Genomic DNA, 288,358 nt, shown 5'->3' with positions numbered 1-288,358 from the left:
GTTCAAAGTTCACAGCAATTCCGTGAGGTGTTCCGAGTATTCCACAGATGAAGAAACTGATGCCTGAGGCCCCACAACTGCAGGAAAGGTCCATGGCTGCCCCACTCACCCACCCCCTTAACCTTAAACCTGCAGACCAGCTTCCTAATAGGGCACTTTTTTTTTGGGGGGGGGGGAATCTGGGGGGGAGTTTATCAGGGCTTATTCCTGGCTCAGCATTCAGGGATCACTCCTTGGTGACACTTGAGGGAACATACACGATGCCAGGCACTGAACCCAGGTCAGCTGCATTGAGGTAATTTTCTAACCAAGCCCTGCACCACCGCTCCTGCTCCATGCTGGTAGCATTGTAGCACTGTTCTGTCGTTCATCAATTTGCTTGAGTGGGCACCAGTAACGTCTCCATTGTGAGACTTGTTGTTACTGTTTTTTGGCATATTGAATGCGCCACAGGGAGCTTGCCAGGCTCTGCCATGCGGGCAGGATACTCTCGGTAGCTTGCCGGGCTCTCCGAGAGGGGTGGAGGAATCGATATCCGGTCAGCCTCGTGCAAGGCAAATGCCCTATCCACTGTGCTATCACTCCAGCCCCCATACTGGTAATGACCTAGAAATGTTCACTTTCTATGCTGATGAGGATACAGGGAAATAAGCACTTTGGGTCGATGTTGGCGTGTTATGCAGTTGGTCGTTCTATGCCTATCCCCTTGGAACCAGGATTTCTGCTTAGAGTAACCCATGGGAGTTAGTGCCAGATAAAGTCAGAGCACAATCCGGGCCTAGCAGAAACCCCTCCCCATCACATGCTGAAACCCCCAGGGTTTGGGGATGGCCGTGATTTGCCAGTGTTCCAGGCCCCCCAGACAGAGTCTCATTCTTGAGTCCTGCGGGTGCCGACACCAGCAGCTTCGCGTCCCTGTGACTGACAGGAGCCCGTGTTCCAGGATTCAGAGCCCGTGTTTGCTCCTCTCTTCACCCTCTGCTCTGCGCTCGACTTTCAGCTTGCATCATGGGACGATTTCCATATTTAACTGTTACCACTTGTCGTTCTTCAGTGACACTTGCACTTTGGACCTGGATCTGGTGTAGGTAAATAGTGTTGGGCTTGGAGTATAAGGACCAAATTCTCATGGGGGGCTGGGGGGAGGGTGGACAAAAACAGGCCTGGACTTCGAGGCTGCCACCTGGGAACCTTTGCAGGGAGTCACAAAGTAGATTCAGCATCTATTAAATGGCTACAAAATCTAGATTGGGTCCCCAAGGTGCTATCCTGCCCTTCCCCCCACACACACACACTCCCTTTAGCCTAATTCTGACTTTTTAGGACCTATGATGCATCAGGAATCAGAGGGGAAGAGCACAGAGGCCCCTGCACTCCCGACTGCTCCCTCTTGCACTGTGTCTGCTCACTGAGCATACAGACCCAACCTCGACGTCACAGAGAGCAGGGACACTGAGAGGTCAGCCTCGGGCTGCTGGGTCTGTGATCACAACTGGCAGCATGTCCCAAGGATTGCTGCAGGGCCGGTCTTTATGCTCCATACCACAGTGGCCTCTGTGGACTAACCACTCCCCCTGTGAAGTGCTGCCACCCAGGTCACGCATAGCTAGGGCAGAGCTCGAGCACCTGCATGGCTCCATCTGGTAGCTGCTACGCTGGAACTGTGCTGGAAATGGGAGCCGCAGGTTCGGGGGAGCTCCGGGAACTGACACGGTCTTGGAACCCGTAAAATCGACTGACTTGTCCTGATTCCCTAGAGGCCAGGATCAGTCTTTCCTAAGAAGGCCCCACCACTCATTCTCCAAACACCACCCCTATTTGCTGTCCCACAGGGCCAAGACTCTCATTTTGTGAATATCTGTGATGTCAAGGCATAGGCCTAGCTCAGGGAGAGAGGGAGCTCCATTTCTGCTTCAGGGGGTCCTACGCCTCACTGGGATGCTGATGGGGATCGCAATCTGGTGTTACTAAGGCAAGGAGAGGGGCCAGGGAGAGCACTTTGGGGAGAGAACATCCTAGCACTGTATGGCCCCTAAGCACCAGCACTGGAGCCCCGATGACCTGAACCCAATTAACCCCACATTTCGCACTGGACCATGACTCACCATGAATGCCACCCACTCCCAGGGACCACTCTTTAGAGAAAAAAAAACGGCATGACGGGCATGTGTGAGTTGCTTTGGGATCGTGGCAGGGCTTGAACCAGGGAGGCTTTCTAGAGGAGGTTGCTCTCCTGGGAATATATCCCAGAGAGGCAAAAATGTATAGTCGAAGTGACATCTCCACTTGTTTGTTCATTGCAGCACTCTTTACAATAGCCAGAATCTGGAAAAAACCTGAGTGCCCGAGAACAGATGACTGGTTAAAGAAACTTTGGTACATCTACACAATGGAGTACTATGTAGCTGTTAGAAAAGATGAAGTCATGAAATTTACATGCAAGTGGTACTACATGGAAAATATCATGCTAAGTGAAATGAGCCAGAAAGAGAGGGATAGACATAGAAAGATTGCATTCATCTGGGGGATATAAAGTAACAAAATAGGAGATTAATACCCAAGAATAGCCGAGATCAGTACCAGGAGGATTACTCCATAGCTTAGAGGCCAGCGGGCATTCTAGGGGAAAGGGCAGCTCAGATAGAGAAGGGAGCACCAAATAAAGGGTGTCTGGAGGATCCTCTCAGGAGGGGAGATGCATGTTGAAAGTAGACTATGGACCGAACATGATTGCCACTCAATGCATCTTTTGCAGACCACAACACCCAAAAGGAGAGAGAGAACAAAAGGGAATGCCCTGCCACAGAGGCAGGGTGGGAAGAGGGGATGGGTGTGGGAGGGATACTGGGATCCATGGTGGTGGAAAATGGGCACTGGTGGAGGAATGGGTGTTTGATCATTGTATAATCGAAACCCAAGCACAAAAATTTGTAAATCTACAACTGTACCTTATGGTGTTTTACTAATAAAAAAAAGGGGGGGTGGGGAAAAAGGAGGTTGCTTGTGGGGCTGCATCTGCCTCGCGTGCAGAAGGTCTTGATGGATCAGTCACATTCGTAGGGGATCGTGACAGCACATGAGCCAGGTCAGACGCCGCAGAGGCCGTGAGTTTATCAGATTCTTCCTAACGAGCAAAGCACTGAAGCTGGACCCTCTGATGATAGCAAACTCCGACGATCTCTTGCATGTCAGGGACCCTTCGGGCCGATTTCAGAACCGTTCTCTGAGGGCAGAGCTCCATTTGAGAAGCATCACTTCTATTTCTCTCTTTGGAATGAGGAAATGGAGAGTCAAGAGGTGGAGTGATTTGCTGAGTGTCGGAGCCATCAGATGCTCTGGAAAGAACGTTCGGCTGTGCTGGACTGCAGCCCTTGGTTCCAAGAAGGAGGCGGCCTGGAAAGAGGTGGGGGTTCGTCCTGGAAGCAGGTGCTGGGGCTGAGGAAATATCCCCTGAGGCTGGCTTGGGGCACTGTGTGAGCAACGTGTGTGTGTGTGTGTGTGTGTGTGTGTGTGTGTGTGTGTGTGTGTGTATGTGGTGGGGACACTCACTGGATTCATTTCTTTCCCCTCCCTTCCCCTTACTGTTGCTGTGACAGGCAGAGGTGCTGGGGACCCCCTCAGCACTGTAGCAGGGATCATGCACTTGTGGGGTAGCTGGTGCTGGGAACTCGGTACCTCAGGCAGGTGCTTTACTGCTGAGCCACATCCCCAGGATTCTAAGCATGCAGGGTGGGACAGTAGATCACAGACCTCTAATGTGTCCATTCTCCCTCTTTCTTTTGATCCATGCATCTTTCTAGACACGCCATTTCCCATGTGAGGACCTCAAAGACCACCCAGCAAAGGTCAGGCTGATGGAGATAGACACCCCACCCCCACCCCATAGTTCTCTTCCTAAAGATTCACGACTGGCCACCTTTCCTGCTGCCTGAGACTTGGGCATGAGTAGACAGATGCAGGCGTGTAGCTGGGCACGCAGGCCTTGAGTGGGAAGGTGGGAGGATGGCCCCTGAGCTGGCCCCCTGAGCCCACCCATCATCGTCTGAGGTGCAGAACTGCCCTGGAGGGACGAGACAGCATCCCGAGGGCCTTGCACAGGTGATCCTGGGGATGTACTCCTCTCAGCAGGCATCACGCGTCTCTGCCCGGAGCTCACTGCACCACACCACAGCATGCAGGGCTGCGTGGTCCCAGGCTTGGCTTTCCTGCTTTCCTGGCACCCTTCTCCCCCCGCAGGGCCGCCCCCCAGCAGAGTAAACTTCAGGGGGAGGGATACACACATATAGAGAGCAACTGAGCTGGCCGTGGAGGGGTCGGCACCATCAGCCTCACTCCCACCAGGGGTCTGAGTGCTGCTTTCATCCCTGGTCCAGAGGCAGCTAAATTCGCTCCTGGAGTCCTCACAGCACAGCGAGGGGGGGCGCCCTCCAATCCCAGGAGAGCTGAGTGAGGATCTGCCAAGACCTGAAGATAAGCACCCAAAGAGTAATCCTGCCCCTGCTCCTGATCCTGATTGATAGCCAATGTGCTGTGCCCACTGGCAAAGAAGGAGCCCAGCTGTCAGCTGCCCCGGGGGAGGGACTCGGAGACTTTTCCTGTAGAGGTGGCAGGTAAGCTCAGTGGTGAGTGACAGGTGACGCTCCCTTAAGGGCGAGGACGAGAGTATTCCATGCTGAGGAACTCGGGCTGTACAGGGCAGTCCTGACGTAAGCACTCACTCTGCAGCCAGCCTGTACCCTCACCTTGCACCAGAAGATCCGGGCCAAGGCTGTTCCCTGTTCTCCTCTCACTTATCTCGAAGGCTCCAGTCCTCCTCCTGTGGGCCCAGGCTGCAGGAAGCGGGGAGCACTCTGTGCTGGGCACTGAGCTGGAAGCATATCTGTTGTTTTTCAGGGCTCAGGTTCCAGGTTCTGCTCTGCCCCAGGGACTCTGGCAGGCTTGAGGTCCCACCCCTGGACCTGGGGCTCTCTGTCCTCGCTAAAGGTGAAGTGATGACGTCAGGCTGGCTCCTGGAGACATTTCCCACCAGTTCTTCCTTCTCTTCTAGACGCAAAGGACAGCAAGGAGGCCTGGCAGCTGTGGAGAGAAAAGGACCTTTGATGCAGGGCGGGGTGGGGGTGGGAAGGGCCTGGCTTTATTTGTCGACCATAAAAATGTCAGCTCCTTTGGGCACCTTCTTGAATCAATATTTGCTGTTCTGAAGCTGGGTTCAAATGCTCAGTAAGCCACTCAGCCTGGCTTCTGCCTCTCTTACCTGAGTGAGGACTCAGACTCACAAATATTTGACAGGGAAGAGGAGAAGCCCCCACCCCCTCACTCGCCCCCAACTCCACCTCTGTGGTCCAAAGAGAACTTGCCAGTAAAACTCCAGGAGCCAGGATCATCCTGGGATTCTGAGCGTCACTTTGTCCATCTGAAAAATGGGCAGAATAATAGTACCTCCTTACGAGGTAGGGCAAGTTCAAATAAAAGAGGGTGTGCCCCAGTTTCATCAGAGCAAGCCATAACGCTTGACGATGATGACGATGATGATGACGATGAGGACAGTGATGCTGAAAGCCAACGGCCGGAGCTTTCCAGGCGTTTCTGTGGAGGGGAGATAATGCCCTAACCCAGGCCTGTGGCTGGGACGTTTCCTTGGAACTCTCTGCAACTGCGGCTGTTCCTCAGAGTCTCGCAGCCACCCACATGAGCCGCGCTCACTGAGATAAGGAGCCACGGGAACACTGGTGGAGAAACACAACTCTGAAAGCAGATGTACCCCGATCCATTCTGCTGAGTGCCGTGTCCTGCAGCTACCGAACCTCTGAATCTCAGATGCTCAGCTGCGAGATGCAAAGGAGATTCCTCTGCAGAGCTGCGAGGTGGAGGCACCGAGCCCAGGAGCACCCAGAAGGGCTTTGGACAGTGAGTTTCCTCTCGCAGGGCAGAGCCAGTACTGGCAGCCTGAGCGCAGCTTCTCCCTCACACACTGGTCTCCGCTCTGGAAGCATCCAACCTGCCAACAGAGCCTTGGAGAACCGGGAGGCCACCTCTGGGCACCCGAGATGCTCCCACTGCACAGAGCACTTTGAAATGACTTTGCCCCCTGGTTTGGTTTGACTGCTGGTGTGGCTTGGAGGTAGAGCTGGCAGACAGCCTGACAGCTGGGGGTGCGGGGCAGGAACTCCTGCGGGGGCGGGTGAAAGCCTAGTGTCTTCATGCCAAGGTGTGTCCAGTCAAGGGCAACCCTGGAGGATGGGGGCGGAATGCGTCTGAGCCACACGGTGCTGGCCCAGGGTTCAGAGCATCACCACGAATGAAACAGGATCACAGTCCCTGCCACGCTTGCTGCTCATCGTGAAGCAGACATGGTCGTAACTTCGGAGGCGGTGCAGTGGATGAGGACTCTGTGTGTTTGAGGGTAAAAGCTGATTTTATGTCAAGTGCATGATCCACAGGGTTCTGGCTGACACACCCACAGTGTCCCTTCCTGAGATCTATGGGACCCCCAGAGTCGGTGCCAAGAGGAGTTGAGCTCAGTGTAGGGCTAGAATGTGGCCTGCCTGGAGGAGGAGGCAGTGTCTTCTCTCCATACCCTGCTTATTCACACACCCCAGGCACTCAGTCTGTACTTTCCTCACTGGCACCTCGAAAGGCTCCCCGGGAGAGAATATCCCCATATAATAAAGTGGGTCTGGGTGGAGGATGCCCGGCCCCCATCCGAGTATTCCAGTAGGCGGGGTCACACCCACCAACTGGCCCCCTGGCGCCGTGTAGTCCCATCAATGGCCAAGACCCAGAGACTATAAAAACCAGCTACCGGAACTGCGTAGCCGCGCGACATCTTATTATGACATCTTATTATCTCATTCCTACTTTGGACAAACTGGCAGGCTACCAAATGTAGTCTGCCCACACGGCAGAGTCTGGCAAACTCCCCGTGGCGTACCCAATATGCCAAATACCAGTAACAATGATGGGTCTCATTCTCCTAAAGAGCCTTGAATATAATCTCAGGGCTAGGATGAAGGAGACGTTACTGGGGCCTGCTCGAGGCAATCGACGAATAACAGGATGGTCGTGATTCGTGATTCGTGAATAAAGTGGGTGACATGATGAGCTGTCCCTCTTCTCTCTCGGTTGGAGGTGAGAGCACTGTGTTCTGAGTCCCCCTGCCTGCCACGGTGGCATGATTGCCAGGAGAAGTCTATGCTAGAGGCAAGAAGGGAGAAAGGAGATGCAACAAGTCATTTTAAGCAACATTTCCCCAAATCAGGCTCGGGTTTTCCCAGCCTGGGAACAGCCTGAGCGCTTAGCTAAACCTGCAGCCCCCTGGCACCACTGCAAACCAAATGCATTTTAGGGTTGTTCATCTGAGGGGCTGAGTGGGAAAGGCCCCCTAGCTGGTGCTCAGGATTCTTAGGGGTCACTTTCTTAGGGGTACTTGCCTGGAAGCGCTCAGCGTCATACTTACGCTCTTAAAGGCCCCCAGGGCTGTACTGGGGTCTAGGGACAGGGTCATGTGGAGCTCGGAAGTTAGCCCGAGTAAGGCCACACCCTGGCCTGTTTAGCTATCTCCGTGACCCCAGGATCTGAGTTTTCATTTCTTATTTGTGGCAAGAGTTGGGCCACACCCAGGGGTTCTTGGAATGCTGTCTCCAGGTCTGCTCAAAGGTTACCACCGGTGGTGTGTAGGGAACATTGTGGTGCCAGGAATCAAAACTGGAGTCCGCCATGTGCGAGGCAAGTACTTTATTTTTCTTTTTTTTTTTTATTAGTGAAACACCATGAGGTACAGTTGTAGATTTACAATTTTTTGTGCTTGGGTTTTGATTATACAATGATCAGATACCCATCCCTCCACCAGTGCCCATTTTCCACCACCATGGATAATATCCCCCCCACCCCCATCCCCCCGTCCCCCCCTGCCTCTGTGGCAGGGCAATCCCCTGTGTTCTCTCTCTCCTTTTGGGTGTTGTGGTCTGCAAAAGAGGCATTGAGTGGCAAACATGTTCAGTCCATAGTCTACTTTCGACATGCATCTCCCCTCCTGGGAGGATCCTCCAAACACCCTTTATTTGGTGCTCCCTTCTCTGTCTGAGCTGCCCTTTCCTCTAGAATGCCCGGCTGGCCACTAAGCTATGGAGTAATCCTCCTGGTGCTGATCTCAGCTATTCTTGGGTATTAATCTCATATTTTGTTACTTTATATCCCCCAGATGAATGCAATCTTTCTATGTGTATCCCTCTCTTTCTGACTCATTTCGCTTAGCATGATACTTTCCATGTTGTACCACTTGTATGTAAATTTCATGACTTCATCTTTTCTAACAGCTACATAGTACTCCATTGTGTAGATGTACCAAAGTTTCTTTAACCAGTCATCTGTTCTTGAGCACTCAGGTTTCTTCCAGTTTCTGGCTATTGTAAAGAGGAGGCAAGTACTTTATACCTCCAGAAATGTCTCTCCAGATCTGAGTTTTCAAACAAGTGTCCAGGTGGTTCTTATATACGTTGATGTTTAAAGGGTCCACTGCCAAACCCCACACTTTTTTCAAGTCATTTGAGCTTGTTTTAATTGAGATACGATCTTTATGCATTTCACTTCATGCAGCGAAATGTTCAAACTTAATGACTTTCAGGACATGCACATTAAGGTATGGAACATCTGGGAATCAGAGCAATAGTACAGTAGGGTGCTGTCTTGCAAGTGGATAAGCCAGGTACAACACCCAGCACCCTATAAGATCCCCTGAGCCCACCAGGGGTAGGCCCTGAGCACCACTGGGTATGGTCCACCCTCTCTCCAAAAGAAAATTAACAAACAAACAAAAAGGACATAGGACATTTCTATCACTCCAGAAAGTTACCTTTGGCTCCTTTTAAGTTAATTTCATATCCTGGGCAACTAAAACTATTGACCTGGGGCTGGAGCGATAGCACAGCGGGTAGGGCGTTTGCCTTGCATGCAGCCAACATGGCTGACACAGGTTCAATTCCCAGCACCCCATATGGTCCCCTGAGCACCGCCAGGAGCGATTCCTGAGTGCATGAGCCAGGAGTAACCCCTGAGCATCGCCGGGTGTGACCCAAAAAGCAAAAAAAAACTATTGACCTGATTTCTATTAGCCTCATTAGTTTCACCTCTTTTCAAACTGTATCTAATTGAATTCCTATAACATGTCCTTTTTTTGTGCGTGTCCAGTTACTTTCCTTGGCATATTTTTATAATTTTTGTTAAGGCAACAGTTTATTATAGCATTATAAAGGTTCAGGTTTGCTATCCTTTTATGGGGAGGGGCTGAAAAACACCTTATAAATACTTTAGTTTGGGGAGATCCGGTGAAAGAGTTCAGGTGTGCACAATAGTTTTTTGTTTGTTTGGGGACCATCCCTAGGGATGCTCAGGGTTTACTCCTGGCTCTGCATTAAGGAATTACTGCTGGTGGTGCTCAGGGGACCAAAAGAGATGCTGGGAATTTAACGGGTGGGCTGCATGGGAGACAAGCACCCTACAAGCTGTACCATCACCTCAGCTCCATGTGCGCATAAATAAAACAGCATTTCTCAACATTATACTATGTTTCACGTCCCTTCGGAACGGCGCTCATCTTATTATCTTTCCTTTGGAGAACCTGGCAGGCTACAAAAAGTATCCTGCCCGCATGGCAGAGTCTGGCAAACTTCCCGTGTCGTAGTCAACATGCCAAATACCAGTAACAGTGATGGGTCTCATCCTCCTAATCCTGAAAGAGCATTGAAATGGCTCCTTTAAAATCTCAGGGCTACGTAGAAGGAGACGTTACTGGTGTCTGCTCGAGACAATCGACGAACAACAAGATGATCGTGATCGTGATACTATGTTCATCCCTTAGAGTCAATATTAAATATTATACTTACTCATCATCCCTTTGCCATGCAGTGAACCCCCTCTGCCCCTCTCTTTCCATACCCTCTGTTCCCTTCTTTTCTGGTAATCATTACATCAGTCTTATAGCCTAAACATTTGGATTTGATTTATTTAGTTCATTTGTTTTGTTTTGCTATGTACCACATCTGAGTGAAATCACAGTGTTCGTCTTTCTTTGGTTCCAGGAATAGCTAGAAAAACTTCATACCGTTTATATTTACAACAGTTTTCTAGATGCTTAAAACGAATGCACCTGAAACTCCCTTCAGTGTTCCAGATATATCATGTGTTGTCTCGGCTCTCCAGAGCCCTGTCTCTCGTTTAGCAAGTGCTCCATGCATGCTGCTCCCTGTATCTGTTGCACAGGGGCCATTCTGAAATCTTGTGACATCATCATTTGGATATTGTCTTCCTCCTTCTCATAAGTTAGAACTCGTGTTTCTTATTCTTTCTTGTTTTGGAAGGGGGCAGTGTAGGGCCACACGTGGTGCTCCAAGGCTACTTCCAAAATATGATATAATACTGTGATATAGGATACTGTGATGAGTAAGTATAATACTATTCTAAGTATAATATTTAATAAGTATATGAGCGGGTTGAGCTTTCCTCCCCGCCCCGACCAGGGCTCCGGCAGCCAAAGACCTCCAGGACCAGCCACCACCATGCTGAGACCACTCTCTGCACACATGAAGGTACTGGCAGAGGGACAAAGTCACGCGGGTGCCAGGGCTGAGATCTCCAAGCCTACTCGGATTTGGGCCAAGCATCCTCCACCCAGATCCTCCAAATTCCAGTAGGCGGGGGTCACACCCACCAACTGGCCCCCTGGCACCGTGTAATCCCATCAATGGCCAAGACTCAGAGACTTTAAAAACCAGCTCCCAGAACTGCGTGGCCGCATTCGTGGCCGCACAACAACTTATTATAACATCTTATTATCTCATTCCTACTTCGGACAAACTGGCAGGTTACCGAATGTAGCCTGCCCACACGGCAGAGTCTGGCAAACTCCCCGTGGCGTACCCAATATGCCAAATACCAGTAACAATGATGGGTCTCATTCTCCTAAAGAGCCTTGAATATAATCTCAGGGCTAGGATGAAGGAGACGTTACTGGGGCCTGCTCGAGGCAATCGACGAATAATAGGATGATTTGTGATTTGTAAAGTATATAATAAGTGACATAGTTATCATTGCAATATAATAAGTATATCACAATATTATATCTGTATGTATTTGAACCTTCATCCCTGGCTTCTGGCTAGTGCTCCGAAAATCTTTTCAAACTCCTCTGCAATAGAGGTATGAGCAGAATCTCTTGTCCTAATATTTGCTCATTGATTCCAGCTCCTGCCATAGACCCTAAAACCCTTAGAATTTTTGGGGTCGGAGAAATAGTACAACAGGTTAGGCCATTTGCCTTGCACACAGCCAACTTGGGTTTGATTCCCAGCATCCCATATGGTCCCCTGAGCCCTACCAGGAGTAATTCCTGAACTCAGAGCCAGGAGTAAGCCCTGAACATCACCAGGCTTGGCCCCCAAATAAACAAACAAATGAAACCCCTGATAATTTCATAAGTGGACAGAAATGTGTTTTTCTCTAATGAGATGAACCTCGGCTGTCAGATAGCTTCAAGATGGTGGCTGGTCATCAGAAAGACTGGAAATTAGAACTTGTGCAAAGTCCCATTTCCACAAGGGGAGAAGGGAGAGGGGAGGAGCTACAGATTTGAGTTTATAATCCATCATTCTGATTGGATGAAGCCTCTGTAAAGGTCTTTTAGCTATGATGTTTAGAGAGCTTCCAGGTTGTTGAGTACATCCATGAATGGGAGAATGGTACAACTCACGGGGACAGAGTTTATGTGCCAATCTCCCTCCCAGACCACTTCATGAATTCCTTTGCACAGCCATTCACCTGTATCCTTTGTCTATCACATCCTTCAGTGTCTAACAGACTGGATTACATTTCCCTGAGTCATATGTGCCAGTAGAGCAGATTATCAAACCTAAGGTGGGGTGGTGGGGACTTGGATTTGAGGCCAAATCAGACTGATCTGTGGGGGAATCTGTGTATGGAGCGGGGACAGTCTTGTGTGACTGAGCCTCTGGTGTCTGATGAGAACTCCAGGTAGACAGTGTCAGAACTTAAAAAATTGTAGGTGACCCTCTGGCATTGGAAAATTTATCTGTGGGAGGAAAACTCCACACCGTTGGGGACCAGAACTGTCGGTGTGAGGAGGAGTCATGATGAGTTTTCTTTGTAGAAGGTAAGGAACTTAATTTTCCATTTTTTTGGCCACCTCCTGCTTTGTGTGTGATTTCATTTTACCAATTGAGGTAATTTTAGTTTACAATTGGTGTGAGTGGTTTTCTATTCCCTTGTTTGGCTCTGTATAGACTAAATGTGAGTGACATCATCATCTAGGCTACTCCAGGCTTTGAGTGCAGGGATCACTCCTGGCAGGGCTCAGTGGCTACATTGTGATGCCATGGATCGAACCCGATTTGACTGCATGCAAGACAAGCACCTTGACCTCTGTACATCTCTCTGGTCTCATGACTTGACTTTTAAGAATGACATAATATTGTCACAATAACACTAAGCTGACGTCAGCACCATCAATTTACTATTATTTACAGGAATATACAATATTAAGTCATTATTTGACCAATACCCAGGAGCTGATCACAGAGAAATGAATTTATCTGCTGGAATCTGCTAAAGAAGAAATCTAATCAGAGGGTTTTGCAAGAACCACTGCTTCTTCAATGAAGCTCTTTGAAAATCTCTTCCTCTCATTCTTCTCAGGCATGATCTGAAACGGATATGAATGCAAATCATCTTAGCTATAGATGAACATTTCCACATATTTTGTTATTCTGAGTCCAGACTAGCTTATGTGAGATTAAAAAAACAGACGAACAAACATTTATCTGGCAACAAAGTCCTGAAGCTTCATTGCGAAAATATCCCATCAATGCATTAATTCAACGTGTGGGACATCTTCAGCTGGATATGGTCTTCATAAGCACCCATATCTTAAGGTAGGAATTTAAAACTCAATAAGCAATGCCTCAGATATTATTGAGGAAGAGAAAAGTAACAGCAAGGGAGAACTATTACAATATTTTGCACTGAAAAGAAGACTGAAAAACCATCTTGTTTTTGCAGCAAACCTCTGTTGAGAGTGAGCGTCTGTTTGAGGATAAACAATGAACACAGGCATAATCCAGCAGCCTGAAGCACTGACAAATGACTATTCCTGCGTGGCTTTAAAAATCAACCTCCAGGGGCTGGAGTGATAGCACAGCGGGTAGGGCATTTGCCTTGCACGCAGCCAACATGGCCGACCCAGGTTCAATTCCCAGCATCCCATATGGTCCCCCGAGCACCGCCAGGAGTAATTCCTGAGTGCATAAGCCAGGAGTAACCCCTGAGCATCGCCGGGTGTGACCCAAAAAACCAAAAAAAAAAAAAAATCAACCTCCAGGGGCTGGAGCAATAGTACAGCCGGTAGGGCATTTGCCTTGCCTGCAGCCGACCTGGGTTCGATTCCCAGCATCCCACATGGTCCTCTGAGCACTGCCAGTGGTAATTCCTGAGAGCAGAGACAGGAGTAACCCCTGTGCATCGCCGGGTATGACCCAAAAAGCAAAAAATAAAAATAAAAATCGACCTCTAAAACTTCACATTAAAGTTATGGTAATAAGAAAACTTTTAAAAATGTAGTTTCTGGGGCCAGGAGATAGTGTTATTGTTAGAGTGCATGGCTAGTATGAGGTCAACCCAGATTTGATCCCTGGTACAACATGGTTCACCAGCATAACTCCACATGGTCCTGGAGAGTCCAAAGTCCTTTAACCATGGATCTGATTGACCGAGACTTGCTGTTGGGGTTCCCAGACTTCCTCAATGCTGCTTGGAGTCCCCCAATGCCTCCAAAAGTAAATTTATGATGAACTCATATATTCAAGAAGTACATTGCATGGTGCAATTTTCTGTTTCAGCCAAATGCTGATTTTAGTTTGGTCATTTGGCAGCATTGTACACGTGGTGGTAAATGTTTAGGACCTCGCCTAGCTGAATTTAAAAAAAAATGAAACTGGCATCATGTTTGGCAGTTTGGCCAAATGAGAAACTGTGGGTTGGAACATCCCCCAGCTGACTACTGAAAGTAATGGTCCATATGTTCTCCCTGACGGATTACCAACAAAAAATCTAAATTCACTCAAACTCCTGCTCCCTTTCAGATGATCATTGCTCTCCTGACACACTTTGAAAATTTTTTGAATATTTTTTCTTTTTCCATTGTTCAGAGATGTCTGTTTTAGCTCTAGTTTATTTCTGTCTTTTGTGATGGGCCATTCTTTCCATGCATCCATTCATCATTCTTAGCTCTGGAACATTCTCTTTTTTTTTGTAATTTCTACCTTTATATTCTCTTTCAGAACCAGTATTATTTGAATGTTGGATTTTTACCCCCTATAAACTACTTTCTGCTGCCTGAATTGACAATCCGTTAAAATCTAAAAGCAAGTTCTTTTAATGATCTTCAAAACGTCCTTTTTTATTGGAAAAGAAAAACCTCAAAAATGTCTACATAATGAAGGAAGACTAGGGGCCAGAGAGATAGCACAGTGGGTAGGGCTCTTGTCTTGCACACAGCTGACCTGGGTTCAATCCCAGCATCCCATTTAGTTCCCTGAGAACCACCAGAAGTTACTTCTGAGTACAGAGACAGTAGTTACACCTGAGCATTGCCAGGTGTGATCCCCCAGTAGCCCCCTGAAAAGAAGGAATACTAGAGGGTGGATGACAATATTGGCTGAACTTGGCCAGTTTCCCTTCCTCTGACTCCATCTTGTTAGCAAACACAGCACAGAGTACCCCCTCCACCTCCCCACAACTTGCTTTCAGTTCTTTCATCCATGCTACATCAACCCTCTGGGTGGTGCTCTCCTCATCATTGAAGAGAAAGGTGATCAAGAACCCCTGATCAGCCCCATGAGATCATTTTAGTGGAGGATACCCCATGGTGAGTTATGAAGAAGTGGGGCTGGGGTCTGACATCAGTACAAGAGAAATTTGTGTCACCAGTCATTCTGAGAAGTTGTGTGTGTTTCTCTCTGCCTCAGTTTTATTCTAATTTCTAGGGAGCAGAGTACCCACTGGCAATTCCAGAGACAGCTTCCCGTTGTGAGGATGTGACAGGATCAGATATCCAGGGGGCCTCGAGCTCCAATGGAGACGTTACTGGGCCCGCTGGAGCAAATCGAGGTCACAGTGAGTAAAATATGGCTCGCCTTTGTTGGGGAGACTTCTGTGTGGAGCTTCTGACTCAGCTTATTTGAGTACAAGTGTTCTTGTTTCCTTTTGAGGTCAGAGACCTGTGTTGTTGTTTGGAGTTGGAAAGCACAGGCCTCTTGGGTCTGAGCTGTTGGCAAATTGAGCTGTCTCTGTCTCTTCCCCAGTCCACTCAGCCTGTCCTTCCTCCTGTTTGACATGACCTCAGCACAAAGCCCCTTTCGCTGCAAGTCTAGACTATGGAGTCGTAGACTGATGCCGCACCCTGCCTCCCATGTAGTGCCTCTGACATTCACACTTCTTGTGACCAGCAGTCTCATCTTTCTGAAGTCTCCTTCACTCCTTGCATTCATCCTCAAGGTGGGCACAGAACTTCCCGTGACCTCATGATGTACCCGTGCCTTGCATAAATAGCCTTTCACCGTTTTAGTTGAATTTTGTTATTGCAGTAGTTGAGTGCCAAGATTGGATTTGCATTACATTGCTATGCCACTTCAATTATATCTTTCCACCAAGGTACCCATGTCCCTCCACCAAAGTCTATGGGTCTCCTCTTCCCTATTCTGCGATCAAATACAGGAGTTGGTTTTTGTGCCATTTTGTCTGTTTTTTTAATGGCTTGTATATGAGCTCAAACCCTAAGGTTTTCCCTCCTTCCAACATCTCACTAGCTTGACACCTTCCAGTTCCATCCATGTTATAGAAAAGAACAAGGTTTCATTGTTTCACATAGCTGCGTAGTCTTATTGTATACATATGCCACAGTTGATTTACCCACTCATGTCATTGGGTCTAGATCAAGTCAATTGCAAACAGAACTGCAATGGTCACAGGTATGCATATACCTTTTCAGATTAGTACTTTTCTGTTCCTTACATAGAGATCTATTGATGGGTCTCATTCTCCTAAAGAGCCTTGAATATAATCTCAGGGCTAGGATGAAGGAGACGTTACTGGGGCCTGCTCGAGGCGATCGACGATTAACAGGATGATTTGTGATTTTGTGATTTGTGAGATAGAGATCTAGGATTAGAATTGCTGATCATATGGAAGATTTACTTTTAAGGTTTTGAGAAACCTTCATACTCTAGTTCATAGAGGCTTATCCAGTTTATATTCACATCATTAGTGAATGAAGCTGTCTTCTTCTCCACACCCCTGCTAGCACTTGTTCTTGGACTTCTGGGTGTAGCATGGGTAATTGAGGTAATTTGTCATTGTAGTTTTCTGCCTCTGTGCTCACAAGTCACCCCAGTGGTAATCAGGAGATCATATGTGGTACTGGGGATTTAAACCAGGGTCGGAGGATGAAAGACAAGACCTGTGCTACGCGTTGGAGTTTTGACTTGTGTTTTGCTGAGAATAAATGATGATGAGCATTTTTTCCCTTGTGGGTCCGTTGTAATTACTGGTTTTGGCATATCGAATACACAACGGATAGCTTGCAAGGCTCTGCCGTGCGGGCGGAATACTCTCGGTAGCTTGCCAGGCTTCAAGATCATGAACGATCGGTTTGAGGCTCTTTGTGTTCCTAGAGCGAACAGATGCCACTGGGCTACACTAGCATGCAACAGGGACAAATGGAGACGTTACTGGCGCCCGCTCGAGCAAATCGCCGATTAACGGGAAGTCAAGTGATCAAGTGATCAAGTGGGTCAGTTGTATGTCTTCTTTGGTAAAACATCTATTCCACTATTCTGTTCTTCATTTTTAACAGGGTGTTTTCTTATTATTACGTTTTGTGAATTCTCTATACATCTTGGATATTAGTTCTTTGTTAGATATATGGTATGTGAATATTTTCTTCCAACCAGTAGAACGTCTTTTTATTTTAGTGGTACATTTTTTTTGCCATTGAAAGGTTTTATTTTTGAGGATTTTTAAAAATTTAGTCACAGTGAAATTACAAAGTTATTCACAATTTAGTTTCAGATATACAATGTTTCAGCATCTAGCCCTTCACCAGTGTCCACTTATATATATAACAGTATATATATATATGTAAGTAAGTAAAGGCCCTCCCGTTGATCATCGATTTGCTCTAGCGGGCCCAGTAATGTTTCCATTGGAGGCTTTGTTGTTACTGTGTTTGGCATATCGAATACATCACGGGGAGCTAGCCAGACCCTGCCGCGCGGGCGAGATACTCTCGGTAGCTTGCCGGGCTCTCCGAGAGGGGCGGAGGAATCGAACTTGGGTTGGCCATGTTGGCTGCGTGCAAGGCAAACGCCCTACCGCTGTGCTATCGCTCGGAGAGCCCGGCAAGCTACCGAGAGTATTCGATATGCCAAACACAGTAACAACAAAGTCTCCAATGGAGACGTTACTGGGCCCGCTCGAGCAAATACATGTATATATATATATATATATATATATATATATGTATATATATATATATATATATATATATACTGTTCTGTTGCTAACAGGGTCCTATACACAACACTTTATCCTCCTCCTGGTTGAACTCTTCTGTCTACCATAGATGTTGCCCCTTTATGTACTATCCCACAGTCCTATCGAGTGGCATGTTTCCTACTGAATACCAGTTCTCATCTTCCTTCCTCTGTCTTTGAGCATTTGTTAATCCACCATTATGTTTATTATTTTTATATTTATTATTTTTGTTTGATATAACCTCATTTATATCCCCTTTTCTTCTCTTCCCACCTGAGTCAAATCCCTGAAGACATCACTGAGAATATTGTATCACCTATAGTTTAGTGTATGGGCTGGAGCGATAGCACAGCGGTAGGTCATTTGCCTTGCACCCAGCCAATGTGACTGACCCGAGTTCGATTCCTCCGCCCCTCTCGGCGAGCCCGGCAAGCTACCGAGAGTGTCTCGCCCACACGGCAGAGCCTGGCAAGCCACCCATGATGTATTCTATATGCCAAACACAGTAACAACAAAAGTCTCCAATGGAGACGTTACTGGGCCCGCTCGAGCAAATCGATAAACAACGGGAGGACAGTAACAGTAACAGATAGTTTAGTGTGCATGAATGTGTGTGTGTGTGTGTGTGTGTGTGTGTGTATTTAGGGATAACATTCAAGTATTTAAACCTTTTTGAGTTAGCTTTTATGCCTGGTATAAGACAATGATCTAGTTATATTCTCTTGTACGTGGCTGTCCAGCTTTATCAACAATATTTAACAAAGAGATATTCCTATTTTTCTTTTATGCTCTTAGCAACTTTGTGGCAAATTAGCTGTCCAACTATGTGATATTTTTCCCTGGGCTCTCAGTTCTATCCCATTGATTCGTTATCTATTTCTAATCTAGTATCACACTGTTTGGATTAGTATCACTGTGACTGTCACTGTCCTCCCATTGTTCATCGATTTGCTCGAGTGAGCCCAGTAACGTCTCCATTGTGACACTTGTTACTGTGTTTTGGCATATCGAATACGTCATTGGTAGCTTGCCAGGCTTTGCCGTGTGGGCGAAATGCTCTCGGTAGATTTCCGGGCTCTTGGAGAGGGGTGGAGGAATCAAACCTGGGTTGGCCGGGTCGGCTGCATGCAAGGCAAATGCCCTGCCTGCTGTGCTATTGCTCCAGCCCTGGATTAATATGGCTTTGTAATATAAGTTTGAAATTGGGAAATGTGGTACCTCCAGTAATTCTTTTTTTCTCAGGATTACTTTGGCTATTCGGGGAATTTTGTAAATCCATACACATTTTGTTAACATGTATTCTATTTTCTTGTAGAATATTGGAATTTTGATTGGAATTGCGTTGAATTGCCATGCTCTTGGAAGGACAGTCAATTTAACAATCTCAATTCTTCTAATTAATGAATTCTTTCAATTTCTTTGTGTCTTCTACTTATTATAACAGTATATTATCATTTTTAACATGCAAGTCTTTTACCTCCTTTTGTTAAGTTTATTTCTAGGTACTTTATTGTGATGTGATTGATTCTGGGATTGATATCACTACCACATTATTCTCTACTTCATTGTTTGCATATAGAAAAGAACTTTTTATATTATAATTCAGTAGCCAGAGTGAAATTACAAAGTTATTCACAATTTAGTTTCAGATATACAATGAAACTATACTCTATACTCGTGACAAAATATTCAACTCTGGTCCATTGGTCTGCAGGTCTGTTTCTAGCCCAATACCATGCTGTTTTAATTACTACTGCTTTGTAGTACAGTTTGAAGTTGGGGAGGGTGATGCCACCCATCATTTTCTCTCCTATGTATTGCTCTAATAACTTTCTAAGATAATCTTCAGAGTTTTCCATGTATAGTATAGCACAGTGGTAGGGCATTTGCCTTGCACACAGCCAACATGGCCGACCCGAGTTCGATTCCTCCGCCCCTCTCGGAGAGCCCGGCAAGCTACCGAGAGTATCTCGCCCGCACGGCAGAGCCTGGCAAGCCACCCGTGATGTATTCGATATGCCAAACACAGTAACAACAAAGTCTCCAATGGAGATGTTACTGGGCCCGCTCGAGCAAATCGATGAACAACAGGAGGACAGTGACAGTGACAGTGACAGTGACAGTATCATGTCATCTGCAAACAGTGACAGTCTTACTTCTTTTTCCACTTGGGTACCACTTATTTATTTTTCAAGACTAAAAGGTAAAGGTAAAGGCCCTCCCGTTGATCGTCGATTTGCTCGAGCGGGCCCAGTAACGTCTCCATTGGAGACTTTGTTGTTACTGTGTCTGGCATATCGAATACTCTCGGTAGCTTGCCGGGCTCTCCGAGAGGGGCGGAGGAATCGAACTCGGGTCGGCCATGTTGGCCGCTTGTAAGGCGAACGCCCTACCCGCTGTGCTATCGCTCCAAGACTAATTACTCTAATAACTTTCTAAGATAATCTTCAGATTTTTCTATGTATAGTATAGCACAGCGGTAGGGCGTTTGCCTTGCACGCAGCCAACATGGCCAACCCGAGTTCGATTCCTCCGCCTCTCTCGGAGAGCCTGGCAAGCTACCGAGAGTATCTCGCCCGCATGTGACGTATTCGATATGCCAGACACAGTAACAACAAAGTCTCCAATGGAGACGTTACTGGGCCCGCTCGAGCAAATCGATGATCAACGGGAGGGCCTTTACCTTTACCTAATTACTCTGATTAATACTTTTAATATCATATTTAATAATAGTAAGTTTAATAATAGTAACGGAATTAGATGTCCTTGTCTGTTTCTGATGGTAGAGAAAAATGTTTACTATTTGTGGGGGCTTGTATTTTGCATTAAATTTAATAGGAGATGAGTATTCCACTTGACACCAGAATATAGAGGCGATTAAAACAGATGCTTCTCTTTACAATAGTCAGAATCTGGAAAAAACCTGAGTGCCCGAGAACAGATGACTGGTTAAAGAAACTTTGGTACATCTATACAATGGAGTACTATGTAACTGTTAAAAAAAAACGAAGTCATGAAATTTACTTACAAGTGGTTCTACATGGAAAGTATCATGTTAAGCGAAATGAGTCAGAAAGAGCGGGATAGACACAGAAAGATTGCATTCATCTGGGGAACATAAAGTAACAAAATGGGAGACTAACACCCAAGTGTGGCCGAGATTAGTACCGGGAATTTTGCTCCATAACTTGGAGGCCAGCCACACATGCTAGGGGAAAAGAGAGCTCAGATAGAGAAGGGAACACCAAATAAAGGGTGTTGGGAGGATCCTCCCAGGATGGGAGAAGCATGCTGAAAGTAGACTATAGGCCAAACATGATTGCCACTCAATGCCTCTCTTGCAAACCACAGCACCCAAAAGGAGAGAGAGAACAAAAGGGAATGCCCTACCACAGAGGCAGGGTGGGAGGGGAATTGGGGGTGGGAGGGATACTGGGACCTGTGGTGGGGGAAAATGGGCACTGGTGGAGGGATGGGTACTTGACCATTGTATAACTGAAACCCAAGCACTAAAGTTTGTAAGTCTGTAACTGTACCTCATGGTGTTTCACTAACAAAAAAAATAAAATAAAATAAAAAATAAAACAGAGATGCTTCTCTACCACAAGCCCACGGCAAGTATTATTCTCAATGGGGAAAAACTAAAAGGCTTCCCGCTAAGATTGGGCACAAGACAAGGTTTCGCCTCCTATTCAATATAGTACTGGAAGTCCTGGCCATTGCAGTTAGGCAAGAGATAGGTATCAAGGCAATACAGATAGAAAAGTGAAAAGGAAGAGGTCAAACTATCACTATTTGCAGACGACATGATACTATACTTAGAAAACCCTAAGGATTCTACAGAAAAGCTCCTAGAAACAATAGGTCAGTTTAGTAAAGTGGCAGGCTACAAAATCAACACCCAAAAGTCCTTGGCTTTTTTATATACAAATAACAAAAGAGAAGAAATAGACATCAAAAATCAGTCCCATTCACAATAGTACCTCAGAAAATCAAGTACCTTGGAATCATCTTAACCAAAAAGGTGAAGGACCTATACAAGGAAAATTATAAAACACTACTTCAAGAAATAAGAGAGGACACTAGGAAATGGAGACACATCTTCTGCTCATGGATAGGGAGGATTAACATTATCAAAATGGCAATACTGCCCAAAGCACTATACAAATTTAATGCAGTCCCTATCAGGATATCCATGATATTTTTCACAGAAATAGACAAAACACTCCTGAAATTCATATGGACCAAGAACCACCCCCCCACGAATAGCTAAAACAATCCTTTGGAAAAAGAAGATGGGTGGCATCACCCTCCCCAACTTCAAACTGTACTACAAAGCAGTAGTAATTAAAACAGCATGGTATTGGGCTAGAAACAGACCTGCAGACCAATGGAACAGAGTTGAATATTCTGTCACAGACTCCCAAATATATGATCACTTAATCTTTGACAAAGGAGCAAGAAATGTGAAGTGGAATGAGGAAAGCCACTTCAACAAATGGTGCTAGGAAAACTGGATAGCTACCTGCAAAAAAATGAACTCTGACCTCTGTCAAATGCCAGGCACAAAAGCCAGATCAAAGTGGATTAAAGACCTGAATATCAGACATGAATCCATAAGGTACATAGAGGAAAATGTAGGGAGAACTCTCCACGACATTGAAGCTAAAACATCTTTAAGGATGAAACAGCACTGACCATGCAAGTGGAAGCAAACATAAACAAATGGGACTACATCAAACTAAGAAGCTTCTGCACTTCAAAAGAAACAGTGACCAAAATACAGAACGAGCCTACAGAATGGGAAAGAATATTGACCCAATACCCATCTGTTAAGGGATTAATATCCAGGATATACAAGACACTAGTAGAATTGTACAAGAAAAAAAACTCCAACCCCATCAAAAAATGGGGAGAAGAAATGAACAGAAGTTTCCTCAAAAAATAAATACAAATGGCCAAAAGGCACATGAAAAAATGGTCCACATCCCTAGCCATCAGGGAGATGCAAATCAAAACAACAATGAGATATGTCACACCACAGAGACTGGCACACATTCTAAAGAACAAAAGCAACCAGTGCTGGTGTGGATGTGGGGAAAAAGGGACACTCTTTCACTGTTGGTGGGAATGCCCACTAGTCCCGCCTTTCTGGAAAACAATATGGACAGTCCTTCAGAAACTAGAAATTGAGTTTTCATATGACCCCGCAATATCACTTCTGGGAATATATCCCGAGGATGCAAAAAAAAAAAAGCACAGTAGAAATGACATCTGTACCTATACGCTCATTGTAGCACTGTTCACAATAGCCAAAATCTGGAAACAAACTGAATGCCCGAGAACAGATGACTGGTTAAAGAAACTTCAGTACATCTACACAATGGAATACTATACAGCTGTCAGGAGAGATGAAGTCATGAACTTTGCTTATAAGTGGACAGAAGTGAAGAGTATCATGCTAAGTGAAATGAGTCAGAAAGAGAGGGACAGACATAGAAGGACTGCACTCATTTGTGGAGTATAAAACAACTTAACATGAGGCTGGCACCTAAGGACAGTAGATATATGGGACAGATAGATTGCTCCCTAGCTGGAAGCCTGCCTCATGAGCAAAGGGGAGAAGGTAGTTGGAATAGAGAAGGGAATCACTAAGAAAAAGAGGGCTGGAGGAACCAGTCGGGATGGGAGTTGTGTGCAGAAAGTAGATAAAGTACCAAGCATGATAACCTCTCAGGGTCTGTATTGCAAACCAAAAACCAGAGAGAGATTATGAGGAATCATGTCTGCCATGGAGGCAGAGGGAGGGTGGGAAAGGAGGGGTATACCGGGGATATTAGTGGTGGGGAATGTGCACTGGTGTAGGGATGGGTGTTTGATAATTGTGTGATTGTAACTCAAACATGAAAGCTTATAACTATCTCACGGTGATTCAATAAAATTTTTAAAAAAATAACAGAGGTGCTTCCAGAGTGTAAATGTGGTCTGATTTGTGGCATGTCCCCCAAATGACATCAATTTCTGTCCAAAAATGTTTAGGGATCTTTGCGTTTATGTTCATCTGGGATTTGTGTGTGTGTGTGTGTGTGTGTGTGTGTGTGTGTGTGTGTGTGTAATGTCATTGTCTTGCTTTGCTGTCAGAATAATGTAGGTCTCCTAAAATGTGTATGAAAGAATTAATTCCTCTCAGTTTTTTGAAGAGCTTAAGGAAAATGGTGATAATTTATCTTTACAGGTTTGGTATGACTTATTGTTAATGAAAACATCTGATCCTAGGTTTTGGTTTGGGTGTCGTTTTTTATTTTTTCTCCTACACCTGGCAATGTTCAGGAGTTACTCCTGGCTCTGCATGAGGCATTACTCCTGGAGGTGCTTGGGGGACCATAGGGATGCTGGGAATTGAACCAACGTCTCTTATGCAAGGCAACCATCTTTCCTGCAATGCTAGCTCTCCAGTCTCTGGGTGTAGCTTTTTTATTCTACTTGCTTGTAGTTGGCCCATTTAACTTTTTTTTCCTTCTGATTTATAACTTGGCATGTTATAAGATTGCAGATTTTTTCCAGGTCTCCTAGATTGTCCAATTTGTTGTCAAAAAGTTGTTCCTAGTAGTCTTTTATGACCCTGCAATATGTCTGTATGACCTATTATAACCTCTCCCCTTTCATTTCTGACATATTTTTAGAGTTTTCTTTTTTTTCCTTCATGAGTCTAAAGAAGGGCTTATTAATTCTGTTTATCTTTTGAAAAGCCAGTTCTTGCTTTTGTTGATTTTTTGTATTGTCTTTTAAATTTTCATTATGTTTATTTTTTTCCTCTAATTTTATTTCCTTCCTTCTACAGGCTTTGAGTCTCATTTGTTCTTTTTCTGGTTCCTATAGGTAGCACTGTAGCACTGTCCTCCTGTTGTTCATCGATTTGCTTGAGCGGGCCCTGTAACGTCTCCATTGTGAGACTTGTTGTTACTGTGTTTGACATATTGAATACGTCACGGATAGCTTGCCAGGCTTTGCCATGCGGATGAGACACTCTCGGTAGTTTGCCGGGCTCTCTGAGAGGGCAGAGGAATCAAACTCGAGTCGGCCTGGTCGGCCCCATGCAAGGCAAACACCCTACCCCCGTGCTATCGCTCCAGCCCTATAGGTATGATGTTAGAATTTTTGTTTTGATTTGTTTATTTATTTTTAAATTTTGGAGTCTTCAAGTTTCCTAATCTAAGCCTATATTGCTATGCGTTTCCTCTTAGTAATGTTTTTGTGGTATTCCATACATCTTGGTAGTTGATGCCTTCTCATTTGTTTCTAGGAATTTATCCTTCTCTTTTCTCATTGAATCGTTTTAAGTAACATTTTATTAGTCTTTCTATATCTACAGAGCTACTTGATATGATTTTAATCTGCATGAATTTGTTGATACTTGTTTTGTGCCCAGACATGTCATCTACCCTTAAGTACATTCATTAAAGAGTGCACTTAAGAAGACAGTGTAGGGGCTGGAGCAATAGCACAGCGGGTAGGGCATTTGCCTTGCACGCGGCCGACCCGAGTTCGATTCCCAGCATCCCATATGGTCCCCTGAGCACCGCCAGGAGTGATTCCTCAGTGCAAAGCCAGGAGTAACCCCTGAGCAATGCTGGGTGTGACCCAAAAAGCAAAAAAAAAAAAAAAAAAAAAGAAGACAGTGTATTCTGTGGGACCAAAGAAGGTAGAGCTGTACAACCAACCAAACACACACACACACACACACACACACACGCGCGCGCGCGCGCGCGCACAACAATATATTTTACTTCTTAGGAATAAAGAGCCTTATGATTACCTATCAAACCCTACAGTCTAATTCCTCAATTAGCATTTAGCATTTTTATTCTCTTGTTGATCTTTTATCTGTTCCTAATTATCTGTTCTGTTTTGGTTTGTTTTTTGTTAGTTTGTTGGAGCCATAGTGGTGGTGTTTCAGCCTTACTACTGGTTCTGTGCCCAGGGTTTAGTTCTGGCTGTGCTTGGGGGACCTTGAGGAGTGCTAAGAATCAAACCAGGGTCAGCCATGTACAAGGCAAGCCATGTACAAGCCATGTACCCACTACACTATTTCTTAGGCCCTCATTATCATATTTAGTGTGAAGTTGTCCCCGCCTTTTCCAGATTATCATTCTCTTGTAGAATTGTTTTCCAACCTTTTACTCTGAGCCTATATTTACCTTTGGAATGCAAATGGATCTCCTGGAAACAGAAGAAAGTTGGATTTAACTTTCTAATCCATTTTGGCTCTCTGTACCTTTGGTTGGTGAGTTCAAAGTGTTGACATTTAGGGATATTATTGATATGAAAGTATTTATTGACATTTTGCTATGCGGGTTCTGGGTGTTACTGCAGTTGGTCTTTGTTCTTTGGCTCTTGTCTTTTTTTCCCCTTCCCTCATTCTTTAATATGTGCATTTTGCGTTACGTTTGAGTTTCATTATTCTATTACTTGTTTCTCCCAAGAACCATTGTTTTGAGGTTGCTGTGAGACTTAATATAGGGTTCTTAGCTTCCTGCCTATTTGAAAAATAGTAAGTAAATTTTGATTTTGTTATTGCTCCTCTATTTCACACTCTGGTTTTTTAGTTATCTTGCTGTTTCCAAGTGGTGTATCTTTCTCTTTTATAGAAGTCCCTTTAGTAGTACTTGCAGAACAAGTTTAGCAGGGATTAGTTCCTTGAATTGCTGTCTGTTTGAAAAAGACTTTATTATTTCTTCAAATCTGAGTGATAATCTAATTGGGTAGAGTATTCTTGGAGGTCTTTTCCATTTAGTATTTTGAATATATTATTCAACTCCCATCTTGCCTGTGGAGAAATCTTCTCATAGTATTGTGAAAATTCCCCGATACTAAATTCTTTGTTTTTAACCTAATCCTTCTGGCATTCTCTCCTATATTTGATTTTTTTCCATGTTATTTATAACATATAAAATGCCTTGCTGTGCATCTGTTTTGATTTTGTTCAGACCCTTGGCTTTCTTGATCTGGATCTCCATTTCTTTTCTAGTTTTGGAAGCTGTTGGCTTTTCTTTCCTCTAACATGATTTCTACTTCCTTCTCTCTTTTCCTTCTTGGACCCTCTATGATGCAAATGTTCCTTTGATGTGACATAAATTTCTTGTGGTGTATTCATTTTTAAAAAATTGTGTTTGATGGTCCAAGCCTACAGCAAGCATCATCCTCAATGGGGAAAAACTGAGAGCCTTCCCTCTAAGATCAGGGACGAGACAGGGATGCCCACTCTCTCCACTGCTGTTCAATATAGTACTGGAAGTACTTGCAATAGTGATCAGGCAGGAAAAAGATATTAAGGGCATTCAGGTAGGAAAGGAAGAAATCAAGCTCTCACTATTCGCAGATGATATGATACTCTACTTAGAGAACCCAATAACTTCCACCAAAAAACTCCTAGAAACAATAGACTCGTATAGTAAAGTTGCAGGTTATAAAATCAATACCCAAAAGTCCATGGCTTTCCTATACGCAAACAGTGAGAGAGAAGAAAGCAACATGAAAAAAACAATCCCATTCACAATTGTGCCCCAGAAAATCAAGTACCTAGGAATCAGCTTAACTAAGGAAGTAAAGGACCTGTACAAAGAAAACTACAAAACGCTACTTCAGGAAATAAAAGAGGACATGAGGAAATGGAAAGATATCCCCTGCTCATGGGTCGGGAGACTTAACATTGTCAAAATGGCAATACTACCGAAAGCATTGTATAAATTCAATGCAATCCCTATAAGGATACCCATGACATTCTTCAAAGAAATGGAGCAAACACTCTTGAAATTTATATGGAACAATAAGCCCCCACGAATAGCTAAAGCAATTCTTGAGAAAAAAAAAATGGGAGGAATCAACCTCCCGAACTTCAAACTGTACTACAAAGCAGTAATAATTAAAACAGCATGGTACTGGAACAAAGGCAGAACTGCAGACCAATGGAACAGGGTTGAATACACTGACATCTCCCCTCAATCATATGCTCATCTAATCTTTGATAAAGGTGCAAGTAATGTGAAGTGGAGTAAGGAAAGCCTCTTTAATAAATTGTGTTGGCATCACTGGACGGCTACATGCAAAAAAATAGGCTCAGAACTCTGCCTAACACCATGTACAAAAGTAAGATCAAAATGGATTAAAGACCTCAACATCAGACCAGAAACCATAAGGTACATTGAAGATAAAGTTGGCAAAACCCTCCATAACATTGAAGCTAATGGTATCTTCAAAGATGCCACGCCACTGGCCGAGCAAGTGAAAACAGAGATAGATAAATGGGACTATCTTAAACTAAGAAGCTTCTGCACCTCCAAAGAAACAGTGACCAAAATACAAAGACAGTCTACAGAATGGGAAAGGATATTCACCGAATACACATCTGACAAGGGGTTGGTATCCAGGATATACAGAATACTGGTTAAACTCCAGAAGAAGAAAACATCCAACCCCATCCAAAAATGGGGCAATGAAATGAACAGAAACTTTCTCAAAGAAGAAATCCAAATGGCAAAAAAGCACATGAGAAAATGCTCTACATCATTAATCATCAGGGAGATGCAGATCAAAACCACAATGAGATACCATCTTACACCTCAGAGACTGGCCCACATCCAAAAGAACAAAAGCAACCGATGCTGGCGTGGATGTGGTGAGAAAGGGACACTCCTTCACTGTTGGTGGGAATGTCCACTGGTTCAGCCCTTCTGGAAAACAGTATGGACGATTCTTAAAAAATTAGAAATTGAGCTCCCATTTGACCCAGCAATACCACTCCTGGGAATATATCCCAGAGAGGCAAAAATGTATAGTCGAAGTGACATCTGCACTTGTTTGTTCATTGCAGCACTCTTTACAATAGCCAGAAACTGGAAGAAACCTGAATGCCCAAGAACAGATGACTGGTTAAAGAAACTTTGGTACATCTACACAATGGAGTACTATGTAGCTCTTAGAAAAGATGAAGTCATGAAATTTACATACAAGTGGTACAATATGGAAAGTATCATGCTAAGCGAAATGAGTCAGAAAGAGAGGGATAGACATAGAAAGATTGCATTCATCTGGGGGATATAAAGTAACAAAGTATGAGATTAATACCCAAGAATAGCTGAGATCAGCACCAGGAGGATTACTCCATAACTTAGAGGCCAGCCAGGTATCCTAGAGGAAAGGGCAGTTCAGATAGAAAACGGAGCACCAAATAAAGTATGTTTGGAGGATCCTCCCAGGAGGGGAGATGCATGTCGAAAGTAGACTATGGACTGAACATGTTTGCCACTCAATGCCTCTTTTGCAGACCACAACACCCAAAAGGAGAGAGAGAACACAGGGGATTGCCCTGCCACAGAGACAGGGGGGATGGGGGGATGGGGGTGGGAGGGATATTATCCATGGTGGTGGAAAATGGGCACTGGTGGAGGGTATCTGATCATTGTATAATTGAAACCAAAGCACAAAAAATTGTAAATCTACAACTTTAAAAAAAAATAAAATAAAATAAAGGGAAAAAAAATAAAACACTGTAAAAAAAATTGTGTTTGATGGTCTTTTGCACAATTTTCACAATCTTACCTTGTAGCCAATACTAATCTAATCCTTTTTCCATTTACTAGTGAGTTCATCTATTGTGTTTTTTAACTACTCTACCCATTAACTCTATGATTTATGTTCAGATTTTTCTCATATTTTCTCTGTCCTTATTCGAATTGTATTCTGCTCATTTCATTTCAGAGCCATGAGAGATCATACAGGGCTAAGGTGCTCGCCTTGCATGCAGTCAACCCTGGTCTAATCTTGGGCACTGCAGGTGGTCCCTGGAGAAGCATCAGGGGTGATTCCTGAGCACAGAGCCAAGAATAAGATCTGAGCACAGCCAGCATAGCCCAACCCCCCATCCCACCAAAACACACAAGCCAAAACTTATTTCAGTGAGCATTATATGACTGTTTCTTTGAAATCTTCTTCAGGAAGTATACACAATCTTGTTTTATTAGGAATTGTTCCCAGGATTTTGTCTTGATCCATTGTTGGTAACATTCCCTTGCTTTTCCATTATGTTTTGTATTCTGCTTTTATTTCCCTGGAATAAGAAAACATAGCAGGCAAGGCGTTTGTCTTGCACACAGTCATACTGGGTTCGATTCCTCCACCCCACCTCTCTCGGAGAGCCCGGCAAGCTACCAAGAGTATTCCACCTGCATGGCAAAGCCTGGAGAGCTATCCAAGACGTATTCGATATGCTAACAACAGTAACAACAAGTCTCACAATGGAGACATTACTGGTACCCGCTCGAGCAAGTCGATGAACAACGGGAGTTCAGTGCTACAGTGCAGACTAAATAATTTTTTCTTCCTAGTCCTGATATAATAGTCTTGCGTTAAAACTGAAGGTCACAGGGCATTTGATCTAGTATTGGACTTTCTCTTATTGGATGGGACAAAACTTTGTCACCAAACAAGATGTCTGGAACTCCAGAAGCAGTAAGGAATAGCCCAAGAAGCCCACCCAGGTTGTGGGGTTGCAGAGATGAAAAGTGATCACTTAAGTGCTGGGGATACAGGCCTCTCTGTGTAATGTTGTTGCTTGAGCTCAGAACGGAGGAAATATATATATGTGTGTGTATATATATATGTGTGTATATATATATCACTTATCACTTAATCACTTAACTTCCCGTTAGTCGTCGATTTGCTCGAGCGGGCGCCAGTAACGTCTCCATTTGTCCCTGTCGCGTGCTAGTGTAGCCCAATGGCATCTCTTCGCTCCGGGAACATGGAGGGCCTCAAACCGATCGTTCATGACCTTGACAAAGAAGTCTGACCATCTGGTAGGTGGGCGGCCACGCGGTCTCTTGACATCCCGTGGAATCCAATCAGTAACAGCTCTAGTCCAACGGTCGTCTTTAAATCTCATTACGTGACCAGCCCATCTGATTTTCGACAACTTGGCAAATGAGACAGCGTCCCTGATTCTTGATCGTCGACGGATGTCAGAACTCCGGATTCGTTCTCTCATTTGAGTGAAACGTGATATTCCAAGCATAGCTCTTTCTATTCTTCTTTGGGAGACCTGAATGGCGTTCTCATCTTGTTTGCGTAGGGCCCAGGTCTCTGAGGCATATGTTAATGCAGGAAGAACAGTGGAATCAAAGAGATGTGCCCGGAGCCAGAGGTTCTTCGTCCTCTTAGCTATTTCTTCGACGTTCTTGAAGGCGTTCCAAGCCGCTCTCTTCCTCCTGCGCAGCTCGGGTGCCAGGTCATTTGTCATGTTGACCTCTCGACCTAGGTACACATAGCTGTTGCATTCGGAGAAAGGGCTGCAAAGTTCAAAAAGAGAACTCCCAGAACGACCACCAACTGGGAACTCTTTGGTACTATTGCGGCAACATGGGAAGATGCCATTGTTGACAACATTGACGAGGAATACGATCGACTGGTTCAGCACCTCCATGAATGTGCGAGGAACGCCAAGAGAGAGATAGCCACAAAAAGTCGCCTATCTTCGAAAACTCTTGAGCTAATTCGCCAGCGAGGTTTGGCGCATGCCTCAGGCAACCGGAAGCTAACGTCCGAGCTTGCAAAGCAGTGCAGAGATGCGATCAAGGAAGACCTCAAAGAGAGAAGAGCAGAAGTACTGGTAGATGCGGCAGAAGCCGGGAAAAGTATTCGTAACGCCCGCCTGTCCTTCGCCAACTATAAGACCAAGATGACTGCCCTCCGACGTCCTGATGGATCCATCACATCCTCCAGAACGGCAATGGAGAAGATTATCCATGACTTCTACTCAAATCTCTTCGATAGCCATGTCCACTTGCCGACATACCAAATTCCACAGGATGGGTATGTCGTTCCCAACGTTCTCCCTTCCGAAATCCGACACGCCATTTCGTCAGTAAAGAAACAAACAGCACCCGGCCCAGACCAGGTCAGACCTGAACACCTGAAGAACCTGCCGTCAGTACTCATCAATACATTGGCTCGGCTCTTCACTCGCTACCTGTCTGAATGCAAGGTTCCATCTCAATGGAAAACCAGCAGGACCGTACTACTGTTCAAGAAGGGAGACATCCATGACATTGGCAACTATCGCCCGATCTGCCTATTGTCTGTCATCTACAAGTTGTTCACTCGAGTCATCCTGAATAGGATTGGCAGAACACTAGATGAAGGACAACCATGTGAGCAAGCAGGGTTCCGCAAAGGATTCAGCACCATCGACCATATCCACACGATAACCAAACTCATTGAGGTTTCTCGGGAGTTCAAGATGCCGCTCTGCTTAACGTTCATTGATTTAAAGAAGGCCTTTGATTCTGTTGAGACGGAAGCGGTCATTGAAGCCCTAGCCAATCAGGGCATTCAAGCCCAATACATCAGGATCCTCCGTGAGCTGTATTGCGGATTCACTACCAGGATCTCACCATTCTACAAAGAAGTGATCGTTGATGTCAAGAGAGGGGTGCGGCAGGGTGATACCATTTCACCAAAACTCTTCAGTGCCACCCTCGAGAACATCATGCGACGACTGGAATGGGAAGGAATGGGAGTGAAGATAGATGGTCGGCAACTACACCACCTCCGCTTTGCTGATGACATTGTTTTAATAACACCAAACATCAGCCAAGCGGCACAAATGCTGGCCGACTTTGACCGCGAGTGTGGAAAGGTAGGACTACAGCTGAATCTTACGAAGACAATGTTTATGAGAAACAGCCTTGTTCCTGACGCCCCATTCGCTCTCAATGGAACGACCATCTCCGAATGCAACAGCTATGTGTATATATATATATATATATATATATATATATATATATATATATATGTCGATTGCCTCGAGCAGGCCCCAGTAACGTCTCTTTCATCCTAGCCCTGAGATTATATTCAAGGCTCTTTAGGAGAATGAGACCCTTCATTGTTACTGGTATTTGGCATATTGGGTACGCCACGGGGAGTTTGCCAGACTCTGCCGTGTGGGTAGGCTACATTCTATAGCCTGCAAGTTTGTCCAAAGTAGGAATGAGATAATAAGATGTCATAAAAAGATGTCCTGATAAGATGCTGCGAATGCGGCCGCGCGGTTCCGGGAGCTGGATTTTATAGTCTCTGAGTCTTGGCCGTTGATGGGATTACACGACGCCAGGGGGCCAGGTGGTGGGTGTGATGCAGCTCTCCCTGGAGGCTTCTTCCACTATGCTCTAGGGGAGTTGGCAGAGACCACTTAGAGGGTAGGAGTCAGCACTATAAATAGCACTATGACCTACACATCTTCATGACTATAATATCAAGGTTTCTTGTGGGAATGGTGAATAGCCCAGGTGAAGTCGTCAGATTAGGAAAATCCTCCATGAATTCTAAAGTACATGGGAAGAACATGGGTGCTTGCCTTAGGAACCCACCTAATCGATCAGGGATCACTGTGTGTTCCCAGAACGCCATCTTCTGCTGGGAAGCCCAGACACCAGCAACTTTTATGCACTGACTAGGCCCAGGAAGCTATTGACTGCCTCAAGAGAAATCCATTGATGGAGGGCAAGGTGGTTTCCTTAGAGCAAAACTGGATTTATTCCTGAGCACATAGTTCTTGAGTATTGCATAAAAGATTTGTATGCGAAACTTTGATTCTTAAGAAGTTAGAGGGTGGGGTAAGGTGTCGCCAGCAGGTCAGTCTGTACCTGTGAGGCGAGTGCATCAGCAGCCTGATGGTGCTTTCAGACTTCTAGATACTCTCAAATTTCTGCTGAGTCTTTGGCCAGACCCCAACAACTTGGGGTCAAGTTTACTAAGAAAGTAAAGGGCCAAATGTTAGGTATGTGGGAGACACACCCACAAACCACCTCCGGCTCAGCTATATAATTGGAGGCATGGCCTCTCTGGTTCCTGATCAAACTGCTTAATGGCCATAATCCCAGAGACTCAGAAAAAAATCTAGGAACCCATCGGCTTTTGGCAGAAATGTGTTTGGTCCCCACAGTAGGTTACTGGTGCTGGGCCACCCCAGAGGGGAAGGGGTGCTGTCCCTCCATCTGCTACCCTTGGCGACTTGGTGGCTGCCATCCTCCAAAGACTACTGGACAATCAGGTTAGGTCCCGCGGTGACAAGATACACGGGGCTTCCTGGGATGGGGGTGGAGCCGGCTCTTTCCTCCCCGCCCCAACAAGACCTCAGGTTGCCGCCCACGAACTGCCTCTCTGGCTCCTGATCAAGCTGCTTAATGGCCATGATCCCAGAGACTCAGAAACAAATCTCGGAACCCAGCAGGTTTTGGCAGAAATCCCTCCAGATTTAATTGTTAAAATTTCGGAATTCCAAAGTTGTGCAGCCACTATCATGGCCGCACGACATCATATGTTATTCATAACCAGCAATAGAAAACAAATTGTCTACTGTTGCCTTTTCAGCAGATCTGAGTGTTGGGGTATAATCCCAAATAATAACAGTGAGTCTGGTGTCGAAATATTGAATGTCATCAAAGTAGACAGAGAGAGAGTAATGTGGAAATCATCTGCCCCAAAGGTAGGGGGAGGATGTAGGATGGGGGATATACTGGGATTTTTGGTGGTGGAAAATGGGCAGTAGTGAAGGGACGGGTCTTTCATCATAGCATGACCGAGGCTTAAAGCTGAAAGCTTTGTAACTACTCTCATGGTGATTCAATAAATAACAAACAAACAAACACTATCCTCCTGTTGTTCATCGATTTTGCTCGAGCGGGCCCAGTAATGTCTCCATTTTTTTGAGACTTGTTGTTACTGTGTTTGGCATATTGAATACGTCATGGGTAGCTTGCCAGGCTCTGCCGTGCGGGCGAGATACTCTCGGTAGCTTGCTGGGCTCTCTGAGAGGGGCAGAGGAATCGAACCTGGCTTGGCCAGGCTGGCTGTGTGCAAGGCAAATGCCCTACCACTGTGCTATTGCTCCAGCCATTCAATAATTTTTTTTCCTTTTTTATAAATTTATTCAATAAATAAATAAATTTATTCAATAAATTTATTCAATAAACTCTAGGGCTGGACCCAGCAGCTCCCTCCTGCCTGCTCTCCTCGGTCTGACCACAGCCATGGGCATGCAGCTGAGAGCTTCTTCTGCCCTGCCAACTGCCTCACCGGTGACTTCCTTTTATCTTCTACTGTCTTCCACACCTGGAGCCAACCCATTACCTATTTTGACCAGACACCTAGGCTTTAAAGATTTTTATTTTTTTAAATTTTTTTTTATTTTTTTAATTTTTATTAGTGAGACATCCTGAGGTACAGTTGTAGACTTACAAATTTTTGTGCTTGGGTTTCAATTATGCAATGCAAAGATTTTTAAATGACCAATTAAAGAACTAGATTACCCCTTCCTTCTCTCCCACCAGCACACTGACCTCCAACTTTAGCTTTGCAACTAATTGCCATGGGCATAGTTTCTGTCCATGCCATCACCATGCCACAAAAGAGAATTTAGAAAAGCCATTTGTGCCTGGAAGGGTGCAGACCTCCTTGATGCTGGGGCACACAGCCCAGGGGTAGGTGCTAGTGTGGGGGAGGGGTGTGTACCTTGAACTTCCTTTTGATCTGCCTCAAGGCTCCAACTCTATCCCCTGTTCTGTGTCAAGGGCTTCTCAACTTCTTTTGAAGGCTTTGGTGGCTTTTCCTCATGAGATCCTGTTCCTCTTTATTTTGGTACTTTTTTTGTTTTGGTTTTGGGACCACACCTGGCAGTGCTCAGGAGTTACTCCTGGCAGACTTGGGGAACATATGTAGTGCTGAAAGTCACTTGTAAAAGAGAGCACCCTACCCATTGCACTCCTGCTCTTGCCTAGTCTTCTCAGGGCAGTAGCTCCAATGCAGATGCAGCCCCGCTGCACTTGTGGGGACAGAACAACTTCAGTCTCATGCTGATTTTCTTTTCTTTTCTTTTTTTTAATGTAGGAGTAATGTTACTTATTCAGCTACTTATTAAGCTGAACTCCACCCGTGCCAGGCTGTTTCCATTCGGGGAGCCCCAGGGGGGGGAGGAGAGAAACCTCCCCGCCCCCAAAGGACCTAGACCCAGCAGCCAACCTCCACTACCCAACTGCCACCACGCTCTAGGCCACTTTCCAGACACATCATGGGACACTTCCAACCCATTGTCCATAATTACCACACCATGTTTGATGGAGTTCAGATAGTAGGCAACAGATCAGAGTGACCGGCAAGCTACCAAGAGTATACTGCCCACACGGGCAGAGCCTGGCAAGCTACCCGTGTCGTATTCAATATGCCAAAACCAGTAACTATAACGGGTCTCATTACCCTGACCGTGAAAGAGTCTTCAATCGCTGGGAAAGACAAGTAAGGAGAGGCTGCTAACATCTCAAGGCTGGGATGAATAGAGACATTACTGGCGCCCACTCAAGTAAATTGATGAACAATGGGATGACAGTTATACAGTGATTATGAAGCTGATTGAAGTAGGTATGACCTCTGCATTACTTTTTTAAATTAGATAGCACAGCGGTAGGGCATTCGCCTTACAAGTGGCCAACATGGCCGACCCGAGTTCGATTCCTCCGCCCCTCTCGGAGAGCCCGGCAAGCTACCGAGAGTATTCGATATGCCAGACACAGTAACAACAAAGTCTCCAATGGAGATGTTACTGGGCCCGCTCGAGCAAATCGACGATCAACGGGAGGGCCTTTACCTTTACCTTTACCTTTAATTTTTTATAAAGTTGTTCACAATTGTTTACATTCAATATTTCAATACCAATCCCACCACCATTGCACCTACCCTTCACCATTACTTTGAATCTTCCCACCACCACCCCAGTCTGCCTCTTAGGCAGATGCTAAGTAATCTATATTGTATTGCTTGCCATGAATAGTATGAGGTATCACACGGCTGCAAAAGTGGCTGTGCACTCCTGGAATTCTACTGTCACTATCACTGTCCTCCCATTGTTCATCGATTTGCTCGAGCGGGCCCAGTAACGTCTCCATTGGAGACTTTGTTGTTACTGTGTCTGGCATATCGAATACATCACGGGGAGCTTGCCAGGCTCTGCCGTGAGGGCGAGATACTCTCAGTAGCTTGCTGGGCTCTCCGAGAGGGGCAGAGGACTCGAACTCGGGTTGGCCATGTTGCCTGCGTGCAAGGCAAACGCCCTACCGCTGTGCTATCGCTCCAGCCCCTTTCTCCCCTCAATGCTTTATTTTAACCTGACAACTTCCATTTTTCTTCTTGACCAACTTTCATAAAAATTGATCAAGTCACTTCACTTATAATTATTGCATTTTTTCCCAATGTACATTTAGGATGTTGACATGTCATTTCTAATCTATCAATGGTTATGTTTAATGTTAAATACAAAACCTTAATTGTTGAACTGCATCTTATTTCCCTTCCTAGTGTTTAGCTAGGTCACACAGTGTTATCTAGAATAAGTTTTAGGAAGCTGGATGATAGTTCAGTATCTAAAGTGCTTGCTTTAAGAGGTAGTCCAGGATGGGTTAGGCACTTGTCCTTCATGCAGCCAACAGCCAACGCCAATTCCATCTAGGTTGCCACATATGGTCTCATGAGTCCCTCAAGGAGTGGTCTCTGACCACAGAGCCAGGAGTAAGTCCTGAGCATCACTAGGTCACCTGTAAGGCAAACAAGTACTATTGCTCTAACCCCATCTCCCTGGTCATCTTAACAACATCAACAGGAAGGAAAGAATAGAAACAGGGAAGAGAATAGGTTTTAACCTAGCAAAAGTAAATTTGAGATTCTTGAAATAGCGTATCGTTTATTTGCTCACCATTTTTTCTTGTCTATCATTCCATCCTGTTGGCATCATTTTTTTTCTTGAAGTTTATTTCTTTAGAATAGGTTCTCTTAGTGGCAAAGGCTCTCAGTTCTCCTTGTAAATGCTTTGTCTTTATTTTTGAAGCGTACTTCTGATGACCACACAAATCTAGGTTGACAGCTATTTCCACTTAGTCCTCTATGGCCTATCTTGTCTTCTTGCTCCTTTGAGAAGCTAGTTGTCATTCTAGTCATCCTTTTTAACTGATTGTCTTTTTATTTCCTGTTTGAAACTTAATTTAAACACTGTGGTTTACAAAGCTAGTTGTCATTCTAGTCATCCTTTTTTACTGATTGTCTTTTTATTTCCTGTTTGAAACTTAATTTAAACACTGTGGTTTACAAAGTTGTTCATAATACAATCTTTTCAGGTTTTCAATATTACAGCACTAATCCTATCACCAGTGTGACCATCCCTTAATCAAGGTTCCAACTTATCAACCCACCCTGCTGGGTTGCTCCCCTAGCAGCCACAAAATAATTGAGTTTATATTGCTTGTTACAACATGCATCTTGTAATGGTGTTACTAAAGTCACTTTCTGAGAATTTGTTGAGCTCTTAGGTGCTAGCTGCACTTTCTATATTATTGTTTTTGCTAGTTGAGTTTTAGTGGGTTTCTACACAACCATCCCATTTAATTTTCTGAGTTCTTATTGGGCCACCAGTACTGTGAACTGTGGTCATGTTCAGGATCTTTGTCACTCGTATGGTTCAACACCATGGCATCTCTGCTCAGGTAAGTGCAGCTGTGGCTTCTCTGTGAGTCAGGCTCTCTGTGTGGGCCCAGTCATTTCACTGGAAGCAGAAGCAGGTGTGGAGGTGTGTGAGCTGGACCCTCTCACAGGGCCAGGGATCAGCCGGCACCATCCTGGAAGGATGCAGTAACAGGCCTGGAGGGTCAGCACGCAGTGGGGCTGCTCTTCAAACTGGCTGTCTTTTTTTTTTCTGGCTTCTAAGGTTTCCCCAACCCCCACCCTACTTTCAATGTTTTGCCATCTTCACTATAATCAAAGTGTCTCACGACCATGACCATCCTGTTATTCGTCGATTGCCTCAAGCAGGCCCCAGTAACGTCTCCTTCGTCCTAGCCCTGAGATTTTTAAAATGTCTAAGCATGAATATAAGTTACATTTTTCAAAGTGTCTAAGCATGAGGATATTCCTACTGGTCCTGCATAGGACAAACTATGCTTGCTAGTTCTGTAAGATCATCTCTGTGGGGGTTTTTTTTTTTCACCTTTTCTGGAACAGCATTAATATAAATACAGAGAGAATTCTACATTCTCTCTGTATTCATTTCAGAACTCCAATCAGAAATATTAGGCCCTTCCATTCTAGCTTAAAAATAATAATACTCACCCAGTCAAATAAACTAAACTTCTCTTTGTCTTTTCATATTTTATATTTCTTTGTTGCATTCTGAATGGCTCTCTTTCAATATATCTAATCTGTGTTTCAATGTGATTTTTATTTTAGGAGTTACATTTTTCATTCCTAGAATTTCCATTTGTTTGTAATTCAAATTCATCTATCATTTTTGTTGGCTTCCTACAGCAAACTTATCATTGTAATTGCACCTTTGTTTGAAATGAGACAGGAGGCAGCAAGGTCAAAGAAGAAGTTACAATGAAAATTTTAAAATACTCAGAGCTAAATTATATCCACCATATAGCAAACCTTGTGGAATGTGTGATATTTGGAATTTTTTTTTGTATCCTTGAATACTTGCATAGAACAGAATGAAAGTTAGAAATTGATTAGGCAAATCTCTAAGCAGCTAGAAATAGAACCGAAAAGTAGAAGGAACTAAATAATGTGGAAAGTAATTTTAAAAAATAAAGCTAAAGAATCAACAAAGCCAAAAATTGATTGTTTGAAAAAATACTCATGTGCTCTCTCTTCATACTTACAAAACCTTTACCAGATCCTTGTTAGTGAACTGTAGGTACTCTGCCAAAGGAAATTCTAACAAGTCTCTGCATACCAAATCTCCAAGAATTTTTGTTAGTCCTCCTCTGATTTGCCTTCGGGGTGGCAGTGAGTATTTTCAACAACATCCTGAAGTTCACGTCCAAATATCCCAAAAACATACTCCACGTCTCCACTCAATAAGCTGAGGAGTATTTCTAACTTAGCGTAGACCTAAGCCAGACCTGAGCCCACAGTCCCATCCCTAACCTTGTCCTCTTGCCAAATGTTCACTCTATTTTTTGTTTCTCAAATGGAATGTATTCTACAAGTCACCCTTGCTTCTCTCATGGACTTTTCCATTTATGCTCAATGTCATGGCTACCATAGTTTCTTTTTTTAAAAGCCAGATCTGAAAGCCTCTTCAGTTCCACCTGTGACTTCTTTCCGTCACCCCAAGAAGACTTGCAAACGCCTTGGTCTGCCTTCCAAGATGACCTCCTTGACTCTCCTCTCCGCCCTATTCTCTCTCCACCTTCTGCTCATTCCTCCTGTGCTCCTGCTCTCCTGAGCACTAGGCACATTTCTAACTCAAGGTTTTTATGGTTGCTATTCCTATCCCCTCTGCCTGAACAATCTTCCAAGACTCAGTCTCCCATGACTTTATTCAGATCCTTACTCCAAAGTCTTCACCTGAGGGACAAAGTCTTCTGAAATGGAACACACTTCCAATCCACTTCCAATCCACTCTCACAACGGAGTTCCTTTGCCCTAGAATAGTTTACAACACTCATCAACACAGTCATTATCATGCTTCCATTCATTTGGGTGGTATTTGTCAGCCTTATCTACCTCCTGGAGTGATGCACAATGTTGGGACTGTGCCTCACCACTGTATCCCCAAGTCTAGAAACCCTGCCTTGGAGATGCACAAACCCAGCATCTATTGGATGACTATAGAGTAAGAGCATACATGGACGGTTCATGAGCCTGGTTGGAAAGAGCGAGAGTAATGACAACTAGTCATCGGGGAATAAGAGAAAAGAGCGTTCCTTTAACTCTACTTCCACACATATTATTTCTAGTTTCAAGCCTGTGAATTTAGCCTTTCTGTCCACAATGTGTCATGCTTGTTGGTGGCATTTGTCCCGCCTGGCTGATTGAGTTTACATAGACTCTGACCTTCTTTATTTATATGTTTTCTTTCATGTTTTAAGGCCACACTCAGCGTGTTCAGGGCTTATTTCTGGCTCAATGTTCAGGGATCGCTCCTGGCTGGACCGAATGTTGTGCCAAGCATCAGCACCGTATCTGCTGTACTATTGCTCTGGACCAAGACCGTGACCCTCTTGGGCACACCATCTCAATCATATCTGCACCCTGACCCTGTGTGCCCACCATGAGCAGATGCTCATCCATTTTTTTTTTCAGGTCAGTCCATATCATCTACATTTGGTTTCACCAAAGAAAGGTATTTAGCCTAATTCTTGCCTGAGTCACCATCTCCAAAACAAAGCAGTTATTGTTGTTGCTGTTGTGTTTGGGCCATATAAGTACCGCGCGCTAACCGATTGTGCCACTGGAGCTCCGCTGGAGTGATAGCACAGCGGTAGGGCGTTTGCCTTGCACTAAGCCAACATGGCCGACCCGAGTTCGATTCCTCCGCCCCTCTCGGAGAGCCCGGCAAGCTACCGAGAGTATCTCGCCCGCACGGCAGAGCCTGGCAAGCTCCCCGTGACGTATTCGATATGCCAAACACAGTAACAATAAGTCTCACGATGGAGACGTTACTGGGCCCGCTCGAGCAAATCGATGATCAACGGGAGGACAGTGACAGTGACAGTGAGTGACAATTGTGTTTGGGCCACACTCAGCTGTGCCCAGGAGTTACTCTTGGCTCTGTACACAGGAATTACTCCTGGTAGTGCTTGGGGGACCATATGGGATGCTGAGGATTGAATCCAGATTTGTGTCATGCACAGCGAGTGCCCTACCCATTGTACTATCTCTCCAGCCTCCAGAATTTTTAATTATTGATAGACACTATCAATGAAATGAGTTTTTCTAATTAGAAGTATCTTGGGAGCAAAGTATTAATGACAATTTCTTGGTCAATTTAAGAGGTCTTTGAGGGAAGAGGATATTTAACTAATCTTGTGAGCCTTTCAATAACTCAGCACTAATGACCACAGAATCACTGTCCCTGTCCTCCAGTTGTTCATCGATCTTGCTCGAGTGGGCCCAGTAACATTGTGAGACTTGTTACTGTGTTTGGCATATCGAATATGTCATGGGTAGCTTGCTGGGCTCTCCAAGAGGGGCGGAGGAATCGAATTCCCTTTGCATTCCATGTTCTATGAATTTATTTTAAAAAAGAAAAGAAAAGAAAAGAACATCCAAGCCTCATTCCCATCCCTATTTTCAGGAGTTTTCTAATTCATACATTTTCTGTAAGGATTGTCTCTAGGGTCTTTTTCAAATTAGAGTATTGGGTTTGTTTGAATTCGAGCTCTTTATTTGGGGTGGGGGATACACCTGGCTATGCTTAGGACTTACTCTTGGCTCTGTACTCAAGGACCACCCCTGGCAGTACTCAGGGGGGCACCATGTGATGTTGGGAACTGAACCAGGGTTGGCCACATGCAAGGCGAGCGCTGTGACCCCTGTTCTATCCGTAGCCCTGAATTCCTCCTCTTTTAATAGGAAGGTGAGTGTCACTCCGGATGCAGTTGCTGGCCGACGCTGCTTTTTGCAGTGTGTGCTTGTCTGCTCTGATGGAGAAACAAGCAATCATGTCATTGGCCACCCCTGCTGGGACCTGCTGACTCCTGGCAGTACTCAGGGGGGGCACCATGTGATATTGGGAACTGAACCAGGGTTGGCCACATGCAAGGCGAGCGCTGTGACCCCTGTTCTATCCGTAGCCCTGAATTCCTCCTCTTTTAATAGGAAGGTGACTGGAGCAGCTAAGAAGGACCCCAATTCCCTGCCGTTAGAGAGCATAAGACTCAGGCTCCAGAGGAGGGTCAGGCTGTGCCTCCCAGCGTGGAGCAAGGCCCCGAGAGCAGAGGGCACTGCAACCTCTGCTGTGCTGACAGGGGGTGTGTAGGATGAGGAAGAAGGAAAAGGCAGGAGTGCGCCAGGAGTACTCCATGCCCTTTAAGTCAGCACTGTTAGCAAGTGGAAAATACCCAGCCCTTAGAAAGTCTCGTTGGATGCTTCCGGCCACCAGAGGGGTCAAACGCAGTGACCTTCACTAGGCGGAAGGGGTGGGCCTTTTTCCACTGACCTCCTCAGGCCAGCCCCCGTTTCACCGGTGAAGGGTCTGAAGAGGCCACAGAGCTTGGATGCCCAGAGGGGAAGGCACACAGTGCGTCACAGAGCTGCCCTTTTCAAGACAATACCGTGACAGGTGCCTGGGAAGCTTCCAGAAACCTCTAGTCTTCTCTTATCTCATTCCGGGGTCTGCTCCGGAGGACAAGAATTCTACAGGCTGTGGAAGCTGAGTGTCCCAGGGGCCGTGGGCACCCTGGGCGACTTTGGTCGCTGCTTTAGCCTGGGGCTGCTTCCTGAGGTCTCCGCTGGGTGCAGGTGCCTGGGGCAGCCAGAGCCCAGCTCGGAGGCAACGTGCCAGGGCCTAGATGTGGCAACAGCCCGGCGGGGAGGGACCCAAAAGGTCCCTGTGGCTCTTCAGTGGACTTGGGTCCCCCGGGGAAGGCTGGACCGGTGACACAGGCAGGGCCACCCCTGCAGGCCCAGAGGCTCGTCCACACTGACAGCAGCCCTGCCGGGCCCTCCCCAGGTTTTGTCGTGGGGATTACAGAGATGACGTCTATGCTGTGATCAGCCCCCGGAGCCTGGCATTTCAGAAGGGCTAGGAAGACAAGGGTGGCATTGTTGAGCTGAGTGACAAGCGCCAACAGTGGAGGGATTTACGGTCTTCACAGGATGTGTGACAACCCAGCTCCATCTGTCGGGGCCTGGGCGGTCCGGCAGGTACTAGCCAGGTAGGAGCCCCACGGTGGGGGCGGGGCAGCCGGCCCTGGGCCCTTGGCCTGCACTGCCCCACAGCTGCGCAGGAAACGGAGCGGTTCCGAGGCTCTGCGGGTCTGGCCCAGCGGCACCACATGGAACAAGGGATTATTTCATCTTCCCAAGCACCCTGCAGGAAGAGCCGGTCCCGTTTTCACAAGAACACACTGGGGCCCAGAGGCTGTTGGATCACAGCTCCTGGCTGTGGAGTGATAAGACCAAGTGCCTGATCTGATAGACACATCTGTCCTGTTGCAGCTGCTCCCCAGCTCCCAGACGGCCTCAGGCTGTGAGGACACCCTCAGAGGCTCAGGGCCAGGAAGTGTCTTCTTCCTGCTCCCCAGAGTGAGCCACTGGCCCCTTTCCATGGATCCTCACGAGCACAACCTTCACACTTTACACGTGGCTGTAAGCCAGGTCTCTGAGGGTCCCCCAAAGAGGGTGTGTGTAGGGTGCCCTGGCTCCATGCTTGGCTCCCACTCACTGCTGCGGGTTAGAACCCCACGCTGTCTCTTCCTGTACCCCTTTTTGCTTAGGTATCAAGAACGGGCGCCACTCAAGCCCGAGCTGCATCATCCCCGCCGCAGGCAGCATCCCTGGTAGCAGGACCAGGAGTCAGAGCTGCTGTGGCTTTTCCCCAGTGCAAGGGACTGGCGAGCCTCAACCTCCTCCTTCATGGCTTGAATGCTTTAAAAAGCACAGGCAAATCAAGGGGTGCCTGTTGGCCCCTCCTAGTGTGAAGGTGGATTCCAGTGAGGAGGGCAGGGCACAGACATTAACCCCCACACCTACCACTGCTCAGGACCCCAGCACACACTTGCACCCACAGGCCGCTTCTCAGCACCCTCTCCACTGTACGGACAAACTCTGACCCTCAGCAATGCATGGTGGACTCCTGAAACCTATGGCCTGGCCCCACTCTGTGCCCCGCAGAGTGAGACACTGTGAGTAGCAGGCAGGAGGATTCTGTGGGATGCCTGGATGTCTTGTTGGGCCAAACTATATCAGGGGAGAGGCCAGGGTGTAGGGGTCTGCGGCCCCTCATCGCGTACCACCTCCTGCACCAAACGTAAGTGGGAGCCCTGGGTCCTGTCTTCCTACTTTCTTCTTGGACCTTTAGGAGTGGCCGCCGGCAGCTAACACCAAGGCCTGTGAGTCTCCTTTTCTTGCTGTGCTGGAGGAGTTCAAGCAAGAAAACTGAGGGGGAGCCCAAGAGACTTGAACCCAGGGGCTCTAGCTATCCCCTCCTCATGACCAATGCCCTGAGCCAAGGTTGGCTTAGAGTATTGGCCGACTTCTTTGGGGTCACCCATCTGTTTTAGCATTATGACAATCCCTTTGTTGTTTTTTTTTTTGGTTTTTTAAAAAAATCCCATGTGACTTTATTTTGTTTGTTGTAAATAGGGTCAAAGCAAGTTGGACTTAAGCTGTCGTCCCTGGGAGAGCTGGTCAAAAGCCCACGAGGAACAGTGTTAAGTCTCGTCTGACAGCTGCCAAAGGTGGGATTTCCCTAGCCCCTCAGATTCCCGCTTTCTTGGGAAATGATTTTCTCTCCCTTTTTTCTCCTCTTCTTTTTCCTTAAAGCTCAGCGTCTCCTGGATCCTCCCCACTATTCTTTCTTTCAAGTTGGCTGCGGGGTCCAAGTATCAGAGAATTCCTCCAGGCTCCTCCCTCTGTCCTTTGACCCCAGATCGTGGCATCTCTTCCCCTGCTCTGCTTTCCTGCTGCCATAAGGAACTCCTCAGTCCCTGAGGTTCTGCCCCCTCCTGTGAGCTGTCCCCCATCCTGGACCAGTGAGGGATAAGCTCCTGATGTCGTTTCTCCTCTGGCAGCATCCCAGGGCCCCTGTCTACCTGGTTACTCGCCCCCCTCCCAGAACAGATCATATGATAACAGCTCCCTCCTGCTTATAAGCATATTAGAAGACTCATTTATTTGTTAATGTCACACAAGATTTCTTTTTCATTTCTTGTGTTTGGGGGCCACACCTCAGATGCTCAGGGGTTATCCCTGGCTCTATACTCAGGAATTATTCCTGGTGGTCCTCAGTGGCCCATCTGGGATGCTGAGTTTAAGCTCAGATTGACTTCATGAAAGGCAGGCACCCTACCCACTATACTATCTCTGAAACCACCACATATGGAGAGCCCGGCAAGCTACCGAGAGTATTCGATATGCCAGACACAGTAACAACAAAGTCTCCAATGGAGATGTTACTGGGCCCGCTCGAGCAAATGAAATTTAAGCAGGAGAGTTATAGAGTTAGAACTGGAAGTAAGGCACTGGTTTTGCGTGTGGCTGATCCTCGCTCAAATCTTGCCAGGGGTCACTCCTAAACTGAGCAAGGAGTAAGTGCTGAGTACCACTGGGTATGGCGTCAATATTGTTGCCACTATAAATGTTACATATATAAAAATATATAAATATTATATAATATATATCTTTGTATGTATATATATATATATACATACAAGTGAAACTCATAAAAAACACAGTGAATACGCTTTAAGAGAACTCTTCGTCTTCCTCTTCCCCCCATCCCCTCATGAATTTAGGATCTATCGGAGGTAGCCCTAAAACAAAATTTTGCAGAAGCCTTCATCTCGAGTGCTTACATGATGATTAGCTTAATATTGTCTTCTAAAAGAAATTCTCTTTTCTATTAAAGTTATTTGTATTAAAGTTATTTGCATTGTTAGGTTGATTATTCCCCCAGTGTTTCAGTGCAAAAGCTTAGTCTGTTGGGCACTGGTGGTCCCCGCCCACCCTACACAGCCAAACAGAGCAGAGCAAAGTCTGGAGGAATAGGATCCCAGATGGAGCGATTTTCAAGCTCTGCCCAGACACATTGCTTCAATCTCCCTCCCCTCTTCTTGCAAGAACTTAACACACACACGCACGTGCGTGCGTGCACACACACACACACAAATACACAATACACACACATATACATGTATATATGGTTATATATATAAAGTTTGAGTAGTCTTCTTAATCACTTAATCACTTAATCCCCGTTATTCATCGATTTATTCGAGCGGGTGCCAGTAACGTCTCCATTCATCCCGGTTGCGTGCTAGCGTAGCCCAGTGGTATCTGTTCGTTTTAGGAACATGTAGAGCCTCAAACCGATCATTTAGGGTCTTGACGAAGAAGTCTGACCATCTTATAGGTGGGCGTCCACGTGATCTTTTGATGTCTCGTGGAATCCAATCAGTAATGGCTCTAGTCCAGCGGTTGTCTGTAAACCTCATTACGTGTCCAGCCCATCTGATTTTTGATGTCTTGGCAAATGAGACAGTGTCCCTGATTCTTGAGCGTTGACGAAGATCAGAACTCCGGATTCTATCTCTCATTTGAGTGAATCGTGATATTCCAAGCATAGTTCTTTCGATTCCTCTTTGAGAGACCCGAATAGTGTTCTCATCCTGTTTTCGTAGGGTCCAGGTCTCTGAGGCATATGTTAATGCAGGAAGAACAGTGGAATCAAAGAGATGTGCTCATAGCTGGAGGTTCTTTGTCCTTTTAGTTATTTCTTCAACGCTCTTGAAGGCATTCCAAGCCGCTCTCTTCCTTCTGCGCAACTCAGGTGCCAGGTCATTCATCATGTTGATGTCTCGACCTAGGTATATATAACTGTTGCATTCGGAGATGGTGGTTCCATTGAGAGTGAATGGAGCGTCAGGAACAAGGCTGTTTCTCATAAACATTGTCTTCGTAAGATTCAGCTGTAGTCCGACCTTTCCACATTCACGGTCAATTTGAGTAGTCTAGTGTCCATAATTCTTTTACACCATGCATCAAAAACTGAGTGGATATGATGTTCTTTTACAAATGTGTCAGGGGCAGAGATGTAGGACAACAAGGATGGTGCTGACCTTCTATGTAGCCTATCCAGGTTGGATACTCAGCACCACATATGGTCCACCACCACATATGGGCTACCACCAGGAGTGAGCCTTGCACACAGAGCCAGGAATAAGGCCTGAGCGCAGCTGGGTATGTGGAGGTAGGGGTGACCATACTTCTTTTAGTTTGTCAGAGATAGGTAATTTGAGACGTTTACATCATTGCAGAGCTTTTTCTTTATTGACCCCTTTTCTTTTTTATCTTTTATTTATTATTTATTATTATTTTTTCAAAGAAATGTTAAATCGAATCACTGTGAGATACACAGTTACAAAATTGTTCATGGTTGGGTTTTAGTTATACAATGTGCCAACACCCATCCCTTCACCAGTGTCCCCAGGCTCCCTCCTGCCACCCTCCCCACCTGACTCGCCCCTGCCTCATCCCCCCTTTCATTTTTCTTATATGTCAGGTACCATAGATGCAGTGTGTTAACATTTATGGGTCTGGAGTCCAGAATCATGCCACCTCCTTTCTCCAGCACCAAAGAATTACACAGCTTTCATGGGCTGTTCTAGGAACTCCCCACTGGTGATTAAGTCTCACCTCAACCGCTTTTCCTCCTTCTCTTCCTCTTCAGGTTTTGTTGTTCTAAGAGTAGAGTTTTCTGCGCAACCACCTCACCCTGAGAATTTCTCAGTATAACCTTTCATCATCATCAGCGCTAAAAGCTCTGGTTCTTTCAGAGAGCTCCCTTTAAAAAAAAAAAAAACTTTTGTCCACCCCATAGCTCTTCTGTCTAGTTCCCATCTGTTTTTTTGTTGTTCTTCTTCTTTATGGCAGCAAAAGTCCTTTAAAGAGTTGGCCCCTCTGCTCCATTTCTTCCTGAACCTTCTCTGAGCTGACTTTCATCCATGCTTAGCACTGCTGCCACAGAGCAGGTTTTGTTGAGGCCATCCACACGCTCCAGGTGCTCAGGTCCATTTTCCATCCTGGCACCACCCACATGCCCTTCCTTTTCCTACAGTGCCTGGCCCCTGCTTGTTGTACCTACATGTCTGCCACATCCAACTCCTTCTCCTTCTTCATGCGCCAGTCAAGTGCCTCTTCTCCGAGAGCCAGAGCTAGACCCTTCCCTCTCCGTTGTGTCACCAGGAGCTAAAAGGTCCAGCACCCGCCCTACCCCCAGTCCCCTGCCCCAATATTGCTTTGGTAAACTCATTTTCCTTCATTTATGCAGGGGAAGATTCATGGCCAGGCTTTTTGTCCAGCTACCATCCTGCCCTCCTACCTTTCCCCCAGCCCCCCACAGCCATTCATCTCTCCAGAGCTCCATAGCATTTGAAACACACAACCTTCACCAGGAAACATAGTTTGCCAATCTAGATCTTCCAACCCAGATGGTTTCTGAGTTACATGTCGGAATTGGTGCCATGTCACCAGTGCCTTGAACAGTTCTTGATATCTTGATGCCCAATAAATAAAGCAAAAATAATACCAATCCACCCCCGCAAGAAAGATCCTCCCAAAGGCATTCTGGAAAGACATTGGTTCTCTCCATTCATTGCAACACTATTTGCAACAGCCAAGATCTGGAAACCACCTAAGGCTAAGAACAGGCAAGTAGACGAAGAAAGTGCCATCTATATGAGCAGTGGAATACCACTCAGTTATAAGGAAAAATGAAATCCTACAATTCGCTGCTTTGTGGATGGAATGAAGCAATATCATGTTGAGTAAAGTCAGACTGAGGGAGAGGAGCGAAATAGAATGATCTCTCTCGGATGTGGAATGTAAAGAAATGGAAGAAGGGTTTAGCAAAACTTGAGAGTTGGTCTACAGAACTGAATTTGTCCCGAGGGTGGGGTGGAGGGAATGGAACAGTTCTTATAACACCGTGGAGGGTGGCTGGTGGGGGTGCTGATGCCGGACTATCATATATCTGAAACACTACAATAGCAGTGTAGTAAATCATAGTAACCAAATAAAAATTGGTAGAAAAATAAATAAAAGCTCTGGAAAGAAAGATGGCGGCTGCATGGGAGCCTTGTGGAGAGCAGGTCTGAGCCGGGGGTGTGGGGGCGACTAAAACCTCATGGGAAGGGGGGCGTTCCGGCCCATCCTTCACACCCTACCAAGGTCACCAGTTGCCCCCCACGAGCGGCTCTCCGCACGCCCATGACTCCAGAGCACAGAAACCAATCTCATAATTATCTGACTCTCAGCAGAAATACTTCCAGGGTTAATAAGTAAAATAGTGGAAATCCAAAACCACGTGGCCGCAATAGGGCCACATGACAACATTTAATTCTTGAATCCAGCTGTAGAAAGCTAATCATTTCACAATGCTTTTTCAGCATGTCTGATTTGGGGGGGGGGGGGGGTAAACTCTAAATAACAATGGTGCATCTTTTATCGAAACGATGAATCTAGTCAAAGTAGATAGAGTGTTAACTAGAATTCATCTGCCTCACAGGCATTTGGAGGGGTGGGAGGTGGGGTTTTATTGGGGTTCGTGGTAAAAAATAAGTATTGGTAAAGGGAAATGTGTTTGATATTTGCATGACTAAGACCTAAACCTGAAAGCTTTGTAACTTTTCCCACAGTGATTCAATAAATAAATAAATTATAATAAATAAATAAATAAAAAAGAAACGATGATGAAGTACCTAGAAGAATTGTATAAATGGCTGCAAGTAATTGCAATTTGACTTAAAAAAAATGTCATTAGACATGCTTTCATGGCGTGAATGACAATTGTAGCGTGAGCTATGATCATCTGTAGCATTCCCACTAGAATCAGTTCAAGTCTGTCTTCTGAGGAATCTATCACCTTCTAAGAACACTTATCTATTAATTCAAAGTTGTTGGTTTTCTGGGGCCACACCCAGCAGTGGTCAGTGTTTACTCCTGGCTCTGCACTCAGGGATCACTGCATGGTAGGGTTCAAGGGACCGTATGTGGTGCCAGGCAGGGATCAAACCCAGATCAGCTGCATGAAAGTCAAGTGCCCTGCCTGCTGTACTATCACTCCAGCCCTTAGTTCAGAGATTTTTAAAGAAAGAGGGGTGAGTTGGGAAGAAATGGAAAAGTATTCCTAGGTGTTAGTTTTATTTAGTTTGGCACATAGTTCCTCCTTGGCTTGGTTCTGGGGGGAATGAGCCCAGGCAGGTGGGATCCAGGGTGGGTAGTGGGGAGGAGGTTGTGTAGGCGTCAGCAAGTCTTTGGTCACAAGTTGTGCACAGCAGCAATATCCTTCCACTTCAGAGATTGTTGAGAAGTTCTCTAGTCGCTAAACACCCAGGCAACTGGAGATGAAAAAATAAACAAGCAAACAAATAAATAAAAATGTGAGGTGATTGCCCTCTGGTGGCAGACATTTCTAGCTTCTTCTGACTAAACTGAAAATAGTCATTTGAAAAGTCCAAGGCTTTTGACAACTGAAAGCTACGTTTGAAAAAGTTTTCCCTCTGGGAAATATCATACTTTTCTTGTCTCTTGGGGCTCTATCTATGGTACTGGTGGACTTCCAGGCTGTCACAAAGGAGAGCCACTCCCGGGGCATCTGACTGACCTTCTCCCTCCGCCCACTAAGGGTTAAGGGCAGAGGTAAGGGGGGAGGTGACCAGAGGAAAACTGGGGACATTGGTGGTGAGAAATGTACACTGGTGAAGGTATAGGTGTTGAAACATTGTATGACTGAAACCCAATATCTCATGAATGATTTGATTTTAAAAAGGGTGGGGAGTTGGAATTAATAGCTAAAGCAATCCTTGGGAGGAAAAAAGATTGGTGGCATCACCTTCCCTGATTCAAACTGACTACAAAGTGGCAGTAAATAAAACAGTACGGTATTGGAATAAAGAGAGACCGGCAGACCAATGAAATGGAGTTGAATATCCTGACTCAGACCCTCAAATATACCACTGTAGCACTGTCCTCCCATTGTTCATCGATTTGCTCGAGCGGGCACCAGTAATGTCTCCATTGTGAGACTTATTGTTACTGTTTTTGGCACATCGAATACGCCAGGCTCTGCCGTGCAGGCAGGATACTCTCGGTAGCTTGCCAGACTCTCTGAGAGGGATGGAGGAATCAAACCCGGGTCGGCCATGTGCAAGGCAAACGCCCTACCCATTGTGCTATCACTCCAGCTCCACATATTGTGTATAAATATATACAAAAGATGCATATGTGTAACATGCATCTATAAGAGGATTTGGTAAAATAAAGGCCCTCCCATTGATCATCGATTTGCTCGAGCGGGCCCAGTAACGTCTCCATTGGAGACTTTGTTGTTACTGTGTTTGGCATATCGAATACGTCACGGGGAGCTTGCCAGGCTCTGCTGTGCGGGCGAGATACTCTCGGTAGCTTGCCAGGCTCTCTGAGAGGGGCGGAGGAATTGAACTCGGGTTGGCCATGCTGGCTGCGTGCAAGGCAAACACCCTACCGCTGTGCTATCGCTCCAGCCCAACCAAGAGGATTTGGTAGTCAGGCTAAAATGTGGGTAGTTCTGTGAAACAGGAGTTTGTCATAGAAATGTCTGCCGCTGACAGGACAGATGAAGCATGCCACACTCAGCATTCCAGCTTTACCGACAGAAAACCCCAATCCTCTGTGTGTGTCAGATCAGCTCGTGAAGACATCATCCCCACCTTACTCTGCCATTTCTTCCTCTGCCTGTTTTATAAACATAGCGATTCTTCTGAGACAGTATCACTGCCCCCCCATCCCCTTTCCATTTTGCTAGAATTTCAGCAATGCCTATGATTTCAACGCTCTTATTGTCACTCCTCTCAACATACACCTCCTTCAGCCTTAATTCCTTTTACCATCTGCAGGAGAAGTTTTCAACAACCCTAGAATTGAGACCGACCCTCTGTCTCCATAGAATAAGCAGCTGGCACCTTGAGCAAAATTAATTTCATTTTTGTCACTTCAGATCTGTTCCTTTCACATGCATTAAATGAAACAATCTTTAAGTCAATCCAGTGACGTCACTCTCGTGGTGGGGTTGTTGTTGGATCCTCAAAGACCCATCACAGTTGTATTATAAACAACTTTGTATACTATGGTATTTAAATGGAAAAAAAATATTTTTAAAAGAAATCTATCAAACTTGGGGCTGGAGCGATAATACAGCGGTAGGGTGTTTGCCTTGCATGCAGTTGACCTGGGTTTGATCCCCGGTGTCTCATATGGTCCCCCGTGTATCGCCAGGAGTGATTCCTGAGTGCAGAGTAACCCCTGAGCATCGTCGGGTAAGACCCAAACTATCCAGAAAAAAAAGAAAGAAATCAAACTTGAAGTTTATATCTAGGAAAGGACTTTGGGTATGATTATTAACACATGGCAGATAAATCAGGAATCTCTTTAAGAAAGTCAACCCAGTCAACTCATCACCTTCATCTCTGAAGGGTCCCTCTCAAATATATGATCATTTGATCTTTGATAAGGGAGCAAGAAATATGAAGTGGAGCAAGGAAAGTCTCTTTAACAACTGGTGCTGGGAAAATTGGGAAGTTCCATGTAAAAGCATGAACTCAGACCTCTATCTAATGCCATGCACAAAAGTCAGATCAAAATGGATTAAAATTCTCAACATCAGACCTGAATCCATAAGTACATGGAAGAAAAGATTGGCAAAACTCTCCATGATATTGAAGCCGAAGGTATCTTCAAAGTTAAAGGTAGGTTCCACTGACCAAACAAGTGAAAGCAAAGATAAACACATGGGGTTGCATTAAACTAAGAAGCTTCTGCACCTCAAAAGAAAGCAACCAAGATACAAAGTACATGGAATGGAAAAAATTGTTTACTCAATACCCATCGATAAGGGGCTAATATCAAAGATATACAAGGCACTGGTAGAACCTTACAAGAAAAATAAATCCAACCCCATTAAAAAATGGGGAGAAGAAATGAACGGACGTCCTTAAAGAAGAAATTCCAATAGCCAAAAAGCACATGAAAAAATGCTCTCCATCACTAATTAAGAACCAGAACAACAACCAGTGCTGGCATGGATGCATGGAGAATGGGACTCTTTCATTGTTGATGGGAACGGCTACTAGTCCAGCCTTTCTGGAAAACAATATGGACATTCCTCAAAAAAGTAGAAATTGAGCTCCCATTTGACCCAGCAATAACACTTCTGGGTGTACACCCTGGGGCCCAAAAGCACACACCATCTACATTTCTATGTCCATTGCAGAACTATTCACCATATCCAGAATCTGGAAACAACCTGAATGCCCAAGGATGAACAACTGGTTAAAGAAACTATGGTACATCTACACAGCAGTTAGGAAAACTGAAGTAATGAAATTTGCTTATAAATGGATGGTCGTGGAGAATATCATGCTGAGTGAAATGAGCCAGAAGGAAGAGGATAGATACAGAACGACTGCATTCGCTTGTGGGAGATTAAAAAAAAATAATATGAGACTAATATCCAAGGCCAGGAAAAACAGGGGTCATGTGGATTGGTCCTTGCCACCAGTGTGTCGGGAGTGGAGAGCAGCAGGGATATATATGAAAACCTTCAGTATCTGTGCTGTAAACCATAATGCCCAAAAGGGGAGGGAGAGAGAGAGAAACAGAGACAGAGACAGAGAGACAGAGAGAGTCAGAGAGACAGAGAGACAAAGAGAAGTGCCTGCTATTGAACCATAGAGGTGGGGGGGGGGCGTGGTGGGTGGGAGACTGGGGACATTGGTGGTGGGAGATGAACATTGGTGAGGGGATGGGTGCTGGAACATGAAAATGAAAACAGTCGAAATCCAATCATAAAAAACTCTGTAACCATGTATTTCACTATAATTCAATAAGTGAAAGTAAAGTAAAGGCCCTCCCGTTGATCATCGATTTGCTCAAGCGGGCCCAGTAACGTCTCCATTGGAGACTTTTGTTGTTACTGTGTCTGGCATATCGAATACGTCACGGGGAGCTTGCCAGGCTCTGCCGTGCGGGCGAGATACTCTCGGTAGTTTGCCGGGCTCTCCGAGAGGGGCGGAGGAATCGAACTCGGGTCGGCCGTGTTGGCTGCGTGCAAGGCAAACGCCCTACCACTGCGCTATCGCTCCAGCCGGGGGTGCAGATAAAGTGCTAGAGGCACTGAGCAAGAAAAAAACAAAAGCAAAGATAATGACCCAATCCATGAATAGTTGTGGTGCAGGAACCCGTTTCCTGACCTCCCCCACACCATCCTTCAGGGCGATCCAATGAAAGTGCAAATGGACATTGGGGCTGGGAGTTGCTTTGACTCTACCTTGAATTTGCCTTTCCCTTCACATCCCTTCTCTGAGAAATAAAGAAATTGAACTGGAAAAAAAAAAAACCAAGAGTAATGAATTTCAGGACTGTTGAACGCGTCTCCAGCACCAAACTGGATGCTCCTTTCCAGGTTTAAGGACAGTCTTCCTGCTGGTGGCCTGGATCTCATATTTCCCAATTCCTCAGTTGCATTGGCCTTATCCAATGCTCTTCCCCTCCCCCCATCCCCAAACTCTTTTTTCTCTTAAAATTCAGTTCCGACGCCAGTTGCCTGCAGAATGATTCTGAATACCCCTTCCTACCCCAAGCCTATCTCAAGACTGAGATGTTCCGCCTGGATCCTTGATATTAATGCATACCTCTGTGTCTCTCACATCAAGCTGGTCCAGTAGGCAGAGATTTTATTTTGATCTCTCAATCCTTGAAGCTTATTAGCACTTCGGGCAAACTCTTGGTGAAAGCTCATTACGTATGTGAGAAACATCATAACCTTATTAATCATTTCATAAGTCACATTCAAATTTTCAAGGTCTCTTAACTTATAGAACTTAAACTGGGGACCAGAGATGTTGAGTAACTTGCTTAGAGCTTAGCAATCAGACATAGGCAAGACAATTTGAAATCCTGAGTAGAGGGAGGTCCCTGTTCCTCCTCCAAACCCTGCTGACAATTGGTGGCATTCTGCACATTTGCATAGGGAGAACACGGTAACTCTCCATCTCTTTCTTTTTCTTTTTTTTTTTTTTTTTTTTAGTTTTTTGTTTAGTTTTGTTTAGTTTTTTAGTTTTGGGCTGGAGCGATAGCACAGCGGGTAGGGCGTTCGCCTTACAAGCGGCCAACGTGGCCGACCCGAGTTCGATTCCTCCGCCCCTCTCGGAGAGCCCGGTAAGCTACCGAGAGTATTGGATATGCCAGACACAGTAACAACAAAGTCTCCAATGGAGACGTTACTGGGCCCGCTCGAGTTTTTTGTGGGGAGGTCACACCTGGAAATGCTCAGGGGTTACTCCTAGAAGTGCATTCAGGAAGCTCTCCTGGCAGTTCTCAGGGAATAGGATGCTGGTGACTGAACCCGGGTCAACTGTGTGCAAACAAGCACCTCACCCACTGGTAAGCACCTTATCTCTCTGGCCCCCCCAAAACAAGAAATTTTAAGTGTTTTCATTTAACTAATCATCTAATTTTTTTAATTGGCATTCATTTAGGTGCTGTAAATTATATTAATTTTTGCCATTCAGATGTGGGAGAAAAAGTTTTTTTCATTTTTCATTAAAATTCCAGACATGTGCTAGTTTTAAAGAAAACCTGAACTGTCAATATTTGTAAGCTTCAAGAATTTTCATTGATTTAATTTCAAAATTTTCCTCGCTACATTCTATTGTTGATAGATCCTTATCAGTCATCCTATTTTTTTCTTTAAACCTGCAGTGTTTTGTTTGTTTGTTTGTTTGTTTTTGTTTGTTTGTTTGTTTTGTCTTTTTGGGTCACACCCGGTGATGCACAGGGGTTACTCCTAGCTCTGCACTCAGGAATTACTCCTGGCAGTGCTCAGGGGACCATATGGGATGCTGGGAATTGAACACTCTACTTGCTGAGCTATTGCTCCAGCCCCTAAACCTGCCGTTTTGAACTTAGTACACAAACACTTTGGAAATTCAGAGGAGTTCTTAATGGTTACTAAAACCTCAGAGACATTTTTTATATTAGCACTAAGATATGATGTGAGGTCTTTAAAAATTCACTTTGACTGGCCATGATTTTCTTACGTTATTTGTCTTTTTGTCTAATTTCTTGCCCTTTAAGAAATTTAAATCGAGAGTGCTCTGTAAGCACAATAACCAATTAAGAAACCTTACAATTTAATTGTGATTCAACAAGGCAATGTGTATTTCTTTGTCGGGGGTTGATTGCCTCGAGCAGGCCCCAGTAATGTCCTAGCCCTGAGATTTTTTTTTTAAAGTGCCATATTCAAGGCTCTTTCAGAGTTAAGAGAATGAGACCCTTCATTGTTACTGGTATTTGGCATATTGGGTACGCCACAGGGAGTTTGCCAGACTCTGCCATGTGGGCAGGTTACATTCGGTAGCCTGCCAGGTTGTCCAAAGTAAGAATGAGTTAATAAGGTGTCTTTTGGGAGCTGGTTTTTATAGTCTCTGAGTCTTGGCCATTGATGGGATTACACAGCACCAGGGGGCCAGTTGGTGGGTGTGACCCCCATCTACTGGAATTTGGAGAATCTGGGTGGAGGATGCTCAGCCCCAATCCGAGTAGGCTTGGAGATCTCAGTCCCGGGACCCGCATGCCTCTGTTCCTCTGCCAGTACCTTTATGTGTGTGGAGAGTGGTCTCAGCATGGTGGTGGCTGGTTCTGGAGGTCTTCGGCTGCCAGAGCCCTGGTCAGGGCGGGGAGGGAAACTCAACCCGCTCCCCCTCCAAGGGGCCCCAGCGAGGACAGCCAGGCGCGGGTGCAGGAGACTCTGCATTGTTCTCTTCCGGGAGCTGGGTTTTATAGTCAGGGGTACTTATCCAAAATTCACTCACCTTATATGACAGGGGAAAAGGGAAAGTATCAGCACTTCTAGCTGCTTTGGCTCTCTTGGAGCCCAGAATCACACCCACTGATACTGCCCCTGTTGGGTTCTCTTCCTATGAAGGGCAGAAAAGACAGAGCATAATGGAGGAAGCTAAGAAACAAACACAAAGAGATACGCTCTGCAAGCCCTGGGATTCACATTCCATACTCTCAGCATGCTAGATATGCCATGAACAAAACATATCACACAAGACCACAAACGAAAGATACTGAACTATGAGAGATACTAGGAAGAGGAAGCCTGAAGTCAGATGCCTTCAGGTGGGTCCTATTTGTTTTGGTTTTGATCACTTGATCACTTGACTTCCCGTTAATCATTGATTTGCTTGAGCGGGCGCCAGTAACGTCTCCATTTGTCCCTGTCGCGAGCTAGTGTAGCTAGTGTATGGCATCTCTTCGCTCCAGGAACATGAAGGGCCTCAAACTGATCGTTCATGATCTTGACGAAGAAGTCTGACCATCTGGTAGGTGGGCGGCCACGCGGTCTTTTGACATCCCGTGGAATCCAGTCGGTAACAGCTCTAGTCCAGCGGTCGTCTTTAAATCTCATTATGTGACCAGCCCATCTGATTTTCGACACCTTGGCAAACGAGACAGCGTCCCTGATTCTTGATCGTCGACGGATGTCAGAACTCCGGATTCTTTCTCTCATTTGAGTGAAACGTGATATTCCAAGCATAGCTCTTTCTATTCTTCTTTGGGAGACCTGAATAGCTTTCTCATCTTGTTTGCATAGGGCCCAGGTCTCTGAGGCATATGTTAATGCAGGAAGAACAGTGGAATCAAAGAGATGTGCCCGGAGCCGGAGGTTCTTCATCCTCTTAGCTATTTCTTCGATGCTCTTGAAGTAATCACAGTTTTGGTTTTGAAGCAAGATAATTTTTATTGAATGAAACTTACTTAGAAAGATGTAAAGGAGGAGTAGAAAAGAAAGAACATGTTCACTAGAGAATCAGGACTTCTCCAGAGTGGAAAGAGAAGAGCCATAGAGACAAGCAAGTGCGAGACACGTTCAAGGGAGAACGGGCTTAAAGAGTGAGTCTGGTGTACTGTGTTCATCTACTGGAGGCATCCCTTCAGCTGTGACCTCCATCAAACACCTGATGGAGAAGTCCTGCCCTTCTGAAAGCTTCACCTTCTAGATGGATTCCTTTAGCTGTGATCTCTCCTAGAAATGGGTTGAGCAGGAATTTGCTTCTGACAGTCTTGTAATTCCTGACCACTACCCAGTGTGTGGGGGTTTGTGGCAGGAAGATTCCCCAGAGTTCAAGTGCCAGCAGGAGGACAGCTGGAGACAGGGCTCTGTGAGTGCCTGTGCTCCGGCCTCCAGGCACTGCAAGTACTGCACCAGGCGTAGCTGCCTGTTCCTCTGCTTCCATCTAAACATCATCTGCAAAAGCACAAGAACAACTGAATAGAAAAGAGGGGGAGTGGTGCTAGACTCTAGTTTTATGCCCAGTGGACCGAGGTTAGTGACTGAGTATAACTCACGACAATAACTGAAGTTTAAAAGGATGTCCACCCGTAGAGGCTGGAAAACAAGCCCCCTGGAGGGGAGGTGGTGGGGTCTGGTTTTATGCCCCGCTGACTGAGGTGGAAGAATCAGTTAATGCATGTTCTAGTAGTTTTTCAGGAAATTCATGTGTACTCATGAGGGAGAACCGTGAGCGTGAACAATTGGAGCACATACAATAAACTGCTCAGCCAATCCGGGTTTGATCCCCCATCCCATACTTTCCCCCAACCCTGCCAGGAGTGATCCCTGAGCACAGAGCCAGAAGGAAGCCCTGAGCACAGCTAGGAGTATCCCCCACACAAACAAAAAAATTAAACATACATTTACCAATATGACCTAGAAATTCTATTTTTAAGTATACACCTGCGATATATGAAAGACTTCTCTGTGTTCCAACAGTATTATCCATAATGACCCAAAGAAAAAAGCAACCCAAATACCTGTCAAAGTTTGGTACATGCATATTTCTATCAATAAAAAGGGAATAAATGGTTTTCTGTACTTGTTGCAGTGTAAAACATGAAAACGCTTTTTAGGATAAACATGCCAGATGTAAAAGACCACTCTTGTAAGATGCCATTATGTGAAATGTCTGGAAAAGAGAAAAATCTCTAAAAATAAAAAGCATATGCAATAAGGAATGAAAAATAGGGGGAGAAGAAAGAAAAGGAAGGAAGGAAGGAAGGAAGGAAGGAAGGAAGGAAGGAAGGAAGGAAGGAAAAGAGAGAAAGAAAGAAGAAAGAGACAAAGAGAGAAAGAAAGAGGATGCGGGGAGGGATGAAGGGGCGGGGGGGAGAGAGTAGATTCATGGTTGCCAAGGTCCGTTTTAGAATAGTGATTGAGTCTAAGAGACAAGTCAGGTCTTCGTGGATTCTGGGAGGCTAGATCGATTTACCGAACCTCACTGAAATTCCTCTTTATTGGGGACGTTATAAGCTAATCATGCTTCAACAAGAATGTTAATAATTATTACTTTTTTGCTTTTATAGAGGTCACACCATATGGAGACCATAAGTACCAAACATGCTAGACTTGTGTTCTACCATTGAGCTATCTTCTTGGTCAAGGCTGTTAATTTTTTATAGGCGTAATGATTTACCTTATCATTAGTCTGCATGCTTTAAGCATACAAAATTGCTGCCTCACAACCGCCAGCAGAATCTTACTATCCCTCCACCAGTCTCTAGGTAATTTATTTTCGACCACAGCTCTACCCACCACTTGGCTTTCAGTTCTAGCGACAGAACCTCAGGGTTTGTTTCTATTGGCCAAAGTCTCTTTCCTTATTCTCCCCCCCCCCCACCTCCTCTCCTTCCCTCCTTCCCTTCCTCCCTCCCTTTTGTAGTTTTGTATTTTTGTTCTGGGACACCAGGTGGTGCTCAGGACCAACAGCTGACTCTGTGCACAAGCATGAAGGTGAGCTCCTTCTGTGTCCATTTTGTTCAGTTTATCAAACGAGAGTTGGATGTTAAATGTTTTCTCTGCCTTAATGTAATGATTTCTTCATTCTCGTTTTATTGATGTAGTTTATCACGTTTAGTGACTTATATGCTGAACCATCTTTCCTGAATTTCTAGGATAAACCATACCTGATCATAGTGTATGGTTCTTTAAATTATTGCTGAATTTAGTTCACTAAGACATTTTTGAAGATCTTTGCATATATGTTCACCAGGAATATTGGTCTTTAATTTTAAGTGATGTTGTTATGATGGAAATTTATTATATGTATCTTTTTTATAAAAAATGCCGGAGGGCTCCAGCAGCTGAAGACCTCCAGAACCAGACACCACCATGCTGAGACCACTCTCCACATGCATGAAGGTACCGGCAGAGGAACAAAGGCATGCGGGTCCCGGGGCTGAGATCTCCAAGCCTGCTCGGATCAGGGCTGAACATCCTCATCTTGTTATCTCATTCCTACTTTGTACAAACTGGCAGGCTACCGAATGTAACCTGCCCACACGGCAGAGTCTGGCAAACTCCCCGTGGCGTACCCAATATGCCAAATACCAGTAACTATGATGGGTCTCATTCTCCTAACCCTGAAAGAGCCTTGAATATGGCACTTTTTTAAAAAAAAATCTCAGGGCTAGGATGAAGGAGACGTTACTGGGGCCTGCTCGAGGCAATCGACGAACAACAGGATGGTCGTGATTGTGATCGTGATCTTTTTTATAATTGATTTATAGAATGTCAGGCAGAGCGATAGCACAATGGGGAGTGCATTTGCTTTGTAACTGGCTAACTGGGGTTCAATCCCCAGCATCCCATATGCCTCCTGAGCACTACCAGGAATAATTCCTGAGTGCAGAGCCAGGAGGTAACCCCTGAGCATTGCCGGGTGTGACCCAAAAAGAAAAAAAAAGGAAAAAAAGAAAAGAAAATAATGTGTTTTAGAGGGTTGATTTTAATTTGTGGGTGGAAAGTTTTAGAAAGCTGCCCACCTTATCTGCACTTGGGATGAACTTCACTGTTCCAAGCTAAGAAAATACTGATTTTAGGAAACTCCCTGTAGCCATGCTAATTAGATGCCATCATGTGTGTGGATGCCCCCACGTTGCTTAGGTATGAAGCAAAGTACATTGTCCTCCTGTTGTTCATCGATTTGCTTGAGCGGGCCCAGTAACGTCTCCATTTTGAGACTTGCTATTACTGTGTTTGGCATATTGAATACGTCATGGGGAGCTTGCCAGGCTTTGTTGTGCGGGCGAGATACTCTCAGTAGCTTGTCGGGCTCTCCGAGAGGGGTGGAGGAATCGAACCTGGATCTGCTGGGCTGGCTGCAAGCAAGGCAAATGCCCTACGGCTGTTGCTATCGCTCCAGCAAAGTAATGAGTTGCAATAAAGCCCTATAAAGACAGGCTCCTGGACCCCTGAGCCTAGTGTAAGGCTTCCAAAACTTGCCTACATTGGACCCACTGGTCTGATCAGCCCACATAATAAAGACGTGCTTCCCCCATTTCCCTCCACACCCCACCCCTACCCTCCACCCTGGCATGGATTGTCTTGGTGTGCATGATTAATCGAACACCTGTTTCAACCTCAGTCTGCTTTGGAATTATGATAATGTAATAAAAATTGTTCAGAATTTTGCTGTTTTTTCCCAACTTTTGTGACTATCTTAAGGATAGATAGAGGATCTCTTTAAAGGTCTGGAAAAAAGTGTTGGGGCAGATGTGGGGAGAAAGGGACTCTCATTCATTGTTGGCAGGAATGCCGACTGGTCCAGCCTTTTTGGAAAACAATATGGCCATTCCTCAAAAACACTAGAAATTGAGCTTCCATATAACCCAGAGCGGGCCCAGTAACGTCTCCATTGGAGACTTTGTTGTTACTGTGTTTGGCATATCGAATACCTCACGGGGAGCTTGCCAGGCTCTGCCGTGCGGGCGAGATACTCTCGGTAGCTTGCCGGGCTCTCTGAGAGGGGCGGAGGAATCGAACTCGGGTTGGCCATGTTGGCCGCGTGCAAGGCAAACGCCCTACCGCTGTGCTATCGCTCCAGCCCAATACCACTTCTGGGAATATGCTCCAGGAACCCAAAAACACACAGCAGAAATGCCATCTGCCCTTCTACGTTCACTGCAGCACTGTTCACAATAGCCATAATCTGGAAACAACCCGAGTGACCAAGAATAGATGACTGGATAAAGAAACTATGGAACATCTACACAGTGGAATACTATGCAGCTACCAGAAAAATGAAGTAATGACATTTGCTTATAAATGGATGAACAGAAAGAGTATCATGCTGAGCGAAATGAGTTACAATTGCTTTCACTTGCGGGAAATGAAAAACATAGTGTAAGACAATTCCCCAAGGACAGTAGAAATGAGGGCCAGGAGGACTGGCACACGGTTGTAAGCTTACCACCAGTGGGGCCCAAGGGCAGTTAGGATAGACAAGTGACCACTATGATAATGATAATTGGAGAGGATAACTCTGGACAAAAATTGAGTACTGAAAGTAGGTGGAGATGTACGTGATAACCTTTCAGTAGTTGTATTGCAAACCATGATACCCAAAAGGAAAAAGAGAGAGAGAAAGAGACAGAGAGAGAGAGAGAGAGAGAGACAGAGACAGAGACAGAGAGACAGAGAAAGAGACAGAGACAGATATACAGAGAGAGACGAAGAAGGGAGAGAGAGAGGTAGAGAGAGAGAGGGAGAGAGAGAGAGAGGGAGAGAGAGAGAGGGAGAGAGAGAGAGAGAGAAGTGCCCGCCGTAGTGGGAGGAGGTAAATGGGACACTGGTGATGGGGAATTACAACAGGTGTTGCAACCCTGTATTACCAAAACCCAATCATGAACAACTTTGAAATTATACCTTTGAATTGTATCATTGTATTAATTTTAATTGTAATTAATTTAAAAATCAAATTAGAAATTAATGTCCGGAAAAACTCACTTTAAAGTTCTAGAAGAGTTAAGACAATGAATCTGTCTGAACCTGGACTTTTGTTATTAGAATTAAAAAAAAAATACTTCCAAGTAATTGGTCTGCTCAGGTTTTCTATTACTTCCTTATTCAGTTGTAGGATGTTAAAGGATTCTAAAAATGTATCCATTTATAGATTGTCCATTTATTATTCCCGAATTTATAGGAATATATATGCTTGTTTAACCTCTTCCTCATTTATGATCTGATATCAAGCTTTTATTTTCTTAAGTCTGAGCGTTTGTCTCTCCTGTTTATTCCTTTGAAAACCTAACTCTTAGTTTCAAGAGTATTTTGCAATTTTTTTTCCTCTCTCCATTAGATTTCCTCCCCAATTTCTATTATTTCCTTCCAAAATTACTTGGGTTTCCTATGTTGTTATTATTCTAGTTTAAGATGTAAATTAGATTTTTTAACTTGAACTTTTTCTTGATGCTAAGAAATACTTTGAATTTCTCTGAGTCGCTTTTGCTTTGTCTCATATGTTCTGTAGCTTGTGTCATTTTCACTTTATTTTAGCAATCTTTTTACTTCTTCCATAATTTTTTTGCCTTTGGCCTACTGGTTGTTCAGTAGAATGCTGTTCGATTTCCAAGTATTTGTTTTTTACCCTGGCTGACTGTGGTTTATTTCACCTTCACAGTATATCGCATCTGAAAACATGCTTGATATTGTTTGATTTTGTCTTCTTAATTTTACAAACACTTGTTTCTCTCGCAAGATGAGGTCCAGGCTGAAGTCTGTACCATGTACTCACAGAAAAGCTTACTTTGTGGCCTGCACTTCTTTTTTTTTTTTTTTAATTTTATTAGTGAAACACCATGAGGTACAGTTGTAGACTTACAAATTTTTGTGCTTGAGTTTCAGTTATACAATGATCAAGTGCCCATCCCTCCACCGGTGCCCGTTCTCTACCACCCTATACTTCTTTTAAGTTTGCTCTTCACATAGCTTTGCAACAGCTATGTGTACCTAGGTCGAGAAGTCAACATGGCAAATGACCTGGCACCCGAGCTGCGCAGGAGGAAAAGAGCAGCTTGGAACGCCTTCAAGAACGTTGAAGAAATAGCTAAGAGGACGAAGAACCTCCGGCTCCGGGCACATCTCTTCGATTCCACTGTTCTTCCTGCATTAACATATGCCTCAGAGACCTGGGCCCTACGCAAACAAGATGAGAACGCTATTCAGGTCTCCCAAAGAAGAATAGAAAGAGCTATGCTTGGAATATCACGTTTCACTCAAATGAGAGAGAGAATCCGGAGTTCCGACATCCGTCGACGATCAAGGATCAGGGACGCTGTCTCATTTGCCAAGGTGTCGAAAATCAGATGGGCTGGTCACGTAATGAGATTTAAAGAAGACCGCTGGACTAGAGCTGTTACCGACTGGATTCCACGGGATGTCAAAAGACCACATGGCCGCCCACCTTCCAGATGGTCAGACTTCTTCACTTCTTCGTCAAGATCATGAACGATCGGTTTGAGGCCCTCCATGTTCCCGGAGCGAAGAGATGCCATTGGGCTACACTAGCACGCGACAGGGACAAATGGAGACGTTACTGGTGCCCACTCGAGCAAATCGACGACTAACGGAAAGTTAAGTGATTAAGTGATTGCTCTTCCACTTTTTTGTCTGCTTACTCAACAGTGTGAAGTTTTAAATCTCTTATTACTGGTGTAGTTAGTAATATCTTTCTTTTTTCTCTTTTTGGGGCCACATCCAGTGGTGCTCAGGGGTTACTCCTGGCTCTGTGCTCAAAGATCACTTCTGGTGGTGCTTAGGAAACGTATGTGGTGGCAGGGATCAAACCAGCACCACATAAGGTTTGTAAAGCTTTGTGAAGTGTTATATCACTCGTTTTAATTTGAATGATAACCGAGATGGACAGAGTATTCCTGTTTCTTTCATTTAACATGTGGGCTATGTCATATCAGTCTCTTCTGGCATCTGTGATTTGACAGATATGTTTGTTTAGTCTTGTAAGGGTGTTTTTGCTTTGATCATGCTGCTCTCAAGATTCTAGCTACCTCTTCTGCCATTTTAAAATTACAGTGTGCTTTTATATTCTCCTATGGGCTTAGTTAACTTGGGACTTAGTTTACTTAAATTTGGGCATATGACCCAATTCTCAGATTGGAAAGGTGTTAGCTACCATTTTACAAAAAACCCTTCCCCATTTTCTCTTTCCTCTCCTTCAAGAACTATAATGTGAATGTTTATTTCTCCTGAATCTATCTCAGCTACCCTGTCTTTTCTCTTTCCTTCTTGTTTTTCCCCATTCTTCTGTACAGATGTGTTTTTTAATTTTTAATTTTATTTTTATAAAGTTGTTCACAATATTTGATTACATTTAATATTCGAACACCAATCCCTCCACCATTACACCTTCCCAACACCTCATTTCAGATGTTTCCATCCCAAACCCCAAACCCTGCCCCTAAAGCATATCCAAAATAATTTATTTTGTATTGCTTTTTATGAAGAATCCACTAAAAATGATCCAAAAAACGTTTCTTAGAGGAAAGTGTGTGAAGATAGTTGTATTTCACCCATAGTCATTAAGTCCTTCTATGAGTAACATGTTAAAGGTTGAGCCTTGTGTGCTTATATATATATGTAAATATATATTATATGCACATATATGTATGTATATATTTGTATAAATATATTTCTCCTTAAGATTGGTCACCCTCTACTTTAAACCCCATCAAATGTGGTGTGATGCTCTTGGTATATTAGTGGAATGAACTATGAGATGTTGTGTGGCCATTAATGCTGCAGCAAGTTCCAGGAATAGGTTCACTCGTGGATGAGTGTAGCAGCGGTTGAGTTCTGGAGGTTTTCCACTGCCAGGGCTGGGTCCATTGGGGAGGGGAGGAGAGGGGAGGGGAGGAGAGGGGAGGGGAACTCACTTGCCTCCCTCCAAGTTGCCCCGAATGAAACAGCCTGGCTGTACAGATGGTTTTTTGTGTCTTGTCTTAAGGCACTCTGATTAGTATCCTGTGTTCTGCTACTCTGCTGCTGAATTCAATTATTGGGTTTATTATTCACCTATGTTCTTCAGTCCAGTGAAAACTGACTGAAGTTTTCTCATGCTTTCTCTCACCTCGTTGGAGCTCTCTATTGCCTTAAATTCAGTCAACATCCTTAGAGGTAAAACCCAGCTCCCGGAATAGGACAGCACGGAGTCTCCTGCCCCCGCGCCTGGCTGTCCTCGCCGGGGCCCCTTGGAGGGGAGCGGGTTGAGTTTCCCTCCCCGCCCTGACCAGGGCTCCGGCAGCCGAAGACCTCCAGGACCAGCCACCACCATGCTGAGACCACTCTCCGCACGCATGAAGGTACTGGCAGAGGAACAAAGGCATGCGGGTACCGGGGCTGAGATCTCCAAGCCTGCTCGGATCGGGGCTGAGCATCCTCCACCCAGATCCTACATCTTCCAGTAGGCAGGGGTCACACCCACCAACTGGCCCCCTGGTGCTGTGTAATCCCATCAACGGCCATGACCCAGAGACTATAAAACCCAGCTCCTGGAAGCGACATCTTATTATCTCATTCCTACTTTGGACAAACTGGCAGGCTACCGAATGTAACCTGCCCACACGGCAGAGTCTGGCAAACTCCGCGTGGCGTACCCAATATGCCAAATACCAGTAACAACGATGGGTCTCATTCTCCTAACCCTGAAAGAGCCTTTAATATGGCACTTTTTAAAAAATCTCAGGACTAGGACTAAGGAGATGTTACTGGGGCCTGCTCGAGGCAATCGACGAACAACAGGATGGTCGTGATCATGATCCTTAGCAGTCATTTCAAAGTCTATCAGGGAATTCGGAGGCCTCTTGTGCCCTTGGGGACCTCCCGGACTTTCGTCTTCACCATTATCACAGGTTTCTCTGTTGCTTCGCGGTCCGGTGTACTGTGGGGATACAGGGTGGGGGACTGGCTCAGTGCGGCCCTGTCTGACAGTCTAGGATTCTCATCAGTTCCACACCATGACTATGGCGAGGACTTTGTGTTGGTCTGAACTGCTGCCGGAGGTTTGTAGCCACAAGCTTCTTGTGTTTACTGTATTCCTAAGAGACCGGTGCTGTCTTCTTTTAGCGTTTGCAGTTGTGGGCGCCTCATCGTGGCTCTCTAAATCTCTTCTAGGTCAGAGGTGCAGGACAATGAATCTTCATCTTTGGAGAAAATCTGATTCTGAGCAAATGTTCACATCCAGATGCAAAGTGTGGAGTCAGGTGGGAGGGCTGGTTTTCCCTGGAGGGCACTGTGGTCTGCTTGCCACATTTTGCCCGTTTAGGATGGTGTAGACTGCCTCCCGGACTCATGTGCAGGGACCCTGCCCGGGTGCCTGCTACGACTTCTCTGACCCTGGCCCCTGCCTTGCCTCCAGGGCTGCTTCCTTTCTTTGGGCTTCTGCGTTGTCCCTCCCCTTGCCGGGGGCATACCCTGACCTGCACTAGGGGTCCTGGTTCCGGGAAGAATTCGGGGAAAATAATCGCACAACCGTCCCTGAGTACTTGAGTTCTTTTCCTCTTGAGAATCCACAAGTAAGATCGTCATGAATTACGCTCTCTGGTGCGGGCTGTGTTGGGGGGATCCGTGTGAAGACTCCCTTCTTGGCCATTTTGGCTCTCTCTGCCTCCTCAAGGCTATTAGTTCATTTAGCAAGTGGTACATGGTCGGACTTCTTCGTCAAGACCCTGAACAAACAGTTTGATGGTCTTTGTGTTCCGGGAGCGAGCAGACGCCATTGGGCTACACTAGCACAGGACAGGGACAAATGGAGATGTTACTGGCCCTCGCTCGAGCAAATCGATAAGCAACAGTATGACAAGTGATACAGTGAAGTGACACATATATATATAATGTGTGTTATATATACACACACACATATATATAATATATATACATATATATACATACATACATACATACATACATACATGTTTAATTTCCTGGAGGGGGGGGCCTGGTGACTATCCCCCTGACCGTTAGTCCAGCCAGGATGGCCTGTGCCATGGGGTAGACGGAGGAACGAGGGCCAACCCAGTTGATCAGTTGTCGTTTATTCCATTCTCCCCACGTGCCTGTTCCAGCCTCTCTGAGCCCCCATTCTAGTCTCACTCTGCCCCTCATTCCCATCTCGTCCTGTCTCTCTCGCTCATCTTTTCACCCTCCAGCTGGCAGCCCTGCTCTCTCCTCCCCTCCAACTCTCTCTTCTCTCCTGAGCAGGTAGCAAAATCAACATAAGAAAGCCCTTCCTGGGGACCGAGTGATAGCACAGCGGGTTGGGCGTTTGGGCGTTTGCCTTGCATGCGGCCGACCTGGGTTCGATCCCGGCATCCCATATGGTCCCCCAAGCACCGCCAGGAGAAATTTCTGAGTGCAAAGCCAGGAGTAACCCCTGAGCATTGCTGGGTGTGACCCAAAAAGCAAAAAAAAAAAAAGAAAGCCCTTACTGACTGCCCATCAGCCTCATGGGGAAACACCACCTAGGGGTGTTCCGTGTTCCTCTTCTCCTTAGTCCAATAACTTAATTAACGTCTTAATTCTACTTCTTAATATTATTTATTTTTGTATGAACACAGTAAGAGATACATTGAGGCTTGTAGGGTGGCTCTCCTGGGAACATCTTGCCACAGACTCAGACTACGGTGCTCAGGCCAGATTAATATTTCCTAACCCTAGCAGGGTTCGAATCTAGTTATTACTTTTTGGATCCTGACAGTATTTGTCCATGACCAAGCTCTTGACTTATAGCTAAGCATTATGGCACTTTCACCAGGCCCATTTCAGTGCCAGGGTAGCACACAGCTCACAGCTTGCCCTGGGTCCTTCCAGTGCCTCGTTGGGACCCTGCTTTTGGGATGCTAGGTGTAGGATAACATTGATTTGTCCTTTCTCCCTTGCCACAAGGAACTTAGGTCACACCCACCACAGTACCTCCGAGTCACTCCCATTCCTCTGTGCTTCTGTAACTTCTCTCTGCGCTCTTCCCCAACCAGTTAATCAGCTTTCCCCCATAATCAGACTCTGTTCATTTGTAAGGTCAGATCGTTCGAGGGCACTGAGTAGGTTAATATTGCTTTTCTCCTCTCCTTATGTCTTTTGAATAGTTTACTTTAAGGCAATGTCCTTTTGTATAGACACAGGAAGATAGTTAATATGCTTTTGAAACTTGGGATTTAATTGGCTTCGAGTATTATTCACTCCCGGGGATCTGCTTTCTTGACTTAAGCCTCAGTTACTCTTAGTTCCTAGCACCCCAAAAGCAGGGTCCTTGATGATGGACTGAATGGACCCAGGGCAAGCGGCGAGCTACCCTGGCATCAAAATGGGCCAGGCCAAAGTGCACTATACTCAACTATAAGAGCTTGGTCATGGACAAATGCTGTCATGATCCAAAAGTAACGATGAGATCAGGACCCTGCTAGGGACAGGAAAGACTAATCTGCCCTGAGCACTGTAGTCTGAGATTGAGATGGCCCCAGGAGAGCAATTCTATGGCCGACCCGAGTTCGATTCCTCCGCCCCTCTCGGAGAGCCCGGCAAGCTACCGAGAGTATTCGATATGCCAGACACAGCGACAACAAAGTCTCCAATGGAGACGTTACTGGGCCCGCTCGAGCAAATCGACGATCAACGGGAGGGCCTTTACCTTTTACCTTTAATGTATCTCTTACTGTGTCCATACAAAATGATTAATATTATGAATGTTTATATGTTTGTTGGACTAAGGAGAGGAGAAACACACCCATAGTTGAAATTTCAGTCTTGGGAGAGCCATCTTGCTGGATGAGAATCTGTTCTAGAAGAATCTTCCCCTGAGGAAAGGATTTTATGTCCGTTGGTTGTGACCACACCTATGTGTAAGCCCCAAGCCCTCATGCTTTGGGATTTAACTAGGCTGTACGAGGGCGCTGGGGGATCCAGAGCAAGAAGGAGACTGAAGTGGGATCGAGAAGGAGAATGAAGTAGCCTGGGGGAGGAAGAAGCAGGAGGAGAATCAGAGGAGAATGGAGATGGGAATGGAATAAACTACAACTGACACCAACCAGCCTGGCCCTCGTTTCCTTCCTTCGCCTCCCTATCGCCATCAACCTCCTCAGGGTGGGGGAAGCGGCCTGAGAGTACCAAACGCAGGCCAGGTGCAGGCAGAGGGAGAGATAGAGCGTTGCTGTTCTTGTGTTTATGCGGCTAGGAATAAGGGCAACTGAGGCTTAGGTTGAGAGAAGAGATGCCCAGAAGGTAACTATCATTGAAAGTCAATTAACTCCTGGGTTACAAAAGCATAGCATTAAACTGTCTTCTTGAGCCCATAAGAAAAGGACATTGTTCTGAATTAACAATGCAAAGAACTTAAGGAGAAGAGAAAAACAATATTTGCAAGTCAACAGAGCACAAAGAAAGAAGTTACAAATAAACAGAGGCATGGGAGCACTGTGATGGGAGCAACCCAATAAGACTAAGCTCCCTGCAGCAAGGCAGAAAGGACAAACTAATGTTATCCTACACATATATATCTTATACCTCACAAATAATACATATTTTAAAATCCTCAGGACAAAATAATAGGTATTTAAAAATCCTCACGACAAACGTAGACTTTTAGCACTTTTAAACTGCTTGGCTCATACATATTATGTAAACACTTGTATACCTTAAAAGGTAACAAAAATGGTTTCATTAATAAAAATTAAAAAAATAAAAAAGCAAAAAATGACATATTATCTCTAATTCATGAATGGTAAAACAGAGACCAACACCATATTAGATGAAGAACATCATCTAATGCTTTCATTTTACCCCCTTCCGGTTTCGATTTAGGTATAAAACAAGGAAGAACTAGACAGTTTGCTTGGGTATTTATTGGCCTAATTTCCCTTTACCTCTTTCATTTGATACCTTGAATCAGATGCTGATGAAAATAGCTGAAAACAACTGAAGCCAGCTTATTTCTGGTCAAGTACATGAATTCTCCTCATTTGATTCTCTTACAAATAAACCTAGTATTATTTCCACGATACACAAAAAAATTGAGATTCAGTGGAGTTAAGAAACTTGTCTCAAAGTAAATTAGAAGTTAACAACCGCTGGGGGTAAAGGGAGACCAGGGGATTATTGCGCATGAAATCATGTTTATAGAAAGTACAAAGCTAAAATGGCAAGGGAAGATTATTTTTATTTTATATAATTTATATTATTATAATTTATTGTTAAATTTACTATTAAATTTCTGGTTTCTCACCACATGAACCTCCCCTTCCTTCCCCACTTGAAGTAGCTGGTAGTGGACCAGATAATATCAAGTGAGGGTCAAGCAGAAATCCTTATTCTTTCCATTGATTATGTTCTGATTCTGAAAAGGCAAATTCACAGCTATTTTGGATTCACACACAACGCAATTTCCTGGTTTAAAATCCGGAGCAAGTTGAAATCCACTGTGCCTGGAAGAATGAGATCATAAAGATGACAAAATGACAAAATCTCAGGTTCTGCTGTTACTTCGAGGGTGCATGACTACAGAGTTTTAAGTACTTTCTAGGCTTCCGACAGCATCATTAAACCGCTCCCTTTCATCTGATCATATTCCTCAACTTCCCAAGGCCAATTTTCCCCCCAAGAATCACTTCAGCAGGTTAGGAACGTTTTTGACAGAACAAAGTCCAGTGATCAATTCCATGACCTCGGAGGCTGGATTAGACTAGATCTTACAGACTGAAACGCAGTAAGATTGTCACATAGCTCTGTAGTTTTTCTTAAGATCAGATGGAAGAAAAACAATTCTTCAAGCGAGTTCTTTATCTTTCTGGAACACCAAGGAATACGAAGATTAGCTGAACAGAGAGAAAAGTCTGAGCAGGTTTTGTATAGCTGATGCTGTTTGATGATGACTCACTGAGGACAAATGAAGGACAGGCACTCTTCACTTACAGAGCATCTTTATTTGATCTTTAATACACAATATCACCTTTTATCTGTAAAAATTACATATTGAGAACATGATGGGAAGTCCATTCAGGAGTGGATACCCCCACTAAGCAGGTTATACTTACCCCACTTGTTAGCTAACAACTGGATTTGAGACCAGTGAAACCGAAGAATGGCAATTCAACTTTCAAATCCAGAAATTAAAATCTTGGGATACTTCATTAATTAAAATAATCATCCTATTTCTAAACATTCCTTAAAAGGATAATTTCAAAGAGCTAGACTTTTTGTTCTTCATAGACTTTCCCAAGAGACAATTTGGAGGAGAATTTTGTAGCATTCAAATAGCAACAAGGCTTTTACAACTAAAGCCCTCTGCATATTCACCTGTTTGTGGGTAGGTTCAGATGTGTGTTCGCTCTATTCACGATGAGCTACACAATCTGTACAGTACGTCAGACCTAGAATGACAACTCAGGTATGTGCTTCCTTGATCACTCTTGATACAGGCTCTCCCTCCTTTAGCATTTCTCAAAAATAGTATAATGCTTTGATAAAAATTCTTAGTAAAAAAAAAAAGGTCTGTTCTCTCATGATTGATGCAATTGCACCAACAGGTGTTGTGTTCTTTTGTGAGTGATTTCATGCATTCTACATCGCAAACCTGGTTTGATATGTGTTAGCCGTTAAACCGTGGAAAACCAAGACTCGAGATTGAGGAATGCTTCCATTTAAGTATCAATGTCAAATCAACTCGAAATAACGCAACTGACTTATATAGGAGCTGAGGCGAATTACGAGGGAGATACAGCTTTCCTCTGTACTCCTTGAATTTGGGCTGTTACAAAGGTGAGATCTCGGACAGGTGTTCTGCAATCCGAAAAGGGAAAAATGACTGTCCAGAAGAAGTGAGGTACACAACACATTTTGGGTTGTTTAGCTTTTTGCAAAAGACTAGTTTCCACAGTACAAAGATCAGAAATTCCATCATATTCTTGTCTTAGGGCTCTAAGAGTACTTGAGTGGAGAAATTCATGTAGATCAAGCAACCCAGAGGCATGATCTAATGACCAACAAGCAGGCAGAACTGGGAGAGAATATAATTGGACACCACAAAGACAATCCCCGCTGGGACTCCAAATGACTCTGAACAATGTCCCTGAACAACAAATCAAGGATACTGGCTAACAGCACATCCCGAGAACAAACATTTGCCTCTTTTGTGATAATCTTATCATCTTGAAACATTAACAAACCCAGAAGAGAGTATCTATTTTCAAGACAACAGAGTATATAGCTTTAGGTTACACAAATACATACAATTGTACATATACATATATCCTTTTGCTTGAAAAACGAATTACATAACTAAACAGAAGATGCAGCTCAAAGAATACAGGGTCTCACACAAATTCAACTTGGCATCAAGAGTTTACAGCTATGACCCATGAGCCAAATCCAGTACTCCATGGTTTTGTAAATGAAGTTTTATTGGAATTCAGCTACCTATCTCCCTTCCTTTACATACTGTCCACTGCTTTTTAAATTTTTCAATGGCAGAACTGAGTTGTGGATATACTCTGACTCAGCCTAAAATAGAGATGGTGTATGCAAAAAGTATAAGTATTTTTCACCAAAGTTCCTGAACCAGTGTCATTGCATTAATACCTCCAGATCCAAGAGTTATCTTGCCCGCACGGCAAAGCCTGGCAAGCTATCTGTGATATATTTGATATGCCAAACACAGTAAGTCTCATAATGGTGACATTACTGGGTCCGCTCGAGCAAATCTATGAACAACGGGAGAACAGTGACAGTGACAGTGACCTCCAAATCACATTTGGAAACTCAGATAGTCTGCTTCAAATTTGTGCAGCCAAATCTAGGTAATTGTGGTATGATTAGAAAAGAACAGTAATCAAACTTTCTCCATGAAGAACAATATTTATATATCCATGTACAGGTAGATTAGATATAAGCTAACCAATTTGAAAGCAAGAAAACCTAAAGGAAAAAAAAACCCTCAAAATAATAATGCGAGGGAGTGTTATTTAGCACTTAGAAATAACTTAGTACATTTTTCTTTATATTTAAAGCATTAGTAGGATCCACAGCAGAGCAAAAACAATTTACAACTCACCACATTTTCCCCGTGAATTCTGTGACATTTTTGAATGCAAAATAACCAGCACTTCCAGAAAAATCAAGTTCTAATTAGTAATTAGGTAAGGTGGTAAATTAATGTTTTATTTCTAAAGTAAATATTTTAGTCACAGTTGCCATCAGAAATTGGGTATTCTTAAACTTTATGTATTAACTCGATTATAGTTACTGTACTGAAACACTGTTTAAAATATATTATAAAGCATTTTCCTCTTTAACTTAAATGAAATATAAAATTAAGAATTTTATCACATGGCTCAAACTGGAAAACATTTAAAATGGTATGCAATACTCTTACACAGAAAATGCCCCTCAAATACAAAAATGTCCTAAGGTATGAAAGTACCCAGTATTAGGTCCTTCATGTCTGCATACTTGCTGTCTCATTCCCTCCTACAGTCACAAAAATCCAGGTTTAAGGAGAAATTACATAAAGAGAATGTCAAGTGCAATCTTTCATCAACAGATCTGTAGCTCGGACACAGACTTTGGCAATGGAGAAAGAAATGATGATCAAAATTTCAAGCAACTTTTCAGTTTCACTGAAATCTAGCAAGCACAACCCTTGACTGCTCTTGATCTGTCACAGAGATCAGGACCAATAACACAGACAAGGAATATGTTTGCTTGACAGACCCAGTTTCCACTTTATCAAGAGCCATTTGCTCAAAGATGGACACAGGCTAGTGTTGGAGGCACACAGCAGCAGGCATGTGTGACCCACTACGAAGGAAGAATCCTTTGGGAACTTATTTTTCTGCACCGGGACTTCTTTAGTGCTAGGGTCATATCTCCTTGGCTTAATGACTTCCAAAAAGTCTTAAAAAAAAGAAACTGGAAACCGGTTTGAACCACAAAGAGTGATTCTGGGGCTGGAGAGATAGCACAGCGGGTAGGGCGTTTGCCTTGCACGCGGCCGACCCGGGTTCGATTCCCAGCATCCTATCGGGTTCTCTGAGCACCGCCAGGAGTAATTCCTGAGTGCAGCACCAGGAGTAACCCTTGTGCATTGCTGGGTGTGATCCAAAAAACAAAACCAAAAAGAGTGATTCTAAACTAATGAGAAATAAAAGTAGAACACAAAGGTATGTACAACATTTCTGGATTTTTTTCTTTTAAAGGTACAAAATGATAGATCAAATCTGTGCCTCTGTGCCCACCAGGCTGGGGTGTCAGTGTCTCGTGGAGGCATCTGGAAAGGAGCACTTTCAGGAGCTGAGTGAAAGGTCTTATCAATGTCATGAATTTTCAACCTGAGTAATGAGGTTTATAAAATACAAAGGCGATGAAGAAGAAGGAAAGCCTTCTCAGAAATTAAGTGGAACCAGAGTGAAAGACTGATCCTGGAGGACAGTATAAAAAAAAATTGTAACAAAAAGAAAACACAACACTGGCAAGTCATTTGTGGTGAATTTTAATTGCGTTTGGTCTTCAAAAAGGAAAGCAAACGGAAGCAGTGTTAGAAGTCGAATCTCATCATCACGAAACAGGTAAGGGGCGACGAAGACTCGCGGTTCCTTTTCAGTCTTTCCCTGCAGGTGCCTTGGCTCACCCCACTTCCTCGCTGGCGCTCCAGTCACTGGAGACACAAAGACCACTCGGGGTGAGGCTGTGTCTTCTTGTCTTGAGAAGTCCCGAAAACCCAGGAGGCTCCATTTACTCTGCACTTAACTCATCATGTCTAGCAGAGTTGCTCTAGGTCAACTCAGATCTTCCACTTTTTTTTTCTAACAGTGACTCATAAGTGGGCTTGTGCTATTTTTAGAAAAAACTTTTATTTTTTTTGGGGGGGGGGGGGAGAAATGGGACCAAAGACTTTCCCTTTGTCTTCCAAAATTACCATCATCTACCCATCACATTTAAAATTTTGAAATTGTTCAAGTAGTAAAAGATATTACAAGTTTTAAATATGTGCTAAAACTTAAGTTTCTTAAAGACTTAATGTAACAGACTCAACATACTTATTTTCTATGTATACTGAAACATCCTGGGGTGGCTATCATTTATGGATCATTCGCTAAACTGTGAGCATGATTGTGGTAGAAAATCATCGCCCTTAAAATATTTAATTTCATTTATTAAATCTTTTCCCAATTTAGATGATATATGCTAATAGGAGATTAAAAGAAAAACTATCCAAATGAGGAAATAAGCCTGCAGAATTCCAAGACAGACTTCCCGCACAAACATTATTTCATGAAATACTTAAATTCAGAGTAAATATTAGATAAGCTGTACTTCATCCAACTTTTACTGCTAGTGGAAGCTGTTCCTATTACATGTAAAGAAGAATCAAGTGTCCACACTCTGACAAAAATTCAAGGGAGAGAAAATGTATAAGCATTAGATATTTAGCTTACAATAGAGTTCTGGATAAAATTTAATTTCTTTCCACCAAAATATAAAGAAATAGCAATTTATTTAAAAGAAATACAACTGTAAAATCTACTGATGATAAGAGAAAGCCCAAATTTAGTGTAACGAATTACACCACACTTCTACCTCTAAAAACTAATTTGAAGCCATTCTGACTGTTTGTATTTCTATAAATAAATATCCTTGGAAAAAATAATAGTGGAATTTTTTTTTACATAAAATATTTGTGAAAAGTTTATTCATCTGATGATAATAAAGGACCCCCTGTTTCTTTTCCAGGGAGAATATTCATAAATTTCACTGTAATTTGTTTTTAATTTAATAAGTTATAAAAATAGTTTAGCTCATAAATTCAGAGCTGTATAATAGTAGAGTAAATTTTGCCAAGCCACTGAAATAAAGTTGTTACAACGAAGGATTCTATTAGATTTATGAGGTTAAAGTGGATAAAATTAACCCGGTTGATTTGCTGGTTTGAAAAAATAACCTCCTACCAGCAACACCAAGCTTTTCTCTTTGATAGGTTTCAAGGCAACAAACTGTGGCATTTTCCCCACTTTTTGTCATGCTACCAATACTAGACTGGACTGAACAACATGCAAAGTTCCAAACCCAGGCTCCTAGGCAGGGGTTATAGTAACAGCAGTTTAAACAATCCAATATGCACACAAGGGCTGCAAGAGGACTTCTATCAGATCATGCCCCCAGAAAAAAAATTAATTTAACCAAGAATTTCAATGACACAGAGTAGGATCTGAAATGGTTGCCAGTCTGGTCATCCAACGGGGAATTTGAAAATTCGAACAGGGATAGGTACATCCATCTCTGTTTTGTTGTGTTGTTGTTGTTTGCTTGTTATTTTGAATCTTCTTGCTGATGATGCAGTTATGCTGTTCCTGTATTTTAGTTCTGTTCACTCTGTTATTAAAAATGGAGAAAAAGGGATAAAAAATATGTAAATTTTTGCTTTGGGGCCACCCCTGGCAGTGCTGAGGGCTTACACCTGGTGCTATGCTCAGGGGTCACTCAGAGCAGTGCTTGGGGACCCTGTGTACTGCCAGGGATCAAACAGGGGCCAGCTGCGTGCAAGAAAAATACCGTAACTCGTGTACAATCTCTTTGACCCACAAGGTGTAAGTATTTAATCTGAAGGCGTCTCCACTTTGGAAGGAAAGCCCTCTCCTGCAAGATGCTCCATCTTGGTTTACTCTTCAGAAGTCTACTCACCAGACCTCTAAAAACAATGTGGTAACAGGCATAATTTTTCATGTGACCATTTACTAAGAATCAAAGCAAATCAGGTCTCTCTTACACATACCGTAATATGTTTTGGTCAGATAGAAAATGGAATCATTTCAAAGTTGAGACATCTACAAGTTGAAAAGTTCTGCAGGGAACAGTCATGTTTCACCTGCCATGTTAACTTAGGAGGTCCACTTTTTCCAAAGGTCCTTCTCCAGACTGAGTTCTTCAGGAGTCCATGTAAACAAAACACAGGTGAGAATGGTCTTTCTGGAGCTGCTTTCATCGAACAGCAGGGTTTCCTGAAAGTGTGGCATTGGCTAAATGTAACACAGGCAGAGGATGGGCCTCTGTGTTGAACACCCAGTGGTCTAAAGGTAAAAGGTCATCACCGGAGAAGAGCAGGTATAAATATCTGAAAAGCAAAGGAGAAAAACGAGCTGAATTAGTATTCAACAGGAACCATCAGAATGATCAGCAACGCACTTTGAGCGGCTCAGACAATGTACCCGGTCACCAAAATAATCTAAAACACAAAGACAAATGGATATAAACTCGCATGCAAGAGAATCCAGTACTGAGAACAAGAACGATGAAATAAGACTTTTTAAAATTCTGCGCGCCTGTCTGAAGCACACGAAGGAATGTATTCAGCGGCAAAAACACAGCACTTCGTCTTTTTCTTTTTGTAGTTCTTGGAGTGTGTACTGAAAACGATTAAATAACAATTCCAGAAACGTGAATTTACAGTAAATTTAATAATCTATTAGTCACCTAATGGGTACTAATTTTGTTTAGGATTCTTCTCTCTCCTCGAACACTGCCAGTAATAAGCGGTCACTTAAAAAACAAAATGAGAGAATGAAAACACACCACAATTCTTACCTACAATGGCTGGGAAAATTCCATTCTTAATTCTAATAAGTGATCATGAAAGTGAGCATAGAAAACACAGCTATGGAAAGCCAGGAAGTCTATGGTCTAATTCTTAATCTCAGCTCTAACTAGCTGGGTCATAGAAGGTCTTGGCGAAGAATTCCTTTATCGTATTTAGCACAAGCTGCTCTGATCCATGTGCAAATACTTCCATTCACAAACATTGTGACTGTGCAATTCCATGTCTTGGGTGAAGTATGGGCTAATGGCTCAGCCGCCTTCTAATCTCATTCCTCGAGGGAGTGGTGAGTAAAAGAGAAGAAAGAAAAAATGCTGAGCTGCCTGCAGAATAACTCATTTACAAGAATATGCTCTGAATATATTATATGAACAAAATGTTATGAATATCAGTAAAATAATAACAACAGAAAGTAGTTTCAAACCACCATTCTGTCTGTACTAAATCCTGCCGGGATGAATGGTTGGTCGCTCCCCTGTGCTGCTCACTCATATTCACTTGAAAACTCAGCACGTGACCTTCTAATGCAAACAGGATTTTTGCAGATGTAACTTGTCAAAGATCTCAAGATGAAATTATGAGTTTGGAATGTCCCCTAAATCGAACTGGAAAGTTGGACCCAGAGACAGAGAAGGTCATATGAAGTTGGAGATAAAAGCTGAAGTTACGCGGACAGCCACGCAACGCCTTTCGAAGGGTCTGAGTTTTGAATTCCAGAAGGGAGGAAGTAAACTCTGTTAAACAAGAGTCTGTCATAATTTGCTACAGTAGCTCCAGAAAATTACCTAGTTCAGCTTCTACTCCTACTTTCTAGAATACTTCTAAACTCCCCGCTAATGGTAATGATATTAAACGAGAGTGGGGCTGGCACTAGCAAACCCCAAAATTATGAGAACAAACTTCTGGCTGCCAAAAGGGAAACAGGAATGGGTTGGCAAACTGGGTCAAAGGGCTTAAATGTATGGGGGGGGGGGGGGGGAGTGGGGAGGGACTAGATTTTTGGTGGGGCTCAGAGTGCAGCATAAACAGATGGACAACGGTGATGATGTAACCCTGGGACCTATGTAATGGTAAAAGCCAATGTCACTTCAATAAAAATAAATAGAATTTTATTTCCTTTTAGATTACAGTGAGAGAAGTCATCTCTAAGGACTGAGAAATTTTGTAGATGAAAAGTCAACTAAATGTCAGGCAAAAATTTAAGCGTCTTTAGAAAAGCAAACACACTGTCCAAACACTGTCCTCCCGTTTTTCATCGATTTGCTCGAGCGGGTCCAGTAACGTCTCCATTGTGAGACTTCTTACTACTGTGTTTGGCATATTGAATACTCTCGGTAGCTTGCCAGGCTCTCTGAGAGGGGTGGAGGAATCGAACCCAGCTCGGCCGGGCTGGCTGCGCGCAAGGCAAACACCCTACCGCTGTGCTAACAAGTGAGGCTATAAAAAAAAAAACAAAACAATAAGTTGTTTATGTTTACTTATCAAATGAACCTTGATCAATCTTTTTATAACCACAATTAGCCATGTCCAGTGTATTATGGATGTTACAATTCTAAAGAGACTTACTTGAAGGAGATAAACTAAAAACAAAGCAAAATAAAACCCTTTAATTTTTCTGAGGAACTTTTATTTCATTTATACTTCTTTTTTTTTTTATAATTTATTTATTTATTGAATCACTGTGGGAAAAGTTACAGAGCTTTCGGGTTTAGGTCTCAGTCATGTAGATACCGAACACATTTCCCTTTACCAATACTCATTTTTAACCCCGAACCCCAATAGACCCCCACCTCCCACCCCTCCCAATTCTTGTGAGGCAGATGAGTTCTAGTTAATACTCTATCTACTTTGACTAGATAGATTATTTCGATAGAAGATGCACAATTATTGTTTAGAGTTTACGACCCACCCCCCACAATCAGACATGCTGAAACAGCGTTGTGAAATGATTTGCTTTCTACAACTTGGTTTAAGAATAAAATGAGGCCGCGCGGTTTTGAATTTCTGCTATTTTACTTATTGACCCTGGAAGAATTTCTATTAAAAGTTAGCTAGTTAAGAGATTGGTTTCTGTGCCCTGGAGTCGTGGCCGTGCCGGAGAGCCACTCGTGGGGGGCAGCTGGCGACCTCGGTGGGGCGTGGGGGACGGCCCACAAAGCCCCCCTTCCCATGAGGTCCCCGCTGCTCCCCCGAGCCCGGCTCAAACCTGCTTTCCACAAGGCTCCCATGCGGCCGCCATCTTTCTTTCCAGAGAGGAGCCTCATTTATACTTCTAACACTTAAGTTTCTAGAAATAAAATTTCAATGACATATTCATTGGGCCAGAGAAATAACATAGGTGTAGGGTGCTTGCCTTGCATGCAGCTGAAGCCAGTTTGATCCCAGCACCTGATATGGCCCCAGGAGCACCGTCAGGAGCATGTCCTGGGCATTACCAGATATGCCCCCTCTCCACCAAAAATAAAATCAAACCAAAACCATGATTTTTCAGCAGAAATTATAAAGAATGATATATTAAAATATGGAGTCGTGCTTTCCCCACTTTTTTAAATCTTAAAAGTGTTTTCTTTTGGGGGGGGCGGGGTATAGGGGAGAAAAATGAGAACATACTGAAATATATGCTAGTATATTATGAATCTGAATGTTAAAAATACATGCAATTTAAGTTTCTTTTCTTTTTTTTTGCTTGCTTCAGAGGCATTTAAGGCTACACTGGACAGTGCTATATAATGCCAGGGAACCGGCTCAGGGCCTGTGCACACCAGGCGTCTACTCCAGCCCTCAGATCCATCTCCCAGATCTTTACACATAGAATCATTTCTGACACACTGCAACGGTTTACGCCTTATCCTGATACTGAGATGTTTTCTGATTTGTATGTATATCTATTAAAAAACTAATTAAAATCACAGCCAGTGTTATCAATATAAATCTGATCCTGAAATTAAGTGTTGAAATGTAAATATCAAGGAAGACAGCGCTCCAATTTACCTGCCACTGTGGAGAGTTAGCTTAGGTGCTTTTCTCTAATCTGTAATTACCCCTTTGTCAAAAGATTGGACTTTAATTTTTCCTTTGTATTAAAGCAATTAACTAACACTGATGGCCACTATAATCAGCATGTGAATTTAAAATGAATGTATAGTAAAATGGTGTTGCCTGATCAGCACACTGACATTAGGCAAGTTATCACTACTTCCCAGAACTAGCATGTAGCGGATCATATCACCTGGCTATGTAGAAAGGAGAGGGAGCTTCTTATCTTTGCAGCTGCCCGTGATTCAACTTGTACTCTGGTTTAACATACACTCAAGGATAAAAAAAAGCTTACTTTCTCTGTTACATTTCTGAAGGGATTTTCTGGGCTGGCAGGACATTTTAAAAAACTTCCCCAATGTAGTGTTAAAAATGGAGTTGCATGGCCGACCCAGGTTCAATTCCCAGCATCCCATATGGTCCCCCCAGCGCCGCCAGGAGTAATTCCTGAGTGCATGAGCCAGGAGTAACCCCTGAGCATCGCCGGGTGTGACCCAAAAAATGGAGTTGTTTATGGTAAGTCTCACAATATCAAACTGAGACTTCAACAGTTTCGGCTCGGGCTGGAGCACAGCGGGTACGGTGTTTGCCTTGCACGCAGCCGACCCCGGTTTGATTCCCAGCATCTCATATGGTCCCCCGAGTATCGCCAGAGTAATTTCTGAGTGCATGAACCAGGAGTAAGCTCTGTGCAACACCATGTGTAACCCAAAAAGCCAAAAAAAAAAAAAAAGTAGTTGTAGCTGTACCAGAAATGGGACTGAAACCATTTAATAGGAAACTGCTGATATTCCCTAGTCAAGTAATCTACCTGACAGGCCCCTCGATCCCCTAGACAAAAAATAACCTTGCAATCACCAACTGCCTTTTCTGTCTACTATCACTTCTTTCTTCTATTCCCTTAGGCCCATCAAAGCCTTTTATTTCATTTCATTAACCTCAACTTTATTAAATTTATCTTTATTGAAAAATTTAATATTAAATTTAAAAAATTGAGATTCTATGATTTCCAATACTGTTAATGATGGTTTCTCCTGCACATAATCCCCCATCATCAGTGCACTTACCTCCCTCCCCCGAGAAGCCCAATCCCTCTCCTTTACATCCGGCCCCACAACGACTCAATTCTGTGGCTCAATTCTCCTTTCGTTTCTTTTCAGTTCCCGAGAGCTCTGTTTCTATGAGATTAGATGTTGACCAATTCACGAGTTACTGAATGAAATCAATAAAATACTCAGCTCAATTCTGTCTTTGAAACAGCAGCGTCAGAATTTTCAAGAGTTTCTTGGCTTTTGATTTTTCACATCTACACACACACAGACACACACACACACACACACACAGACACACAAAATTTAAAGTCATAAACTTAAGGTAGACATTGTATAGAGGTATGGGTTTATTTTTATAGTCTAAGGAGTTTATAGTAGCATTTCATGATGCTCATGATTTGTTAAGCATCTTTTTTGCTAGATAACCACTCGCCAAAAACAATCCTCGCATTAGTGATGCTGGAATAGCAATAAGCAAAAGCCAGTGGCCACCAGTGGCCACCAGAACTGCCCAACACAGCCACTGGGAAGCACCCGGCAGGAGCTCCAGCAGGGTGTGACAACACTCCATCGTAAGTCACATCCAGTACATTCTCCGAGAAAACATTTGCTGAATTCCACTGCCACAGAGAGAAGCACAGTACAAGGAAAAAGAGCAAATGTCACGTAACTGGATCTGTGTCAATGCACGAGGTGAACCCCTTTCTCCCTCTGTCCCTATAGGGTAACAATTGTTTTGTCCTTTCTCCCTTGCCACAAGGAGCTTAGGTTTATCAGGTTACACCCATCACAGTGCTCCCCAGTCACTCCCATTCCTTTGTTTATCTGTAACCACTTCTCTATGCTCTCTTCCCCAACCAGTTAATCAGCTTTTCCCCCTAATCAGACTCTGTTAATTTGTAAGACCAGATCCTTCTAGGACATTGAACTTGTATTGTAAGTTATACATCGGCTTCCCCCTCTCCTTATGTCTTTTGAATAGTTTACTTTAAAGCAAAGTCCTTTTTGTATAGACACAGGAAGACAGTTAACATTATGCTTTTGTAACTTAGGATTTAATTTGCTTTGAATATTATTCACTCCCGGGCATCTGCTTTCTCGACTTAAGCCTCAGTTGCCCTTAGTTCCTAGCACCCCAAAAGCAGGGTCCCAATGAGGCACTGAATGGACCCAGGGCAAGTGGTGGCTACCGTGGCATCGAAATGGGCCAGGCCAAAGTGCCATGATTCTTAACTGTAAGTTAAGAGCTTGGTCATGGGCAAAAGTAATGATCATGATCCAAAAGTAATGATGAGACTAGGACCCTGCTAGGGATAGGAAAGACTCTCTGGCCTGAGCACTGTAGTCTGAGATAGAGATGGTCCTAGGAGAGCAATTCTATAAGCTTAACATATTTCTTACTGTGTCCATACAAAATGATTATTATGAATGCTTATATGTTTGTTGGACAAGGAGAGGAGAAACACACCCATGGGGTCCTGCTGAAAGAGAATCTGTCCTAGAAGCAGCATCCCCTGAAGGGAAGAACTTCACCCCTAGTGATTGTGACCACACCTATGTGTAATTGTTACCCCAACCCCTCATGCTGGGGGATATAACTAGACTGTAAGAGTGGGCTGGGGGAAGCAAAGGAGAGAGACAGGAGTGAATGGAGAGAGGACTGGAATAAACTGCAACTAAGACCAATCAGCCTGGCCCTCGTTTCCTTCCTTCGCCTGGCCCATGACCATCAACCTCCTCAGGGTGGGGGAAAAGGCGTGAGACTACCGAAGAACGCAGGCGGTGGGAGAGATAGACTGCTGCTGTCTTTTTGTGTTTACACAGCCCCCACACTAAAATTCCCAGCTTGAGAGACTTGCCCCCAGGGGTGCTGGTCTTTGCTTGTGCTACCTGTCACTCTGCTGGTCTTTGCTTGTGCTACCTGTCACCTCCTGACAGACACCAACTAAAGTCACTTTTCTTCCTTTTCTCAGAATCCACGTCTCCTCAAAAAGTCTTTTACGAAGGTCAGACAGTGCTGGCTCGGGGTCTTGGAAAGGGTCCCAATATAACACTCAGCATGTTTGTCACTCTAGAATCTTCACTGATGAAATGTCACTAGCTCTTCTGTCCAGCTTTTATTTTTTAACTAAATTATGTTATCTTGCTGTGGAGTTCTGAAAGGTCAATATATATTCTAGGTACAAAGCATATTTTATAAAACACAGAGAGATTACGCAAAGAATTGTCTAATTTCCTTTCAAATTTATTTTCTCTTTTTTTGGTTGGGGGAGGGACATCTGGTGATGCTCGGGGGGTTGTTCCTAGCTCTGTCTGTGCTCAGGGATCACTCCTGGCAGGAGTTTGGAGATCACAAGGGGAGCTGGGGACCAAATTCAGGTAGGCCACAAGCAAGGCAAGTCCCTTCACTGCTATCCTTTCCTCTAGCTCCCGAAATGTCTTTTAAGGAGCAGATGATGAATTGTTTTAGGCTAACACTTCAATTTGTTCTGTTAAAGATTATGCTGTTGGTGTCATGGCTAAGAAATTTTTGTCTAATCCAGGGCCACCACGATTGCTGTTTTCTATTAAAAGCTATGTATTTTTAGAATATTTATATGATCCATTTTGATTTGACTTTTATATACGCAGACAAAATGAAATTATTTCAGTACCCTTTGTGGAAGCACCTTTGTCAGCATCATTTCTCACTGCTTTCTGCCTCTGCCGACCTCAGGTGGCATTTATTCGTTCCTTGTCCCCATCCACCTCCAGATTCTTTTTGTTTCACTGATTACACGTATCACTCAGGTCAATACCATAACAGCTTTATGATAAGCTAGTTTTATAGCCATATTGTAAAATATTATCAGATTTTTTTTATAAAGCTACGTATCTTCATAATATTCAAAATCAGGCATCTAGAATTTGAAATCAGGTAGTGGTAAGTTTTTAACTTTAGAGTTTATAAAATGTGTCCGGATTATTCCAGTTGCTTTGCATGTCTATGTGAAATTTAAAAAGTTAAGTTTTTATAAAACACTTCTTAAAATTTTGTTTGGAATTGCATTGAGTCTATAGATCAATTTGGGTAGAAGTAATAATATCAAGTCCTGAGAATCATAAAAAAAAAAAAGTGAATCTATAGTTACTTATGTCTTTGATTTCTCTCAGCAAAGATTTTCAGTTTTCAGGGTAATATAGCGCTCCCATGTGTTTTGTCAAGGCTTATCCCTAAAAGTTTCCTATGTTTATACTACTTTAAACGATACTCTTTTAGTTTCAATTTGTGATTGTTAATTGCTAGCATGTACAGCTGATACATTATTGGGTGTCAACAACTTTGTTAAAATTCACTTAGCAGTTCTAGTAACTTGATACAATCCATTGTATTTCCTACCTTGATGATCCTTCTAGGATATAAGCAGTTTTACTTATCCTTTCTAATCTTAAGGTTTTTGTCTTACTGCACTGGCTAGAAACTCGACTACTATGTAAAACATAAAAATAAAAGGGAAAAAACAAACAAAAACCCAGGCAACCTTGTCTTATTCTTGATCTTAGGAGGAATGTGTTCAATGTTTTAATTTTTCAGTACAAATATATAGCTATATATTTTTAATCTATGGCATTCATTAGGCTGAAAAGTTTCCTTCTGTTCCTATATTGCTAAGGTGTTATAATAATAATGATAGTTATGATCATAATAATCACTGTGTCACTGTCACTGTCATACCGTGGTTCATCAATTTACTCGAGCGGGTGCCAGTAACGTCTCCATTTGTCCCAGCCCTGAGATTTCAGCAGCCTCTCCTTACTGATCTTTCCCAACGCTGCCGCATTGGAGGCTCTTTCAGGGTCAGGGGAATGAGGCTCGTTATTGTTACTGTTTTTGGCATATCGAATATGCCACGGTAGCTTGCCAGGCTCTGTTGTAAGATTATAATAAAGTAAAGTAAAAAGTAAAGGCCCTCCCGTTGATCATCGATTTGCTCGAGCGGGCCCAGTAACGTCTCCATTGGAGACTTTGTTGTTACTGTGTCTGGCATATCCAATACTCTCGGTAGCTTGCCGGGCTCTCCGAGAGGGGCGGAGGAATTGAACTCGGGTCGGCCATGTTGGCCGCTTGTAAGGCGAATGCCCTACCGCTGTGCTATCGCTCCAGCCCATATGCGATTATAATAATAATTATTATTTTTGCCAAATAACATTTTCTTTTGGGTCATGCTCAGTGGTTACTGGCGGCTCTGAACTCAGGGATCATTCCTAGCTGTGCTGGGGGACCATGTGGGATGTCGGGGATTGAACCCAGGTCCACCAAGTGCAGCCAAATAACTTTATTTTATGTCTCTACTGAAGTGATGATGTGATCTCCTTCTCTGGTTTCATGAAATGACTTTCAAATATTAAATCAAACATTTGTACTGGAATAAATCCATTTGGCCATGACGCATTACTTATTACACAAGCTAAGGTTTCATATGTTTAAGATCTTATTTAGATATTTTATCTCTGTGTTCATGAGGGACATCATCAGTCTTACTTCCAATGAGAATTCTACTTTCATTATTTTAATATTCTTTAACAACCACTGGCTTTAGAAACGTAATTTTAAAATACGAGGGTAAGTCTTGCCCTTATACTCTACCTTCAAGGAAGTCTTACATTCTTATTTTGATATTCGTTGCCAAGTGATATAACGAATGTCATTTAACCATGAGCATGGCGTCCTTTACCTTATGTCTATTATGACATAATTTTAAAAAGGAAGCTGGAGGAGTGACTTGTTTTAGGAACCCACTGCAGCTCTTTAATATCATTCTTTCCTGAAATCCTCTTAACATGATTTTATAAAATTCTATAGAAAGTTATTAAATCACCCATCTTTACCTTCCCCACTCTATCCTTTCTTTGAAACAGTTCTCCTTTTTGATAATTTCTTTTATTTCGGAAAGAATATTTAATATTAATGTTGATTGTAAAAAAAAATCACATCTATAATAGCACCCTGGTACGCAATTTTTCTGGATCCTTGCAAAAGTTGGAAGTTTAAGAAGTCTCTTTTTGCACTTTGGATTCTAATTTCTTTTCAGTGCTATTTGTTTTCCTTTAATTGTATCTCAGTTGTAAGTGAAAGGCTTGGGAAAGGAATCTGGGGTGAAAGTGTAGATGCTTTACATTTGCAACATGATTCTCTTTTTGAGCACGCACTGTTTCCTTGGTAACTTTTAAACAACATATAACAGTGTCAGAAGGGAAATTCTACAATATACCATGTGTCTTGCAAGGCTCTGGATTTGATCCCTGGCACCCCACACAACTTGACATTACTGTAAAAACATTCCACTCCACTTTAGGCTCCAGTTAGAGAGACAGTGGCCTTGTTTTTCCATCTTCCCTCTTGAACTTGTCTAAAAATTTTCAGCCCCAATAAACTCACTGACTGCCCTCCTCCTAAATATATTAAGAGTTTTACTTACACGCTCAAAAGACATACCATTCATCATGCTTTACGGAAAAACTATCATCAGAATTATCTTTGAATCGACTTCAAATTCTTATTGACTAGGCAATTAGTTTTAAAAGCCTGGAATGTTTGCTGTATATTCAGTTGCGTACATTGTGAACACTTTTATAGACAAATAAGGATAACAATACTTATAAAAAGGAGAATTAGAACTATTAGGAGATACGATAACATCAATAAATTTGTCCAAAATAAAATGCACGAGCTTTCCCTAGTCCCACTGCCCAAATATTTCAAAACTTTCAAACTCGCAGAAACTTTGAAAGAGTTCTACACCACATAAATAGCCAAGATGCTACAATGAACGTCTTTATATATTTGCTTTATCACAATTCTTTTATTCTATTCATGTCATAATCATATAAAGCAAGCGATTAGCAACCAGTGCTAAGGATCGAAGAAAACTTGCTTAGTGCAACTGTTTACAAAGGAAGATCTAGAAAACTCACAAAACTTGTTTAAAAAGCAGGATAACGAGAAGGGAATGAAAGAAACTGAGGAAGGTAGCGGCAAGAAGCAGCAGACCAAAGTTCACTGGGGCATGGACTCAGACACGTCAGCGGTGTAGAGTGGGGTCGATGTCTATTTCTAGACCACAGCACAAACAACACTGCATGAGACACAAACTACAATACCCACATTTAACAATGAGCCTGCTAGCAGTCAGGCCGAGGGGTGCAGGGAACCTGGGGGCATTGGCGGTGTGACTGGTGGTGAGCATCGTATGCCTGGAACTCAACTATAATTAACACTGTAAATCACAGTGTTTGACTAGAAAAATAAATTATTAAATCAGGACAAACTTGGGACTTTGAGTAAGCTTTAGGTAATATTTTGAGTACTGAGAATTTTTTTCACATAAATTATAGCTTCTACAATCTTTCTGCTTTTTTTTTTTTAAATAAGCACTGGAGGGGCAGGAGTCCAGCAGATAATGTGCTTGACTTGCATGAGGCTAAACTGAATTTGACCCTCAGCACTGCATATTGTCATCAGGGCCCGCCCGCATCCCACCCCCAGGAGTGATCTCTGAGTTTGGGATAAGACAAGTATGGCCCAAGAAGCACCAGGATTAAAAATATTTAAAACTTAATGAGAGTGGAGTTCGTGCCCAATTCAATCAGCTTAAACAACGGCTGAATAAATAGCAGTGCTCCTACATTATAAAAAAAACTTATTAAGCCGAGCCCAGCAGCCTGTGGCAGAAAAGTGAATGGGCTATGCGTTAACCCACGGCTCCATGCCTGCCCGGGAGGAAAAGGGTGTTGCTCCCTTCCACCCTTTTCCCTCTGGACTGCAAGATGGCGGCCACCTTGGAGCTTTTTGGAAAGCCAGGTATGAGCCGGTCGTGACCTCATGGAAAGGGGGGTATTCCCAGCTCACCCTTCACGCCCTACTGAGGTCACGAGTTGCCCCCCACGAGTGGCTCTCCAGCACGGCCATGGCTCCAGAGCCACAGAAACCAATCTTATAATTATCTGACTCTTGGCAGAAATACTTCCAGGCTTAATAAGTAAAATACTGGAAATTCAAAATCGCATCATTTGGTTCTTGTAACCAGCTGTAGAAAACAAATTATTTCACAATGTCTTTTCAGCAGGTCTGATTTTGGGGTGTAAACTCTAAATAATAATGGTGCATCTTTTGTCGAAACAATGAATCTAATCAAAGTAGATAGAGTGTTAACTAGAATTCATCTGCCTCGCAGGCATTGGAAGGGTTGGGAGGGGGGTATATTGGGGTTCTTGGTGGTGAAGGGTAAGTACTGGTGAAGGGAAATGTGTTTGATGATTGCATGACCGAGACTTAAACCTGAACGCTTTGTAACTTTTCCCACAGTGATTCAATAAATTAAAAAAAAAACTTATTAGGACATCAAATATGCCACAGGGAGCTTGCCAGGCTCTGCCATGTGGGCAGGATACTCTCGCTAGCTTGCTGGGCTCTCCGAGGGGGATGAAGGAATCGAACCCGGGTCGGCTGCGTGCCAGGCAACACACTGGCTTGACATAAGTTACTTTTGGGGAGGTGAGTCACACCCAGTGGTGCTGATGGCTCATTCCTGGCTCTGTGCTCAAGGTTCACTCCTAGTAGTGCTTGGGGACTTTGTGCGGTGTTGGGTACTGGGACGAGGTTGGTTGCTTATTCTCTGTATTATATCTCTGGCCTGGTATTAATGACTTTTAAGAGACAAAAGAATTCTAAAAAGGGATTACTATTGGGATACTTAAGTTTTATCAAATAGAAAACAAAATTTGTTCTTTTCCCCCTGACGGGGCCTCTGGAGATGGATTACAGGGCTGGAGTCCCACACTTTGCATGCTGGAGCCCCGAGTTCAATCTCCAGCATAGCTTGGTTCTCGGAGCACTTCTGAGAGACTCTCGAGAACCCTTGGGTATGATCCCAAGGCCAAAAGTCTCCTCCCCAAAACCAAAGGCATATGACTAACAGACCACCATGAAGTGAATGCAAATAAAATTGGTGTGGCCAGTGAATACAATATTACTTGTATTACTTGAAAGGATAAATTACTAATACCTGCAACAGAGATTACCCAAAAACTGTAACACTGAATTTCAGGAGTGTCACAGAATCTAGCAGGATGTTCTATCTATCTACAGAACATTTAAAAACTCATATTTCTACCAAAGCTTGCTGTCTTTAGCCTAGTAAATACAGTTAAGGTCAAGGCACTTATTGTATGCGGCAGATTGGAGTTCTATACCTAATATCCCAAATGGTCCCCGGAGTCCCACCAGGAGTGATTCCTGACAAAAAGTCAGAACCCTGAGTGCAGAAACAAAAGACTTTCTGAAAAATACTTATTGTAAAGAGACTTCAGTACTGGGAATGTCTATGTGTAGGATAGATGAAGGGATCATGGCAGTGTTTATTGAACTGAATTACTTCTAAACTTTTTTGTTTCTCTTGATTTCCAAAACAAAGGCACTGAATTTGAGACTGGAAAACACTATAGGTTTAATTCACTCATTCTCCCCCACCCCCATTACAAAAGAGTGGTGCGGAATGCCTTCAAGAGCGGTGAAGAAGTTGTTAAGAGGACAAATAACCTCTGGCTCTTGGCACATCTTTTTGATTCCACTGTTCTTCCTGCATTAACATACGCTTCAGAGACCTGAGAATGCTATTCGGGTATCCCAAAGAGGAATCAAAAGAGCTATGCTTGGAGTATCACGTTTCACTCAATTGAAAGAAGGAATCTGGAGTTCTGACCTCTGTCAACAATCAAGAATCAGGGACGCTGTCTCATTTGTCAAGGCGTCAAAAATCAGATGGGCCGGACACTAATGCGATTTAGAGATGACCGCTGGACTAGAGCTGTTGCTGACTGGAATCCACGGACGTCAAAAGGATATATGGCCACCCACCTACAAGAGGTCAGACTTCTTCGTCAAAACCCTGAACGGACAGCTTGAGGCTCTTCGTGTTCCTGGAGTGAGAAGATGCCATTGGGCTACACTAGCACGCAGCAGGGATGAATGGAGACGTTATTGGCACCCGCTCGAGAAAATCAAAGATCAACAAGATGACAAGTGATACAAGTGTTTAGAATAAAAGGTACCCTAATTTTCAGTCCTACCCTGTACATCACTTAATCACTTAACTTCCCATTAGTCGTCGATTTGCTCGAGCGGGCGCCAGTAACGTCTCCATTTGTCCCTGTCGCGTGCTAGTGTAGCCCAATGGCATCTCTTCGCTCCGGGAACATGGAGGGCCTCAAACCGATCGTTCATGACCTTGACAAAGAAGTCTGACCATCTGGTAGGTGGGCGGCCACGTGGTCTCTTGACATCCCGTGGAATCCAATCAGTAACAGCTCTAGTCCAACGGTCGTCTTTGAATCTCATTACGTGACCAGCCCAGCTGATTTTCGACACCTTGGCAAATGAGACAGCGTCCCTGATCCTTGATCGTCGACGGATGTCAGAACTCCGGATTCGTTCTCTCATTTGAGTGAAACGTGATATTCCAAGCATAGCTCTTTCTATTCTTCTTTGGGAGACCTGAATAGCGTTCTCATCTTGTTTGCGTAGGGCCCAGGTCTCTGAGGCATATGTTAATGCAGGAAGAACAGTGGAATCAAAGAGATGTGCCCGGAGCCGGAGGTTCTTCGTCCTCTTAGCTATTTCTTCGACGTTCTTGAAGGCGTTCCAAGCCGCTCTCTTCCTCCTGCGCAGCTCGGGTGCCAGGTCATTTGTCATGTTGACCTCTCGACCTAGGTACACATAGCTGTTGCATTCGGAGATGGTCGTTCCATTGAGAGCGAATGGGGCGTCAGGAACAAGGCTGTTTCTCATAAACATTGTCTTCGTAAGATTCAGCTGTAGTCCTACCTTTCCACACTCACGGTCAAAGTCGGCCAGCATTTGTGCCGCTTGGCTGATGTTTGGTGTTATTAAAACAATGTCATCAGCAAAGCGAAGGTGGTGTAGTTGCCGACCATCTATCTTCACTCCCATTCCTTCCCATTCCAGTCGTCGCATGATGTTCTCGAGGGTGGCACTGAAGAGTTTTGGTGAAATGGTATCACCCTGCCGCACCCCTCTCTTGACATCAACGATCACTTCTTTGTAGAATGGTGAGATCCTGGTAGTGAATCCGCAATACAGCTCACGGAGGATCCTGATGTATTGGGCTTGAATGCCCTGATTGGCTAGGGCTTCAATGACCGCTTCCGTCTCAACAGAATCAAAGGCCTTCTTTAAATCAATGAACGTTAAGCAGAGCGGCATCTTGAACTCCCGAGAAACCTCAATGAGTTTGGTTATCGTGTGGATATGGTCGATGGTGCTGAATCCTTTGCGGAACCCTGCTTGCTCACATGGTTGTCCTTCATCTAGTGTTCTGCCAATCCTATTCAGGATGACTCGAGTGAACAACTTGTAGATGACAGACAATAGGCAGATCGGGCGATAGTTGCCAATGTCATGGATGTCTCCCTTCTTGAACAGTAGTACGGTCCTGCTGGTTTTCCATTGAGATGGAACCTTGCATTCAGACAGGTAGCGAGTGAAGAGCCGAGCCAGTGTATTGATGAGTACTGACGGCAGGTTCTTCAGGTGTTCAGGTCTGACCTTGTCTGGGCCGGGTGCTGTTTGCTTCTTTACTGACGAAATGGCGTGTCGGATTTCGGAAGGGAGAACGTTGGGAACGACATACCCATCCTGTGGAATTTGGTATGTCGGCAAGTGGACATGGCTATCGAAGAGATTTGAGTAGAAGTCATGGATAATCTTCTCCATTGCCGTTCTGGAGGATGTGATGGATCCATCAGGACGTCGGAGGGCAGTCATCTTGGTCTTATAGTTGGCGAAGGACAGGCGGGCGTTACGAATACTCTTCCCGGCTTCTGCCGCATCTACCAGTACTTCTGCTCTTCTCTCTTTGAGGTCCTCCCTGATCGCATCTCTGCACTGCTTTGCAAGCTCGGACGTTAGCTTGCGGTTGCCTGAGGCATGCGCCAAACCACGCTGGTGAATTAGCTCAAGAGTTTTCGAAGATAGGCGACTTTTTGTGGCTATCTCTCTCTTGGCGTTCCTCGCACATTCATGGAGGTGCTGAACCAGTCGATCGTATTCCTCGTCAATGTTGTCAACAATGGCATCTTCCCATGTTGCCGCAATAGTACCAAAGAGTTCCCAGTTGGTGGTCGTTCTGGGAGTTCTCTTTTTGAACTTTGCAGCCCTTTCTCCCCGCTCTGTGAAGTAGAATTTTGCACGAAGGAGACGGTGGTCCGATCCCGTTCGAAATTTTGGGACAACAGCGACATCAGTCAGGCAAAACCGTCGATTGAATATGATGTGGTCTATTTCGTTGTGGAATCGTCCACCGGGAGACTCCCATGTCCATCGTTTAGATTCTGCCTTCTGGAACTGTGAGTTACCATGAATGGTCTTGGTCGACATGATGAACTCAGACAGTCTCTCACCCTGTTCGTTCCATTCTAGGCCATGGGTTCCGATGTGAAGTTCTTCAGCTGATCTTCTCGGTCCTATCTTGGCATTAAAATCACCCACAATGATCTTGTAGAAGGTGTGGTCTTCTTTATAGAACTTCTCTAGCTCCATGTAGAACTTCTCGATTTCTCTTTCATCATAATAAGATGTTGGTGCGTAGACAACGAAGATAGAAACTGCAGGCAGTGAGCCACATCTATTCACTACTTCCACTACCCAGCCGTCGCCACACTCCAGGACGCTTTCCGGACCCGCGCGGCCGCTTCATAAGACACTAAATACCCGTCTTCTGGAATTGTCGTACCATATTTGATAGGGTTCAAATATGGTAACACCTACAAGGGTGATTAGAGGTCACCCCAAAAGCCTCTATACCTCTCGGAAAGACTGGCAAGCTACCGAGAGTATTCCGCCCGCACGGAAGAGCCTGGCAAGCTATCCGCTGTGTATTCGATATGCCAAAACCAGTAACTACAACTGGTCTCATTCACCTGACCCTGAAGGCTTCACCGACATGGCAGCACTGAGAAGGATGAGAAAGGAGAGGCCGACAAAATCTCAAGGCCGACCTAGGCTGCCACAACGAAGGAAGACAAAAATGATCGTCTGTACTTTCAATGCACGTACGCTAGCATCAGATGCATCCATCGAGGACCTGATGGTACAAGCGCGAATGATCAAGTACAACATCATTGGTCTGACCGAGACAAGAAGACACGAATCTCACCATGCCGTTTTCGACACTGGAGAAGAATTGTTCCTCGGAACATGCGATAAAAGAGGTGTTGGAGGCGTCGGTGTCCTTGTCAACACAAACTTGGCCAAGAGCATTGATTCATTTGAATGCCTAACAACCCGAATCGGACGTTTACCCTGTACATATCTGGTCTTAAGTCTTTCCTAAGTAGTCATCATTTTCCCTTTAAATTATTTCTTTGATTTGCATAAACTACTCTGTATTTTATGTTCTAAAATACTGGCGGCAATCTCTTGTCTATTAATTTTGTTCTCACACATTCTATGTCCTTCATACCTTCTTAGCCCTTTGCACATTTTAATTTCTTTCAAGAGTTGGGGAATCAAGGCATGTGTTGACTCTGTCATGCTAAACTGGAAGTTCTTCTCACTTGTCAGGTAGGGAATTTCAAAGAACCAGATTTATATCCTTCCCCTCACCCCCCACTTTGTCGTCATAAAATATTTCTGGCTTCTGACTTCACCATTCAAGTTCTAGATCTGTGTTTGCATCTGCCTCTTTGAGCACCTATACAAAAACTAACTCATTACCTTTTGTAAATCAGTCTTCTTTTGTACTTACAGCTACCTGCAGTGGAAACTGGAATATTATCTGTGGTTTCTCCTTCTTATCAAGTCTCCCTCCGCATAATCATAGAGCAAGGCTCCTTAATTCCACCTGCAAAGTTCTCCTACTCCGTTCTTAACAACCCACTCTCTGCCTGGTAAGTCGTACTCCCTTGGATACTGCCCATTCTCTTATTCCCATTGTGCCTTCACATTTAGTTTAAATACCATCACTTCCATTAAGTCTTTCTTTTTGCTTTCTATGCTCAGTAAATTATTTCTTCTATGAAAGACTCCTGCTCTTATTAACATTTCTCTTATTCACTTAACACATAAGACATTTCTTGGAAGTTTATATGTGCTTTACTTCCTCTATTAGTTTATGAGTTTAAGAGTCTTTGAAGAAATCTATCTTTGATCTTCCACATAACAGTGGAATTCTCAGTGGAATTCAGTATTTTCATTAAAACTTCAGCATTTTTACTGAAATTATGACCAACGAAGAGAAAAAGAGAAGACACAGCCAGCCCCTTACTTCTTCCAGAAAAAACTGTGTATCTACAACTGCTACTGCATCCACAGCATGTCGAAAGAAAATGAGCTGCAATTAAGATAGAGAAGAAAGGCTTTTATATTGAATTTTGTCACTGTCAATTTATTCTCAATTATATAGCATTAAATAGCTGTATGTAACAGTATGGCTATACAAAAGGAAGCTGGCAAAAATTAATAGGTAAATCTAGAAAAAAAATATACTAAATGCTAATTGTATTCTGAAATTGTCTTCAAATTAGAAAAATTTTTTGATATAAGTTCTTTCAAATTTTACTAATTACTGACACAAAACCTGAAAGCTAAGAAATTTCATTTTGACCAATTTCTTCAACTACAAGAAGTGTGCAACGAAAGCGCCTATGTTTTGTATTTCGGACTCCGGCTTGTTAAAAGATCTCATGCTGCTTCCAGTATAGGCACACGGGATTAACCAAAACAAAGATGACTAAAGGCAGTGAAATGACAACCATGCAGATACTCTGCACCGTCTCAGCAGGAATAAGGGTCAGCTGAAGACACAGAAAGAAAGGGGCAAAATAAAGAGATGACATAACAAGAAATATGTGTGATATTCTAGGAAGAGAGGAAGAAATAATATAATGAAAAAGCTAATAAAATGGACAAATAAGAGTTCTAGGGTAATAAAAAAAAAAACTTGGAATATGATGACCATTTCGGATAAAAGCTTGCTAAAGGGTATATTAGCTCAGTGGTAGGTACATGCCTTGAGTGTGTGAGGCCCTGAGTATGACTGCTGGCACCACACACATACACAAACACACATAAAGTAAGTCTGAGATAAGCACATTCACTTAAACTACAGTGTAAACTAGAAATATTCATTTAGGCAGACACTCCAGGAGAACAGGAATTTTGGTGCTTTCTGGTACTTTTTTTTTTTTTAAATCTACTAATATATCTCCATGTGAACAAAAGAATGCCAGGGAAAAAATGCCATTACTACGAACAAACTCTCTATAAAGCATTTAGGTACAGATACAAAGAAAGTATAAATAGAAAATTTAAGAGAAGCAGTCTGATTTGCTTCTCATCATTCCCTTTATGCATGTTTTAGCTTTTATCATATGTCTTCTACTATCATTAAAAGATCACAATTATCTGCAATAGATTACCACAGAGCAGGTTCTTCAGATGTGTTCATAGAATCGCTGTCAAAGGCATCACCAGTTTCTCAGAAATGCACACTTTAGGTTCTATTCAAGACACAGTGAACTGAAGCTTTGTAGACATGGCACAGTTATCTGGAGTTTTTGTTCAGACAGGCAACAGCAGGTGTGGCACCCACTCCCAACCAGTACTTTTTTGAAAAAGATACTCCACTCATACTGGATAAAATGACAAACTCTCAGTTTGTCATTAATCCTGAGAAGGAGCAAAAACTTTAAAAACCGTAAGCGTTATGGTTTATTTATAAAAGTATGATTTTTTGTAATTTTATTAAGAATTTATGATAAAATTTAATAACATCAAACAACCACTAATTCATCAGGCAAAAATCACACAGAAACATCAACTTACAATGAAAATATATTTTTTTTAAAATGTACTTACTTTAATGTTTCAGCAAGAAAGAAGCTTTGCTGAACATCATCATGTGTTGGAGTGGAGGAATACACATCCTTCACCCCCGAAAATCCACTACTGACACGACAATACTTTTCAATAGCCTGTGGAAGTAACCAGACAAAAGATCAATTTCATAGAATTTCACATTTAAGGAATAAGGAATCACAATAAACAATTCACAGATCTCCATGAGAATGTGACAGAATTCAAGTACTGAATGAAAACATTCGCATACTGGAAAGTTAATTGAGATGTTCTATTTCCTGCTGAATTTCTCTACCTCTGGACATTTTAAATGTTTGTATGATAGCTTATATTTCCCTAATTTTGTAGTCAAATTTAGGTTATTGAAACTGAATAATAAGTAAGCCACAGTAAGTGCCATTCATTCTGATAATTCAAATAGAAGGTCAAATGAATTTAAATCGTTTAAAGCAATTTTGTTATTTCCAAGATAAACAACAGGTCAGAACATTCTTTTAAAAAATAATACTTAGGAACCATAGAAATAGTACAGTAGGCAAGGCAAGTCTTGCCTTTTCAGATGGGAAAACAATAATCTGACACATTATTAATATTGTGTTCTACCACAAATGACTGAAAGCTATAATTATTCATTTATATCTCTTTGTACATCCTGAATATGTCTAAATAAAACGAAACTCCAAATCCACTAATAACTTTGTTTTTAATACAAAGCAAACATCTTCTTATAAAGGTATAGTATACTCCTGAATTAGGCTATTTATGCAAAACTGAGAGTGTATGTGATCTCTTCCTGATTGAAGCTACTATGAGATGTTGTTGAATTAAACTTTAGAATTTATTATATATGGTTCTTATATTTGCTCGAGCAGGCCCAGTAACGTCTCCATTGGAGACTTCGTTGTTACTGTGTCTGGCATATCGAATACGTCACGGGGAGCTTGCCAGGCTCTGACGTGCGGGCGAGATACTCTCGGTAGCTTGCCGGGCTCTCCGAGAGGGGCGGAGGAATCGAACTCGGGTTGGCCATGTTGGCTGCGTGCAAGGCAAACGCCCTACCGCTGTGCTATCACTCCAGCCCATATATATAAGAGCCCCAGCAGCTGAAGACCTCCGGGACTCAGCCATAGCCATGTTGAGACCACTCTCCACACGCTCAGATGAACCTCACACATGAAGGAAGCAGTAGAGGAACCCAGGTGTGCAGGACCCGGGGCTGAGATCTCCAAGTCTGCTCGGTTTGGGACTGGGCTCCCCTACCCAGATCCCCCATCTTCCAGTAGCTAGACAGTTACACCCACCAACTGCGGTGTAACCCCATCAATGGCCCAAGATCCAGAGACTATAAAACCAAGCTCCCAGAAGCGCACAGCCACATTCGAGGCCGCGCTACCTCTTATTCTCTAGTTCTCACTCTCAGAGAACCCGGCAGGCTACTGAGAGTATCCTGCCTGCACATGTGCCGGACTGGGAACACCTTTAAAGGTGATTAGAGGCTGCCCCAAACACCTCCATCCCTCTTGGAGAGCTGGGCAAGCTACTGAGAGTATTCTGCCCGCATGGCGGAGACTGGCAAGCTACCCATGGCATACTCGATATGCCAAAAACAGTAACAATGATGGCCCTCATTCCCCTGACCCCAAACGAGCCCCCAATATGCCACTGGGCTACACTAGCACATGACGGACAAATGGTGACATTACTGGTGCCCGCTCGAGTGGGTCAATGAAAAACGAGGTGATAGTGATACGGTTCTTAATTATCATTTTGCGACTTTTTTGTCCCTAGCCTGATGACTTTTCTGGTCTTTTGCCTTGCTCAGGAAAAGTTAATTAACACTAAAAGTGTTTATTTAATGAAACTTGATTTTCATACCGTTTCAATTTTACTGCAAGTGGATTTTAAATCATACCAAAGGCTAGTATCCTTTAAATACTTTAGGCATATTTTGAATATAAGTATTCAAAACCACCATTTGTTACAAACGGGCTTTCTTTCCAACTTAACTGGCAGAGAAATATAAGGATATTGAAAAACAACATGAAGGCATGATAGGCCTTCGGATCATGTAGAGTTCTCTCTCCTGCTCTCTCTTTTTAAAAATTTAGTCACTGTGAAATTACAAAGTCATTCGTGGCGGGGTTTCAGGCACACAGCGTTTCAACACTGACCCCTTCAACAGAGTCCATTTCCCTCCACTCCTGAAGGCAACTTTTCATGCACAGTATACTTGTTCAAAAATTTTAAGATACAAATGAACTACATAAATAAAGCTATAGAAGACACAAACTACCATTATTCTGTCTGTCTCAGCCTGTCTCTACTTTCTTCACACTCCAGAGAGGATCCAGTTTGGGACTCTGGGGGAATGAGACAAGCAAAGGGTTTGAAGATGTGATTTCTCTTTGGGCCGCCAATACAGAATAGCAGGGGAGCGAGCTTGCCTTGCACATGGTCAACCTGGTTCAATCCCCAGTACCACACGTGGTCCCTTGAACCTGCCAGGAGTGAGTGATCGATCCCTGAGCACAGTCGGGAGTAAGCATTGAGCACAGCTAGGTGTGGCCCCAACCACCCTCCCTCAAATGCATCCTCTTCTCTTATTCCATCCTCCTTTCTTTATCATGGTATACCTTTGAAATTTAGATCAAGAACATAATTATTTGATTTATTGTTCATGACAGATTTTACCTTGCATGGTTTCATACAGACTACAGAAGGAAAATCTCAACTCCTTCAAATTTGGAGTCAAATTGAGACAAATGCAGGTTACATAAAGTTCGACCTTGTCAAAACTCTTCTTAATAATTTAAGAGCAGGGTCATACTTTCAGAAGGCACTAAGTGGGGAGCGGAACCTTCACAACAACAAAGATAAATTATTCGATAGCTTCTTTTCTTACCTTTTTAAATTTTTTTTGTTTTGGACCACACTTAGTGGTGCTCGGGGCTTATTTCTGGCTCTGTGCTCAGGGATCACTCCTAGCAGATTCGGAGTACCATATGTGTTGCCAGGAACTAAACCCTGGTCAGCCACATGCAAGGCAAGTGCCCTACCCACTGTACTATTGCTCCAGCCCAGTATTCTACAGAGGATGTTTTCTCTTTGCAAATTTTGTCATAGTTCCTCTGAATTCTTTAGGGAGCTCTGAAGTGTAGGAAACAAAGGAAAGGAAATCTGCAGAAAGCTCTTTAGAGAGGTAAAGGATTTTCTAGCACCACCTTCCATGAGTAACTGAAAGGAGTGTGTGAGTGTGTGTGTGTGTGTGTGTGTGAGTGTGTGAGTGTGTGTGTGTGTATGTATGTATGTATGTTATTCTAAGCTATTGAGAAATCTTTGATCTGGCATAGAGAACCATCTATATGATGACTCTAACTTTTTTCCCTCTGGTTGTCTTTGTGAAGCTTTTTATATAAATTTGGGAACATTAAAGAAAACACATCTTGGATATTCCTGGGTGGGAGCACATCTGGTGGTGCTCAGGGCTTACTTCTGGAACTGTGCTCAGAGATCAAAGCTGGTGCAAATGGAGGTAAAAATGGATTTGCGCTCAGGAGTTATCCCTCACTGTAAAGGTTGCAGGGGCCACATATGGTGCTGGGACTTCAAACCGAGTTGACGTATGCATGGCCTTACTACCATACTGTCCCTCTGGCCTGAAATTATGAATTCCTTTTAAAAAAATCTAAAATTTGTATAATTTATTTTTCATCTACGCGGGAGCGATAGCACAGTGGGTAGGGCGTTTGCCTTGCACGCAGGCAACATGGCTGACCTGAGTTCGATTCCTCCGCCCCTCTCGGAGAGCCCGGCAAGCTACCGAGAGGATCTCGCCTGCACGGCAGAGCCTGGCAAGCTACCCGTGATGTATTCGATATGCCAAACACAATAACAAGTCTCAATGTTACTGGGCCCGCTCAAGCAAATTGATGAATGGGAAGATAGTGATAGTGAAAGTGGTAGTGGTTTTTTTATCTAGAGAAATTTAATTGCATTTAATTTTGCCAATAGTTTATTTTATTAAGGTGCTCTGATTTACAATATTGTTAAGAGTTTCATGCATCCATTCTCCAAACACTTCACCTAGCACCAGAGTGCCTGCTTCCCTCCACTAACTCAAAGATCCTTCCTATGATAATTTTTTAAAATTTACTCAGAACACATGCTGGAGTGAATCTGGGCAGTTTTACAATGATTTCTATCCCCTTCCCTCCCAATGGGGCATATAGAGAAACTAGGTTAATGATGAAAAAAAAAATACCTCTAAAATGACTGTTTATTAATTCAATAAAAATAATGAACAAATGTTAGCAAAAAAAATTATCGTAACCAGAAATAAATCCTAAGACTTCCACTGCTTACGAAACTTAAACTGACTCACATTTTTCATTACATAAATCCAAGAAAGCCTAGACTCAATAGACATGAGCTAACAATGTTGAGGACACAAGACACTCTGAGAGGGTCTGATATCAGCAATAAAGCAATGTATGTAGCCATAGAAGTCATGTATGTGCAGAAGCACGGAGAGTAACGCTGGCGTATTTACCAGAGCCGCTTCCCAGCCCCACTGCCTGTATCGTGGATCGTGAGTGAAGCGCCACAGGTACCAATAGGTTTCAATGACTTCCGGACGGAGGATGTAATACTTCTCATTCTGCCGAACGGCCACGGCCTCCACCGCACCATCAAACTTGAATGATTCAGGACCCAATTTCAATGCTGCAACATGTCGGGATAAATACATGAGCACAATGGAACATTTGTGTCTGTGTTTTTTTCTCCCCTGAAAGAATGGGATATACACTAGAAACCAGCAAAAAATTAAGAATTTTTTTCTGATTTCTCACATTATCTCTCTTGGTCTTTCTTTCTTCCTTTCTGCTTCTTTTTTATTTATTTAAAAATTTATTTTATTTTTATAAAGTTCAAAATTATATTAATATTTTATTATTAAATTTCAGTATTTCATATTTAATATCCCAACACCAATCCCAAGAGCATCACACCTACCCACTACCATATTTTGAATGCTTTCACCCTAATGATCCAAAAAAATTTCCTTAGAGGAAGGTGTGTGAAGATTACTGTATTTCACCCTGAAGCCATTAATCTCTCTCTCTCTCTCTCTCTCTCTGAAGCTTTTCCCTTTTTTGTTTTATGGCTTTTTGGGTCACGCCTGGCGATGCTCAGGGGTTACTTCTAGGTCTGCACTCAGGAATTACTCCTGGCAGAACTCGGGGACCATATGGGATACCGGGGGTTGAACTATTGAACCTGGGTCAGGTGCATGCCAGGCAAATGCCCAACCCACTATACTGTCGCTCCAGCCCCTACATTTTCTTTCTTAATGAGGAGGGGGAAAGAACTGATGAGATGCTGGGTGTGATTCACAGCTGGGTGTGACCCAAAACCAATTAAAAAATAATTTTATAAACACTCTACCTCACACTTAGCTACAAGAATTTCTCTTAAATTTCCCTTTTATGCTATTTCATCTAAAAGCAACCCAATATTTAAAAAACTGAGCCACCCCCCGCCCCGAGACACACACACACACACACACACACACACACACACACACACACACACAATGGTGGCTGAGTAAAAGAACTCTAGAACGTGCAAAAGCCGTATCTCAAACCCTGATCTCAAGGATGTGTGCAAGGCACCCTCAGGTTTGTTCTGTTTTGCTTCGTTTTTTGTGTTTTGAGGTGCTGTTGTCCTTTAATGCTTTGCCAAACCCTAAAATCAGCGTTCTTTTAGCCCAAGTAGAGTTACTAGTGTTCTCACCAGTTCTGTCATAGGACTCATGGCATGTGTGGGCGATCTCTGCCCCTAGCTCTAGGTAATGACCGGCTTTATCCATCTGGGAGCCGTCCGCTCCCAGTGCAAACATTCCCCCGGCAAAGCAGGCCAAATGCCCCATCTTTTTTTCCAAGTGTCCGTTCTTCCATTCGCCAATAAAGGTAAGACCTCCACGGGACTTCTTAATAAGATGTTTCTCTATGGCCTGCAAAAAATATTCAAAAAATTTAGAAGACATTGTTAGCATTCAATTCGCCACACCCTTTTAGTTGGTGTCAAAATGTTGTCAGAGAATCTATTCTAGAATGTAGTTCCTTTCCCAAATGGAGAGGCGTAATTGTTGATGTTCTGGGTTGAGTAAGCAAGTTGCACGTAACTTGAGCAAATGTCCCCACCTCTCCCCAATTCGAGGTGAGAAAGGGGAGATCTGGCTTAAAAATCACTGTTTAAGATGCTACTACTGATTTAAAAAACTTTATTCTTGAGCCAAATAAAATTCGTATGATTATTCGGTGAAGAATAACCTACAAGAAGCCACAAAAGGCTCTGTCACGTTTATTTCCTTTTTCATCCAAGGAAAGATAAAACTACCAAAAATAAATAAATAAATAAATAAAATAAAAAACCTACATGATTTTGATTTTTCCATGCCACTACACCTCTTGTCATACTTTACAGGATGCTATGCCTGTGGTTCAAAGAGAATTCATGATAAACACATGGGCTGGAGCGATAGCACAGTGGTAGGGCGTTTGCCTCGCACGCAGCCAACATGGCCGACCCGAGTTCGATTCCTCCGCCCCTCTCGGAGAGCCTGGCAAGCTACTGAGAGTATTTCGCCCGCACGGCAGAGCCTGGCAAGCTACCCGGGACGTATTCGATATGCCAGACACAGTAACAACAAAGTATCCGATGGAGACGTTACTGGGCCCGCTCAAGCAAATGATAAACACAGTTCATCCATTTTTGTCAGATTTACTCAAGTTTTGAAGATGGCAATAGAAATATTTACACTGAACTTCAAATTGCATTTCACGATCACGATCATCATGTTGTTCTTCGATTGCCTCGAGCAGGCACCAGTAATGTCTCCTTCGTCCTAGCCCTGAGATTTTTTTTTAAAAGTGCCACATTCAAGGCTCTTTCAGGATTAGGAGAATGAGACCCATCATTGTTACTGGTATTTGGCATATTGGGGACGCCACGGGGAGTTTGCCAGACTCTGCCGTGTGGGCAGGTTACATTCGGTAGCCTAAATTGCATTTGGTCACCAGAAATGCCGAGGGCCTGGAGCGTCCCTCCCAGAGACGCCTGGGCCCAATTCTGGAGACTGATTGTTGGTTCTTGGGCCTGGGACTGCAGCACTGCCCAGGCTCAGCAGTGCTGGGCATCAGAGTCATTCCTGCGGGTGCTCGGGAGCCAGGGGGTGCTGAGAAATCAAACCTGAGCTTTTGTACAGGCACTTCGCAATTTTGAGCTATCTCCCCAGGCCTAAAAAAAATTTCAGCGCTTTGTTCCTCTATTCTATGATCAACCTTTGCTAAGAAAGGAAATGAAGTTAATCCTCTCCCTTTAGAAGTACTTTAATGGAATCAGAAATTGCACCAATTAAATTCCCTTTGTTAGAAATTATTACATAGCAGACATTATAGTTTCGAACAATAAAAACATTATCTCATGTTTTCCATGCTGTTCATTTTCTGATGAGTTTAACAATGATCAAGTTCAGAAAACTTATTCCGTGTGCTTCATAATAATAATGTAGGTTTTACAAAACTACAAAAATAAAAAGAGAGTATGCCTGGTAGAGCATCTTATGTCCCACAAAACTCTATATGTACAACATACAATCAATAAACAATAGCCATTTCATAAATAAATGACATTCAGATAACTATATTTGGTCCGTTAGCAGAATGACAGGTGGCTGATAAGCAAAATGATCAGGGACAACCACCAGACCCTAAGGTTTTACTCTTAATGCTATTTTCTTTCCTTCATAATTATTACTGAGCACAAAGGAAAAGATTTGGGGGTAGAATAATGTTTTTCCTCTGTGGAGTTCATGTCATGTTTTCCTCAATAAGGCACTCAAGAAATGTATCAAGAACAATATTCATTATAAACCTCTAACATTTTCCTATTCTTATTCATCTGAAGATAAATCTTACTTTGCTACAATTAAAAGATAACTAAACATACCCATGAATTTAATACGATTAAAGTAAATTTGAACTGGCAAATTTCACCTCTGAAATTTTCTTGCATAGCTCCTGTCTCTGTGACAAATACTTTAGAGTTCGACTTATATAAAATGAGAAACTACTAAATCAAAGCGGTATAACAGCTCTTGCGGTCAGAAATTTTTAAACAGTCCAGGTAGATAGGTGAAAGGACTAGAGAAAGTGTTATCCCTGACACTGCATGACCCCGACTGTCGCCCTGAAGACTCCCAAGTACTACTGGAGGTGGCCACGTGGCCCCTGTGTATTGCTTGGTCGACTATCATGAACCTCAGGCCTCCTGGGTGTCAGCAGAACTCCAAGACGATCTGGCTCAGTTGGTCAAGTATCATTGGTAGTGGTGCCCAGGCTCTGAGCATGGCTTGGGAGGGGATGGTCAAACAAATCTTCACAAATTTCTCAAGAAACTTTTGCTGAATCCTTACAATGAGCAAAACCACAATGTGCCTGTATAGTTTTCTAACAAGTATAGAGGTCTACTGATCCCTAGTAGGACATTATCCTTAAAGAGCAAGGATAAAATGAATAATTGATCGTAGGCCTAATTTAATACAAGCCCACCACAACTATAATTCTAAATAACCATCACTGACAACAGCCAAAATAGGCTTTAATGAAATTAATTTTTAAAAAGTGATTAAAATTATTAAAGGAATATGGGTTTATACAGGACCTGAAAGCAAATAATTTGAGCTAACTTTCCTTTCTAATTAACGTTTCTGCTAAGAAAACATCACATATATAAGCACTGCAAGAATAAAATGAGTTCCAATTTTAAACCATCACAAGACTGTGCTCTGAGATTACATATGTAGACACAACACAGTACAGTGGTTAAGAGCAGTTTCAGATGCCTTCACTTAATAGCTATACAGTCTTTGCAGGGTTAACCCCTCTGCCTTTAAAATATCCTGTGTGAATTGGTAGCAAAGACGAAAAAAATCTCACACATATGAAAAGGGACACCAGCAGTGCTTTTCTATGAAAAATATGTAAGCACTTTGTCCTTTTTATGTACCCGTAGAACTCCCAGTATGTAGGTTCAACGGTCGTTTCATGCTCAGGGATCCTGTTGTGGCCTGGGGGACATATTGGGCACTAGGGATTGAGTCCATGTCCGGAGTGTTAAAGTGCACTACCTGCAGTACGCTGGCTCTAACCCTCACTGGGTCATTTGAAATAAAAAAACGTGTATGAAAATGTATGAGAAGTCAGAAGATTTCCCAGTCTCTCTCAGTGATAACTGAAAGCAATTAATTTTTTTCATAATATGTCTAGACGAAATACTTTCAAGAATTTCTCTTAAAATGCCACAATAAGCCGTCCCCCACGCCCCACCGAGGTCGCCAGCTGCCCCCCACGAGCGGCTCTCCGGCACGGCCACGGCCCCGGAGGCACAAGGACTTAGCACAGAGAACCAGCCGCTTGGAGCAGAAAAGCAAATGGACTTGTGTTGATCCGCGCCACCAAGCCTGCCCGGAGGGGGAAGGGCGTTGACCGGCCCGCCCGCTCCTCTCTGGAAAGAAAGATGGCGGCCGCACGGGAGCCTTGTGGAAAGCAGGTTTGAGCCGGGCTCGGGGGAGCGGCGGGGACCTCATGGGAAGGGGGGCTTTGTGGGCCGTCCCCCACGCCCCACCGAGGTCGCCAGCTGCCCCCCACGAGCGGCTCTCCGGCACGGCCACGACTCCAGGGCACAGAAATCAATCTCTTAACTAGCTAACTTTTAATAGAAATTCTTCCAGGGTCAATGGGTAAAATAGCAGAAATTCAATTTGCGATAGCAGTCGTGCGACATCATTTTATTCTTAAACCAAGTTGTAGAAAGCAAATCATTTCACAACGCTGTTTCAGCATGTCTGATTGGGGGGGGGGGGGGGGGGTGGGTCGTAAACTCTAAACTATAATTGTGCATCTTCTATCGAAATAATCTATCTAGTCAAAGTAGATAGAGTATTAACTAGAACTCATCTGCCTCATAAGAATTGGGAGGGGTGGGAGGTGGGGGTCTATTGGGGTTCGGGGTTAAAAATGAGTATTGGTAAAGGGAAATGTGTTCGGTATCTACATGACTGAGACCTAAACCCGAAAGCTCTGTAACTTTTCCCACAGTGATTCAATAAATAAATAAATTATTAAAAAAATAAATAATAAAATAAAATAAAATAAAATAAAAAAAAATGCCACAATAAAAGGAAAACTCAAATTATTATAAAATAAAGAAAACTTCATCTTACATTAAAATATAAGTGTTCCTTTATTGTGGTATCTAAAAATATAATATACCAGGGACTATAGTGATAGTACAACACATAGGTGTTTGCCTTGCAGGCGGCCAACCCAGTTTCAATCCTCAGTATTACACACGGTCCCCCGTGTATAGGAGTGATCCCTGAGTGCAGAGTCAGGAGTAAGCCCTGAGCACTGCCAGGTGTGGTCCCAAAACCAAATACACACACACACACACAGAATATATTTATATATGCAGTAAATTATACTTGAATATTCATACAGCAAAAACAATTATAAGATGCTTATCTGTCACTACCAAATATATCATCTATTCAATGTTAAATGGGAAAATATTTTAATAATAATCACCTCAATAGCTTCATCGTACATCCGTCTTGCATCATGATCTGTTTTATCTGACATCAACCATGCTTTTAGTAAGTATTCATAAAAGCTGTCTCCCAGCCCACCAACAGATGTATGATCTGTAACAAGAGAAAAGAGAAGGATAGAGGTAGAAAGAAGACAGAGAACAGTGATTTTCAATTATAATGACTATACGATACATCAGTAATTTAAACATTATATTTACCTCCCCATTTCAATGTATTTAAAATTCAGTCAAGAGTGTACCATAACCGCTCTCCTCTACAATCATGTTCAACTTTCTCGAAGATCTTTTCCTGCTGAATGTGGTATATCATATATTTAAGAGTCTTTTTCTACAGCTTGTACACTGCCACATATTCAAACTTTTCTAGAACTGGAAAAATTAGTTCTCTTGTATTATTGGTTTTAACTACCTAGCTGTGACTAAGTGTACCTTTTCTTCAAAAATATGGCTAGTGGTTACGTTTTTCCTGTCTCCTTTCTCCCCACGCCACCCTTCTTCTTCTTCTTTTTCTTTTTCATTAGTGAAACACCATGAGGTACAGTTGTAGACTTACAAATTTTTGTGCTTGGGTCTCAGTTATACAATGATCAAGTACCCACCCCCTCACCACCCCACCCTTCTTTTGCACTCACTTGCAAGAACAGGCTCTCACTCTTTTGTGGTGCTGGGGACTGAACCCAGGGCTTCGTATATGCAAAGTAAATGCCCCAATGATGAGCTTGTCCCTAATCAGTCCTTCCTTCCCTCTCTTCCTCCCTCCCTCCCCTCCCCTCCCCCTTTTCCTCTTTCTTTTTGGTTTCTGGGCCACATCAAGTGATGCTCAGCGGTTACTCCTGGCTCTGCACTCAGGAACTACTCCTGGCATTGCTTGAGGGACCACATGGGACGCTGGGGACTGAACAGGAGTTGGCTGTGTGTACTAATGCTCCTGACGCTGGTTCAATCCCTGCCTGGATAAGAACTGCAGGAGTGGCCCTGAACACCCCAGCATCTCTGGGGTGTCCTTGGTGGTCATCAGTACTGCAGAGGACCACATCCTTGGATTTTAGAATTCACTGTCCAGACAGACTAGCATCTCCAGGACTAATTTCTATGCCCCCTGAGTAGCACTAGGGAGGCCCTCCGCACCCCCAGCCCCCACTAGAAAAGAAGCTAGGATCACTGTCACTGTCCTCCCATTGTTCACCGATTTGCTCGAGCAGGCCCAGTAACGTCTCCATTGGAGACTTTGTTGTTACTGTGTTTGGCATATCGAATACGTCATGGGGAGCTTGCCAGGCTCTGCCGTGCGGGCAAGAGACTCTCGGTAGCTTGCTGGGCTCTCCGAGAGGGGCGGAGGAATCGAACTCGGGTCGGCCATGTTGGCTGTGTGCAAGGCAGACGCCCTACTCGCTGTGCTACCGCTCCAGCCCACAGTAAGAACTATCACTGGCTTTTCAAATTAGTGAGGAAAGGAAGAATTATCCCACTGTTTCTGGGAACAGGCAGCTATCTGGGAAGAAGTGCATATTAATAGTTTTCTGTTTTGCTCACAAAAATTAATTTGTGTTAGGTTTATGATTTAAAACTAAAAATACAAAACTAAAGTGTATCGGAAGAGATTACTGGAAAAAGTGAATTTATAAACAAACGATCTTAAGGAAAATACAAAATGAAGAATGTATAAAAGAAAATGTAGTTTCACACTATATTTTCACATATAAATACAGTGTCACATTATACTACTTACACAGCTGTAAGAAAAGAACATGAATAGAAAACACTTCCATTCATGCAACAAATGACAGAAATCAGGGCTTAATGCCCGACTCTGCCAACTCTTCCACACCTCCCACAGCTGTCCTCATGTAAACTGACTGGCCCAGTCTTACAGATTTCATGACTAGTCTTGGAAGAGATGCAAGTCCAGCAGATAAAATTCAGGTACACTGGGGCTGGAGCAACAGCACAGCAGGTCGGGCATTTGCCTTGCACGTGGCCGACCCTGTGTTCGATTCCCAGCAACCCCTATGGTCCCCTGAGCACCGCCAGGAGTGATTCCTGAGTGCACAGCCAGGAGTAATCCCTGAGCATTGCCAGGTATGACCCAAAAAGAAAAAAAAAATTCAGGTACAGAGTCTTCCAGGTGAAAACTCTGGAGCCCCTTGAGGTGTCGAATGCCCACCCTGCTGAAACCTAGGCAGCTGTACCCACACCCTACGTCTGTTGCCAAACCAAAGGCCCAACTTAACTGCTTCACAACCAATCTCTGCAGAGATACCAAGCTGATGAAAATCCCAGGAATACCAGTTTGGGGCCTAAAAACTCTGGGGTCTTCTCAGTGTGGTGGCAGGCAGCCTCCCCACCCCCAGACTTCCAGAAGCCCCAGAAGCCATAACCACATTCCACACCTGCTTTCATGGAAACTCACTGGCACAGATCTACAGCTCCTGGAGCACGTGGCCACATATGAAGCCACGGAACCCCTCCAAATTCCCCAATACCCAATAGGAGCACACCAAATTAGATGAGGATGTTAACATAGAAGCCAACTAAGCTCAAGAGATCAAAACAGTAACAGAAGGCTCAACTAGCTTAGTAAGCCCTCAGACAACAGTTAATGACCCCGTTGTGAGAGATATAACAACATTTTTCACAAATTTTCTTTTACTAAAACATTTTGTGATAATTCCATTAGTCATTTAATTGTAACAAGCAGTATAAAACAATTTTGTGCCTGAGAAGGGCACAGGCTTGAGGGGTGGGTGGGAGACTGGGGAGAATGGTGAAGGTCGCACTGGCGATGGGATTGGAGTCAGAACACGGAACTCCTGAAACAACTATATTATAAAATATGTTGCAAACCCTGTGTTTAAGGTTTTTTTTTTTTCTTTTTGGGTCACACCCGGCGATGCTCAGGGGTTACTCCTGGCTCATGCACTCAGGAATCACTCCTGGTGGTGCTCAGGGGACCAGATGAGATGCTGGGAATCGAACCTGTATTGGCCATGTTGGCTGCGTGCAAGGCAAACGCCCTACCCGCTGTGCTATGGCTCCAGCCCCTAAGGTATTTTTTTAAAAAAAAGATGATAAATGAGGAATATTTTACATAGGGAACATACCAGTGTACAGAAAAGAATTACAAATTGATAACATGAGGAAAAAAATTGAGCTACGGCTTTCCTGATTAAACCTACAGACATTCCGAAGGGGTGATTATATACAATGTTGATACTCTTTTATACAATGTTGATACTCTTATGAGTAAAGGCTATAATGACTGGCACGCAGTATTGGAAATACCAAAATTCATCCTAGGAATTCTACTTCTGAAATGATCCTATAAAAATATTTGCACCAGGTAAAGGTAAAAGGTAAAGGCCCTCCCGTTGATCGTCGATTTGCTCGAGTGGGCCCAGTAACGTCTCCATTGGAGACTTTGTTGTTACTGTGTCTGGCATATCGAATACTCTCGGTAGCTTGCCGGGCTCTCCGAGAGGGGCGGAGGAATCGAACTCGGGTCGGCCATGTTGGCCGCTTGTAAGGCGAACGCCCTACCCACTGTGCTATCGCTCCAGCCCAACATTGGATTAAAAGAATAGAGTATCATATCATTACCACCATTAATATTTTTTGCTTTTTGAAGACGGCTTAGTCTAAGGAATTAGCTATGTAAATTATGGCATAAAAAAACGTAAGAATGAGAACCATGCAATCAAGAAAGAGAATCAGATTAACTACAAACTGAACAGAGGATATCTGTTATATATTGTTGGTGGTGAGAAGTGTCAGAGAAATATAGGTTGATAAGTAAGTTTGTATGTTTAAAAAACACCAGGAAAGGCACAGCAGAAAAGAATTACAAAGTTACAAAGGATATGGTCTGGGGTCCACAAAATTCTATTGGCAGTAACCAGTTGGCCTACCTCCAGACTAGAAAAGTTCACAGGGCATTAAAGGTAGAAGGACATGTTTCCTCAGTAGAGGAAAAATTCAGAGTGAACACTGTATCTGAATCCCTAACAAATTAAAAAAAAGAAAAAAGCAGGCAGAAAAAGGGAAATTTTAAATTAAGGACTCCCCCCCCACCCCCGTCCCCCAAAGGCACAAGTAAATTATTTTAGGCATACAAAGATATACAGCCCCTGCAGGGTAAAATTACATGCCTGATATCTAATCTAGATCGCCAGCCCTACAAATTTGCAGGAAAACACAACTTAGAAAGAGATAAATAGACAGTCAAAACCAATGTAGAACCAATACAGATGGTAAACCACCAGAGAACATTTTAAAGTATTGTATTACCAATGTTAAATTGGTAGAAAGAAAAAGATATATATATATACATAAAAAAAGATCCAAACTATAGTTCTAAAGATGAAAATGACAATGTCAGAAAATTAAATATACTCTGAAAGGGAAGGTCAGAAGCAAAAGAAAAAGTCAATAATCTGCAAGTATTTTAAATACAAAATTCTCCAAGATGAAACTGAAAAGTTAGAAATTAAAAAGGAAAAAAAAGCCTCAGTGAGCTATGTAGCCAAATATTTTGAATAAACAGTTTCTGAAGGAGAAGCATGAGAGGAAAAAGTACTGAGAGAAATAAGACTAATTTTTTTCAATTTGAAAATAACTGTAACCTCACACAAAATGATGACTTTGTGTGATGTTACTAAAACAGTACTTTGAAGAAATAAATGAAAGGTAGCCCTATTGGAAAACATAAAAGGGTCTCACATAAAAGACTAGCTATAATCTTAAGAAACAGACAAAAAAAGCAAACTAAATTCCAAGAAGATGAGAGAACGCAGGAAACAAAGGTTAATATGCAGGGCAAAAATAATGAAATAGAACCATCAGCTATTAAAATAATTAGGAAATATCATGAACAACAGTTGACAAATTGGAAAAATTAGATGAACACAATCATTCTTCCAAAGATAGAAATTAACCAAAATTCACTCTGAAAAAAAAAGATACTCTGAAAATAAAATAAACGCAGCATTCCAAGTGGGCAAGGCAAGTGTAACATTCAAAAGACAACATAATTTACTACATTAACAAATCAAAGAGGGCACTCTATCAAAAAACATTTCACATGATTGCACGTCCAACTGATGAAAGCTGTTAAACAACCAGGAAAGGGAACACCCTCAACATTACAAAGGGCATCTATCTAATGACTGAGACTTTATCGACTAAGACAGTGACACCTTACAGCCGACGCAAACTCACTGGCCCAGCTTTACAGACTTAGGACTAATCTTGGAAGAGATGCAAGCCAAGCACAAAAATTCATGGACACACCAGTCTTACAACTGAGAACTCTGGGGCACCCCCGGAATTGGGGAGGGTTCAGTCCCCACATGCCAAAGCCTCAGCAGCTATACCCATTACCCACAACTGCTACCATGCCGATGGCCCAACACCACTGTTTCATGACTCATCTCCGCAGAGATGCTAAACCTACGAAATTGCAGGCACAATGATTTTCAGGAGAAAAAATAAGAGGGTCGCGTTAAAGTGGGGACAGGCAATCTCCTCTTCCGCTATTTCTGGATGCCCAGCAGTACAACCATAGCCCACACCCACCATCATGCAAACTCATTGACCAACTTCTATAGATCCTGGAGTTCCTGGAGCACATGGCATGTACATGGCCTCAAAACACCTCCAAATTCCACAATACCCAGTAGGAACACAGTGAATTAGATGGGGAAGTAACACAGAAGTCAACTAAGCTCAATGAACAAAAACAGTAACACAGAACGCTCAATTTGCAACAAACAGCTTAGTCAACCCTCAGACAACAATTCGTGACCCCTTTGTGAGAAAAAAACATTTTTCACAAATTTCTTTTTACTGAAACATTTTCTGATAATTCCAGCCATTTAGTTGTAACAAGCAATATAAAACAAATTATTTTGTGCCTGCTAAGGGGGCCAGCTTAGGGGGGTGGGTGGAAAACCACGGTCACTGGTGGAAGGTAGAAGGACTGGTGTTGGAACACTGAATGGACGTAGTAACTGTATTATGAACAACTTTGTTGACCACGGTGTTTAAAGTTAAATTTTTTTTTTAAAGAGAAAGACTAAATGTTTTCTTCCTAATACGAAGAAGAGAAAGGTGTAGACCTTTCAATATTTTTCTTCAATAGGTTCTAGCAAGTGCAACTTAGACCGAGATAGAAAATACAAAAAAATATACTAAATTGTTTTAAATAAACTTAAGCAATGTATTAAAAATTAAACATTCATGAAAGACACACGGTAGACACGGTCCCGCCGTTGATCATCGATTTGCTCGAGCGGGCCCAGTAACATCTCCATCATGAGACTTGTTGTTACTGTGTTTGGCAAATCGAGTACGTCACGGGTAGCTTGCCAGGCTCTGCTGTGCGGGCGAGATACTCTCGGTAGCTTGCCGGGCTCTCCGAGAGGGGCAGAGAAATCAAACTCGGGTTGGCCATGTTGGCTATCGCTCCAGCCCAAACATTCATGAAAATAGTCCATAATAACAATAAAGAAATTGACCTTTACTCAGAGATGACTGCTTATGCATAGAAATGGATGAAATCTATACAAAGGTTTCCAGAATTTAAAAATTAGCATTAAAAATGGTTATAAAATAATAAAATCAACTCTAATACTCTATCAGCAAAAAAATACTAGAAATTGAAATAATTTATAATTGCATGACACACGGTCCTGCCGTTGTTCATCGATTTGCTCGAGCGGGCCTAGTGAAGTCTCCATTGTGAGACTTGTTGCTACTGTGTCTGGCATATCGAATACGTCATGGGGAGCTTGCCAGGCTTTGCCGTGCTGGCGAGATACTCTCGGTAGCTTGCCAGGCTCTCCAAGAGGGGCAGAGGAATCGAACCCCGGTCCGCCAGGTCAGCCACGTGTAAGGCAAACGCCCTATCTGCTGTGCTATAGCTCCAGCCCAACAGGTAGGGCGTTTGCCTTGCACGTGGCCTACCCGGGTTCGATTCCCAGCATCCCATATGGTCCCCTGAGCACCGCCAGGGGTAACTCTTGAATGCAAAGCCAGGAGTAACCCCTGTGCATTGCCAGGTGTGACCCCCCCAAAAAACAAAGAAGAAAATGCAAAGAACTGAGATAACCCAACCAATTTCATGAAAAGAAATATGGAGAGCTAACACTACTTGATTTCAAGACAGACACTTGAATCAAAATAGCATGGGATGGGTATGATGATAAAGAGATCAACAGAAAAGAATGCCAAGATGCGAAGGCAATGAAGTTGAGAAAAAACAGCCTTGCAACAAATGGTGTCAAAATCAGACATCTAATTGTGAGACAATTAGGTATTTTGAAGTTCTCTCTGTCTATCTCTGCCTGACACAGAACTCCCCGTATCTTGCACGTGTATGCAGAAACATACTTTGTTGTAGTATTTGTTCTTTGAACCTGTCCCCTAACAAGGCTGCTAAAACTTGTAAATTCCTAAGTGGTAAGACAAAGTAAGAGCATCTTTTGTTCTAACTAGGCAACTCAAGGTGGGCTCCTAGATAGCGATTGGTCCCAGGAAGTCCAGACCCTGTCTAGAAGAAAACAATTTTAAAGTTCGGAATTTGTTGCAGCGCCTCCCAGTTCTCTAAGTGGGAGAGGAATGAAAAATGGTCTTAGCAAACATTGATAATGCCTTTCTGAAGACGTCTCCATAGAAACCCCGGTGTGACTTCTTTATTTCTCATAAGACACTTCATTTCAAACACTTGTGTTCCCCAAATGTGTGGGTGTTTTCTCTACACCAAGCAATTGTATTACACCAACTAGGTTTCCTATGATTTAATTCTGACACTGAATACCTGGAGCTAAGCGGCAGACTTCATAGTAACCTGTAATTTATTCCTGTGAGATCGGTCTCCACCTCCCTCCTGCTTTAGATGGAAATTCCAAGTGGCAGGGATTCAGGTCACCTACACCTTCTCCCTAACTTGGCTACAAATCAGAGGTTCACTCCTTCCCCTTGGGGTCATTTGGTTTAAAAAAAAAAAAAAGCTCAGGGAATTCAGGAAAGTTTACACACATTTGTCAGTTGATAAACAGATGGAAAAGATACAAGCCAGCAGTCAGATGCATGGGTCAGAATCTGGGGGACCCCCACACAGGATCTCTCTCCCTGTAAAACTGGGGTGCAGTGCTCTCCTATGGGATGGATGTTTTCACCACTCTGAGAACCCTCAAAACCCAACATTTTAGGGGCTCCTACAGAGACCTCTTCAGAAAGGCATTATCAATTGTTAAGTCCATTTTCCATTCTTTTCCCACTTCTAGAGAACTGGGAGGCAGTGCAACGAATTTCAAACTTTAAATTGCACGTATCCTCACATTTACTGGAATTCGAATACACTCCAGATTGGACAGGAAAAGAAGCAGCAGGCAATCCTCTTATGCAAACTTTCTGGATCTCTGCTCCATTATACTTCGTTTACAACCAACCACAATACATTTGCTCAGCTGTCATTATACTCTCCCCAAATACCATTATCCTCCAACTTGCAATTTTCGCTATCTACAAGAACCTCACAATTGCTTATCCCAAAGACGCTCACCAAGTTTTCCGTGACTCCTTAATTAGCACTCCTTCCCATTCCCCAAATATTTGAAATCTTTCCTTCTAAAGTCCCATGTTGCTTTACTTTCTTCCTCACTCTCAGCAGTTAAGCCTTCTGAGTAACACAGAAAATACAAACCACTGCAGAAAGGGAGACGGTCCTCAAAAATGTAACTCTCTGCAGGCCCAGCAAGCAATTTAACTCTTCTCTTCGCCTCCTAGAGAGGGACCGGAGAGATGCTGTAGGAGATAGGGTGCCTGCCTTGCATACAAGCCAACCTTGGCTAGAGCTCCGGCACTGCATATGATGTGCTGAGCACCACCAGGGGTCACTCCCAAGTTCTGAACACAGAGCCAAGAATAGCCCCAGAGCAAGGTTCACTAAGTGTGCCCTGTAACTCTCGAAAAGGTTCACTAAGTGTGGCCCAAACTTATCTTCCTCCCAAATAAATAAGAAATGTTTCTTCTCTATTCCGCACACTCCATTTACCATTGGACCATAACCATTTAAACATCCCTCTCATGAATCCTTCCTCTCTTCGTTTATCTTCAACTTTCACCCTTCAACTGAATCAATCTTTTAGCTTTAATGCTGTTATTAAACATCATAACCTAACCATTTGTCTTGATGCTAACATATTCTTTTAGTTTAATATCTATCAAGTGCTTGAACAATTAAAGAAGTAATGGCTAGTGTGAAAAGGCAAAGAATGGTGCTCTTCACTTGAAGTAGGGAATATTGGACAAGGAAATGGCTTAAAGTAGAAAGAACTTGAATTTGGCACAGACGTTGACTTTGAATGGCTAAATGGATACCTAATTGAATACGGTCAACAGGCAATCAGGAATCTGGAAATCCACAGGAGAGTTGAGTTAAGGGTTTTACTTTTGGGAGCTAACAAAAAATAACACAGATCTGAAGCAAGGAAGGTCACTCAAAATGAATGGCGTGAACTACGGAGAAGGGAGAAAGAGAGCACCAGAAAGACCACGAAGAGCAGGCAGCCTACAAGGACACAAAAGCGTTAAGAGTGGTGTGACAACATTTAGTGGGGGTAACAGCGGGTAAGAACACGAACTCTACAGCTAGGCAACTAGTGGACCCTGATTTTGTTCTACCGCTTGGTACCTGTGTAACTGTGTACAAGTTACTTAGACTCTCTGTCCTTCAATTCCCCCCTTGATAAAAAGGGAATAAAAGTAGTACTTACCTAATAAGGTTACACATAAAGATGCAGAGTCAGTGCTTAGAGGATGTACTTAGAACTAAGACTTGTCTATATTAAGTGACAACACATATTTGTATAATTGAAAAGTATACTAAATAAAAGGGGAAAAGGTTGTTGGAATGAGGCATAGGTAAAGGTAAAGGTAAAGGCCCTCCCGTTGATCGTCGATTTGCTCGAGCGGGCCCAGTAACGTCTCCATTGGAGACTTTGTTGTTACTGTGTCTGGCATATCGAATACTCTCGGTAGCTTGCCGGGCTCTCCGAGAGGGGCGGAGGAATCGAACTCGGGTCGGCCATGTTGGCCGCTTGTAAGGCGAACGCCCTACCCGCTGTGCTATCGCTCCAGCCCTATGAGGTATAATTAGAATTTTTTTTGACAAGGGCCACACCCAACATGGATCAAACCCAGGGTCCCACACATAGTACAGACATGTGCTTAGATTCTGGCTCTCCCCAGGCTCAAGATTAGCACTTTAAGTCTACACAGAAGTCATGTAAGACCAAATATTTCCTTTTCTTTATTAACTCAATAGATATCTATTATATGTCCTTATGTACCAAACACTATTTAAGATGCTAAGGACATAACTAGCTAAATTATTACAACAAAATAAAATTCTCTGCCTTCAGGGAGATTTACTGCTAGAGAAACGAAAATTAAAATTAATAAATCATCAATGACCAATTTCTTACAGTTTCACTTTGATTATAAAATGGTGCAGTACAGCACTGAATCGAGACAAAGTTGTGGGGAAAAAAAGAGCAAAAAAGGAGAGAAGTACTAATGATGTACCTTCAAATTTAGGATCCTTACTGTAGCACTGTCCTCCCATTGTTCATCGATTTGCTCGAGCGGGCCCAGTAACGTCTCCATTTTTTTTGAGACTTGTTACTGTGTGTGGCATACTGAATATGTCACAAGTAGCTTGCCAGGCTTTGCTGTGCGGGCGAGATACTCTCGGTAGCTTGCCGGGCTCTCCGAGAGGGGCGGAGGAATCAAACCCGGGTCGGCCCGGCCGGCTGCATGCAAGGCAAATGCCCTACCGCTGTGCTATCACTCCAGCCCTATATTCCTTTATATCTGTTGCCAAAGTAATTACCAGCAATTATTCTCTGTGATAGCTATGTGCATGTCACAGACATTATCATTACTCTAATTATAATACAGTTAGCCAAAGCCGAATTGTTAAATTTCAGTAAAATTCACTGTTTTGCAGACTATTAATAGACATGACAGATGTACACTGCTCAAAGATAATAATGGAATTTGATAAACTTTTCAGAAGCTGATATAAAATATACAAAAACAGTAAAAAGGAACAAATTGGACAATTTAATAAGGACTGCAGCTGCTACAAGGGATATCAGGGTAGCAAGCAACTCTAAGACTGCCAAAATAACCAGTAAATAGTTCTTTTTATAAATTCTCAAATTACTGCGGAGAGTGAACAGATTCTGAAGAAGTAATCTGAATTTATTCTATGGCAAAAGTAATGTGGCTCTATATTTTTTTAATTATGGTGGCAGAATATATGTAACATGAAAACCACTAACCTAGCCATTTTGCTGTCGTTGTTGTCCGCTGTGAGGCCCGTGAACGTTTGGTGACAAAGACGGAACGTGCCCTTGCACCAGGGCTGTCTCCATCCCTTGAGCTCCATCCCCAGCGCTTACACGTTTTGAAGTGCCCCATCCAGCAGCATCAACTGGATGCACACTATTGTGCGTCCATCACCACTATTTTCAAAATTTTTTCAGAGCCCTGAATAGGAACTCTGTGCCTATTTAAATACAAATTTTTTTGCAGTCCCCGCTCACAACCCAGTCGGGTCTTATCTATATTCTGTCTGTAAGTATGACCACTCGACATTGGATAAGTAGTGCTGTCTTTTTTCTTCCGTGTGTCATTTCACTCAATGTTTTTAAGGTTCACCTATATTACAGCACGTGTCAGAACTTCATTCCTTTCTGCAAATGAATCAAACTCCATTTTGTAGCTATATGACGTCTGATGTATCTTTCTCTCTGACAGTCACTGTTCCTTTTGGTTACTGGGAATGACGACATCTGAATAGTGACAAACAAGTATCTGATTGATTCCATTTTCAATCCTTTGGTTACAGCCCTAGGAGGTGAACTTCTGGTAACGTGGAGCCCTGTGTTTAATTCCGGAGGGGAGGTAAAGGTAAAGGCCCTCCCGTTGATCGTCGATTTGCTCGAGCGGGCCCAGTAACGTCTCCATTGGAGACTTTGTTGTTACTGTGTCTGGCATATCGAATACGTCACGGGTGGCTTGCCAGGCTCTGCCGTGCGGGCGAGATACTCTCGGTAGCTTGCCGGGCTCTCCGAGAGGGGCGGAGGAATCGAACTCGGGTTGGCCTGGTCGGCCACGCGCAAGGCAAACGCCCTACCGCTGTGCTATCGCTCCAGCCCCTTGGAGGGGAGGGGCTCCCCAAAAGTTCGAATTTCACCTCCTGATGATGATGAGCTGAGTGGGATGGAAAGGACTGAGGCTGCAGCACTACTGGGCCCTGGAGTGCGGGGGGACGCCTGCGCCACAGAGGCAGTGGCTGCAGAACCCTGGGTTGTATCGGGTGGGGATGCGAGGGGGACTACTGGTTCGCCACAGGTAAGCGATATGTGCCCCTATGTTCTCTCTCTAGTCCCTCTACGTTTAACTTTGTGAAAATCCACAAAACACTTTTCAGAGAAACTTAGAAAAGATGTTCATGATTTCATAGACAATCAGCCACTTCCCAGCACTTTGTTAAAGAGCACAGGCCACACCACCGGTGCCCCCACTGTCCCTCCTGACAGTGTCCCCCGCTCCAAGCCTGCGCAGGCATTTTTCTTCTTTTTTCTTTTTCTTTCCTCCCTCTTCCTCTCCCATCTCTCTTCCTCCCCCGCTCCTTCCCTCCCTCCCCCCCCCTCTCCCCCCCCTCTCATTTCCCCTCGTCCCCCCTTTGGGCATTATGGTTTGAAATTGAGATACTGAGAGGCCATCGTGTTTGGTCCTTTGCCCACTTTCAGCAGCACACCTCTCCCATGCAGAGCGATCCCTTCCATCCATCACTGTCAAAATGGTCCCCTCTCTGTTCCAACCGCCCTCTCCCCCCAACCCTTGAGGCAGGTTTCCAATTGTGGACCACTCACCCTGGCCCTTGTTTCTACTGTCCTTGGGTGTTAGTTTCATACTATGTTTTTTTTTTTAAACATCCCACAAATGAACGCAGTCATTCTGTCTGTCCTTCTCCTTCTGACTAAGTTTTCTCAGTATGATACTCTCCATGTTCATCCACTTATAAGCAAATCTCATGACTTTGCTTTCTCTAACAGCTGCATATATCACATTGTATAGATGTACCATAGTTTCTTTAACCAGTCTTTCATTAATTTCAAGAACAATCTAAACATGCTATAGTGTAGGGACAAACTCACAACTTTTACTATTTGCTTCTTTTCCTATCTTTTAGGAGAAAATGCCATCAACAGACCAGAGATTTACTAAAATTCTGTAAGATTTGTATTTCTATATGAACACATTTTTTTTTTTTTTTTTTATTTATTGAATCACTGTGGGAAAGGTTACAAAGCTTTCAGGTTTATGTCTCAGTCATGCAAATATCAAACACATTTCCCTTTACCAATACTTATTTTTTCCCATGAAGAACCCCAATAAAACCCCACCCCCCACCCCTCCCCGTCCCTGTGAGGCAGATGAATTCTAGTTAACACTCTATCCGTTTTGATTAGATTGTTTCAATAAAAGATTCACCACTATTATTTAGAGTTTACCCCCCCCCCCCCCAATCAGACATGCTGAAAAAGCATTGTGAAGTGATTTGCTTTCTCCAGCTGGGTTCAAGAATAAAATGTTGGTTTTGGATTTCTGCTATTTTACTTATTGACCCTGGAAGTATTTCTACTGAAAGTCAGATAGTTAAGAAATTGGTTTCTGTGTTCTGGAGTCGTGGCCGTGCTGGAGAGCCGCTTGTGGGGGGCAACTGGTGGCCTCGGTAGGGCGTGAAGGGCGGAGCGAAACGCCCCCCTTCCCATGAGGTTTTAGTCGCCCCCACACTCCCGGCTCATACCTGCTGTCCACAAGGCTCCCATGTGGCCGCCATCTTTCTTTCCAGAGAGGAGAGGGCGAATGGGGCAACACCCTTTCCCCTATGAACACATTTTTTAAAAAAACCAATTTCCTCAATGATTAATTTTCCAATCTCTTAACTTAAAAAAGAAAAAACACACCCCCTCGAGTAAAACATTTTCGGGGCTGAAGAGATCGTCTAGTGGTTAAGGCATATACCAACACACAACCAACCTTTGTTCAATCCTTGATACCACAAACGGCCCCCAAGTATGGCCAGGAGTCATCCTAATCACAGAGCCCAGAGTAAGTCCTCAGCACAGTCAGCTGTGTCCATCCCCACAATCAATAAAGCAGCCAAGCAATAGTACAGCAGGTAAGGTGTTTGCCTTGCTCAAGGCTGACCCTGTTAGATCCCCGGCATCCATCTGGTTCCCTGAGTTCACCAGGAGGATCCCAGAGTACAGAGCCAGGAGTAAGCCCTGAGCACCGCTGGGTGTGGCCAAAAAACCCAAAACCAGACAAAATAAAAAACAAAATAAATCAACAACAAAAACCACTTTTCTCTTTAGAGGAAATCTCTTCTGTCAGTTTCGCACAGTAACTGGTACATTCATTCCTTTACTGTAACATTTATCACATTAACATTTCAGCTATTAAGATGGTGTGCCGGGGCTGGAGTGACAGCACAGTGCGTAGGGCGTTTGCCTTGCACGTGGCCGACACAGGTTCGATTCCCAGCATCCCATATGGTCCCCCGGGCACCGCCAGGGGTAATTCCTGAGTGCATGAGCTAGGAGTAACCCCTGTGCATCACTGGGTATGACCCAAAAAGCAGGAAAAAAAAAAAGACTGTGTGCCCTTCACGCTAGTCCTGAAGTTCTCTAATTCATTCTAAATCATGTTCTCTTACTTTCTCACTAGTAATGCCCAAAATACAAAGCACAGAGTCTGGTAAAAAAAAACAAAAAAAACAAAAAAAACAGGCTTTCTTACCATCTTCTTAATTGAGTGGCTGGTACTGGGAAGATAACAGTTGGAGCACACACCTTGTACGTGCAGAGGTCCACCTTTGATCTCTAGTACCTCATTACACTTCAGCACTTCTCGGTACAGCCCTGGTGGGCCCCACCACTGTTGACCTAAGCACTGAACTGTCTTGCCTTGAACTGTCGTGGCTGAGTACTGCCAAGGGTGACCCCTGGCTCCTCTGGGCTCCCTTTCCCCCCCCCCAAAGATGAATGATAATCTTTGCACTGATCCTCTTTCTTCTCATTATTTAATATGCCCAGTTGTTCTTTATATTCCTTTAAGAAATGCTCACTCCAAGCAATGACACTATTCAAATGAAGTTAAGATTTGTTTAAAAAAATGAAAAGGCACACACACACACACACACACAAACGCACATATGCACATACCAAGAAATGAAATACTCTTATAAAACAGGTTATTAATATTTACATTCCTTCCTAAGTAAAAAATTCTATTGTAAGAGACGAGAAACTTGACAAAGGTAACAATGCTAGTCTCTAATGCTCAGTCTCTAATGCTGCCTGTGATACACTTTTTTTTCACCATATGAAGTAAAAGTTTTACAAAGCGATGACTTTTAAACAAAGCATCAACTGTACTAGAAATGCTTACATTGACCCCACCGGCCAGTTCTTGGGTTCAAATAATTTGGATAAAGTCCATTTGGACGATCCATTTTCTGAAGCAGTTTCCGAATGTGCATGACCTGAGTGAAATAAAATGAAGAACACAATTAACAGAAATAAGTGCAACCAAGACTTTACATTAATTTAGCCTTTGCGTTTTTATTTTATGAAAGCATACACCACCTCCCCCACCTTCATGAATGTTATCAGTGGGATGAGGTTTCTTTTTTAGGGAGAAACTAGGGTGGGCATCCCTGGCAGTTCTCGGGTCCTACTACTGGCTTTGTATTTAGGGATTACTCCTGGTGGAGTTAGGGGGACCACGTGTGGTACCAGAAACTAAATCAGGTCAGCAGCATGCAAGGGAAGCAACTTCCTTGAGATGCCATCTCTCTGGTCTGCCTTCCTACTTTTCGCCTTTTGTATTTTAATATAAATGGCTAATTTTTCCTCAATCTTGTCTCGATTTTGTAGTTTGAATATTTTCTCAGTGTTGGTTGATGTAATCTTTTGTTCTGGGGTCACATCTGTGTTCAAGGCTTCCTCCTTACTCTGTGCTCAGGGATCACTTCCTGGCAGGACCTGGGTTCCGTGCATGCAAGGCAAATGCCCTGCTGGTCGTACTTTCTCTGCGGACTATCAGCATTTGTTGGATTCTAATCTTCACTTTAGCACTAACTTTGTTTCCTATTATACTTTTTCATTGATTTTATACCTTACTGATCTGAGCACTTCTATCTCTGCTTACACACTCATTCTACAGTGTATTATCTTCTTCTTCGTGATGATGTTTAATCACAGATTTTCAACAGTTATCTGATCAGCAATTTAAGCCACATCTAATTTTTATTTTCCATCCTTTTTTTTACCCTGCACTATTTTGCATAAATTATTTCTTTGGGCAGGGGGTGGGGAGCAGCAGGAAGTAGGCCATATCCAACTGAACTCAGGGTTTACTCCTGGCTCTGCACTCAGGGATCACTGTCAGAGCTCAGGGGACCATATGGGGTCCTGGGGATCACAAGTGGTTTGGCCACATGCAAGGCAAGAGTCTTAACCACTATACTCTCTCTTCAGCCCCTAAATTCTTTTTTGATGAATTCCTCCTTACTATTTTTCTTGAGAGAGCTAATCACAAGATGGATTTAACATGAAAGACCTGGCAGAATAGAGATATGAATGAATGAATTTGGCTGACCCTTGCATCACCCCAGATAACTGAGACCAATAATAGAGCACTGCTTACAACAAAATATCAGTTAATTCATTCTCTTGCCTCACCCAAGTTTGTAGGCAATAATGGTTTGTCTGGGTTTTGTTTTCACAGCTTCTCAGCACATCATATTTGGTCCAAGGAAGCAACCGCCTATGCCTCCTTGACTGTTCTCTTGGTCTTAATCCAGTCCACTTGCTCTTAGTTAATAAAGACTTTGGTGGTTTATGATGTTCCTCTTTCTTAAGAGATTTTCCACGACCAGTGAGCAGACCAATATCAACCCGTAGGTATAAAAAATTTAAAACCACTGCTTTAAGAGAACAGCGCTCTACTGGCATTTATTTTTAAGTTGGCAGTCAAAAATACAGTCTTCATTTTTCCAGTATTTTTTCTGATACATTTTTTATTTTGTAAGTGTCAAATATCTTTGTTTTTTCTCCCTTCCTTCATGGAGACCCCCAGGATAACCTCAGTTCCCAGACAGCACTGGCTGGGCATGAAGCCCAGGACCTCAACTTGCCCTGATTACTGAGCCATCTCTGGGTCCCTTCTCACTGGATATCCAGAAGAGCTGGGCTGTTAATTATCTCAGAAATTTATGAGCGACGCTGTAGTTTATTTACAAATAGTAAGAACCTCATATTACCATGAAGCGTGTGGCAATACAGGAGTTTGAACTCAGAACCTTGTGCTTAACCTACCAAATGACTCTAGCCGTTAAGCTATCATCTGCTTTACATAGTTGACCCAGGTTCAATCCCCAGCAGGACACATCTCGCCACCAGGACTGACTCCTGGGCCAGGAGAAAGCTGGTTATGTCCCCCAACCCAAAAAAACTAAAAAATAAAAACCTACTAATAGTTACAACTTCTTTAATAAGTGGTAAGCTTAAATATGCTCCAAATAAAAAGGAATTTTAAAATAACAATGGAAATGACCAAAGTCCTCAAAGATGTATTCTGAGAATGTCACACATTTTCCAAGTCCTACTCAATGCTTTATGTAAGTTTTCAAGGATTCTTTTGTAACAGCACCTAGAGTGCAAGGAACAAACCTTTTGATAGTAAACAGGGTCCCCTGTCAAGTAGCTGAGGTGGACGAACTCCATGTGCAGTGTTCCAAATTCAGCAAGAATGCTACTCCCTGCAGACGCCCAGCCCCAGTTTCGGCCGACTCCGCTGAATCAAAGTAAAGGTAAAAAGCACACACGTTGAAAAAGACAAAGATTTTTTGGGTTCATTCTATACATTTTAATGAAATCTTTTCGAAATTATTACATCTCCATTAATACTAAATTTATACCTAAACTTTACTTTCATTATTTTAAAATTGCTCTGAATAGGTAACACAGTGACACATTTGAAAATCCAAACAATAGGTGCTAATAGTCCAGTAGATAAGGTGCTCCAGGTGGCCTGGCTAGTCACGCCCACAAACTGCCTCTGGCACCATATAAGCCCTTAGTGGCCAGAGCGGAAGACAGCAACACTTGAGAGCGACACTCCACAGTGATGCCTCTGGATCCCAAAGAGACCATCCAGTTAAGAAAAATTAAATTAACCTCATCTGTATAACCATACTTGAAATTTTATAATTTCTGGAGCACAGGGCTGTGACATCTTATACTCTACATACTGACATACCAAAAGTAGCACACCAAATTTAATGGGGTGTAAAGTAAGTTAGAAGGCCATCAATCTCAGAAGGAAAAAAAAAATATATATATATATGCATACAAGACTTAACCTTTAACAACATGTTAGCAATCTCTTATACAAGGGCTTAATGACTTCAGGGTGAAATACAACAGTCTTCACACACTTTCCTCCAAGGAAACTTTTTTGGATCATTTTTAGAGGAGTTTTCATAACAAGCAATACAAAATAAATTATTTAGGTCCTCAACAACATGGATTTAAGAAAGAGTACAAAGTTAAGGCACTTAACCTGCATGGTTTGATCACTTATACCACACATGGTCCCCCCCAATCCAAGCACCATCAAAAGTGATTCCTGTGCGCAGTCAGGAGTTCTCTTGAAGCACAGCTGCGTGTAACCCCCAAACCCACAAATAAAAATATCAAAAAGGCAAGAATAAAATAAATTTTTTCTAATTTCTCTTCTCACTGTGATAAAAAAAATTTAATAATTGAACTCAATTCTCCTGCAGAAGAAAAACATGAATTCTGAACAAAATTTTAAAAAAAGGTAATAGTCATTTAAAAATGAACAAAAATAGTTTGATCTAAGGATAGTGAAAATTTGAAAAACTGCCAAATACTATGACAAAGGTAGTTGGAAATGATCACTCTGAATAAGAACTACATGCTGAAAGTAGGTAAAGGAATAAATGTGATGACCTCTCAGTATCTGTATTACAAACCATAATGCCCTCAAGGGTGTGGGGGGCGGGGGGGGGGGGGAGAGAAAAAGGGATGGAGGGAGAGGAGGAAAGGGAGAGAACAGTAGAGACAGGCTGGGGGGATGTGGGGAATATGGGGGGGGGGGAGTAACAGGAGGGAAACTGAGGACACTGGTGGTGGGAAATGCACACTGGTGGAAGGTTGGATTTTGGAACACTGTATGACTGAAACCCAATCATGAAGAGCTTTATAACTGTTTGTCTCAAGTCATTCAATGAAAGAAAGAAAGAAAGAAAGAAAGAAAGAAAGAAAGAAAGAAAGAAAGAAAGAAGGAAGAAAAATTGGCAAGCATAGAGTAAGTTTTTTATTTTATTAAAGTTTCTGGCCCAATACAAAGTCAACAAGGATAAAACAAAAATCGACAGAAAACCTATAGGCTTTTATTTCTGGAAGAATCTGAAGCCATTGTTTACAATTGCAACCGTTGACAAAAAATAGGTAGGGGAAAATCTGGAGCACAGAGACAAAGAGGGTAAGTCCTTCATTCATCTGAGCTAATATTTCTGGTTGCTCTATTAAATCACGAACACAAAAAAACACACTCAAAGCAACCTAGATAAAGAAACTGTGAGAGTTTTCAGTTAGAAAATTAAATTAAACGAAGTACACAATTAGACAAAGTACACACACACAAACACACACACACACACACACACACACACACACACACATTCTACGACATAATTTTCAGAATGTGCAGGATACACCCAAACTGGCCTCACACAAACTGTCGTACTGGTGTTAACATGTCAATGAAGTACATGGAAATATGAATATGTTCAGAAAAGATAAAAAGAGTGATGGGTCTCAAAAGACAGAATGAAAAAAGCATCATATAAAACTTGAAAAAAAAACCTCATCGAAAGGATTTAAGAGTAGATTAGAGCAATACAGGAAAGAGTAAGTAAACATGAAGATAGATCACTGACTTTATTCAATCTGAAGAGCAAAGGAAAAAGATTAAGAAATAAAAACAGTTTAGGAGTCTATAAATAAAAGTAAGTAAAGGCCCTCCCGTTGATCATCGATTTGCTCGAGTGGGCCCAGTAACGTCTCCATTGGAGATTTTGTTGTTACTGTGTTTGGCATATCGAATACATCACGAATAGCTTGCCAGGCTCTCCGAGAGGGGCGGAGGAATCGAACTCGGGTCGGCCATGTTGGCTGCGTGCAAGGCAAACGCCCTACCACTGTGCTATCGCTCCAGCCTTAGGAGTCTATATGATAGTAATAAAAATTCCAAAATGCAAATGTTAAGAATTTCAAAAAGAAGAAAAATGTGAGTTAAAATATCAAAGAAATAATAAAAAAATTACCATTATATTTAGTGAGAGATGTAAATATTCAACTATTATTCCACTCCATTTCACAAAATTAAATAGGTGTGTTTAAGCAAATATTTTAACAACTTATTTTGTGGTCTACAGAATATCAGATACGACTCACTTGACAACTATAGCATGTAAGTGACAACTGTGAGGCTGCCGGGGATAGGTGCGGGTGAAATGTTTCCATACTTTCCATAAAGTGGTATAATACTAACTTTGTTAGCTGAAAAACACTGAAAAAAATAAAAACACTACCAGATAAACTAAGCTTCTAAAACATAAAACTCAAAGGAGGTTAGAAAAAGAGAAATGAAGAAAAAAGCAACGTAAGTCAAACTGAATCAACAATTACATTAAGTGTTAATAATTATCTTTCTTTCTGTTTTATAGACAAGGGCCACAGCCAGTGGAGCCGGAGAGGGTTCTGGAGGTGTGCAGGAAGAAGGGTAGGGATGCCCACTGGCGAAGTAGGCCTGGGAGTGTGGTACTCGGCTGCTCAGCACAGCATCATGCCTTCTGAAAAACAGATGCTCCTAACATTTATTCTAAAAGGTCTGAAGGCAAAGAGAGTAACAATTCAATTTAGACAAAATTTCCAAGTTCCCACACTAAGATAATGGCAGATTTAATTTGGAGAAAAACTGAGGAGAATTGTATTAAATACAAGCTAAAATATCTTGAAAGCATTCAAACACTAACTGCCTATCTTTGCATAGTTTATAAAGCTGTACAAGAAAAACACTGCATCTATTTCTACATGAAAAGTTATTCTCTATTAGAACACAACAGGTAGTGAAGCCTGTTAAGACTTCACTTTGAACATCAATAGGGCTGGAGCGATAGCACAGCGGGTAGGGCGTTCGCCTTGCACGCAGCCAACAGGGCCGACCCGAGTTCGATTCCTCCGCCCCTCTCGGAGAGCCCGGCAAGCTACCGAGAGTATCTCGCCCGCCTGGCAGAGCCTGGCAAGCTCCCCGTGACGTATTCGATATGCCAGACACAGTAACAACAAAGTCTCCAATGGAGACGTTACTGGGCCCGCTCGAGCAAATCGATGATCAACGGGAGGGCCTTTACTTTACTTTACTTGAACATCAATAATGTAAATATTATATACTAAAGACCCTATAACCAATATTGTGAATTACGTTTCCTTCCACTATTTGTAAGACATTCAGCCACAGAAACTCCTACTATTAAGATCGAGTTTGTGTGTCATCCTTGCGCAGGGGCCATGCTAATCTTCTCTGCATCATTCCAATTTTAGTACACGGTAAGCACAGTGTTGCTTTTGCAACTCATTTTACTATAAAGTTTTTCATCCATTTTTCCTTTCAGTTTGCTTGAGTACTAGTTGCAGAAGCATTTTTCCAACTTGGCTGCCCTTAGTCATTGAGAGAATTTAGGGAATTATTTTAGCATGTATGGAATTGAAGCATATTTTCTTTTTCCAGTTACATTAATCAAATTCATACTGCTAAGATAACAATTATGATGAATTAAAATACCCTCCATGTTAAAAATTTGGAGAGCAGAGAAAAATACCATAGCTTTAAAGAAAGACAAAACCAACCAAAAGAGAGTCATTTATGATTTTCCGATATAAGCCTAATCCACATTTTTGTGTAGCACAGCGGGTAGGGCATTTGCCTTGCAGAAGGCTGACCCAGGTTCAGTTCCTCCATCCCTCTCAAAGAGCCCGGCAATCTACCGAGATTATCCCGCCCGTATGGCAGATCCTGGCAAGCTCCCTGTGGCATATTCACTATGCCAAAAACAGTAAGAACAAGTCTCACAGTGGAGACATTACTGTTGGCTGCTCGAGCAAATCAATGAACAACGGGAGGACAGTGCGAGCTATTCTTGCTCATTTCTCTTAAGAGAAGTTGGTACTGGTAGAAAAAAAATCAAGAAGGAAAATACTTTTAATGCATCATAATAGTAAAGTAAAGTAATAGTACTAACTAGAAATGAACAATAAATTAAAAAAAAAACAAGTGCTTGATAATAAAAAAAGAAATCTAGACTTGGGAGAAACGATCAACAAAAACTGGAACACAGGTAAGGCAGGTGACTGTTTTAAATGTGTCGTTTTTTTAAGCAGAAAATATTTTATAAAATGCTTCTGCATATATGTACAGAAAAAAAACAATTTAGTTTAAAAATAGGGTAGGCTACATAATTTAAAAAATTCTAACATAGTCCGAAGATCAGTTAATATATTCTTTCAGAACAAGATTGACAATCAAAAAAAAAAAATTGAATTTACCTTTTTAGATTCACCATAGCCCACGGAATCCCAGTAGGTGTGTTAAAGGCAGGAAGGAGTTTCTCGGCCAGCTGGACTGCTTTGATCTTGAATATCTGAGAAAAAAAAACATGAAATCAGTCAGTCTTTTCTTTCTCTACAGGATGCATACCACAAAATGTACTGGCTACACAGAACTAGAAAGGGGTGCAGGAGACGGCACTTCTTTAGTACTATGGTGTATACAGACAGAATCAGAGAAAATGTTTTGGGGGGACACTGGTGGTGGGAAATGTACACTGGTGCAGGGAAGGATGTTGGCACATTATTAGACTGAAACCCAATCACAAACAACTGTGTAACTGTGTATCTTGCTGTGATTCAGTAAAAAGAGAGAGAAAGAACATTGGTGAACTGGATTTCATAGTCTGACCTACAATTTGCTAGAAAGGAAGGACATGACTTTGATATTAAAAGTAACTATACTGGGGCTGGAATACAGCAGGTTTGTCTTGCACGTGGCCAACCTGGGTTCAATTCCCGGCTTCCCATATGGTTCCCCAAGCACCATCAGGAGGAATTCCAGAGTGCAAAGCCAGGAGTAACTCCTAGGCATCACTGGGTGTGACCCAAAAATAAATAAATAAACAAACAAACAAATAAATAAATCACTGTATCTCTGTATCACTGTCATCTCATTGTTCATGGATTTACTCAGGTGGGTGCCAGTAACGTCTCCATCTGACCCAGCCCTGGGATTTCAGCAGCCTCTCCTTACTCATCTTTCCCAACGCTGCCGCATTGGAGACTCTTTCAGGGTCAGGGGAATGAGACCCATTATTGCTACTGTTTCTGGCATATCGAATACGCCAAGGGCAGCTTGGCAGGCTCTGCTGTGCAGGCAGGATACTCTCAGTAGCTTGCCGGGCTCTCCGATATATTTCCCTCTATGATTTGTTGCCTACAGTCTGAACCCCATCAAATATGGTGCGCTAATTATGGAAAATGGGTAGGGAATGTCATGATGTGCCATGCAGCCGCAAAATAAATAAATAAATAAATAAATGAAGTGAAATAACTATATTGGGGCTGGAGCCAACAGTGCAGTGTTTCATGTGGCCAATTCGGGTTTGAACCCCCGCATCCCGTATGGTCCCCTGAGCGTCCCAGTAATAATTCCTGAGTGCAGAGGCAGGAGTAAGCCCTGAGTATCACCAGATGTGACCCCAAACAACAAAAAAATGTACATAAAAAAGTAAAAAATAAAAGTATATTTCAAGCTGGTAAAAGAATCTGCAAGAAAACACTGCCTTGAAGTTTTCATCAATAGTATACTAGTTTAATACAAATACTAAAACATAGAGCTATAACCCAAAATAGGCAACCTTAAAATGAATATACACATGTTTGCACCTCAATATTTTCCATCCAGTTTTAATAACATTATATGGGAGGAGGGGGGGGGGGGGACGGGACAGGACGGACCAAAACACTCTGTGATCAAAATGTACTTTGAAAGTTATAAATGTTTCACCTCGATCCCAACAGTTATTTTCTTTGGTTACCCAAATAACTCATAAATAATCGGTGTTTTTCAAACTTTCAAAACCAGCTACTGTTACCAAAACATGCAGTAAAATTTCCAATATTCGAAGCATAACCTAATAGCTCCATACCCCACTGTGGATTTTATTTTGTTCTTGGGCCATTTTGAGGGTGATCAAGGTTTTCTCCTAGCTCTGCATGCAAGAATCACTCTTGGCTGGGCTCAGGGGACTATAGGAGGTCAAATCCAGGTCAGCTGCAGTGCCATCTCTCTGTCCCGCACTTTGCAAGATCATTTAGAGTTGCGTAAGAAAGGGTTGTAATGTTCTATCAGGAAGTGTAGCTCTTCTCAAGGCAGACCTCTCCATGTAATTTCAAATTCATCATATTTAAAGTTCTTTCTATTTTTTCAGTGCATTCAAACGTTTTTGAAAAAAATATTATAAAGTCTTAAATAAATGACTGAAAAGTCTAGAATAGATCAAAATTCGATATCGAGATTATGTTAAAGCAATGCGCCAACAATACTGGGGGGCAAAAAAAATATTTGAGAGGAAAATGTACAAATAGATATGACCTTAAGGTATTTTCCACAAGGTTCCTTAAATAAAGCAAAATCACTTAGCAAATATTCTCACGTATCTGTAAGTTATCCTTTATCGATACCTACTTTAATTCAGAAAAACACATTTAAAATCAGATCTCTCCACATAACATTTGATGTCAGAAAAAATCAAGTCATATCATACAGCAAAACAATACTACTTTTACTAACCTTGAAGCTAAAGGGACCATTTTCTGAACAAAGAATGAAGATTTGTCAATCATTTATTTGTCAATCAATTTGTCAATCATTTATTTGTCAATCAATTTATTTGTCAACATTTGTCAATCATTTATTTTTGCCCACACCTCTTCTATATGTAAAACTAGTAGTCAAAACAGTAAAATGTGTAACAAATATAACTCCTCCTCTTCCTGAACAAAAAGAACTTTCATTTCACTTCTAGTAGTAATCAAGGCCATGATTTCTAATTTTTAACTACCTCATGGTGTAATGCAGCGTAATGTGGAACTTTGTGACCTTAGACTCTGGGCTCAACGGGCCCAGGAGCAGAAATCCTCTGCCTGCTTCCCCCAGTCTCCAGCGACCCGGGGGTCCCATGCATAAGCCACTCCCTGCCAGAGAATCTCCTCATCGGACAACCTACAGAACTCACTGACTGCTTCTCCCAGAAGGGAGCATAAAATGAGGTTCCCATCGCTATGCCACAGGACTCCGCGCCAGGCTGTTTTCATTCAGGGGGCCCCGGAGTGGGGCGGGTGAGAGCCCTCCCTGCCCCAAGGGACCCAGCCCCGGCAGCCAACCTCCACTACCCAACTGCAGCCATGCTCCAGGCCTCTTTCTGGACCACGCAGCCGCACGACACATCCTAAGATACTTCCTACCAATTTTCCATAATTACCACACTATATTTGATGGGGTTCAGACATTAGGCAACAAATCATAGAGAGAAAAAATAAATATATATGTGTGTGTATACACACACACACACATACACACACACACACACACACCTCTCGAGAGCACGGCAAGCTACCAAGAGTATCCCGCCCACAAGGGCAGAACCTGGCAAGCTCCCCATGGTGTATTTGATATGCCAAAAACAGTAAGGATAACAGATCTCATTCCCCTGACCCTGAAACAGCCCCCAATAGTTGGGAAAGATAAGTAAGGAGAGGCTGCTAAAATCTCAGGGCTGGGAGGAATAGAGACGTTGCTGGCGCCCACTGGAGTAAATCACCGAACAATGGGATGACAGTGATACAGTGAATTACCTCAGATCATAACAGTTAACAGATTAATATTGAGAAAAAAAATTGGATGAAGTATACTTATCTTTATTTACTCATAAAACATAGAAATTCTAATAAAAGTCACATTTTATCTCTTTTAAAAAACAAACCAGAGCAACAAGTGATTTAAAACATCAAGTTTTGGTATCAAGGGATGGCAAACCCTTAGCCTTAGATTACAAAACCAAGATTCTCCTGCAGCAGGGGTGGAGGGAAAGATGAGGTGGACCAGAAGTGACATGAACACAGCAGTAGAGGGTGTGGACACTCTGTGACGGGGAGATGCAGAAGCTGTTGCATTGAAACCATAAACACTAATATTGCAGTCCTGTTACCTGAACTATAATTTTAAAGTTAGGTTTCTGTATGCAATTCTAGAAAACACAAAATCCAGAAAGAATCAAGATAAATCTCCTTACCATTATCCTTCTACTGTTTCTTCTATAATGAAAAGCTTATCCATTTCTTAAATACCTAGCAAATATTTTATGCCAAGTAAATTCCACAGCACACATGGTTCCTAGATGTGTCACAAAGTCTTCACTCCCTCTCTTTTCTCTGTCACTCTGCCACTTCCACTCTCGCATACCAGTTGTTGTCACTCAGACAGAGTGTGGTGATAGCTGAGGAGGAATGCGTTTGGAGACGATCCAATTCTGAACCTGCTTTTTTTCATTTACTGTATCTTGAAGATCTTTCCAAATCAGTCCACAAAGATCTGTGATCTTCTCTTTCATGGCTGTACAAATTTCCCTTGTATGGATATACTGTGATTAACTTGGCCAGTGCCATGTTGACACGCACTTGTTTCCAAAGTCTGGGACTATGCGTGATAAATTATGTAAAATGAATTGCTGAATCAATGTGTATAATCATTTGTAATTTTGACAGGACAGTCTCAACCATTTCATGAATATATTCCTACCAGAATTTACAAGTGGCTGTTTTCTTGTATTTTTGTTAATAAGCAAGTTCCCAATCATCTGAGAGCAGCTCAATGTTGTGGAAATGAGCGCCTCACTCAAGAAGTACATATTTCATACACCACAAAGAAGATAAGCATTTCCCAGTTCACATTTTAACAAAGGTTCTAGAAATGGCCTAGGGATGGTTCAAGAAGACATGCATATGCAATATTTGAAAGAAATAAGTTAAAAACAAACGGCCATGATCCCAGAGACTCTCAAAACCCAGTGGCTTTTGGCAGAAATGCATCCAGACCACGCAGTAGGTTACTGTTGCCAGACCACCCCAGGGGGAAAAGGGTGTTGTCCCTCCGCCTGCTTTCCCCTGGCGGCTCGGTGGCCATCATCCTCCAGAGGCCATTGGACAGTCAGGTTTGGGCCAGCAGTGACGAGACATTTTGGGCCTCACGGGATGGGGGTGGAGCCAGTCCTGTCCTCCCCACTCCAACGAGATCCCAAGTCATCGCCCATGAATGGACTTTCTGGCTCCTGATCAAGCTGCTTAATGGCCATGATCCCAGAGACTCAGGAGCAAATCTCGGAACCCAGGCAGGTTTTGGAAGAAATCCCTTCAGATTTAAGTGTTAGAATTTCGGAATTTCAAAATCACGCAGCCACTACTGCAGCCACGCGACATCATATGTTATTCATAACCAGCAATAGAAAACAAATTGTCTACTCTTGCCTTTTCAGCAGATCTGAGTGTTGGGGTAAAATCTCAAATAATAATGGTGGGTCTGGTGTCAAAATATTGTATGTGATCAAAGTAGAGAGAGAGTAATGTGGAAATCATCTGCCCCACAGGTAGGTGGAGGGTGTGGGATGGGGGTATACTGGGGTTGCTGGGGGTGGAGAATGGGCACTGATGAAGGTACGGGTATTTCATTGTATGACTGAGACTTAGACCCGAAAGCTTTGTAACTGCTCTCACGGTGATTCAATAAATAAAATTATAAAAAATGAAAAAAAAAAGGTAAGGTGGAGATCATGCACAATTCAGTCAGCTAATCAGTGGCTGAATAAATAGCAGTACTCCTACATTAAAAAATAAAATAAAATACAATGAAAGCAATAGGGTTGATCAGTGATTAACTACATGTATAGTATACCCGTGCTTTTTTCCTGGCCGCAGGATTACAAGCAATGAAGTGGAAGTTTCTGATTTCTTGGTCATCTCAAAGACTCTTCTGGCTAGTCATAACAATCTCATAGGTAACTGGGCACAACAGACGGTTTTCTGGACTAGGACTTGACTGAAGTGGTAAGAGTGAATCAAATTATTCAAGTGTCTTTTTACTTCAATTGTTTTTAAATGAAAGCTCCAAGATATTTCACGTATTTATAGAAAACACATTTAAATATTTAATATCCATTATGGAACATTTTCCAGTTATTTTTAACAGAATAAATTATAGCTAATGGAACTATGCTAAAATTGTGTCTAAACTTAGGGGGGAAATAGGACAGGAAGAATTCTTCCTAAGTCTGGAACAATGAAAGAAATCGGATTAAATAGACACAATGTGGCAACAAAATAAAGAGCTTGAAAATGTAAGCCAGGAAACTTAGGCTGCACAATAAGTACCAGAACCACCATTACAGATTCTTGAAAAGGGACATATTAGAGTCCTGGAGTCCTTCTGTTTTCTTTACAAGATAAAATTACTAAGATCATAACCTATATCGCCTATTTTCAAACAATGTTAAAAAGAAGTGAAGACTTTAGAAAACTCAAATGATCTGCTATTTCAGAATAATAAAGCACATGAATCATAACTCCTTAACGGGCCAAAAATCTATGCAGGAGAGACAGCGCGTGCCTTCACGTAGCTGATCCAGGTTTGGTCCTAGGTGCTGCATGTGGTCCCCCACCCCCACTAGACATGATCCCTGGGCAGAGAGCCAGGAGTAAACCCAGAGCACTGCCGGGTGCGGCCCACTTCACCCCTCTATCCAAAACGCGGCTAAAAGAAATCTCTGTTTAAGATATGGATCCCCACCACAAGCAACTTTCTTCTCTCCTTTTCTCTCCAATCCAGAAAACGACCTCAGTCCTACTAAACTCTTGTTATTCTCCACGAGTGTCAATTATGCTTGGGCTCTTTTTCTTTCTCGTCTTTCGCTATGCCTTCCAACTAAAAGCTGTTATGGAAGACTTGACTCTTTCTCTTATCTCAGTCAGGTCTTTACACAAATGTTGCCAGAGAAAAGTCAAGTGTAAAGTATATGTCTAAATACACACACAACTCTATGCCTACTTGCTTACTGCCTGTTACTGCCACAGTATTAAGTGAGCTACAGACGAGCAGGAATTTCTGTTTTACTTGCTGCGGTAGTCTCAATACTTGAAGGGTGTCTAGCATGGACACGCGGTAAAATGAGTTACTGTAAGGAGTACAGACTGTATCACTTTAATAAATGAGCAAATTGCCTCTTCTCTATTGCCTTTCTTTATCCGATCTCCTTGAGATATACAGTGCTAACATACAAGGCTTTTAATACAGGTATTCTAGAAAAATGCTTAGGTGATAGCAATGAAGGCAATGACGAGTATATACTATCCCACAATGTGCTAACCCTCACAACCAGTAACAGGAACAGTACTGTTACTTCCATTTTACAAAGTAGGAAACAGGAACAAAATGAGGATGTTACGTGGAACAAGGTTGTACAGCCACTAAAAGAAGAGTCTGAACTGAAATTCACTAAGTTCAACTCCGGAGCCCATGCTTCGTTCCTGACTGCTTTACAGTACATACCTAGACTGACAGCTACTTACGTACACAGACTGACATACACAGACTTACAGACATGGGTATATAGAGTCATAAACATATCCCTACTTTTCTATATCTAATTTAAATTCATATAATCAGTAATTCCTTGGAGTATTTTACTAATTGTTATTTATCTGTCCTCTTTTATGCCAATCTGTATAATATCTTAGTTGAGAGTTATTTTATCGCAGTCGTCTAAAGATATTATTTCTTTTTAGATATGGGCCCATGCCCAGTGGTGCTTAGGGTTTATTCCCAGTTTCGTGCTCAAGGATCACACCTGGAGGTGCTCCGGCGACTACATGTCGTGCCAACAGAATCGGCGACAATCAAGGCAGTGAGCTAACCCCTGGAGAATTTCTCCAGCCCCAAAACATGTTATGCTAAGCTTGCCTTTTGCAACAACATGGATGAAACTAGACGGGATTGTGCTGAGTAAAGTAAGTCAGAAGGAGAAAGGCAGACACCAAACAGTCTCATTCTTGTGGGATACATGTACAAAGCAAGGGAGCAAAGTCAAAAGAAAAACACCTTGCACTCTTGACCACACTCTTATGAACAATGTTACCTCAATTAAAAAAAAATAAAGGCATTATTCAAATTTCAGCTAGCATCAAGAGAAGGCAAATGCTAGTTGTCCTTCTTTGGTAAGTCACGTCCTTTATCTTTGTGTTGGAATATGGCTCTAAGGTTTGAGGTTTAACATTGATTCCTGTTTCTCCTCCGCCCGCCACCAGGAGTTTATTGGGTTACACCCATCACAGTGTTCCTGAGGCACTCCCATTCCTCTGTGTGGACCTCAGTGACCTCTCCTCTAAGCTCTGCTTCCCATATCTGGGAATCACCATTATCAGACCCTGTAAGGTCAGATTCTTTAAGGATTCTGAATTTTGCATTTGTAAGTAGAATTTGTCCTAGAAGAAGCTTCCCCTGAAGGAAGGATTTTACATCTGTTTATGACATAACCACACCTGCGTAACTGCTACCCCTAACCCTTCAAGATTTGCTCTATAACTAAGGCTGCAGAGAGGGCACAAAGAGGAGAAATACGGGAGTGGGTGAGACTGGAAGGAGGCAGAGGGAGACTGGACTGAACAGCAACTCATCACCAGCCAGCCTAGCCCTCATTTCATCCTCCGTCCACCCATTGCCACTGGCCATCCGGGATGAGGGAAGCAGCCCCAGACCACCGAACACACGTGGCAGGAAAGAGCCCAGACATTGTTTATTTACTGAATACACACCTCTGGAGATTTCTAATAGTTCCACCTTCAGATTGGTATCTTTTTAGATATTGTTCTTTCCCATTTATTTAATTAGACATACCTCAAAGTTCTAAAAACCTTCTTTGCAACATAGTTCTCATTATTTTTCTTATTCTCTCTCCTTAACTGTTTGCACTGCATCCTGGATAAATTTTTATTATCACCATAATTAGGAACATCCTAAGAGGCTAGAGAGGCTTCCTTAGAACCAAGCAAAGGTTACTACAATACTTCAGGTTGACACAGAGCCAGAAATTAAGCGCTTATGTGTCCACACGCATACAGTCACAAACAGAAAATAAGTTTACAAACAACATATTTTAATTCAGATGGAATTCAAGGTATTATTCTATTTACAAGCTAACAGTAGCCTGACAGTTTTTTTAATACTCAAAGATACACATTACTACGTCAGGTCATAAATATCATTTTATTTATGATAAAATAGCGGCCAAAACTCAGGCTTGCTTCTATTAGATATGCGTGCCCCACTCCCCACTCCCAGCTAAATGACACACGGATGATCCAAAGAACCCATTATGGATAAATGCATGTAAAGTAGTTAGTTACATTACAGACAATGAATACTGAGCGTGAAGAATGGTTTTTATTGTAAATGAAAGGAACCTTCTTGAAGGTAAAACATTCACTCATTCCTACAAAGCATTACCCCTGGGAGCTGGCTGGCAAAGAAGACTTGTATTTTTGGTATTTCCAACAAAGTGGGCAGGGGTGCCCAGGCTGACTACTGCCTAACACTACAGATCAACAGCAACAATATTTCCTTCCCGGAGAAACACGTGGCTCTGTTTCTCATCCTATCCCACATATGCAGAGTCAACGCGCTCCCCCTCATTCCAGAGACAACAGCAATAGCACCAACTGCCCTGTCCACTTTGATCAGTGGTTTGAGGGTCAGCTCTGCAGGGCCTTTGTCACAGTCTCGACAGAGTAGTCTCCACTGAATCCTGTAGGAGCTCGTTAACTTTATTCCTAGTTAATAACAATATCAAATTCTCTGCTCAAATAAGCGGCAAACAGGGGTTTGGGGGCGACAAAAACCTCATGGGAAGGGGGGCGTTTCGGTCCGCCCTTCACGCCCTACCGAGGCCACCAGTTGCCCCCCACGAGCGGCTCTCCAGCACGGCCACGACTCCAGAGCACAGAAACCAATTTCTTAACTGACTTTCAGTAGAAATACTTCCAGGGTCAATAAGTAAAATAGCAGAAATCCAAAACCAACATTTAATTCTTGAACCCAGCTGTAGAAAGCAAATCACTTCACAATGCTTTTTCAGCATGTCTGATTTTGGGGGGGGGGGGGGGTAAACTCTAAATAATAGTGGTGAATCTTTTACTGAAACAATGAATCTAATCAAAGCAGATAGAGTGTTAACTAGAATTCATCTGCCTCACAGGGACTGGGAGGGGTGGGGGGTGGGGTCTTATTGGAGTTCTTCATGGTAAAAAATAAGTATTGGTAAATTTGATATTTGCATGACTGAGACCTAAACCTGAAAGCTTTGTAACCTTTCCCACAGTGATTCAATAAAGAAATAAATTTTAAAAAATTAAAAAAGAACAAATAAGCGGCAAAAGTTTAACAGGAAACTGCTTAATAAAATCCATCTTGATACAGTTCATATTAAATATCTGCTTGTTTTAAAAAGCAATGAAAGGAGAAAAAGGATTTTTATAACGCTGATTTTCAACCCAAGGTCTCTCTTGCACACGGCAAAGCAGTGATCTACTTTCCAGCCTCTAAGTCATCCAGTTCCTTTTTTCTGAATTAATATCTTGACAATTTCCACTCTCCTTTTTTCCATCCGTCCATACAGTATTTAACTGACTGGACTTTTCTATTTCTCCCTGCTCCTAACATAACACCAAGTGCCTTTTCAATTTTTAAAGAAACGGTCAAATTTGCCATGTCCATTTCCTGTCCTCACACGCCCTCCACCAGTGCAAACACGACTCTTGCCCCTGTCATTTCACTGCAATGGACTTTGCTAACGATAGCTACGCATCTGAACAGACCAATTTTGGTCATTATTAACCAGTTCCTTTCCCTTGTTATCAGTAATTCCACATTCTCCTTGATTCTCTGTCTGACTCATTTTCCTCATTTCTGACCTTTAACGTTTTCTCAAGATTTCATTCTAGATCCCATTTCTAACCTAAAGTAGCTGAGAAACTTCCCTTGTGCTTCTTTTCAATTATAATCTACAGAGCAACTAACTCCCAAATAAATTAACTCCCAGTAATCTACATACCAGGGCTGGCGTGATAGCACAGCAGGTAGGGTGTTTGCCTTGCACATGGCCGACCCGGGTTCAATTCCGCCATCCCTCTTGGAGGGCCTGGCAAGCTCCCGAGAGTATCCCACCCGCATGGCAGAGCCTGGCAAGCTCCCCGTGGCGAATTCCATATGCCAAAAACAGTAATGACAAGTCTCAAAACGGAGATGTTACTGGCGCCCGCTCCAGCAAATCCAAGAACAAGGGAGGACAGTGCTACAGCGCTAATCTATATATCAACTGACTCTCAAATAAATACCTCCCGTAAGACTTCTCCAATAAGCACCAGAAACATTATATTGGTCTACCTACTGCTTTTTTCCACTTAATACAGCAAAATTCCCTCAAACTCAAATTTCTGAAAATGAACTAATTATCTTCTCCTCCTGAACTAATATTTATAGATTATCAAATGTTTAGTTAAGTGTCTCACTAGCAGTCTAGTACCAAACCTAGAAACAGGACCGAATCCTCCTGCTGCCTTATTTCTCTCTTCAAAGTATCCCCTTATCCTCTGTATTTAGCTCCTAAATCCTTAAAAGTAATTTGTATCTCCTCTCTCTCTGTGCCATATTTTCTGCTCAAAATGACTGATTTTGTTAAAATGATTGAGCAAGCTTATTTTGCTGAAATGATTGAGCAAGTGACTGGTCTGCCTGTGTTGACACGCAGGAGTGTTGACATTCACTCTCAAATGCTTTCTCTCTCTCTCTCTCTCTCTCTCTCTCTCTCTCTCTCTCTCTCTCTCTGTCTCTCTCTCTCTCTACTGAGCGAGCACTTTTTCATCCTCTCCTTTCCCCACTTATAGCTGCTTTTATCATTAAACATATCGAGCATTTTTTCCCCAGGTTGAATTATATCAAACTAATGTTTGTAGAATTCTAAAATTACAGATGTTCAGCTTATTCAATCATTCTCCTCCAGCCAAATATTCAGATCTTTTCAAACACTGGCTACAATATATTTTCCCAACAAGGGCTACTAGAAAGATTAGTGCAATAAAATATCCTTCCAAGTATACCTTAGGAATTCACATTAATACTTTAATATACTGAGTCTTAGAAGTAGGTTTGTAGGTCAAATATTTTAAATTTTAAATGCTAACTTTATACTATCAAATTATTTTCTATAAAGGTTTCATGCCTTTTTTAAACCATTTTTATTGAGGTATGGGATTTGCAACACCGTTAGTCATACTTTTCATGGATGGATCACTCCAACACCACCCCTATCACCAGAATCAGCTTTCCTACAAATGTCCCAAGGGCCCCTCCCACCCTCTTCCCAGCCCCCCAAAGTTTTCAGTTTTGATGAATCTGACCACTTGCTGTTCCCTTAATATATTTCTCATTTTTCTCACATTTGGGGTAGATCTCTCGTATTCACTTTATTGTGGAAATGGTGACATCTACACATATAGGTATTTCACGGTCCTCCCGTTGTTCATCGATTTGCTTGAGCGGGCCCAGTAACGTCTCCATCATGAGACTTGTTGTTACTGTGTTTGGCACATCGAATACGTCATTGGGAGCTTGCCAGGCTCTATCGTGCGGGCGAGATACTCTCGGTAGCTTGCCAGGCTCTCTGAGAGGGGCAGAGGAATCGAACATGTCAGACATGTGCAAGGCAAACGCCCTACCCGCTGTGCTATCGCTCCAGCCCTTATAGGTATTAATCGCCTGGAATTCCACAAAATTGTAAACCAATGATAAACTGATAAAGTAAATTTTTTTCCAAAAGCCATTATTTCTTTTATGGGCATAAAAATTTTTAATATTAATAATCCTGTGCTAATACGCTTTAAGATTTACATGGAATAAATCCCACAAACATAAAATCAGTGAGTGGAGAGAGCTAAAAAAAATTTAAGGGGAGATCTCAATGGATATAAAGTATGTGTATTCATCCCCCTAACAAAAAACTTCAAGGACGGAATATGCCACTAGTTAAGGTAGTTTAGGTAATAGAATGCATTCTATTATGTAAAGAATAACAAAACAGAAAGGATGGAACCAGGAAAGAACAGGAAGAATGGAATGAACAACAAATACCTGCCAGCAAAAATTCACCAGGCATTCATAGAATAGAACTGTTTAGGGTCTTGTAGATACAGGGTGTGTCTCCCCGTGGATATCTAAAAGCTTAGCCTGCTTAGGTTATCTCAGATAGGCAAAAGTCTGACTGCCTTTATTCTTCTGCTGATAATAGATTTACAATACGAAATGTGATGGAGAAACAAGGCTCTCAGTCCATGAGGCTTTACCTTGACCCCATACTTTTCTCTTTATGCCCCGCTGATTTTCTTTTTGGTTTGTGGACCACACACAACAGTGCTCAGGCTTACTCCTGGTTCTGAGCTCAGGGATCACTCCTGGTAGGCTTGGGGACAGAATGTGGTGCCAGGGGTCAAATCAGGGTCAGCCACATGCAAGGCAAACGCCCTACCTGCTATAAGACCTCTCCTGGGAGTGGCCCCTGTTGTGTTTTCATAATCCTCAAGGCAACTCTCCTTCAAAAACTTTGACCCCTGGCTGGTCCCAGCAATGAAACACAAGATCAGATACATAACATTTATTATAAAAGAAATATTAGGGGCTGGAGCGATAGTACAGAGGGTAGGGTATTTGCCTTGCGCGAAGCTGACTGGGGTTCGATTGCCAGCATCCCATATGGTCCCCCGAGCACCACCAGGAGTAATTCCTGCGTGCAGAGCCAGGAGTAACCCCTGATCTCTGGGTATGACCCCCCCCAAAAAAAAAGGTTAAACTGTTACTCTGTTACTGTGAATGTATGGGCTGGAGCAACAGCACGTTAGGATGTTTGCCTTGCAAGCAGCTGACCCAAGTTCAATTCCTCTGTCCCTCTGGAAGAGCCCGGCAAGCTACCAAGAGTATCCTGCCCACACAGCTGAGCCTATCCTGCCCACACAGCTGAGCCTGGCAAGCTCCCGGTGGTGTGTTAGATATGCCAAAAACTGTAACACAATGGAGATGTTACTGGTGCCCGGTTGAGCAAATTATGAACAACAGAAGGACAGTGCTACAGTGCTACTGTAAACGTATACAATCCCTTAGCAGGAAAGGAATGAACAAACATTTTTTAATCTAGTAGAGTGCAACCATAATTGCCACGAGCGAATGCCCAACTCCATGCCAGCTGCTGAGGTGTTTGTCTTGCCTTTTAAAGAAGTTCCTTTAAGAAAAGTAATGGATGACAGGCATCAGGGCTTCAGCTATGCCAGTGAGATGAGTGAGTGGTATCGCCTTATATCCGAAACACAAACTCAAAAAAACTGAAGACGTGAGATCTAAGCTGCGGTCACTGAAACCCTAAATGTGCCTGACGAGTTGACAGGCAGGAATGGGGGGGAGGGGTGGTCGGGGATGCGAGGGAATATGGAAACACCAGTGGAGAGAAGCTGACACTGCAGGTGGGATTGGCGTTGAAATATTTAGGTGAATTACTTTTTTTTTTTTTTTTGCTTTTTGGGTCACACCCGGCGATGTTCAGGGGTTACTCCTGGCTCATGCACTCAGGAATCACTCCTGGCGGTGCTCAGGGGACCATATGGGGTGCTGGGAATCGAACCTGTGTTGGCCATGTTGGCTGCATGCAAGGCAAACACCCTACCCGCTGTACTATCGCTCCAGCCCCAGGTTAATAAATTACTTTAACTTAGCAGATAAAACTAGGAAAAAGAAGCCTGTAGTCTTTTAAAGTTTTCTAAGGCTTAAAGTGCAGTGATAGTGTTTGCCTCACATGCATAAAATCCTGGGCTCAATCCCTGGCACTTATGAGAAATGTGTTTTTCATTTTGGAAACTACAAAGAAGTACAAAGACTTTGGCGTTGATATGGTCTTGTTCAATATGCTCCTGTTAATATGGTAAACTCTTCTCATTTGCAGACTATAAAGTTCTCATTATATCTTCCAAGTGGTGCTAAGAGCACCATTTTTATTCTTTCCAATCACTGTATCACTGTCATCCTGGTTTTCATCAGTTTGCTCGAGCCGGCAACAGTAACGTCCGCATTCGTCCGAAACCTGAGATTTTAGCAGCCTCTCCTTACTCGGCCTTCCTAACAGTGCCGCGCTGAAGGCCCTTTCAGGGTCAGGGGAATGAAACACATCCTTTTTACTGTTTTTGGCCAATGGAATACGCCACGGGAGCTTGACAGGCTCTGCCAATGCAGGCAGAATACTCTCGGTAGCTTGCCGGGTTCTCCAAGGAGAACTAGACTATAAGAGGTCGTGCGGCTGCATATGCGGCCGCACTACCAGGAGATGTTTTATAGTCTCTGAATCTTGGCCGTTGGTGGGATTTCATGGCACCAGGGGCAGTTTGTGGGTGTGACTGCTTAGCTACTGGAAAATGGGGGATCTGGGTGGAGGAGGTCAGTCCCAATCTGAGCAGGCTTGGAGATCTCAGCCCTGAGTCCTGCACACCTGGGTTCCTCTGCCAGTTCCTTTGTGCTATTCTCTGAGCTATTCTCTGAGCTATTCTCTCCAAAAGTTTATATAATCACTAAATTCAAACAATATTTAATTAAGTACTAAACATTTAAAATTGATGAAATGTAGAAACTATTTGTAATTATAGTTGCTTAACGTAATCTGAGCTCAGCTTTAAAAGTTCTATGTCAGGCACAGAAAGCAGAAGAGAGACAGTCCATATTAGGACAGGGAAATAACATAATGGGGTCCATATAAAAGTTTCATGCTACAGAATGTGAGGTCTTTCTGGGGCATCCGCCTATACTGAGTTTTATCCCTCAGTACCTAAGTTATTGTAGGTCCTCCAAACTTAGTCTGATGATTTGTCAAGCTAGTAACTATAACCATAATCATCAACTATACACTGGCATTCGTATTGTGACTGCAAACATATATAAATGTGTTCCATAATGTATGGATGAATTCACAGAACCAACAGAAAAATGATGGAGCCATATTTTAAATTGTTATCTGGGAATAACAGAGGAGCTCAGTGGCAGAGAACTTGCCTCACATACAGGATACCTGGATTCAATTCTCAGCACTGCAAAAACTGAAACAAAATTGTTATCTAGATTAGATGAATTGAGCATTTTATCCAAATACTTGTACATAAGAAATGAAAAGGTTGGCTTCTTGCCCTGTCAAGACCATGAGTTGCCCCCCACGAGCGGATCTCCGGCACAGCCATGGACCCAGAGGTACACAAACCAACCTCGGAACTATGAGGCTTTTGGCAGAAATCCCTCCAGACATAACTAGTAAAATATCAGACATCCAAAATTATCATATGGTCTTCATAACCAGCAACAGAAAACAAATTATTTCATGACGCCTTTTCAGTAGGTTTGATTGATGGAAGAAAATTCCAAATAATAATGGTGCATCTTTTGTCGAAATAATGAATGCAATCAAAGTAGAGAGAGAGTTAAGTGGAAATCATCTGCCTCACAGACATGGGGAGGGGTGGAATAGAAGGTATACTGGGGTTCTTGGCGGTGAAAAATATGCACTGGTGAAGGGATGGGTGTTTGATCATTGTATGACAGAGACTTAAACCTGAAAGCTTTGTAACTGTTCTCACAGTGATTCAATAAATAAATTTAAAGAAAAAAAAAAGAAATGAAGAGGTTGAATGATACTGAACAGCACTGAAAAATATTTTAATAAAAACAGCAATTTCTCAAGCAAAACCAGGCTTTCAAAAGATAAAATGAGACTACAGAAAAAAAGGGATTGCTAACATTCAAATCAGGAAAAAATAAATACTAATCTTTTTATTCAAAAAAAAAAAAACCCAGCTTAAAAAAAAAGATACTGTAACTCTACGAGAAAATATTGCTGAGAACAATCCAAACTACTTAAATTTCAAAATGTGCCTGCAAAGAGACAGGTGGGGGGGATGGGACGAACTTGGGATAACTGGTGGGGAGATGTGGACACTGGTGGGGGCACAGAAGCAGGAACACTGCCCAAACTCTCTTACCAACAACTTTGTAAACCAAGGCGTCAAAACATAAAATATATATGTATATCACTGAACTTATTCAAGACGTATCTTATTGACATGACATAAACAGCATTTGTATTTTGATATTTTATTACTTTTTTAAAAATATCTGTACACACTTATTAAAGTCCACATCATTATCTCTCTATTTGATACGTTTCAGAAGCATCTATCCAAATAAATCATGTCACCTGACTCAAAAATGGACGCCATTTTGATAACCACTGAAAAATGAGAAGCCACTACCCTATCAAAGACATGCCATACAGTGGCCTAGAAAGACAGAACTGGAGTTAAGGTGCTAGCTTGCCCTTCATACAGCCAACCTAGTTCCATCCCCAGCGCCATATATATACTCCCCTGAGCACCAAGGGCTACTCCTCAGCAGAGAGCTAGGAATGTCCCTGAGTACCACATGGGAGAGCGCCACCCCACCCTCAACAAAGGAAATAACTCCTATTTTTGAAGTTAGCATCAAACATAATGAATCAGCACTTTTTAAAAATTATGAATATTTAATATAGTTATGTTTTTATAAGACAAAGTTTCACATATGATCACCTGACATCCCGTTACTCATCTATTTGCTCGAGTGGGCACCAGTAACAGCTTCATTCGTCCCTGTCGCGTGTCAGTGTAGCCTAATGACGTCTGCTCGTTCTAGGAACATGAAGAGCCTCGAACCAATTGTTCGAGTTTTTTTTTTTCTGGCTTTCACCTGGCGATGCTCAGGGATTACTCCTGGCTTTGCACTCAGGAATCACCCCTGGCGGTGCTCAGGGGACCATATGGGATGCTGGGAATCGAACCTGGGTCGGCCACGTGCAAAGCAAACGCCCTACCCGCTGTGCTATCACTCCAGCCCCTCGTTCAGGGTCTTGATGAAGAAATCTGACCATCTCGTTGGTGGGCAGCCACACGATCTTCTGACATCCCATGGAATCCAGTCAGTAATGGCTCTAATCCACTGGTCATCTCCAAATCTCGCTACATGTCCAGCCCATCTAATTTTCGACGCCTTGGCAAATGAGACAGCGTCCCTGATTCTTGATCATCAACAGAAGTTGGAACTCTGGATTCTTTCTCTCACTTGAGTGAAGTGTGATACTCCAAGCATAGCTCTTTCGATTCCTCTTTGGGAGACCCGAATAGCGTTCTCATCCTGTGTTCGTAGGGCCGAGGTCTCTGAGATGTATGCTAATGCAGGAAGAACAGTGGGATCGAAGAGATGTGCCCAGAGCCGGATGTTCTTCATCCTCTTGGATATTTCTTCTACTCTCTTGAAGGAGCTCCAAGCCACTCTCTTCCTCCTGTGCAACTCAGGTGCCAGGTCGTTTGTCATGTTGAGTTCTCGACCTTGGTACACATAACTGCTGCATTTGGAGATATTCGTTCTGTTGAGAGCGAATGGACCGTCAGGAACTAGTCTTCATGAACATTGTCTTAGTGAGATTCAGCTGTAGTCCAACCTTTCCATACTCACGGTCGAAGTTGGCCAGCATTTGTGCTGCTTGGCTGATGTTTGGTGTTATTAGAAAAATGTCATCAGCGAGGCGAAGGTGGTGTAGTTGCCAACCATCTACCTTCACTCCCATTTCTTCCCATTCCAGTTGTCGCATGATGTTCTCGAGGGTGGCACTGAAGAGTTTTGGTGAAATGATATCACCCTGCCGAACCCCTCTCTTGACATGGATGATCATTTCCTTGTAGAATGGTGAGATCCTGGTAGTGAATCTGTAATACAGCTCACGGAGGATCCTGATGTATTGAGTTTGAATGCACTGTTCGGCTTGGGCTTTGATGACCGCTTCAGTCTCAACAGAATCAAAGGCCTTCTTTAAATCAATGAACATTAGACAGCAGCATCTTGAACTTCTGAGAAACCTCAATGAGTTCGGTTATCGTGCAGATACGGCCAATCGTGCTGAATCCTTTTCAGAACCCGGCTTGCTCGCATGGTTGTCCTTCATCTAGTGTTCTGCCAATCCTATTCAGGATGACTCGCGTGAACAGCTTGTAGCAGACAGAAAACAGGCAGATTGGGCGATAGTTGCCAATGTCGTGGATGTCTCCCTTCTTGAACAGTAGCACAGTCCTGCTGGTTCTCCACTGGGACAGAACCTTGCATTCAGACAGGTAGCGTGTGAAGGGCTGAGCCAGTGTATTGATGAGTACTGATGGCAGGTTCTTCAGATGTTCAGGTCAGACCTCGTCTGGGCCAGGTGCTGTTCACTTTTTTACTGATGAAACGGTGTGTCATATTTTGGAAGGGAGAACATTGGGAATGACATATCCACCCTGCACTGTCATCTTGGTCTGTAGTTGGTGAAGGACAGGCAGGCGTTGTGAATGCTTTTCCCAGCTTCAGCCGCATCGGCTAGCACTGCTGCTCTTCTCTCTGAAATCTTCCTTTATTGCTTCTCGGCACTGCTTTGCGAGCTTGGACGTTCGCTTATGGTTGCCTGAGGCTTGTGCCAAGCCATGTTGGTGAATGAGCTCAAGAGTTTTCAGAGACAGGTGTCTTTTTGTGGCTATCTCTCTCTCGGCGTTCCTCATACAATCATGGAGGTGCTGAACCAGTCGACTGTACTCCTCATCAATGTTGTCAACAACGGCATCTTCCCATGTTGCTGCAATAGTGCCAAAGAGCTCCCAGTTGGTGATCATTCTGGAAGTTCTCTTCTTAAACTTTGCAGCTCTTTCTCCCTGCTCTGTGAAGTAGAATTTTGCACGAAGGAGATGGTGGTCCGATCCCATTTGGAATTTTGGGACAACAGTGACATCGGTCAGGCAAAACTGTCGACTGAATATGATGTGGTCAATTTCATTGTGGAACCGTCCACTGGGAGACTCCCAAGTCCAACGTTTAGATTCGGCCTTCAAGTGAAGCCCCACTGAAACAGGCAAGCGGAACTCTGTGACCTTGGACTCCAGACTCCAGGCTCACATATGATACCAATAAAAAATTGGATTTCAAATCCATTAGGAAAAAAATCAATAGAAGAATGCTTTGACAGTGTGGCATATAACTCTCATTCAATTCCCACTATCAGAATATAATGTATATAAAATGTTCTTTAAAGTAGATACAAATTACCTTAGTATAAGGAGATAATTTTGTGATATTAAAAGTTATAATTAGCCTTCTGGCTTATATTAGGTGCAAAAATTTATAATCTATTCAGCAGTATAAGTGTCATATTCGAATCATTTTCATTTATTTTTAGCAGATCTCAGGAGTTAATTGTTGGTTTCCCAGAATAGACCTGGATCATGACTTTCAATATAATCAAGGAGAGAAGTAAAATGGTCACTAGAATTCTATTGATGAGACAATCAAAAGAGTAAAACACATTCTCTTTACTTTCCATAGACTGTATTCTCAGAAATTAATACGACAGATAAAGAAATAATTGAATGAGAAAAATCTCTGTATTCTTTGCCAGAGGAAACTGACACATGGCCAATATAAAATGTTGATGGCCATAGTGATAATATCTTGTGTGATAAATTTTAATATGTGAGTAAAATAATAGTTACCTAAAAAGAAATTAATTCATAATATCTATTTCAAAACAAGAATTCCCTGGCAGTAAAAAACATAGCAGCTTAATGTCCTGACCAGGCTATCTTCACCGGGGAACCTCAGAGGTGGGGGACTGAGTTTCCCTCCCAACCCAAAGCAACATATTGGCAGCCAAAAACCTCCAGAATCCAACCACTGCCATACTCAAGGCAACTCTCCACACGCTCAGACGAGTCTCACCCAAGAGGGAACCAGCAGAAAAACCCAGGTGACTGACATGAAGGTGAACCCGTGACTGAGATCTGCAAGCCCGCTCGGATCGGGACTGGGCCTCCTCCCCCCAGCTCCCCAGTTCTCCAGTAGCTTGGCAGTCACACCCACAAACTGCCCCCGGTGCCATGTAATCTCATCAATGGCCAAGATCCAGAGACTATAAAACAAAGCTCCCGGAGAGAGAGATGCAGAATTTCCTGAAGCATGCGGCCGCATTTGCAGCTGCACGACCTCTTATACCCTAGCCCACTTACATACCAAAAGTACCACACGTCTGTTTGGTTTTAACATACTCGCTGGTATTCTCTTATAAGTGGGCTTAAACGGCTCCAGAAAGAAATACAACCTTCACACACTTCCCTCTTATTGTGGGGGGAAGGTGCTCAGTGGTGGGATTGATTGATGTTTGAATACTATCTGTAATGAACTATTGTGAACTACTTTATGAAAATAAAATATATAAAAAATTTTTTTAAAAAAAGAAAAAGAAACATCACATATTTAACACACACTCGACAGGGGGAGGAAGAAGAAAAGCAAGTATTAACTCCAGTATTATATGAGGCATTGAACATTACTTAATAATCACAATCTCAAATGAACGCTCTCACAATTTCACCAAAAACTTGAGGCAACTAACCTGCTAAATATCAATATGAAAGAGTGTGTAAACTCAAAAAAGACACAGCACAGCTGCGGCGGTGGCTCTGTCTCTCCCACCACCGGCGTTCGGTAGTCTCGGGCTACTTTCCCCACCCCAGAGAGGTCGACGGCGATGGGCAGGCGAAGGAAGGAAACGAGGGCCAGGCTGGTTGGTCTTAGTTGCAGTTTATTCGATTCCCATCTCCATTCTCCTCTGATTCTCCTCCTGCTTCTTTCTCCCCCAGGCTACTTCATTCTCCGTCTCGATCCCCCTTCATCCTCCTTCTCTGGAGTCTGGATTCTGATTCTGATTCCCTTTCTCCTCTTGCTCTGGAATCTGGATACTCACTTCTGATCTCCCAGCCCACTCTTACTGTCTAGTTAAATCCCAAAGCATGAAGGGTTGGGGTAACAATTACATATAGGTGTGGTCACAATCAATAAGGGTGGACTTCTTTCCCTTGGGGAAAGCCGCTTCTAGGACAGATACTCTCTCAGCAGGACGACCCACCCTAGAGCGAAATCCCATGGAATCTCCACAGAATCCCACGGAATCTCCTTGTCCAACAAACATATAAGCATATATAATATAGATCATTTTGTATGGATACAGTAAGAAATACCTTAAACTTACAGAATTGCCCTCCTAGGGCCATCTCGATCTCAGACTACAGTGCTCAGGCCAGAGAGTCTTTCCTACTTCTAGCAGGATCCTAGTCTCGTCATTACTTTTGGATCATTACAGCATTTGTCTATGATCAAAATCTTAACTTACAGTTAAGAATCGTGGCACTTTGGCCTGGCCCATTTAGATGCCAGGGTAGCTCACTGCTTGCCCTGGATCCATTCAGTTCCTCGTCGGGACCCTGCTTTTGGGGTGTTAGGAACTAAGGGCAACTGAGGCTTAAGTCGAGAAAGCAGATGCCTGGGAGTGGATAATATTCAAAGCCAATTAAGTCCTAAGTTACAAAACATAATGTTAACGGTCTTCCTGTATCTATACAAAAAGGGCATTGCTTTAAAGTAAACTGTTCATAAGGCATAAGCAGAGGAGAAAGGCAATATTACACTCATACATATAAAACCATAGATTTCTGAGGAATCTAATCTACAAGTTAACAGGGTCTGATTAGGGGGAAAGCTGATTAACTGGTTGGAGAGGAGAGCACAGGGAAGGAAGAATTTACAGATAAACTCAATGGAATGGAAGTGCCTCAGGAGGACTGGGATAAACCTGACTTCCTAGTGGAGAAAGGGAGAAAGGACAAAGCAATGTCATCCTACAAAAGAGTAAGGATGAAAACTCACATTCTAAACATATGCTTCCCTCTACATGAAAAAGCTTTGCCTTGACATCTATGGCACAGGAATTACAAAAAGGAAATACTGGTAATGACATATGCTCTTACAGAAATATTTCCATTCATCAATGGATAAACTGTCATATCTACACAGAACCCTGTTAACAGAGAAAAAGGAATCAACAACTAAACACAAGAATAAATCTCAAACGCATTATGCTATACAAAAGAAGTCAATGTTTCTTACTGTAGGATCAGTATGACCAGAGGTTGGCAGTAGGGATGACCGTCACATGAAAAAAGGAGATTTCTAGGCATGAAAGTAATTTTCTAAGCCTTTTTCATTATGCCTGCGGTTATTAGATAACATATACTAGACAGTATCAAACATAAAGTTGCAGCAGAACATGCGAATTTCAGTCAAATTAGTAATACCTCAATAAACCTGACTTCTAAAATCCTATCGGTTTATCATAATTTTCTTCATATAAGCTATGTTAGAATTTCTCAGAACACAGGGTCATCATTTCTAAAATCACCTTGAACAAGAGTCCCTTCGCTTTATCTGCCCCTTCACTGTTCTGTGGTTAATGTTGCAACCTGTGGTCAGGTTTACACACGTCTGGTGCAGTGCTCACTCATTGTTACTTTCAGTGATCACCAGGGGTCACAGATCAGTCAGGGTGTGGATAGAAGCTGTCCACTGTGCCAAGGTGCCTACTGAGGTTACTGAGGTTTAAACGCTCTTATATGAAGTGCAACTAAAAACAGCGCTATCAAAATTACACTAAAAGTGACACACACACTCACTGGCAGTTAACAAAGAGTCTTAGTATAAAACATAAATAATGATCTCCATATTAAAGCAACTGAATCACAGTCCTGTGGAAAAGACTGAAAGATTTCAATTTCACAGATGTCTTATGTAATTCTGATACACACAGGTTTGAAAACGTCCCTGCCATAGTATAAACAAACTTCAAAAAAAGAGAAGCATGCTGAAAGTAGACTACGGACCAAACATGATTGCCACTCAATGCCTCTTTTGCAAGCTACAGCACCCAAAAGGAGAGAGAGAACAAGGGGGAATGCCCTGCCACAGAGGCAGGGTGGGATGGGGGGGTTTGGAGGGTGGGAGGGATACTGGGATCCGTGGTGGTGGGAAATGGGCACTGGTGGAGGGATGAGTATTTGATGATTGTATAACTGAAACCCAAGCACAAAAATTTGTACATCTACAACTATACCTCATGGTGTCTCACTAATAAAAATTTAAAAATATATATTACATATAAATTGGTGCTTTGATTAAAAAAAAGAATGGCAGTATAATCAATCAAGTTACATAAAATCTGAAAGTTACATATTAACTGAGTTATATGTAAATAAGATACATGTTATTCATCTGGTATTTTATAAATGACATCAAATAAATATTTTTATTACTTTATTTTTAAATGAATAAAATATTTTTGCGTTTTATATACATATAAATAAAATATCAGCAAATATGATACCAGTATCTGGTAGTTTTCTGAGCTGGTGGCCCAGTGCAGTTACCCATCCAAACTCCCTCTCCTGGAAAATAGCCCAGCTGAACTACAAGTGACCCAGTGGGACTCAAATCTGCTGAGCAACACAGTAAGACCTGGAGAGATCTAAACTCTGCAAGTGAACTGGCCAGACCCTAGCGAAAGGAACTGACACTTAGCTCCTCCCACAGGTCAGACCAGCCAGAGGCATGGTTTCCCCAGTTGACAGCTGCTCATACCACAGCCAGTGGATCTCTCCCTCTACCTCCCATAAGATCCACATCTTGGCCTCGTATACTGAACTTTTACCAGGGCAACCTGACTAAACCAGCCAAAGTCTATTTGCCTCTACTCCAATCAATATTCTCCCAAAACCTACAAAAATAGCAGTGAGCACAAGAAACAAGAGAACCCTAAACAAAGTTCAGGCCAAAGAATGAATCAGCACAAGAGGCTTCACACAATGACACAGAACAAACTGGAAGGGAATATCACTGAAGGGGAAAGATGGGACCATCATCCACCCAGTTCCCCCAGAGTCCTCCCTGATTGTAGGTGTGTGTGTGGGGGGGGGGAAGCAGCATACAACATGCCAATAGTGTACTAGAAAGAATCACCTCCAGACTACCCCACAGGCACCATGATGAAACAGCTCAGAACCTCAGTACAGGAAGTGGACAAAGATAGAAGCCCTGACCTCAACAAAGAATATCCACCTCCTCTCAAATACACAGGAGATGGTGGGAGGGACACTGGGATCATTGGTGGGGGAGAATGGACACTGGTGGACACTGGTGGGTACTCAATCATTGTATGACTGAAACGCAAGCACAAAAGTTTCTAAGTATATAACTGTACCTCACCGTGATTCACTAATAAAAAATCACTATAACTTAAATAAAAATTTCCTTTGAATTCTAAAATAAAAAGAAAAAAAAACACAGGAGAATATGAAGACAGAAATGAGAAAACTACAAGCAGAAATGTTAAGAGTTAAAAAATTTTGGTAGGTGAAATGAAAGACTCAATGGAAGCCCTCTATGGTAACAGCAGCTGAAGACAGAATCACTGAGCTAGAAGATGAGATGCAGAAAAACTCCAGGCAACAACAGAATGGAAAAGACCTCAAAAAAAAAAAAAAAAAAAAGGCTGACGAGAGAACTTTGGGATGAACTCAAGAGAAACAACACAGAGAATCATCAGTGTCCCAGATGGACAGGAAAGCAACCACGATGAAGAAGCAACCATCAAAGACATTGTTGAAAAGTTCCCTGAGCTGGAGAACACAGGCATCCAGATCCAGGAAGCCTGAAGGTTACCAGTTAAAAGAGACCTGAATAAAAAGACTCCAAGACACATTCTAATCAGAATAAGGAATATCATAGATAGATACAATACTGAAAGCAGCAAGATCAAAGAAGGAAATGACAAGCAAAGGAAAATCCCTAAGATTTGCAGCAGACCTATCGAACAAGTCCCTGTCAAATAATATCAAACAAGGGTCAGAAATGAATGGTGGGAAACAGTTGGAAAAAAAAAAAAACAATGAAATAAATGCCTCACGAAGAATAACCAGGCAAAATCTCATTCAGATCTAAAGGAATAATATACAACTTCACAGAAAAACAAAAGCTCAGGAACTTCATAGGATCAAAACCAATTTTGAAAGAAAATCTGAAAGGGCTACTTTAAGATAAGACAAACCCCACAAACACATGTCATGGCACAAAACCCCATGACAGTGATCTCTATTAATGTGAATGTTCTAAACGCACCAGTTAAAAGACACAGAGTGGCAAAATTTAAATTAGTCCAACATTCCTCTGCCTACAAGAACTTCACATTTGAATGATTAGAGCAAACACAGACTCAATGTCAACAGTTGGAAAACAATTCTTCAAGCAAACAACTCCCTCAGAAAGGTCAGGGTGGCCATACTAGTATCAGGTGTCATAGATTTCAGGCTGAAAAAAAATGTAAGATACAATGAAGGTCATTTCTTAAAAATCAAGGGATGTGTACACCAGGAAGCAATCACACTTCTCAAGATATATGCACCCTCTGAGGGACTGCAAAATATTTCAAACAACTAATAGACTTCAAGGAGGACACTGATAGCAACTCAATAGCAGCTGGAGACTCCAACACCACACTTTGTCAACTCTTAATAAATCAACAAAACTAAAACTCATCAAGGAAATACTGGCTTTGAAGGAAGAAATAAAGAGGGGGCATGTGGAGATATACAAAACTTTTCATCCCCATAAAGATGAATACATATTCTTCTCCAGTGAACATGGGACATTCTCCAAGATAGAGCACGTGCTAGGCCACAAAACAGCTCCATAAAATCGAGAGGATAAAACTGTATCAACTTTCTTTTCAGACCATGATGAACTGAAAATAGAAGTTGATTACACATAAAAAAAAAACTGTGGTTAAATCTGCACAATGAAATACTATGTAGCCACTAGAAAAAATGAAGTCATAAATTTGCTTATACATGGACATGAAGAGTATCATGCTGAGTGAAATGAGTTAAGAGGGAAAGGCACAGACATTGAATGATCGTACTCATCTGTTAGATATGAAAAGATGGGAATAATATCCAAAGGTAGTAGAAATGAGGGCCAGGAGGATTAGTCCTTGGCTGGAAGCTTGCCACAAATCAAGACTGGAGGGGTTGGGGGGAAGGGTGTGCAGTTAGGGTAGAGAAGAGATCACTTCTGGCCCTTGTCTGATATTATTTGACAGGGACTGTAATGAGAGTTGGAAATGACAAGAGCTCTGGACGAGAACTGAGTGCTAAAAGGAGGTCAAGTGACATACACGATAACCTTTCAGTTCCTGTACTGCACACCACAATGCCTACGGTGGCAGGCAGGAGGGTTGGGGTAGGGAGAGACCGAGAGCGAGAGAGTGTTTCCGACAGAGGTAGGCTGTGTGTGTGTGTGTGTGGGGGGGGGGGGGTAATGATGGTGGGAAATGTACATTAGTGAAGGGCTGGGTGTTGGAACATTAAATGAAACCCAATCATGAACAACTTTGTAAAAATATATTAAAGGGGGAAAAAGTTATCTACCAAAAAAACCAAGAAAACAATGAAGTCCTTATAACACATAAAACAAAAACTTAATTTTTAAAAATAGGGCTTTGACGGGATGGAATGAGAGCATAGCGGGTAGGGCGTTTGCCTTGCACACAGCTGACCCAGGTTCAGTTCCTCTACCCCTCTCAGAGAGCCGGGCAAGCTACTGAGAGTATCTCGCCTGCATGGCAAGCCTGGCAAGCTACCTGTGGTGTATTCGATACGCCAAACACAGCAACTAGTCTCACAATTTGTTGTGAAACGTTACTGGTGCCCGCTAGAGCAAATCGATGAACAACGGGATTACAGTACAGTGCTACCGTGCAGGGCTTTCATAATTATTTGGAATTATAATAAAGTATTGAAAAATAGTTTCTCAGAAATGAAACAGAAAAAAATTATAACTTCTTTCTTTACCTTCTCTACTGTTTTCCAACTTCATCCTTTAAACCAACTGATTAGCAAAAGGAGATATTTCATATTCACCCCCCTATCACTGCTAGTTTCAGGTGCCTGTGTCTATTATACCAAGCCTTCCAGAAATGAGTCGGAAGAGTACTGTTCTTTTTCAAAATTTCTATCAACAGACTACATTTAACTGCAATGGCAAAATTCTGGAGAATAATCATACCTACAAAAGAGATGTGACTATAAAAAGATAGAATGCGTGATAAATTCGTGTTTTATTGGTATTTTCAAAATGGACAATGATTATTCCCAAGGAAAAGTTCTAGTTAAGCATCTGGTTCTTTTAGTAAGCTTTTACCTGAGTTCAATATTAGGCCATTTAAAGAGCAATATGCTGATAGGGAAATCTCTCAATTTATTACCTTTCATCCACAACCACTTCCCCCAAATCAATGAATTACTGGTTTTTGCTTACCTCCTCTCCTGAAAGATAAAATGCTGCTAGTAGGCCTCCAATAAATCGAATGTTGACTTCAAACACAGATACCTCTGAATTCTGTAAAAACATAGTAAATATTGACATCAAAAATTTACATTTTTCAAAATACTTTTAATATTTCATGTTTTTTGCAAACTTCCTGTTAAAGTTAAATGAAATTCCTACAGCTTCCTAATGGCCAAGAGCAATAGGTTATTTCCATTTTCCTTATATATTACTGTGAAATTATTAAAATACTTGATACTACTGACTATTCTTATGAAAAGCCTCTTCTTGAATTCTGGTATATCTTCTCTATAAGACATCTTCCTTCATTGTAATTATTACATATGATACTGGCACTCATTTCTACCTCCCCTCAAACATTTAAAATTTTTTTAATATATAACTTTATGGGCTGGAGCAACAGCAAGGCGGGTAGGGCGTTTGCCTTGCACACAGTCAACATGGCCAACCCGAGTTCAATTCCTCCATCCCTCTCAGAGAGCCTGGCAAGCTACTGGGAGTATCGTGCTCGCACGGCAAAACCTGGCAAGCTCCCCGTGACGTATTCAACATGCCAAACACAGTAATAAGTCTCACAATGTTACTGGGCCCACTCAAGCAAAATCGATGAACAACGGGAGGACAGTGACAGTGACATATAACTTTATAAAAGCTTTTGAAAATCACTAATACAATGAAAGATGTTTTACATAATAATGCTATAAAAACTATAAGCTAAGCAAAAAATTAATTGGGATACTCATTTCACATATACATCAAAATGAAGTCCCAGCAATTTAAAAATAAGTACAAAAAAAATTACAAATAAAAATATAAGAAAATGTGATAATATGTAAACTCCCTTAAGGTATATACAAGCATAAAATCAAGAGTATGGATAAAAAAATGAAGACAGAATGTTATGATTCATTCCCAAATATAGAATATCTATTTTTAAAAAAGAAATGAACAGATGAACAGGGTTTGGAGAGAAAGTACAGTGGATCGAGTGCTTGCCTTGAGCCCTGCGGATATATGTTCAATTCCTGGCACCACATACTGTCCCCCAATCTCCGCCAGAACTCAAGAGTCAGGAGTTAAGTCCTGAGCACTGCACCTTCCCCCCACCCAAACACACACACACAAACATGCACATGCACACGCACACATACACACACAGGAAGAAAAGTAAAAGTAAAAAGAAAATTTGCTATAAATACTGCAGTATTAATAACCCTACGATAGTCTGTACCTCTGCATTTTGATACAGACATAGATACTGTCACTTTCGCTGTCCTCCCGTTGTTCATCGATTTGCTCAAGCGGGCCCAGTAACATCTCCATTGTTGTTACTTGTTGTTACTGTGTTTGGCATATGGAATACGTCACGGGGAGCTTGCCAGGCTTCACCGTGCGGGGGAGATACTGTAGGTAGACTGCCAGGCTCTCCGAGAGGAGCGGAGGAATTGAACCCGAGTCCGTCAGTCGGGTTGGCCACATGCAAGGCAACTGCCCTAAGAAAAATTCTAATACTGGGAAAGAAAAATAGGAATGGCAGGAAACATGAACAAAGAAACCAAAGAGTACATGAATACATGCAAGAAACAAAGATGACATTCAAAATGTTAATAAAGATTACGCTGACTTTCCAATATTCATAGAACATATTTGCTAAAGCAAGACTACTTCTCCAATACAATTTTTTTTAATAACCAAGCTCTCATCTCATCTATCCTTGATGGTAAAATCCATCATGTATTTTACGTTGCATCATATGTTCCCAGTACGTAGCACACAACGCACACCAGCAAATGTTCCTGTTAAGAGAAGAAAGGAAACCGGAAGGAAATGCCTTTCACTCACTAGGTTAATAGAAACTTCTAATTGGTTTTCCTGCTTTCATTCATTTCCCCTTCCCGATATTCTAGTTTGTTTGGCACTCTGTGTGGCTGGGTCTCCCAAGTACCGAAGGAAGCCCGGATCCTCTCCTGGCTATTCCAGCCTAAGGGCCTGAGATGTGATACTTGTGGGTCTTTCGTTGCCAGACCACCTGTTTCTGGCTGAAAGCCTCCAGGACTACGCTCTTCAGTGTTGAGGCCTCCAGGACTGTACCCTGTAGTTAGTGCGTTTTCAATCTTCAGTCAGTTAGGTTACTACTCTACAAACATTTACAACGACTTATGGTGATTCAGAAAAAAAAAAATTATCGGTAGGACCATACATAATCAAATTCCCTGCAACCTCTTTGAAGTCCTCTCCTACCAATAGCCTTTCGATTGACTTTACTACTATCAAAGGGGTTTACTGCTGTTCCGGAATTGCCACTCACTCTCGTGTCAGTTTTTACACTTTACCCTGCAGGGCTATGAACGATGTCAACCATCAGAAAGTTCATATCTGACTATTTATCATACTAAGGGAAGGGATCCTAAGTGTTTTAGGGTTCATCCCTGAACTGCCCCTATTCCTCCCCGCAGTGAGCTGACAGCGCTTTTACAAGCACCACTAATTCCCTGAGTTTATCTTTAACCCTTTCCTTTGTGTTTTACCTCTCACTGTCACAATTCCCGAGTCAGTCTTGGTTACTTACAAGTCAAAACTTCTGGTGACTGGACTCTGCATTTGTAGTGAATTCCTCTGCTTTTCTATTTCCCCTATAACTTTTTTTTATTTTTTTTGCTTTTTGGGTCACACCCGGCGATGCTCAGGGGTTACTCCTGGCTCTGCACTCAGGAATCACTCCTGGCGGTGCTCAGGGGACCATATGGGATGCTGGGAATCGAACCCGGGTCAGCCGCGTACAAGGCAAACGCCCTACCCGCTGTGCTATTGCTCCAGCCCCTCCCCTATAACTTTTCATATTTTACTACAGAGCAATGTTCTTTGCTTAAAACAGAAAGACAGTTAATGCTGTGCTCCTAATATCTGGGAGTTGACTGACTCTGAAATATATCTACTCCTGGGCATCCACCATTTTTACTTAACTGGCTTCAGTTGCCACAGTTTCTGACACCTCAAAAGGGGAGTCCCGTCACGGTACTTGGATGGACTGGGAGCGAGTGGCAAAGCTACCCTGGCATCAAAATGGACAGTCTAAAACCATAAAAGCAGGGTCTTGATGCAAGCCAACATGACTTAGGATCAAGACCCACCATGGGTAAGGACAAGCTGAACTGACCTGAGGACAGTCTGAGATTTACAGCAAAAGCCTTAGTCCAGAGAACTAAATTTTGGGATCTATATCTCTTATTTGGGAGAGCCTGGCAGGCTTCCAGTGGTATATTCGATACGCCAAAAACAGTAACAATAACATTCCCCTGACCCTGAAAGAGCCTCCAATATGGCAGTGTTGGGAAAGACGAGTAAGGAGAGGCAGCTAAAATCTCAGGGCTGGGGCGAATGGAGACATTACTGGCACCCACTCTAGTACATCGATGAACAACAGGATGACAGTGATGATAGTGATATCTTATTGTGTTTATCCAACTAACTGCAAGTATTCGTAAGAAATAAACTTAATTGTTTAATATATACTATTAAAGGGGAAAAGAAAAGCATTATAATGCTTGTTGTCCCTGGGTGAATCTCTCCATGTAGTCCTGAGAGACAGTGTCTCCTTGAGTTAATCCCCCTAAGAGAACTGCATTCATTGAAATAGTTTATCTCTGTAAATGAATGATCAAACACACCTATGTGCAGTCCTATACCTTGAACTCCCTCCGAAGTTCTGTAAGGATGCTAAAAGCTCTGCATTAAATGGGCCATTTTGACCATCATTCTGTGGTTCTGTCTCTTAGTTCCTCTGCTGGGGAGACCAGGGAAGCAGTTCTCGGCCACCAAATGCACTGCACACCCTGAAGAAATGTCAACCATCAGAAAGTAAATTTCTGACTATTCCAGCTAGGGAAGGGACCCCTCATCAAATAATAGTCCTTGCCCTGTATAATTTCCCAAACCAACTTTTATTATTATCTGATTACTATATTTTTTACAATTTTATATTTTTTAAGCATACACCTTTCTTTCGCAAATGAGCTGAAAATTTCTAGAAGGAAATATGGAGAGGCACTGTTCAAACTTAAGTGATGACTGAGAACCTTCCAAAACTAAAAATTAAATCTTCAGGTTGGTAAAACATCTAGTCCTTATGCTCACTATCCCACCCAAATGGACATGTGGTAATAAAATTACAGAACAGCAAAGCAGAAAAAAAAAGACAGTGGCTCCTCTTTTAAACATTACCTTTCAAAAGTTATACTGCACAGTTTTCCAAAGTACCAGAAAAACAGGATGACAAACTGTACTTTCAAAAAGTCGAGAAAAATAATCAACCTCTGACATAATTATAAGCTATATCAGCAAAAGAAAGCCTTTTATTCACATGGCTTTCCTTGAGTTTCACACAGGAAGTATCACCATAAGAAAGTCTTTTTTCGAAGGGAACTCCAAGTAAAGGATGTCTGGGGGACTTGTTCCGGATGCGAGATGCATGCTGAATGTAGGACTATAGACCGAATGCGATAGCCACCCAATACCTCTATTGCAAACTACTACACCCGAAATGAAAGAGTGAGCAAGAGGGAATGCCCTGCCGCAGAGGTGGGGTAGGGTAGGGGGGACGGGGTGTGCGGGTGGGAGGGCTACTGGGATCATTGGTGGTAGAGAATGGGCACTGGTGGAGGGATGGGCACTCGATCACTGTATAGCGGAAACCCAAGTACGAAAGTTTGTAAGTCTACAACTGTACCTCACGGTGTTTTGCTAATAAAAAAAATTAATTAAAAAAACTTTTTAAATAAAATAAAATGTTCTTAAAAAAAAGTCTTTTTTCAAAATCTGCTCCATGAAATAATGAGCCCCACCATGTAAAATAAAGTAGCCCCAATCCTACTTATTCTTTATTGTTTTCTACAGCAGTTTCTGACACTGTAAATAACATGAATATTTACTGTTTTTATCTCAAAGCTAGAAGATCAACTGGAGGGATAAAATTTTGCTTTTTCTCCCCATCACTGTAATCTGAAATAGTAACTGCTGAAGATAGATAAATGCAAGTAAACACAGGCAGTTATATGTTCAGGTTTCCAATAAAGTTAAGATCAACTTGAACAGAGTTACACATAAAACGAGGTAAAAGAGCTACATTAAGCCATCCTCAGAGCTAAAGTCAGAAAGGGAGTAAGAAAACTCTTCCATTTCAAATTCCGATAAATATGCTAATACTCCAAAATGAATAAAAACGGACACTGTAAATGCCAAACTAGTTGGGAGAAAGATATTAAAAAGTAGAAAAAATTCACGCTATACAAAATAAGATAGAAAAGAACAAGTACAATAACGCACATAGCAAAACTAAGACGGAAGACAACTCCAAATACGTTACCACTGAAAATCCAAATATCTCATACACAGCAGTTAGAGTACCCTGAGACTGAATAAAAGAATAACAAAACCCAGATGCATTGCATGCTAAGTAGTACAACTATTTGTGCTTGCTACCTCTGTAGACTTCCGAATGCTTTTTTCTCCCTTAGAGGGAAGAGAGATAGAACGGTCAGTTGGCTCGTCTTGCTGTAGCTGAACCAAATTCAACTCCCAGCACCTCCAGGAGTGATCCCTGAGCACCACTGGGTGTGGATGGCCCCACCTGCACCACCACCAAAGAACAAAACAAAATATATTCATCTGACAAAAATTTTGATACAGAAAAGTTAAAAGTGAAGGAACAGAAAAGGACTGTGTTGTTAATTCACTGTATCACTATCATCCCGTTGTTCATCGATTTACTCAAGCAGGCACCAGTAACGTCTCTATTCATCCCAGCCTTGAGATTTTTTGGGGGGTTAGGGTTTTTTTTTTCAATTTAATAGTTGAAAAACTACTTCTTTGTCTCTTGCCAGTTTTTTTTTTGTATGAGGCTTTCTTTTTATTCTTTTTAAATTTTATTTTATTTTTTATTAGTGAAACACCATGAGGTACAGCTGTAGACTTACAAACTTTCATGCTTGGGTTTTAGCTATACAATTAGCAAGTACCTATCCCTCCACCAGTGCCCATTCTCCACCACCAATGAACGCAGCAGCCCTCCCACCCCACCCCACTTCTGTGGCAGGGCATCCCTTTCGCTCTCTTTCCTTTAAGTTGTTATGGTTTGCAATAGCGGTATTGAGTGGCCATCGTGTTCGGTTTATAGTCTACTTTTAGCATGCATCTTGCATCCCGAGCAAGTCCTCCAAACACCTTTTCTTAGTGTTCCCTTCTCTATCTGAGCTGCCTTTTCCCCCAGCATGTGCTGCCGGCTTTCAAGCCGTGCAGCAGACCTCCTGGTACTTATCTCAACTATTCTTGGGTGTTCAACTCCCATTCTGTTACTTTATGTTCCCCAGATGAGCGCGGTCTTTCTATGTCTGTCCCTCTCTTTCTGACTCATTTCACTTTCCATGTAGAATCACTTGTTTGTAAATTTCACGACTTCATCATTTCTCACAGCTGCATAGTACTCCATTGTGTAGATGTACCAAAGTTTCTTTAACCAGTCATCTGTTCTCGGGCACTTGGGCTTTTTCCAGATTTTGGCTACTGTGAACAGTGCAGCAATGAACATACAAGTGCAGATGTCATTTCGGCTATACTTTTTTGGCTCTCCGGGATATATTCCCAGGAGCGGTATTGCTGGGTCAAATGGGAGCTCAATTTCTAATTTTTTGAGAATTATTCATACTGTTTTCCAAAAGGGCTGAACCAGTCGTCATTCCCACCAGCAGTGAAGGAGAATCCGTGTCTCCCCACATCCACGCCAACGCGGGTTGCTTTTGTTCTTTTGGATGTGGGCCAGTCTCTGTGGTATGAGATGATATCTCATTAATTGTTTTGATCTGCATCTCCCTGATGATTAGTGATGTACAGAGCATTTTGTCATGTGCCTTTTACCCATTCGGATTTCTTCTTTGAGAAAGTTTCTGTTCATTTCATCACCCCATTTTTTGAGGGGGTTGGATGTTTTCTTCTTGTGGAGTTCGACCAGTGCTTTGTATATCCTTGATACTAACCCCTTATCGGATGGGTATTGGGTGAATATCCTTTCCTATTATGTAGATTGTGTTTGTATTTTGGTCACTGTATCTTTTGCAGTGCAGAAGCTTCTTAGTTTAATATAGCCCCATTTGTTTATCTCTGTTTCCACTTGGTTGGTCAGTGGCATGTCATCTTTGAAGATACCATTAGAGGACATGAGGAAATGGAAAGATATCCCCTGCTCATGGATAGGAAGAACTAACATTGTCAAAATGGCAATACACCAACCACAGGCACTCTACAGATTCAATGTGATCCCCATAAGGATACCCATGGAATTCTTCAAAGAAATGGATCAAACACTCCTAAAATTCATTTGGAACAACAAAGGCTCAGGAATAGCTAAGCAATTCTTGGGGAAAAAGACAATGGGAGGCATCACCCTTACCAACCTCAAACTCTACTAAAAAGCGGTAACAATTAAAACAGCATGGTACTGGAACAAAGGCAGAGCCGCTGACCAATGGAACAGGGTAGAATATCCCTACACACAACCCCAAATGTCACTGTCCTCCTGTTGTTCATCGATTTCTTGAGCAGGCCCAGTAACATCTCCATCTTAAGACCTGTTGTTACCTTGTTTGGCATATTGAATACCGTAGGATAACACTGTTTTGTCCTTCCTGCATAGTCTCAGGTAGTTTAGGTTTATTGGGTTGCTCCCATCACAGTGCTCCCATTTCTCTGTGTTTATTTGTAACTTTCTTTGTGCTCTGCTGACTTGAAAATATTGTTTTTCTCTTCTTCCTAAGTCCTTTGCATAGTTTATTCAGAGCAAGGTCCTTTTTGTATGGACACAAGAATTTTGTAATGTGATTCAGTGATATTTTCTTCCTGGGCATCAGTTCTCTCACCTAAGCCTCAGCTGCCTTTACTTCCTAGCATCCCCAAGAGCAGGGTCTGGATGGAACCAGGGCGAGCTGTAAGCTATGTGCTATCCTGGCAACGAGATGGGCCTGGCCAAAGCGTCATAATGCTAAACAATAAGTTAAGAGCTTGGTCATGGACAAATGCGGTCATGATCCAAAAAGTAATTACTAGATTTGGACCCTGCTAGAGTTAGGAGTGATTAATCAGGCCTGAGCGCTGTAGTCTGAGTCTGTGGCAAGATGTTCCCAGGACAGCTGCCCTACAAAATACCTCAATGGTATCTCTTACAGTGTCCATATAAAACTAAAGATATTGATAGTTCTTGGACTGAAGAAAGGAGAAAAACACCTTAGGAGATATTTTGCCTGGGGCAGTCAGGAAGGACTTTAGGTGAGCCCTCAGGAAGGGCTTTCTTATGTTGATTTTGCCACCTGACTGGGTGCAGTGTCAGCCCTGACTGCAGAGCTGGAGAGAGGAGAGAGCAGGGCTGCAAGACAGACCTCAGAGAGACTAGCAAGGGGAACACAGGCCTGAGAGAATGGGAGACAGGAGTGAAAGGAGAGAGGATTGGAATAAAATGCAACAAAGACAACCGGCCAGGCTCTTGTTTCTTCCTTGGCCAACAGCCGTCCTGATCCAGGTCACACACAGCAGCTCAAGAGCACCGAATGGGTGGTGAGACAGAGCCGTTCAGAGAGCCCGCGAACACAAAACCTTCAGCGTGCATAGTTTTCTGCAGAATACGTCACGGGTAGCTTGCCAGGCTTTGCCGTGCAGGCGAGATACTCTCAAGTAGCTTGCCAGGCTCTCCAAGAGGGGCGGAGGAATCGAACCCAGCTCCGCTGGGCTGGCTGCGCGCAAGGCAAATGCCCTACTGCTGTGCTATATCACTCCAGCCCAACCCCAAATGTATGAACATCTAATCTTTGATAAGGGAGCAAGAAATGTGAAGTGGAACAAAGAAAGCCTCTTTAACAAATGGTGCTGGCATAACTGGACAACCACATGCAAAAGAATGGGCTCAGAACTCGACTTAACACCATGCACAACAGTCAGATCAAAGTGGATTAAAGACCTCAACATCCAACCTGAATCCATAAGGTACATTGAAGACAAGGTCCGGGAAGCCAGCCTTGAGATTTTAGCAGCCTCTCCTTACTCGTCTTTCCCAGTCACTGGAGGCTCTTTCAGGCTCAAGGGAATGAGACCTGCTATAGTTACTGGTTTGGGCATATCGAATAGGCTACGGGGAGCTTGCCGGGCTCTGTCCCTGCAGGCGGGATACTCCCAGTAGTTTGCCAGGCTCTCTGAGAGGCATACACATTTTGCTTTGTTCTTTGGTGGTGGTGCAGGTGGGGCCATCCACACCCAGTGGTGCTCAGGGATCACTCCTGGAGGTGCTGGGAGTTGAATTTGGTTCAGCTACAGCAAGACGAGCCAACTGACCGTTCTATCTCTCTTGCCCTCTAAGGGAGAAAAAAGCATTCGGAAGTCTACAGAGGTAGCAAGCACAAATAGTTGTACTACTTAGCATGTAATGCATCTGGGTTTTGTTATTCTTTTATTCAGTCTCAGGGTACTCTAACTGCTGTGTATGAGATATTTGGATTTTCAGTGGTAACGTATTTGGAGTTGTCTTCCGTCTTAGTTTTGCTATGTGCGTTATTGTACTTGTTCTTTTCTATCTTATTTTGTATAGCGTGAATTTTTCCTACTTTTTAATATCTTTCTCCCAACTAGTTTGGCATTTACAGTGTCCGTTTTTATTCATTTTGGAGTATTAGCATATTTATCGGAATTTGAAATGGAAGAGTTTTCTTGCTCCCTTTCTGACTTTAGCTCTGAGGATGGCTTAATGTAGCTCATTTACCTCGCTTTATGTGTAACTCTTTTCAAGTTGATCTTAACTTTATTGGAAACTTGAATATATAACTGCCTGTGTTTACTTGCATTTATCTATCTTCAGCAGTTACTATTTCAGATTACAGTGATGGGGAGAAAAAGCAAAATTTTCTCTCTCCAGTTGATCTTCTAGCTTTGAGATAAAAACAGTAAATATTCATGTTATTTACAGTGTCAGAAACGGCTGTAGAAAACAATAAAGAATAAGTAGGATTGGAATAAGTACTGGTGGGGCTCAGTATTTTACATGGAGCAGCTACTGAAAAAAGACTTTCTTATGGTGACACTTCCGGTGTGAAACTCAAGGAAAGCCACGTGAATAAAAGGCTTTCTTTTTTTCTTTTGCTGATATAGCTGATTACCATGTCAGAAGTTGATTATTTTTCTCAACTTTTTGAAAGTACAGTTTCACTGTCATACTGTCATCCTGTTTTTCTGGTGCTCTGGAAAACTGTGCAGCATAACTTTTGAAAGGTAATATTTAAAAGGGGAGCCACTGTCTTTTTTTCTTTTTTTGGCTTTGCTGTTTTGTAATTTTATTACATGTCCATTTGGGTGGGTTAGTGAGCATAAGGACTAGGTGTTTTACCAACCTGAAGATTTAGTTTTTAGTTTTGGAAGATTCTCAGTCATCATTTAAGTTTGAACAGTGCCTCTCCATATTTCCTTCTAGAAGTTTTCAACTCATTTGTGAAAGAAAGGTGGATGCTTAAAAAATATAAAATTATAAAAAAAAATAGTAAAGAGATAATTTTCTAGTTGCTATAAATGCACAGCTCTGGTTTTTAATGAAGTCAAGTGATAAAAAGCATACACCAGCAAATTACTAGACACAAGTTTCTAAATCATGAACGGAAGCAGCTAATTCTGTGCAAATTAATCTAAAAATTTAATGCCAAAACTCATCAAAACATCAAGTTTCCCACAGCTTAAAAAAAATAAGCAGAGAATTAGTAAGATCATTCTCAAACATAAAAATCAATTATCAAATTCCGATATAATTATGAAACTTCTTATAAAAATATTATTCATTACACAGCTAACTATTGATTCAGAGATAATGAAAACAGTCAACAGACTACATTAATACTACTATAATATGACTAATTTGGCATGTGTAGTTATAAGGGGAAAAATAGCGCAAACTCAATTGATAATTGTCTATCTCACCAAACATACAAAAAGCAATTCCATATAAAGACAAAAATACAAAAGCAACTTTTTCTACTTTTGCATTTTATGTAAGATTTTCTGCCACTCACCAAACCTAGACCTAAAGGATAGTAAGAATTCCTACTGAGATGTGATCTAAATGCTAGAATAATATAAAAGGAAAGATTTGCATCAAGGCAAGCCATCAAGAAATATTTATGGATTTAAATTACAATTTGAGCGACTTAGTCTCAGGGACAAAATACATTCTGAAGTCTACAGAAACAGCAAGCACAAATACCGTAAAAGAACACAATTAATTGACAGAACAGCTCTGACATCTTTCAGATGAAGACTAGTGATAATAAAAACAATTTCTACCACTTACTAATAATTTATATGTACCAGATTAGCTCAAATAGTACTTAAAATAATAGTGTGGTGAGATTCAAACCTTAATAATACCACTTACGTATGCAAAAAAGGCTGAAATGATAGTAACGGCCTAATTATGAAAACTTATCAAAGCGCCAAATCATTCTATCTTTTTGAAAATCCACATTGTTTCAAGTAGTTTATTACTTCCCTGTACTTCTAATTCAACATGCTTTTTTAAAAAACTTTAACTTATGCCTTAATATGCCTAACACATTGTTTTAAGAGCAAAAAAGTGAAAGGAAGATGATAGGAAAAGGTGTGCATTTTATGAAAAATAAATAATATCCTTAAAAGAGAATAATTCCCTCCGTCAGCACAATACTCCAAAATATTACTGTTCGACACTGTTTCTTTTCATCTTTAACCAAGGAAATTATCAATGGAATTCTTACCACGCTGAAATCAAGGTTGTCTTTAATCCATTTTTTCCCATCTTGGAATTCTTCATGAAGACCCATGATATAAAGGGTATCCAAAGCATCTACTATGGTAGCACCCATCTGTGAACTCCCTGTATTTGGGGGAGTCAAAAGTCATTAAAAGTCGTTAAAAGAATGACCTTTCATATAAGGTCTATTTCATTTCATATAATAAACCAAATGAATACAAGGACCAAAAAAATAAATCTAACATACTTCATTTTTCATAATAATACATATTCTTTAATATAAAGAAGACACACTGATAACAAATGGTAAGACAATTAAAAAATGGGTGGAGGAGGGTGTCAGACCGTACCCAGCAGTGACATGGACTTATTCCTAGTCGCGTGTTCAGGGATCACTCCTGGCGGGGCTTCGAGAATATAAATGGTGCCAGGTATCTAACGGGGAAGCTATGAAAAAGGCAAACACCTTACTCACTTAGTATCTCTCCAGCCCAATAATGAAAAATTAAAAATAATAATTCTGAGTAAATTTCTTCCTGGTTAGAATATATCTGTTTCAATGAAAGGTTGTTTCTGTTTTGTTTTTTTGCTTTTGCTTTCTGGATCACACCTGGCGATGCACTGGGGTTACTCCTGGCTCTGCACTCAGGAGTTACTCCTGGCGGTGCTCAGGGGACCATATGGGATGCTGGGAATCGAACCCAGGTCAGCCACGTGCAAGGCAAACACCTTACCAGCTGTGCTATCTCTCCAGCCCTGAGGTTTTTTTTTTTTAAAAAAAGAATTAATTCAAGAAATGGAATGGGTCCTTCAAGTTGGTAAATTAAGTTATTTTAAAATGTCTGAATGATAAAGTGGAATAGAAACTATAATGCATATTAACAATAAAAACTCAGGCAGAATATGCTGAAAAAAAAACCATAAAACAAAATGTCAACTGAGAAAATAATAGATACAGCCATATTCAAGAAAGAGATGTCCTGATCTTAAAGGAAAAGTTCTAAGAAAAGTATTTTCAGTAAAACTAGTTAATACTAAAACTAAATAACGTAAGTAAGAACAAGGAGCCAACAGTTCTTTTTTTTTTTTCCCCCTTTTTTGGGTCACACCAGTGATGCACAGGGGTTACTCCTGGCTCATGCTCTCAGGAATCTCTCCTTGGCGGTGCTCAGGGGACCACATGGAATGCTGGGAATCGAATCCAGGTCAACTACGTGCATGGCAAACGCCCTACCCACTGTGCTATGGCTCCAGCCCTGGCACAAACCGTTCTTACTAATGAATTTTATTGCAAAAACTCCTGGATAAAATAATAGCAACGCAAATATTGTAGCACAGTGAAAGAATAAATTACAGAGAGCAAATGAGTTCCCCCCAAACAATGAATATGATTATTTCGACCTTTTTTTTTCCCCCTTGGATTTTGGAGCCAGACCCGGCAGAGTTCAGGACATACTCCTGGTTCTGTACTCAAGGATCAGTCTTGCTGGGGCTCAGGGATGAAACCCAGGTTGGTCAAGTCCCAGGCAAGAACATTCATAGGTAAACCAATTCACGCATAAGGCATTACGTGGCTGAATTAGTTCACTAAACACTGATTTAGGATTTGGGGGTCTCGGAGGGGGGTGGGTGAGGCCTCTCCTCACCCCAAGGGACCCAGCTTTGGCACCTGGATACCTCTGGAACTCAACCGCCACCATACTCACAGCCACTCTCCACATACTGGGACCAAGCCTCACCCATGAGTAAACCTATCCCTGGCCAGTGTGGCCGCATTTGCAGCTCCGCAACAACTCATACTTTACACCACTCATACTCCAATAGTACACCGATTTGATGGGGCTTAAAATAGAAGGCAACCAATATTAAAGGGAAATATATTTTTACAGATATATATGTATACATACATCTATATGTGTGTATATACATAGGTATGCACACAAAGCTCAATTCCAAACAACCTCTTAGTAATCTCTTATAGAAGGGCTTAATGGTCTCTTGGTGAAATACAACAATCTTCACACACTCTCCTCTAAGGAAAGTTTTTTTTGGAGCGTTTTCAGTGATTTGTTCATAACAAACAAAACAAAATAAATTATTTCAGGTCTGCTTTGGGGCGGGTTCGAGATGGAAACATCCAAAATATGGTGGTGAGAACGTGTAACGGTGGAGGTATTGGTGTTCGAATATTAAATGTAATCAAATATTGTAAACTACTTAATAAAAATTAAATTAAAAATAAAAGAATAAAATATAATACTTAGAAAATGAATAACAAAAGATTTTTTGGGGGAGTCTATGCTCATGAGGAACACTGGTTTACAGTTTCCTTTCTAATATTTGGTTTGGTATTACGACTTTTGTGAGTCTGAAGCAATAAAACAAATCTGAGGACAATAAGTACCTAACAAAAATACATTAAAAAATATAATTCAAAAATTGACAGAACATAAAAAGTGAAAAATCCAAAATTAGAACAAGAGACTTTATACCCATCTCTCAGTAACTGACAGAATAACTAGGTAAAAAACATCAGGACAGAGAAAAACTGAACATCAGGACAAAATGACATACAAAGAATATCCATCCAGCAACAGAAATCTGCACACATATATATTCTTTTCAAGAGAAACTGAATACACATTAAGAAAACATATATTTTGCATCATAAATTATTTATCTTAACTTAAAACATACAAGGTATATGAAATTAAATTCAAAATAATCGATAGAGTAAATTTCTTTACATTTAAAAATAACTTGCTCGAGTGAAAACTTTAAACATCCAATTGAATAAAATCAAATGAATGAGACTGAAATCATGTGAAAATAAAGCACAACAAACCAAAATCTTTGATATGTAGCTAAAGAATCACTTAAAAAGAAATTTGTTTGTCCAAAAGGAGAGGGGGGGGAGAGAGAGAGAGAGGGAGAGAGAGAGAGAAGAAAAGTGTCTGCCATAAAGGCAGGGCTTGGGGGTGAGGGGATGGGAGATGGGAGGGAACCTGGGGACACTGTTGGAGGGATGGGTGTTATGGGTGTTGGAACACTGTACGACTGAAAACTAATCATGAACAGCTTTGTAAGGGTCTATTGCACAATGACTCAATTAAAAAAAATTTTTTTTAAAAGACAAGAAAAAGAAAAAAGAAATCTGTCTGCTACTCGGACCAGTGCTCAAGGACTTACACTTGGCTTGGTTTTCAGGGTTTACTCCTGGCTTTGTGCTCAGGGATGACTCCTGGTGGTGCTTAGGGGACCGTGCTTAGGGGATCATATAGGTACTGGGGATCAAACTGGGGTTAGCCACGTGCAAGCCAAGTGCCTTAACTTTTGTACTACCTCCCAGTCTCTTAAAAAGAAATTTATAGCAACAAACGTTCACATGCTGAAAGAAAATCTAAATCCATAATACTTTCATTTCAACAAACTAGAAAAACAAAAGTAAAGTCAACCCAGATCACATAAAAAAAAGAAAATAACAAAGAAAAAAGCAGAAACCAAATAATTAAAAACAAAGAAAATACTTTAAAAATCAATAAAAACTTTCGGAAAAATTAGTAACACCAATAAACTCTAAAGGGCCAACAAAGTAAAAAAAAGGGGTGGGGGTAGAAAGTATGAATGACAAACATTAGGAATTAAAAAGATATATATATATATATATAGACGCCACAGACGTTCAAAAGGACTAGAGTCGGTGGATGGACTGGGTGGGAAAGGAGGGGGAAGACTCAAAAATCTGAGGAAAAAAAAAAAAGAAAAAAGTATCTTAAAAACCAAGTCGAAAATTAAGGACCAACTTTCCTGTTCAATATAAATTTATATTCTAATCCTTTTGTTTGTTTGGTTTTGGTTTTTTGTCTACTCCCATTGTTATTCAGGGCTTACTCCTGGTTCTGTGCTCCGGGATCACTCCTGGCAGGCACTGGGGACCATATGGGGTGCTGGGGCTCAAACCCAGGCTGGTCACATGCAAAGCAAAAGCCCTACCTGCTGTACTATCCTTCCAGCCCCAATTATATTCTAATCTTTTAAAGGGATCACAGAATTAGAGTTTGATATAAAGGGGCAGTTACTTAAAAAGCAGATCTGATTTTAATTAACCATGAAATATAATATTTTGTAGTGCACTAAGATCTTACTGTGGCAGTCACAAAGCAGGAGGTGTTTATACAATTATACCTGTGCTGAAGAAATACACTTCGGTTTTATTAAGTGGCTGCCACTGAAGTGAATGATCAATATGAGATCTCTGGTACCTCTGATTACCAAAAGAAAAATGTGTTCCATTATTTCTCCATTCTAACACCTTTTATAACTTAGGAGAGATTATCTTTTCAGTCATTTCTTTCTTGACAGAAAATAAGCAAACAAAAAGCAAAGAAAAACAGCATTAGAAAAACTCTCCCAGTGTCACCAAGAAAAATGCTACTACTTGAATGACTATGGTGGCGCATTCCAATCAAAGCAGACAACTGTACTGCATATGATTAATACAGGCCTCCCAACCTCGTTCCTATTTTGACTCAACCTCTCTATCATTATGTGAAACACACCTACCACATTTAGAACAATTTAAAATGGTGGGGGGAGAGTGAAGACTATAAAGATATGTAAACTAAGGTGCCCTTGTTTATTTTATAATTTTCAAAGATCCAATTGGATTTATTAAAGGATCAGGAACTTGGAGGCTAGGCAAGCCTACTTGGGCTTGCACAGAATGGAAGAATTTTAGAGTAAATAAAAAGGTAGGACAAGGGTTATTAGGCAAAGAAGAAATTATTTCACATATGCCCCCTTTCCTAAGGGGAAGGAGTGGGGGAAGCACTTACCACGTATATGACCTCACCTGTCTCTATCGTGGCTTAAATTAACTGAACTCGAGGTTACAATTATGGAAGATTCAGGAAAGTGCTCTTAGGTATAGAGTAAATGCAGCATGATCAGCTCTGTTTGGCACCTGTCTGTTCTTCCCTTTTTTCTTTTGAATTTTATTATTATTGAGCTTAACGACTTAAAACAGTATTAAAAGGTTTATGCTTTCAACATATATGGGACTATACTACTAGCAAACTTTCGTGCCCAAAACTCTCCACTAATGGTCACGTCCAGTGTACACCAATCCTTCCCACCCATCTCGATGCATGATAACTTTACATATGCCATCAAAGTCCAATAGTTTATTTTCACTGGACACTGTCCAGTCACTTGTATGTTTATATACTGCAAGTGAGAACACCTCTTGATCATCTTTTGATCCCTGGCACCACATATGGTCCCCTACAGCAGAAAGTCAGGAATAAGCCCCGAGCATTAGCAGGCAGGACATCACCCCCCCGCCGTCCCCTCCCCACCCCGACACACACACACACACACACACACACACACACACACACACACACACACACACTTTAACAACGCCAACCCATGAACATGGAATATTTTTAATTTTCTTGTGCATCCTTCTACATCTAAATAGTAATTTACAGGTAAATGTTTTTCACTTTCTTTGCTGATTCCTAGTTGATGCTTGGAGCACAACTGAAAATGGGTGGGGTTTTTTTTTAATGATTTCTTTCTCCTCTAATTCAGTGTTATAATTTTATATAAGTATATATGTATATGTGTATATATACATATATACATATGTATGTATATGTGTGTGTATATATACATATGTATGTATATGTGTGTATATACATATATATACATATGTATGTATATGCAACAGATTTTTAAAAAACTTTAGACACCATGATTTACAAAGTTCTTTACAAGACGGTTTCAGGCAAGAGTGTGTTCCAATCCCATGCCTCCTCCGTCAGAGGCCCCAGTTCCCTCCCACCCACCACTCTGGTTCCTTGAAAGATTTTAAGCTTAATTATTGTAGTTTGAGTCTCAAGCTTTCAGTCATATTGGGACTATATACAGATACAATAACTCTGCTCACAGAAGTACCCAGGGTCTCTGGCCTATGCCCCTATATTACTTCTAGGCACGCATTGCTATAGTCTGGACAGAAGAGTGAATATTCATTATTCACTCTAATATTATTATTCATTATTCTCGCTGTCGTAATATATTACTTCTAGGCCCCATTGCTGTTGCCTGGACAGAAGAGCGAATATTCATTATTCACTCTGTCACTACTGTCACTGTCCTCCCGTTGTTCATCCATTTGCTCAAGCGGGCCCAGTAACATTGTGAGACTTGTTACGACTGTGTTTGGTATATCGAATACATCACAGGGAGCGGGAATCGAACTCAGGTGGGCCATGTTGGCCACATGCAAGGCAAACGCCCTACCCACTGTGCTATCGCTCCAGCCCTACTCACTCTAATATTCATTATTATTCATCATTTGCTCTGTTGTCACTGGGCATCTGGGCTATTGCACTAAGTGCTACAATAAACAAAGGTAAAAGCTTTTATCTTCTTGAATAAATGTTTTTGTGTCTTAAAAGTAGAAACCAACAGGATTGCTGGGTCACGAGAGCTCTAGAGTGTGTGTGTGAATGTGAGTGTGAGAGTGTGTGTGTGTGTGTGTGTGTGTGTGTGTGTGTGTGTGTGTTTGGGCCATACCCAATGATGCTCAGAGGTTATTCCTGGCTCTATTCTCAGGGGCCACTCCTTGGGACTACGTGGGATGCTGGAGATTGAACAGGGATCAGCTGCATACAAAGCAAGTGATCTGACCTGCTATACCATTTGACCGGTCCCATCTACTCTTTACTTTTTTTTTTAGAAATTTCCATGTTGTTTTCCATGGGGGCTGAACCAGACAACAGTCCCATAATCAGTACACAGGAGTCCCTTTTCACCACGTTCCCCACCAGCACGGGTTGCTCCTATCCTTTTTGATACGAGCCATTCTCACTCATTGTCACCTTAACTTATATTTCTCTGATAAGTGAGATGGAGAGTTTTCTTTTTTTTTTTTTTTCCTTTTTGGGTCACGCTCGGCGATGCACAGGGGTTACTCCTGGCTCTGCACTCAGGAGTTTCTCCTGGCGGTGCTCAGGGGCCCATATGGGATGCTGGGAATCGAACTCAGGTCGCCCGCGTGCAAGGCAAACACGCCCTACCCGCTGTGCTCTCTCTCCAGCCCCAAGATGGACAGTTTTCATATGCCTCCTAAACACCATCTTCATTAGAAAAGAGCCTATTCATTTCCTCTTCCCATTTTTTGGGGGGTACTGGTACTGAAATTATTGAGTGTTTTGTATATGTTGGATGTTAACCCTTTATCTAATGCATTATGTGCAAATATTTTCCCCCAAACAGTAGATTTTAGCCCGTTTCTTTGCCATTCAGAAACTTTGTAGTCCTATTATTTATTTTGTTTCTATCGTCTTTGTTAATGGAGTCATATAACTGAAATCACCTTTGTCGTTGAGATCCTTCAAATGTTTGGTCTCAATTTTTCTCAATGTATTGTATAGATTCCAATCTCAAGGTCTAATCCACTTTAAATTGACTTTTGTGTCAAGTGCAAGATTATGACCTACTTTAATTTTTTCCTATGGTAACAATTTCTTCTTTATGTTTGAAACTTCATTTAAATACTGTGACTTACAAAGTTGTTCATTATACAGATGTTCCAGGTACTGAATATTCCAACATCAATCCTACCATCAGTGTGACCTTCCCTCCACCAACATCCCCAGGAGTTTCTCCTACCTCAAGCCTATCCCCTTGGCATCCACAAAATAATTTATTTTATACTGCTTGTTAGAATATATCTCTCATAACGGTGTTATGAAAGCCATTGTCTGAAGATTTACTGAGCTGTTGGGTGCTAGCTGAGCTTTCTGGGTTACTGTTTTCGCTCATTTAGTTCAGTTGGCGTCTGTACAACTTTCCAGTCTAATCTGCTGTGCTCCTACTGGGCTGTCAGTACTATGAAATTTGGAAGTGCTGCACACTCCAGGAGCACGCACCTAGAATAATTCAGCAGTTTAGAGTCTTGACGATTAATAGTAGAACTGTTAAGCTGGGCCATTTTGTACGGCAGAGGATTCCAGGTGTAGGAAGGGTGTGGGTCTTTCAGCAGGGTGGGGACTCGCCTGCCCCCATTTCAAGAAGGCCACAGAAATCTCAGGCTGGAGACCAGGTTTACCCGGGAGACTCAGAAGTGGCGAGATACATCACGCTGGGGCAGGAGGGGAGGGGGAGGAGGGGGGGAGATGTCAGGTATTGGTGGGACACTGGACACTAGCAGGCGGGAATGGCCTGCTCCCATCTTGAGAAGGCTCCAGAGACAGTGCTTACTTTAGACAACTCAGCAGCAGCGAGATTAGTCAAATCTATAAAAATACAGTCCTCCCAATTTCTTATTTCTCAGAATATCTTTGGTAACTTTATGTTTTACGATTTCATGCAAGTTTATTGGTTACTAGTTATAAGTACTTGAAAAATGGCACCAAGAGTTTAATGGGGATTGCACTTAATCTATATAATTAGGCAAGATGGTCACACTGATCATGTTGATTCTTCCAAGCTATTAACATGGAATATTTTTCCATCTTCTAAAGTTCTTTTCCCATTTCTTTTTCAAGTGACTTATAGTTCTCCTGTATGTTTTTCACCTCACCTCTTTTGTAGATTTCTAGGTATTTGATATTTTTTGACACTATTTTGAATCACGTGGTCTCTTTAATCTCCTTGCCTTGTAAGTCACTGTTTGCATATAGGAATGCAACAAATTTTTGTGTTATGATTTTACAGTTTGCTACACTGATATGGGCTGGAGCGATAGCACAGGGGATAGGGCGTTTGCCTTGCATGTGGCTGACCCAGGTTCAATACCTCCGTCCCTCTTGGAGAGCCCGGCAAGCTACCGAGAGTAGCTTACCCACACGGCAGAGCCTGGGAAGCTCCCTGTGGTATATTCAATATGCCAAAAACAGTAACAACAAGTCTCACAATAGAGGTGTTACTGGTGCCCGCTCAAGCAAATCAACAAACAATGGGAGGACAGTGTTACAGTGCTACACTGATATGTTGTTTTATTATTTCCAAAAGATTTTTAGTGGAATCCTAAGGTACTCCATGCATATTACCGTATCATCTACAAATAGTGACAATTTGACTTCTTTTACTAAATAGACCCACCCTTCCCCCGCCCTTTTTTTTAAAAGTCTTAATGGCTGCCAGTAGGACTTATAGTACTACATGGAATAGTACTGGAGAAAATACATCCTTGCCTTCTGCCTGACATCAGAGGGAAGATGCTGAGGTGTTTTTTTTTTTTTTTACAGTTGAGTATAATACTAGCTATGGGTTTGCTGCAAATGGTTGTTAGTAACTTGAGAAAGTGTCCATTTTCCCCTATCTTGTTGAGGATTTTTACCAAGAATGTATGCAGGATTTTGTCAAAACCTTTTTCTGCATCAGTTGATATAATCATATGATTTTTATCTTTCCTTTTGTAGAGACATTAATTGACATTAATTGATTTGCGTATGTTGAGCCATACAAATTTTTGTGTATGATTTTACAGTTTGCTATACTGATATGGGCTGGAGCGATAGCACAGCGGGTAGGGCGTCTGCCTTGCACGCAGCCAACATGGCCGACCCGAGTTCGATTCCTCCGCCCCTCTCAGAGAGCCCGGCAAGCTACCGAGAGTATTCGATATGCCAGACACAGTAACAACAAAGTCTCCAATGGAGACGTTACTGGGCCCGCTCGAGCAAATCGACGATCAACGGGAGGGCCTTTCCTTTACTTTACTTTATGTTGAGCCATCTTTCCATACCTGGTCTGAATCCCACCTGATTGCAGTATATGATCATTTTGATATGCAGTTGGATTCGGTTTGCTAAGATTCTGTTGAAGATTTTTACATCTATGCTCAGTGAAACTGGCCCTAATTTTTTTTTTTTTAGTGGTAACTCTGCTTTGAGTATTATGAAATGCTAGTTCATAGAAGCTGTTTTAATTTCTTTTACTTCACTATCTTAAAAAGAGGTGAGGAGTGTAGTAGCCAAGTGTTCTTTGTAGACTTGATAAAACTCATCAGTGAACCTGTCTATACGAGGGCATTTGTTCCTGGGAAAATTTTAATCACTGTTTCAATTTCCTCACTTGGGACTGGTCTGCTCGGGTTCTCCTACCCCTTCACTCAGTTTTGGGAGAGAATATGCATGTAGGAAAGAAACCATCCATTTCTTCTACACCCTTCGGCTTTACAGCATAGAATTGACCTTCTGTATTCCTGAGGAATCTGCTCTAATTTCTCCCCTTTCATTTATGATCTGATTACTTTGGGTTTGTGCTGTTTTTCCCCCATTGAGTCTAGGTAAAGATTTTGTTTATTTTGTTTATTTCTTCAAAGACCTAGCCTCTAGCTTCACTGACCCACCATACTATCTTCTTGTTTTTATTATTATTATTATTTCCTTCCTCTATGAGCTTTGGGGTTCACTTTTTGCTCCATTTTAGGCTCTTATGTGTTTAGGTTACAGTTATAAATACAGCAAGTCTCGAGTGCTTAAAATAAACAATCAGCGTCAGGGCCCCCAAGACCCCCAAAATCAACTGGAAAAAAGGTGGCTAAAGGAGTTAGTTGTTTAATCCAAATTCATTACTGAGTTTCGTTTTCTCCAGAATTGTGAATCCAGGTCCAGCACGTAGTGAATATCAATGGTTTAAAAGTTTTATTATACTTTATACTGTACTTAGGTGATGGGATTACAATAGCGTTCAAGTTTCAGAAATTGATGTACAAATGTCCCACCACCACCAGAATGGCCATAAACCCTGCCCCAACCCTGTAGCCACTGATACCTGACATTTCTTCTCTCCTAGCCCTACTCCCATTATTTGTTATTTGACAGATATGGTTTGGGTCCGCACTGTTACGTAATCTCCAAAGAACCACCCATGTGCTACAAACCCTCCAATTCTGTACCCATGTTATTTCCAGGCAACCTGTTTGTTCCCTTCCCCCCACCACCCAAGCTTAAGTCTCAGGTCTATATTAGAATATACAACGTTAGTATCGAATGTTTCTCTATATACCACAGATGAATGAGACCATCCTGTATTTGTCCTTATCCCTTCTGCTTCTTACATTTAACATGACACCTTTCAGTTCCATCAAGTTGCCTGGAATAAGTAACTATTTTCCCTGGTGGCTGCACTGTATTCCACTATGTATATATACAACTTATTTATCGGTTGTTGGACACTTGGCATGCTTCCCTAACCTGGCTACTGTACCAACAGTTGCAATGAACACAGATGTGCCTTGATCTCTTCAAATGAATGTTCTTGTGTTTTCGGAGGTAGGTACCAAAAGTGAGATTATTGACTCAAATGGGAGCTCCGTTTCTGCTCTCTTTTTTTTTTTTTGAGAACTCTCTATATTGTTTGTCATAAAGACTGCGTGGCATGACATCCCCATGAGCAGTGAATGAGGGTTCCTTTTACACGACATCCCTGCCATCATTTGTTGTTTTCAGTTTTCTTGCTTTATGCCAATCTCACTGGTGTGAGCGGATACCTCACTGACATTATGATCAGTGTCTCCCTGACACTAAGTGATAATGGGCAGGTTTTCATTTGCTAATTGTCAACCCCTATGTCTTTTTTATGGAAGCATCCATTTCTCTCTTCTGTTTTTTTAATGGAGTTATGGTTTTCCTGTTGTTGAACTTTTTCAGCGCTTTACAGATTTTAAATATAAATTCTTTTTCTTAAGTATCAGTGCAAATATTTTCTCCCTTTTTTTTTCAGCCTGAGCTTCTTTTTCCATGCATAAACTTTTCAATTTCATGCTTATTTTTGTTTATTTTTGTATATTGCTTATTTTTGTTTCTGTTACGCTTGCCAGCGGGATCAGGTCACAGAAAGTTTTCAATTTCACATAGTCCCCATTTCTTATTTTTTTGTTACCTTTGCCAGTGGGATCAGGTAATTAAGTACCTTTAATGTCCACTTTCTAGAGAGTTCTGCCTGTTTCCTTAATGTAATTTATGGTTTTAGATCTTTAAACCCACTTTGAATTAATTTTTATGTATGGTGTGAGATACAGGGGCGGTTTCTTTTTTTTTTTTAAACAAGAAATTATACAGTTTTCTCGGCACCCTTTCTTAAAGAGGCTTTTCTTGTCCACCACTTCAAGCGCACAACTCCTCTGGCATAGAGAGGTTAGCCTATTTTCACCTGTGGGCGTGTAGCTGAAAACCACTAGTATATAGTGTACTACACAGAGACAAAGAGCCGCTTTTATCTAAAACACAATCAAGGACTAACGCTTTAGCTAGAGAGTCTAGAGACTTTTATTGGGCAGTTACTGCTTCACTAGCAGATCTTCAAGAGGCAGGGAAAGTTCGAGTTATGAAAGTTAGTAAAATCTAAGGGTCTGTAATTAACACAGGCAGTTTGTAGTTATCCTTGTTTTTTTGTTTGAATAGAACTGGGATGCAAATTTTCATGGATTTAAGACTGTTGACCAACTACTTTAGGTAATCTGACACAACAGCAAGGGGTTTAGCCTGTTCCAGAAACACTCAAACAATGAAATCAGAGAGAAGTGTACAGAATCAGCAGAGCAGCAGATTCAGAGTCTCGAGAGCTCATTCCTGCCTCTTAGCACTGTCATCTAGGGGATGAAGAGAAATGCATTATCTTTCAGGATCATGCCTGAATGAAGGAAATAAAGCAAAAAGAAAAGGGAGCTAAACTATCAAGTTTGGGTTCAGCATCCTTATTCTTTTAAACTGGGAAACTGAAAAGGAAGACTGAACTTATGAGAGGCAGGCAGCTAAAGAAAAATTAAATAGAGCTATTCTCCAGACCTCCACCCACAAGGACGTTTTCCTTGAACCTGTGAATGTACAAGAAACCCAGTCAACTTACCCACCAAGTCATCTTGTGTAAGTCTTATGTTTTACATACATAGATGTGTGTGTGTCTGTCTCTCTCCTTCTGTGTGTGTGTGTGTGTGTCTGTGTGTGTGTACTACTGAATTTTGTACCCCCTTCCTCCTCTATTAAGATCAGAATTTTGTATCCTTTCCTCCTTTGTGAGTATCAAAGTCAGGATTATTTTAATTTTCTATCCTCCTCCTTCAGAGTATCAGAATTGGAAATCTGTTGGGCAGGGGGAGACGCAAAGAGTTACCTAGGGGGAGAGACTAGAGAGAAACCAAGGGGGCGAGTGGGAGTGCCAGGGGAAGAGCAAGGGGGACAGGAGAAGACTGGACTGGGGAGCTTAGTGAGACTGGAACAGGCACCTGGGGAGAATGGCAACTGATCACCAAAAAATTTGCTCGAGTGGGCCCAGTAACATCTCCACTGGAGACTTTGTTGTCACTGTGTCTGGCATATCGAATACGTCCCGGGTAGCTTGCCAGGCTCTGCCGTGCGGGCGAGATACTCTCGGTAACTTGCCGGGCTCTCCGAGAGGGGCGGAGGAATCGAACTCGGGTCGGCCATGTTGGCTGCGTGCAAGGCAAACACCCTACCGCTGTGCTATCGCTCCAGCCCACCAAAAAAAAATAAATAAATAAAAATAGTTATCTACCTTCCTAGATTTGAAGAAAGAAAAAAAAAACACTGGGGGGTGGGAATGGGATAGAAAATACTCTTCACATATATGATGCCCTGGGTTTAATCCCTGGCACTGCAAATTATAGACTGAGAAAGTTCAAAATGCTAAGCCAAATGACTAACACCTGTATGTTAAACAAATAAATTACCATTTATCTGTTTCTTCCAACGGAGCCATAACTAAAATTTGGCTGAGACTTGACAAAGCAAAGGAAACAAAATATGTGCTACTTCAAATTAGTGACAGAGGAATATTTAGGTTTTAGGAAGTACTTAAAAACTAGGTCCTGTTTTGGAAACGAAGGTAGAAAACTGTTATTAGAAAAATTAAACTTACCAAATATATTAGTGGAGTGACCTTTCCTTGCAATAGGTCTGAGTTCATTATGGCCCCATCCATACAGCCTGTAATTATCCCAGGCATGTTTCATCATCTACGGAACAAAAAATTGTCATTCATCAGTTTACATCACTCACAGATTATTATCTTTACCTTTCACGTAACTAAAGAATTTCATTGCAATACCATTACTTATTCTTCTGTATCTCCTACATCATTGTATTATGCTAAGATTTATGTCTGTGAAAATACATAACTATGTAACCTCAATATATACACGACAAAAGGAAACAATGTAATAAGTTCTTTACATTGGGGATAAAGGTGTCTTCCCATCCTTTTAGGAACTCTCAATACCGTAAGGAATGGCTCTCCTTCCCTCACTGTGATGATGACTGAGCTGTCAATCAAGGGACTCTGGTTCAACAACCAATTAACATGGTTTGCCAAGACAATACTTGAGCCTTAGAATAAAGGTAAGTGATCTCCTTCCGTAAATATGTTAGGCTTTGCAGGAAATACGATCTCAATAACGAGAATGAAACCGCTCTCGTAGCAGAGTCAGCTCTAGCTCCAGATGATAAGCAAATGGGAATGGCTAGCTCACACTTGCGCTTTTCACTTTGTTTTTAATAACAACCTAAGTACAGGCAGTATTTGACCACAATTTATAGTCTGAAAATCTCTTGACTTATATAAAGTGACTGGGAACAGCTGATTTAAGCAGGAGCAATCAAGTTACTTTAAGTTTGGTTGAATCCAAGCATATAAATGGTATTGTCTATAATATGTCCATTATGTTTCTCTCTTTCCATTACTTATTTTCTCCATATTGGGAGGGATTTAACCCTCTCCAGCTTTCAAGATAATAAATATTATTGTGTAGGCCTTGAAAATGCAAAATACAGAGTTCCTGATGTGTACGCATAAGGAATGTCGACTGCACTCTGACAGGCATTTTCTTTATAAGGCACTACTACTGCAAACTCGCCTAGAATAACAGGAGTTCTAATTAACAAAATTCAATTGAAAAGGTAACTAGATCCACCACCCTATGGTATTATTCTATCTCTGAGTCACTTCTAGAATAACAGAGAGATGTCTGAGAGACCAAACAAATATAAAAAAATCTGTGATAATCCTTCACATTCTTTGGAAGCAATGTGTTTTTTGTTGTTGTTGCTGTTGCTTTATTTTTTTGCAAAGCCAGGAACCAAACCCAGGATCTCAGGCATGCAAGGCAAATGTTCTGTCACTGAGTCCTAGAAATGTATTCTTGATCTATGTTATAGTTGAGGGTTCACATGACATGTTCTATAAAAGATGGACGATATATTAAACTCTTCAGAAGCAAGCTTTCAAGGAGATATGCACAGTATCTAGCAGTATTCCTTGTAACTATACATTTAAGAAATCCCTTACTTAATAATCAGTTGTTTATGGATCTTCCAACTTAACGACTTGACTAGAAAACTTGTGATCCCAAAACAAGTAAGACCCAAGAATGACAACACAGATGGTATGTGTGTATGTTTGTGTGCTTGTCTATGTTCAAATAATCCATGACAACACATATCTATAATCTACTCCATATTGTATATCTGCAGCTTATTACCTCTTTGATTTTTTCCCTTTTCTCTCGTATGTCACTATCTTCTGGGTCTCCACCTTTTATTCCTATGAGGTTTGGTATAAATACTGGAGGCAGTGACTTTTTCTCTTTTATCTTCATTTCTTGAACTACCTTATTTTTTTCTGTCTGAATTTCTGCTTGGATTTCCTCTCTTGACTTTTTTAATTTTTCTTTTGCTTCTTCTAGGGCCTTCTCATGATCCGCTCGAATTTTATTTCTCAAATATTCTTCTTCTTCCCTAGAAGAGAGAAAAAATATTGGTAAGAATGACCCTGAAGAAATTCAAACTTTCAACATAAAGCTTAGCTTCCTCTACCACACCCTGCAGAGGAATTTCTATTTCTATTAGCTACTGTCGATTCTTGCTATTGAAAGTAAAGAATAATCTATGAGAGACACTCAGATCTATCTGCCCAAAGAATGGAATACTGTATCATGGTGAGAGAAAATAAAAGAACACTGGAAGTGAAGAACAGTTTATGCAAGAGAGAAAAGGATCTGGAAGGAAAGCAACAATTTTCAGGGCAAAAGCAGAATTCAGAAAACAGCAATTACTAATTTACTGAAGAAGTATCAGAGATGAGGAAAAAAATCCTAGCACAGGGTCAAGGAAAGAGACAGGCAAAAAATAAAAGGATAGGAAATTTTTTATTTGGTACTTAGTACATTACATACTCTTCTGAAATATTCACATTTTGGAAATATCACAAATCTCAAAAGCACAATAGACATAAAATGATGTGGGTATGACTACTAAAAGTCCCTTACGCCCTTGTATAAAATCCACATAACTGTATGATTAAGAACTCCCCAGATGAGCCTGTTGTGCATACAGATTTAGAAATCACTCACAGTGAATATCCGCTTTTTTAACAAGGCTATGTTTTGCTCAGTTTTCTTCATCCCAATCCACATGAATGACACAGGAACAGTAATCTATTTTCTAAATCTGTCCATAATGGCTACTCTAAGGGTAAACACATGTCCCAACCATAAGTCACCTCTCAACTTTAAGTGGTGATTTCTTCAAAAGATACAACCAATCAACAGAGCATGTTCAGTTTATCTGGATGCAAACCCTACACGCAAGCCAGTTCAAAAAAGACAAATACATGCATGATTCCATACATGTAAAAAATCACAGAGACATAAAGTAGTAAGCCAAGACTAAAGCCAAGGGGATAGATATAACTGTTCAATGAGTATACATGTTTAACGCTTAATGGGTATTTTGCCCAAATGAAAAAAAAAAGATCTCAGATTTTGGAACTTGTGATCTTGTAAAGAAAGTCATTTGAATCAAACAATCACACATGTTAAAATACTCCGAAGAAAAGGCACCTGGTATATGCAAGTATATATGCAAGTGTACAATTTTAGGTCACGCTCTGATTTAAGCGATAGCTGAGGCTGTGATTAATCAGTGACTTGACAGTAAGACAGCTCAAAGGGCTAGTGCCGATGCTTTCTATGTGGGAGATTCAGGGTCAACCCCTGGCACGGTATGGTCCCCCAAGTACTCAGGAACAACCTGTGAGCAACAAAGACCCAAAATACATACACCAGAGGAATTGCAGGAGTGTTTCAAGCAGAGAAAACGTGCACCAAGGTCTGCTGGTGGGAAGAAAACAGTGTGAAAAGAAGTGCAAGAAGGCATTTTGGCTATGCTGCAGAGAACTCGATTGTGTGTGATAAAGCCGGGGAGTCAAGATTCTCATCATACAGGATCCCTCAACAGGCTGCCACGGGACTTCTTATGGTAGTGGGAAGGAAGACACAAGAGGTCTAGGTGAGCAAGACCAACTCTCTTCTATTCTGAAAGCTCATTAGGTCTTCTGTGTGGATGGGTGCAATGCAGTTTGTAGAGGCCCACAGTAGAAATGACAACTGTCGTAAGACTGCTAACATAGATCAGGGGAGGAGTAATGTGTGTAGTTTGTTTCATACTTGGATGGTACTTAGTGTGTAAAAGAGACACTGTTTGATTTAGGGGGTGAAAAAAAGTTTGATTTTCTTTTAAATAAAATTACTCCTTGTAAATAAAATGGGCTAGAGCAATAACACAGCGGGTAGGGCGTTTGCCTTGTGCATAGCCAGCACGGCCGAGCCGGGTTCGATTCCTCCGCCCCTCTCGGAGAGCCCGGCAAGCTACCAAGAGTATCTTGCCTGCAGAGCAAAGCCTGGCAAGCTACCCGTGACGTATTCGATGTACCAAATACAGTAACAAGTCTCATGATGGAGACGTTACTGGGCCTGGCTCGAGCAAATCGATGAACAACGGGAGGACAGTGACAGTAAGTCGATTGCCTCGAGCAGGCCCCAGTAACGTCTCTTTCATCCTAGCCCTGAGATTATATTCAAGGCTATTTAGGAGAGTGAGACCCATCATTGTTACTGGTATTTGGCATATTTGGTACGCCACGGGGAGTTTGCCAGACTCTGCCCTGTGGGCAGGCTACATTCGATAGCCTGCAAGTTTGTCCAAAGTAGAAATAAGACAATAAGATGTCATAAAAAAAGTTCTGATAAGATGCATTCGCGGCCGCGCGGTTCCGGGATCTGTATTTTATAGTCTCTGAGTCTTGGCCGCTGATGGGATTACACGGCGCCAGGGGGCCAGGTGGTGGGTGTGACCCCCGCCTACTGGAATTTGGAGGATCTGGGTGGAAGATGCTCGACTCCAATTCGAGTAGGCTTGGAGGTCTCGGCCCCGGAACCCGCGTGGCTTTGTCCCTCTGCCAGTACCTTCATGTGTGCGGAGAGTGGTCTCAGCATGGTGGTGGCTGGTCCTGGAGGTCTTCGGCTGCCGTAGCCCTGGTCGGGGCGGGGAGGAAAGCTCAACCCGCTCCCCTCCAAGGGACTCCGGAAGGAACACCCAGGCGCGGGGGCAGAGACTGCCAAGTAAGAGACAGTAAGTAATATATATATATATATATATATATATATACATATATATACATATATATATACTGGGACGAATAAAACTGTAATAAAAATGAATTTGTAGAGACTGTACTCAATTTTCCTATATTAGATTTAATAGGTGGAGATAGTAAGGAGATACTTAGGCCATTTTGGAACTTGGGTGAAAAGTCAGAATTTTACTTTTTTCCAAGTGAAATCTCCTACCGACTACTTTTGAGCTCCTATCCAGTATTTTCTTTTACTCTCTTACCTCCTTTTCTTTTCTTGTTTCTGTTTTTGGGCCACAAAGACAACACCCATGGTTTACTCTTGGCTCTGCACTTAGGAATCACTCCTGACAGTGCTCAGGGGATCATCTGAGATGCTAGGGATCAAACCCAGGTAAGTGCAAGGCAAGTGCCCCACCTTCTTACTACTCTTGGGCGCCTCTCTTTTTTTTTTTTTTAATCCAGTGTTTCATACAGGCAAGGAAGAGCCCTGCCTTGAGTCCCTTTCTTTCGCAGTGATCCCAGTGTGTAAAGCACATCATCTTTCTTTAGAACTGTTTTAAAACTATTCGTGTGTAAGGAAGACATCAGCTTGGTTCCCTGACCTTGTATCTGTTCTTCAGGCCCTAATGAAGGTGTCTGTAGACCGTTTTGCTCAGCTTCTGCTCTGAAAGACACCTGTTGGTCATATGCAAATTCTGGTCTCATAAGGACACAGAGAACTAGAATGAATCTACACTGTGGAACTTTCTGGGAGTTTGCAGTTGGTGAGCCCATTTCTAGGGACTTTTGGGCCAAATGGTTTCTAAGCCATTAAGAAACAAAAGATCGGGGGTGTCCTGAACAAACAGGCCTCTCCTCACATTTCCTATCCCAAGGATCAGATCTCTGTTTCAATTCTGGGTGTGTGAGCTGTGCTGAGGCCTTCAGGAGGTTTTTGTTTTAACAGGGTCCATACCTGATGGTGGTTGAAGACCATTTGATGTTGAGGCTGAAAATCAGGACCTCACACCATTCTAGGAATTGTGCTCTCTCCGTTAATTTTTTGGGTTTTTTTTTTTTTTTGACCCACACCTTGTTGTGCTCAGGGCTTACTCCTGATTCTGCTTAGGGATCACTCCTTGCTCTACTGGAGAGACTATATGTGTTGCCAGGGACTGAATCCTAACAGCCACATCCTGTTAAATGCCTTAACCCCTGTATTATTTCTCAGGTTCCCGGGTAAGCCACACAAATGTGTCTTCAAATTCATACTGTAACTCATGGCATGGCATTCTGGTGAGATGATCTGTGCTTTTACTAACAGAGCTACATAAGACTTTTCTATTTTCATTTACTATTATTAATGACTAAGGTCATGTTTTTTCCAAGCGAGAAAGTATAACTGTTAGCAACATATAATTCCAAATTACACAATTCTTGAAAATTAAGTTTTAAAGATAAAAAAAAAAACTGAACCCTTTAAATGTTGGTGCTCCGTCTACTTATCCTATTTTACTTATGATGACAAACAGAGGTCGAAGAGATACTAGAGGAGTAAGGCGTTTCCTTTACAAGAAGCCAACAGTGGTTTGATCCCTAGCAACACATATGGTTCCCTAAGCCCCACCATGAGTGACTCCAGAGCACAGAGCACTGAGCCACACCTGGTGTGACCCAAAAAGCAACCTACCCATGATCCAATCAATATCATCAAAAATAGCTAAACACTGTTCATCAGAATCTATACTGCTGCAATATCATGTATCATTCTATCAAAGATATCTTTGAAACCTACAATGCCTATGAATTATTGCTCCTGAAGAAGATTCAATGACGGGTGAGCACCACACTGCAGAGTTGCCTCCTCACCCATGCCAGGCTGACTTCATCCAGGAAACCTCGGAGGAGAGCAAGTGAGTCCCTCCACAGAGCCCCTGCGGCCATAAACTCCAGAACCCAATTGCCACCACGCTCATGGCCCATCTTCACAGGCTCGGGAAGAGCCCCCCGTGCGTGAGAATGCACCTGCTGAAAAACCCAGGTATGTGGTTTTGTGGCTGAGACCTCCAGACCCGCATGGAGTCGGGAATGGGAGTCCTCCCCCATCTCCCTCTGCTCCTGGCTGTCTGGCTGTCACGCCCACGAACTGCCCCTAGTGCAGTATCCACTCATTAACAGCACAATCCAGAGGCTTCGAAGAAAATCTCTGAAGAGAGCAACATGCTGCTGAGATGCCTCCAGACCTCAAAATCACCATCCGGGTAAAAATGTCACTCCAGGGCCTGGAGAGATAGCACAGCGGGTAGGGCGTTTGCCTTGCACGCGGCCGACCCGGGTTCGATTCCCAGCATCCCATATGGTCCCCTGAGCACCATCAGGAGTAACTCCTGAGTTCAGAGCCAGGAGTAACCCCTGTGGATGACCGGGTGTGATGCAAAAAGAAAAAAAAAAAATTTCACTCCAGCTCTAGCACTCTATTTAAATTTTAGAATTCCTGGTGCACACAACCACAAAGAGACACCTCATACTTTATGCCACTGATTACTAAGAGTAGCACAGTACATTTGATGGGGTGCAAGGAAAAAAGCAACTGATCTTGATTAAAATACATATTATAATAGCTATGTATAGAATTAGCACACAGGCTCAACCTGTAACAACATGTTAATGATCTCTTATACAGGGGATAATGGCTCCAAGGTGAGATACAACAATTTTCACACACTTTCCTCTAAAGAAACCTTTTTGGATCATTTGTAGTGAATTATTCATAACAAGCAATACAAAATCAATTATTTAGCATCTGCCTTTGGGGGGAAATTTGAAATACTGGTGGTGGGAAAGTGTAATGGTGGTGGGATTGGTGTTGAAATATTAAATGTAATAAATTATTATGAACAACTTTATAAAAATTAAAAAATTTTTAGAAAGATTCAATAACTTAACAAGCACATTCACCATATACAAATAAACAGTATGAACTAGAAATCAACGAAAGAAGAGCCAGTTAAGCGTTTCAGAGGAACTCAAAAGTTCAAAAAAATTAAGTCAGATCTGCCAATAACTGGGTGATTAAACAAAGTCCTTAATCTTATGAAAACAGTAATGAATAAAATATTTTTTTTCTCTTAAAGGGTCAAAGAGCTACTAAATAAAGCTTGGATGCATTCTGATACTACAGGAAGGTTAATTTAAGAGAAAAACTGTTAAGATTTTGCCTCTAACTTTGCAGATGCTAACAACTGTTGCTAATGTTTTTCTCCCTTCTACCTTAGTTCTTAAGTCCTCACTTTTTAGCTAAACACCTGCTTAAGTCAGCATAAGCACTGAGCTGAGCAAAATTCTATTTCACCAGATTCCTTCATATAACCTGACCTATGGAACACATATGACCAGAAATTTAAGTCTTGTTGAAACCACCTTTACCTTGTGATTTTTATGGCAGTTAAATGCCCCACATTCCCCACCGCCACCACAACTAGGGGTGGTCCCATCTGTTGCCACCTTCATTGTTATGTCCCCTTCCTGCCAGCAGCGGACTGATACCAGAGTACTAAACTTCCTGTCTCATTGTCCCTTAACTTGAGTCACTCTTCTATCCACCAGAACTGAAAATTATCAAGCAGCTGAATATCTCCAGTGGGACCAGCCTACGGGCTGCAACTCTGGGGTATTCTGGGAAATCAGCCCCCACCAACCAGAAAACCCAGAAGACCCCCGCCCACAACCACCACTATGCCAGCAGAAAAAGAGCCCAGCAAGAAAGCTCCAAGCGGACATGATACTGCCAAATCTTCCCAGACAGATGCTGTGGGCTGAGAACTCGGGCCTTCTTGGAGGGGGGTGGGCAGATTTAGGTCTGAAGGCACAGCAGCCCACAGCCACACCTGACACCCTCCAACTTAGAAACAGCCATAGTACAGCAGACACTGCCCTTGCCTTTCATGCAGCCAACCTGGTTTCCATCCTCAGCAGTCCATCTGTTCTCCTGAGCACTGCCAGGAGTAATTCCTGAGCGCAGAGCCAGGAGTCACACATCAGCACCACTGGGTGTGGCCCCCCAAAAGAGAAAGAAATGGCCCAGCTCCACAACTAAATTCATCCAACTGCCGACTCACCAAACTGTCCCAGATCTAGAGCTCATGGACAGTGTAGCCAACTATGGGGCAACACAACACCTCAAATTTGCATAGTACTACCATCCCAGTAGGATCACTTCAAATCTGACTGAAAAGTTGCACGGAGGACCACCAGACGCAATGAGCCTCAACAGTAACACAGAAGGCTCAACAAGTACTAACCAACACAGCAGAACCTCAGGCAACGTGACCTTAGTAGCATCACTGCGAGCTATAACGATTATCAAAAATTTATTCTTATTGATCTAAGATCTGATAATTCCATCTGCCTTTGTGTTGTAAACAATGAAGTGTTTTTATTATGAAGAATTTGGTGAATCACAGGGCTACAATAAAAAAAATTATATAAATTTTTACTTTTTAAAAAATTGTTAAAGAAAACAAAAAAAAAATCTACGAACCATGTGTTAGTGACATTTAGTAGTGAATAAGAAAAGCTATCAATAAACACTAGTAAGTAAATTCCCTTCCCTTCCTATCCACTGGGTGCCATTATCTTTCTCAACTCCAAGCATTCAAACTTCTGTTGATACAATGACCCATCTTATGTTGATAGCATTGTTTACACTAGCTTTCTCACATGGTTTGTGGACCAACCAAGGTCAGCAATGTACTGACCTTATCCACTGCACTATCTCTCTAGTTTCTGAATTTAAGATAGGAAACATGAGAATGCTTAACAAAACTTTGACATGTAAGTGTTCTCAAAATACAGTAAGAGAATTTTACTAATCAACTCATTAATATCCAATGGTGAATGATCGAGCGGGCCCAGTAACGTCTCCATTGGAGACTTTGTTGTTACTGTGTCTGGCATATCGAATACTCTCGGTAGCTTGCCGGGCTCTCCGAGAGGGGCGGAGGAATCGAACTCGGGTCGGCCATGTTGGCCGCTTGTAAGGCGAACGCCCTACCCGCTGTGCTATTGCCCCAGCCCCATGAAGGTGTAATGGTGAATGATCAACAATGCAATGCTTTCTTTTAAAAGATAAATCAGTTCTGGCCAACCCTCACCCAGATAATTCACAGCAAACCCAGGTACACGGGACTTGTGACTGAAAACACCAAGTTCAATGGAACTGTGAATGGGTGACCTCCCCCACCCAACTTGGCAGTCACGCTGGTGCCAGATAATTTCATCAATGGCCATGATCCAGAGACTCACTATAATTCTCTCAAAAAAAGAGCATAAAACGACTCACCATTGCCATGCCAACGGGCCCCACGACACACTGTTTCATTGGGGGCACCCCGGAGGAGGATGGGTGAGGCCCCTCCTTGCCCCAAGGGACCCAAGCCTGGCAGCCAAAAACTTCCAGAACGCAACCACTGCCATGTTCATGGCTGCTCTCCACACACTTGGGCTGAGCCTCACCCATGAATGAACATATTCCTGAACCACATGGCTGCATTCTCCTACCTTACAGCACTCATAGTCCAAGAGTAGCGCAATACATTTGATGGGGTTTAACGTAGAAAGCAACCAACCTTAGAGGGAAATATACTTTACATATATATGGTACACAGTCCTCCCGCTGTTCATCGATTTGCTCGAGCGGGCCCAGTAACGTCTCCATCATGAGACTTGTTGTTACTGTGTTTGGCATATTGAATACGCCACGGGTAGCTTGCCAGGATTTGCCGTGAGGGCGAGATACTCTCGGTAGCTTGCCGGGCTCTCTGAGTGGGGCAGAGGAATTGAACCCGGCTCGACCCGGCTGGCTGTGCACAAGGCAAACGCCCTACCGCTGTGCTATGGCTCCAGCCCATATATGTACATATATATACACATATACATACATATACATACATATACATATATATATATGCTGGAGCCATAGCACAGCAGGTAGGGCGTTTGCCTTGCACGCGGCCAACCCGGGTTTGATTCCTCTGTCCCTCTCGGAGAGCCCGGCAAGCTACCGACAGTATGCCACCCACACGGCAGAGCCTGGGAAGCTTCGTGTGGTGTACTCGATATGCCAAAAACAGTAACAAGTCTCACAATGGAGATGTTACTGGTGCCCACTCGAGAAAATCAATGAACAATGGCAGGACAGTGCTACAGCACTACATATACATAAGCACGAAAGGCTCAACCTTTAACAACATGTTAGTGATCTCTTACAGAAGGCCCCTAGGTGAAATAGAACAATCTTTACATACTTTCCTCTAAAGAAACTTTTTTAGAGCATTTTCAGCAATTTATTCATAACAAACTGTCACTGTCCTCCCGTTGTTCATCAATTTTCTCAAGCGGGCCCAGTAACATCTCTTTGTTGTTACTGTGTTTGGCATATCGAATATGTCACAGGTAGCTTGCCAGGCTTGCCAGGCTCTCTGAGAGGGACGGAGGAATCGAACTAGTGGCCATGTCGGCTGCGTGCAAGACAAACGCCCTACCCGCTGTGCTATCGCTCCAGCCCCTCATAACAAACGATACAAAATAAATTATTTCAGTTCAGCTTTGGGGCAGGGGTTGGGGTTTGGGATGGAAACATCCAAAATACGGTGGTGGGAAGGTGTAATGGTGGCAGGACTCATGTTCGAATATTAAATGTAATCAAATACTGTTAACTACTTTATAAAAATAAAGTAAATAACACAGCACTGTAGCACGGTCCTCCCGTTGTTCACTGATTTGCTCAAGCGGGCACCTATAGCCTCTCCAAAATAAATAACATAAAATTTAAAAAATAAAAAAAGTAAAAGATAAATGACAATGGTATATATATTGTGGCCCTTCTTCAGGAGAGCTGAGTATCAAATGGCTTCTCAAACAGTCTATATTTTAATAAAATTCTAAAGAAATTTCAGAGGACACAGGAAAGCATAATAGAAATCACTGAAGAAGCAATGTAGACAGCTACTTGTGCGCAATTATAGGTCAAAAATGGCTTTAGAAATAACTGCACAGCTATGGAAGAGTCAGCAACTGACACTGAAAATAACAAAATAGCAGGATCCTACAAGTGCCTGAAGGAATTTTAGACCTTTCTAAGAGAAATGCCATTCAGTCAAGGTCACGGAGGAACTCTAACCTTGAAGGAAAGTAGGAGGCAAAACAGTAGCAAGGGTACAAGGGAGGTGATCACAAACACAGACCAAGGCGCAAAGACAGTAAATGAATATATTAGTACAGAATAACATTGCCATACATCATAGCCTCAAACCGGTGCAAATGAATGTAGGGGTCATAGAAAAACTGGCAACAGTTAAAGATCTCTGAATGCCCAAACTAAAAATTAATTCAAAAGCAATAGTGTAATGAGTCTAAGACATTTCAGAGAGTACTAGTCCATGTTACATTTCTTTGGAGAAAGAAGCAGTCAGGAATTAAAAATATATAATAAGAACGTTCAGATATAAATGACAAAGAACTTTCTGGTGTTAGTATTTTAAGTTAAACTCTAAGTGGTTTAATCAGTGGTTCTCAGAGCTGATTACAGATTGGAATCACCTGAACCAACTACTCAAGCCCCAGTCCACCCTCAGAAATTACTCGGATGTCACTGTCAGGGCTGTGGTCTGACCCTCACCTATGTTACTAGGAATATTCCAAAGACAGTCAGCATTTTGAAACTATCCAGGTGGTCCAAATAAGAAGGAAAGTTTGAGCACTATGGCTTGCATCACTTTGAAGATCTGGATGGCAGAGTCTATAGATCAGGGCCGGGGCACACACAGTGCCGTCTAGTCCAGACTAGTGGAGGGATCTTTATTACCTGAAGTAGCTGTAAAGTATGAACTGTGGAACTTGTAGCTGCAGATTCTGCCTCTGCCGGTCCAAATACTGGCAAGTACTTGGAAAGCTTGAATTCTGGTTCCCTTCAATAGCAACTTCTGCTCTTTGATAACTTGACTCCTACCATGTTCCCAGTAGACCCAAATGATCTACACAGGTGTAGAAGTAATAGTATGTAAAGCAATCAATATCATCATATCGTTTTAAATTATATTCTTCCGCCTGAAAATTTGATAAGCAGGCTACACAGCAAGCCAAGAGAAGTCATTCAACTCAATACACAATATCAGAGGAAGCGAGAAATTGGCAATAAACAACAAAAAAATAGAAAACCAGAGGCAAAATTTTTGTGTTTTCATTTTAACTTTTGTTTTAATTATCTCTACAAGTGGTCATTTTTAAAAAGAAAGACACTGCTGTGCCATATAAAATAGCAGGCTCCCAACTTTAAAGGGCAATAAGAAGTAGGAACAGGATTTATATGACTAGAGTTTAAGCAACAAAAATTTACCTTTATAAATATATATGCTGCACCAAGTGAAGGAGAACAAAATATATTAATCACCAAAATATATTATTCACAGAAAAACTGGTATCAACAATAACAACAATAGTATGGAATTTTTAGCACTCCACTTACAACTATGACAGATCAACTACAGAGAATGAAAAGGAAAAAAGGGGCTCTATTCATCTATGTGTGTAGGTGTTACCACCTCCACAATAAATTTTTAGAAAAGAAAGATCTCTCATATGTAAGATTCAAAAAAAAAAAAACCACAGATGCTCAAAGTCACTGGAACTGAAGATACGTTGTCTACAGAAATGTGCTTACAAAGCAAGAGGAGTCTGGGGCACTGGTAGAGGGATGTCAGACACCGGCAATGGGCGTGGTACTGGAATGATGTAAAGTTTCACTGACAGTATTGTAAAGTCTGGTGTGTCAATAAAAATTGAGAAATGTTCTTTTCTAAAAAAGGGAAACAGCTGTCTTAAGTAACTACAAATACTTGTAACAGGTATTATAAATATTTCAACCCAAAAAAGAATTTACATTTTATTCAAGCGCACACACAGTCTTTTTGAATACAGACTACATGTATTAATAAAATTAGAAGACTGAAATCAAGCTGGAACAATAGTACAGCAGTTAAGAAGTGCGCCTTGCACCATATAAGGTCCCCTGAGCACCACCAGGAGTGATCACTGAGTACCACTAGGTGTGGCCCTCTGTCTCCCACCAAAAAAAAAAAAAGAATCATATTTTTTCCTAGATCATAATGCTATTAAATTAGACTCCATGTGGGGGAAAAAAACTGGGAATGCTGGAAAAATATAGACTAAGCAATATACTATACAGCACTGGGTCAATGAACAAAAATTTAAGAAAAAGTTAAAATGAAAGCACACATCACAGGCCAGAAAGACAGCTCAAGAAGCTGAGGCTATCCTTGGCATGCAAGAGCCCTGGATTCACTCCTCAACACCATATGGTCCCCCGAGTACCACAGGAAGCAATTCCCGCACAGAATCAAGAGCACTGCTATGTATGGACCTCAAACAAAAAACTATAAAAAGAAAACACAAGTTATTATGGAACGCAGAAAGCATTAGGAAGGAAATTAATAATAATAATATAGGCTTTCATAAAGAACAAGAAAAATAACGAATAACCCAATAAAATATGGTAGGAGGAGGTGAACGGACACTTCCCAGAAGGAATACGAAAACATGTTTATCTGACTGCACTCATTTGTGTGAAATAAAAAATAAAAAATAAAAAATTTAAAAAAATCAACTGTCTGAGACTAATACCCAAAGACAGTAGGAAAAAGGGCCTGGAGGATTGGTCCACGGTTGGAAGTTCACCACAAGCGGTGATAAGGGAGGGTGGTTAGGATAGAGATTGGACCACTATGACAAGCTAGAAATCACACAGGACAATAACCGAGTGCTGTAAGTAGGTAAAGGGACAAACATGATAATGTTTCAGTAGCTATACTGCAAGCCACAAAGGGGGTGGGGGAGAGGGAAGAGGGAGGGAGGGAGGGAGAAAAAGGGAGAGAGAGAGAGAGGGGGAGAGAGAGAGAGAGAGAGAGAGAGAGAGAGAGAGAGAGAGAACCACAGAAAGATGAGAAATTGCCACAGAGGCAGGCTGGGTGTTGGAGGGTGCGGGGGGGGGGGAGGGGGTTGGCAACTGGGGACATTGGTGGTGGGAAATGTACAGTGGTCAAGAAATGGGTGCTGGAAAATAACACCCTTGGCTATGTATTACAAAACGGTGACTACCAAAACAGTGAGGGTAGGGGCTGGGAGGAATGAAGCGATGGACTAGAGTTGACATGATTAGAGTAGGGGAAAACCTTGGGCACAATGGTAGCAAAGAGATGCAGAATTTTGTGGCACTGTTGCACTGTTCATCAATTTGCTCAAGTGGGCACCTGTAACGCCTCCATTTTGAGACTTGCTGTTACTGTTTTTGACACTCAAATGAGAGAAAGAATCCGGAGTTCCGACATCCGTCGACGATCAAGAATCAGAGACGACGATCAAGAATCAGGGACGCTGTCTCGTTTGCCAAGGTGTCGAAAATCAGATGGGCTGGTCACAGCTGGACTAGCGCTGTTACTGACTGGATTCCACGGGATGTCAAAAGACCGCGTGGCCGCCCACCTACCAGATGGTCAGACTTCTTCGTCAAGATCATGAACGATCGGTTTGAGGCCCTTCATGTTCCCGGAGCGAACAGACGCCAGTGGGCTACACTAGCACGCGACAGGGACAAATGGAGACGTTACTGGCGCCCGCTCAAGCAAATCGACAACTAACGGGAAGTTAAGTGATTAAGTGATTAAGTTTTTGACATATTGAATACGCCACGAGGAACCTGCCAGGCTCTGCCGTGCGGATGGGATAGCAGGTACGGCGTTTGCCTTGTACACGGCCAACCCGGTTCAATTCCTCAGTCCCTCTCGGAGAGCCCGGCAAGCTACCAAGAGTATCCAACCCGCATCAAAACTATAAACATTAATAATGTTGGAATAGGTTACCTAAACAATACTGAAAAAAATGATTTTAAAAGCAAATATACATAAATAAGGTAATAAATGTTATGGAATTAGGGGCTAAAAAAAGAGCAAAATAATGATTCATGTGAGCTTGAAGTCACTAAAACTGTGTGGATCTGGGAATCCCTGGAACTTCCTATAATTAGGAAGATGCATTCACATAACAGGTGAAAATGAATGCATATTATTACATATAATATTAAGAGATGCCAAAAAAGTTGAAATGTTATTCTTCATTGGTTTTTCTCTAAAAAATAAGAAAAGGGGTTAGGGAGATAATACAGCAAGTGAGATGTTTGCCTTGCATGTGGTTGACCCAGGTTCAATCCCTGGCACTCCATAGGGTTCCAGATGAACAGCACAAAACTACCCTTAGCCCCATCCCTGAGCACTGAGACAGTAATAATCCCTGAGCATTGCCAGGTATGAGGTGGGGAAGGGAAGGAAGAAAGGGAGGGAGGGAGGGAGGGAGGGAGGGAGGGAAGGCAGGTCATCCGTGGACATAAAAGATAACAATAAACCTAGCCTAACTTCTAAACAAAAGACTAACAAACTCAGTCCAACAGCATATTTAAAGCAAGGTTTATACACTATGATCAACTGAACTTCACCCAAAAATTTGATGGTAATTCAATATAAGAAAATCAATGTATTGATAATCCCATTATCTGAGCAAAGGAAATAAAGTATATGGTTTTTCAATTGATGCAGAAAAAGTATTCGGCAAAATTCATCAACCTTTTATAAAAACCATAGCTCAGCAAACAAGTAGAAAAAAACTCTTTCAATATAATGAGCACTTGTGAAAAAAACAGCAGTCATCACTCTCAATGGTAAACAAATGAAAGCGTCAACTCCAATATTAAAAATAAATCAGATACCTGCTTTCGCCTTTTATTGAATACTGTATGCTTAGTTCTAATCAAAGCAACCAACTGCAAAAAGGGAATAAAAGGACATGCAAATTTAAAAGAACTATCCCTGTACATTATATCATGATCCTACATTTATCCTGTACAGACATCACACATACACACACACACACACACAGTCTCAAAGAATCCCCACAAGATGACTACCAAATGAATAAAATGATTTCAGTCAACTTGAGAGTACAAGAGCAATACAAAAACACCAGTTTTGTTTCTATACATCAGAAATGAAATAAAAATAGAATTCTGAGCTTTTTAAATTGTTGAGCAAACAATTCCATTCACAAAAGTTAAAAGAAAAAAATAACAATTTTTACAAAATTTTACAATTTTACAAAACTGAATTCATTCAACCTTGCAGATATATACTGAGAATTGCAAACAATGCTTGAAGAAATCAGAAAATACCAGGGGGAACTAAAAAGGAAAGATCGAGGGCTGGAGCAACAGCACAGCGGGTAGGGCGGTTTGCCTTACATGCGGCCAACCCGGGTTCGATTCCCAGCATCCCATATGGTCCCCTGAGCACCACCAGGAGTAATTCCAGAGTGCAGAGCCAGGAGTAACCCCTGTGCATTGCCAGATGTGAACCCCAAAAAAGCAACAAATAAATAAATAATAAAAAATAAAAAGGAAAGATCATGCATGGTCCTTCAGTGGAAGATCAATAAATCCACTTATCTACAAAAAGGAAAAAACTATCCCAGAACTCTACAGATGCAATAATGTTGCTATCAAAATCACAAGAACAGAATTGGTCAGGAATCAATGAACTGATATTCAAATTCATGAAGAATTACAAGTGAATCCAGTCAAAATAACACTGAGAAAGGAGAACACTGAATAAAATCCAATTTCAAAGCCTATTAACAAAGTACAAAAATCAAACCAATGTAGACTGACATAAGGACAGAATATAGATGAATAGGACATGAGTCCAGAAATAACTTATTTTCAGCAAGAATACTGGTTACCATTCAATAAGGAAAACAGTCCTGTAAACCAGTGGTGTCAGGACAATCCAAAAGTCGAAAATACTAGTAACAAAGTTGAACTCCTATTTCACCACATACACAAAAACTCAAAGTAGATCCATAACCTAATAAAAAGAACACAATATTCTTGAGAAAAAGGAGTATATTTTCATGAGCTCTGTTTACAAACGGTTCCTTATACATCAAAAGGGTATGTAAATAGGCTGGGGGTATCGGTCAAGTGGTACAGCCCCTGAGGACCACCCAGTGTGGACCCTATTTAAAATAAAACATAAGCAAAAAATATACTGGGCTTTTTAAAAATTTCAAACTGTGTGTCAAAGGACATTAGTCAAAATGTGAAAAGGGTCTAGAACCCAGAAATTATATTTTAAAAAACAACATACTTCTACAACTCGACAACACCATTTTTAAAAAAGACAAGAACTTCAAAGGATATGTATATAGACACATATATAATGTATATATAAGACACATAAAAAGTTGCACACTGTCATTAAGATGTTAGGAAAATCAAAATCGCAGTAAGCTACCACTTACTGGGACGAAGATACAGTGTAGCCAGTAGGGTTATCTGCCATACTCTACACTGCTTGCCTAGGTTTGATCCCTGGCATCCCCTATGGTGCCCAAAGCCTGCCAGGAGTTATCCCTGAGAAAAGAGCCAGGAGTACCTCAGAGCACTCATTTAAAAAAAAACCAAAAGATACCACATCACACCCACTGGGATAAATACATTTTTTAAGTGCTGGAGAAATTGGAACGTTTATACTAAAATGGTCAACTGTGACAGAACACCATATGCACTAGAAATTCCACTCCTAGGTGAATACCCAAAGAACTGAAAATGAGTACCCTTAAAAACATGCACACGTGTGTTCATAACCACATAATTCATCATAGTCAGAAGATGAAAATAACCCAAATGTCCATCAACAGATGAATACATAAATTTAAATATATATATGGCTTGTATATACAAAAAAATACTACTCAAAAAGTAATATTTTTTTTTATTTTTTTGCTTTTTGGGTCACACCCGGCGATGCACAGGGGTTACTCCTGGTTCATGCACTCAGGAATTACTCATTTTTTTTTAACCCTGGAGAAAAACCCGTGAGCACCAAAACACATGTACAAGAATATTTTTCCAGCAAAAATAAAATTAACCTAAACATCTATCAACATGAAATAAATTTAAATTTAATCATACAATATAAAGTCAATGTGGATAAAATAACTGAACCAGAGCAAGATATATACTATTGAAGAGCATGCAAAGCAATATATAACTGCATATTGATATTTACGTATATAACATGTTGTGAAAGTATGAAACCATGTAGTGAAAAATGTTATACTCAGTCATGAGGCTTACGTCATGAAAGGTAATCTGATAAAAAGAAAAACTGTTTTGAAAGAGCACGGTTAATAAAGTATCGGTTCAGAACAGTATCTGTTAAACTTTTATGCATTCTGTAACATTTTTTGTGGAAGAAGAGGGAGACCAAATCTGGCAGGGCTCAGGGACTCAGGAGATGCTCCCAGGGAGAACCATGAGCAGCCAGGGATCAAACGATTTGTTCGGGGGCTGGAGCGATAGCACAGCGGGTAGGGCGTTTGCCTTGCACGCGGCTGACCAGGCCGACCCGGGTTCGATTCTTCCACTCCTCTTGGAGAGCCCGGCAAGCTACCAAGAGTACCTCGCCCACACAGCAAAGCCTGGCAAGCTCCCCGTGACGTATTCGATATGCCAAACACAGTAACAAGAAGTCTCACAGTTTGTTGTGAGACGTTACTGGTGCCCGCTCGAGCAAATCGATGAACAACCAACGGGAGGACAGTACAGTACAGTAAAGTACAATACAGATGTGTTCAGAGTAGGCAACAAATCATAGCGGAAAATCATTATTAAAACATACTATTATAAAACTGTGAAACAAATAAAAGTGTTCTGGAAAATAATCAGAAAGAATCAGGAGGGTTAAAATGGAGAACTGTATATACTGGCATATCATAGTTACCATTGAACTAATCCTCTATCAACAGATATTTGGACCATTTACAAGATTGTTCAATTAAAGCTTTAAGGGACAAACTTGAAATTTTTCTGTGCACTGATGTGAAGATTTCCTAAGGATAAATTCCTAATAGGACCAAAGAATTGCTGGCTTAAAGGTCATGCATTTTAAATTAATTGATATTACTAAATTTTTCTACCAAAAAAAAAAACAACTTACATTCAAACCAACGGTGTAAACAAGAAAAGTCAGCTGTTCAGTGCACACCAGTATATCAATTAAATCGTTAAAGATAAATGTGTATTAATGGCATCATAAACAAACCAATTCACATTTATTAATATATCCATAATAGATATTGTTCCAACAGATATAAATTTTCTCTGAGGGCTGAAGAAAATAGCTCATAGGCTAAACAACGCAGGCTAACAGTGCACCTCTCAAGTACCTCTGGGTGTGTCTGAGTAGTCCCCAGTAGCACGGGCCTGAGCAGCTCTGCACAACAGGGCCTAAGCACTGAACTGTTCACAACCAGGCCAACAACAGAGCTCCCATCCCCCTTCACTGCCTGGAAAGTTTAAAACAACAAACAAAAACTTCTCTACCACGTGTTACCTCAAGAATGCATCTATAACTTAAATAGCTACATGTGAATGATGCATAAATACAGACAATGCATCAGATCTCAATCTGGCACGAAGTCCAGCATGTGTTTGCAGATGTCAGGGCCTGATTCTTGACAGAAAAATGCTTCAGAACAGTGCACATTAGATAACCAGATAACCCAATCCATTTGCCACAATCACATAAATGAATGATACAAATACATGTTAGAAGAAAAACAAAACAGAGGAAAGATAAGGCATGACCTTGAAAAGTGATTGTAAAACACCAAGTTTAAGTGCATGTACTGGACAGTCACTCTAAAATCACAAGAATCTGACTCCAATCTGCTTTAAGAATGAGGTTAAAGGGCTGGAGATAGTACAAGGTACTAAGGTGCTTGCCTTGCATGCAGCCAAGCCAGATTAGATCCCCAGCATTTGATATGGTATTCCCAAATCCATCAGGAGTCCTCAGCGCACTGCTGGGTGTGGTCCAAAAACAAAACCAAAAAATAAAGTTTAAAAAAAAAATGAAGACCGGGACTGGCGTGATAGCACAGTGGGTAGGGTGTTTGCCTAGCACGCGGCCCACCCGGGTTTGATTCCCAGCATCCCATATGGTCCCCTGAGCACCGCCAGGAGTAATTCCTGAGTGCAGAGCCAGGAGTAAATCCTGTGCATCAGCGGGTGTGACCTAAAAAGCAAAATAAATAAATAAATAAAAAGAATGAAGATGCTGATGATGTGAATCGCAATTAGAGCCCATGCTTTACAAATGAGAAGTGGGTTTGATCCTAATTAAAATTTTTTTTAAAAAAATTTAAAAATGACGCTATTATTTGAATCTAAGATCTAAATTCTTCAGAGGAAAGTCGAGTTAAAATTAATCCTATGCAATAGCCACCGTAAATCCCTAATACCTAACATAATACCTGGTATACAAATTTCAATAAAATTGCTGAATAAAAGTGACGGATATTTTTCTATTGTAGCATTAATATCACTAAGAAGTCAAGAACTCTGCGTAAGTAACAAGGTGGTTTATGAACATGTAAATTCAAAAAATACAGTAAGTAAAAGTAATTATTCCTTGCAGTCTCCATGTTACTTCATACCTTTATGTGTGTGTGTGTGTATATATACATATAGATATATATATACATATATATATACATATATATCTATATATATTGAGGCCAGAGAGAGTACAGCAAATACAGCTAACCTGGATTCAATTCCTGGCACCAGATACAGTCCCCCAAGTACTGTTATGAGTGACCCCTAGCACTGAAACAGGAGTAATCCCTGAGCACTGCCAGGTACGGCCCAACTCCTTCTCAAAAGAACTATTTCTATAATTTTATTCTAAAGTTTATGTAAGCATATGGAGAATAAAAGAGAACAGGCCCATTCAATGATATTTCTCAATATTAAGAAAAGGAAATCATAGTGTTAAAAAAATGCATTAGGAATAATGAGTCTGTAATCTGAGATCAAAATGATTTTGTTTTCCACAGAATCTATCCTAAAGTCTTAGCATATCTAATTTGTTTGATATTAGTTATCTTTAGATATTAACTGGACTCCAAAATGATACCTGGAAACACTTTTGTAAATAGGCCTATTTCACTTCAGTCTGGCATATCAAATGCTCGAAAAATCATACTTTCAAATTTATGGGAAAAAAGGTATAAAACAGCATTTTCTTTCACTTTTTAAATTGGTACCAAAATTATATAATCATATACTGCATTGTGATTGAGTCATTTACAAAGAATATTTTAAATCTAATTTTATATATAAATGACAGTGCTAATTATTACTTAATTAGTAATTACAAAATAACTGCATACTCTTCAGTTCTCTATTTCATAAAATCAGTTGTATTTCATATATGTGAACTGAAAATAATCTTAAAAGATTCACTCTATTACCTCATTTCATAAATAAGGCACAGAAATAATAAATAACATATCTAAATACACTAGACAAAGACAAAGCTGAAACGAGAGCTCCTTTCTCTTAACATTAAACCCAAGGTATTTTTAAGTATATTTAATGGTCACTTCCCTTCCGAACCACATAAAATTCCTAGATCATGGAGATTGTTTATTCTTGGCAAATACTAAAACTTAATCTGTCAATAATTCTTCAGTACAGACTTCAGTATGCTTTCCAGCAAAAATTCAATGACCACCAAAATAAATTTTATGACAATATGTACAACTGTGGATAACGAAAGAAGCAAAATCATTTTTCTTAGTGAATGTCTTTAATACAAACTGCAAGTTAAAATTGTTTTTAATTTTCAAACTTGACATTTGCCCTGGTGGAGTCGAAGAGATGTGCCCGGAGCTGGAGGTTCTTCGTCCTCTTAGCTATTTCTTCAGCGCTCTTGAAGGCACTCCAAGCCGCTCTCTTCCTCCTGCGCAGCTCAGGTGCCAGGTCATTTGTCATGTTGAGTTCTCGACCTTGGTACACATAACTGCTGCATTTGGAGATGTTGGTTCTGTTGAGAGCAAACGGAACGCCAGGAACTAGTCCATATTTCATGAACATTGTCTTCGTGAGATTCAGCTGTAGTCCGACCTTTCCACACTCACGGTCGAAGTCAGCCGGCGTTCATGCCGCTTGGCTGATGTTTGGCGTTATAAAACGATGTCATCAGCGAAGCAGAGATGATGTAGTTGCCGACATCTATCTTCACTCCCATTCCTTCCCATTCCAGTAGTCACATGACGTTCTCGAGGGTGGTAGTGAAGTGTTTCGGTGAAATGGTACCACCCTGCCGAACCCCTCTCTTGACATCGATGATCACTTCCTTATAGAATGCCCTGTTTGGCTAGGGCTTCGATGACCGCTTTAGTCTCAACAGAATCAAAGGCTTTCTTTAAATCAATGAACGTTAGACAGAGAGGCATCTTGAACTCCCAAGAAACCTCAATGAGCTTGGTCACCATATGGAGATACACAGTCGATCATGCTGAATCCTTTTTAGAGCCCGGCTTGCTCACATGGTTGTCCTTCATGTAGTGTTCTGCCAATCCTATTCCAGATGACTCGAGTGAACAGCTTGTAGACAGACAACAGGCAGAGCGGGAGATTGTTGCCAATGTCGTGGATGTCTCCATTCTTGTACAGTAGAACGGTCCTGCTGGTTTTCCATTGGGAGCGAACCTTTCATTCACACAGGTACTGTGTGAATGCAAGGATCTTACTGCACTAACACATGCCCTACGAAAACAAGATGAGAACACTCTTGGGGTCTCCCAAAGAGGAATCAAAAGAGCTATGCTTGGACTATTACGCTTCACTCAAGTGAGAGAAGGAATCCGGAGTTCTGACCTCTGTCGACGATCAAGAATCAGGGATGCCGTCTCGTTTGCCAAGCCATCGAAAATCAGATGGGCTGGACACATAACGCAATTTGAAGATGACTGCTGGACTAGAGCCGTTACCGACTGGATTCCAAGGGACGTCAAAAGATCACGTGGCCGCCCACCTACGAGATGGTCAGACTTCTTCATCAAGACCCTGAATGAATGGTTTGAGGCTCTTCTTGTTCCTGGAGCAAGGAGAGCCATTGGGCTACACTACCACACGACAGAGACGAATGGAGACGTTACTGGCGCCCGCTCGAACAAATCGATGAGTAACGGGATGTCAAGTGATCAAGTGAAGTGACATTTGCTCTGCTAATCATCTTTACCATGTACTAATGATTTCAAATAGTTTACCTTCTGTGGCACTAACTTTTCCAACTTTGGGCACAATTAAATTTTATAGGACATATAGTTATAAAATAAAATTAACAACATCTAAACATGAAGATTTGATATGCAGATAAAGTTCTATAGGAAAGCAATCACCACATATTATAAAAATTAATTATGAGGGCATATGCAAGTTACTTTTATACACATAAGAATCCTCTACTAGTTATAGATAAGTGGTTTTCAACCTTTTCATAAGAGCAATAAAAATAGGAATATTTCACGAACTGCAAGACAAAAATCAAAACATTGTTTACAATAGCAGTCACTGTCACTGTCCTCCCGCTGTTCATCGATTTGCTCAAGCGGGCCCAGTAACGTCTCCTTTCTGAGTCTTGTTGTTACTGTGTTTGGCATATCGAATACATCACAGGTAGCTTGCCAGGCTCTGCCATGTGGGCGAGATACTCTCTGTAGCTTGCCAAGCTCTCTGAGAAGGACAGAGGAATTGAACCCGGGTCGGTTGGGTTGGCCGCATGCAAGGCAAACACCCTACCGCTGTGCTTTCGCTCCAGTCCTATAATAGTAGTAGTAGCTTTTAAAGCTAATACTTTTAATTTATTCTTTAAAACTAGAATTTTATTATAAAATGAAAATTCTAGTTACTTAAATTTAATATCATCAAAAACTAAGCTGTCAGCGAATATGCTTACAGAATGTCTTGAACTTCTAAGAAAGCCACAGGTAATTCAAGTAAAATCAGTGCAAAGCCTGTGGCTATTTTTCGGCTGGAATATTGGCTAGCCATGCTGCATCACTCTCAGAGACAGGAAGAGCTGCTTTGACATCCATTCGGATTTTATCTCCGATGGTTGAAAGTCTTCTCAAATAAAAAGGCAGTTAAAATAAGACCAACAATTTAATAGCTTAGCACCCAGGATAAATGTTCTTTTTCCCAGTGATATTCAAAACGAGACAACAGTTGGATTTTTTGTTGGATATTTATGTTGGATACCAGACTTAGGGGCTGGAGCAATAGCACAGCGGTAGGCCATTTGCCTTGCGCGTGGCTGATCCGGCCCAACCGGGTTCAATTCCTCCACCCCACTCAGAGAGCCCAACAAGCTACCGAGAGTATCTCGCCCACACGGCAAAGCTTGGAAGCTACCCGTGATGTATTCGATATTCCAAACACAGTAACAACAAGTCTCACCATGGAGATGCTACTGGGCCCGCTCGAGAAAATCGATGAACAACAGGAGGACAGTGCTGCAGTGCTACCAGACTTACGCCAGAAGACAACTCTATCAGGTTTTTTCATGAGAATTAAGTGTGTATGAGTTGTCATCTTCCATCACGGTCACGCTCACGGTCCTCCCATTGTTCATCGATTTGCTCGAGCGGGCCCAGTAACTTGTTACTGTGTTTTCCATGAAAGATTTATTATTCTAGAGGTAACAGTGACAAAGATTCTCATGTTCAGGGTAGCACTGTAGCACTGTCCTCCCGTTGTTCATCGATTTCCTCGAGCGGGCACCAGTAACGCCTCCATTGTGACACTTGTTACTGTTTTTGGCATATTGAATATGCCACAGGGAGCTTGCCAGGCTCTGCCGTCCGGGAAGGATATTCTCGGTAGCTTGCCAAGCTCTCCGAGACGGGGGTTGAAATCAAACCCGGGTCAGCCACGTGCAAGGCAAATGCCCTATCCGCTGTGCTACTGATCCAGCCCATGTTCAGGATAACGGTGATTAAAGTTTTGAGCCAGCACCCTTAAATGTTTACCTATTATTTTGAATAACTTTTTGTTTGATGTAAACAGCAAACAAAAATTTTTGCAAAACTGGTAACATTTCTAATATAATTATCCCAAAGGTCAACTTTTTTTTTGAAAGTACCCATCTTATTTCCCAGTAAAAGTATCTGTGACAAACCCATGAAGAAAAATGTTAAGTGTACTGAGAACGGTAACTACGAGTTTCATATACACAAGCTTAGTCATCTATTCCGCATCTAACAAGGGCTCTACTGGTGCAAAATTTCATTCTTGTAGAAACTTATTTTTACTTCTACCCTCAGTTGGAGACGATGTGAAAGAAGCTTCCTCTTGAGAGCCACCTCACCACCTCATTTCCAAATGGAGAAGCTGATGGTGCTAGAAAGTCCACGCTTCCGTACAGTACCATAAAAAGCCATGAACTCATAGCTCAGCCACAAATTTCACTTATGATCAGTACAACTTTCACAAGTAGAAAACTTCTTTGCAGCAAGGAGCTTCTAGTACACCTATTTATATTAAACAGACAAAATTCCTAGATAAGCAACTATGTCTGTGTGGTGTCCAATCGTGTGCTATACATAATATACTGGGGCATTTGCCCCAATCTAAAGCCTGTACTTGAAAATACCCATCCAGAGCTGGAGAAAGAGTACAGGGATAAAGCTTGCCTTACATGGGGCAGACCCCAGTTTGACCCCAGGACACCAGCCCATGATCCCCTGAGCACCGCCAGGAGTGGACTCTAAGCTCAGAGTCAGATGTGATGCCTGGACAACCCTCTCCCTCACAAAAAAATTCACTCAACCAGAGCATTAAGTATCTCTAAACTAGTGGTTCATCCAGGAAAGTCAAGGCCACAAAAAAGCTCTTCGGTAAAGTCTTCAATTTCACTTATGAAGCAAAGCTGAACAGCATGTCAATTACTCATGTCAATTGACTCATCAAGGTTAATCACAAAATAGCTTAATTTCTATTAACTCTACAATTTGTTCCTTTTTATAGGTGATCATAACAATTCTCCTTTGAATGGTGCTGTCAAAAAGCAATTGAACCTAAACAGCTTTTGAGCAGCCCAAGGACCCCCAAAGTTTCCCCAGTAACATCTAAGATGCATAACTTTACAAACTCCTCACCAAGGGGGAAGTTTTTTATTTTAAACATTCAAAGAAAACTAAAAAAGACCCTTGAAACTTGTCACTAGTTGCTACTGACTTTTTTCACTAGTGACTGATCTTTGGTTTCTGACTTTTTATCTGGCTCATAAACTTTCTTTGAAGTATCCAACAGCTTACTGTAAGATTTCTGTTTCAAATATAAAATGAGCACATTTGGAAGGATCGTTGTTAGAACTTGTGAACATACTATACTCAGGGCCATAGGAAAGCTTTTTCAGTACCAGTGATAAAGTCTAACAAGTTTTTTTGTCACACATTTCTTTTCCCTGGTTTCTTCTTAAGAGGCAAACACCTGTACTTGCATTACTTTCGGTGTCATCACTACTTGTTCTTGCTTTGAAAAAGCTACAAGGTTCTGCGGTTTGGCTTTTCCTCTATCTTTTGAGGATTTCAAATTTTATCTTTCAAGGGGCTAGAGAGATAGTACAAGTAGGGCACTTGCCTCACACACGTACGGGCAGGTCTCCGGCATCACATATGTTCCCCCAAGCCCACCAGGAGAGATCCCTAAGCACAGAGCCATGAGTAAGCTCTGAGCCCTGTAGGTGTGGCCCAAGATAAAAAAAAAAAAATATTTGTGTACAGCACAACACCACAAGAAATAACTTACTTCCTGAACTACCCTTTGGCAAAATCAGCAAAAAATACACATGGCAGGGAGAGCAAAGTATAAAGATCTGTTCTCAACAGGTGAGTTATGGCAATACGTAAGGGCAAAGCAATCTATGTCAACAGGGTTGTCAAGCTCCAGCTACCGTGATCCAGAAGTACCTACCATGTATTAAACGGCAGTAACTTTTCGATGGACCAGCAAGAAATGTCTTCGTACTGACACCGAATCAATGATTAAAACCACTGTTCTAGCTCAGTGGCCAGTCGGGCATTCTAGAGGAAAGGGCAGCTCAGATAGAGAAGGTAAGGTAAAAGGTAAAGGCCCTCCCGTTGATCGTCGATTTGCTCGAGCGGGCCCAGTAACGTCTCCATTGGAGACTTTGTTGTTACTGTGTCTGGCATATCGAATACTCTCGGTAGCTTGCCGGGCTCTCAGAGAGGGGCGGAGGAATCGAACTCGGGTCGGCCATGTTGGCCGCTTGTAAGGCGAACGCCCTACCGCTGTGCTAGAGAAGGGAACACCAAATAAAGGGTGTTTGGAGGATCCTCCCAGGAGGGGAGATGCATGTCGAAAGTGGACTATGGACTGAACATGTTTGCCACTCAATGCCTCTTTTGCAGACCACAACACCCAAAAGGAGAGAGAGAACACAGGGGATTGCCCTGCCACAGAGGCAGGGGGGGATGGGGGGATGGGGGTATGGGGGATCTTATCCATGGTGGTGGAAAATGGGCACTGGAGGAGGGATGGGTATCTGATCATTGTATAATCGAAACCCAAGCACAAAAAATTGTAAATCTACAACTGTACCTCATGGTGTTTCACTAATAAAAAAAAATTTTTAAAAAAAACCACTGTTCTAAATAAATCATTTTCTAAATTAAAAAATAATAATAAAGGGCCTATTAGAGAGTATATTCTTCTCACTTTAAGACGTTTGTTCTTCGATTCTGTATCTTATTTTTTCCTACTTAAGTTTTGCACTGTTTTGTGTTTGTTTGATTTTTTTTTTTTGGTTTTTTTTTTTTTTGGTTTCTTTGCTTGTGCCTTCTTTTGTGACCTTACCAAGGTATTTTTTTTTTTGGTTTGGGGGGCAAGGGGGGCACATCCGGTAGTGCAAGGGAATAATTCTACCACTGAGCCATTTCTTCATCCCAGAACACATTTTTCCAACGGGTATTTACTTTAAGAACCATGGAACGGGGAGCAATAGGACAGCAGGTAGGGGCACTTGCACGGCAGGCGGCCAACCCAGGTTCAATCCCTGATAACATGTATGGTCCACTGAGTCCTGCCAGAAGTGATCCCTAAGCGCAAAGCCAAGAGTAAGCCAAGGGTAAGCCCTCTGGGCGTGGCTCATAAAAAAAGACCAAAACAAACAAACAAAAAAACGGAGCAACCATGCATGAGATTCTATCATGCATGAGATTTTGATATCAATTCCTAAAATTAGCACCACATGATTCTCACCTTAGAGCACCACCAGGTGTGGCCTCTCTCTATAAAAATAAATAGAATACTGTTTTGCAATTTGGAAAGAAAAAAACAAAGGAATATACTGCAAGTATTGAAGATAAAAGGATGAGTCATCTGTCTTCAAGGAACTCATGTAAACGTTTGGAAAAGTATTGATAATGCAGGTAGATTGCTATAACTATATAATCACAGGCAATACATGGACTGAAAGTACAAGGGGAAAAGACTCTTGTACTTTTCAGGGAAAGTAAATAAATAAATCTTTGTGGATCTGGGGAATATCAGCTCTTAAATGACTGCAAATCAGACAAGAGGGTATATATTCAAGTATGTACAAAGTTTAAATACAAATCACCCAAAGTGACCGACAAATGCATGTGAAAAAAATTTCATAAGCCTACAATAGCTTTTAAAACAAATGCAACTAATGCTCAAATAAATCTTTTTCCCTTAAGACATTTAAAGTCACTCAATAACTACTATTCACCTATAAACAGCCAACTTGAGAAACTGTACCGTTTATCATCTCTTGGAATCCCCAACACTAAGTGACCAACGTGAAAATCCCGGGTCCCAGGATAGTTGAGGAGGACCAAGGTAGAGCTGGAGTGATAGCACAGCGGGTAGGGCGTTTGCCTTGCACGCAGCCAACCCGGGTTCGATTCCCACCATCCCAAATGGTCCCCCGAGCACTGCCAGGGGTAACTCCTGAGTGCAGAGCCAGGAGTAACCTCTGTGCATCACCACGTGTGACCCAAAAAGGAAAAAAAAGAAAAGGAGGACCAAGATAAAAACAGAACAGTGGACCGCAGCACAAGATTACGTTAGGCCTGGGGAGCCACTGGTTTTCACCTCAGGTTTCACAGGTTTTCAGTTTTCATCGAGTAACTGTGAACAGCAGCATGAGACCAGGGCCAGCCATAGAAAGTGGGGTGCCACAGGAAGGAAACAAGATCAGAAAGGAGTCACAGTCAGAAAAAGGTTCAGAAACACAAATCTACAGGGAAAATGTGCTGCCCAGATCCAATTAAGAGCAGTCAACTGAAAACACACTCGGATGCCGCCATAGGCTCAAATTTTTATAAAAATTTCAGAAATCTGGACTTTGATGTGAAGTCACTGACACGTGGATATTAGCAACTAATTCAAACTTCCCAACCAAATATGACTTCCATCAACTTTTTTGCAGCTAACTCCAGACCACTAAGCTAAGTATTTCTCAGTAAAAACCAAGCTTCTTCAGTTTAGGGCTCTTACACACGTGTGTCTTCGGCTTTCACCCCGGTGCCAACCCATCTCCCACCTGCGAGAGGGTGAATCTCGTAGCACCGGTACAACTTCATAACTCACCGCACCTCAAAAATAAAATCATATATTTGATGCCCATTACTCCTCCTAGGTCGGAAGCTCCAGAAAGGCAGGTGCACTGCCGACGTGCAATACACAGGTTGCCAAGTAGTGTCGTTAGAAAATGTTCCTTTTTAAGGGGCCAGAGAGAGAGTGACACAACGCGGGTAAGGTGCTGTCTTGTTCACAACCAGCCCAAGTTCAATCCTGGGCACCACATACGTTTCCCCGAGTCGTGCTAGGAGTGATCCCTGAGCACAGAGCCAGGAAGGAGCCCGGAACACAGCCGGCTGTAGCCTAAAAACCAATAAATAGAATAAAATGTTCCTCTTCAGACATTAATGTTCCAGTAAACTCTTTAAATATTAAGCTGCCCCCAATTTTTTAGAAACACGCTCTAGTGTTTAAAGAGAAACAGACTCCGATTTAAAATATTTAAAGCTGTAACACTGACAATTACAATAACAGCAAAACTTTATTGAGCAGTGGCTAAATGCCATGAACTAAATCAAGCACTTTGCATGGCCTATCAATTTAACAATCTGTGAAATGCTGTGAATAGCATTCTTTTAAAATGCCATTACTTTTAAATAAAGTTATGGTTCCACACGACTCTGATGTCTTATGTTTTAAACTTACTTGACTGATCTCTAACTAGAACTGTCTCGTGCTGCTCAAACTGGAAGAATCCTTGGTACTATGGATGAGAACTATTTCCAGGTGCAAGCGACAACAGATAATATAACTAAAAATAAAAAGTTAACAGGCACAGAGACAATAATTCTGACCTGAATTCTCACTATTTGGATTGCTTTCAAAAACTCAGGAACCTTATAGATCTGAATAAATTCTACCATATGACACTTGAGCCAAACTATCACTATTGAAAGCTCAAGATAATAAATATGGCTCACTTACCCTCCCTTGCTATCAAAATTCAATAACCAACCTGTCACTTCAAACTCAGTACTTGGATAACGGTATCAGTAGTCCGTAGCTCCATAATTTAAGACGGGTGGCTTAGCTGTGCAAGCAGACCTTTTTCGAAGGTCTGTAATATCTACAAAGTCATAATATTTACAAAACTATCTTAAGTTCTATTTTAAGTTCTTTTGACTTAATTTCTCAATGGACATGTTTTTAGCTAGAACAATGTCTCATATGTATGTTTTTAATCCTTAGGCATTAGTATTGAAAAACACCTTAGTATGTGATAGGATACTGTAATAACAGAATTCAACAATGTTTCTAGGTGGCGGTCAAGAACTCTGAACCCAGTCTGAACACCTTTATCACAGTTTCTTTTTAAGAAAGAAGGGAGAAAAGAAGGTTTTCGTGGAAAACTTTTCAGTGTTCATTTCTCAGTCACAGACGGCATTAGATTTTTCTCACTTACAAAGTAAGGGGGGGGGGAAATAAAATGCAGGAGTATGAAAGTTGGAAATGATGGGGAAATTCCAAATGAATTCAGAATGATACGAAACCATTTCAGAAACAACCACCATAAGGTCCAGACAAAGTCAAAGAACTACTAGCTAAGCAAACAGAGGAATGAGAAGTTCTCCCCTCCACTGAAATGTGGGACCTTCCTGCATTTAGTGGAAATCCTATGATTTAGCGGGTTAGTATTCCGGCATCGGAAAAGCAATAAATCTATATTGAAAATGTTCTGAGCATTTCCTAGATCCACAACAGGGCAGAAACCGGCAGGGGGGTGGGGGAGAACAGACCCGTCTCAGACTGAGAACAAGACCCAGCCCAGGACTCGAAAGAAATTGATGCATCTTCTCAAGAAGCTGAGATGCTCCCGTTGGAATCTAAGCTTTTTTTTTTGCAGAAATCTCTAGCACAGAAGAATCCGAGCCTGTGATGCTGTCCACAAACTCCGAAAACCATTGCTAGGAAGCGGAACGGGAGAGACTTAACACACACCCTGTCTTACTGGGTACCTCGACTCTCAATTCGGACGGAGACTGCTGGTGTCCAAAGGGATTCTAACTGGAGCTCCCACCTTCTCCCAATTCTAGGTGCAGTCTCCCTGCTTCCGAGTAGGTCAAGCTGCAAAACTCCGAACCCCTGACTCCACCGGACTCCGACCGTCAAGAGCACAGACAGACTAAGCCAGGGAAGAGGAAGACAGGACCCCCCGAGCCCCACGGAACGGGAGTCCTAGACGCGACCCCCAAAACGACCCAGCTATCAGGGGCGGTGCAGAACAACACGTCCCCGGAGACCCCCGAAACCCAGAACCACAGCGGCCGCGGCTCGCGCTCCTCTCTCTTCCCCAAAGGCGGAGTCGGAGGAGACGCGGGGGACCGGCCCTCGGGGGGCGCAGAGACCCCCCTCCACGCCGGGGGGGGGCGGGGGGCGACACCGAGAGCAAACGCAGGTGCAGCTCGTCCAAGTTGCGCAGGGCGGGGAGGGGGACCGCGCGGGGACCCCCGGGCGCCCGTCCGGGCCGGGCCCCCCGCGCCACCGGTCCACGCCGGGCGCCAGGCCCGGGGGCGCGACCCACCTGTGCCGGTGCTCGTCGGGCCCGTGGATCCAGAAGGCGCCGGCGCTCCTGCCCCCTTTCCCGGCGCCCACGTGCGGGATGAGCACGTCCTCCAGGCCCAGGTCGAAGCGCTTGTGCTTGGAGGAGTCCGGGAGGAAGAAGAAGGCGCCGAAGCACAGGGTGACGAAGGCACTTAGGATGAGCAGGAGGATGAACTTCTCCGAGAGGCGCAGGGTGGCCCGGTGGTGGGGGAAGGGCGGCGGGCCCAGGCTCAGCGGCGGGATCCGGCGCCCCGACAGCGGCAGCAGGGCCGGGGTCGTCATCGCTTCCGCTCGCGGCCGCCCGGCCCGGCTCAAGTTCTCATGCCCCGTCCGGCGCGCGGCGCGGCGGGGCGCTCCGGGCCGAGGGTCGCGCCCGCGCCGCGCGAGCCCCGCGGCCCCCCGAGCGGGTCAGCAGCTCGGGGCGCCCCGGCGGGCGCGCGCTGCCATCGGGCTCCCGGCGGCCCGCGGCCCGGGGCCCCGGGGGCCGCCGCCGCCGCCGCTTCCTGGCTCGGGGAGGCGCCGCCGAGCCCCGCTGCGGGCGCCAGCACGGCGGGTCCCCGGCCCCGCGGCCCGGTCGGCGGCTCCGAGGCGGAGCCCGAGGGCGCGGGCGAGCAGGGTCTCCGGGACGGGCGCGCGGGCGGCGCGGGGTCGCGGCGGCAGGAAGCCGGGCAGGACGCGAGAGCCGGGACGCGGCGCTGGACGGGCGGCCGGCGCGAAGGGCACCCGCGCCGCGCCCGCGCCCGCGCCCGCACCCGCCGCCGAAGCTGCTGCTGCTGATGCTGCCGCTGCTGCTGCTGCTGCTGCCGCCCGGCCTCGCCGAGCGGGCGGGACTTCCGCCCCGCGCGGCCGCCGAGGGCCCGGCGTGACCTGGGGGAGGGGCGCGCGGCGGCCGCTGGCTCCTCCCCCCGCCGCCGCCGCCGCCGCCGCCGCCGCCGCCTCGGGCCTGCTCACCGGCGCCTCAGGTCGCGGGCGCGGCTCGCCCGGCGGGGGCGGGAGCGGCGCCGGGGCCCCGGGCGGGGTGGGGAGGTGCGGCGCGGGGGCCGTCGGGCAGCCGGGGGCGGCGTGGCTGAGCCCCGCGGGGCCCACGCGCCAAGGGGGACCCGGGTGGGGGCGGCCGGGCCTGCGGGCCCCGACGCGCGAGTGGGCGTCCCCGGCGGCCCAGGGCGAGGTGCGCGCGCACGCGCCGGCCCCGCCCCCGACTCCGCGCAGGCCCCGCCCCGACTCCGCGCAGGCCCCGCCCCTCCTCCGCGCAGGCCCCGCCCCGACTCCGCGCAGGCCCCGCCCCGACTCCGCGCAGGCCCCGCCCCATCCCGCGCAGGCCCCGCCCCGACTCCGCGCAGGCCCCGCCCCGACTCCGCGCAGGCCCCGCCCCGACTCCGCGCAGGCCCCGCCCCATCCCGCGCAGGCCCCGCCCCCGCCGCCGCCGCTCGGGCGTCTCCGGAAGCGGCCGCGGAGCCGGCCCGGCCGGGCGCTGTCGCGGCTCCGGCCCACGGGCCTTCTTCGGGGCGACACTCTCCTGGCGGGGCTCCCCCGCGTGCGGCCAGGGTCTCCGAAGTGGACCCCGCGGCCCGGGGCCAAGCCGATGCGCCCCCGAGGCGCCGCGCGTGGGTCTCGAACTGGCCGCGTCGCCGTCCTGGGCCGCGCGTGAGCGGCGGGGTGGGGGGTGGGGGTGGGGGTGGGGGTGGGTCGCCGCCGGGCCCCCAGGGTGCCCCCCGAGGACTCAGGGGTCGGTGGGACGGGGTCTCCACCCACGGCGGGCTGTGCGCTCTCGTCCTCACTCCTCACCTCCGCCCTAAAGGGAGGTGCAGAATCCTAAAAGATGCAGAATCCCCCGATGTGTCAGTGCTTGGGTTTTATGTTCGATTGTTTTCCTGACAAGTTGGTTCTGTTTCCCAGAGTCGTGGGGAGAGCCCTGTTGTGATTCAAGTCAAAAACGTGTGCCTCTCAGTATTCTCTCTCCATCGCCCTCCTTGAGAGTGGGAGAAGAGGCCCTTCCAGGGCAAGGAGGACTGCATCACTCCCGAGCTCGAAAGAGCAAAGAAAAAAATCCTCAAGTTCATTGCCCTGGTTCAAAGTTCACTCCGGTGGGCGCAATTTCCAGAAGCTCCACCACTGGCAAAAGAAGTCATTGTGGTCCTGGGCTGTGCTTCACGCAGTAAAGACAGGAAAGTGTTCAGGGCCACCTCTCACATGCTGTCCCAGTCATAAGGTCGCAGCACATCTGACTAGCCCGCCAGGTTTGGTGGGCAGTGTGCTCAACTGTAAACTGAAAAGCTGGAGGACCACCACATGCCTTTCGTGTTTCGGCTCTTTATTTACAGTGTGCACCGGCACAACCCTCAGGCTGATTTGCAGTGACCGGAGGGGTCCCCAGAAGCAGCGGAGGCAGCCTCCCCATCACACCTCAGTAGAGGCTAGCTGGAGCTTATGTGAATTATGATCGTTGCCCTCGGCCTCTACTCATTTCTGTCAGCTGAGTGGTAATGCCCTACATAAATGAGGTTGTTGGACAGCCAGTCCAGTCATTTATGCCTTATGGAATGAGACTTTGTGAGTTCAGCAAGTAACTCTCGCATGCAAATGAAGGGCTACTTGGAGATCTAAATTATCTGGCCCCCTTCTTCCTGCCTAACATTCCCCAATCCTTTTCAGCAGAGAGTGTTCCAAATACTTCTACGGATATGGGACAAAGGTCCATCTTGGTCCATCTTCTGGAGCTGCTGCCTGCTGGAAATAGACATCGCTTTTGTTTGTTTTCGTGATTCCTTCATTGGTCTTAACTAGCAGTGGCAGTGAAGGGTGGGTCAGGTTCCAGGATGGTCAAGCTGGCCATGGCCACAGTATTTGGCAATTCTAAAGAGAGTAGTTGGTGATGCTTTTTGAAGAAAGAGGATACTTTGGTATTTGTGGATTGGGACAAATTTGTTTACGAGCTTGAAGAAGTCACGGGGCAAAGTTAAGATCAAACTATTAGGGTGCCGAGAAAGGCAGTAACCAGGAAGATGATTCCAGTTAAGTTTCCAGGACAGTTAACTGTTGCTGGCATTCTCTTGTAGCTGTGCCTTGTCAGCTTAGTTGTACTGGCTTAGACTTGCCCACATTGGTTGATTCAAGCAACATTCTATCCGGAACATCAGGCAAGGGCCTCCAGGGGCGGTGGTAAGCATATCTTAAGCTGTGATTCTGTAAATCTTCAGCAAGAGGAGCTGCAGAGATAGTACAGTGGGTAAGACTTGCCTTGCATGTGGCCCACCCAGTTTTGGTCCCCAACATCCCACATTATGCTGCTTGAAGTAATTCTGAGCACAGAGCCAGGAGTATGCCCTGAGCACCTCTGAGTGTAGCCCCAAAACAAACAAAAACTGTACCAGGAGAATTAACTTGTGTTTTCAGGGCCAAAAGAATTTGTGCAAGTCACAGAGAGTAGTAATGGTAATTAGAAATCGTCATTCTTGATACTCTGGAAATTTCTCCAGAGCTAAAGGTGTTAAGCATCAGGTAAAAAATTGACGTATGTTCAAGTCCCAGTTTGGGTATCTGTCTGATGTCTGATTTGTGTGTATCCCTGGGATACACACATGAGAAGAATATGAAACGTCCATAATTTACAAGGCCTGGGGCCAGGACCAGAGTGATAGGAGGTAGGGAATTTGCTTTTCATGCAACTGACCTAGGTTTGATCCCCGGGACCCTGTTTGGTCCCTAAGCTGCCAGGAGTGATCCCTGAGTGCAGAGCCAGGAATAAGCCCTGATTTTCACTGGGTGTGGCCCCAAAACAATTCACAATGGCCATGAAGGCAAACAAGTTCAGGGTTCATTGTGATGTCAGTTTTCCTTGGAAAATGGCATTTTTATTAGAAACCAGCAAGTTACTTCTGTATCTGCCCCATTCTCTTGAATAGCCCAGTGAGGGGCAATACCACATCACTAATGAAGTGCTAATTTATTATAATGGGGTTCTGCTTTATTATAACGATTCTCCTTGAAGTCGCCATTGACCCCAGTTTGCACTCTGCAGTTTCTTGCAGGAAATAGATGGTTACAGAGGAAGTGAGTGGGCCTTAACCAGCTGTGTGCCAAACTTTCAGATTGATTGTTAGCCTAATTGAGGGACTTGGTAGGTGGCCTTGGAAAGTCAATGGCCATCGTGCAGAGGTAGATCCTACAGAGTCATCATTAGGGCCTCCAGAGAGGAATTTTCATTCTTTCTTAGCATGGAGGGGTACACTCCTAACAGGCTAACCATAGCAGATCTGACTAGGTTCAGGTTCTTGCAGACAGAATAGAACATGGATCACCACATGTCTTTAGTGTTACAGCTTATTTACAGCATGCCTTAGTACATATCTGACTCACCACAGCAACAACTGCAAAATCTCAGTAGTAGTCACAATAACAACAATAGTAACCACCACAATTGTCCCAACAACCACACTACACACTGTACACAGTGACCTAAGAATATATATACATATATAAACACACACATGTATATACATATCACACATATATATACATATATATATATATAACATTACTGTATCTCCAACATTTACCTGTTCTGTCATCTGAAACTTGTTACACCCTATGTGAATGACTACTTGTGGGACTAACCAGTTGTATCATATGCCTATGTAAATGATGTTGTTGAACCAATCAACCAATCAGAACCAACCAGATTGTAGATGTTTTATAGAAATGAGGGTTGGTGGGATGACCAAATTAGATATTGCATGCAACTGAGGGACCAAAGGGAAGTTTAGATTACCTGACCCCTCCCTCCTTTTCCTGCCAAACAGTATTGGCAGCAAATAGTGCCCTATTTAAAGTGAAACTTGTGTTGAGCACTTGTGAAGAATAGTTGTATCTGCCTTCCAAAAAAACATTTGTAGATATCATTATAAAAAAGTGCCAATTTTATGAATAAGTTTCTAATGCTGAGCCACTCTAAGCCACTGATTTCCTACTATTGAGGTCATTATTTTCCATGTGAACAGATGGAGAAGTAAATATTGACCTTTCGATATTTATTGAAATAACAAGTTACATAAGTATTAAACAGTAATATTACCTAAGTTAGTACCAAATCATTAAGCATTAGAAGCAATAAGAATATGAGAACATCCAAATAATCTAAATGTAATTTAACCTGGTTCAACTGTTTCAACCTGTGTGAAGACTTCTATGTCATTTGTGACCCTTACTCTCTCTTGCCCTTGCGTATTTTGTCAAGGCTATTTTTCCTTGAGAAGAAAACAAAATCAGTACTTAAATTAGGTGCTATTATATATGTCCAACTGCTGTCTGCAGTTCTGCGTCATTGATGATGCTGTCAGTTATTATAATCTTATATCAATTACATCAGTCTCCAAAAAATATTCCATATGTGTTTTAAAGGCTAGGTTCTAGAGGCTAGGTTCAACTCAAATAAGTTTTTAAGGAACCAGTACTTGAGACCAGGAATGTGACTCCATGTTGCAGTATACACGTTGCATGCATTAGACTTCGGTTCAAAAAACAAAAGAATATTGCTGTTTTTCCTTTAAAAGCAAGTTGTGAAATTAATCAAAAATTCTAATTTTAAAAATATGTATGGGGTTGGAATGGTCAGTGATAGTACATTCGCCTTGCACACAGCCGACCTGTGTCAATTCCCAGCATCCCATATGGTCCCCTGAGCACTTCCATGAGTAATTCCTGAGTGCAGAGCCAGGAGTAACCTCTGAGCATTGACAGGTGTGGCCCAAAATGCAATAAAAAAAAAAAAAAGATTGACAGGGCAATTTAGAAAATATTACAATTATTTTAAGGTAGTCAGACGCGTTATCCATTGCAGTAATTTTAATTCCTTATCCGTCGTGCCTTTTTCCTCTTACAGTAGTAACTACTCAGTTGCTCAAATGCCAAATCTACATTTTAACTTTTGTTAGAGGGATAATCTTTTCCTCACTCATCATATATCCAATCAGATCCTTTTCCGGTTCTAAATCTAAGCCTTTACGTTAATGGAGGGATTCACCGATTCCCCCCTCCCAAAGGCCAGACTTCATGGGTCACGCAGTTCTTTTCTCTGGCATTGTAGCATTTCCTGAACAATGCAGGGGGAGGGGAGAGCTTGGCTGTGTTCCCATACAACTTGATGATCTGGCCCTCTGGCCCTCTGGGCTCTAGTTTGCTTGAGTCTGTACTGAGGTTTTAGAGTCCTTCCCTTGGGTGTTTTGCCTCCTGGTAATCCTATTATGCAGCTCTTGCTTTAATTCAGTCCTTTTCGGAAAGGTCAGATCTGGAGGAACCAGGAAACTGCAAGGTAAAGTAGTACCCCTGCCCTCTCACTTGTCCTTAATTCTTCATTCCTCCTTTATATTCCTGTGATCATGTGAAACTGTGTCCTTCCCCCATCCCTGTGGGAGCAGCTCACAGAAGTCTTGTTCATTTCTGCCTTTGGTGTATTTACCAAATGGTAAATATTTGGTGAATGAATGAGTGTTGGTTTGCTTATTCTTCACAGGTATGAAGGGACTGTGGATAACATGTCCCCTTCGGCACAGATAATTCAGAGATCTTTCTCAACTCCAGAAAATTTTCAGAGACCAGCAGTGGTAGGTTGATTTTTTTTTTCCAACTGAAGTTGCTTTAAAAAAAAAAAAGACAAAAATCTACGTAATTGCATTTTTTCATATGATTAAATTCTTAAATGCAGTTTGGCTAGCATGATCCTTAGATTTTTAGTTTTCATCAAGCTTAAATTTTAAAAATTATAAACTATTTTTTTTCCAGCAGTTCTTAGAAGGTGGAGTTTTAAATACGGAAAGTTCAGTTTTTAACATTTTTGCAACTTACCGCTGACTGACATAAAGTTTTGCAAGTGTTTTAAGATATTGTAGTCCTTGGGGCCAATTCCCCCTCAAACTTGCCATTTTTCTGATATTACCAGAAGGCAGCCTTAAAGTATGAGGTATCTTTGGCTGTTTCATCTTGTCTCCAGTCATAATGTCCTTCATGAAAAGCTTTTACTTAACATTGATTTTTGTTTTTCCATTTCCCCTTTTTGCTGAAATCTCAGTTGGTTTGTGACATTCGTGTCTTCTGTAATTTGAGGGTCTGTAAAGTTAATGGGCTGGAGCAGTAGCACAGTGGGTAGGGTGTTTGCCTTGCACGCGACCGACCCAGCCAACCTGAGTTCGATTCCTCCGCCCCTCTCGGAGAGCCCGGCAAGCTACCAAGAGTATCTCGCCCGCACGGCAAAGCCTGGCAAGCTACCCCTGACGTATTCGCTATGCCAAACACAGTAACAAGTCTCACAATGGAGACGTTACTGGGCCATCTCGAGCAAATCCATGAACAATGGGAGGACAGTCTGCAGTAAAGTTAATATGAGTAAATTAAGTAAAATTGAAAAACCCATTCAGAGAGATACCATACCATACACATTTTAAGGTATTGATTTTATCCAAGTTTATGATTTTATCCAAGTGTTAATTAATTTTATAGTTAAATCATCTTGAAAGCAAGTATTGTCAGATTTCAAACAGGTGGACTCACTCAAAATCAAGAAATTTGATTTCATCTGAGGCCAATCAAAAAAAAAATGAAATAATATAGGCAACAGAGAATGTTCTCATTTTAGAGTCAAAGAAAAATATACAGTTTTCCAGGAGCAGTTATGCTCTGATTTAAAATGTAGACAAGATTCTATAGTGGCAGAAAAAAGTGGTGAGTTCCCTTTTAGACATATGTACATAACAAGAGCCTAGGAAATTAGAATTGTCATATTTTTTTTTTCCCTTTTTGGGTCACACCTGGCGATGCATGGGGTTATTCCTGGCTCTGCACTCAGGAACTACTTCTGGCGGTGCTCAGAGGACTATTATGGGATGCGGGGAATCGAACCCAGGTCGGCTGCATGCAAGACAAACGCCCTACCACTGTGCTCCAGCCCCCTGAATTGTTCTATTTCTAACAATTCCTGTTCTATTCCTACATCATGTTTATAAGATCATCCCTGAGATCCAATTGTGAATGACAGCATAAAAACTACTTGTATTTATTAACTCATAGGTTAACTATTTTATTATCAAAATAATTTTAACTTTTACACACATACTTTGAGCTGTTTCTGGTGAAACTGGAATCATGCTAGAAGAACAAAAACAAAAGCTGCTATAAAAATTGAGACTCTGATCTAATTAATCTATCCTTTCTTCATTTCAACTAGTTCCCAAAGTATCTTGTTAGACAAGAAACTATGAAAAATGATACTCAGTGTGTAGAGAAATAGCCAGTCTTTGGCCCTGCTCTTTCCATTCTTGCTCTCTTCTAAAATTTTTATTTTCTCAGAGATCTGTAACACAGGAATGTTCAGTGTTAGGAGACTCTCCAGTTAGCTGCAGGAAAGCAAAGGAAAACAAAAAAAAAAGTGCAATTATCTCTCTGAACTAAAGTATTAAAGGTTCCTTTTGCTTTGAAAAGAGAGAATTATTGAAGGCCTAATTAGTAACAGGTCTTGTAACAGATAAAGATTTGGAAAATAAATCTGAATCTCTTGCCTAACTTTAAGTCCCAAAGACTTAAGATACCCCAGAAAGGATGTCAGGATAACGGGAGAACTGGGAGCATGTCAGGGGAAATGGTCCTCACATGCCTTCCGAGCTAAACCTTTAAGCCAGACCAGGGAGGCTCCAATCTAAATATTTATATATATATATATATATATATATATATATATAGCTGATTTTTTCCTGCTACTTAGCTGATTTTTCCTGCTACTTAGCCCAGAACCCTTCCCCGATTTACGATTCCAGTAGTAAAGGTTTGTCCCTCTAGTACTCTTAAGCAAAGAAATAAAATTAAGAAGTTTTAGAAGAACAAAGGAGTGCATTTCTCCCAGTTTCTGAGACTGAGCCAAGCAATAAGGACTCTAGAAGTTTCACTGGTAAAGGTAAAGGTAAAGGCCCTCCCGTTGATCGTCGATTTGCTTGAGTGGGCCCAGTAACATCTCCAATAGAGACTTTGTTGTTACTGTGTCTGGCATATCGAATACTCTCGGTAGCTTGCCGGGCTCTCTGAGAGGGGCGGAGGAATCGAACTCGGGCCGCCCTACCCGCTGTGCTATCGCTCCACTGAGTACAAAATAAGTCTAGTTTGGCTTGAAGTCAGATATGCCTGCATTTTTTATAGCTTGTTTATAGCACATAACTAAGGTTGCTTCATCCTGAGAACTTCTCATTCTCTTACTCTCTTTCTACTCCAGATGCAAATAGTGGTAGTAATCTTTTGATTGCTAGTGTTGCAAATAATAATCTTGGATAACCATCTCTGCTCTGAAGATTCAACCTTCTGCTTTTCTACGTTCCTCCAAGGATAAATTATATAAACTGGAAATTGGCAGATTGTTAGCTGGCGCCTTTGGGTTACAGACCTAAGAGTTGCTCTTTATTTCATTATCTGTAATAAAACTACTATCTTCATGTTTTATTTCACTCAAACTCAAGGATAGGCAGGGGAAGCCAAGGGGCATGCAACTGTTGACCTTTAAGAGAACTTTATTATGTTAAGAACATCAATTGCAGTTGAAGGGAGACTGAAGTATAAAACCTGATAGTTTAACACAAAGATTTCAGCTCAGGTTCATGAAATGTGGTCATAGTTTGATCCACTCTCAAGATAAGAGTAATGAACGCTAATATAAAAGATTTTTTAATGCTCAAAACAAATAGATCAAAAGTAGAATGGAAGCAAATAGCTCTTTGCCTATCTGAAGCCACAGGACAGAAGTGGCCTCGTTTGGAAGCCAAACTAGGCCACTGTGTCTCCTTCGAGGTAACAGGAACTAAGCCCTCTCCAAACAAGATGGAGTGCAAGAGCCAGGTCTAGTCTTTAAAGGAAAGAGGGTTTGGAGGTGCGGTGCCATCAGCAGGTCAATCACCACATAACTGCATCAGCAGCCAGATGGTGCCTTCAGAATTCTGATACCCCCAGATTGCTGCTGTACCTCTGGCCAAATCCAAATAACTCGGGACCAAGTTTCCTGAGAAATTAAATGGCCAAAAGTTAGACAGTGGGAGCCATGCCTACAAACCACCTCCGGCTCAGCTCTACAAGATCATTTATCCCGCTTTAGAGACCCACAAATAAATCTCAAAAACAATCAGAAGCCACAGTTAATCTCAGACCCACACAAAGCTGAGCATACCAGGGTAAATCAGTGTAGGGTGGGTTAGCCTGGTGCCCGCCCAAGCAGAGCCCCCAGCAGCTGCTTGATTCCACAATTCAAAAGCAACACTATGTGCCCGGCTGGACCCCACTGTCTCAGAATAGACCTCACCGAGATATAATCTGCTGAAAATAAGAGTATGTGGTTTTCGTGACTGAATCTCCAGGCTTTCTAGGAGTTGGAATGGGCTACCTCTCCACATTTCCTTATACTCCTAGAAGCTCTGGCAGCCACCCCACACACAAATCAACTCCATAGCCACCTTGTAAGCTCTTATACCGGCCTTGCTTCAGAGACCCGTCAATAAATCTCAGAAAAGATCAAAAGCCACAGTTAATCTTGGACCCGTGCATCAGGAACAGAGCCAACATCTGATTCAGTGACTGGTTTCGTGATATCTACAAATGTTCTGTGAGATTTCTCAAAAGCCAAAAGATGGTATATGTTGGAAGAATTGAATGAGCAGTTAACCAAGAATTTTTTTTTCCAGATAAAATACCTTAAAGAGAGAGGGCAAAACAAAGACAATCAACCATAAGAAACACAGAATTTACTTCCCACAGATCAACTATAATAGAATGTACTTTGCCTATTAAGAAATAAAAGCCCAGAGGGAAAGTACAAGCTACTGAATAGTTGGTCAGTGAAGGAAATCATAAGATGTAATGAGTAAAATTCAAAACAACTACGTTTGTATTTAAAAAATAGTAATAAAATGAATTCAGTAGTCTAAGGCTTTTTCATGTTTAGAAGAAAGGTAGAAATAATGACCACTTAATGTTTTGTACTTCAGATATTTCACATTAGTCCAAATAAGCTCCCTGGCTTCCCACCCTGTGGAGAGAAAATAATGATGAAGAGTGAGAGAGATTTGTGATAGAGACCTGATCATTCAATAAAATGCGAAAGGAAGGAGGAACAGAAGAAAGAAAGGCATGATAAACAAAACATACAGCCAACAAAAAAGAATTAAGTTCAAAAAAACCAAGCAGCTTCTAATTGCCACGTAACATATTATCAAATTGGTTTTAAAAGTATCCAGATATAACTGAAGAGATAGTACAAAAGGTAGGGGCACTTGCCCTGCATGCAGCCAACCTGGGTTCAATTCCAGTCATCCCATATGGTTCCATGAGCACCACTAGGAGCAACTCCTGAGTACTTGGGCGATCTCTCCTCATCTCCCTGGTTTACTAGTAGCCTGGAAGTCGTGCTCACACACTGCCCCCAGTGCCATTTAATCTCATCAATGGCCATGATCCAGAGACTCAGAAATGAAGTTCCCGGAAGAGAGCAACATAGAACAACGCACCACAGAGATGCCTCCAGCCCCCGGGCCAGGTTGTTTCCTCCAGGGCAACTCAGGTGGGAGTGGGGTGGGTGAGTTTCCCTCCCCACCTCAACAGACCCTCTTGACAATAAAGATTTGCTTTGGAAAAAAAAAAAACACCTGAAAACTTTGTCTCTCTCTCTCTCTCTCTCTCTCTCTCTCTCTCTCTCTCTCTCTCTCCTTTTGGTTTTATTTTAGAATTTAAAGTTAGTTGGGGGCTAATATCGCGTTAAATTTCACACTAGAGTCTTCTGTTTATTACAAGCCATTATATTATAATTTCGACAGAGCCTGGCAAGCTCCCTGTGATGTATTCAATATGCCAAACACAGTAACAACAAAGTCTCCAATGGAGACGTTGCTGGGCCGCTCGAGCAAATCGATGATCAACGGGAGGGCCTTTACCTTTACCTTTATATTATAATTTCACTTCAGATCACATTGCTTTTTTGATTGCATTGGTCAGCAGTCAAGGGCAGCATACTTTTACAAAACAGTGAACTCATCTCCTTTAGGGTGAGTTATTTTATCATCCTAACTAAAGCCGGATTGGGTTACAATGTAACTATGGGGGCATTTCTCCGTTGAAATCAGGGCTGAAGAGCCAATACCAGTAGGGCATTTGTCTTGCACCCGGCCAACCTGGATTTGACCCACAGCACCTCATACGCCCTCCAAGCCTGCCAGGAGTGATCTCTGAGCACAGATCCAGGAGTGGGATCTGAGAACAGCTGGGTGTGTCAGAAAAGAAAAAGAAGGAGAAGAATGAAGAAGAAAGAGAACGCTAAAATCCCTATAAGTTGAAAGAACAGATGCACCCTGCTTCTCCGATACTTTTCAAAATTGTAACAACTTGTTAGTTTTAAACAGCTTGAAATAGGCCACTGTTATAAATTGTAACTCCTTAGATTTTCAGATGGTCCAGGAATGTATTACAAATTGAAGGGCGTTTTTGTTCTTGTGTTCATGGTAGTTGTTGCTTCAGATCATTGTACTTCCAAGAGGCAGGGAGGGATGGAGGGAGGGAAGAAGGGAAGGAGAGAAACTACACATAGGAGTGTATGCTGAAGACTTATACATACTAGATAGAGTCATTAAGATGTGAGAATAGAACGAGTATCCAGCAGGGAAAATGTTACCCATACTATTTCCACAGTGGAAGTGTTAATCATCCTAATTAACATCAAGAAAACTAGAAAGGTCTTTAGAGCTCCCCGCTGCCATTTCAGCAGAATAACCGGTGTCTCCACAAGTTGTTGACTCTTATTTCTATAAATTTTGTGGAAATGTTCGTACTTACAAGCAAGGTTGTTCTCTGTATTATTAATTTATCTGTTTTATTAATTTATCATCTCTACCTCTGATTCCTGAAAATACAGGAAGGAAATAATAATCACAGTTTTTTGTAGGTATCAGATTTTATTTTTTTTTATTTTTTTATTTTTTTTTGCTTTTTGGGTCACACCTGGCAATGCACAGGGGTTACTCCTGGCTCTGCACTCAGGAATCATCCCTGGCGGTGCTCAGGGGACCATATGGGATGCTGGGAATCGAACCCAGGTTGGCCGCGTGCAAGGCAAACGCCCTACCCGCTGTGCTATTGCTCCAGCCTCGGTATCAGATTTTAATCTAATGTAGTAGGAGAAGCAGTAATTTCTTTTGTTGTTGTTTTGGGGACACACCAGGCAATGCTCAGAGGTTGCTCCTGCCTCTGCACTCAGAGATCACTCCTGACAGTGCTTAGGAGACCATATAGGATGCCAGGGGCCACACCCAGGTCAGCTGTATACAAGGTAACCACCCTATGCCCTACTCGTGATACTATCTCTCCAGCTCTGGGAATTTTTATTTTTTTATTTTTTGCTTTTTTTAAAAAAATGTTTTAATTTTTATTGAATCACTGTGAGACAGAGCATTGCAAAATCGTTCATGATTGCATTTCAGTCATACAATGTTCCAACACCCATCCCTTCTCCAGTGGACTTTTCCAGCACCAGTGTCCCAAGTTTTCCTCCCACCCCTTCAAGCCATCCCCCACCCCAGCCTGCCTCTATGGTCGGCATTCTCTTTTCTCTTTTTCTTTCTCTTTCTCTCTCTAATTTTAGGCATTATGAGTTGTGATGCAGATTCCGAAAGGTTATCATGTATATCCGTTTACCTGCTTTCAACACTCAGTTCTTGTCCAAAGCGATCATTTCCAACTAATATTTCCATCATGAATCCTCCTCTGTCTCAACTACTCTCCATCTCCCGTATCATTGACCTACCATTGAAGCTCTGGGAATTTTTTATATAGATGAAAGGAAAGATAGGGAGTAATCAATAACCCCAAGCTAATTAATCATGCTAAGCACTATGTAAATATAGATAAGGATAGATAGATGATAGATAGATAGATAGATAAGTGATAGAGAAATTGATAGAGAGGGATAGATATTGAGAGCAGTCTGAATCAAATCTGGAGAAAAGATGAACCAAGAATCGCAGAAATTAAGGTAAATTAAGGATAAGGAACAGAGAAGTCCTAGGTCATGACTTTCTTTCTTTTTTTTTTCTTTGGGGTTACACCCAGTGATGCTCAGGGGTCACTCCTGGCTTTGCACTCAGGAATTACCCCTGGAGGTGCTTGGGGGACCATATGGGATGCCGGGGATTGAACCTGGGCCGGCCACGTGCAAGGCAAATGCCCTACCCACTGTGCTATCGCTCCAGCCCCTAGGTCATAACTTTCATTAAAGGTATCTCTGGCAAGACTGTGGTACAACAAAGAATAGGAAATTTTTATTTCTAATGAAATAATCAAATAGGCTACAGTAATTTATATCCTAATGCTTTGTGGAAACATTTTTTTTTTTCATTCATCCTTTTAGCTTATTTAACATATCATTATTGTCATCTTCGTCATAAGTCTCACATTTTTCTGTTAATGACCCCAACTGACAGACCAATTTCAGTGATTCTTCATTCTCACTGTATGTCACAATCACCCACAAAATTCTATTTATTTTATTGCTAGTATTGTGGGGCCATGCCCGGTGTTGGTGGGAGGCCAGCAGGACTATGCCTCATAAGGTTCAGAAAGCCATGGGCTGCCAGGAACCAACCCCAGGGCCTTGCACATACAAAGTATGGGTCCTACCACTGTGCCACATCTCCATCACTTCCTTGGAATATTTTTAGAAATAATTTGCATGTCTTCCCTCCTTCCCTGAGCCATTAAGTAGAAACTCAGGGAAGAATATGGTGATATAATTAACCACTAAGGTGCTTTGCTAGGACCTCCAGGTGAACACATTGTCTGCTTTAGGTAGGCTGAATCTCTGGAACTCTCTGAGGAGACAGTAAGATTAAGGGTTAGGTAAGAAAAATATCCATGGACCTGCAATGACTCTGTTTCCTTGGAGCCCAGATCCAAGCCAGATTCCTTTCTTTACCACAGCAGTAGAATTAAAAAGCCTTGCAACATGTGATTGTTTGGTGACAGTAGAGAGGTAATCAATCAAAAGCACCAGAGGGTAGGTAGCATTAGATGTATGTCCCAGATTGCCTATAAATGGTTTTGTTCGCCTGATGTCAGATAATTGAACGATGGCTGCCTTCCATGATTTACATAGATGATGTAATCAATCCTGGTATATTTCAAATAAACTAAGAGTTGGGGATTGAAGAGGGGATCTAGGATGGTGAGTAAGAGTAGAAGCATAATGCCCACGAATAGATGACTGGTTAAAGAAACTTTGGTACATCTACACAATGGAGTACTATGTAGCTGTTAGAAAAGATGAAGTCATGAAATTTACATACAAGTGGTACAATATGGAAAGTATCGTGCTAAGCGAAATGAGTCAGAAAGAGAGGGATAGACATAGAAAGATTGCATTCATCTGGGGGATATAAAGTAACAAAGTATGAGATTAATACCCAAGAATAGCTGAGATCAGCACCAGGAGGATTACTCCATAGCTTAGAGGCCACCCAGGCATTCTAGGGGAAAGGGCAGCTCAGTTAGAGAAGGGAGCACCAAATAAAGGGTGTTTGGAGGATCCTCCCAGGAGGGGAAATGCATTTTGAAAGTAGACTATGGACTGAACATGTTTGCCACTCAATGCCTCTTTTGCAGACCACAACACCCAAAAGGAGAGAGAGAACACAGGGGATTGCCCTGCCACAGAGGCAGGGTGAGATGGGTGGGATGGGGCTGGGAGGAATATTATCCATGGTGGTGGAAAATGGGCACTGGTGGAGGGATGGGTATCTGATCATTGTATAATTGAAACCCAAGCACAAAAAATTGTAAATCTACAACTGTAAAAAAAAATAAAATAAAATAAAGGGGAAAAAAAAGAGTAGAAGCATGAGGGCCGTGTTGTCCCAGCTTTGAAGCCTCATCTCTGTTGCTTGCTTATTATGTGAATGAACACTATTGTACCTAGTCAAAATCTCTGGGCCTCACTGTCCTTCCCTGCAGCACGGGAAATACATCTACTTATCCACAGGATCATTATGAAGACTCGGGGCCTGAACAGCTCATGAACACAGCCCAGCACAAACTGCTGTTATTAGGAGAGATGAGTTGTCCCCTGGAACTTCGGGACCTCACCCACACCCTGTGGCTTCTGATAACTTTGATAAATTTAACAAACGGTGACCCAGTCACTGCAGCCCTGAGGATCATGCCGAGGCCCAGGAACACAGAGCGAGCCTGAGGAAGACCATTCTTTTCTTGGAAAATTCTAATCCGAAAACAATCATCCACAGAGACTATTAAAAAAAAAAAGTCTGACAATTCATGAAATAAAATCAAACTTGACCAAACTCCCACCTCTGCCTTTGTTTCTTTTTTCCTTTTAATGTAGGAGGACTGCTATATACTCAGCCATTGCCATTGATTAAGCTGATTGAATTGGGCATGAACTCCACATTACTTTTTTTTTTAATCACCGTGAGACACAGTTACAAAATTTTCATGTTCAAGATTCAATCGTAAAATGATTGAACACCCATCCCTCCACCAGTGCACACTTTCCACCACCAGTGTTCCCCCCATCCCAGTCCTCACTCTGCCTCCATGGCAGGCAATTTGCCCAATACTCTCTCTCTACTTTTGGCCATTATGTTTTGCTTGAATTTTTCACCACCATTCAAGCCTGCCTGCCAGGGGCAGATGCTAGATCATTTACTGTTCATTGTTCATTTTGAACATCTTGGATGACACTGCTGCGTGCTTCTGGAATCCAAGATTGTAAATGGTTGGGTTCCAGAGACATTTCGGAGCAGGCGAGGAGACTGCACCTGCTCCATCTGGGGTGCCCTGGTGAAATTGGCTTGATTTGGGGGTCTGTCGAGATCTCCGGCTCTGTGGTGTCTTCTGGGACTCATTGCTGTGTCTCTGGGTTTTGATCTCTTTCGAGATTTATTTATGGGTCTCGGAAGCAAGGCTAGTAATAGAGCTTACATGGTGGCTCTGGAGTTTGGTTTGTGGGAATGAATGCCAGTGCTTCCGTGTGTTTTAGGAGGTTTGGGGAGGTAGCCCACCCCAACTCCATGAAAGCCTGGAGATTTCAGTCACAAAACCCCCATACCCAAATTTTCAGCAGATTATATCTTGGTGATGTCTGTCCTGAGACAATGGAGTCAGACTGGGGGTATGACGGTGATTTCAGATGGTGGAAGAAAGCTGCTGCTGGGGGCTCTGCTTGGGCAGGCACAGGCCAACCTGCCCCCCTCCAATTTACTCCAGTCTGTTCAGCCATGTGCGGGTCCTAGATTAACTGTGGTTTTTGGCCTCTTTTGAGATGTATCCAGGGGTTTCTGAAATAAGGTCAATAAATGAGCTTGTACAGCTGAGCCACAAGTGGTTTGTAGGCATGACTCCCACGTACCTAGCTTTTGGCCATTTAATTTCTTGGTAAACTTGGTCCCAAGTTGTTGGGGTCTAGCCAAAGGCACAGCGGCAATTTTGGGGTATCAGGAAGCCTGAAGGCACCATCAGGCTGCTGATGCACTTGCTCACAGGTATACAGGTTGACCTGCTGGCAGGATCATACCCCCAGCCTTGGTTTCTTATGTAATGTGTAACACCTCAGTACATTTACTGCAGTTCCCAAAAAAGTGCCTTGTTCTTTCCTGCCCTGGGCCTTAGGAGGGCTGTTCCTCCATGTAGAATGCAGTTGCTACCCCATACCTTCTGCCCTTATGTGTTAAATTGAAATCTTCTAGCTGTTCCTTGAAATCTTCTAGCTTCCCTTACGAGGCTGGAAACCCTCTGAGGACTAGGATAGGGTATGGCTAACTCACTATCAAGTCCTCGGCCCCTAGCACTATGGGTAATGTAAACGGAACTCCCCAAATATTTAATATTTGAGTAACAAATAGGTAGTTAGAGCCAGCTGTTGATGGATAGGGAATTCTGCCACCTGCTACTGTGTAACTTGGAACTGGCTATTTGACGTCTCTGATCCCCAATGAAACCAAGCTGATATGATTTTTCTTAGAGGTTCTCACCATGATTAAAGGAGCAAGAATAATGTAGCAGACATAGTGCCCAGAACGGTCACGGTCACGGTCCTCCCATTGTTCATCGATTTGCTCAAGCGGGCCCAGTAACATCTCCATTGTGAGACTTCTTGTTACTGTGTTTGGCATATTGAATACTCTCGGTAGCTTGCCAGGCTCTCTGAGAGGGGCGGAGGAATCAAACCTGGCTCGGCCAGGCTGGCTGCGTGCAAGGCAAACGCCCTACCACTGTGCTATCACTCCAGTCCCAGAACAAAGATAATAATTAATATGAGTCAAGAAAGGCAGCAGGTCATATGTACCTAAGTCTTTTCTACTGACCTGATTTTGGCTTTCCTTAGTTAATAGAAGTGGATGCTATAACCATTAAAACCTCAGAAAACAGGGACAATTGAATGAAAGGTGAGCGTTTACTGCCCTGCAATTTCCTTAAGCAGACATTTATAACACTGATTCATTGATAATCATTAGTGATTGATAGTCATTATAGAGACACTATCATTAGAGTCATTGGACTCATTAGAGCATAAGGGGAAAGTCCAGCCGAGAGCACGTCCTGCTTTCATGTCAGCCCCTCCTCACCCAGAGAAATGTAGCATAGACAGGGAGGGGCCTTACTTGTGTGAGGCGTTTGGTTCAATCCCTGTGACACATGTTCCCTGGGTGCCAAGAAACAAGACCTCATTCAAAAAAAAAATTAGAAAGAAAAAAAATAAGGATCAATTCAATACAAATCAACACTTGCAAAATTGAAGTAAAAACGTTATTTCAGGGCTGGGTGATGGTACAGTGGTAAGGATACATGACATGGGTTTGATTCCCAGCACCACCAGGCCCAAGCAGCAGCATGTCTTCAGTCTCTTGCACTCAACTGATTGGTCAAGAATCATCAGCAGGGTCCTTAGTACTCCTGAGCACTTCTGGGGGGGAAATGACATCAATTAAAGCTCCCCTATGTGTCTTCAAATTACCCATTGAGAGGAAAATTGAAAGAAAAAAAGGGATGAAAAGAGCAGCGTACACCTGTCAGATGCCACTGGGAAAAGTGCTATTGATGGTAACATCATAAGACATTTATTGAATATTTACAGTGATGCCAAACAATTTGCACTCAATCTCTTGATTTTCAAAAAATAGTGATTTCTGTTATAGAAATAAGGAAGGACAGGACTGCCCCTGAAGAGAGGTATGGAAATGTGCCCAGGGCTGTAGGAAGCCAGACAGATCCACAGCTTGATCCAGAACCACTGCACAGAACTCCGCCTCCAGCGCAGGCCTCCCCTTCCCTGGCAGGCCACACAGACCACCGTGTAGACTTCCAGTGTCATTCTGGAGTTGGCTTCATGCGACTGAGCTCTTTGGGTCTCTGAGCAAAGAGGCATCTCTCTCAGTTTGGTGAATCGGGTTGGTATTTATTATTGGTTCACATTATATCTGGGGGTAGGGAGCCTGGACCTGCTTTTCAGTGAATAGAGTCCAGCGATTGTGCCTGAGAGAGGGAAGATAGGGGCAAGGTTCTTGCCTGCACAAGGCCAACCCTGGTTGGATCCTCCGCACCTCATTAGGTCCCCCAGACGTCTCCAGGAATGACCCCTGTGCACAGAGCCAGGAACAAACTCTGAGTAGCCCTAAAACAAAGTAATTTTGCAGTGATATCATGGCAGAATTAACTGGGGTGACCCCCATCTTTTAGTTCAGTGTATCCCCCCATGAGGGGATACAGTCAATACAGTCACTCAGGCAGATGTAAGAGAATGTTAAATCAGAGCAAAAGTTTTGGGGCTGAAAGAAAATCCTGGAATAGGGCAAGTTTTTAGGGACAGGTATTCACTGCTTTGGGTCTACAATTATTGTTAATATTGTAGCAAACTGAAGCTTCTGTTTCACTTGTGCTTAATTGTCTTTCAGACAGTGAAGTCCAGTTCTCCTGATCCTTTCTTTACAGAAAAGAGGTTCAAGTCTTCGTAATGTTGGTGCAGATAACCGTTACTGCAGAAAGTCTAGTGGTCTTATTGAAGAGATCTCCAGATATAACCACTACAATTCCTCATATCTCATCCAAAATGTGCTTACAGGACATGTTTATCCAGAATGACAAAATTATAATTTGTAAATGTTACACATATCTAACTGTCATTTTCAAAATATAAGATTAAGAAGCCTATCCCCACATAAAATAACAAAATAGGAGACTAACACCCAGGTTTCCCAAAGAAGAATTGAAAGAGCTATGCTTGGAATATCACGTTTCACTCAAATGAGAGAAAGAATCCGGAGTTCTGACATCCGTCGACGATCAAGAATCAGGGACGCTGTCTCATTTGCCAAGGTGTTGAAAATCAGATGGGCTGGTCACATAATGAGATTTAAAGACGACCGCTGGACTAGAGCTGTTACCGACTGGATTCCACGGGATGTCAAAAGACCGTGTGGCCGCCCACCTACCAGATGGTCAGACTTCTTCGTCAAGATCATGAATGATCGGTTTGAGGCCTTTCATGTTCCCGGAGTGAACAGATGCCATTGGGCTACACTAGCACGCGACAGGGACAAATGGAGACGTTACTGGCGCCCGCTCAAGCAAATCGATGACTAAGGGGAAGTTAAGTGATTATGTGAACACCCAAGAAAGGCCGAGATAAGTACCAGTAGGATTATTCCATGGCTATGAGGACAGCCGCACACTCTAGGGGAAAAGGCAGCTCAGATAGAGAAGGGAGCACCAAATAAAGGGTGTTGGGAGGTTTCTCTCAGGATGGGAAATGCATGATGAGAGTAGACTATAGACCGAACAAGATTGCCACTCAATGTCTCTTTTGCTAACCAGAGCACTCAAAAGGAGAGAGATAACAAAAGGGAATGCCCTGCCACAGAGGTAGGGTGGGATGGGGGACTGGTGGTGGTGGAGAATGGGCACTGGTAGAGGGACGGGTATTCCATCATTGTATAATTGAAACCCAAGCACGAAAATTTGTAAGTCTACAACTGTACCTCATGGTGTTTCATGGTGTTTCACTAATAAAAAATTAAGAAAAAAAAAGAAGCCTATCCCTTAGTGCTGGAGTGATAGTAAGAGTGTAGAGTGTTTGCCTTAAATGTGGTCAATCCTGGTTCAATCCCCAACACCCCATATGAACCCCCAAGCCCTGCCAGGCCCATCCCCTAAGTTGCAACCATTGCACTCTTACTGATAGAGAGATGAAGAATTACAATTTATTATTATTTTACTCTCTAAGGGCGGGAGCGATAGCACAGCGGGTAGGGCGTTTGCCTTGCATGCAGCCGACCCAGGTTCAATTCCTCCATCCCTCTCGGAGAGCCCGGCAAGCTATCGAGAGTATCCCGCCCGCATGGCAAAGCTCAGTTGGCAAGCTCCCCGAGTCGGATTTGATATGCCAAAAACAGTAACAACAAGTCTCACAATGGAGATGTTACTGGTGCCCACTTGAGCAAACCGATGAACAACAGGAGGACAGTGCTACGGTGCTATACTCTCTAAAACATCATTTGGACTCCTTCTACCTGTGTGATGTTTGTTTGTCAGGGGAAAGAAATCCTTGCTCGACACCAGTCATAACTTGCCACGGATTTGTTTCCTGGAATGAGCAGGAGGAAACCATAAGATATCGCTGACTTTCCCATTTTCATTTTTCTACTTGAGGTTTGTAAGTGACAAGAATCTGTTTTCTAAGGCAATTGCATTTATGGCAAGGGTCTGAGTCTGAGCCTGTTGATCCCCAGCTGGACCCTGGTGGTCATTGAAGCAGTGAGCTGTGGGCAAGAACTTTTCCTGACATAACTCTTACTCCAGAGAGAAAACACACATCAGAGAGAATTAGAGCAAAGGCACCAGCAACAGATTAAGAGAAGAGAATACTGTGTCTGGAGAGGAGATGCAGAAATGGAAGATTTTAATTGCAGATTTTCCCCCTCAATTACTCCACAGCAGCCATAAGATAATATAAATGCTTCTTCATCCTCTCCCACACACACCCACCTCCCTCTAATCCCCAACTATTTCTGTTCACATTTTCACTTTCAGTTGAGAAAAGATTTTCTTAGGTCAAGTGAATAAACATAATTATTAAATACTGCCTGATCCTCCAATCCCACTGTGAAACTACCTTATGCAAAAGCACCGAAAACTGTTGATTTTTGTTTTCTCGGCAGCTGTATGAAAATTTGCTGCTGATTCTACTATTTCCTAAATTGCTTAATATCGGATTTTTATTTTTCCGTTTGTAGTCTTCATAAAAATAAACCTCATTGAGCCAGGATATGGTCTCTAATTGAACTAAATCTTAACCTGTCTAAAGTGATGAAAGGCAAGTGAGTCCATGAGTTTGACTTACCTTATTTAAAATTCTTCTCTGCCTACAAAGTATATATAAATCTTTTTGGAATGACCTATTAACAGCTTACTGCTGAGACTCGGCTTTGAGCTTTGTTTCAGTGATAAAATAAGGTTGCACTGCCTTTCATAAAAACTGATGTAACCACTTTGATAATTAAAATCTACAAGGTCCTACAGAGATGATATATTTAAACCTCTAAAAGATAATGTGGAGGCTGTAAGTTACCAAAGGAGAAGAGGCAAGGGTCTCCTATTACCGCTCATCAAATTATATGGTGGTAATAGGGTATGTTGCTCTTCAAATAGAATTTCTGAAAGTTTTTTTTTTAAAAAAAGTTTAAATCCAAAACCGGAAGCACTTTGTCTGAGAAATTCAGCCATGACGGGGCACCTCGAGAGAGGGCTGATTTTCAGAGGCTTTGGACTATGTTTGACTCATCCTACCAATAAATTCATTGATGCTGCCACCCAGAGAGACCAGGGCCGAAGGGGATCAACCGGGTTTCTAATGTGGTGATTTTATCCATAGACTGAGCCAGAACCTCTCCTCGCTAGCTCGTCTGCCCCAGCCTATTAGAGGAAAAGTTCCCTCCTTTGTTTGATGTTATTATTTAATTCAAACAGTCATTTGTAGCTCAAGTGATTGTACCTTGATTGTGGGACGAAGATGGTCAAAAGGGAACAATTCTGTGAGTGCTCCTATGGCAGACACACACACACACACACACACACACACACTTTTAAAAGAAGAATCAACATTGCACTACTTTCCACAATAACTAAAAGCTGGAACAACCCAAATGCCCGTGAACAGATGACGGAATAAAGAAACCATGGCACATATGCACAATGGAATATTATGTGGCCATAAAAAAGACGAAGTCGTGCAATTTGCTGATACATGGATGGCTCTAGAGAGAATCATGCTGAGTGAATTTAGTCAGAAGAAGAGGGACAGACACAGAACATCTCTATCATGTGGAATATAAAGAAACATCATATGGAAATAACAAATGCCCAAAGGCAACAGAAACAAAGAACATGAAAATGGGTTTTCAGTATGAAGCAGGCCACTGGAAACTGGGGTGGAGGATTAGGATGGGGAGGGTTACACTGTGACATGGTGGAGGGAGGGAGTTACTGTGGAATCAGAGAGAGTGCTAAGAGATGTAAAGTGGTATGCATGATACCCTATCAGTAGCAGCGCTTTAATCTACAGAGCCTGCAGGGAAACAAAACAAAACACAAAAAGGTGCCTGTCATAGAGGCAGACAGAGGGGTGGGAGGAAAACTTGGAACACTGAAGGAGGGCCGAGCTAAAGGAAAGCCTGATGTGGCCAAGAAGGGAGTTGTTAAAGCTGAAAAGAGCAAGAAAAAGAAGGAAGAGGAGGAAGATGAAGAGGATGAAGAGGATGAGGAAGAAGAGGAGGATGAAGAAGACGAAGATGAAGAAGAGGATGATGATGATGAATAAGTCAGTTCTAGCGCAGTTTTTTTTCTTGTCTATAAAGCATTTAACCCCCCTGTACACAACTCACTCCTTTTAAAGAAAAAAATTGAAATTTAAGGCTGTGTAAGATTTGTTTTTAAACTGTACAGTGTCTTTTTTTTGTATAGTTAACACACTACCGAATGTGTCTTTAGATAGCCCTGTCCCGGTGGTATTTTCAATAGCCACTAACCTTGCCTGGTACAGTATGGGGGTTGTAAATTGGCATGGAAATTTAAAGCAGGTTCTTGTTGGTGCACAGCACAAATTAGTTATATATGGGGATGGTAGTTTTTTTCATCTTCAGTTGTCTCTGATACAGCTTCTACGAAATAATTGTTCTGTTAACTGAAGACCACTCTGTAATTGCAAAAGAAAAAGAAAATAGTTGCAGCTGTTTTGTTGACATTCTGAATGCTTCTAAGTAAATACAATTTTTTTATTAGAAAAAAAAGGAGGGACGTGAATGCTGATGAATGGATTGATGTTGAAACATTGTATGCCTGCTTATCTCGAGTTAATAGCTAAACTAATCATGATAGGGAGGACTATGACATGAGGGTCGAACCCCAGCAGCCTGAAACATAATTATGAATTACAGTAAATCACAGTGTCTTGATAAATATAACAGTTAAAAAAGAAACAAGAACTGAACATAACATTCGACTGGGTGGCTTGCCAAAATTGCAGACAAGCTCAGATCTAAGGAGATCTTCTCATGGTTTGGGGAATAGGAGAGAAAGGGTTAAATGGAGGGAAAGGAAAGGAATTGGCAAGTATAGTAAACTGGGCGGCAGATAAAACTCTAGCCTAGGCTGGAGGGTATGGACGCTAAGGTCTTCCAGAGCTTTAGTTTATATCAACAGTCACTGAGTAACAAAATAAGAGCCTAACGCCCAAGAACAGCTGTGATAAATACCAGGAGGTTCACTCCATGGCTTCGAGGCCAGCCGCACACTCTAGGGCAGCTCAGATGGAGAAGGGAGCATCAAATAAAGGGTGCTGGGAAGATCCGCCCAGGATGGGAGAAGCATGCTGAAAGTAGACTCTAGACCTAACATGATTGCCACCCGATGCCTCTTCTGCAAACCCCAGCACCCAAAAGGAGAGAACAAAAGGGAGTGCCCTGCCACATAGGCAGGGTGGGATGGGGGATGGGAGGGTGGGAGGGATACTGGGATGGGTAGGGGTGGAGAATGGGCACTGGTGATGGGATGGGTACTCAATCATTGTATAACTGAAATCCAAGTGCAAAAACTTGTAAGTCTACAACTATCTCATGGTGTTTCACTAATAAAAAAAAATAGGCACAGGTCTTGTTGCACCCAGCACAGTGGGAAGCCACCCCTGGTGGGGCTGGGGTTATTGAACTCCTAAGGGAACCCCCCACCCCACGCACCCACCTAGCAGGATACAATCTCAGCACCATCCCAACAGGCTCACTGCCTGTGCTGAGGTGGTCTTACGCCCACCCCAGAGCATCTTGCTAGGGTGCTGAGAATAAAAGGGTTTTGTTTTTTTTTTTTCCACAGATTCTCAGCTACTTACCTCAACTACCTAAATTGAAGAGTCTTCAGACTTGTTAAACCCAGGAAAGGGTGTGTCCATCACTAGCCCAGACTGGAAGGATCTACCCAAGGTGAGCCCTGCCCTCCGGGTTCACAGGTGCTGTACAAACCGACAGGGTAGAAGCTAAACCCAGCCCAGAAGTAAAGGAAGTTTCCCTAACATGTGGGCACCAGACTTAAACTCCAACCTAACATGGAGTTCACTGAGCACAAGAGCTCCAGAGAGCTTTGTACCTGCACTTGCTGTTTAAAAGCAACTTGAGACACAGGAGTGATGGTAAAAGGCTTAATACAAGGCACCACATGGCCTCTCAGGTATCACCAGGTACAGCTGGAGGACTCCAGAAACTACCAGTTATGACCCTAGAAACTCCTGAGCACCACACGCGGGGTGTGTAATCCCAGCACTACAGATCATGAGAAACAATGCACCCAATGACCCTCTCATTGAACCACTCCCCTCACTCGGAGGGGCCCCTGGACCTCCTGAGCACTACTTAGGTGGCCTTTCATGACTAAAAAAGAAACTGGGAACTGGCAGTTTTTGGCATAGACAGAATGTCGTCATCCCAGGCCATAGAAAGGAACATCCATTCCTGAGGCCCCAACTTGGGACCAGCAACCCAGAGGCTGCTGTGGGAAGGTGAGCCCCACCCATTAATGATGGTTCAGAGCAGTTATCCCCAACCAGTTCTATCAAATGTAAAAACACTCAACTGCTACAAGAATCACTTACTGAACAGATGTTCTTGGGTACACAAGACCATAGTCTCCAGTCACTGCCCAAGCTTGTTGGACTGTGATGCCGTATCAGTTGCAGACACCAGTAACTGTGAAGTGCTAGACCTCAGTGTAATAGAAACTGGGCACCATTTAGGATTCTGAAAACCACAAATCCCATATTCTCATCCAATTCAGACTATAGGCACCAGTTCAGTCTTGCAAATGTTGTGTGTGTGTGTGTGTGTGTGTGTGTGTGTGTGTTTTATTAAATTCCTCACAAAGCATCTATGGCTGTAAGACATCAGTAGAGTCACAAATACTAGACTGATATGTAATTGGGAGCACCAAATTTCAGCTCCGGCTAGCTAGACCTCAAGGATTCTACCCTTAGCTCTGACAAAGAACCAGAAATAATGGAGGAAAACAAAGAAAAGAATTTAACCACATCAATAAGTAGAAACGCAATTCTAGGAAAAACCTCCACTACATCAGAACTTTCGACATTGCCTGAGGACAACTTCAGAGCAACAACCCACTCAAAGTTCACTCAGATAAGGAAACAATTGCAAGAGAGGATCAATAAATTCAAAGAAAGATTTAAAGGAAAATGAAAGAACCTGTTCAAGCAGAAAGAAAGGGACTAACAAACATAGTAGCAGTACAATACAGTCAATTAGAAGAAGTTGAAATTCCAGTCAGTGACATTGAATATAGGTATATGACATCATCAATGAAGAAGGGGTATCGTAAAATAGATTTGTTTTATTTGGGGTCCAGTCCCAGTTGTGCTCAGGCTTTACTTCTGCTTCTGTGCTTAGGGATCATTTTTAGCAAGGATTGGGGGACCATATGTGGTGCCAGGGGGTTGAAACCGGCGGGTGATGTGTGCAAGGCAAGTGCCCTATACCCTGTAATATTACTATGACCCAAAAAAGGTATTTTTTTTCTTTTTTAAAAAATTTTTATTACTGAAACACCATGAGGTACAGTTGTAGACTTACAAATTTTTGAGCTTGGGTTTCAGTTATACAATGATCAAACACCCATCCCTCCACCAGTGCCCATTCTCCACTACCACTGATCCCAGTATCCCACCCACCTTTCCAACCCCCCAAAAAAGGTATTTTATCAGAAAAAGAATTAAGTAATGGAAAACTACAAGAGAAACAATTTATGGAATGATCTATGAACCAGAGGAATTCCAGAAGGAGATGAGAAAGGGGAAAAATGGCTGGTGGAAATAATAGCCATGAACTTCAACCTGAGGGAGACTGATGCATTGATCTAGAAGCCCCAAATATTGCTAAACAAAATCACGATCACGACCACCCTGTTGTTCGTCGATTGCCTCGAGCAGGTGCCAGTAACGTCTTCTTCGTCCTAGCCCTGAGATTTTTTTTTTTTAAAGTGCCATATTCAAGGCTTTTTCAGGGTTAGGAGAATGAGACCCATCATTGTTACTGGTATTTGGCATATTGGGTATACCACGGGGAGTTTGCCAGACTCTGCCGTGTGGGCATGTTACATTTGGTAGCCTGCCAGTTTGACCAAATTAGGAATGAGATGATAAGATGTCGCGCGGCCGCATTCCCGGGAGCTGAGTGTGATGATCTCTGGATCCTGGCCGTTGTTGGAGTTACACGGCAGTTGGTGGGTGTAACTGTCTAGTTACTGGCAGGTCCAGTCCCAAACTGTGCAGGCTTGGAGATCTCAGCCCCGGGTCCCACACACCTGGGTTCCTCTGTCAGTTCTTTTATGCGTGAGGCTCATCCAAGTGTGTGGAGAGTGCTCCCAGCATGGCCTTGGCTGGGCCTCGATGGTCTTCAGCTGTTGGGCCCTGGTGGAGACAGTCAGGCATAGGGTAGGAGACTCTGTCTTGTTCTCTCCCAGGAGCTGAGCTAAACAAAATATATACAAATAATACCAAGGCACGCTATAATAAAATTACAAGACTCAAAAAGAAAGATAGACTCTTTAAAGCAGTAAGAAAGACTCAGTTGCATGGGAAGTAATGTAAAACAGACATCACTAATGAAACTCCACAAGCAGGAAGCAAATGGAATGATAAATTTAAAGAATAAAAAGAACCTCCACTGGAGAATTCTCTACCCTGTAAGGTTACCACTTATATTGAGAATGTGATAACATTTTTTTCAAACAACAGCTTGAGGGCATTTGCTGCATTTAAATCCGTTCTGCAAGGGCTACTGAATGACTCCTATAAAAGGAAAATGTCAAGAAGCAATACATTAAAAGAAAATCCAACAAATGTTTTTATTCCTAATGAGAAGACAGTGATGCCACGGATTAAGATTTTTTAAAACATTACTCTTGGAGTCAAAAATCTTTTGGACTACAAAATACAGATTCGACAGAACTGAAAACATGAGCAGCAACCACTAAAACTTTGTAATGTGCCTATCACGTTGACAGATGGAGATGAAGTGGGGGTTGGGATGAGGAGGGTATCTAGGAACATTGGTGGAGGATGAGGAAGGTATCTGGGAACACTGATGGAGGGAAGTTGACACTGGTGGGCAGATTGGTTTTGAATTATTGTTTGCCTAAAACCAACTATCGGTAACTTTGTAAATCATGGATCTTTAATACAATTTTTTTTTTTTGCTTTTTGGGTCATACCCAGCGATGCACAGGGGTTACTCCTGGCTCTGCACTCAGGAATTACTCCTGGCGGTGCTCAGGGGACCATATGGGATGCTGAGAATCGAACCCGGGTCTGCCGCATGCAAGGCAAATGCCCTACCTGCTGTGCTATCGCTCCAGCCCCTTTAATACAATTTTTAAAAAAATATTTTGGGCTAAATCTTTATATATTTATAACAAAGATTACCCCTAACTCATCTGGTCAATACTTAGCCTTGTTAAACCTCACTATAATCACTTATAAATCAATCATTTCTAGTAAAACCATAATTATTTGAAAAATAATAGGATTGGTGTGAGAATTAAAAATAAATGGTGTGGGCGGAGAGAGCACTGAATTTTGAATTGGTACCTAGTAAGTGCTTAAGAACTGTTAGATACTATAAAGAAAGTGGGACAAGTAGTCTGGATTTCATCGTCAGATGGGGAATTCCTTCTGGAATTCCTCAGGCTCAGAAAATTTAAGTGATGATTACATAAGTTAAAAACTGAGCATGTATTCAAAACTCAAAATTAGTGGTCAACTGATACAGAACAGTTACCTCTAAATGATATGGTATAGACTTTATGCGGGTCCCGGGGCTGAGATCTCCAAGCCTGCTCGGATCGGGGCTGAGCATCCTCCACCCAGATCCTCCTTCTTCCAGTAGGCAGGGGTCACACCCACCAACTGACCCCCTGGTGCCGTGTAGTCCCATCAACGGCTAGATCCAGAGACTATAAAACCCAGCTCCCAGAAGCGCGTGGCCACATTTGCAGCCACGCGACATCTTATCTCATTCTTACTTTGGACAATCCCAGCAGGCTACCAAATGTAACCTGCCCACACGGCAGAGTCTGGCAAACTCCCCGTGGCGTCCCCAATATGCCAAATACCAGTAACAATGATGGGTCTCATTCTTCTAAAGAGCCTTGAATATGGCACTGTTTAAAAATCTCAGGGCTAGGACGAAGGAGACGTTACTGGGGCCTGCTCGAGGCAATCGACAAACAACAGGATGGTCGTGATTGTGTTTGTGATTGACTGTCCTACAAATTCCCAAACAGCAGATCAACCCAATCACAAGTAGAGCAAATCTGCACAGGGTCACTCACTGCTGCCATGCAGGGATCTTCTTCTGGCCCCTTCTTCGACATCTTCCCTGAGATGGTTCCTTGCTCCTCAGGGAACACAGGTAACAACAAGCGCACTCTTGAGTCATGCCTTGCCCTTGGCCCACACTTGAGTCACTACAAGATTCTCCTAGAAAGTGCTGACTTTTTTTTTTTTAATTTTTATTGGTGAAACACCATGAGGTACAGTTGCAGACTTACAAATTTTTGTGCTTGGGTTTCAGTTATACAATGACCCAGTGACATTGACTTCAATCTAAAGCTATAATCTCACCTTCCATTCCCTTCCCTATTAGCCCTTTCCTCTGCCCTTTTCCGTTCTTTATTAATGCCACCCCTTCCATGTTTTCATCTCCATCTTCTCCTCCCTCTCTTCCTTTACCTCTGTCACCACCTCTTTTCTTACCCTCTTCCACCATTACCATATCCCAATTAATTACAAACATGTTAGTTTACCTACTAGAAGGTCCATGAGCTTTAGAAGCAGGTAGACCCGGACTGAAATCCTCTCATACTAGTTACTCGCTGATGGACAAGCGAATTAACTTTTTTTGTGTTTACATTTCCTCCTATTCTAGAAAGGGACAGGTAGTAAGAATAAGCACCAGTAACAATGGAATTGAGGATAATAATGATGATAACCACATTGCAGTAGCAATAATTGTCATTTTCCTACTTGCTGACTCTTCAACATCTGCCTCCTCCATTCCTCCTTTTCTGACCATTATTCAATCTGATGATTGTCATTTGTGCCCGTGGGGAGAAATTACTGTAATGTACCAGCAATAGTCATCTCTCTAGTTCACATGTCAGTACTGCTTCTCACAATAACTAGACTTAGCTCTAGGCTCAGCGTGGGTCTCTTCTGTCTTTAGTCAGAATATTTCAATTGAACTAAAGAATGAAATCCTGAGACCTTGACAAACAACGAATGGGTCTTGCAAGTCAGTGACTCAGTAGAGAAAGGCCACCAGTGATGAGGCAGCCTCTCAGCCCCTGACAGTACACCAGCATCAACCTGTGCTCTTTGTCAATACCAATTCCATTTGCTGGCTGTGTGGGCTTGAGCAAGGAGTCATTTACTCTTAGTGGATCGGGTAACTCCTCCAGTGATGGTGAAAAAATGGAGATAAGTTATGTGTGGGAAGATAGAGACTGCAAAGCTCTGTGTAAATATATGGTAAAGGTAAAGGCCCTCCCGTTGATCGTCGATTTGCTCGAGTGGGTCCAGTAACGTCTCCATTGGAGACTTTGTTGTTACTGTGTTTGGCATATCGAATATGTCACGGGGAGCTTGCCAGGCTCTGCCATGCGGGCGAGATACTCTCAGTAGCTTGCCGGGCTCTCTGAGAGGGGCGGAGGAATCGAACTCGGGTCGGCCATGTTGGCTGCGTGCAAGGCAGACGCCCTACCGCTGTGCTATCGCTCCAGCCCTCTGTTATGGTATGGTTTGGAGGACTGGAGGAAGAAGAGTTGTTAGGACTGCAGCTCAGTATGTGTGGCTGATGCTGGGGACAGGACTCATTTAGTCACTGAGCCACTTCTCCCTGGGCCCTCCAGAATTATTATTTATTTGAGGCAGTGTGATTTGCAATAGTATTAATGACACGGCTTCATGCATACGACATTACAACACCACATGCTCCATCAGAGTACCTGCTTCTCTTCACTGCTACCCCTGTGTCCCCTCCCATCCCCTGCCGTCCACTCCTTTCCCCAACCAACCACCACCTTGGCAAGCTCAGTGTTGCAGACCACATCTCAGGAAGAATTGCTTTTGAAAGTGCTACATTAACTTCTAGGAAGTATTATCATAAATATGATTCCTGCCTCATTTTATCAATGTGAGAGTAAGCCAAAATTAGAAGGAACTTTTAAAAAGTCAGAAAATCACCTTTATACATGCCAGGCATGACTTCCTACCATTGAGCCAGATCCTGGCCCTATGTTCATGCATTTCACATTATTCATATTATTATATATTAAATATATTATTACATGTTTGTGTTTATTTTGTTGCTACTGTTTAATCCAGATGGCAGAACTTTTAAAGCTACGAAACACAGCTTTATGTTAGCATATGTGTAGCTTCTGATGTGATCTAAACATAGTTTTTGCTCTGAGTATTATTGTCCTTCTATTTCTTTACCCTGCCCCAATAATTAGAAATCATTTTCTGAGGCATAAATGGCAAATCTAGGAGCCCCAAGTGACTCATCTTTGCTTTGCTGTAAACTAGATTATAGAGGAGAATTGCTAAAGGTACTGAATACCAATGTTTTAGGTTTGGAATTTTATCACTCTCTCTGGCCACTGAACCCACCAGTTATAAATTACATTTTATTACCTTCTAGAAAAACAAATTAAGTGATGGGAAATTCACATTCCACATGCAAAACAGCTATCTCAGAAGTAGTATTCAACTGGACAATTCCCAATTGTTCCCCCAAGGAGAGAAATGAAAAATGTGTTTATTTAAAGAAGCTGAAATTCCTGTCTTGCCAGCCAGTTCTATTACTCCAGCCAGTTCTATCAGGGATGTTCTAATGGTGGGTGAACAAAGGTGTGGGTGGTTCGACCACACCTCCTTCATTTCCCCTCTGGGATGTAGGTCAATGAATAACACCCGACGGGCACCGCATTCAATTCATAAGCTTTCTTGGATAACTGCATTTCTGTTTATGGTTGAGTGTGATGTCACCTCATACACAGTTAAAGAGCTCTGCTTACTTCACTAAGTAGTCTTTTTACATTCAATTTTCTTCCCAGTCTTTAATATTTCTTTCTGCTTTGTTTGTGTTCTTTCATTTTCATATTAATTTTCATTTAAAATTTATATTTCATATTAAATTTTAATTTTCATATTAAAATATCAAATTTCTACTTTTTTCTTCCCAACAGAGATGGGTGGATGAGGTGCGGCTGGATGAGACTTATACCATCTCAGGAGGGTTAAGAACTGTGTTTCCTTTGGGTTTAAGAGACACCAGTGATGACTGTCAGTTATACCCAGACACCAGCATTACAAAACACTGATTCACATATTTTTTCACATAATTTTCACATAATTCACAAATTTTCACAATTATAATTCCAGTTTTCTCTCAGTCCAGCCGATAACCTTAATGAAATACTTCCACTTGGTCCAGTTTGTCTGTCACTAGTTAATCTCCCTTTCTAAAGAGCACAAACTTCAGACTGAGAGCCTTAGGTATATAATAGTATCCAGTTAGAGATTTATAGCACTGTTTTGGTTTTTAATACATAAATAATTTTTATTTTCCTTCCAATTTATGGAAAGTGATATTCATTTTCTTTTTACAGTTATGATATAAACTTATTTTTAAAAACAATTTAAGCTGCATATACATTAAAGAAAAAGCATCAGAGAAAGTATATAAAAATACAAAAATATTAGGGAATGACTGAATTTGGGGAAATAATAACACAGAATCACTCTGTCAACTTTTGTTTTCATATTGTTTTATAGTATTATGTAATTCTGAAAGTATATTTGTCAACAATATCTAGACCTACTACCAATATTCTACTTCTAAATTTTTCCAACTGAAATTTCATGGTCTCTTTTTATTCCTTTTAGTGGTAGTATTTTGATAACCCTTTCATCAAATAAACACTGAAAACTGATGATTTTACGCAGACAGGTGGGGGTTAGTATTGTCTATATTCTTCTGGGATAATTGATATATTCAGAGTGTACAATTTTACCTCTTTTTTACTTACTGCCACGAAGAAGCATTTAAATCATAATAAGGCTTCTAAACTTTGACAAGTATTAATTAGGTGATTCATTAAGTCAAGGTGATCTCATTAATGCTAAACCATACAATCTTTGCAAACATCCCTAAAGAGAAAAGGGTTTTGCAGCAAGCGTTCTTTCATTATTGTCCCTGAAGACCACTGAGTGTCAATTCCAAAAAAGGAAACTTAGTCTGAGGTCACTACGTTCTCTTCCCCTTCTCTTTTCAAAAACTTTCCCGAAGATGTCTAAGTTTATTCTTGTGATCCATTTGGAACAATCTCAAGAGTAGAACTTTTGGTTCCTTCCAAGCTAATCTTCTGTGGGTTTATGTTGTATGTGGGCGAGGAGATCTTCAAATTCGTTCCAACCTGCTGCCCTAAGCGCAGAGCAAACACCTTGAATAAACTAGAGCAGATTCTTAACTACATAGCATCACCTTGCTCCTATTTTCTTGGCACAGGCAAGTGGCCGCTGTTATTCGTGGCCACCTCTTTCCCTGCTTCAAAAAAACGCCAGCCTTGTACTTTCAGTTCTGAAGTGGACAGAGGTCAAACCTTTGTACTTAAAAACACAATCTCAGTTCGTAAAAATCTAAAAAAAGGAGGTGGACTGGATGAAGGTTATATAGGTTTTGGAAAGTAATAGTTTCTGTGACCCACTTTTTTGGTGTGTCTCTTGAACACCAGTCCCTTTTAGTCCTTCTGACCTCCATTATGATATGTCCAGGTCCCTCCCCATTGGAGACCATCACAACAAGGGGGCAAGACACTTTGTAGGAACGTCTGCTTTTCAATATTTCTTTTTAGCCTAGGGAATTCTATAGAAAGGCTTTATTCTTCATCACAGTCTTTTTGACTGGTGTCTTCTCCCCACACTGCCTACAAAACGTTTTGGTGCTTTGTACTGAAAGACTGGGCTCTGTGATTAGCAAGAGGCCATTGGAAGACCTTCTCGGAAAATTCTAGATCTGAGGCAAGGGTTTGGCTCTCCTGAGATTCCCCTGACTGTCCAGTTTGGTTTGGTGTCTCCTGACTCTCTGAACCTAGTCTGAGCAGCTGGAGGGAGTAAGAGCCCTCCCTGAAGTGGCAGCTGGAATTTGGATTTGAAGTGTCTGTTCAAGACATTCCCAGTAATTGCTTGTTTATAGACAGCCTGAGCTACACCTTCTTCTTCACTATTTTTTCCAAGAGTCTCCAGTTTTAATGAATACAGTCAGTTCTCACTTAAAATTTCTGATAGGCTCTTGGAAATTGTTTCAGCAAAATGCCCAATTTTACTATCCTTTAATTGACATAAATGAACATTTCTGATAGCATATATTCTTATTACAAAAACATTCCCAGATTTCCAAATAAAGGCCTCAAGGGCTTCTAATATGAGTCAGTTTGTATTCATTCTTTCGGTAACCCCTTTTCCAATTCATTTATTTCAGCTCAAAGTGAGCAATCCCGGAAAAGACACTCATCCATTAGAGGGCTCACTCACCCACTCTGATGGCACAGTCACAGTCACGGTCCTCCCATTGTTCATCGATTTGCTCGAGCGGGCCCAGTAACGTCTCCACCATGAGATTTGTTGTTACTGTGTTTGGCATATCGAATAAGTCACAGGTAGCTTGCCAGGCTTTGCCATGTGGGCGAGATACTCTCAGTAGCTTGGCGGGCTCTCCGAGATGGGTGGAGGAATTGAACTCAGGTCAGCCATGTTGGCTGCTTGCAAGGCAAACACCCTACTGCTGTGCTATCGCTCCAGCCCCCAGATGGCATAATATATATTTTAGTTTTGGTCATACCCAGCAGAGTCCAAGTGCTACTTCTGTCCTTGAAATCATTCCCAGTGATGCTAAGGGAGTCAGGTACCAGGAGTCAATTCCCCACTTCCTGCATACAAAGCACACACTCATTCCATTGATCTCTTTTTCTAGCTTTAGATGAGATAATCTAGACATGCCAACAAATGTATCATGCACATGTTTGATGTGTGGGAGAAAATCAGAGAACTCAGAGAAAACTTACCTAGGAGAGAATAAACAAACTCCAAATAGAGAGCGTGGCCCCAGACAGGGATCAAGTTTTCTTTCCCAGTCAATATTATAATGAAGCGGTATTGAGCAATATGGTGTTATTCAAACACTTTGTGCAAATGAGTTTGTGTGTGTGTGTGTGCGTGCACATGCATGTTTTAACTCTTATTGAGTTAGCAATTTTTCCTGATGGTTCAATAGTTGACAGTACTCTTAAATACCTGCTCAAGAGATCTCAAACATTTAGCAGCTCATATTGAAGTATTACATAACTTAATACAATCTCATCAAGCTCCTTAGAGTTTCCATAATCTCCTTAAATTTCCTAAATGAGATAGTGCTTGTAAAGTACATTTACAATGCCTGACACCTAGTAAACAATCAGTAAATGTGAACTGCTGTCATGAAAGAGTTTGAGGCTATTATTCTCTCATTCTGGTACCTGCAATCTTTTCGGTGTCTAAGTGGTTTTTCCTTGCCAGAGTTAAGTGGGTTTCTCCCAGTGCTGTGTTAATCGAGAAAACATCTGCTTTGGCCTCTGCTACTCCCGTAATTTCTGCTACTCCCATTATCTGCTAGAGCTTGAGCCTATGTGCATCTGGCAGGTGTCTGCGTAGGCTTAAAGCCTTTGGGTCATCCTTACCTTCAGATAAACTCTCTGGCCATATCTAACATTCATTACCAGGCTTGGTCTAGGAAGAGGTTTAGTCTTTGCTGTAATTCTGTATACCGAGTAGTTAGGGCTGGGTTGAAAGACTACTTTCTAGGTACTTATCTCCCCAGGGGATACCAACTAATTAAGCTCTCATAGAGTGTATTTGCTTTCTATTTCTTTCTGAAAAACGTACCAAGCACTTTATCCTTTTCAGGAGTCTCAAAAGAAAGCCTTCTGGGGCTTTTTAATTTCAGGCTCTTTTCTCTGGCACTCAGAAAATTCACATCTATTTTCCTGCATTGAGCCTCATGCACTATCACTGCCATTTCCAAATACTGATTGTCCATAATTATTAGAAGAAATCATTGGTCCTTGTGACATAAAGTTGTGACATTGGTATTCACAGAAGTCCTGAGAGGAATCCTAAAACATAACGCGAGACTTCACCAACCCCAACCCAAATGCAACCTCGTGGAGCCCATTCTCCATGTGCCCACCTTGCTTCCTGGCTGATTTGCCATTGAGTCCAGTCTTTCTTGGGTTCCATGCTTTAACTGTTTCTGTGAATTGCTATGTCTGTCCATGGCTGTGTTAATGAATCTGGCACTTCCCACCTTATAACAAGCGTTTGGGACTCTCTCTCTCTCTCTCTCTCTCTCTCTCTCTCTCTCTCTCTCCCTCTCTCTCTCTCTCCTCTCTCTCCTTTCACCTCTCCTTTCTCCTCTCTCCTCTCCTCTCTCTCTTTCTCTCTCTCTCTCTCCCTTTAGCTCTCTTATAGAGCCTGGTATATAGCTCAAAGAACTGGAGCACATTGCTGGCTGAGCATGGAATCTTTCTTGGCTGTACAACCCAGCTGAGAGTTAAACAGAGTCCAGATGTGACTGTCTCCCTTGCTCTCTCTGGTAGTTCCCTTCTTAAGTTTCATTCTCAGGGAGCTAGGTAAGCCATCTGTTCTCAAGTGGTTAGAAGATTCTTTCAGTCATCTTCCAGGGGTCATGTTTTTTATGCTGTTCTTCTAGATCATTTTATGCACAAATACACACACCCTCACCCCCCCACACACACCCCCACACACACATCCATATAGCACACACTGGTATGTTGTTACAAAGCAAAACTGACTAGACAGAGAGCTCAACAGCTTTTGTAAACACTTATCTTTCTATTGGAAAGCTTCAGCATGACTCCATAGATTTAATTAGAAAATAATGTCATAATAGGGCCAGGGAAACAGTACAGGGACTAAGGCACATGAATTCCATGTGTAGGACCCTGGTTTGATCCCCAGCACCATATAAGCCTCTAAGCATTGTGTCACTGCAGGCCTGGAGCCGTCCTGCATGCTTATGGCTTAGTGTTTGACAATCAGCCCAGCTGGTTCAGTATCACTGGGAATGGCCATAGACCCCCTAAACAGTGCTCGAAAGTTCTTCCACTTTACCAAAAGAAAAGAACACCATGACTATGGAGCGTAAAGCACAGCTATACAAAGAATATAAACGTCTGATGCGTGTCCCCGGTAATTTTAGATCTGTAATGCCTGAGAAACAGCTTCACAGAGGATGCAAACTTTGCAAATCTAAATTCACAGGAATTCCCCATATAGCTATCTCACCCAATTCCTAATGGCGTCTCAATGAACACACTGTTTAATTGTGCTAAGGAAAGCAATATAAATTTAGTCATGGCTTCCCTTCAACTAAATATCCCTTAAAAATAGCCAAGTGGTACTTTGCACAGAAAATTCTGTCTCACAGAGAATCAATTATATCTTACCCACCACTTCAGTTTTTCATTTTTCCTCCTCAGGTGGAAATTTCAAGGAAAAATGCCAAGGAGCTTTGTAGATCTGGTCACGGTCAACCAGTCCAGCCCAACCTGTCAAGCAGGCCTCATGTTCCTCCCGCTTGTCCTCTTGCTTCATTTCTGAAGCCTCACAGAGTTGCATCATGCACTTCCTGACATTAGGTCCTACATCTTAACATGTGAATGAATAGAGACTGGAGGGAACAAGACATTGAGTTTCTACCCTCCTATTTTCAAATGAAATCTTTTTCATTGTCAAATGAAATCTTTGTTCAGAAGACATGACCAATCACAGTCCTGTATTACTAGGAGAGATTTGTGTCCAAGCCCTGATGCACTCCACCTGGTGAGAGGCAATTTTTACTTTTGCTTTCAAATGAATTAAAATTGACTACACAATTTTTTTTCTTTTTGGCTCACACCCAGCGATTCTCAGGGGTTACTCCTGGCTCATGCACTCAGGAATTACTCCTGGCAGTGCTCGGGGGACCATATGGGATGCTGGGAATCGAACCTGGACTGGCCATGTTGGCTGCGTGTAAGGCAAACGCCCTACCCACTGTGCTATTGCACCAGCCCCAACACAAAATTTTTATGTAATCAAATGTACCAATATTTTTCCTTTATGATTTCTGGGTTTTGTGTACAAACATATCTTTTCTATATGTATGTGAGTATGCCTTTGGATATACCTTTGGCCGCACACCCAAGTGGTGCCCAAGACTTAATCCTGGTTTGATGCTTAGCAATAACTCCCAGAGGTACTCAGGGGATCAAATATGGTGCCTGGGATCAAACTTGCTGGTGTAGGCAAGCACGTTAGCCCCCTACTCTCTCCCCAACACTTGTGTTGTGTTTTTAATAGTCTCACTCCTTATAGAATCATAAACATATGCATCCATGTGTTCTTCTAGGACACCTATGATTTTTATCTCCTGAATGTCAGGCCAGGATGTGACTCAGTGGCAGAATACAAACCTTTTATGGTTGAGACCCTGGTTTCGATCCCTAGCACGAGGGTGGAGGTGTGAAGGAGAGATTTGTTTTGTATCTTTGATTCATCTATAACTTCTCTTTTTTCTGGTTCCTTCTTGCTTTATTCAGACCCCATCCTTGTTCCAGAAGGAACCGCTGCTCATCACGACCCGAGCTCAGAGACCTGTGACCCTGATGCAGGCCTCCAGCTCCCCTCCCTGGCGTTCAGTTTGGGGAGCCCGTCTCGCAAGCCACGTGGCCATCATCTACAACTTCTTAAGATTTCAAAAGTGAGGCAGAACGTCCTGATTCTACGCCAGGCTGGCTTCACTGGAGCACCTTGGACGAGGGCGGGTTGAGTTTCCCTCCCCGCCCCAAGCAGAACCCTGGCAGCCCAAAACCTCCAGAACCCAACCACTGCCGTGCTCAAGGCCACTCTCCAAGTGCTCAGACAAGCCTCACCCAGGAGGGGACGAGCCTCACCTTAGACAGGATGAACCTCACCCGGGAGTGGACCAGCAGGAAAACCCAGATATGCGGGAACCTGTGACTGAGATCTACAAGCCTGCTCGGATCAGAACTGAGCCTCCTACCCCCAGATTTCCAGTTTTTCAGTAGCTTGGCAGTCACACCCACAAACTTCCCCCGGCGCTGTGTAATCTCACCAATGGCCAAGACCCAGAGACTATAAACTAAAGCTCGCAGGAGATAATTCCCTGGAGCGCACATTGCATTCACAGCCTCGGGACCTCTTACATTCTGCCGCACTTACTTACACTCTATCTCACTTACTTACCAAAAGTAGCACATTTGTTCGGTTTTAACATACTTGCTGGTATTCTCTTATCTAAGAGCTTAAATGGCTCCAGAATGAAATACAAACAACCTTCACACACTTCCCTTTTATTGTGGAGGGAAGGTGCTTGGTGGTGGGATTGGTGTTTGAATATTATCTGTAACCAACTATGATGAACTACTTTTATGAAAATAAAATATATATAAACATTGCCTTAAGAAAAGATTTAAAAAGTGAAATAAGTATTCAGTTTTGGCTCCCACCCTCCAAAAATAACAAATCAGAAAATCCAGTTAACATTATTAATTTTTTACACAGTCCTTAAATGCAGTTTTTCTGCGTATTTTAAATATAATCCTCATCGTGCAAGGACCATGAGTGTTTTTATAAGAGCACTGTTGAAAACTGTCATAAGGAACTTCTCTGTGTGTGGGTAGGTGCGGAGTCTGCATTGTCAGGACTGTTTCGCCACCTGTATGTTGAGATCATAGTATCACTGTACAGTCTTCTTGGGAAGATTTTCATTATTTTTTAATTACATATTTCATTCTTTTTCAGTTCTGGGGAATCAAACCTGCAAAACCTGCACTATCCCAAAGAGCCGTACTGCTGATCTTCTGAGAAGATTTTTAAAAGTGGGGCCAGAACAATAATATAGCAGGTAGGGCATTTATCTTGCATGACCTGGGTTTAATCCCTGGCATCCCATATGATCCTCTGAGCACTGCCAGGAATAATTCCAGAGTGCAGAGCCAGGAGTAACCCTTGAGCATTGCTGGGTGTGACTCCAAAACAAATAAACAAAAAAAGCAAAAGTATGTAGGGCTGAGGAGAGAGCACAGGGTTTAGGGATGCATGCTCACATGTTCTGGACACTGTTTTAACCCCAGGACCACATGTCTCCTGAGAACCACTCGGTGTAGCTCTTGTGGCCTCTGAGCACTGCTGCGTATCACAGGAAGTGACTTTGGAAACGTTGGATAGTGCTTAAGAGGGACCTCCCCAAAGGCAAAATATATAAATGTCTACTTTTATAAATGTAAGCTGCTTTCAACTCAATTTGCCATAAGTTATCAATACGGGTCTCCAGAATAAAGATCTAACTTGGGTGTAAAACTCATTTCAGGATTTGCTTCCTGCACTCATCAAGGCAGCGCAGAAACTGTGGGTTTGTCAGGAATGACATGTCATTGTTTGCCTCTGTCCAACACCAGATGGTTACCCTAGTTAATCCTCTTGAGGAACTAAACTTTCCCTTTTCATTTTCACCAATATTTTAGCCAATCATTTTGTAGACATGAATGGGACCTCACAAACCCAAGCGTCAATTCCAGTCCTGACACTTACCCATAAATATGGTCATTCTAAAGAATTGTTTTTGGTTTTTACATCACACCCAGCAATGCTCAGGGATTATACTCCTGACACCACACTGAGTAATTATTCCTGACAGTGCTCTCGAGTACATATGAGATGATAAGGATTGAGAACCCGGATCAACCACATGCAAAGCACCTGGCACACTGTAATACTTCTCTAGCCCAAGAACTAATTTAATTTTTTAAATTCTATTTTTTAAAGTTGTTCATAATAACTTATTACATTCAGTATTTCAACACCAATCCCATCACCATTACACCTTCCCACCACCATTATTTCGAATTTTCCCACCACCACCCAAGCCTGCCCCAAAGGCAGATGCTAAATAATTTATTTTGTATTGCTTATTATAAATAATACACTAAAAATGATCCAAAAAAGATTTCCTTAGAGGAAAGCGTGTGAAAATTGTTACAGCTCACCTTGGAGCCATTAAGCCTCTGTATAAGATATCACTAAAATGTTGTTGCAGCCTGTGTGCCAATATCTATCTATATGCGTATTTATTTACATATATTATAATCAAGATCGGTGGCTTTCTTCCTTACACCCCACCAAATGTGGTGTGCTACTTTTAGTATATCAGCGGCATAAAGTATGAGGTGTTGCTTTGCATCCGCGTACACCAGGAATTCTAAAATTTTAAATCGGGTGCTACAACTGGAGTTAAATTTTTAACTGGATGGTGATTTGGGGGCCCAGAGGCATCTCTGCAGTGTGTTCCGAGATTTGTTTGTGAGTCTCTGGATCATGGCCATTAATGAACTTATATGGCGTCCAGAGGCAGGTCGTGGATGTGATTGCCAGGCAGCCAGAAGCAGAGGGAGATTGGGCCCCATTCCCGACTCCATACAAGCCTTGAGATTTCAGTCACAAAACCTGTATACCTCGGTTTTTCAACGGATTCAATCTCATGCATGGGGGCGAGGGGTGGAGCTTATCCCAAGCCTGTGAAGATTGGACATGAGCATGGAGGAAATTGGGTTCTGGAGGTTTGCGGCTGCGGGGGTCTGTTGGAGCAGCTGGAGGGACACACACACCCCTCTGAGGTAACCAATGAAGTAAGTCTGGTGCAGGGTGAGGAGGCATCTCTGCGGCGTGTTGCTCTCTTCCAAGATTTATTTGTGAGTCTGCAAGAATTAATTTTGAAAAGATAATAATGGCCCCTATATCATAAGATCCTAAAAGAATTAAATAAGAACATGCAGGGAATGGAAGCCCTGGAGAACAAACACTTCGTCCTGCTATTCACAATGTCCCATGCCAGTCTGTAGCTTCCTCCTAACTAAATCAGGATTGAAAAATAAGAAGAAAGGAGGTGGGAGAGAAGAAAAGGAGTTAAGCATTTAGCAAGGTGTCAAAGTGGGTTAAAACTACTAGCTGTGGGCAGAGATCACAAGATAATACAGATGGGGTCTTGCATTCAGGGTTAAGTACCCCTAAAAGAGAAGCGTTTGGCTCCTTCCAGGACCCAAAGTTAGTGGGAGTGATGGAAGTGTACATCACATAGAAGAAAGGACAGCTAAAAGGTCAATCACAGTGGCCAGCAGCAGTGTTCTGCACAGGTTTGAAGAGCTTATTCCCTTCTCTCTTTCTATCTTCTTTCCTTTCTCTCTCCTTTTTGTTTTTGCAATGACCAGAGCTAGCACACACTGGTTGTGTTGTTCACAGTCCCTTTATTTTGCTGGTTTTTTTTTTAAAGTTTTGGTGCTTGGTAGGGAAGAAATCAAAGGTGCTCATACTCACTTGGTTGCAAAGCACTAAAGACTGAACAGTTTGGGGTCACTGGGAATTTCAAAGAGCAAAGAGCTCTTGGATCGTGTTCAGTATCTAGGATAGAAAAGGGAACCCAACTCTGAGCCATGTGCTTGTCCACTGAGGTGTATCTGGGCCCAGACTTGAAGGATTGTGAGTTGCAGAGTCATCTGGACAGGTTTCAATTATTATCAATAGTCTGTGATACTTATTTGTGATTTGTTTCATTTGGGGTGGGGCACTCCTGCTGGTGCTTGGAGGGTTGTGTAGTGTCAGGAGTTGAAGCAGGCTAACCAAATGCAAGGTCACCACCTTGTCCTTTATCCTATCTCTCTGCCCTATTACTTGTATCTATTTATCAGAAACAAGAATGAATCAGGAGGGTAAACATTTCTAAGCTGTTGGTACAGCCCAGCGGAAGTCATGAGCGTCTAACGTAAGGTATTACGGGGGAGGGGAATAGAGTAAGACACTCAGAGTGAGAAGGAAGAAGTCTGTTGGACAGTGGAACTGGGGAAGCTATTTCTGAGGTCAGAGGAGCATAAGGCCAAGCTAGATCCATTCACTTGGGAAGCACAGACTAAAGGTGGATTGGAAACAGGCCATTGAGGCCCAGAGATGTCAGAGCTGAAGAAACCAAAACATGTTGCTTCACCCTCTCATTCACGAGAATGTCAAGGTTAGTTTCCTAAGATGTTTACAATCAACACAATATGTGGAAATAGAAATATCTCAACTCAATAGAGGCAGATGAATTATTCAGTGCACTGGCTGTTTAGTCTAAAAACTGTAGTGCCCCACCTCCTGCTATGCAGAAAAATTAATCCAAGTAAAATCAATGGGGAATTTAAAATATTTAAAAGTCAGGGCTGGAGCGATAGCACAGCAGTAGGGCGTTCGCCTTACAAGCGGCCAACATAGCCGACCCGAGTTCGATTCCTCCGCCCCTCTCGGAGAGCCCGGCAAGCTACCGAGGGTATTCGATATGCCAAACACAGTAACAACGAAGTCTCCAATGGAGACGTTACTGGGCCCACTCGAGCAAAAGTCAGGAAAATATTTAAGTCAAGAAAATGATATATGTAAATCTAATACACATATTTGTGTATCTATGCAGATATAGATATAATAAGCATAACTACATCTAAATTTATTTACATCTTCCTATTTATTCACATTTGTGACTGGACGCTGTCACATCCAGAATCAATTGAAGATGACAATCTTCAATGTTATTTTCTCTTTTTCCTTCATTTTCTTATATAACACTGAGAAATTTTGCTCCCAATGTTTTTAATATCTTTATTGGTAGGTCAACTCCTCTGTCTATGGCCAATGTCCAATCACTGCCACTATCCTTTCTCTGAATAAGACCCTCATTCTTCTGGGGTGCTGACTCCCCAAAGTGGGCCACCATCTGATATGATGGTTTCATTTTGTTTTGTCCTGTGGGGGAAGGGGAGTACAGGCCCCCCCCCCCCCAGGGGTACTCAGAGCTTATTCCTAGGTCTGCACTCAAGAATCACTCCTGTGAGCTTGGGGGACCATATGTAGAATAGGGAACTGAACTTGGGTTGGCCACTTGCAAGGCCAGCTCCCTACCTGCTGTACTATCTCTCCATCCCTTAATACAGTCACTTTAGAATGGAATTGCTTAGAAAGGAGAAGGGAAGAGAAGACCCTGTAGTTCCTTGTTTATTAAGAGTGCATTCATGGTATCCACTTTTGTCCGAAGGTCCTCTGAAGTAGCTTACAGCATCTCCTCACGGCTTCCACTAACAGACTGAACATAGGTCAGGCAGTTGAGCCCAGGGTTTTTGTTATTTTAATAAAACATAGCCAAGTGATCTTTTTTTAGAATGAGTCACTCCCTTAAAGTGCTGTATTTGTTTGTTTACTTATTATTTATTTTAGTTGTTTGGGAGACCACATCCAGCAGTACACAGTGCTTACTCTGTGCTCTGGGCTCAGGGCTCACACCTGATAGTGCTCAGGGCACCTTATGTGATGACAGGGATCAAACCAAGGCAAGCACCTTAATCTTTGTACTATCTCCCCAACTAAAGTGATGGATTTAATTACCAATGCCTTGCCCATTGGGGTTCAAAATTGCCCAGTAGAATCATCAACAGTCCAAGACTTTCCCTAGGACAATGCCCAGATTAATTTTTGTTCGCAGAGAGCTCCAGGAATAAAAAACATTTTAAAGTACAGCGGTGGTGGGGGGGTGTGGTCTCTGGGGCAGAGAGCCAAGCAAGCAGCCACAGCGAACTGGAAGACCCCTTCTCGGCTATCGTGCCCACTTGAGCACCTAGGCCAAAGGGGACCCCTGCGGTTTTGGAAGTGCTCCGGAAGTGCTCTGGTCTAACCCGGGACCAGCACCAAGGCCAGCCCCTCCCCCAGGTAGAGTGGCGGAGAGTGTGGCTTCCAGTTATTTTCCCCTTTCATAGCTCTTTGGACTCATAGCTCAACCTCTGTTACCTAATTCTTACAAGGACAGTCTGGCTATCCCAAACACATTAGGTCAATAGTCCACTAGCCGACTCCAATCAAAATACTCCCAAAACTCATCAAAATAATGATGAACACAAGAATCTGAACAAGCCTAATGTAAAAGAACATATCCTCTGAAGCTTCACTAGACGCCCCACATAAGTCATACAGGAGCACCAAAGAGGACGTTAGTATCCTTGAAGGGGAAAAAGGAGATTTCCATTGACCGAGTTCATCCAGAGTCCGCCCTTTCAGTGAGAGGGGGTCACTGATAGTGAACTAGAGGGACCCACCTCCACACTACTACAGCAACATGAAGAAACAGCGCAGATTCCCACCAGGAGAAGTGGACGAAGAAGAGAAGAAAAGAGCCCAGAAGCCTCAACAGGGAATATCCACTTAAACAATCTCTTCGATAAGAACCCAGAGATGAAATGTTGAGGATGTTCAATGAGCTCAAAGAAAAAGTGGAATGGATAGCCAGTAAATTAAAGGAGGACATGAAAGAAATAGTGGAACAGACTGCCAATAAAATACAAAATTGCCATATATATGTAAATATATATATATATATATATATATATATATATAATACCATTCCATTCAACTACCAAAACCATATCTGTGCTTGATCCGGCAGATCTAATACTTGTTAGAATAAGAGCTTTAGAACTGCTTCTGGTTCTGAGTTCCTTCTGAGCACTGAGCACAATCTTAAAGCTCCTCTAATTCAAGAGTTTTAAATATTCTTATTGCTTCTGTTTTGTCAGTAGTAAAGCGAGGTTTTCCCCTAATAAGATCTTATGAGGGGGGCCAGAATGATAGTACAGCAGGTAGAGAACTTGCCTTGCACAAGACAACCCGCGTTTCATCCTCAGTATCCCATATGGTCCCCCAGCACTGCCAGGAGTAATTCCTGACAGTGAGGAACCCCCGAGCATTGCCAGATGTGACACTTGCCCACAAAAAAATCTTATGTAAAACTCCACTCATTAAATAAAACAAATTTTAAGACAATAATACATTTTTTATTTTGTAATTTCAAATCTATAGTGCTTTTTTGTTGTAAAGCTTGTCAGTAAGTGAGCTGACAAGCTCATTGAAGCTTTTTGATTATTGGATAATAATCACAGTCACCTATCAACATAAGGTTTCTTGAAATGGAGTAAAGTGTGGGTGAAATCCTGTAGTACTACTTCCATAACTTTGGAGGGAGAGCTCCTGCCCCAATACCTTCATTTTATGGATGAGAAAAGGAAGGTAATACGCTCTGCTTGAGCCTTCTTTTTGTTTTTCTCTTTTTGTTTTAGCAGTGCTCAGAGTTTACTCCGGGCTCTGCACTCAGGAATCACTCCTGGCGGTGCTTGGGGGACCATAGGAGATGCTGGGGAGAGAAGTCAAGTCCGCCTTATACAAGGGCCTTACCCATTGTACTCTCTTTCCCTGCTTGAGCTTTTCATGTTGAAAATTCCAATACTAAAACAGCCTGTTGGAAATGAACATTTTACTGAAAAAAAATGTATCTGGAAGAGTTAAATGTTTTATTTACAAAATTCCGTTCTTTTACATTTAAGCGATTACCATATAGTTCTCCAATTAACAAAAAATGGAAATGGTCAATGAATTCCTCTTTTGTTGTGCATTATCCTCATAGCGTGTGGCATCTAAATTGTGCTGACTATGTAGTTCATGTTTTATTCCATCAATGTATATAAAGATTTACTGATTATTGGTATTAATTAAATGAGGATTTTAATTTATGAATCAACTTCCTCCTCCCTCCCATTTTTTGGAGACACACCAAGTGGTGTTCAGGGATCACTCCTGGTGGGCTGGAGTATCCTGTGTGATTATGGGGATCGGACCCAGGTCAGCTACATGGAAAGCAGATGCCCTACCCACTGTACTATTGTTCCGGCACTCAAATTTCCATCATTTATATATTATCTCTTTTCATAACTACATCTATAGCTACAATATTTTTTCTCGTTCTGAACCTTGCCTATAAAACTCAGGAAGCCATTGTTGACAAGCAAACTCTTTTAATTAAACAAGGTCAATTTCCACTTATAGAAATTTTAAAACTTGATCCCCTGTTTCACTTAATCACTTCTTCCTTTAGATTCTGACCATCTTAGTGAAATCACAGTGACTCTGTTATGCTTATCTAAGGACAGAAACCCCTCTGATCTCTGTTAGGCCTGGTTTTGCCGAAGTCAATGTTTGTATTATCAGCTTTAAAGCTACAATAAAAAGACAAAATAGTTCTGGCAAATAATGAACATAGGGCATGCATTTTAAAGTACAATGGGAAATATACATACAAAGAAACGTATATAAGATTTACACAGTGAAGCAAGTTGTAAGTTCCTTGAAAAATAAATGTCATCATAAAAGCATACTAGTTTATTGGAAATGGTTTAGATCCATTTTTTGAGGGGATGGGAGTAGCGGGTGTTGGGCCTGGTCAAGGCTCTGAGTGACCCCTGCTCAGGAGTGACCCCTGGCATGTTCAGAGACTGCATGTGGGAATTGAAAACAGGGGCAGACCACATGCCATGCAAATGCCTTGCATCCTGGACTTTCTCTTTGGCCCTAAAAAATATTTTAAGAATATGAAAATACCTAACTACATGATTTAAAGTCACCCATAAATAAACATATTTTGTTGTTTACTATCTAGTTACAATATTTGTGTCTTTAAATTTTTATTTCTTCTATTTTAAGATACAAACTCTAGTTTTGCTACTTTATCATGAGTTAAATATTTTAACAACTTTTTTTTTTTTGCTTTTTGGGTCACACTCGGCGATGCACAGGTGTTACTCCTGGCTCTGCACTCAGGAATTACTTCTGGTGGTGCTCGGGGGACCATATGGGATGCTGGGAATCGAATCCAGGTTGGCCGTGTGCAAGGCAAACGCCCTACCTGCTGTGCTATCGCTCCAGCCCAAACAATAATTCTTACAGGTATATTTATTTATTTCACTCTTATTAGAACTGATTTTTTTTCAAGGATTTTCTTATTATGTATGAGACTAATGAATACTAGATATAAACATTTGTCCTTCCTTTTGATCTTTCTCTTTGCATTAATTCCTATTTTAAATTCTGACGTCATATTCTGTTGGTAGAGAGGTGCACCCTCAGTAATAATATTAAATCTATTTTATTTAGTATATAGTTGACCTGGATACTAAAGTCCAGGCTTGTACCAATAACACTTCTGAATTCTAGTTTCATCTTGGTTGGTTTACTAAGTTTTGGTTCTGGTAAATCTTTTGATTTCTAGAAGTTTCTTTTGGGGGCTGGAGAGATAGTATAGTGCGCAGGTCGCTTGCCCTTCATACAGCTGACTTAGGTTTGATCCTTGGCCCTCCATATGTTTCCTTGAACCGTGTCAGGAGTGATCCTTGAGCACGGAACCAGAAGCCCTGAACACTGCCAGGCGTGGGCCAAAGAAAACAAAACAAAAACAAAAGAACTTTCTTTTGGACTGAATATAATATTGCCACATACGTATATAAAACAAACTGAGATTTCCAGGATGTCCAGGATTAAGAGGAAGACCTGGAGCCAGCAAAGAAGAGGTATGGAAGGAAAATAGCTTTTATAGAACTTGAAACTAAACGCAGGGGTGGGGTGGAGGGGAATCAAGCCAATAGTGAGACTATAGAGTAGAAGTAAACAAGGAGATAAAAAAAAACAATGAGTTAAACATAAAGGTAAAGGTAAAGGCCCTCCCGTTGATCGTCGATTTGCTCGAGCGGGCCCAGTAACGTCTCCATTGGAGACTTTGTTGTTACTGTGTCTGGCATATCGAATACTCTCGGTAGCTTGCCGGGCTCTCCGAGAGGGGCGGAGGAATCGAACTCGGGTCGGCCATGTTGGCTGCTTGTAAGGTGAACGCCCTACCGCTGTGCTATCGCTCCAGCCCCAAGCACTTGGATGGGAGTTAAACATAAAAGACATTATTTGATTCAGTCATAAAGTGAGCAACATTTACTTTGGAGCTATTTAAATGGTGAGAAGAGAGGGAGACTATATCAAAGAAACGGGGATAGAAGAAGCAAATTCAGTTAACATCACATACAGCTGGAATCTCGCCTGCTGTGAGGAGTCAGGATTGAAGTTTCAGAGCAGAGATGCCTCCATAAAACGGCCAGGAGAGAATCTTCACAGAATTGACCGCTTCAATGGAGAAAATAAAAACTAAATTAAACTGGACTTTTCTTTTTTCTTTTCGAGTCACACCTGGCAATGCACAGGATGCTGGGTATTGAATCTAGGTCGGCCGTGTGCAAGGCAAACGCCCTACCCTCTGTGCTATTGCTCCAGCCCCTAAACTGGATTTTTTTTAAAGCCTGAATGTCTTTCTTCCCTTCACGTTTATTCAGCTGATAAGAGTAGCACAGTACATGAAGGTTGTCCATTTATTTTCTCATTCCATGGTTATTTATTTAATACTATTCAGCATAGGCACTGTGTTCAGGAAGGTGGACGTATATGTGAATAAAGCAGACATAATATCTTTTCTGATTAAATTTATACTCCAGTAGAGAAAGAGAGTCAATTAACAAGAACTCATCAATGACCGAGAAATGCAAGATGAAGGTAAATGCAAGTGAAATGACAGTGAACAGTGACGTTACAGATATTAGGACTGAGGGGAAAGCTAATTTGCATCTGGTAGCTAAGTAAATACCTTAAAGTTAATATTTGAGATGAATTATGAGGAGAAACCAATCATTGGACAAAAGCATAGAAAATATAAAAGTAATTGGAGAACTGGGAGATGAAAAGGAACTTAACCTCTTCTGGAAACAGGGAGCAAGCTGGTCTGACTGCAGTGAAGCACGGGGCTGCGGTGGAGGCAGGGAGGGACAGTGGATGGGTTACGGATGGCAAGAGATTGCTAAGAAAGGAGACGTAGAGGTGGGCAGGTATCTTAGGGGCTCTTACAAGGATTTTGCTTTCTATTGTAAGTAAAGTGTGTAATCCACTTTGATTTCATTCATTTCATTTCATCATCCTGTTATTCGTCGATTGCCTCGAGCAGGCCCCAGTAACGTCTCTTTCATCCTAGCCCTGAGATTATATTCAAGGCTATTTAGGAGAATGAGACCCATCATTGTTACTGGTATTTGGCATATTTGGTACGCCACAGGGAGTTTGCCAGACTCTGCCCTGTGGGCAGGCTACATTCGATAGCCTGCAAGTTTGTCCAAAATAGGAATGAGACAATAAGATGTCATAAAAAAAGTTCTGATAAGATGTCATAAAAAAAGTTCTGATAAGATGTCATAAAAAAAGTTCTGATAAGATGCATTCGCGGCCGCGCGGTTCCGGGATCTGGATTTTATAGTCTCTGAGTCTTGGCCGCTGATGGGATTACACGGCGCCAGGGGGCCAGGTGGTGGGTGTGACCCCTGCCTACTGGAATTTGGAGGATCTGGGTGGAGGATGCTCAGCCCCGATCCGAGCAGGCTTGGAGATCTCAGCCCCGGGACCCGCATGCCTTTGTCCCTCTGCCAGTACCTTCATGTGTGCGGAGAGTGGTCTCAGCATGGTGGTGGCTGGTCCTGGAGGTCTTCGGCTGCCGTAGCCCTGGTCGGGGCGGGGAGGAAAGCTCAACCCGCTCCCCTCCAAGGGGCTCTGGGAAGGAACACCCAGGCGCGGGGGCAGAAGACTGCACTGTTCTCATCCACTTTGATAGGGAAGTAAATAATCCTAAAGACAAATGATTGTGCCCTTGCCCCCACACAATAAAATGACATTTAAATTCCCTCTGATGATGAATTACTACTGCTCCCAAAAATTATAATAGCATATAGCGATAGCACAGCAGGTAGGGAGTTTGCCTTGCATGCTGCGGCCGACACGGCTGACCCGAGTTCGATTCCTTCGCCTCTCCAGCAAGCTACCGGTGACGTATTCAATATGCCAAACACAGTAACAAGTCTCACAATGTTACTGGGCCCGCTCGAGCAAATCGATGAGTGATGGGAGGAGAGTAAGTGACAATAGCAGAGATATCTTTAATTTGGTCCATTTGTCTTCCTTTTTTCTCTGGTAACTGTACTCACTTAATTTACTCTAAGCCAATGGTTCAACCAAACAGAATCTTCCTTTTTCCTAACCTCAGGGGTCCCACTTCAATTAGATCTACCCAATCAGTTCAATTTTCTGTTCAAAGTGACTAAATGAGCCTAGGCTATGTAACTGAGTCCGGATGGTCTCAGTTGTTTTCTGAGAAGAGCTGAATGCTGAAAGGAAGTAGTGCTCTCTTCCAAGTTCACTAAACTGGGATGATGCAAGTTTGACACAATCTACGTTCATTTTCTCCTTTTCCTCCTCTAGATTTCCCAACCCCCACCTTATCCGTGTACAAAACTCAGGGTAATTGGAAATAATAAGACAAATGACCAAAAGAAAGTGGGAAAACGGAGAGGGAGCAAAAGATCTACAATTAGCAGCGGATAGCATTCTTTCTTATTCGTATGAATCCTTGTGGTTAGTCCTACCTGGTCTTCCTGGCTAGGTGTCTGGTTTATGAGTTCATTTTCTATGCTTTGAAATCTAAAGGGTTTTTATATTACCTGATATTCAAGAAGGAAAAGGAAAGGCATTCACATTTGAACACCAGTATTTCTATATCACACTCTTGTTTCATCATGAACATAGAGAGATGTGAATCTGTGGGGCTTCATGCCCCGTTCTCCCAAAGCCATGTACTATTAGTGGTTCATTGATCACCAATACTCTCCTCCATGTCTTCCTCCCAGTGATACACCAGTGAGCTGGCTTGGGAATGTTGAGACACTGACCTGGTTAACATTTGGCAACTTGTGTTCTACAGATTCTCCCACACGGTGGATTGAGCTCCCAAGGCTCAGACTGCCAGTTGGTAAAATCCTTAAATCTAGGCATTGGTTAGGGTAGGCGTTAGGATCCTGCTGTTTCTATATATGCTTTGCCCAATAATCTCTCACCTTGATCACCTCTGTTTTTCCCCAAGTATCCCCCTCCCGGCCTCTGTGCCCATACCACGCACAATTCCATCTGGGGTCTCCTGCTGCCCTCTCTTCTTCCTTCTGTATCTTACTAACTTCTCATGCTGCCCTCTCTTCTTCCTTCTGTATCTTCTGTATCTTTTGTCTGATGATAAAGACAATTTCTGAAAAGGAAAGATACTTAGGTGTTGAATTTAGAGCTACTCACAGGCAGCTTATCCTATGAAAGTGACTTCATGACATCAACCCCAGTTTCCTGCTCCCCAGTGCGATAAAAGAAAAATGCCTCCCATAAGAAATTTGAGGATTTTCTCAAACAATTGCTAAAAGATGTGCCATGTTTAATCTTTAGTTTTCCCACAATCTTCTCAGAGAGAGATACCTTCTCACACATACACACCCATACCATACCCCGCATATGTGTGTTCCCAGACAGCCCCCAATAGTTCTTTTATGGGGAGGAAGGGGTGGTTAGACCACAGCTGGCAGTGTTAGGGGGTTACTCCTGGGTCAGAGGTTACTCAGGGAATGGTGCAGTGCCAAGGATAGAACCTGGGTCAGCTGCACACATGTCAAGTGCCATAAGCCTTGTCATGTCTCTCTGGTCCCACTTCTGTTAGTTCCTGATGCCTCCCAGTGTAGCTGTGTTTCCCATCATCACTCAGAGGACTTCCTGAGCCCTGGCCTTTTGTCTTGTTTGACTTTGTTTACCTTACCTTAACTCAGTGCCTTGCACACACAGGGTAAAGCCTCGATCAATATTAAGTGAATGCTCTTTGTCTTGTCCATTTTCTACTTATCAGAAGGGCTGAGACAGAACCAAGTCACAGAAGGAGACAGTGGGAAGAGGTGAGGGGCCTGGGATGAATGGGTACTGCCAAGGCAGCAGTATAAGGGTGTGAAAGTTTGTATAAAAAACCGATCTGGTAACATATTGATCACTGAGTTCTTCCCACTGGCCCAGGTCCTTAGTTTACTTGGTATATAGAGCTGAACAGAACCCAGGGGGGAAATAATTTACTCAACAACATTCTCTCTTTTCCCTCTTGTTTACCTAAGTCGTGGATGCTCATATCATATCTTTTTTTTTTCTTTTTGGATCACACCCAGTGATGCACAGGGGTTGCTCCTGCCTCTGCACCCAGGCTCTGCACCTTGGCGGTACTCGGGGGACCATATGAGATACTGGGAATCGAACTCGGGTTGGCTGCGTGCAAGGCAAATGCCCTACCTGCTGTGCTATCGCTCCAGCCCCTGTGTTTTTTAAAGTTTTTTTTCACTGAATGGTTTTGGTGCAAATCTTAAAGTTATTTTTTCCCTTTCTGTCCTGGAGATATACGAACCAGAGCCAATAAAATAAGAGCTCTTCTTTTCCTTCACAGCTCTTTGAAAGCTTTACATAAGTGTTTCTTCACTTCTATTTTATGGCAAAGACCAGATGCAGAAGTGCTAAAATATTTTGATAAGAGCTGTCCTGGCAGTAGTTCTTTCTTTTACAGCTATCCAGAGGGAGATAATTAGCTAGGAAGTCAGCCCACAGAGAGGAGAGAGAGGAGCGACAAAATGTCTCCACTGACCAAGATTCTCAATTTGTTTCCAAAATCATTTGCATGAGGGAAGAAATAAAATGTTTAGGCTATATCACAACGGAATGAAAAACAATAAAAAAGAAGAAGAAGGTCATCAAAATACCTGACATTTATGAGGTTGGGTGCATCTGAAATTTATGAAAGGCTTTTACATACAAACTCAGATCCTAAGAGCTCTTCACTTAAGCATACACTCCCTGGCCCCAAATGATTAATTAATCTACATAATATGCTAGGAATTATTAGTATCCTCATGGAGCAGTTAAATCTAAGGACCAAAAAAAAAAAAAAGATTTTCCCAAGACTACAGAGCTAGTTCAAGCAAGCAGGTGTTGAGTTATCAAATTCTGCTGCTTCTCATTTGTTTTGCAAGAAAGGAATCAAGGTTCTGTATGGGGTCCCAGAATGTGGCTCAGAGGTAAAGCACCTGCCTTGCAAGTATGAGGCTGTCAATTTGGTCCCCAGCACTACCCCACAACACCACCAAGTGTGATTCCCTCAGCACTGGAACTGAGCAAGCACCACAACCACCATATCGGAAGGTCTGAGCAGAGGGTGTGACTTCAGCAACCAACTATGTAGTCCTTCGTGAAAGCTACAGAAATTAAGGAAGCAAGCCAGAAGAAGGAAAAACAGGATGATCTAACTTATCTGTGGTATAGAGAATAACTAGATGAGGAAATGCAATGTAGTAAATGATGAACGCCTAGATCAAAACTGACCCCAGAGTTTAGGGAAGAGAAGGACAGAAAAGGAAAGAAATTGGTGGGGTTGGGGAGGAGGGGAAGAAGAGACAGACAGGAAGCAGTGGCAGCCAGGGATGAAGGGATTCAGATACATTGGTGGTGTAAAGAACGAAAAAGCTAAATACCCAAATCACAGACTCAACAGCAGTGAAATCTAGGGATAGAAACTTAAATGACCAAATTTTAAAGGGTCCCTGTTTGCTGACGAGAATGCACGGAAAAAGAGACCCTCATTCATTGTTGGTGGGAATGCCGAGTGGTCCAGCCTTTTTGGAAAATAATATGGATATTCCTCAAAAAAGTTAGAAATTAAACTCCCATTTGACCCAGCAATACCAGTTCTGGGAATATACCCTGGGAGCCCCAAAACACACAGCAGACACACCATCTGCACTCCTGTGTTCATTTCAGCACTATTCTCAATAGCCAGAATCTGGAAACAACCTGAATGCCTGAGAATAGATAACTAGATAAAGAAACTATAGTAGTATTCCTTCTATACAATGGAATACTACACAGCTGTTAGGAAAACTGAGGTCATGAAATTTGCCTATAATGGATGGACTTGATGAATACCATGCTGAGTGAAATGAGTCAGAAAGAGAGGGACAGATATAGATTGACAGCATTCATTTGTGGGACATTAAAAAAAGTAGTATGAAACTAATATCCAAGGGCAGGGAAAATGTGCCAGGAGAACTGGTCAATTGTTTGAAATTACCGCAAGGGTGTGGGTGAGGGGGGTCAGGTTAAGATAGAGGAGGGTACGTTATGTCAACATTAGTTGGAAATGATCACTCTGGACAAGAATTGAGTGTTGAAAGTAAGTAAAGAGATACACATGATTACCTTTCCGCATTTGTATTGCTAACCATAGTGCCTAAAATGAGAGAGAGAAAGAGAGAGAGAGAATAGAGGTCCCTGTCATAGAGGGTGGCTACGGTTGGGGTGGGGGTGGGGATGGGGGTGGAGGGAAACTGGAAACAATCGTGCTGGAAAATTACACTGGTGGAGGCATGGGTGTTGGAACATTGTATGATTGAAACCCAAACATGAACAGCTTTGTAACACTCAAAAAAAGAAAGGTACTTGGTGAAGGGAAATTGACACTGGTGGTGGGATTAGTGGTAAAACACTATATGTCTAAAATTCTGAATAGCTTTGTAAATTGTTGTTGGTCGATTGCCTCGAGCAGGCCCCAGTAACGTCTCCTTCATCCTAGCCCTGAGATTATATTCAAGGCTCTTTAGGAGAATGAGACCCATCATTGTTACTGGTATTTGGCATATTGGGTACGCCACGGGGAGGTTGCCAGACTCTGTCATGTGGGCGGGTTACATTTGGTAGCCTGCCAGTTTGTCCAAACTAAGGATGAGATAATAAGATCTTGGGCAGCCACGAATGTGGCCACGCACTTCCGGCATCTGGGTTTTATAGTCTCTGGGTCTTGGCCGTTGATGGGATTACACAGCACCAGGGGGCCAGTTGGTGGGTGAGATCCCTGCCTACTGGAAGATGGAGGATCTAGGTGGAGGATGCTCAGCCCCGATCCGAGCAGGCTTGGAGATCTCAGCCCCGGGACCCGCATGCCTTTGTTCCTCTGCTGGTACCTTCATGCTATTCATAACAAGCAATAAAAAAGAGAGTATGAGGGAGATTGTCTGCCATAGAGGCAGGGGAAAGGGTAGGATGGGAGGGATACTGGGAATCTTGGTGGTAGAAGATGTGAACTGGTGGAGGGTTGGGTGATCAATCATTGTATGACTGAAACTCAAACAGGGAAGCTTTGTAACTGTACCTCACGGTGAATAAAAATAATAATAATAATTTTTTAAAAAGAAAAAAAAGAATCAGCAGGTTTAAGTAATAAACGATCACGATAACGACCACCCTGTTGTTCGTCGATTGCCTCGAGCAGGTGCCAGTAACGTCTTCTTCGTCCTAGCCCTGAGATTTTTTTTTTTTTTAAAGTGCCATATTCAAGGCTTTTTCAGGGTTAGGAGAATGAGACCCATCATTGTTACTGGTATTTGGCATATTGGGTATACCACGGGGAGTTTGCCAGACTCTGCCGTGTGGCATGTTACATTTGGTAGCCTGCCAGTTTGACCGAATTAGGAATGAGATGATAAGATGTCGCGCTTCCGGGAGCTGAGTGTGATGATCTCTGGATCCTGGCCGTTGTTGGAGTTACACGGCAGTTGGTGGGTGTAACTGTCTAGTTACTGGCAGGTCCAGTCCCAAACTGTGCAGGCTTGGAGATCTCAGCCCCGGGTCCCACACACCTGGGTTCCTCTGTCAGTTCTTTTATGCGCGAGGCTCATCCAAGTGTGTGGAGAGTGCTCCCAGCAAGGCCTTGGCTGGGCCTCGGTGGTCTTCAGCTGTTGGGCCCTGGTGGAGACAGTCAGGCATAGGGTAGGAGACTCTGTCTTGTTCTAATAAACATCAGTAATAAACATCAGTACTAAAAATAAAAAAAGCTAAACCAAAAAGACAACTCAAAAGATCAATGAAACTGAATTTAATCCACAGCACCACTTATGGTTGCCGTAATCCTGCCTGAATTATCTCTGAGCACAAATTATGGGACTTTAATTTTAAAAAAAGGGAAAAAAAGAGGGTGGGGTGGTGGGAAAAGAGTTCATGTGCTAAGTCCTAGAATCATGTAGCTCTCTAAAGAAGCAACACTGAGTGAAGCCCTTGTGTCCTCTGAGAACTGCTGTGGATGGACTCCACATTTAAAAAAGAAATGATTCACTGTTGAAAAACTCAAGTATGCGGGTTTTGTGACCGAAATCTCCAGGCTCTCATGGATTTGGGAATGGGCGACCTCCCCCTACGTCCCTGTCTTTCCAGGACCCTGGCAGTCATACCCACGAACTGCCTCTGGCACCATATAAGATCATTAACAGCCATGATCCAGAGACTCACAAATAAATATCAGAGGAGAGCAACATGCTGCAGAGATACCTCCAGACCCCAAAGTCACCATCCAGTTAAAAATCGAGCTATATCACCCTATTTAAAATTTTAGAATTCCTGGAGTGTGACATCTTGTACTCTACCCACTGATGTACAGGAATAGCATACCACATTAAATGGAGTCTAAAGTAGAAAGAAACCAATCTCAATTAAAAAAATATATACATATATACGGTCACTGTCACAGTCCTCCCAGCGTTCATCGATTTTGCTCGAGTGGGCCCAGTAACGTCTCCATTGTGACACTTGTTACTGTGTTTGGCATATCGAATACGTCACGGTGAGCTTGCCAGGCTCTGCCGTGTGGGCAAGATACTCTCGGTAGCTTGCCGGGCTCTCCGAGAGGGGCGGAGGAATCGAACTCAGGTCGGCCATACTGGCTGCGTGCAAGGCAAACGCCCTACCGCTGTGCTATGTATATATTAGCATACAAGGTTCAACCTGTAACAACATGTTAGTAATCTCTTATACAAGGGCTTAGTGGCTCCAGGGTGAGATACAACAATCTTTACACACTCTCTTCTAAGGAAACTCTTTTTGATGATTTTAGTGGATTCATAGCAAGCAATACAGAATAAATTATTTAGGGCCTGCAATTGGGGCAAGCTTTGGTGGTGGATGGGAAATTTCAAAATAATGGTGGTGGAAAGGTGTAATGGTGGTGGTACTGGTGTTGGAATATTGAATGTAATAACTTACTGTTATTATCAGACCCGGGGCTGAGATCTCCAAGCCTGCACGGTTTGGGACTGGACCTGCCAGTAACTAGACAGTTACACCCACCAACTGCCGTGTAACTCCAACAACGGCCAGGATCCAGAGATTATCACACTCAGCTCCCGGGAGAGAACAAGGCAGAGTCTCCTACCCTGTGCCTGACTGTCTCCACCAGGGCCCAACAGCTGAAGACCTCCAGGGCCCAGCCAAGGCCATGCTGGACCACTCTCCACACACTTGGATGAGCCTCACGCATAAAAGAACTGGCAGAGGAACCCAGGTGTGTGGGACCCGGGGCTGAGATCTCCAAGTCTGCACGGTTTGGGACTGGACCTGCCAGTAACTAGAGAGTTACACCCACCAACTGCCGTTAACTCCAACAACGGCCAGGATCCAGAGATTATCACACTCAGCTCCCGGAAGCGCGCGGCCGCGAATCATCTCATTCCTACTTTGGACAAACTGGCAGGCTACCAAATGTAACCTGCCCACACGGCAGAGTCTGGCAAACTCCCCGTGGCGTCCCCAATATGCCAAATACCAGTAACAATGATGGGTCTCATTCTTCTAAAGAGCCTTGAATATGGCACTGTTTAAAAATCTCAGGGCTAGGATGAAGAAGACGCACCTGCTCGAGGCAATCGACGAACAACAGGGTGGTCGTGATCGTGATCGTGAACTTACTGTGAAGAACTTTATAAAAAAATTTAAAAAATAGAATAAAATTTAAAAAAAATTTTTGATGGTGAAAATGGCCCTTTTAATACAGAGTTGCTAGTACACTTATGGAACATCTCTAAGGAAGTTGAGGTAAGGACATAGGTGTGATTGATCGCTTATATAGATAAACATTTGGTGGATGAAATTCTCTTGGGGAGACTAAATCAAGGAGATACTCTATCTCCCAAGGACATCTACATTGCTTTTATCTTTCCTTCTTTTTTAAAAATCTTTTATTAGTGAAACACCATGAGTACAGTTGTAGACTTACAAATTTTTGTGCTTGGATTTCAGTTATATAATGATCGGGTAACCATCCCTCCACCAGTGTCCATTCCCCACCTCCAATGCTCCCAGCATCCCTCCCACTCTCCGCCCCTCCCCCATCCCACCCCACCCCAGTGGCAGGGCATCCCTTTTGTTCTCTCTCTCCTTTTGGTGCTGTGGTTTGCAAAAGAGGCATTGAGTGGCCTTCATGTCCGGTCTATAGTCTACTTTCAGCATGCATCTCTCATCCTGGGAGGATCCTCCCAACACCCTTTACTTGGTGTTCCCCTCTCTATCTGAACTGCCTTCTCCCCCAGAATGTGAAGCTGGCCTCCAAGCCCCGGAGTGAACCTCCTGTACTTGTCTCGGTTATTCTTGGGTATTGGTCTCCTATTTTGTTACTTTATGTTCCCCAGATGAATGCACTCTTTCTATGTCTGTTCCTCTCTTTCTGACTCATTTCACTTAACATGATACTTTCCATGTAGTACCACTTGTATGTAAATTTTATGACTTCATCTTTTCTAAGAGCTGCATAGTACTCCATTGTGTAGATGTACCAAAGTTTCTTTAACTAGTCATCTATTCTCGGTGTTTTCCAGATTTTGGCTATTGTGAATAGTGCAACAATGAACATAGAAGTGCAGATGTCATTTCGACTGTACTTTTTTTCCTCTCTGGGATATATTCCCAGGAGTATTGCTGGGTCCAATGGGAGCTCAATTTCTAATTTTCTGAGAATCGTCCATACTGTTTTCCAGAAGGGCTGAACAAGTCGACATTCCCACCAGCAGTGAAGGAGGGTCCCTTTCTCCCCACATCCACGCCAACACCAGTTGCTTTTGTTCTTTTGGATGTGGGCCAGTCTCTGCGGTGTGAGATGATATCTCATTGTTGTTTTGAATTTCATCTCCCTAATGATTAGTGATGTAGAGCATTTTCTCATGTGCCTTTTAGCCATTCGGATTTCTCCTTTGGGAAAGTTTCTGTTCATTTTATCATCCCATTTTTTAATGGGATTAGATGTTTTCTTCTTGTAGAGTTCAACCAGTGCCTTGTATATCCTTGATATCAACCCTTTATCAGATGGGTATTTGGCAAATATCCTTTCCCATTCTGTAGATTGTCTTTGTAATCTCGTTATTGTATCTTTTGAGGTGCAGAAGCTTCTTAATTTAAGATAGTCCCATTTGTTTATCTCTGTTTCCACTTGGTTGGTCAGTGGAGTGTCATCTTTGAAGATACCGTTAGCTTCAATATCATGGAGGGTTTTGCCAACCTTGTCTTCAATGTACCTTATGGATTTTCACCTGATGTTGAGATCTTTAATCCATTTTGATCTGACTTTTGTGCATGGTGTTAGGTCGAGGTCTAAACCCATTTTTTTGCATGTGGTTGTCCACTTTAAAATAAAAATTTTAAAATAAATTTTAAACTAAATTTTAAAATAAATTTTAAAATTTTAAAACACCTGGGAACAGAGCTCAGAAGTCCAGAACATGCATCTGGTAAACACTGGGTTTGATTCCAGGCATTACTACATAGTTCCCGGAGAACAATTGGGTATGACTCAAGTGATCCCCAGCACCTCTGAACCCCACTGGCACCACATCACCACTGATTATTGATCTTTCTAGCAAGCACAGCTGGGCAAATATTAGTGGCAGCAACTCCCAGGGCCCCTAAACACTGCTTGGGAGTCCCACTCTCCAACATCCACCCCAGCAGGGGTAAGCACCTCACCCTGAGTAGACATTGACACTGGCCCCATACTCTTTCCATCTTTTAAGTTTCCCTTCATTCTTCCTGGTTTTATTTTACTTCATTCCCCCTCGTCCTGATCTCTTTGTCTTCTTTGCTATCTTTGTGTTCCCTCTTCCCCGCTACCTTCTGTGTTGCACCCTGACCTCTGGGCTGCGGCTGATGTGCCAACTCCTTGCCAAGCACCAGGCACAGTCCACATTGCTGCTAGATGAAATTGCAGTTCAGGTCTTATGATTATCCATGCAGAATTCTCTTTTGTCATTTCTTTGACAGTACCTACTACCCGCAATGTACTTGAGAAATCGTCCCAAATGAGCAATTATACTACCTAAAGAATGAGTTCATAATCATGAAATAGACCCTACCTTCCTTGGTGAAATGGCGTCTCTTCTTGGTGAAGGACACCAAGTAACCCTGAGTCAACCAGGCCTGTGTTTCAATGCTAGGACCAAAAATGTGGTGCTTCTCTCTCCTTGCAGTGCCAGGGATTACCCAGGCCACCCTGGAAGGACCAGGTCCCTCCAGAACATAGTTATGCTCAGAAAACCACATTGTTCCAGGGATTGAACTTGAGCTAGCTACATAGGAGGTACATACTTTAACCCCTGTAATATTTCTTCAGTTCTTGACACAAACTTCTTACATGGAGATTGTTCTGTGTCAGCATGTAACCACATGTGGGAATCATGAAAACTTTGGCAACAGTAATAGGTTTCTAAACAAGCAATGGCCAAATATTCACTCAAAATCAAATGCAAGGGCTGGAGAGAAACTACAGCAGGTAGGGGGTTTGCCTTGCATATGACTGACCCCGGTTCAATCCCTGACACTCCATATGGTCCACTGAGCCCACTAGGAATGATCCATGAATATAGAACCATGAGTAAGCTCTGAGCACCAGGTGTGGCCCCAAAACAAACAACAAACCAAAAAAACTTAAGTGAATGAATCTGAGGTGTTTCTGTCGGTTCTCACCTATGCTGCATTTCTGAAGACCAGGAGCAGAAAAAGTTCAAGAAGCCCTAAAAGAGATGATTATTTGAATAAGCTACTATCAGAAACTTGTCACTTTCCAAAGGAGCAAGGAATTCAGATCGACAGAAGAGAAGATGATCAACCTGGGAATCAAAATGGCATAAAAATTCTAAATCTAATTTTCTTTGGGGTAGATATATTAGATTTCAATAATCTAAACCAAATGATCTAAACCAAATGTCGCGGCCGTGCGACATCCTATTATGACATCTTATTATCTCACTCCTACTTTGGACAGACTGGCAGGTTACTGAACGTAGCCTGCCCACATGGCAGAGTCTGGCAAACTCCCCTTGGCGTACCCAATATGCCAAATACCAGTAACAATGATGGGTCTCATTCTCCTAAAGAGCCTTGAATATAATCTCAGGGCTAGGATGAAGGAGACGTTACTGGGGCCTGCTCAAGGCAATCGACGATTAACAGGATGATTTGTGATTTGTGAAACCAAATGACTAAAACCCTTCTAAAGCGAGTTCAGCTAAATTTCTCTGCGTTATTTGCTTATTTAGTTCTCTCCCTTCACTTGCCACGAGACTGAAGGATTCTTGGAGAGGAAGCTGAAGGTGATTCAACTTAGTCCACCCCCAAAATGCCTGGCACCTAGCAGGTGTTCAATAAATGTTTATTGAATTGAATTAAAGAGAAAACATTCCCTGCTTATCAACTGCACACTCATCCCAAGAGAGAAAAAAAATGAATGTGATGTTCTGCTCTATTAAGTGCAAAAATGAAAACAAATGCCATTGAGATTGGATTGGTAATTTGAGAATATGGGCACTCGGAAATGAAGCCTCTCTACAGTGGAGAATTGCTTAGAAAGCACTTTTGACTTCAAGGTGTGTGGCTAGAGTACCACAGAATAGCCCGAAGCCTTCCAATTTGAATTCCAACTTTTCTAAGATCCAAGGAGAGAAGAGTTTTTCTCAAACATGCAAATAGTTGCACTTTTTTAAAATTTTTATTTTATTTTATTATTATTATTATTATTTGCTTTTTGGGTCTCACCTGGCGATGCACAGGGGTTATTCCTGGCTCAGCACTCAGGAATTATCCCTGTAGGTGCTCAGGGGACCATATGGGATGCTGGGAATCGAACCTGGGTCGGCCGCATGCAAGGCAAATGCCCTACCTGCTGTGCTAGTGCTCCAGCCCATGCACATTTTTTTTTAAAGTCTCACTTTGATGTTTCTTTTTTCTTCCCTACACCCAGCCACCATCATTGTTGTATGGACCATCACACACACACACACACACACACACACACATTTTCTTGTGGCACTAGCACAGTTGTTGAACTACTGGTCATACACTCGGTCACGGTGCTCACAAGTTCTTTCAGGTGCAGCGTTTGCTGGGGGTCACACCCTTTAGCTGTGATGCTCACACTCTCCTTGGCTATGTTTGGTGCCAGAAATCACAATAAGGAGAGCTGCCGGGACCACATTTAATGCACGTGTTGGCACCTGGGATGAAACTCACAGTCCCACATTTGTAAGGCAAGACCTATGGCATCACACCTCAGGCTTGTCTTTAAAGTTACTTCTACAGGCATAGACAAATTTCAGGATTAATAGTAGGCTTATTACATTTTCTGGATATGGTTTCTTTTTCCCTTGAGGGGCAGAGTGTAGGACAGACAATAGATAATATCCCAGACCTCCCCATTCTGGAAGCGATTGTGTTAGACACCCAGGCATGAGGCAGAACTGAATCAAGTCTGTTTTCTGTATCACTCAGGGAAGTTTGTGTTTAGAGAAGGTGGTTTAGATTTGATAACAAAAGTACATGCTAGGACTTGGAGATATAGTACAGGGCATTTGTATAGGGCATATAGTATAGGGACTTTGCCTGGCATGCAGCCAGGTTCTATCCTGGCACCCCATACTATCCCTGAACCCACCAGAGCACAGAGCCAGGAGTAAACCATGAGCACTACATGGTAAGGCCTTAAAACAAAACACCCCTCCCCACAACAAAACAAAACAAAAACAAGGAAAAACCAAGGTACTTTCTAGAACTATGGTCCAGATTAAATCTACCCGGACACCCTGCTATGTCATCGTTATCGGAGCTGAGTGGTCTCAAACTCTGTTCTGGGGGATTGCCCCTAGAACTCTAAGGCTTTATAAAGCAAAGCTTAGAATGCCTGATTCCTTTAGGTTTGAGAGCCTATGACAAGAATGAAATGGGCTGAGAGAAGAACGCCCAGGTCTCAGATGCATGGTCAGTATCTTGTGGGGTCAGTATGGAGTCAGAGCTTCATCAGGCAAGGCATGCACTCTGCTGCTGACTTTTCAGTCACTCCTCTTTTTTTTTTTTCTTGCCAGGAGTTGGGATGGGGGGCAGGGGACCTCTGAAACAATGCCAGGGAGCCTACAGCAACTCCTGGTGATGCATGGTCAAGTGGCTAAAGGTTCAATGCTGAGGTCCGTCATGTGGTGCAGTTCAGGCCCAGCTGGCCACAAGTGTGGTGCTCAGGGAGCACACAGTGCCGAGGATCAAACTAGATCCCTATGCTTGCAAGACCTGTGCCCTGATTGCTGAGCTATCTCCCTGGCCCCCAAATCACTCCTCTTTTCCTGGCATGTGGCCAACCCGGGATCAATTCCCAGCATCCCATATGGTCCCTTGAGCACGGCCAGGAGTAATTCCTGAGTGCAGAGCCAGGAGTAACCCCTGTGCATCTCCGGGTGTGACCCAAAAAACAAAACAAAACAAAAAGATGAGGGACAGAGATTACTTCCTTCAAAACACAGCATGGTTTCTGTTAATTTTAGTCATATAACGTTCCGTTATCCTTCCATTCACCAGTGTACGTTTCCCACCACCAATGTCCCCAGTTTCCCTCCCCACCCCGACCCCCTACCTCTATGGCAGCAATTTTATTCTCTATCTCTCTCTGTTTCTGTCCCTCTCCTCTCTCCCCGCACTCTTTCCTTTTGGGAATTATGGTTTGCAATGCAGATACTGAAAGGTTATCATGTATATCACTTTACCTACTTTCAACACTCAATTATTGTCCAGAGTAATCACTGCCAACTCTTGTTGTCATAACATACACAGCATGTTTTACAGCAGATGTATTCTATTGCCAGTAACTTGCATGTGATTGGAATTACTGTTTCTTTTAGCAATGGTTTATTGAATCATCTATGTGCTGGGCTTTGTACTAGAAGCTTTACACATACATTTATTCACTTTATCCTGAAAATAACCCTAGGAGAGAAATCAGTTCGGAATTTCTTTGATTCCACTCCCAGGCACATATCATCAGAGAACTAAAAACAGGCTGATAAGCGCAAGTGTTTATACAATTGTTTCTAGTAGCACTGTTCACAATAGCCAAAAGATAGAAACATCCCCAAATAGAACAGTTAGACCAAATACATTTATTAGAATGGAATATTACTCAGTTGTAAAAAAGAATGAGGTGCTAGTTCATGCTGCAGCATAGGTTAACCTGGAAAACATTGTGTTGCATGAATGAACCCACACTGAAGTTCTCAAAAAGATCAAGAACATTACTATCAGACAGGTATATCTGTTTTGTCTCTCTGCATTTTTTACACTGGGGAAAAATCAGAAAACATAAAATAAAATAAAACTTCTAATGTAAGATGTCCATGTTTCTTGTAAACAGTCCTACTGTAAAAGAGAAAACTGTCTTAGCACTGTCGTCCCGTTCATTGATTTGCTCAAGTGGCACCAGTAACATCTCTATGTGAGACTTGTTGTTACTGTTCTTGGCATATCAAATATACCACAGGGATCTTGCCAGGCTCTGCCGTGTGGGTGGGATATTCTCGGTAGCTTGCCGGGCTCTTCAAGAGGGGTGGAGGAATCGAACACAGGTTGGCCTGGTTGGCCGTGTGCAAGGCAAATGCCCTACCCACTGTGCTATTGTTCTAGCCCTATCTATGTAATTATGCCAGACTAACTTCAAGGTAAGATCAATCACTTTTCTATTAGTGGTAGAGCTGGAAAATGAAAAAAATAAAATCTATAATCCCATTTTCTTTTTTCTTTTCTTTTCTTTTCTTTTTTTATTTTTACAGCTGTAGTTAATTTTTTTTTTTATCTGGATGGTGACTTTGGAGTCCGGAGGCATCTCTATGGCATGTAGCTCTTGTGTTGCTCTCTTTCAAGAGACTTATTCGTGAGTCTCTGTATCGTGACCATTAATGAGCTTATAAGGTGCCAGAGACAGTTCATGGGCATGACAGCCAGGTCATGGGAGTTCAAGGAGATGGGGGAAGATCACCCATTCCTGACTCCATGAGCCTGGAGATTTCAGTCACAAGTCCCACATACCTGAGTTTTCCAGCAGATTCATTCATGGATGAAGCTTATTTAAACCTGTGAAGATCTGCCATGAGCATGGTGGTGATTGAGCTCTGGAGATTTTGGGCTTCTAAGGCTCTGTTGGGGCGGGGAGGGGAACTCACCCACCACCCTCCTGGTTGCCCCAGATGACACAGCCTGGTGCTGGGTCCAGAAACATCTCTGTGCCATGTTGCTGTAATCCCACTTTTAATAACAGCAAAATATATGCACTGTATCACTGTAGCACTGTCCTCCTGTTCATCGATTTGCTCGAGTGGGCACCAGTAACGTCTCCGTTGTGAGACTTGTTACTGTTTTTGGCATATTTGAATACGCCACAGGGAGCTTGCCAGGCTCTGCCGTGCGGGCGGGATACTCTCGGTATCTTGTTAGGCTCTCTGAGAGGGGTGGAGGAATCTAACCTGGGTCAGCCACGTGCAAGGCAAACGCTCTACCTGCTGTGCTATTGCTCCAGCCCAGCAAATACATAGTCTTCGGTACTGAAAACTGAAAATTATTACTAAGAAATAAAGTTTCTGTTTCAAAAACTCTATTTTCTTTTATTCTTTTGTAAATTTTGCCCTTATTATCTAAGAAATTATTTGCACGTTAAACCTAAAATAATTTAGACATTATTCTTGAATATTAAGTTTGAATATTTTGACCTATTGTTATTTCTGGTTCCTTTTTTTCATGTTACTTTATTATTGCTGAGGTAACATGGTTTACATCAATATTTGTAGTTATACTTTTGGTGAAAAAGTTACTACACCACCGTTCTATCTCCAAATTCTTCACTATTGTCTCTGTTCTCCTTCTAGTCTTTCCCAGTAAACCCCCTACCCCACTTGGTAATCTAAAGTCTGTTGTTGAATCCAAGAGTTTGTTTTCACTGGACCCTGTCTCCTCTTTGTTTCTTTGTATACTACAGATGACTGAGATTATCTGACATTTATCTTTCCCCCTCTGACTTATTTAACTTAATATGCTATCCACTAATTAGTCTGAGTTGTAGCAAAAAGACAAGATTTCTTCTTTTTCTATGAGTGAGTGACATTCTGCTATGCAGATAAACCACAACATCTTTAACCACTAATTCGTTGCTGTTGCTAGGCATTTGGGTTGTTCTCAAATTCTGGCTTTTGTAAATAGCACTGAGATGAACATAGGTGTGTGTATATCATGATCACGATCACGATCATCCTGTTGTTCGTCGATTGCCCCGAGCAGGCCCCAGTAATGTCTCCTTCGTCCTAGCCCTGAGATTTAAAGTGCCATATTCAAGGCTCTTTCACGGGTAGGAGAATGAGACCCATCATTGTTACTGGTATTTGGCATATTGGGTACGCCACGGGGAGTTTGCCAGACTCTGTCGTGTGGGCAGGTTATATTTGGTAGCCTACCATTTTGTCCAAAGTAGGAATGAAATGATAAGATGTCGCATGGCCACGAATGCACTTCCAGGAGCTGGGTTTTATAGGCTCTGGGTCTTGGCCATTGATGAGATTACACGGTGCCGGGGGTGGGAGGTGGGGTCAGTTGGTGGGTGTGACCCCTGCCTACTGGAAGATGGAGGATCTGGGTGGAGGATGCTCAGCCCTGATCCGAGCAGGCTTGGAGATCTCAGCCCCGGGACCTGCATGCCTTTGTTCCTCTGCCGGTACCTTCATGCGTGTGGAGAGTGGTCTCAGCATGGTTGTGGCTGGTTCTGGAGGTCTTTGGCTGCAGGATTTCTGCTAGGGATGGGGAGGGAAACTCAACCCACCCCTCTCCAAGGGGCCCCAGCGAGGACAGCCAGGCGCGGGGGCAGGAGACTCTGCGCTGTTCTCTTCCGGGAGAGAACATTATATATGTTTCATAATTAGTGTTTTGTATTCTTGGGCTATCCCATTGTTCATTGATTTGCTGGAGCGGGCCTAGTAACGTCTTGAGACTTGTTGTTACTGTAGTGATACCACAGTGGTAAGGCATTTGCCTTGCACACAGCCGGCCCGATTCCTCTGCCCCTAGTATAAATATTTAGTGTAAATTCAAGTTTTTTATTCCAAGTCTATATATGTATTTATATATCAAGATTTTATAATAATTTTTTTCTGTTCCTTTTGTGCTTAAAAGAAAAACCTGACATTGTATTTAATTATTCATAATTTCTTTATTAGTGTAGCTATTGAATCAAGTTTGCCTGATTATTAATTTTATTTATTCATTTATTTCTTTCAATTAGTTTTTGAAACATTTTAGTCACCGTGATTTGCAGTACTATCAATATATGGTTTCATTCATACAGCATTCCAACACTACATCCTCCACCAGAGTGGCCCCCCACAAACTACTCCTCTCTACCCACCCACCTACTCCTTTACCCAATTTCCGCCCCCCACCATGGTAATCTCAGTTCTTTGGTGCCATTGTCTTTGACTATTGTTATTCCTTTCCTATGTTTTATATGAGGGAGATCTTCTGTATTTGTTTCTCTCCTGACTTAGAGCACTCAGCATGATACCTCCAGATACATCCTCATAGCAGCAAATTGTATGATTTTTGTCTTTCCTTATAACTGAGTTGTATTCCATTGTGTACAATTGCCACCGTTTCTTTATCAACTGTTCTTGTTATCAACTGGGTTGTTTCCAGGTTTGGGCTATTATGAATAGTGTTGCCGTGAACGTATGAGCAAAAAGGTCTCTTCTGAATAGGGTTTATGGGCCCTTGGTGAAGATGTCAAGAAGAGGAAGTGCTGTATCATATGGAAACTTAATTTTTAGTTTTTTGAGAAATGTCCATATTGTTTTCCCCAAAGGCTGAACCAGTCTATATTCCCACCAGCTGTAAATGAGGGTTGTCTTTCCCCACAACACTGCCAGCATTGATTGTTTTTGTTCTTTGTGATGTTCCAGTCTCAGTGATGTGAAGTAATATCTCATTGTTGTTTTGATTGCATTTCCCTGTTGATAAGTGATGCAGAAAAATTTTTTCATATACTTATTGGATAGCACAGCGGGTAGGGCGTTCGCCTTACAAGCGGCCAACATGGCCGACCCGAGTTCGATTCCTCCGCCCCTCTCGGAGAGCCCGGCAAGCTACCGAGAGTATTCGATATGCCAGACACAGTAACAACAAAATCTCCAATGGAGACGTTACTGGGCCCGCTCGAACAAATCGACGATCAACGGGAGGGCCTTTACCTTTACCTTTACCTTATTGGTTATCTGTATATCTTCTTTGAGGAAAGTTTTGTTCATCTTTTCTTCCCACTGTTTAATGTTGTTTGTTTTTTACTTGTCTTTACAAGGGCTTTATGTATCTTGGGTACTAACCCTTTGCAGATGAATGGTGAACAAATATTCTCTTTGGTGAGTTTTTTTTTAAATTTCACTCATTCATTCATTTTATTCAACAAATTCTCACTGAGTGTTTACTCTGGCAAGACACGATATTAAGTACAAGAGATAAATGAGTGAAAAGAGACACACATCTCTTTCCACTAAAACCTTTGCTTGGTAGATATGTAATTTTAAAAAATCAATTAAAATATAATGTTATCTGACTTGGAGGCCAACCACACATACTAGGGGAAAAGGGAGCTCAGATAAAGAAGGGAGCACCAAATAAAGGTGTTGGGAGGATCCTCCCAGGATGGGAGAAGCATGCTGAAAGTAGACTATAGACCAAACATGATTGTCACCCATTGCCTCTTTTGCATACCACAACACCCAATAAGAGAGAGAGAACAAAAGGGAATGCCCTGCCACAGAGGCAAGGTGGGATGGGGGGGATGGGGGGTGGGAGGGATACTGGTATCCGTGGTGGTGGGAAATGGGCACCTGTGGAGGGATGAGTATTTGATCATTGTATAATTGAAACCCAAGCACAGAAATGTGTAAGTCTGCAACTGTACCTCATGATGTCTCACTATTAAAATTTTTTAATAAATAAATAATATAATGTTATCATTCTGTAAAAGTCTGATGTATAAGGTTTCAACTGGAGAAGGAAATTCTAAATCTGCGAGTATCAAGACAGGATTCAAGGAAGAGGTTATGTGCTAAGTTGGAATTTAAAGGAGAAAGAATCTTCACTAAGATTGTGTAAAGAAGATGGTCAGAAAATCATAACGCAGAACA

General features: G+C 42.7%; 1 protein-coding gene and 1 non-coding gene across 4 annotated transcripts; both read right to left on the bottom strand.

The window, feature by feature from the left end:
* Window positions 1-73,113: 73,113 nt before the first annotated feature.
* MAN1A2 (mannosidase alpha class 1A member 2) lies at window positions 73,114-217,805 on the bottom strand. 3 transcript variants are annotated; one of them, XR_008793164.1, is made up of 14 exons: window positions 217,440-217,805; window positions 186,404-186,659; window positions 184,786-184,882; window positions 170,891-171,009; window positions 159,054-159,134; window positions 131,120-131,214; window positions 126,155-126,278; window positions 123,870-123,963; window positions 108,317-108,432; window positions 103,461-103,680; window positions 102,217-102,389; window positions 97,668-97,783; window positions 77,847-78,185; window positions 73,114-77,446 (listed from the first exon to the last, which is right to left on the bottom strand). XR_008793164.1 is itself a non-coding variant. In XM_056112573.1 (13 exons), exons 1-13 carry the CDS (start codon window positions 217,739-217,741, stop codon window positions 78,053-78,055), a joined length of 1,926 nt encoding a protein of 641 aa, XP_055968548.1. In that variant the 5' UTR covers window positions 217,742-217,805; the 3' UTR covers window positions 73,114-78,052. The 3 variants fall into 3 exon arrangements, 1 of the variants encoding a protein (XP_055968548.1); XR_008793604.1 differs by having other exon boundaries at window positions 73,114-75,731; XM_056112573.1 differs by having other exon boundaries at window positions 73,114-78,185.
* Window positions 130,035-130,140, bottom strand: LOC130035318 (U6 spliceosomal RNA). The gene has a single exon (XR_008794232.1). It is a non-coding gene; the product is annotated as a U6 spliceosomal RNA (small nuclear RNA).
* Window positions 217,806-288,358: the final 70,553 nt, after the last annotated feature.

Source organism: Sorex fumeus, unplaced genomic scaffold (genome assembly GCF_029834395.1).
Source record: "Sorex fumeus unplaced genomic scaffold, SorFum_2.1 ptg000001l, whole genome shotgun sequence".
Taxonomy (NCBI): Eukaryota; Metazoa; Chordata; class Mammalia; order Eulipotyphla; family Soricidae; genus Sorex; species Sorex fumeus.
Note: the sequence above shows the minus strand (reverse complement) of the source record. Positions and strands in the feature narration are given on the sequence as shown.

Bases quoted from the DNA above. Each gene is read 5' to 3' on its own strand.
- MAN1A2 (XM_056112573.1), bottom strand. From the start codon at position 217,741: ATGACGACCCCGGCCCTGCTGCCGCTGTCGGGGCGCCGGATCCCGCCG. The intron at 123,964-126,154 runs GTTTGTTCCTTG...TATTTCACTCAG, and splicing joins ACCCTGTTTACTATCAAAAG to GTCATGCACATTCGGAAACT. The intron at 102,390-103,460 runs GTGAGAACACTA...GACATGTTGCAG, and splicing joins TGAGTCCTATGACAGAACTG to CATTGAAATTGGGTCCTGAA.